The 216800-nt window shown below is 38.6% G+C and overlaps 6 protein-coding genes and 2 long non-coding RNA genes across 15 annotated transcripts; 5 read left to right on the top strand and 3 right to left on the bottom strand.

The window, feature by feature from the left end:
* Nucleotides 1–10435: 10435 nt before the first annotated feature.
* CENPK (centromere protein K) lies at nt 10436–42048 on the bottom strand. The gene is made up of 10 exons (XM_069879873.1): nt 41990–42048; nt 38755–38850; nt 36855–36911; nt 24342–24414; nt 20051–20097; nt 18630–18712; nt 18416–18496; nt 17999–18143; nt 13741–13794; nt 10436–11214 (listed from the first exon to the last, which is right to left on the bottom strand). Exons 1-10 carry the CDS (start codon nt 41990–41992, stop codon nt 11056–11058), a joined length of 798 nt encoding a protein of 265 aa, XP_069735974.1. The 5' UTR covers nt 41993–42048; the 3' UTR covers nt 10436–11055.
* A 59-nt stretch (nt 42049–42107) lies between these two features.
* On the top strand, nt 42108–58647 carry PPWD1 (peptidylprolyl isomerase domain and WD repeat containing 1). Its single transcript, XM_069880264.1, has 11 exons — nt 42108–42282; nt 45984–46086; nt 46868–46968; nt 48195–48315; nt 50449–50896; nt 51448–51638; nt 52122–52311; nt 53669–53850; nt 56392–56473; nt 57023–57205; nt 58205–58647. The coding sequence occupies exons 1-11, from the start codon at nt 42108–42110 to the stop codon at nt 58346–58348; spliced, it is 1920 nt and encodes a 639-aa protein (XP_069736365.1). The 3' UTR covers nt 58349–58647.
* Nucleotides 58648–59517: 870 nt separating this feature from the next.
* On the bottom strand, nt 59518–86057 carry TRIM23 (tripartite motif containing 23). Its single transcript, XM_069879805.1, has 11 exons — nt 85962–86057; nt 85143–85305; nt 73607–73728; nt 72469–72747; nt 71645–71827; nt 70920–71135; nt 69706–69840; nt 64426–64555; nt 64198–64308; nt 62873–62997; nt 59518–62524 (listed from the first exon to the last, which is right to left on the bottom strand). Exons 1-11 carry the CDS (start codon nt 86034–86036, stop codon nt 62345–62347), a joined length of 1719 nt encoding a protein of 572 aa, XP_069735906.1. The 5' UTR covers nt 86037–86057; the 3' UTR covers nt 59518–62344.
* A 359-nt stretch (nt 86058–86416) lies between these two features.
* LOC138733003 (trafficking protein particle complex subunit 13) lies at nt 86417–112831 on the top strand. Of its 7 annotated transcripts, none has more exons than XM_069879866.1 (13): nt 86417–86516; nt 92602–92670; nt 93590–93689; nt 94274–94358; nt 94944–95071; nt 95211–95283; nt 100510–100554; nt 103995–104012; nt 106211–106344; nt 107664–107862; nt 110895–110995; nt 112074–112224; nt 112318–112426. In XM_069879866.1, exons 1-13 carry the CDS (start codon nt 86471–86473, stop codon nt 112420–112422), a joined length of 1254 nt encoding a protein of 417 aa, XP_069735967.1. In that variant the 5' UTR covers nt 86417–86470; the 3' UTR covers nt 112423–112426. The 7 variants fall into 7 exon arrangements, 6 of the variants coding, with proteins under 6 accessions (XP_069735967.1, XP_069735970.1, XP_069735969.1 ...); XM_069879867.1 differs by having other exon boundaries at nt 86418–86516; nt 112077–112224; XM_069879869.1 differs by lacking the exon at nt 103995–104012 and having other exon boundaries at nt 112077–112224.
* Nucleotides 112832–113636: 805 nt separating this feature from the next.
* Nucleotides 113637–136022, bottom strand: SGTB (small glutamine rich tetratricopeptide repeat co-chaperone beta). Its single transcript, XM_069879872.1, has 10 exons — nt 135839–136022; nt 129798–129901; nt 128964–129033; nt 125207–125306; nt 122754–122858; nt 119766–119904; nt 119616–119678; nt 117888–117925; nt 117571–117654; nt 113637–116964 (listed from the first exon to the last, which is right to left on the bottom strand). The coding sequence occupies exons 1-10, from the start codon at nt 135936–135938 to the stop codon at nt 116853–116855; spliced, it is 915 nt and encodes a 304-aa protein (XP_069735973.1). The 5' UTR covers nt 135939–136022; the 3' UTR covers nt 113637–116852.
* A 1463-nt stretch (nt 136023–137485) lies between these two features.
* On the top strand, nt 137486–176722 carry NLN (neurolysin). 2 transcript variants are annotated; one of them, XM_069879857.1, is made up of 13 exons: nt 137486–137549; nt 150539–150795; nt 153170–153318; nt 158179–158286; nt 159746–159848; nt 160601–160761; nt 162166–162301; nt 165329–165695; nt 166976–167177; nt 170869–171055; nt 171960–172088; nt 172661–172797; nt 176038–176722. In XM_069879857.1, the coding sequence occupies exons 1-13, from the start codon at nt 137524–137526 to the stop codon at nt 176170–176172; spliced, it is 2097 nt and encodes a 698-aa protein (XP_069735958.1). In that variant the 5' UTR covers nt 137486–137523; the 3' UTR covers nt 176173–176722. The 2 variants fall into 2 exon arrangements, with proteins under 2 accessions (XP_069735958.1, XP_069735959.1); XM_069879858.1 differs by lacking the exon at nt 137486–137549 and adding an exon at nt 149929–150007 and having other exon boundaries at nt 176038–176720.
* A 22485-nt stretch (nt 176723–199207) lies between these two features.
* Nucleotides 199208–200122, top strand: LOC138733665 (uncharacterized). Its single transcript, XR_011339438.1, has 3 exons — nt 199208–199293; nt 199707–199906; nt 200013–200122. It is a non-coding gene; the product is annotated as an uncharacterized lncRNA (long non-coding RNA).
* A 1921-nt stretch (nt 200123–202043) lies between these two features.
* Nucleotides 202044–208284, top strand: LOC138733020 (uncharacterized). Its single transcript, XR_011339359.1, has 2 exons — nt 202044–202820; nt 207360–208284. It is a non-coding gene; the product is annotated as an uncharacterized lncRNA (long non-coding RNA).
* Nucleotides 208285–216800: the final 8516 nt, after the last annotated feature.

The following is a 216800-nucleotide window of genomic DNA, read 5'->3' as shown; positions in this document are numbered from 1 at the left end:
AATATTTCATAAAATTGGTGTCTGTGTTACATTAAAATGTTTGAATGCTGCTGCAGTTACACTTTTCTTGATGTAGAACAGCAACTGTTAGACTAACCCAGTCAAGACACAGTTGTTATTCTCAGCTTCAGTGTTCCTGAACTGTGACCCATATGTGAGAGCTTTCCTTCTAAGTAATCGCCTCAAAGTCAGCAGCCCAGAGACTTCCAAATGTTTTTTAAATTCAGCTGTGTTGTTACTGCCTACATCAGTCCTAGCTGTAGGAGGAAAGTTACACTTGAATCTGTGTGTTGCTCTTAGCAGAATTCTGCTGAGACCCTCACATTATTTTTATGCCTTTGCCAGTTCTACAATATTTCATCTTCCCAAGTAATAGACTATGAGCAATGTTGCCAGAATCCTGTCATATGCAAGGGACTTTGATCAGGTTACACCATTTTTGTCAAGCTTGCACCCAGTCAGGCAAAGAATGTATTGACTGTGCAGCCTTAAGCTTCATATGCAGAGAGCATAAGAACTAAGCTCCTGTTTGCAGTCAGGGGTTGCTCTGCAAAGTTAGAGCCATCTGAGAATTACCTGATAAAGTCTGGTTGAAATTTTATTTTGCAAAACAGGTAGGAGGACTGTTCTGAACAGACTGACTAACTTTAAATTCAGTGCAGCTGAACAGTTTCACCTTTCTATGATGAAACACAGATCAGCTCCATTTCTATTAAACTGCTTCATTCCTATTGACCTCAGCCTTTGAATTCTTCTCTTAAATACAACGGATTTGTTACCTAGTTTTCCAATGTTGCCGTTTAGTGTTGAAGGACTATAACCAAGACATTCCTGGACCTAATCAAAATACAACATTCAATGCAATGACTTGCACAAAACAAAAACTTCTGATAATCGAATAGACACAAGCCCAAAGAGGCATGGTACTGAAATAAAAGCATGCTGCAAGTTCACATAAAAACCTAGATGCAACTGCATCAGTTTATGCATACACAGCAGCATTGTAAGCTTGCACTTGTTCTTTGGCAACATTTATAGATATAAATTAACAAGTTAACCCTTAAAGTTTTACAGGCAGTGCAACTAGACATAAACTTAACAGTTCTGTTAAATAAAGAAGTGCCAAAGAAGTATTAGAAGAGCTATCAATTTTAAGCACTGATTTGTTTCCATGGATAATTTGTTATTCTGGCAAAGACATCTCCAGATCGCGACACCAAGAAACCTGGCTTGCCTCGTCACCAATCAAAATTCCCCAGTGTCCTGTTAAACAAAATAAAAGCACTTTATAATCTTAAGGTAACTTGAGTAACCAATTGTCAGGGAAGTGATTTATTATAAATAGTAGAAGACTTTCTCAAGTAAACTGCAACATTAATCTAGTTTAATTTGTATTTCAAGTCTTTCTGCCTGAAACAGTCCCCAGCAACTCATTTAAATGCAACCTAAATTACAATTAGAATAGGAATACCACCAAAATTACATTTGTCTTGGCTAACTATAATGCAAACGCTCATTTGGAAGCACCTGCAAGAAGCAATTGTTGCCAAATAGGGGAGGCAAGATTATGTTTCATTTGACACAATAAATTTTCTAAAGTACAGAATTTAAAACGTTTGCAGAACAAAGACCTTCTTGTAACCATGGCTGATTATAATTACGAGTAGTTCAGCACTGCTGAGGTACCTTGGAATGCTCGTTGTTTAACCTGGAAGCAATCTGAACTAAAACATAGTGTTAGTCTTGCCTGAGAATATGCATGAAATAAAGAGTCTCACTGGCTTAATCACTAGAATTTCAGCTTTGGGAGTAAGTAAAAGCATTGTGATCAAAAAGTTGTTATGGTAAAACAATTTGAAGCAAAATAAATAAATAAGCAAGAGAAATAAAATCCAACCCAGTAGATCAAACCCCATGAATCAGTCCAAAAGACTGGAAAACATAACTTTCTCTCACAAAGTGTATGGGTTGACTATCTTGTCAATATGACTCATGATGGATGAATTGCAGACTTAAAGGAAACAGGCACAAGGTGGCAATACCTTCCCAGACTATTTTATATGCAGTTTATTTGACTTCTCATTTTATATTTATATTTTTTAAAAACAAAAGCTTCAAGTACAACAGAAGATACAGAAAATGTAGTATAGTACCAAAATACTAAATAATATCCAAGTTTTTGAGAGACATTTGTTTTTCCAAGGTTTTATGCCTGTAACTAGCCATAGCAGTCTTCATTCACACCACCTGTTCTCTCTCTCAAAAGCACAAAAAAGAGGTTGTATATTTCTGCCAAAACTTTATATCCAGAATCTCCTATGCCAGCCTTTCAAAACCACAACTCTTTTATCTGCAGCAAAATCCAGACAAATACAACAGTTAATTTTATGCCACCAGCAAAAGTTGAAAACCTATCTGCCCAACAATTTAGTTAATTCACTAGGAAATTACATCAGTAAGTTTGGACTACTTGCAATCCTTTGCAGTTGAGTTAGTGAGGGCAGATGTGGTCTGCTTTTCCCTGTAATCTTGCAATACTACTCAGGAGTTGCTCATGTTGCTAGTTCAGCTTTCACACAATATAAAATTTGCTGTACCTATGTATTCTGAAAATTAGGAGTCAGAGGCTCTACACTGTGTGCACAGCGTAAGAATTGCTGCTGCAGAATGAATGATTTTTTCCTTTCCACTTGTGCCAATTTGAATCCCATCAAATCTGAATGGCAGTAGTACTCTGACAGGCTGAGATTTCCTACTAGATCAGTCACAACTGAAAGCACGGTTCCTCTGGATTTGGCCACTGGTTAAGTGGATGATTCATGAACTATGTCCTAGCTGGTGACAGGGATGTGACCATATTAAAGACAGCAGCTTGATACCAGGAGAATATGATATGGGTTAGATGGAGAATCCTCCTGCTTATCTGATGCTTAGCAGAATCAGAGCTGTAAGTTTTATGCAGCATCAATACACCAACGATACCAGCATAATCACATAAACCCAGCCAAACCCAGTAGTAGTTCATTCAGTAATCATCAGCCAGTTGTCTTCATATGAACTGAGAGACAAGGTCTCAAGAGTCTAAGTGCAGTTCTGTGTGCTGGTAAATCTGGCTTAGGTGTGAATCTCAGGCACATTTCTTATAGCTCAGGTGGATAGCAATGTGATATAAACATCTGCTGATTCAAAAACATAACTCTGAAATGACAGAAATTAGTTTGCTTTTCAGAAGCCATGGCATCATAGGGAGTGTTCTGTTTCCTCTGATCTAGGATAGATCTACAAGAAGGGTCGCAGGGAGGATCCGGGGAACTACAGGCCTGTCAGTCTGACCTCAGTGCCAGGGAAAGTCATGGAGCAGGTGATCTTGAGTGCTATCATGAAGCACATGCAAGAGAACCGGATGATCAGGCCCGTCAACACGGGTTCACAAAAGGCAGGTCTTGCCAAACTAACCTGATCGCCTTCTGTGACAAAGTGACTCGACTGCTGGATGAGGGAAAGGCTGTGGATGTATCTTCCTGGACTTCAGCAAAGCCTTTGACACAGTTTCTCACAGCATTCTGCTTGGGAAACTGTCAGCCTCTGGCCTGGACAGGCGAACACTCTCCTGGGTGGAAAACTGGTTGGATGGCTGGGCCCAGAGAGTGGTGGGAAATGGTGTGAAATCCAGCTGGAGGCCAGTGACAAGTGGGGCTCCCCAGGGCTCAGTGCTGGGTCCAGCCCTGTTCAGCGTCTTTATCAATGACCTGGATGAAGGCATCGAGTGCACCCTTAGCAAGTTTGCAGATGACACTAAGGTGGGTGGAATTGTCGATCTGCTGGAGGGTAGGGAGGCTCTGCAAAGGGATCTGAACAGGCTGGACCGCTGGGCTGAGTCCAATGGCATGAGGTTTAACAAGGCCAAATGCCGGGTCCTGCACTTGGGGCACAACAACCCTGTGCAGAGCTACAGACTAGGAGAAGTCTGTCTAGAAAGCTGCCTGGAGGAGAGGGACCTGGGGGTGTTGGTTGACAGCGACTGAACATGAGCCAGCAGTGTGCCCAGGTGGCCAAGAAGGCCAATGGCATCTTGGCTTGGATCAGAAACGGTGTGACCAGCAGGTCCAGGGAGGTTATTCTCCCTCTGTACTCGGCACTGGTGAGACCACTCCTCAAATCCTGTGTTCAGTTCTGGGCCCCTCACCACAAGAAGGATGTTGAGGCTCTGAAGCGAGTCCAGAGAAGAGCAACAAAGCTGGTGAGGGGGCTGGAGGACAAGTTTTAAAAGGAGTGGCTGATGGAGCTGTGGTTGTTAAGCCTGGAGAAGAGGAGGCTGAGGGGAGACCTCATTGCTCTCTACAACTACCTGAAAGGAGGTTGTGGAGAGGAGGGTGCTGGCCTCTTCTCCCAAGTGACAGGGGACAGGACAAGAGGGAATGCCCTCAAGCTCCGCCAGGGGAGGTTCAGTCTGGACATCAGGAAAAAAATTTTCACGGAAAGAGTCATTGGGCACTGGAACAGGCTACCCAGGGAGGTGGTTGAGTCACCGTCCCTGGAGGTGTTTAGAGGGCGGGTGGATGAGGTGCTGAGGGACATGGTTTAGTGTTTGATAGGAATGATTGGACTCAATGATCCTGTGAGTCTTTTCCAACCTAGTGATTCTGTAATTCTCTGATATTATGAATTTTCCTTCTCTTCAGAAAAAGAAAATAGGAATTTCAACTTACACTTCTTATTCTGTCCTACAACTGCAAGGTAAATCAAAGCAACCACTTCTTTTTGTAAGAGTTACTGAAGATTGATGTGCAAAAATTGCCATCCAAGCTTGAAATGAGATATTTGCCATTGCTGAGTGTCTGCTATTCAACTATAAGCTGTAGCCTCTGATCATGTCCAGTGGAACCTAGGTTTCCAAAAGTCAGTTCCAGTGATTCATGCTCATGTCATGAAACTACAGACTAGGCAATCAATTCTTTTAAGAACAGACAGATAAGATACTGTCGGCAGCTGGAATCCCAGACACCTTTAAATAGGTGTCTGAATTGTGACTACTGCAGCCATGGGTCAAGCATCCTAAAAAGTCTTTCATTACACAGACCATCCATATGAACACTAAAGAGCTGATGATAAAGACATAAATAACCCGGGTACATACTCTTGGATAACTGTAGCCTTAATTTTAAGTCCTAAATTATTTTCAAGAGCCAGTTTTAGAAGATCTGTAGGTTGTCAGCAACCTGACAGACTGAATTCTCTAAAAAGATGGGAAGGAACAGATCTCCTGAGCCATAATTATCTCCAGCAAGAGATTCCTCTAAATACAATAAAAACTATGTGAGTAAATATCACATGTAGGTGATGGGAACCGTGTTGTGTTTTTCCAACATGTGTGCCAGAGCTTCAGTTCAGGACTTCAAAAGAGCAAAATTTCAGCATTTACGGCAATCTACAGGTGGTCTGCTTGCCAACACTCATGCTTTGGACCTCTCTATAGGATGCTTTCTGGATTTCCATTTTGTGATTACTGCTGCCGTCTCTGTCCATCTTAACACACCATATTGCAATCATGGACTCCAAGGTGCAGCTCGTTACAAATATACTGGTATAAATGGTCACAATGTTTTTTATATTTTTTCCCCTTGGGATTCCACATGTCTTATTTTGAAGTAAGGGTAACTATTAAAGCTTCTTAAATTTTGGCTGAAGGGCAGTAACAGGTAAGAATAGCCAAGTACCACATCTGAGTGTCCACGTGCCGGGTGAAAGAGAGTACAAGCAATTGCTTAGCATTTGCCAGGGATGTGCACTTTCTTAATCAGAAGATGTACCTGCCGTATTTGCTAATTAATAATCTGAAACAATAATGACAGACTAATTTCAATCGTTACCAACAGCTGAAGGCAAGGGATAGGAGTGGATGGGAATGTCTGTGTCGATGTCTCAGTGGTCTCTAATGTATTCAGAGCAGCGAGGGTCTAATATACTAAGAAAAAAAATGGTTATGAAAGAAATGGTCCTTTCTTTTTTCTTTGAAGTTAGGATTTGAACTTATACTGATCCAGACTGTGATCTTGCATTTAGCAATAAGAGGGAAAGTTTCAGTGCTATCCTGACTTTTCCTTTGCACTAACCTACAAGGTGTGTATATATACATAGCTCTAAGAAAAATAAAGCTATTCAAGAGTTTATGAACTTGCATACTTGGGGTACAAAGGTATACACAATGGAAATTGGTGCTGAACCACATGCAAAATAGAAATCTTTTCCATGAAATGGTGACAGTTTTAATACTCGGTGTTATATTTTAACCCACTGTACAGGTCACCCCCTTTCTACTGAGGTTTCTCATCACCAAGACAATTTATCCTAAGTAGTAGGAAATAAGAACAGAAGCCTGGGGGACACTGGTGAGGAAAGAATGGGATACATGGCCTTCGTTACCAGCAGTATGTCAGAAACACAGGGGTATGAAAATGCACCCTGAAGCAGATCTACTGTGCAGACCTCTATACAGCAAGTTGCTCAGGGTAATTCATCTGTGTGAAAATGTGTCGTAACAGAATAAGGTTTATTGATATTATCCAGGACTGGCCAGTGTCATATCTGGAAAACAACTGGAAACTCTACTTCATGTCATAGGTAGTTCAACTGTGAAACTGCTTGCCACAAGCACATGTTGGATATTAAAAAAAGTACATGGATTAAAAAAGTGATTACACAAATGTATAAGAATCACAGTTAAGGATTTAAAGTTGGTAATTATGAAAAGACTTGGCCCTTTCCTTGGCCCATGCAGCTGAAATCGTACAGATAGGCTCATTTTGACAACTCAACAACACACTGGATAATAAATGCCAGAGCTTTGCCATGGGTAGAAAGCTTATCTCTCCTCTGATCCTTTGCAGCTTTTTCTCAGTGAAGTGTTTTATAACCATGTATTAATTTATAGGCTAGTGATGTACTTGAAACACTTAACTAAAGAAAGTGAACGCAGGGTGCTCATTGTTGGCCCTTCCTTGACTGGGCCCAAGCAAAGTGACAGAGGCTCCCAGCAAACTGAACCTGTCAGTATTTCTCCCCTAAGAGAATGTATAACTATCTGTGTTCTCATTACCCACTAAAAGGTCACAATCAAAGGAAGGATGACTGTGGGTTCAATCAAATTTTCATCTTACTCGGGACTGGTAGCTTTGAATGATCACTGAACTTCCCAGATCTTTTTAATGTTAGCTTTGTAAAGTTACAAACTTACATTAAACTAAACAAACCCTTATTTATTAGAATGCACATGGGTAGAGTCCCAGTATTAACATTTATGGTAGTAAATTCCAATTAAACAACTGTCAATTAGACGTGCAGGGAGAAAAAAAATGAACGGAGAAGTTACCCTACTCTCTCTTTAGAGGTACTCCCCAGCCTTCCTGATTGTTGATAGTACTCGTGCAAGATCCCGTTCCAGGCTTTTCTCAGAAGGAAGATCTGTTCTTCATTACTGCCTTAGACTTTTTCCATTTACTTGCCAGGATTTTTCTAGGAGCAACAGCTTCCAACTACCTCTGTTTCAGTCTGAACCAGTTTCCTTTAAAAACTGATAATGCATTTTAGGTCATGAAAGAAAATGGATTACATTTTTCTACAGCTTTTATTTTGCTGTATTAAGTGACTTAATCGAGCCTAAAGAAAAAGCTCCTATATTCAAGTTTTGGGTTTTGAGCATGTCCCAAGGCTTTGTGGAATGCAATAAGATACTCTGGAGCTGCAGGAGAGTGTTGAAGATTATCTATGTATATTGTTGCAGGGTCTAATAATTAGCAGGACAGGGATTTCCAAAACAACTGACTGCCAATTTTCTTCAATAATCGCTCATGAATGTAAATTCTATAAACCTGCATTTTTTTAAAATTTGTACTTCACCTTTACAACACAGTTTTTGGCAGTGAGTTCCATAATTTAATATAAAGCTCAATATGAATTGCTTTCTTTTACATCTATTGTGATAATTTACTTGGATATGATTTAGTGCTATGAAAAGTAATGAATATTCATCTTCTCTAGAGCCCTCATTTATAGCCTATCCTATCTCCTTCTCAGCAGTTTGGTTTTTTTAGGGGGGCAAGTGGGGCAGGTGGCATTTTTTTTTAAACTAGAGAAGGTACTTAGTGTTTAACAATTTTAATACAACTTACCAATGTCACCACAGAAGCAGGCATCCAGGGTCAATGAAGTAATTGAGCTCTGTAATATTAGCAATAAGATGAAAGGATAGCAGAATACAATGTATTTAAAAACAAATGAAGAAAAAAAATGTAATGAGGCAATGCAAGAAAGCAAAGCCAAGAAACTTCACTATTTGAATAATTAATTAAAAAATACTGTAAAGTAACTGTGTATAGATTAATCAGACATTAAAGCTACACTTCAAATAATGGAGAACAGTTGCGCAAGCAGTTTGAAACAAACAGAAGGCAATCTGCATGCACAACAGCATACGCTGGGATCTGTACATATGCCTAATCACCAGTTGTGTGGGTAAGATGGACAGCATGTGCTCAAAGCCACACAAGATGTAATGATTTTTTTTTGTTCAGGATTTAATACGGCTAAAAAAGGCAACTAGGCTAGAACTTATATTGGCTTGGTCTGCCCTTCCTCCCCCAAGTATCTTCATGTTATCTTGTAAAGTCATCATGGGAAATACTCTGTTGAGTCCTGTTCAGGATTTTCGTAGTAATTTTTAGTAGCTGTAAGACCTAATTACAAAAAATTAGTCCATTTTCAGTCATTCCATTTAGTTTCTTTATCTTGGAAGCTGAGGACAACTTCCTAGTACAGGTGATGGAAAGCTCCACCAGAAGAGAGGACCTGTTGCTCACTAATGCAGAAGAACTTATTGGGCAGGTCAAGACTGGTGGTCACTGGGCTGCAGTGATTATGCCCTGGTGGAATTCTCAGTCTTTAGGTGTACAGGATGGGCAAAAAGTAGATTCAGGACACTAAATCCCAGAAAAGTGCTAGTGTGTAGAATCCCTCACAGGCAAAGGAGCAAATAAGAGCTAGGCACAAGAGCTCCGAGTCTCCATGTGCAATAAGTCAGGGTCAGGCATGGAACACAGGAGGCCAGCGCGGCTAAGTCGAAACCTCTTAGCTAAACTGAAATACAAACTCCAAATGCATTGGCAATGGACACAGAGATATATGTCTTGGGGAGATTGTAGGGTTATGGCCTGAGAGTGTAGGGAGGGCATCAGGAAAGTTACAGCACAGCTAGAGCTGAACTTGGCTAGAGATGTGAAAAATAACAAGAAGGGTTTCTTCAGGTGCAAAGATGAAAGAAACTGTACCCTCTCCATGATGAGCAAAACAGGCCTGGTTACAATATACATGGAGATGACTGAGATACTTATTTGCCTCGGTCTTCACCAGCAAGTGCTCTAGCCATGCCACCCAATTCACTGACTCCAGAGGCAGGGGCTGGGACAATGGTGCACTGCCCACCAAAGAACAGGGTTAGGATTGTCCAAGGAACCTGAATGTGAACGTGCCCATGCACCCTGATGCGGTGTTTGGTTTGTGGAGCAAGGGTTTGGTACTGGGGGAGCTACGAGAGCAGTTTCTGCAAAAAGCTGCTAGAACGTTCCTCCATATCTGACAGAGCTAACACCAGCCAGCGCCAAGACAGACCCACTGCTGGCCATGGCTGAGCCAGTCAATGACTGTGGTAGTGCCTCTGTGACAGCATATTTAAGGAGGGGGGAAAAGAACCTGCTGTGGAACAGCAGCCAGGAGAGAGGAATCATAATACATGAGAGAAATAACTCTACAAACACCAGGGTCAGTGCAGAAGGGGGAGGTGCTCCAGGCACTGGAGTAGATTCCCCCGCAGCCCATGGTGACGCCCCCATGACAGAGCAGGCCTGTGTGCCCAGAATAGGCTGTGTCCCTGTGGGAAGTCCACACTGGAGCAGGCTCCTGGCAGGACCTGCAGATCCATGGAGAGAGGAGCCCACATGGCAGCAGGTCTGCTGGCAGGACTTGTGACCACACTAGAACAGTCTGTTCCTGAGGGACTGCACACCATGGAAAGGACCTGTGCTGGAGAAGTTCATGTAGGACTATGGAGGTGATTCTGCCTCTCTCTACTCCACTCTGGTGAGACCTCCAGCTTTGGGGCCCCCAGCATAAGACAGACATGCCACATGATGATCAGGGGCTGAGACACTGGCACAGGTGGCTCAGAGAAGTTGTGGATGCCCCTCCCTGGACACATTCAAAACCTGAATTCAAAGACTGAGCCCCCTGATGAAGTGGGAGGTATCCCTGCCCATGGCAGAGGCATTGGAACCAGTCTTTAAGGTCCCTTTCAACCCAAACCATTCTATGATTGTGTGCAATCCTGTATTTTTCTATGAACGGAAAAATTATAAAGTTCCTACCTCAGTAAACTGAAATCTGGTTAATAAAAGGCATATTTTATTTCCCAAGGTTATATTCACTACAGATAACAAGAGCAGAATTTTGTGTACCCACGTACTACAATAATGGGGGCTAGAGAAAAGTAAATTAGGACGACACACGATGCCAGCATTTATTCAGAAGGTAACTGTCAATTTACATGACATAAACCGTAGAAATCAACAGAACAGATCTTGATAAACAAGATCTGAGAAAATGAATACACATACTGCTAGGCAATATAGCATAACACAATATGGGCCATTTAGGAAGCACGCATTGTAGAGCTGCACATTCAACATCTGCAGCCATTTGCAGAGAAAGATGTCACATCTCCTACATGTTTATCTTAAAGCAAATAAACTGGTTTGCAATAGCTCTGAAAAAAAGTCCCCACAATCAGGAAATGATCCTTTACTTTTGATTCCAAATGTTTGCAAGGAGGAGCTGTGTTATCCAACAACAAAAGATGAAAAGCAGCCAATGATAAAAAAGAAAAAAAAAAATCACCCAGGAGGCTGCTAATACTAAAAAAATTGAACTTAAGTATGTCTTATGCCCCAAGTAAATGATTTGTGATTTGTTATGGTGATTTGTTATGTTTAAAACATGTAGGTCATGCTACATGTGAAAGCTTTCCAGGCGCAGTCTGTTTGGATCTTCTGGATGTCTTAGGGCAATTCCATATCGCAGCAGCAGCTCAACGTAAGGCGGCCAAAATGAGTCATTGATTTCTATATAAGGTTCATGTGGGGTTTCCACTAATTTACTTATAAGAAGCTGGAAGACAAAAAGGATAAGGAAATGAACGAAACCGCTAGATCTTTATCTCTTTTACAATAATTTGCACAGATTTGGTTAATGAAACACGTAGGCACTGTAAGAAACACAAAGCTAGGCGAGAAATACAAGACCTCTTCAAGGTAGAAATGAAGAACTTCCAATTAGCTTAATTACATCTTTTTTTTTAATGTAAAACTTAGAACCAGAATTTTATCCATACTAAATACTTTTATCCATACTAAATTTTTTTACCATCTGTAAAAAATTCTCAGTGGATTTTAGATAGGGGAACTGTAAATGACTAAAAGACCTGAACAGGAAGGTGGCAAATCCTTATAATTAATCTTTTAATTGGTATCTGTTAATTTAAGATAAAAAGCATTAAATTATATGGAAAGCTGGATTTTTAGGAATCACTTGCCTCAAAAAACATAATGACTTACTGTCAACAAATAGTATTTCTCTCTTACTCTTTCAGATTTTAGCAGAGATTGTCCATCTTAAAATTTCATCTCACTAATAAGCTAAAAAAGAAATCTGTCTCAGATTGGAAACAATATTTTCCTGAATGTTGGTTTCTTCTTTATGGTTAGAAATAAGTTTGCACCTGGGAAAGGTTAAACATTATAGTCCTGCTTTAGCTTACACATTGCATCTTCTTGTTCACCTCATAAATAGATTATCCAAATAGTCTTTCTGCCTCTTTGCTGCTCAAACAAAACTAAAAAACCTTACTACCAGACTTTACTCTTCTTTTCACCCATTGCTATTTAAAAAAAACCAAACACTTCTCATAACATTCTGAAGAGGTGTTCCAGTTTACCTTTTGTAAGGCCCAATTCTGAGTGATTACTCCAAATGTATTATTTTTGATGGACTATTCCTTAGTTTTTTTCTGGCATCTGTTATTCCAAAATTGTCCTTATGGGTGTGACTTTACATACATTTTTATTGTAAACCATCTTTCAAATCTTAAACTAGTTCACTAAATTCTCAATCAGAAAGGAATAATTGAACTGTTTAAAGGAACTACTACCTTTGTAAAAATTACAGCTCATTACTGAAATAAAAAGTAGTACAATAAAAATTCTAATGTTTACATCGGTAAAGTAGTAAGCAAGCAGTAAACTCTTAAGCTAATTTAATGAAAATAATATAAATGCATACACTTAGCTTGTCCAAAGTGGATTTATTAAAAATGTACACTTTCACTATTTAAACACACAGAGATTGAGGAAGCATGGTTAGGAACACATTTGTACAACAGCAAATTCTAAATCTGTAATTATAATCCAAATATGACATTGCATTTGTCTTTTTAAGACACTATTACCTCTATTTAAGGAAACCCTTCTGAAATTTAAGAGGCACTTGAAGCTAGAACCAAGTTACTCCACCAAAAAACCCATAAAACAAAAGACAGGGACAATGACAATTTATAATGAGACAATTACAATTAGCCTGAATTTTTAGAAGTAGCGTGTTCTTCCAGATGGAAATCAGATGTAACTTGCATATATTCATATTTTGAGATTAATAATACCATAAAAATATGAAGGGCAATTCTGAAGCATTAAAAGTGCTTTAAAATTTTAATTTCAAAGGAAATGTGGCTACCTCAAATTCCAATTTGTTTTCAAGCTCTGCCTAATCTGGCATTAATAGACATGCCAAAGTACTTGAAGCTTAAAAAATTATTTTGATGATATAAGCCTGAAGTCTGGGCTCTAAACTAAAGTACAAGAATGTCATAGTGACCAGATCATAGCATCTTAATACCAGAAAGTTGTTATTCATCAAGTTTTCCCCCAGGAAAAAAAACATTTTCCCCAGGGAGGTCTTACACATAGATGCTTACAGCTGTCTGAAGAGTGAGGATGGGGGAAGTTTCACTTCAAGCACTACATTTAAGACAAGGAACAATGCCAGTGACATGATTTGTAATATTGTTTCAAAATTATGCTTTGAACTTCAAATTCATAACTTCCACTGCAATGAACTAAAAATACACGCTCAACAATGCTGGCATAAAATTGGTTAGAAATGCAAGAATCTGATTAATTGATTTCCTTATATAAGAAGATGATCCAGTCAATATATAAGACCACATATTAACTGGTCCTTCTACAACTGTTAGGGTATTATATTTCAGGATCACATTTATTGAAACAGTACAAATCATTGCATGAAATGGAACTTGTTTTTTCAAGCAAGCACGTCTCTCCTAATATGAGCCACTAAGGCTCATAAAACTTCTTTAAAATATTCATTATAAAATTAAGAAACAAGGGATAATCATTCTCCAGCTTAAACTGAAGTTATTGCCACATTTCTTGTAAAAAATAGGATTTTAAGTTGACAGGAAATAAAATAGATACCTGACATAACATTGTTAAACGTTCTATTTTTCAATTAACTGTGTTAACTTTATGTCATGTACTGTTATTTATCTTATCAATCCATTATGATCAGATCTGAGTGTTAGAAAATCATCTAAATCTCTACATAACAAAACTAACTTACCTCTAAAATTTTCTTCATTGTTATGAGTTTTACATCTGGCTGTTCTGAAGACTTCTGCAAAGATAACCACCCATCAACCAAATTAACAAAACCCAAAACTCAGGAAAAATGTTAACTGACAAACAAAAATAATCACACAATTATTTCATTGCATCGTATACTAACAGACGAAGTGTTTCAGATTTAGTAATGATGGCAAAACAAGGTAGTATTTGAATCATGCATCTACCAGTTCTACATCATACACTTTAGGTGTAACATTTTTTGAAATAATTATTAAAGTAAGATTAATCTTAAGTGATCATTGTATACCTACCTGGGTTTGCACTTAAATAAAACCAAGTACATCACTTTTACAATGTAAAACAGTGCAAAACATTCTACGAATATGATGTTAAGAAAAAATGTTTGTAAACTTTAGAAAAACATTTACATTGTAAATTTGACACAGCTCAAGTCTTCCATTCATAGCACCATAATATTTTTTCATTATTTCCCAATGAAACATCAGTTTAGTCTTACTCCGACATAACTAAAAAAAATAACCAAGCTTGAGAAATAGAATCATTAAAATTTTGGAAAAAAAAAAAAAGGTCCTTGACAAGCAACATTAGGAAATTACTTGTTTTCATTTGTTGTAGGCCAACTGCTTGTTGCTGTTGCACAGTGAAACAGATTCAATTTTATGCTTTTCCCTCATGCACTTCACATCCAACAAAAAAAAGGAGATGATATAGCACTGGTGGTTGCTTACTCAGCACTGCTGTTAAGCATGTCAACTTAAGTCCTAAGATGCTAACAGATGTGCAGCACCTTGTACAAACACCAGTTCTGGAACAGAAGAATAAAAGCAATAAAGAATTTGTGAAAGGCAAGGTTTGGCTCCTGTTTTTCCAGTCACAGTTCTTAATATTCTCACCTTCAGAAAGCCACAAGGGGGACATACTGTCTGCTTAAGGGAAACCCCCAGAAACCCTGGCGCTACAGCTCAAAAATGCATATCATGGTGCCTTTATCTTGACACCATCTCGAGGAAATGGAATCTACATCAAGGAGCTGCAAAAGGTTCCTTAGGGCAATCATGAAGATACTTTGTAGTTTTGGCTGTTGTATTTCTCTAGCCAAGAATGTTACTTTGTAACTTACATAAGGGTTCAATATTTATGTTTCTACATTGAAATTAGGCTATGACTTCAGTAACTACTAAAACTGATACACAAAGAATAAACTCTCCAGGATATCAGTGTAGAGAAGTTTGCACTCTCAGAAAACTAGCAAACTTGCTTTGGTAGGCTTATAACGAGCATTGCACATGTTACCATTTTAAGTTATATTACTTACATACTTTAAGTGTCACTAGTACAATAACTACATCTAATGACTTAATGCTTATAAAGTCACTTTTAAGCAGGATGCTCAGCACTTTTTTTAACCCCAACGGCATCTTCTCCCTTCCATGCCACTGATATAAAAGATATCCTTCAACATATGCCTTTTCTTATTTTTTACCTAGGAAAAAATGCGTCTTTTTTTATCTGAGATTTAAAATGCATGGTCATTCTTACCCCCATCACATACTAAAGGCGTTGGGCCACAGCAACAGAAGCAAACTTAGGCTGCTGTGATTCAGTCTTCCCTCTCCCTCCCAAACCCAGATGCAGAAGCCTGGTGAGAGGCAGGTGGAACCAGAGAGCGGGCTTGGAGCAGTTCACCCTTCACTGGAGCACAGCCCTACAGACACCAGCCCCACGCATTTGCCCTCAGACAGAACTACTGAGAACGCAAGAAATTTCTATGAAATGAAGCAAAACTACTGATGTACAGAGTTAAGTGCTTCCAGAGTGTTGAACCAAACTGGTAATAGATGTGAATAAAGAGCTCCTACAAATCAATGCAGCAGCCAGTTTCACCGCTAATGCCAACAATTTGTATTTCTGACAACAATAAAGAAAACAATCGACATGAAAATGGCTGTCTCCCTTGCTTTCACAGTTCATCAGTTAAACACAGAATACAGGGCATCTGCAGTTCAGCCACTGAGGTCCAATATGTATAGAAGTAACTATGCATTCAGAAGGAATGTAAAGAAAGAAAAAGACTTCAAAAAACAAACTGTGTTTAAGAGTTCAGAAAATGCATAAATAAAATTAAAACTAAGACAAGACCTTGCTTGGAAATTCACCAAAATACATTTTACATTCAAGTAAAATAAAAAAAAGGTTAGAAGGTGAGCTTCTGTGAGCGGGAGTGGGGGGCAGGGGGCAGACACCTTGGGCAATTAATTTATTCTTCAGACTTTAAGAAGGAAAATTGCATGGCAGAAAGATGAAGGCAGGATAGCTAATAAGAACATCTGACGTACAACAGAGGCTGAGAAAATTCAAGGAGTTGATTTTGCTCTGGGGTGGGAAACTTTACATGAAATCTTCCTCAGAATTCTGAAACACACAAATGAATTCACTGTTTCTTATATTTAAAACACAGCTGGATATGACCATGAGCAACTCAATCCAACCTTGACATTGGCACTACCTTGATGATGATGTTGGAAAGGAAGACCTCCAGACGTCAATTCCAGCCTATATTTTTCTATGACATCATATAAACGGGAGCCAATAAATTGGTATATCTCATCATAGCAAATATATTTCTAAGGAAATAATAATGATATATGTAGGAAAAATGGGCAATTGCTTAAAATAAATCTGGGAAAGTTATTAGTGTTTGGAGAGCCCTGTCCTAGACCAACTGTAAGATGAAGAATGACCAGCATTAGAGAAATTATATATTAGACTGAAATAATGAAATATATGATTGAAAGATGACTGTTAATTAAATCCCTGAAGATTTAATTTCTTAATGTTGGATCAAAATATATCATATCTAGTAGCAGCAAGAAACTGAAAGGCATTGATATACAGAAAAACCAAGATATAATGGAATAAGATGTTTGAGGGTGGTTGAGTAAGACTTTGAAAATGGATATCCTGCCTTAAAGGCTTTGTTTGGTATTTTTATGTGCAAAAATATGTACTTCTGTGCAAAAGCAGAATTTTTTTTTTTATTAAAAGCCCAGGGTTCTATCGCTTGGAAATAACAGGAAGAAAAAGGCAAGAGTGTAATTAGTTGCTTTTGTGAAGACAGTGAGCTACTAGTTTTGTTTATAATATTGATTTTTTTACTAGGTGCCAAAAAAGACAAATCCCAGTAGAATCAAATATAGAAAATGGGTACTACTAGGATAAGCCATGGAATTGAAAAAAATTATCTCACAGGAGAACAAGAAAGCTTTGCCAGTTCAATTAACAAAGCAAAGAATGACAGGGTATAAGATTGCTGTGTATAAACATATCAGAAGGAATAAACATAAGAAAAAGAGCTATTCTAAGGACAATATTGGTATTAAGAATATATGGATCTGTGTTAGACATGAATAAATTTAGACTGGAAGTTAGGAGACAGTTTCTAACCAGAGCTTTGAGGTACTAAAACAAACCCCAGTAGAAACAGTAGTAACAAAAATAACTAGTTTTAAAACGGAGCTCAATGATAATATTAAAGAAGTTATATTATGTGGTTGTCTGAAATAACAGAGAACTGGATTAAAGAAATCCTTTCTATTTCTGTATTCTTAAGTAAGCCTGAAATCAAAGCCAACCCCCACCTTTTTTGTAACTATTCTTTCAAACAGTAATGGTAAAAGACTTATTTTTATTGCAGACTTTGAATTTATTATGCAAAATACTCCCTGATTGCCTATTTTCCCTGAAGTTTTAAGGTAATTTTGGCCCAGTTTGCTTGAACAGAAACTGATGGTTAACATTCCAAACTGCACTGTAATTATAAACACTTGTCCTTATTATTGTTCCAAAAACATTGTTAGACAATTAGAATTTGCTTTGCCAACAAAAATATGAATCGACTTGCCTAGTCCAGCAAAAAAGAAGATGGAACAATTTCAAGTGAACCCCTCAACATTTTCAGATTTGGCACAGCATGCACTTCAGTAAGAAATACAATACATTGCTATGCATCTCATTGGGTAAGGAAAATACGCATTGAAAGAGAAAATATCCAGCTGGGAGCAGCCTTAAATAATAAAAACCAACCTGAAAAATATCAATTAAACCTAAAGGATCAGCTGTAAGAACTACACTTATTTCAAAATATAACAGCAGATTCTATGCTAGTGACTTTACAATGATATTGCATAGAAATGGAACATTCCAAATTTAATGGTCAGTAAGAAAAATCTTACCTTCTCTCTCTTAGAACTTCCACCTTTCTCTGGGAGAGGAAATTGTTCTTGCAGGAATTTACTCAGAGCAGTCCAGATTTCTTCCTTATACCTCTTTAGTTGTAATATTTTTTTTTGCTGATCATGAACTACGGCATCCCTCAAACTAATAGCAAAAACAGAGTAATAGAATATGAAATTCAATAAAGTGATAAAAAAGTTCTTAAACAAAAATTTCCACTATTTTCTATTGTTATAGTTTCAACACAAGATATAAACATATAGTAACAACATTTTCCATGTTTCAGATACAGATTAGTGAGTTACTATTTAAGCTATTTAACAAAACAGGGAATAGGTTTTAAGAGTTTGTTTGCTCATTTTCTCCTGTTGATATTTGAATTCTTCAACATAAAATACTCAAGACTGTAAAAATACCTCTTTCTGGAGGCTTGGATTTTTGCCTCTTCTTCCATTCTATTAAGTGTATTCTCCTGCTTCACATGCCACTCCCGTTCTCTGAAACATGAAAAATAGGAAAAGGCACAACAGATAAATAGATTTCCTGGACAGTTAAAAAAGTTAAAAAAGAAGAAGAAAAAAAGTGGTAGAAAATGCTTACAGTATTTGTAAGTCAAAATTATTGTATTACCTTTCCAAATCTTCTTCCAGTTGTTTATTCTTTAACTGAACCATTGCCAGTGCTATTTCAAGATTATTCTTTACTTTCTGCAGCTATAAAAAAGTAAAAATAAACCTACAGTTTTCAGATAGCCCAGTTTGCAGTATTTATTCCATGTAAGGTTACATCTATAAATCTGGTAGCGGGACAAAATTACCTGTAATTTCTTAAGAAATATGGCTACAGAACAATGCACTATTTTAAAATCCAGTTGGAGCTATATAAAATGTTATTTTCACCACTAGTATCTTACTGAAGGTCTGCAAGACGACATAGTTGATTTTACCTGAAGCATATTATGAAGCACCCACACAAACTGCTCATCTGATGACAGACTGAGGAGACAATATCTACAGCACCAGGGCTGCATTGCCTAAAACATTGCAGCTGCTTGCAAGAATGAACCCACACTAATTGCACCAACATAAAAAGTACAGCACTTAGAAAACAGTGATGCTGCAAAGAAAAACTAATTCATTAGTTTTCAGTGAATACGTTTCAATCAAATATATTCATTAATTAAATGGTCCTCAGTGTTACGGACATATGTGGGAGACAAAAGAGGGAGAAATAAAACTACCGCAGCCAGAAGCTATTAATATACGTAGTCCTCCAGCAAACTAGGTCTATATCCCTTACCTCCTAAGATTTGGATGTATTTTGTCTCCTCCCATACAAACTACGCAAACTTTTATATTTAGCTCAAAGAAGTAAAAACTGTGAAAATATTTTACAGAAACAAATATGCTCTATATATGCAACACCTGAAAAAAAACCCAGAATCCTCAACAAAATAGGCCACATAATGGGATATAAGATCAAACATGCCATACTGACAGTCAAATGAAAAGTGTGCAACCAAACAAGTTGTTAATATTGACTCTTAAGCACAACTGAGTTCCCTGTTGTGAGTGATACTAAAGGGAAGAAAGATGCTAAGAAGAAGAAAGCCACGAAGTATTTTTTTCTTAAGCCATAGCCACAGGAATATTATCACAACATGTTGCACATCCATTTCCAATCACTGTAGCGTAATACTATCCCTTCGACATTCTTTACATGCTCTTCTTTCCAAGGCTAGAAGAACTCAACAAATTATTTGCAAATTACTGTCATGTAACTCTAGATTTAAGAATAGTGACTCTACTATGCAACATGTTACATTATTTTATATTAAGGATGAAGTGCAATATGTACGAACTTCTTTAAAAGATCACTCATAATAACTAGGGAACTGTAGTTATAATACAGCAGAATAAAAACATTAGAACAACATCTGAAGAAACACACATAGTATCGTAGCAGCAGTCCACAACAGGAGAAATCATGGGAAAATGCAGCAACTGTATCCAAGTCCTTTTTCCCTCCTCTCTTAAAAAACAAAGACTTACCTCTTCTTTTCCCAATGCTTTCAGTACATCTGATCTGACAGAAAGCACTGAAAAATAAAATTAATTGTTTGCATTGCATGATACAGACCTGTTTATATTGAAAAGCAGCTTGTCTACAGAGAAACTTGAGTAGCCTCTAAAAAAACTAGCTTGGCTGTCATCAGCAGTTTAACCACGTTTGGTTGTGTCTAGCTGGGCACACCTACTGTCACTTCCCAGGAAGTTAAATTAGACTGGTAAAATGTGGTGTCCGTGTTTCTGCATTACTTTATACCTCAGCTAGCTTAGGTACATAATATTGAAATGTGAAGTACAGTCATACTTTAAGATAAGTAAGCCTGATTTTTTCAGTGGAAGGGATCTAGTCACCATCACCAATGTTGGCTAATTCTTCCAATCTTACAATTCTCCTTGTTAAACAGCCTCCCAAATCCTTGATCAGGGTTGTAAAACCTATCAGATTTAAAGAACTTTAAAAGCATGCCCTTAGTGTTCACAAAACCAGCTACATGTACGGAGATGAAAGGCCCAGCAAGGCAAATATCCCAACTCCAATCCTGAGAAACAGCAGTCAGTACTTAAAAGTAAGTACAGTACTATTCAAGGATGTGGTAATGCTTCCACAGAATGCTTCTGCAAATGTGATTTATGGCTCACGGATTTTATGAATAAAAAGTGAATTGCTGTATTTGATAGCCTTCAATGGACTCCAACCAATTCTCAGTTCCATGTCAACTTGCAGCACCCAGAAAAATGTATAACTTTTCCAGAAGTTAAGCATTTGAGTCTATTAACAGGAGAAATGAAAGTTACTCTAACAGATTTAGACCTTACTATGAAAGGGATATTTTTTGTCCAAGCTTGGGCTCCAAGTCTCCAATCTTAAAAATAATTACTTCAATAAAGCTTTTCCTTTAACAAAAAGGAAAACCCTTAACTCTCTCATAAAAGCACTAAATATCTCCTAAATACAGTACAACTGATTTCAGAAATTTTATAAAAGTACATTTCTGATAAAGTAATTTTATAGTTTTATCTCCATAAATTTTGAGAATCCTTAGATTAGTAGTTCTAATGGCAGTGCTTGTTCCAAGATGAAAATCAGCAAAACTACTGAGTTCAAAATAAAAATCCCTTTTACTTTGAGAGTTACTGCCTCTAAATCTTGACATAAAATTTAAGTAGAGTGCTCCTGAATTAAGCTTATGTTTAAGAGCTGTAAGATGAAGTGGTCTGTGCTATTACTAGAGCAAGATTTCTTTAATGACATGAATATCCTACATACATGTTATAAAATTCATTGGTGTGATTTTATTCATATTCACTGGCATGTTTGAAGAAACGCATACAACTCTTCCCCTGCCATGTCCTCCATCATGATTATTATGAACTCTCACTAGCTGGAATTATCAATTTCTACTATTGGTTTCTAACACTTCATTTTTACATACCCAACCCTGAGTATGTGCTTCCCATTCAATATTCACATTGTGTGAGCACCAGAATAGAATTCCACATCTCTCTAGGAAAGGAATCACTAACCCTAATTTAGTGAAAGAACAGTGCAGATCTTAGACATTGAGGCAAAACATTCATGGCAGCTGCTACTGTAAAGAACATAGTTTATTTACTGTCAGGTAAAGCTTTTAGTTGTGAATCATGACACTTGCAAAATCAAATGTAAAACAGAATTGCATAGTGACACATAGTACAATTGCTACGAAAAATACTACCAGATGCTAGGAATGTAAAAGCAGCTACTATGCACATGTTTATATAGAAACTCCTATTGAAATAACAGGAATTTGGCAGAATGCTGATATTTTGCAAAGAAAAATAGAAATTATGCAGAGACCAGAATTGATTTATAAGGTTTAAAGTATGGTTGCTTCTTTATTTTGCAAAGGTAAAAGTTAAATTATGTTTTTATGAGCCAAATGCTTGTTTAAAAGCTTTAATTCAGCTGATTTAGCAGCTACATAAATAGTAACAGAAGTTTAAAAAGAACAAGAGATTAAATTCAGACAATGTTTTCAGTTAAGTAAATTTTTACTTCAAAACAAACAGCAGGTAGAAAGGAGCCAAACTGGATAGAGAAGATGTAGGCAGAGTAGAGTAATTTTCATACAAGCACTATAACTCTACTCAAATACTTTTCTTCCTCAAAAAGGTAGCCAAAAAGGCAAAGCTTTGGCTGCAAAATATTATTTGCATTATAATATGCATAGATCATTTCTCTAGTAGAAAATTAAGACTTCTAATAATAAATCTTATCACCTGAGAACAAGTAAGAATGGTTGAGCAAAGCAAGTCAGCAAGCCAATAAAAATAGGAAAAAACCCCAAGAATATTTTTAAGCGCATAGTTTAAAATAATTACATATTTTAGTAAGGAAACCTAACATCTCCAAGGTAGTTTAACCAGATAAAAAGTTTAAGTGCTTTCAATCAATTTGCTTTAAGCCAGCAGCTTATTCATGAGCGGCAGCCAAGAACCAGTATTTCCCAAATTCACTCAATACCACACTTTTGGTCTGCATGCCTCTAAGAAGCATTTCAGTCTGGCCATTCATAGAGACAAGCTTACAAAGCATGTGAACTATGAAATGAGCAACAATATTTATAAGAAAGGTTATTTTTCCCAGCTGCTGTTATTTGGCCCCACAGGAAATACGTGAACTTTCAAAGAAGCTGCAGAAGTGACTTTAATGTTCATTTGAAAATGAATTCCAATTTGGACTATTGACAAAATACTGGAAATCACCATTTGCTGTCTAAAACACATTCCTATCATTTTGTAAACACTAAAAAACCCCAAGCCTCTTCTGGCATAAAAAATACTCAAATGAGTTAATGTATCCACTTAAAGATTAATTAATGAGTTTCACCAGGTTGAAAGGTGCTAACAGGTCCTTGACAAGAGACATAACAGTGAGTGCTACTGGAACGCTAATGATAATGTAGCGAGAACTGTTTACGAGTCTCCAAATTACGAGACCCGCAAAACTAAGATTACTTAACTCACACTTGGATTCTGAATGGTTTTCAGTATCTGGACACACCAGCTGCTGGAAAAGACCTTTAACATCAAGTCCAACCATAAATCAAACATGGCCAAGTTCACCACTAAACCATGTCCCCTAGCACCACATATACATGTCCTTGAAATAGCTCCAGGAGTGGTGACTCAATCGCTTCCCTGGGCAGCCTGCTACAATGCTTGACAACCCTTTTGGTGAAGGCATTTTTCCTACCATTCAATCTAAACCACCCTGGCACAGCTTGAGGCCATTTCCTCTTGTTCTACTACTTGTTACCCGGGAGAAGAGACCAATGCCTGCCTCACTACAGCCACCTTTTGGATAGTTGTGAAGAGTGGTAATGTCTTCCCCCATGGCCTCCTTTTCTCCAGACTAAACAATCTCAGTTCCCTTAACCACTCCTCATAGGATTTGTGATCCAAGACTTGCTCCCCATTTTGAAAAATGGAGGAATTTATAACTTCTGACTGATAACGCCTAACAAATACAAGAGCTACCACCAGTCCTAGTGGTTTGAACTTCTCAGGATCAATAAGTGAGCTGGATACCTGTTGTTAAAATAAACTGAAGTATCTTTTATCACCTTTTCTTGACCTGAACTCTGACCCCTGTTAAACCCAAGCTAGGTATGTGCATAATGGGCTTACCACTAAAGGTTTCCTTCAAAGTTTCAGCTCGTATGTCATAATACATCATACTGTTGTGAAGTGTTACAACAACAACAAAAAAAAAATCCCAAACAGATGTATTGGTAAATTATTGCTAATTTATTAGCAATATGTGCAAAGATAGCTTCTTAAAAGACAAAATGAAGACAAAACTATTTTCCAAAGCAGTTCTGTCCTAAAAAAGGAAATATAAATGAAAGATGGAGAAGAAACAATCACAGAGAAGAGAAACCTGAAGAAGAGTAACAGCATAATGAACTTTTGTTACTTTGTTAGGAGACTTGCTAGCAGTTATTTTTCCATTTAGCTAACTGATTCATGGTGATATGAATCAAGCATTTATTTGTCCAGAATCATAAGATTAAGTTATAATAAAATTCACTTTGAATTCTAAGTTCACTCAGAACAGACATGCAAAAAAATTAAAAACATGTGTTACTGTGGGAAGTATTTAATTTAATTTTTAAGTAGTTATAATATGAAAATACAACCAGCAGTCATTTGATACATACACAGTTTAGGGTGCCTAGATGAAAAACTTTGTAGAACTTTGAATAGACCTTACATGGAAGCAATTACTTACCTTCAGGACTTCTTCTTTGCCATTCAACATATTCATCCACTAGAGCTTTCATTCGCTTCGTTAACAAGGAAACCTGTATAACAAGGAAAGAAGCATTTCTTGAATTGTGTTGAGTTATACTGGAGTAAAATGAGATAGAACCAGATAGAAATTCAATTAAGTTTATACAGCAGAAACCAAAAAAATCACCTATTATGATAGACCCTTTATTTGTTTAAAAGATTCTAAAAGCCATTGCAGGGATCAAGAAACAATTTTCTTCTTTATTCAAAAAGGGGAAATGACAAGTAGTCAGAGTTGGTATTTTTCCCCTGATTTTCTCTGCAATGTCAGACAACGACCACAACTGAAGAGAAGCCACTAGAAACAATGACAATACTTCACATCACCACTCCTCACTGGATGGCTGATACACATTTAAGGTTAAATGCACTGTGCTTGATATCTGTGATGATTAAACAAAAGACTGGCTTCCAAAGAAACAGAAGTCAAATAAATCTTCTATCAAGATCACATCTGTTAACTCAAAAAAAAATGCTTTAGAACTAGTGTTCCAGCTCACTGTGTTTATTAAAAAAACCCCAAAATAAACAACCATAGATGCACTTATTTTAATACTTAACTATGTTCTGGAGGAATAATACTTTCATACTACTCCTCCACTTTGTAAAACTGAGAACTACATCCCATCCACCCAAGTACTGAGAGAGCTGTGTGATGTCATTACGAGGCCACTTTCCGTGATCTCTGAGAAGTCGTGAAGATCTGGGAACATTTCCAAAGACTGGAAGAAGGCTAATGTCATCCCCATCCACAAGAAAGACTCCAAGGAAGACATGGCCAATTATAGACCCATCAGCCCCACTTCAGTCCCTGCGGAGGTTAAGGAGTGACTACTCAGGAAACTGTTACAAGTCCACTGAAGCACATGACTGGGAAAAGCAAACATGGATTCATTAAGGGCAGATTGTGCTTGACAAACCTGATCACTTTCTGCTTTATGTAGAAGTAGGTCTACATAATACATACTTCTACTTCCCATTAGTTGAAGCACGGCAAGCAGCAGACACTGTCTACCTGGACTTTTCCAAGTCCTGCAGTTCCTCACAGCCTCCCCCTACACGCTATCAGAGACTTATGCACTGTGGCCTAGACAAGTGGTCTGTGTAGTGAGTGAGGAATTGACTGACAGGCTGTACCCAGAGTGCAGTGGTACATAGCTGTTTCTCAAACTGGCAACGAGTCACAGATGTGTTTCCCCAGGGTTCAGTACTGGGCCTTGACATATTACTCCCCCTTAAGGCTGCTGAAGAGGGCTACCGCTTTGCTGAGTCGCAGGGCGGAGGGGTGTGAGATGAAGGTCTGGTGGCCACTCCACATCAGCAGCCACATCAAAGCCCATGTGTGCAGTAAGGTTTATGCTCTTGATGAGTGGGGGAGAATGAGCTAGCCATTAGGTCTTCATCACTCAACTGCCTATCAGGATGACCAAACTAGCCTTTGGTCACCCCCTCCAATGCAAGTATGCACATAGAGCAGAGTTACACCATAGCCAAAGAACAAAGAATTGGAGGTGATCCTGGAAGCAGAAGTATTAATAAGATTTATGACTAGAAACCAATATATGTTGTACTTGGATGACTTATGGATGTGGAAACCGTGTGTTTTGTGTGCTGGAAATTGCTTGAAGTACAACCCTGGAGTTTTTTTGATCCTTATAGTCTGGTGGAGGTTGCACAGGCAGGAGGGCTGAAGCAACACTTCCCCCACCAATCAGATAAGGAGCTGGGCTGACTGATACCAGATGTTACCACTCCAGTATGGACTGTAAGAGGATAAGAGCAGCAGGTCATAACAAGCTTCCTCTCAGCTGGTCCGAGACCCCTACCAACGTCAAAATAACATCATGAATCCAAACCCTACACCAGCGGAACACCTGCAAAAACGTCACCTGGAGCAGCCTCATGGAAATATCTATAGGGGCTTTAACACTGAACTCCAGACAGGTCATATAGTCCCTCACAAACTCGTGTAGGGCATTAATATCGGTCTAGGCTTAAGCTTGTACTCTTGACTTAGAATTGTAACATTATAGGTAATAAACTAACTGTTTAAGTGCAGTTCTGGGACTCTGTCTCCATCAGAGGGTGACAGAAAATATTGTGTAGTCAGCAAGATTACGTAATTATTAGCACAGCGCTTTATGTTTTCTCTTCTTGGTTAAGGCATGCTTTACTGCAGGGACAGTTGCTCAGTGTTTACTGGATAGACTTTGTCACAACTGATCATTCTGAATCTATCCAAGGGAGGTGGATTCTACCACACAACCTTGGGACTGTATGGACAGATTGTGGGTTTGGGTTTTACCAGGTAAGCAATACAGTCCCTTACCCAAATCTATTTTCTGGTCTGTTTAATATAGCAGTCTTCATGTTCATTATGTCTTATTAAAGAAAAGAGAAGAATATCTAGATTTGACTGTGCTGTTTTATTGTGACTGTTTCTGCTTAACTGGGCATTGCTCTAGGTACAATTTCAGCCCCGACCAGCATCCTAGGCTAATTCCTGAGGACTGCTGGAATGCAAGGGGGATTGCACCTAACCAAACAGGTCTGGAAAACCCAATCACACCTAGCTAAATCAACTTCTGGCATTTTATCCCATAAAGGGAATTTTTCCCAGTAAACCTGGGAGGTCAATTTTTCAATGTCATTAGACATACTCCTGGAAAAGTTTAAATGCAAACCCATTGCACAAGGGAGAGTGGGCAATGGGCCACTGCAAAAATGAAGACAAAATTGTCTCACTCACTGAGCAACTTCACCAAGAAGAAAAGTCTTGGTAAGAATTGCGCCCCTGACTCTGTCGGGTGTTTCCAGGAAAATAGCTAATAACCCAAGTCTGTTTTGGGGTTTTTTTCGGCTGCTATTATATACAAAACAAATATACATACATGCTAAGTGTTAACCAGCTGTAAGTGTTCAAGCATGAACACAGCAGTGAATTTATGACAGCAATATCAAATTTCTTTTAATCTGTCACTTGAATTAAACTACTTACTGCCTCTAGCAGTGTGAAATTGTCTCTCTGACCCACTTTGCTCTAAGGAGCTGCTGTCTGTCCTGTTTGAGGACCACACATATTAACTCTGTGAGTACCAGACTCTCACAGATTCTGACTTGTGGCAAAACCTTAGTTACCTGCCAGAACCTCACCTGTTCTATGTGACAGAAGAATGCAGTTGCCATGAATAAACTGCTGCATGAATATGTATTCACTCTCCTGCAGGAAAAGAATGGGCTCCAAGGTACTTTGGAATGAGTGGTGAGGTGGACAGCTATTAACATGCCCTCCCCCGAGCTCTCTTCCACACAGTTTACTATACCCAGTTAGGCTGCCTTTGATAAGACTCGTAAAAGAGAGCCCATCTTTCTAAAGACAATCCCAAAGCTTATGAGTGCAAGTCTAGTGACTCTTACAAGTCCAGGACTGTTCACAGACCGATGGACTATCACAGCTCCTCCTCCATTGTCTGTATCTCTGACACAAAGAATACAGAAGGTAAAACAGAAAAAAAGAAAAAAATCCACACTTTCTTACATGTGAAAAGAAACCAACACAACTAATGACTGCCCTTTACACAGCAAAAACCAAAGGCAGCATGGCCTTTAAGTCAGAGACCAAGATGTTGAAAGCATCGTTAGACTCTGAAAAGGAGAGGAACTTAAATTGCTTAAGAACTTAAGTTAGGCAACCTCAAGCCCAGATCTTTTATTAAGCCAAATGCCTTCCTCAGTTTCAGACAGATAAGTTCAGATGCCAAAATATAGAATGAAGGCATCTGGCATGATAATGGCGATGATGATCTCTCTCTTCCATGGCATTGTGCCCTTAGCCCAGTTGCGAGATCTAACTAATTAGCAAAGAAGAAACAACATGCAAAACATCCGATCCTAAGGGCTTTCCTGGCGAGAAAGCAGAGGGTCATTCTAACATCCCTTATCAGATCCATGACACAGGTGCCCAGGGGTGAAAGTAGTGAATGGAAAGTAGAATTTCTATATACATTGGTACAATGTTGTTACCTTTAAATTGTGCACATGGGTCTTGGAGAGAAACAAAACTCTGACCAAATCATTGTTAATTAGCACTGAAAATACAGGCCTGAAAATATGGGTTTGTGTTTAACTTCTACTGAGTTGCAGAAGGAACTAATTCGGGACAGAAGATAAGGAAAAAAAAAAAAAAAGAGGCAGCTACTGAATTAACCTTTGCATGGACAGCATGAGAAGAACACAGCAGGGCTGGGAGCTTAAATTGTAAACTGTGTAACCGCATGCAAGTTCTTCAGTTCTAGGACCTTCCTCCTTCGGAGGCACTCAGTCCAGGCTGTCATAAATAGACTCTGTGTTACAACCCAGATGGGTTCCCAAGATGTATGCGGATCCTCCCAGCTCAAATGTCCAGTTGCTGGCAGACAGGTGAATTCACCTGTGACCTCTGGACTGGAAAGACACAGAGAGGAAGAGTTTAAACTCTGACACAGAGACCAAAAAGGGGCCGGTTTGAGTCTGGCACTCCAAGATGCAGGGTACATGTCCCTTTGCTCCACTACAGCTGTTCAGCTTTATCAATGTGTGCAGACTCATCAGCCCACAGTGCAGGTAACATAAGAAATAGACCCACCATTAAGAAGGGGACTCCATTAGCTGTCATATTGGGGAAAAAAAATGTGGTACAGCAGGCCTTTTAAAGAAAAACAAAAGCAGACAATTAAATTATGTCAAGAAGTTTAACAAGTTCTGACAAACAGTGGCCACCTCCAAGAACTTTCACTAATAGAAATGCACCTTTTAGCTACATTATCTAAAAATAAAAATATAAACCTTTAGCTGCAGCAGTTTGGAGTGACTTGATTAAGGTGCCACATGCCATTTCTTTCACTTCTATGTGCTTATCACTCTGTTATCCCCCTGCAATGCAGACAGAGGCAGCTGTGTGGGTGTTATCTTCTTAACTGCCTTTTTTTTTTTCTCATCTTCTTTCTCATTGTCTCAGCTGTTTTGACTCCATTTACTGACCCCTCACTGTAGCAAATCGCAAAGACCAATCCTGTATCTCCACAGGCGATTCAATATCCCAATGCTATGTGCAACTTCAAATAAACCAACAGGATAAAACCCAAACTGGGGAGGGAATACCTAGAATTTTTTATGAGTTGTTTAAAGCAGAGGAGTGGAAAAATATCATACAAAAGGGTGCAAGATCTGGCCACTGAATAATCCACACTGGGATTTTTAATAATGTAAATGGTAAAACAGAATCACGGAACCACTAGATTGGAAAAGACCCAGTGGATCATCGAGTCCAACCAATCCTATCAAACACTAAGCCGTGCCTCTCAGCACCTCATCCATCCATCTTTTAAGTAACTCCAGGGAAGGTGACTCAACCACCGCCCTGGGCAGCCTGTTTCAGTGCCCTATGACCCTTTCTGTGAAAATTTTTTTCCTAATGTCCAGCCTAAATCTCCGCTGGCGGAGCTGGAGGCCATTCCCTTTTGTCCTGGCCGCTGTCACTTGGAAGAAGAGGCCAGCACCCTCCTCTCTACAACCTCCTTTCAGGTAGTTAGAAAGGGCAATGAGGTCTCCCCTCAGCCTTCTCTTCTCCAGGCTAAACAACCCCAGCTCTCTCAGCCGTTCCTCATAAGGCCTGTTCTCCAGCCCCTTCACCAGCTTTGTTGCTCTTCTCTGGACTCGCTTCAGAGCCTCAACATCCTTCTTGTGGTGAGGGGCCCAGAACTGAACACAGGATTCGAGGTGCAGTCTCACCAGTGCCGAGTAGAGAGGGAGAATAACCTCCCTGGACCTGCTGGTCATGCCGTTTCTGATCCAAGCCAAGATGCCATTGGTCTTCTTGGCCACCTGGGCACACTGCTGGCTCATGTTCAGTTGCTGTCAACCAACACCCCTAGGTCTTTCTCCTCCAGGCAGCTTTCTAGACAGACTTCTCCTAGTCTGTAGCACTGCACAGGGTTGTTGTGCCCCAAGTGCAGGACCCGGCATTTGGCCTTGTTAAACCTCATGCCATTGGTCTCAGCCCAGTGGTCCGGCCTGTTCAGATCCCTTTGCAGAGCCTCCCTACCCTCCAGCAGATCCATGCTTCCACTCAGCTTAGTATCGTCTGCAAACTTGCTAAAGGTGCACTCAATGCCTTCTTCCAGCTCCTTTTCTGGAACATGGGGATGGCTTTCTCCTGAGCTGCTAGGATTTCCTTTTTGAAGAGCTCCCAACCTTCGTGGGCTCCCTTGCCCTTAAGGAGTGTCTCCCATGGGACTTTGCCAACCAGCCTTCTGAACAGTCCAAAGTCTGCCCTCCGGATGTTTAATGTTACTGTTCTGCTAATCCCCCTCTTCAACTCACCTAGAACTGAGAAACTTATCACCTCATGATCACTTTGTCCCAGGCGTCCTCTGACTGTCACACCCTCAACAAGGCCTTGTCTGTTCACAAACAGCAGGTCCAGGAGGGCACCTTCCCTTGTCGATTCACTCACTAGTTGTGTGAGGAAGTTGTCTTGCACACACTCCAGGAACCTCCTAGACTGCTTCCTTTCTGATGTATTGTACTTCCAGCAGATATCCAGAAGACTGAAGTCTCCCATGAGGACAAGAGGTAGCGATCTTGAGACTATCCCCAGTTGTTTATAGAAGAGCTCATCAGCTTCTTCTTCTTGGCTGGGTGGTCGATAACAAACTCCCATCACAATATCTGCCTTCTTGTGGGCTCCTCTGATTTTAACCCACAGGCACTCAGTCCCATCCTCACCATAAACAAGCTTGAGGGTATCAAAGCTTTCACTAACACACAGGGCTACTGCACCTCCTCTCCTACCCTTCCTGTCCCGCCTGAAGAGCTTATACCCTACCATAGCTGTACTCCAGGTATATGAGTCATTCCACCACGTTTCCGTGATGGCAACTACGTCATAGTCTCCTTGCCCTACAATAACTTCCAACTCCTCCTGCCTATTGCCCATGCTGCGTGCACTGGTGTAAATGCACCTCAGCTGGGCTGGTGAACCCTCAGCCCTCATAAAGGGAATAGTGTTCATTCCCAATTGACTGGTCCTTGAAATATCTAACCCCTCAGTGCCAGTTTCATCCTTTCCATCACCAGCTGTACTCGCCCCCACTTGCTCTGTGGTGACATACTGGTGGTCCTTGCCATTACACCATCTCTCAGGCACTGGAGTTCCACTTCCAGGCTCACTCCTGACTAGCCTGGCCTCATCCCCCTTCCCCTTCACATCTAGTTTAACACTCTGTTTATGAGCCCTGCTAGATTTTTAGTGAGGATTTTAGTACCCCTAGGAGACAAGCTTGCCCCATCCCTGTTAAGGAAGCCTGGAGGTGTGTGGGCCAGTCCATAATCAAACAACACAAAGTTTTGCTCCTCACACCAGGTTTGGAGCCAGGTATTAATCAACTGATTCTTCTTGATCTCTTGCTCTTCATTCCTTAGTGCTGGAATGGAGCTAAACCCTAATTGTGCCCTAGAGCCCTCCATCATTTTCCCTAGAACCCTGAAGTCCCTTTTAACTGCTCTCAGCTTCCTTTGCTGTTTGTCATTGTTGCCAATTTGAAATACTAGCAGAGGGTAATAATCTGTGGCTTTCACCAAGGAAGGAAGTTTTCTAGTGATGTCCTTCACTGAGGCCCCGGGCAGGCAGCAGACCTCCCTGTAAAGTGGGTTCAGTCAGCAGATAGGTCCCTCTGTTCCCTTTAGAAGGGAATCCCCCAAGACAGTCACTCTCCTTTTTCTTGGAGTATGTTTTGATGGCAGTCTCAGGATGGTGCAGGATAGGGACCCTCCTAACATCAACATAACATCATGGATCCAAACCCTACACCAGCGGAGCATCTGCTAAAACGTCACGTGCAGCAGCCTCATGGAAATATCTATAGAGGCTTTATCACTGAACTCCAGACAGGTCGTATAGTCCCTCACAAACTCTTATAGGATATTAATATTGGTCTAGACTCAAGCTTGTACTCTTGACTTAGAATTGTAACATTATAGGTAATAAGCTAACTGTTTAAGTGCAGTTCTGGGTCCAACTCTGTCTCCATCAGGGTGTGACAGGCTTGGCAGTTTTTACTTAATAAGTGAACTGAATGTTGGGATCAAGAGCACCCTGATGAAGTTTGAAGATGTCACCAAGTTGAGGGGAAGCGCTACTTTTGAGGAACATCTGGACAGGCTGGAAGAGTGGGCTAGCAGAAATCATCTGAAGTTCAATGGAGATAAGTATAAGATCATGCACCTGGGAATATATAACCCTAGATTGCAGCTCAGTCTAGGTTCCACCTGACCTGACTGGAGAGCAGCTCTGTGAAGAAAGACCTGGGGGGTCTTGGTGGACAACAGACTCAACATGAGTGAACAGTATGTAAGCAGCAAAGGTGGCCAACAGGATGCTGGGGTGCATCAAGAAGGCTATCATCATCTGCAGAGGTAAGGAAGTCATTCTCCCAATCTACTCAGTGCTTGTCAGACTGCACCTGCAGTGCTCCGTTCATTTTTGGTCCCCGCTATACAAAGAAAAGACATGAACAGGCTGGAAAGAGTCCAGAGGAGGGCCACCAAGATTATCAGAGGAGTAGGAGACCTACCATGTGAAATAAGGCTGAGAGAACTGGGTCTGTTCAGACCTGAAAGGAGAAGGCTTAGGGGAGACCTTATGACCACGTATCAGTAAATAAAGGGTGTCTAACAAGAGGATGGAGACTCCCTTTTTATGAGGAGTCACATGGAAGAGACAAGGGGTAATGAGGATAAATTTCTCTTGGGGAGATTCCAAATGGATTCCAGAAGAAAATTTTCCACCACGAGAACAGTTAAACACTGGAATAATCTCCCAGGGGAGTGGTAGATTCCTCTGTGCTGGACATTTTTAAGGCTCAGCTTGACAGGGTCCTGGGCCATCTCTTTTAAACTATAGATCAACTAAAATGGTTGGATCAGATGATCTTTAGGGTCCCTTCCAACCTGGCATTCTATGACTCTATAACTACACCTATAAATTTACTTTACACATATTGTAAATTACATAAAGGTATCAGATTACAAGTAATCTGATAAGAAATTAAGCATATGTTTAAGTATAGAAGGTATTGATGATATGAGCACTGCAGATCACATTTGACTTTTCAACAACTAAAAAGAGAAAAATACGCTAAGAAATAGCTGCCAAGTTCTTACAATACCAAGAACTGAGAATTTATACTTAGATTTTCACTACTCAAAATAATTTTGTAAAGTGTATCTTCAAAAGACAACCTTCTAAAATAAAGGCAAAAAAACCAAATCCAAGACAGAAAAAATAATCACCATATAAACACTTATTTTCAAGATTAAGAGAAATTATCTCTTTTGGAATGAAGCACTACTCTTGACAGTGCCACTGGCTCATTCCCTGTTCCTTTAAACCTGACAGAAAAGGATGTTTGAAACATTCTGACTATTCCAGTAAATAGACAAAATCCTTCACATAAATTAACACTACCATTCAGCAACCTTAAATTGAGGACGATATTTTCTAACAAATACATAGAACCAACATGTACATCAGATGTCTCTCTCTCATGCTCTATATACATTAAAGAATGAACAGTAGCGACAAGGTCAACAGCAAGGAGGAAAACCATAGCTCCTTTGCCAGCTACAATGAAAATAGAACAGAATAGTTTGCTTGGAAGGGGCCTACAAGAAAATCGAGTCCAACTACCTAACCACTTCAGGGCTGACCAAAAGTTAAAACATGTTATTAGAATCATAGAATAGTTTGGGTTGGAAGGGACCTTAAAGATGATCTCGTTCCAACCCCCTGCCATGGGCAGGGACACATCCCACAAGACCAGGCTGCTCAAGGCTCCATCCAAGCTGGCCTTGAACTCCTCCAGGGAAGGGGCAGCCACAGCTTCCCTGGGCAACCTGTGCCAGTGCCTCACCACTCTCATAGTGAAGAAATTCTTCCTAACGTCTGAATCTGCCTCTCTGCAGCTTATACTCATTGCCCCCATTAATAAAGGGCATTGTCCAAATTCCTCTTAAACTCTGACAGACTTGAGCCATTGACCACCTCTATAGAAAGCCTGCTCCAGGGTCTGACAATCGTCTTGGTAAAGAAATGCTTCCCAGTGTAGTATAAACCCACCCTGGCACAGTTTTGAACCATTCCCATGTATCGTCTCACTGGATATGAGGGAGAAGAGACTGGCACCTCCCTCCTCACACCCGCTCCTCAGGAAGCTGTAGAGAGCAATGAGGAGGCCTCTCAACCTCCTCTCCAAACTAGACAAACCCAGAATCCTCAGCAGCTCCTTGTAGGACACATTTGCAGCTCTTTTACCAGCTTTGTTGCCCTCCTCTGGATGCATTCAAGGGTCTTCACATCCTTCTTAAACTGCAGGGCCTTTATCTGCACACAGAATTCAGGTTGAGGATGCACTAGTGCTGAATACAGCAGGACAATACCCTCTTGTCTAGCTGGCTGTGCCGTACTTAATGTGCCCCAGGATGGCATTTGTCCTCGTGGTTGTCAGAGCACTGCTGACTGGCGTTGAGCCTGCTGCCAACCCGCACCCCTAGATCCCTTTCTGCAGGGCTGCTCTCCAGCCACTCCTCTCCCAGTTTATAATTGTGCCCAGTGTTACTCCATCCTAGGTGCAGAAACTGGCATTTGGACTTCATCCCACTAATCACAGCCCAATGTTCCAACCCATCTATCCCTCTGTGAGGCCTCTCGTCCCTCAAGAATGTCAGCAGCACCACCCATTTCAGTACTATCAGCAAACTTGCCAATGGTGTATTCAGCTCCTGCATCCAGATTGTTGATAAATACATTGAACAGGACTGCCCTAGAATTGTTCGCTGAGGAGCACTGCTGGAGACCAGTCGCAGCCAGATGTAGCCCCATTCCCTATAGCTGTTTGAGCCCTGCCATCCAGCTGGTTCTCCACTTGGTACACCATCAACCTGTTCATTCCACAGCTGCACAACCTGGTCCAGAAGGATGCTGAGAGGCACAGTATCAAAAGTGTTACTGAAATCCAGAACAAATGACATCCGCAACCTTTCCCTTCATCCACGAGGCAGGTGACTTTGTCGCAGAAGGATATCAAGTTAGTAAAACAGGACTTTCTCTTTGTGAACCCAACATGCCTTATTGTTCTTTAAATGCCTTTTAGTAGCACTCAATGTGATCTTCTCCATAACTGTCCCAGACACTGAGGTTAGACTAACAGGTCTGTAGTTTCCTGAGTCAATACAAGTGCCTGTCAGGGCTGCAGTAAGATCCCATGAAAGTTGCTGATGGAGGATATTATGTGACCTTTTCCCCTCATCCCTATTTTCTAGCATGAAGTGCAATCAAACTTAGTTTAACCTTCATTTAATCATTGTCTTGCTATGACAGTTCTAAAGAAAAGTGTATTTCAGAAGTTTAAGTATTAATTACAATGGTATGACATGCTTCAGTAAAGCTGCAAAGAAATGTAAAATCTTCAGACCACACCCAAATAAATTTATAAAAAATTTATTTGTACTTATAGGATCTTATCCAGTCTTAATTGGAAAAGACTATTTTATACATTTGAATATGCATCTTCATTTTTTTATTCTGATTAAATAATAGTTTAGAACTGAGTCATTAGTAGCAAGAGATTAATGTTAGCAACTACATAGTAAACATCTGAATGTATTTAACACATACATCTCTGAAGAAAAGTGTTATTTTTTTTCAATTAAGTCAAGTATATTAAATTAACCATCAGAATATTCTTATTGAAGTCACTTAAGATGGAGATTTATAAGACCCACATATTTCATCCAACCAGCCCAATGTTTAACTACTTATTTTTCCCAAATTTAGGGTCCTATTCTATTTAAAATCCTATTTTAAAGATTCCTGTTTAGAAATTACGAACAACTAAACAGTGAAGCAGCATTGCCTTCTTGCACATTCCTCAAAATCTGAGGGATACAGAAACTCATGTTCATGCAGTCAGCATTATTCTGTTAATTTCTAATTCAAGCACATCAGTTTCCTAATGATAACTACAAGCGGTAAGCAACTGCAGATTGCAAAAACAAAGTTCCAGGGTAAATATAAATGGACCTATACAGAGTTTCACAGGTTACATATCCACTAATTAGAAAATAGTCCAAGTGGGTAGTAAAGTTACACAGCCCTCCATTTTGCTCCGGATGTTAGCCACCCATCAGTTGAGTGACAGGACCGCATGTAACCTTTTCGCTACACATAAATTAAACTTTTCAGTATTTGCTAAACATATACTTTAGAATACGGCTTCAAAGTATTAAGAATAAAAGTGTCAGCTTTAGAGAGTCAGTGAAGATAAATGACTTTCCTTATTTTTGGAAACACTCCCTATCTTTACAGAAAATGAAATATTTTCATGGAGAATAAAAAAATAAAATACTGTCTTACCTTGGTTTCCGATTTTGGCATTGCTTCTTTTCCTAGGAGCACTGGTTTGCGCTGGGACTTGGCAGAAAACAAACAAAAAAACCAATGTTGACTTACTCTTCCCTTTTGTAAGGAGCACAATACTCAAATTTTAACAGAAAACAGTTTAATATAGAAGAGAGTTTTGACTTGGCTTCTACCACATTCCTCAGAATGTGACAGAAAATTAAGAACAGCAAATTAAGAAATATTTTGAAATCATACCACAGAAAAGAAGTAGAACTTCAATTAATTGAAAAGTGGCAGCTAACAAAAGATTCGTGATTTGAGAAAAAAGCCAAATTATGAGGGAAAAGTTGATATGGGGAAAGACATTGAACAGATGAAGAACATGAGAAACTGGGAAAAGGGCACCACGGACAATGCTGAATAAGGAAGCAATTGCACTATAATACACATTTTTAGTTTTAATTTATTTAGGGCCATATACTGTATACTTCTGAACTGATCTGATTTTCAGAAGAGAATTACATCAGCTCCCATGACTGCAGTGGGATGCCCCGTGACAGGGCAGGACGTCCCCTCCTAAGCAGTACTTTAAACCTTGCTGTTAACGTCTTGGAGCCAAACCACAATACAGGATTTCTCCAATAAAAACTGCTAACACTGACACACAGTCAGTCAGTTAGACCTTTACTTCATAAACCATAAAACCTAGGAGCTAATTCAATGACTATAGTTGTTTATTTTCTTTTTGCTAAAAAGTACATGCATCCAGGACACAACCAAAGTAACACAAATCCTACTCTTTTTAATCAGCTTCCAAAAATAATGCACCTTGTCACTTCCTGTATTGCTTTGAGGATGCTGGGAATGAGATATCAAAGATTTTTAATTAAATTCAAACTAATAAACATTCTAACTTCTGTCCTAATCTGAAAATTTCAAAGGAAGTTCACAACCTCTGAAGTGGTGCCAAACAAAACTTTCCTTGATGACTTATTACAGTACTTTAGAAACTTTGACATAGGATTCCCTATCACTTGCTCAATATTAAGGTAAAGTTTACAAGTAACAACAAATAAAATCACACTAACCTTAAAATGCAATTCTGTAAAATTACTGCACTGTGGGTTGCATATACTTTGTTCTGCTTTGAGTTTTGAAGTACTTTTCCTTCGGTTTTGCATACTTTTAATGCTTTGGATGTACAGCTCAAGAAATTAGCACATAAATACCACAAAAAACTGCGTGTAGCAATTTAAGGCTCTCAAAAAACAATTAAGAACATGAATTTTCATCAGACTCAGCAGAATCTTACAGGATGCACAGCATTCTCAAGAACTGTTGAAAATTTCTTTCCTGCATTTCTGTAAATAAAAATAACTCTCTCTAAGATGTTACCATTAGCATACTGGACCAGATATCAAGAGAGAGAAATTTTCTTCTTGAGGATGTTATTGTCAGTTTGCATTAGCATTCAGTAACGTCATTGTCTTTCCAAGCCTTTCTCCTCCCAGTCACTCCCTCCTTTAAGATCCAAAGCACTTGTAAACAGCAGTTGAATCCCATCTCACAAAAGGCTAAAGAGATGGATCTCAGTTCTTAGTGTTCTGGTACTAAGAGAACAATAATAATTGTTTCATTTTCCCTGGTTGAAACATATATTCCCACTCTACTTAACTATATCATAATGGCAGCACACTCTAAAAAAAACTGGACACTACAAAGCAACCTTCAGCCTTGCCAGCACTTTCACTTTTGGCCTTTCTGAAGATCTTCCACGGCCCTGTTTTATGTTGTTGTGCAGTAGTTTCTTTGCAGGGGGTGAGGTAAGCATGCAGTGGAGGATGGGGAGATGAACAAAAAAGCAGAGGGAAGTCTATTAACAGATCTAGTCTATTGCTTGCAATTTGTATACCTCTTCCACATGGTTCCAGTCATCCAAGTTTTCTTCCTGGGACTCATTTCCTCTTGGAAGAAGAGCAGGCGTGGTGACTTCTGGGAAACATGCAGCCTATTAACAAGGAAATAGAACAGTAGTCATATACGTCCACAATAATTATTAAAAGGTTACCAAACTGTACCTGCTGCTTCAGGTCAAATATGTACCAGAGGAATCCTTCTGAATCCAAAGTTTTCAGTTAACTCCCCTATATTTCTAGGTAGTACACTCTCATTCAGAGGAATCAGCTAACCACAAAACTTGAAGATACTAATCATAGAATCATAGAATAACCAAGTTGGAAGAGACCCACCGGATCATCGAGTCCAACCATTCCTATCAAACACTAAACCATGCCCCCCAGCACCTCATCCACATGTCCTTTAAATATCTCCAGGGATGGTGAATCAACCACCTCCCTGGGTAGCCTGTTCCAGTGCCCAGTGACCCTTTCTGTGAAGAATTTTTTCCTAATGTCCAGCCTAATCTCCCCTGGTGGAGCTTGAGGCCATTCCCTCTTGTCCTGTCCCATGTCACTTGGAAGAAGAGGCCAGCACCCTCCTCTCTACAACCTCCTTTCAGGTAGTTTTCAGAGAGCAATGAGGTCTCCCCTCAGCCTTCTCTTCTCCAGCCTAAACAACCCCAGCTCTCTCAGCCGCTCCTCGTAAGGCCTGTTCTCCAGCCCCTTCACCAGCTTTGTTGCTCTTCTCTGGCCTCACTCCAGAGCCTCAACATCCTTCTTGTGGTGAGGGGCCCAGAACTGAACACAGGATTCGAGGAGCGGTCTCACCAGTGCCGAGTAGAGAGGGAGAATAACCTCCCTGGACCTGCTGGTCATGCCGTTTCTGATCCAAGCCAAGATGCCATTGGTCTTCTTGGCCACCTGGGCCACTCCTGGCTCATATTCAGTCGCTGTCAACCAACACCCCCAGGTCTTTCTCCTCCAGGCAGCTTTCTAGACAGACTTCTCCTAGTCTGTAGCACTGCATGGGGTTGTTGTGCCCCAAGTGCAGGACCCAGCACTTGGTATTGTAATAACAGGTTTTAAAATTGAATCAAAGTCCTGAATTTTCAAAACTGCTATGATTCTTTGCATTGGCATATTTTATATTCTGACTACTTCAAAGCAACAGTAAGAGAACCTCTCACCTACAAATCCATGCTTGTCTACCTTAGATATGTGAAGTTCTTAAGCACAGTCACTTTTGCTCTGCCTTTCAAGGAATGCTGTAATCTATTTCTCCTTATCACAGCTTGATTTCAGAATCTTTTTGAATAACAAATTAAGTATCCTGGAGCTTGCTAGAAAAACAAACACAAACTTGAAACCTTTGCAGGCAACCAAGGTAAGAGGGCATCAGGGCAGCAAGAAAAAAACCAAACAACCCAACTTAAATTAAAAAGAACAGATATAAACACATAAAATCAGAAGAAAAATCAGAACTTTAATATTGGTTAAACCTATAAAGAGATAGATGAACATCAGCAGTAATTAAGGGGGAAAATAAAAAAAAAAAAGGCCAAAATGGCACTCAAAGAGAATGTTTTTTTTAAGGTAGAACAACCAACAGAAATTTCTTAGAGGTACAAGATGCAGAAAGCCTTTAAAAATACTCAAAGGATCACTGAGCCCACCAAATATTTAGAGATTAAAGAGTTGTTTAAAAAGATGGAGTTCTAAAGAATAAAAATCTCTGCCTTCTGAACAATGCACAAATTTCTAACTTAATCTTTTATTCACTTTCAGAACAAAACACCAGTGTCAAAAAAATGATATTGAAAACTTGAATAATTTAAAAAGAGTGAAATATTCAATTATAGCTTCTGAAGTTCAAATATGCCACAGCAGTGGGGCTAAGAAAAAAAAATCAGAACATCTATGTGAACACTGGAAGCGTTCTAGGCAACTGAAAGGTAGCAATACTCCTAGTAAGCCTTCCTGGCAAATTTGTTGTGTCAATAATTAAAACCAGAACAGTAGAAAATCTGGATTCCCTTGATCTGATAAGGTCTAATGAGCACAGTTTTTGCAGAGAAAAAGCTTTATGTTCTTAAGAGTCCCGGAATGTCTCCATAACATAATTTATTAAGATTTACAGAAATGTCTACAGCAAAGTCGCCCACGGAAGGCTAATAAAGGAACTAAACAGTCTTGAGATGAAACAAAAACTTTCAAGGAGGCAAACAAAAAAGCCTGAACAGATAATTTTCATTAGGGCAAAAAGGTTCAGCAGCAGAGTTAAGAGGCCCTAATGAGAAAAGAAAAAAGGAGGTGGAAGAGAAAGGAAGAGATAATCTTGGGAAACTTGAAAGAGGCCTTGAGGTGAATTAAAAGTCCATTCTCCTGTGTCCTCCTACAATAATACAATCCATCAACATGAAATAAATCTCTGAGTACATACCAAAAAAGTATCCAGAACATTTAAATGATGATTTTTATCATTGTTCACGTCCCAAATTTCCATGATTGATTTCACACAAAGTTCCAAAATGTACACATCACGAGGAGATACTACAGACCTCTGTACCACAAGCCAAACTGACTTTGGTCCCTAATACCATGCTGTTAATAACTTATTTAGTATATACACCAAAGCGCCACATTCAGATATTTTTCCTTGTAACTTGCAGCTTTCCTTATTTTTCTGTGTACATCATACACAAAACCCAAAGGCGTTTTTTGCCATGTCATTCATACTAATGTATCCCAATTCTAACTCGTGGCCCAGGGAAGCTGTGGCTGCCCCATCCCTGGAGGTGTTCAAGGCCAGGTTGGATGGGGCCTTGGGCAGCCTGGGCTGGTGGGAGGTGTCCCTGCCCAGGGCAGGGGGGTTGGAACCGGATGATCTTTAAGGTCCCTTCCAACCTAAACTGTTCTATGATTCTATTTAGTCCTCACCTCACCTTAGAGCTACATAACTAGGTAAAACACACAGCAGGGGCGAGCGCACACCGCGGGCCCTGTCAGCCCGGGGAGCTCTAGGGGGACGCTTCACGCGAACAAATACAAAACAACCAACTGCTGGAAGACATTCCGAGCTGAAAAAGGATAGAAAGGGCAGCGGCGGGAAGGCTGGGGAGTGGGGGGGGGGGGGGGGGCGGTGGGTGTGAAACGGAGAAACAAGACCGGGAGGAGGGCTGAGGAAGGGCGAACAGGGTCAGGAGAGGAAAGGCCGGCAGGGAGCAGGCCCCGCTCCGGCCCGTCCGTTACCATGGCGGCTCCGCTTCCCGCTCGCACCGACCCGTCGCCGCGCGCTCCGCGACAGCAGGCGGCGCTGCCTATGACGTCACCCTGAGGCGCCCGGCGCAGCGCAGTAACGCACCGCGGCATGGCGGCGCCCGAGCCCGAGCGCAAGAGAAAGCTGATCGGGGGCGGAGAGGAGGGGGAGGAGGAGGAGGAGGAGGGGAAGGAGAAGAAGGCGGCGGCGGACGAGGAAGAGGAGAATGAGGAGCGCTGGGTCGGGCCGCTGCCCGGGGAGGCCGCACAGGCCAAGAAGAGGAGAGGTAATGGCGGGGGGGCGGGGCGCGCCCCCCGCTTCCCGTCCCCACCTTCCCCTCGATTTGATTTTAGCTAAAGTTTCATCGAAGTAATTGTATTTTTTGTAAGTTGGATAAAATGTCCCTCTGACAGAATGTTTTCTTTCATAGGTTGGAAAAGACCTCTTGGGTCATCGAGTTTAACCATTCCTCTCAAACACTAAACCGTGTCCCTGAGCACCTCGTGTCTTTTAAACACCCAGGGAAGGTGACTCAACCACCTCCCTGGGCAGCCTCTGCCAGTGTCCAGTGACCTTTCTGTGAAAACTTTTTTCCTGTTGTCCAGCCTGAACCTCCCCTGGTGGAGTGTGAGGCCATTCCCTCTTGTCCTGTCCCCTGTCACTTGGGAGAAGAGGCCAGCACCCTCCTCTCCACAGCCTCCTTTCAGGTAGTTGTAGAGAGCAATGAGGTCTCCCCTCAGCCTTCTCTTCTCCAGGCTAAACAACCCCAGCTCCCTCAGCTGCATCTTGTAAGACTTGCAACTTTTGAGCAGTGGGTTTTTTTTCAGGCATTGTTCATTCTTTAGAGACGATAATGTCTTGTGTGCAGTACGATCTGTGCTGAGCATATGTGTCTTCTTCTGCAATCACCTTTGTTTGCAGCCTCTCCCTATTGCAAAGCCAAAGTCAAGCAGAGCTGTCTCCAAAGCTCCAAATTAGCAAGAGTTTTGACTGCCGTGAATTTCATAAGAACATCAAATTAGTAATTGGAAAATGATAGATTATGCATAAGATTTCTGTGAAAGTTTATCGATATGCATGTGAGCGGGAAATGCATCATATATCCAGCTCTTGTCTGGCTGTACAGGATTGACGGAGATCACTCCCTCGTGTTGCCCTGGCCTGATAAAAGACTCTTGCTTTTTAGAACTCCAAAACAAGTCTGAGAGAGATTATTTGCCTGCATTTTCAGTGTTATTAGGTGAAGCAAGCAGGCTGAGGAGGGGCCCCGTGGGGGATGCCACATTTCTGCTCCTTTGGGAAGCAACCCTGGGCCAGGAGGTGCTGCTTGGGATTGTGGAGCTGTGGGCTGCAGCACAGGTGCTCACTGCCCTGGGAGCCCTTCAGCTACACTGTGGCACAGGATGCTGGAGTGTCCAGAGCTTGCAGCTGGCTACCTGTCTGTGTGATGCAAACAGGAGCTGAGCGGTGTTCAGTGACATGTGCCACTGCACGACTGAGCAGCAAACTGGGGCTGTTTTGCCTGGAAAAGGGGAAGCTGAGGAATGAGCTTGCTCTCCACAGCTGCCTGAAAGGAGGTGGTGGTGAGGTAGGTGTTGGTCTCTTCTCCCAAGTAGCAAATGATAGGATGAAAGGAAACACCCTCAAGTTGCACTAGGGGAGATTTAGATTGGATATTGGGAAAAAGTTATTCACAGAAAGAGTGATGAAGCATTGGAAGAGGATGCCCAGGGAAGTCGTAGAGTCACCGTCCCTGAAGGTGTTCAGAAATGTGTAGCTGTGGCACTTTAGGACATGGTTTAGTAGGCGCGCTGGTGTTGGGCTGGTGGTTGGACTTGATGCTCTTAATCGAGATCTTTTCTGACCTTTATGATTCTATGTTAGCTGTTTGGATGTTGAAATTGGAAATTGGGTTATTTTAGGTGAACCAGTTAAACAGTGAAATAAGCAGGTGCCAGCACTTAGAATTTAAGCAATGATACCTGCATGAGACCTGGAATCCCTTAAAAACAACACAGGTAAATTTGGTTTTGGAAGAAAACATTTTTTCCTCAGTCTTCACTGGCAAGAGCTCAAGCCACACAGCCCAAGTCGCAGAAGGCAAAGGCAGGGACTGGGAGATTGAAGAACTGCCCACTGTAGGAGAGGATCAGATGCGAGATCACCTAAGGAGTCTGAAGGTGCAGAAGGACCTGATGTGATGTATCTGCAGGTCCTGAAGATATTGGCAGTTGAAGTTGCTAAGCTACTGTCCGTCACATTTGAGAAATCATGTCAGTCCAGTGAAGTTCCCATTGACTAGAAAAGGGGAAACGTAACTCCCATTTTTAAAAAAGGAAGACCCAGGGAACTACAACGTGGTCAGAGCCTGGAAAGATCATGGAGCAGATCTTCCTGGAAACTCTGCTGAGGCACATGGTTGAGGAGGTGATTGGTGACAACCAACATGGCTTCACATGGGTAGATGGTGCCTGATGAATTTGATGGCTTTCTATTATGGGGCTATGGAATTGACGGATAAGGAACAGTAGCTGATGTCATCTACCTGGACTTGTGCAAACTGTACAAAACTGTCCTGCGTGACATTCTGATCTTTAAATTGGGGAAATATGTGTTTGAAGAATGGACCACTGGATGGATAAGAAATTGGCTGGATGGTCACACTTGAAAGAGTTGTAAATGTCCAAGTGGAGACTGGTAATGAGTGGTATTCGTTAGGGGTTAGTATTGGGACTGGTGTTGTTTTACGTCTTTGTAACAGACGTGGATGGTGGGATTGAGGGCACCCTCAGGAATTTGCCAATGACACGAAGCTGTGTGTCATGGTTGATACACTGGAGGGAAGGAACACCATCCAGAGGGACCTTGACAGACTTGAGAAGTGAGCCTGTGTGAACCTCATGAAGTTCAAGAAGGCCAACTGTAACGTCCTGCACATGGCCTGGGGCAATCCCAAGCACAGCTCTCTTGAGAAGGACTTTGTGGTACTGGTAGATGAAAAGCTCAACATGAGCCAGTAATGTGCGCTTGCAGCTCAGAAAGCCAACCATATCCTGGGTTGCATTGAAAGAAGCGTAGGCAGCAGGTCGAGGGAGGTGATTCTGCCCCTCTACTCCACTCTGGTGAGACCTCGCTTGGAGCAATGTGTTCAGTTCTGGAGTCCTCAGCACAGGAAGGACATGGACCTGTTAGAGAGAGTCCAGAGGAAGGCCACAAAGATGATCAGAGGGCTGGAGCACCTCTCATATGAGGACAGGCTGAGAGAGTTGGGGTTGTCTGGCCTGAAGAAGAGAAGGCTTCTGAGAGACCTTATAGCAGCCTTCTTATTCTTCAAGGAGGCCCACAGGAGAGCTGGGGAGGGTACCTTTATGAGGGAGTGCAGTGATAGGACAAGGGGTAATGGTTTTAAGTGGAAAAAGGGTAGATTTAGGTCAGATTTTAGGAAGAAATTTTTTACTGTGCGGGTGGTGACGCACTGGAACAGGTTTCCCAGAGAAGCTGTGGATGCCGCATTCCTGAAGGCTTTCAAGGCTGGATTGGATGAGGCTTTGAGCAATGTGATCTAGTGGAACTTGTCCTCAGTTGGAACTGGATGGTCTTTAAGGACCCCTCCTACCCAAACCGTTCTCTGATTCTATGAAAATGAGGTGCAGATGGTCTTCTGTTTTCTGGCAGTAACTTAAAAGTTGTTATAATAATTTTTTTTGTGTGCATTTAGACTGTCAGAGTTGCTTTAAAAGGGGGCGTGGTTATATAAAAGGTACGGGTTAAATCTGAGTTTGAGTGGCATTAGTGTACCAAGAATCTCTAAGTCTTAGTACAAAGCCACAGTGGTGGGAACCTCTTTTATTATGTTTGCACAAAATCCTCACGTAGTCTTGTCAAAAATGGGAGTAAGCTTTGCAAGCATAAGGAAGGGAGAACAGAAGATAGATGAACCTTTATGGAAAAAATAATACTTCTGATTTTTCTCTTTATTCTGTTTAGTTCTTGAATTTGAACACGTTTATCTTGAAAATCTACCATGTGCTTCGATGTATGAACGCAGTTACATGCACAGAGATGTCATTACACATGTGGCATGTACTAAGTAAGTATCTTTTTTTCCACTGTATCTCAACAGAGGTGTATTTTTATATATGCTAGGCAGTTGTCAGTGTAGAAGTTTAATAACGGAAAGTTACTGTGCCCAAAAGTGATACTTCAGGAGGGGTTTTTTGAAAACTAAGTGTGAAGGAAAAGGCTTACTGAGAAGCAAGGAAAAAATTGTTTAAATAGGCTAAAAGTGAATCTTCAAATCTTTATTGCAATGTGCAGTGTATGCAGGAATAACGGAAACTGACTGTATCTGAATAAAATGTGATTCAGCAGAGCTGCACAGATTGAAGAGAACTTTCTTTTCTTTATATACAAATATATACTAAAAATCTAAAAATATATACTGTATATTTATATATATAATGTATATTTAGATATATTTACTGTGTATTTATATGTACAGTTGGACTCTATGATCTCAAAGGTCTTTTCCAACTAAGCGATTCTGTGATTCCATGATGTATACACACACATGCATCAGTAAATAGTAAGTACGGTGAAACCAGACCCCAAATAGGACTAGTCAAGAGGGACTTTTTAATAGATTTCTTCTGTTGACTTTTCATAGTCTAGTCTAGGGGAAATTAAAATACTAGTTTGCTTTTGTGGGAGTTATAGTACCCATTCAGACAGACTGCCACAGTAATTTGTTTTAAGTTCATTCTCTATACAGCGTTAACAATAGTGAAAATTACTGCCTAGTGTGGAAGTGCATAATGTGTGTATTTCTCTGTTTTTTCTTGATTTTTAATTTTTCTTTTGTAAATCTGTAGGACAGATTTTATCATAACGGCCAGTCACGATGGACATGTGAAATTCTGGAAAAAAATAGAGGAAGGGATTGAGTTTGTTAAACACTTCCGGAGTCACCTAGGTAAGAAGTTGCTTTTTCGTCTCTGAAGGACCTCACTCTTTCCTCTCCCTTGTTCTTATTCACTTGAATAGGCAGAGCAAATAAAGAGGAGAGGTGTTCTGGAATACATTTACTGTAGTCAGGGGTTAAATTATATGTACCTGTCTTGCTTCATTTGCCTGTCCTGTTTTGTTTTGCTCCCAAGCTGCAGGATGGATAGCGTCAGGGTAAAACAGATCCTCTTTATCCTTCACATTGCCTTATTCCCAGCCAATGGGGAGAGTGTTTAAGACACGAAGATCTGTCTGTTGAAAAATAAGAGAACAAGGTTCATAACATGTATATGAAGTCTAGAGATGTCTAAAGAGGTGTTACTTTAAGTAAAGTCACCTTTGTCCCTTACCTTTTTCTTTTTTTCCCTATGATATGGAAAATAATTATTTGCATCTGGAATTATTGCAGCTGTAGAGTAAATTTTGCATCACTGCCATGATTGTCAGCTGAATTGCAATTGAGAATTAATTAATGTTCCGTACTGTACTAAGCATTAAATATACTGGACAGAAAAGAAGGTTCTCACCGCTATTAGAAGTTATAATTTGCCTGATGGAAAAAAGTTTGATGTGCAGACTATTACAAGTAATATGTACAAATATGACAAATATGTAATCATAGATAGTAAAAGTACTGGTTCTTTTTAGAGTTAGAAAAAAATGTTATGATGGGTTCTTTATATTAACTATTAGTGATTATTTACAGAAACAAAATGAGAACAAAGCCTGCCAAGCAAAAATATTGTGAAAAATTTATGGGAGGCTCAATTGCAGAGTCATTTTGAGTACTATGTGTGTTAATAGCAGGGCTGTTGTAGTCTATAGAGTCCTGCTGCTTTTTCTTGTTTGAGAAATGGAAGCTGACAAGTGTGTAATTTTTTGCCATATCATAATGGTGTTTTCAGTTCTTTTAAAATAATATTTTAAATGAAAATTACTGCTATATCTTTGATTGATGTGTATTGTAAGTAGTTTGCTGTCAAGTACCTGATTCCAAACAGTGATAGGATGCAAAGTGTATTTCTGTGGGTTTTTTTTTTTATTTTTTGTTTAAGTCAGTTAGGTTTTTTAAGTAAAAAATTGGAGAAACAGCTGAGATACAGGTTTAAACCTCTGTAGATTTTCTCCTGTGGAGTATTAAAATGAAGGGTGTCCCTTTCCTGTGTCTTAATAGTATATTAACCTTTTTAATAGGTGTTATTGAGAGTATTGCTGTTAGTTCGGAGGGGGCGTTATTCTGTTCTGTTGGAGATGACAAAGCAATGAAGGTGTTTGATGTAGTCAACTTCGATATGATCAACATGCTGAAACTTGGGTAAGTTACTGAGTTCTTGAAAATGTTTGTTTTATAAATGCAGGATATTTTGCTAAGAGGTAAGTTAATTTGGGTTTATCAATTTTTTTTTTCCCCTGGTCCACTGAAGCTGAGTAATTTGCGTTATCCAAAATGTATCCAGTGGCTGGTGACTGCCTGACTGAATAGAAAAAATTGACTCTATATGCACAGTATGTGAGTGGAGTAGGTCTGTGCCTTTGCTGTGTGTCAAATGTTAAGCACAAAGACGTGGTATTTCTCCAAATACTTAGCTAGGCATAATTTTTTTACTGTTGTACGGCACTGAATTTAAAAACTTTAGCCAAATAATAGTTCTAGTAGAGAAGGAATTCGGCCTGTTTATACTGTCTTATTTGTTGTCATAGGGATAAAAATTTCCTCCTTCTGTTAGGAAGGACAAACACCACACTGTTAGAAGGGTGGGTGTGGAGGATTGGAGGATTTTTGAGTGCTGTACCGAGGGTGGTAGATTTAATTACCCCTTGTCTATCTGCTGTAGAAAAATTCCAGTTAGCCTTAGTCTTTTCTTCTTGCTAGTCTTTTCTACTCAGCAGCCCTGTATTGCGACTTCAAAATTGGTAAAATTATAGGATGAAAAAAAGAAGAATTTAATACTAGGAAAAACTTAATTTGATGTTGCAAGAGATGGTGCTTTTTTCATGTTTAAGATTTCAGGGGAAATCGAGGTAAAAATTAAATCCATTTTGTTTCAGGCATACCCTCAGAATCCTACCTTTAATGTTTTTCTTTAGTATGCTTTCTGATTTATCTTTAAATAGATCTTTTTCAGTTTCACTATTCAAGACCCTCCTCTCTCTGTATACTTTTTTACAGAGATACTGGGGTTTAACTGAAATGAACTCTTTAATGAAGAGGAAAACAGTATAGAGCTGTAATGTAAACTTTGTCTTGAATAACCTTTTAAAACTTAGTTTGTTGCTTTACCTTCTGCATTACTGTTTATTGAGCAGATAGTTTCTGTTGATGTGCCTGAGAATATTTTTCATGGCTCTTTGCTCAGGCTTGCCATGATTAATACAGAATCATAAGTTCTGCGTGGTATTTCAGCTCATATTATCTTGTAGTGCTTTGTCTCAATTTATTCAGATCCTTTCACTTCTGACTGATGCATACAGCGTGTCTGTCTGCAGATTCCTGTGCTTTATGCTTACATCAGTGATCTAGAGAAGGGTGGCTGTTTCTGCAGAAAAATTGGATAACGGTGCATAGATCTAAGGGACATATTTATTCATGTCTGTCTATTTGATTGTCTTCTTTCTAGTAAATCTGAGACAGACTTTTGATTCTGTTTTTCTTTATAAGAATCCTTACCAGACAGGCATTGAAAACTGAAATTGTTAGTGTCTGTCATTTGCCAGTCCTTCAGTATCTGTTGATTTGATTTATGAAAAGATACTAAATATATGACTTTTGTACAGAGGCTATAATTTATTTGTGGTGTCTCATTTAGTTTCTGAGTTCTGGTTCTCAAAATCTTTGGTTACAGACTTTCTGAAAAACAGACATAGCTTTTATTATTGACCGTATCTCTGGCTCGCTTTATTTGCTGAGTGTGTTTTTGGTAGTAGCAAATGGGTTCCTTCTTAAATGCATTTGGAATGCTTATTGAATATAGAGTGGTTTTTTGTTTGGCAAGACCTAGCTGAACTTTTCTGTAAGTGTATGGCAAAGATGCCATTGTCTTCATTTCCACTGAAGCATTAATCACTTAAAAGATGGAAGATAAATGCTACAAAGTCATGAAAGTTGAGTAGTAATCATTAATGCTACTGGTGCTATTTAGTTGTGTTTCAGTTTCTTATTCTTCTTTTATCCCAACTTCTACCTTTGCTTTCTATTACAGCCTTTTTGTAAAACAATATGGGAGCAATAGAGATTGGCCAGGCCATCCACTGAGTTGTGTTGGTTGGAGATGTTTGATTATAACACTCCCGAGTTTTAGCAAGACAGATACTAGCAAGACTAGTAAATGAAGTTCAAGATTTGCTTCTGATGCTTGAAATCAAGTTTATAGCATAACTCGTTTCTTGTCTGAGTAACATCAGTCCTTATCTATGTATTTATTTTTTCTCCTTTCACTCTTTGTTGCAGCTACTACCCTGGCCAGTGTGAATGGGTATACTGCCCTGGAGATGCCATATCTTCTGTTGCAACATCCGAGAAGAGCACAGGAAAAATATTCATTTATGATGGACGAGGAAATAACCAGCCACTTCATGTCTTTGATAAACTCCATACATCCTCTCTTACTCAGATACGGCTGAACCCTGTCTACAAAGTAGTAGTGTCTTCTGACAAATCGGGAATGATCGAGTACTGGACTGGTACTCCTCACGAATATAAATTTCCCAAGAATGTGAACTGGGAGTATAAGACAGATACTGATCTATATGAGTTTGCTAAATGCAAGGCTTACCCATCCAGTATAAGTTTTTCACCTGATGGCAAGAAAATGGCCACTCTTGGGTCTGACAGAAAAGTTAGAATTTTCCGTTTTCTGACGGGGAAGCTCATGAGAGTCTTTGATGAATCTCTGAGTGTGAGTATTTTTTGAGGCTTTTTCTTTACTTATTTGAATTTATTTACCAGCACATTCAGTTAAGTTATCTGTTTCTATAGCTGAGCTTCATAACTGTATTTTTCTTACTGAAAAGGTTTTCTGTATTCTTCCTTGCCTCCTGTGTTGCTTTGCCCTAGAATTAATTCTTACTGGTTTATGTTAGTTATGCAGTGAAATTGGAGTGTTGATTTTCATCTGTTTTCATACTGCTAGATTTATTTTTACTGGAAGGCAGTTATGAAAATGTGTGTTTCAGATAACATCAAAATAATTAGTTAAATGTCATCTTCTAAGAACTTGACTAGACAGCTGCATGTTTCTGTTTCTTTGCTTAAGCTTAGTATTACAACATGAGTATTGAGTCATTAAAATAAGGAGAGTACTACTTGTGTTTATTTTATTTCTTCACTTCAGTTTGATCGGAGTACTCACAGTTGAATTCTGTATTTTCTTAGCATATGGATCAGTGTTTTGCTGGATCGAAAGTTTAAATTATGTTCATGTAATAATGTTTTCTTTTTTTTCCATAGATGTTTACTGAACTTCAGCAGATGAGACAGCAGCTACCAGACATGGAGTTTGGCCGACGTATGGCAGTTGAGCGTGAGCTGGAGAAAGTGGATGCAGTAAGATTAATTAATATAATTTTTGATGAAACTGGACACTTCGTTCTCTATGGAACAATGTTGGGCATTAAGGTCATAAATGTAGAGACTAATAGGTAAGTTCCAGTGACAGATGTTGAGATAAATATGTTTGTTTCAAAGTCTGTATTCAGTCAAATTTATAGTATATTTAAAACTTGATATGACTGTGGAAGTCTCTAATCTTTTGTCATTCTTGTCATTTGGGAGCCTTATGTTAGAAACTCCTGTGCTTAGTAAAGCAGTTTAAAGCTTAGCAAAACAAAGAGAAAATACGGCAAGTTTATTTGAATTAAAAATGTATAATAATTTGATCTCTGACTAATTGAATGTGATAACATAAGGTAAATGGGTATCATGCAGCTGGGATTTTCTTGCATAAGGAGGTTCACTGGTAAATTATGTAGAAAGTCTGAATAGAAAATCATTATAAAAACAATTAGTTAAAAATTACTTTGAGAGGGTTTTGCAATTTTGCTTTGGGTGTTGCAGTCAGAAAGAAGGCATTCTCTGACTGAGAAGCTAATAGTCGTTATACTTTTTTACATCTTGTACTGCAGGTGTATTCGTATCTTGGGAAAACAAGAAAACATCAGAGTGATGCAACTAGCGTTGTTCCAAGGAGTAGCAAAGAAACATCGTGCTGCAATCACTATAGAGATGAAGGCATCTGAAAATCCTGTTCTCCAGAATATCCAGGCTGATCCAACAGTAATCTGCACAGCTTTTAAAAAAAACAGATTTTACATGGTGTGTGTGGTTTCTATTTAAATAGCTCCATTTTTGTATTGATGTCTATTATGCTTTTTTTTTTTATTTTTCTCCCTGCACCTTTCCAGAATTTTTGTCTTAAGTATCTGGAAACCACTTTTCCAGAGGAATCCCTTTATATTGCAAGTATATTCTAGAATTTTTGCCTTGAGCTGGCTGCAAATTGACTAGAAACAGGTTTTTTTTGTTCATTATTGCTTAAGCAGTTCTATGAACTTGGGTGGTTTGAGCTGTCTGAGTTATAATTCTCTGAGAAGGTTATATAGCTTTGTTCTGGTGGGAAAAAAGAACACAACTTACTTAGGAACATTTAAAAAACCTAACCAGATCATGTACTGATAAACAGTAATTAACTATGTATAAAATATGTAATGAAAAATAATTATATCCAGAAAAGCTTCACGATTCAGTAGCACAAAGTACGTTACGAGCAACTAACAAAGATGCAAGTAATCTTCCTATTTGCAATTTAGGTGTTAGGTGGGATGCAATGAAAAACCCAAACAGACGAGCAATTCCAAAAAGGTTACTTGCACGTCTGGAATGTGTTCACCACAGAAGTGAGAGATTGGTCTGTCTGTTGTTACTTGTGCTTGAATTTCTGTTGGAGCAAGATAGGGTAATTTCTCAACCTTTGTATGGTTAGTGCATAGTACATTATGGTATATACTACTATGAACAATTTGAGAAGTGAGGAGGAAATATTAGATAAAATCTGGAAATGTTACTCCGTGTTATAGAAAGCATTACCATATGCATGCAGAAAGATTAGCAATTGTCATGTGATATGTAAGTGTAGTGCTCACTTAAGCAAATGCTCATGTACTCATTCTGTGTTTTCCTATAAGTACTATAAAAATGAAATTTTTGAGACTTCTGTTTTGAGTTTTATTTGCTGGTTTGCTATAGCTTTGTAGTAATGCAGTATTGGAATGAGAAGATTTAGTTTAACTATAGTGAAATGGAAAGTTCTGAGATTAAACCTGTCAGTTTTGTCTAACAGAAATTTATGTTCTCCACTCTTTTTTTTTTTTTTTTAAAGAAAAGATGCTGAACTACTGTGAGTTCTCTGAAAAGGGGAGGAAGTTTAAAAATAACAGATTATAAAAAGTTATTTGGATTTGCACGTACTGGAATTTGTGACTGTGGAAATGCTTGTAATGCACAACACTGAAATGCAAGGATAGGTTATGAATTCTCTTTCTACATTTCAAACCTAGTCAGGTGTTGAACCGGTTGAATAATCTCACTGATGTCTGGGGTGCAGAGTATTGTGTAAGATAAGAGGAAAAAAGAGAAAACTTAACTGTTATCCTTGTGTTCTTTTGTTCTTCAGTTTACTAAACGTGAACCAGAAGACACAAAGAGTGCAGATTCTGACAGAGATGTATTTAATGAGAAACCTTCTAAAGAAGAGGTAATGGCAGCCACTCAGGCAGAAGGTCCCAAAAGAGTTTCAGACAGCGCCATCATCCACACAAGCATGGGAGATATCCACATCAAGCTTTTTCCTGTTGAGTATGTATTTCATAGTCTTTCTGTTATTTTGTTTTTTCTTCCTTCTGTGCTTTTTTGGTGGCAATATCCATGACTTACATTTCAAGCTAGGAGTAATTCCTTTCTTGCCCTTGTTCTACTGTCCTTGTTTCCTGACAGTTTCTTAATACATCAATCTAGGAATGTGACACTTGACAGAGTAGGACAAAAATAGGTCTAAATAACATTTGGGGCAGAATGGCTCTTTTTATGATATTTGCTTTAATCTAATTATTTTTCTGGAGGTTGCGGGTGTTACTCCTTTCTAAACTTTTGTTCTTTGTCTAAACCGCAGATGTGGGTTGGTCATGATCCTTTCTGTGTAAGCTACATATTATGTAAGGCAGTGATCTTTGATTCAATCTTGAAATAGAACGTTGATGTTGGCAGCAGTTGTAGACTCGGTAGTAGGTCTGTGTAAGCCAGAGGAATAGTACGGTTTGCAGCTTCCACATGTGGCCATTGTCCTGCTTTTTATGTTGCTCTTTCAAGAGCATCGTAAAGTTTGTACCAGCATGTAATATTAGTGCTATGTTTATCCAAAACCACACATGTAATTGAAAAAGAGTTTTATGCATGACACTTGCTGAAGTGATTGTGGTAGCATCTCTTCTTTGTCATATTAACATGCGCAAAGATTTTGTAATGAAGCAGGAAATTTATATATTGTGTTGCAATACATTAAAGGATAGTCCGTGCTTCTCCAAAACCAAGTTTTGTCATAAGCACAGTTAAGGCAACACCACCTCAGTTCTGCCCTGTAGAGCTGCTAATCAATTACTGGCCTCTTCACCAGTGTGTCCTCGCATTAGTCCCTGGTTTCTGCAATTAATAGTTGTAGCATATAGGTTGCCGTGGTGGTACAGCCCTTATCAGCGAGTAGCAGGCAAAGCTACATGATTTCTGGCTTTCTAGTTCTCATGCCAGTGTGTCACTCTATTTGCTTGCATAGTACTGCTAGGTGCTTCACTGCAATGTTTTCTATGCAATTTTAAATCAAATATAGTATTACCAAGCTTTGCTATTGTTGGGCCATCCATCCTTGTTGTAGTATTTCCTCCCAGCTGAGCTTTTAATTTAAAACCTCTTTAAGATGAATGTGATTGAAAAATTAAAGAAGAGCATATAGGATGTGGTTTGTGTGCCCTCCAAATCTTTGGACATGTGTTTGTGGAAGAGTTGCGAGTGACTGTGTACTGCACAGCAGGAGATGGGACTATGATCTTGTCTGCTGCCCTAGTTATGTCTCTGGCACTCTGTTTCGTATGCTGGTTTAGAATATCCTAAGCTCCAACTAATGTTCCTTGTCACAGCTGAAGTAATTCTACAGCTATGGACTCAACTTGGCTATTTTCTCATTTGCTGGGAAAAAGTGTGTGATGGTGTAAACCTGTCCATGTAGATCTACTCTGGCTACTAATTCATTTTATAGAGCTAGTGGAAGAGCTACCACAAAGATTTTTTACTGTAGCAGCAAATTTTGAGGAAGTAAAACAACAAGTCACAAAGGTGAAGAGGTGGTTTGGTTTTTTCCTTTCTATTCCATCAACAGCATTATTCCTCCTTTCCACCCTGCTTACAAACAATGTTTATGAGTCATTTCGGAAGAGGATAACTGACTTTCCTGACTGCAATTTCTGTAATATTACAACATTGTATTCTTAGATTTTGCTTCTTGTATCTAACAGTGGGCAACTTACATTACCACTTAAAAGAACTGTAGAGGTAAAAGAGCAAACAAATTTCTGCTTATGGGGCATGAACTTGATAACTGATGTAAAATAAACAATATGCACCTAGAGAACTGGAGAAGGAACATCTAATCAGTGGTGCCTTGAACTAGGCTTTGAGGAGATAGATTTGGTACAATTGGAAAGGTAAAAGTGAGAAAACTTGTGAGTTGAGATAAAGACAGTTTAGTAGGTAAAGCAAAAGTTGCAAGCAAAGCAAAACAAGGAATTCATTCACTACTTCCTGTCAACAGGCAGGTGTTCATCTATCTCCAGGGAAGCTGAGCTCCGTCACACACGATGGTTAAAACACCATAAATCTGAAAATCTGAACCTGCCCCCCTTCCTTATTCTTGCCCAGCTTTATTAGCTGAGCATTGTCGTGTGGTATGAGATGTTATCCCTGTGGTCAGTTAGGATCACCTGTCCCACCTGTGTCTCCTCCCAGCTTCCCATGAACCCCTATACTGCACCCCAGGTGGTGGAGTGGTGCGGGGAGCAAGAAGAGGCCTTGGTGCTATGCAAGCACCGTGCAGCAATAGCTGAACTACAGGTGTGTTATCAACATTGCTGCTGCCTTCCTGGGTAATTGGGCAACTTCATACTCCTCTCAAGTTTTCTTTGAAGAGGTGGGGATTTGATTTTTTTTCCTTATTTGATAAAAGCCAATTCTACAGTATGCTGAAACACTGCTCAGTAAAACAGGATCACAGTCTCAGCTGAAATCTTTATGGCCTTGCCACATACAGGCTACAATAAATACTTAATTGTATTTCCTGTTACATGATTTTAGATGCCCCAAAACAGTGGAAAACTTCTGTGTGCACAGCAGAAATGGTTATTACAACGGACACATATTTCATCGCATCATCAAGGTAACTTGTAAAAAGTTAAATTTTTGTGGGTTTAGACAATGTACCTTTCTGGTCAGGACTTCCTGTTAAGCCTTTCATTTACATTTTGCACAAAGTATTTCTGAAATGGCTTCATAGTTCTCTCTAAATTCTGAATAACTCTGAGGTTCTAAACAGCTTTATCACTTTACTGAAGTTGTTTAATAGTTGTTCTGCAGCTGACAGGTGGAAGAAATCTGATAACTGAGAGAAAGATGAATTCAGCAATCCTGCCTGAATTCTTTTCATGTCAGAAGGCATTTCTTGCTAGGCCTCTCATTTCTGTTGCACCAGAATCGCGCTGATACAGGCTAGTGTCCTTCACTAGCAGGAATAGTGAGTAACGTTGTATTTTCACAAGCACTCACTTATTACTTAAAGAAACCCTGAATGCTTTGTCCCTTACCACAGCATTTTAACATGTTTTGTTGAGAGGTTTGAACTAAGTTTGAAGAAAAATGTCACCTGGCATAGAACTTTTTTGCTTATTTATTCTCTGCAGTGATTTAATAACATTTAATTTTTATGCAGGGTTTCATGATTCAGACTGGTGACCCAACTGGTACAGGGATGGGAGGTGAAAGTATCTGGGGAGGAGAATTTGAAGATGAGTTTCATTCAACGTTACGACATGACAGACCATACACACTCAGCATGGCGAATGCAGGACCAAATACCAATGGGTCCCAGTTTTTCATAACAGTAGTGCCAACTGTAAGTAATATTAAAAGCTCAATTTAAGACCCGAGATTTTAACCAGAAAAAATATATTTTCTTTTCTGATGGGAAAATGAACACAGCTATCCAGGCACAGTGCTATCCAACAGGTTATTTTGTAAATAAATGGTGTACACAATGACGTGAAACAATCCTTTAAGAAATGGAAAAATATTTTGGTCAGTTGTGATCAGGAGGTGTTTAAGCTTTAATTGGGTATCAAATTCCTAGTACATCAGACACGTTTGCAAGTGTGTGTTACTGGAGCATTTTGTATTAATATACTGGTTTAAACGTGATGGAAATTGAGCTATTGCTTAAATTGCTTGAAGTTTTCTGATACGGTGCCCTTAATATTGCCTAATTCTAGCCATTTAAAGAAGCCAGTATTCAGAGTTGAAGATTTCCTTTGATTTGTGTACAGTTTCAGAGCCAAAGAAAGAAATTTTGGTATGTGAATCTAACAGATATAAACCAAATCCTTAAAAGTAACATTCTGATAGCACTTATTTCAAAATCATGGTGGGTTTTTTTTTTTTAATAAGACCCATTAACCCTAATTTTGAAGCTTATTAAGTTGTAGCAGTGCCCATTCAGATTGCAAATTTGGCATACTGTATGCATGTAGTATTTTGGACGGGCACTTAAAATTCAGTTGTGAGAATACCATTAAAGAGAGGCTGAAACAGCGTTTCTGTGAACTGAGAACACACTTTAAAATAAACTGAAGTGTTACAGCATTGCTAGAATCTGACCTATATCGTACTTTAGGAAAACAACAGAAAATGTGAGTGTAAATGCATATAAATACTAGCCCTACCTTGGTACTTACTTATATGCCAGTATTTGCATGGTGTTAAGTTTCATAGTCTGAACATATAAAGTGGATCCATGTTCGCTTATTCTAGGTCAGTCTGTTTCTGGTTTGGTGCCTAGACTACATGCTGCTTTCTATTTTAATAAGCTTTTTCTTTCTCCTCTTGTGCCCTCAAACAGCCATGGCTAGACAACAAGCATAGCGTGTTTGGACGGGTGACTAAAGGAATGGAAGTCGTTCAAAGAATCTCAAACGTAAAAGTCAATCCCAAAACTGACAAACCCTATGAGGATATCAGCATCATTAATATCACAGTGAAGTAACCAAAGACTTGAAGGTTCCAGCTTAAGCAGAAAAAAACCTTAGCACTGTGGGACCGAAAAAGGGACCTATAAAAAACATTTTTGATAATTCTTTTTGATAATTCCTACATCTGTAAGAAGTGCCAGGACATAGCAATCACCAGTTCTACAATTTTTAATGTACCTAAAGTGCCCTAAGTCTGTATTTCTAGTACCTTTGTTTTTTTAAAGTAAAAATATCTGCATGTTTCTTACCAAGTCTGCTGTTTTTCTTGCATCTCTTCTATGGAACACTTTAGATAAAACCCCATACTGTGTCTCATGATGCTTTTTATAATAGCAACCGTGTATAGTTTGTAAGTTTTTCATAATTAGTTATATCTTTCATATCTCATTAATCCTTTTCACAGTACTGAAATCTTTGATGTAGGAAAAAATCAGAAATCCTAAACTGAGCAAACTCTTCAATCATACATACATGCATCAAAAGTTAGATTAAGCTCCCCTGCTGTTTGTATACCTTGTCATACCAATCTACCTCTGGCCTTTAAATGGTTGTGTATGTGTCTCCTGTGTCCAAAAGCATTAATGATCTCTTGGAATGCCATTGCATAAAGTCCTATGCAACTTGTTTGGCATTGCCAATAATGTTTTTTTCTTTCAATGTTTGCTTTCTCATTATTTTAGCTTAGGGAGTCTGTTTCTGGCTTCATTTTTACCAAAGTCTTGCAACCATTACTACTTCTACTGAAAATACTTAGTTGAAAATAAATGATAGTAATCATCTCAACTAAGCTTACGTCAGGTATTTCTTCTGCAGTGCTCCATGAAAGCTCAGGCAGCTTCTCAAGCTGTTGTGAACCTGTGGCTAGATACTATCCTGTTAACTGTCCAACATCCTAAGCCTACTCTGAATACCATAACATCAGCTTTCACTGTTCATGTTCACATAACACAACTGCACTCACATCAGCAACAGGGGTTTACAGTTCTGGTAGTTTAACGAAACAAGTTGTAACGCATGCTAATCAAATTCGGTCCCATAAAAGCTGCTACTGCTAGGAAGCTACCTTTAGTGGGATAAAGGGATATTTTCAGGGGTCAATCACAAACATTTTATAGTAATTTAACCATAGCACAACTCTGTTCTGAGATAACAAAAACCAAAAAAGCAAGTTAATTAAAATTCATTCTCAAAGTTTTAGATATTTTTATTGAAAAGAACTCATTTTCTAGACAACTCAAATTGCAGCAGCTCATGAATTGCTTCCACTAAAAGAGCCCTTTCATTTAAGAAGTATTTACATAACAGCCACACCAACTAAAACAGTTCAGAATAAGAACTATCTCAGAGTAAAACCCTCATGTACCACAGTCCACAATAAATCGGAAGGCAGTATACAATAAGACCATATCAAGTGTTAAAACATTTTTCAGTTAGCCTAGGCATACTATTCTTGAGCTGAGATTCTTTAAAGAAAGCCACAACACAGTCACTGGATGTTGTATTTACTCAATGTCATAATTAACTCAAAATTCTATGAAAAGTTATTCAGTATTTTCAAATAATCCCCATAGTAACGCTTGAGTGAGTTCTAGTTGAGGAAATATTCCATTTACATATCACATAAGTCAGTACACTCAAAACTAAAGTTCAGTACTACTGGTACAATAAGCTTAAATTTGTAACTGAAGCAGTTTATATGTAGTATTAATTTATAACACAAATAAACCTCTTAGTGTACCTGTTTACACTGAAGAGTTCACAGAAGAATGCAACACTTTCACAGTTACTTCAAGTCATCTTAAATAAATTCCACTTAAAAACACTTTTACGGTAGCATTCCATGTGTCACAAGCAATCTTTTATAGTCAAAAATAGGCATGAGTGAGAGTTTCTCCTCTGCACTCAAACACAATGTTAAAAAAAAATCCAAACTGGTCACCTTGAACATTTTCAAGTAGAAGAACTACACCAAGAGGCACATAAAACTGAAGCATAAGCCAGCTAAAGTAAAATTACAGAATCAGGATTTTTCTAAAGAATGTGCGTCTTGTCCATTAAAAATATTCCAGGAAAATGCATCTACCACACTTAGCAGAACTTGTTCATACTTTAAAAAGAGCTGTGACGGGGTGGTCAGCCCTAACTAGGTCTGGAACTGCTCTGCAGCAGAGGCTAAAGCAGATGCTCAAGTCAGAGCAGCCAATTGTCTGTTGTGCAAGAAGTTACAGGCTGGGAAGGATGAACAACTTTTAGTTTGGTAGGTGTAAGAAAACACCCTTTACCTTGCTGCAGACTATTTCTGAATTGATCAGACTGTGTGAAGAAAGTAAATACCCCTTCTCAGTACCTATGTACATATGTAGGCATTGAAGCCCATTTCACAAACTTTTAACTACTTTAAAGCTTAGTGTTCTCTCAGCTGCTATCCAAGTCATTAGACTTGCTGAAACTGAAGCTGCATTAACACTATTTTCATGAAATTTAAGTAACAAGAGAAAGCTACAAATAAGTGTTGTTATGAGGAAGAAACTTTACCTGGTTCCTCTTGAAGAAAAGTGCAAATGTACTAATTATTTGTTTATACATTCTTGGTTTTACCTAAGGTATGTAGTGGGAAAACATCATAAAATCAACAGTATTACAGCAAAAGCCATAGCCACAGATAATGGGATGCATATTCTTTGCTAGGTGTAGTTCAGAGCTCTCACAGGTAAACACAGTTTTCCGTGCGGCAAAAATATCTCCTCATCTGTGAAACAACACTGCTCACTTACACTGTCCAGTTCTCCTGATTCACCTCTACCCTAGTAAGAAAACTGATGATGAGCAATTTTGATCTATTGGCTGTGCTCTTCACAGCTCCTCTAGCAACATGAAGAGATCCCCAGCAAGGTTTCTTCAATTGGCAATGGCTGTGCTGTTAGAGAGGAGGCCAGAAGGTTCTGGTGCACATACCAGACAGCTAAAATTGTTAGCCGAGTTTCATGTGTAGCAGAAAAGGAGACATCACTAAGTCACTGCAACCTTCTATATATATAAACAGCACTACACCCATATTTCAGGGGTTTATGAATGAGTAATCTTTGAAAATAGAGGCGTTGGTGACAGTTCCATGCCAAAAATACAGTAAGAATTGGAAATCTAATTATGGAAGGTTTATGTCATGTTTTATCATCTGCTCTTCTAACTAAGAGTTGTAATCAGTGTACGCTGCTTTCACATCATATTTAGCATTTTAAGGCCACTACCTTGATCTGAAAGCATGACTTCTACGTGATTACATAGCTGGATTGACATTACACCACACTACCTTCTTTAAGTTGGTTTTTTTTTTAACTTCATTTCACTTCTTGAGGAGTAAAATTAATCTCTAAAGGCAGATTATGTCCTCAAGCATGCACAAAACACTTTCACATCATTATCACTATAGTCTGCCCACAAATAATTTAGCATGTGCACAATTAACAAAAAACCCACCAAACAACTAACCTCTTCTGCCAGAATAGAAAATGAGGAGCTAAACAATGCCACAGCCCCACAACACTGTTTCCCATTCTCAGTTTTCTTTGCTCAGTTATGCAGACGTCTGGTAATAAGCAGGAAAGAAAATAAACAATGAGGGAAAAATTTTCTTTTTGTGGTGTACTTCCATGTAATTTTCAATGCCACCTTTAGAAGAAAGCACCATTTAACTACTGTAACCTTATTAGATGAACTCCAATGTATACTTTATCAGGGAAGAACTTTAAATTGCAACAACCTAATTTCACCAAAAAGAATTTCAAGGCACCCTTTTAACGACTGCATTCCATTACTTGTATCAAATTTCAAAGCAACTAAAACTGCACAAGTTTACTGAAACAGTTCCACAATCTAGGATAAAGGCTTATATTTTTCTGTGACCATCAAGTTACACAAGTCCCCTCCTCAGAGAGCACACATGGCTACAACATCCTAAATTGTGCAAACAAAACAATAAACTACAACCTTAAATTACAGTTGCTGTAAAATTAAGCCACATCCAGGACACCTGCAGCCACTAACTGCCTTGAAAGCCAGTCCAGTCCTTCATAAAGTCCTGTGCCACTTCGGGCATCACAACCCTGAATATACCAGCTACGGCCACAGCAGAGTTTGTGGAGACTGAGCAGTTCTGTGATTTCTTCCACTGAAAGTGCACCTGCTACATCCTGCAACAGAATCAGATACAAAGACTCAGTTATTCTTTTGTCTAATGTTCCAAGCATTTTATTTTCAACTGATGGCTTAGACTGAAGCTATTGATCATATAAAAGCCTTTCAAACACAAAAGCCAAATACAACAGTTAGGTATTTACTTCTCATTACCATATAACAAAATAATGGTTGCTCCATCTACTAAGCACTGTAGCATCACGTATTATAGCAGCACTAAAGAAAACTTACTAATTTTATCCTTCCCACATTACCATTCCCTACCCACAGCAGAGGGTTCAGAAAGTTGGAAATTGACACAAACTGAGGAAAAGAGAAAAAGATCGAAAAAAAATCACAAGTACCTGTTTATTAGCAAAGATCAAGAGCAAGGCATCCCGCAATTCCTTCTCTGTTAATAATTTTGCAAGTTCACTGTGTGCTTCACTAACCCTGTCTCTGTGACTGCTATCAACAACGAATACCACCGCTAAGAAAGAAAGAGAGAAATGTTTTATACACACTCAAATATTAACTCTGTAAAATTAGCTTTCAAATTACACAACTCTTTCTTTTCTAACAGTCTTCTGTGTGAAGATTCTCAGCAGTGTGCCACTTCTATTTCAAATCCAGGAGGACTGAGAAATACCTTGCATAACTCTATACTTTTGACAAAAAGCACAGCTGCCATCAGCTACAGACTACACAATCCAGAGAAGATCGGCATGGACCCAATACAGCAGCAGTACATTTTACCATCCACTAGAGAGTAACCAAGATGCTAGAAAGACTGGAGAGTTGGGGAGGTGGAGTTTGCGGACACTCACAATTTTGCAATGAAAAAAAACCCAGCACCGAAACTAAGCAAAACTTATTGCAGGTATGTGCCAGGTTAACTGCTTAGACTTTCTCCCCAACATACAACTCTTCAAGGAGACATGCTTCCATGCTACTGGTGTTTACATGGTAAGCTTTAAGAGGACAACAGAAATCTCAAAATACAATTTTTAAAAATATGTAAAGATGAACAATTTAAAATGTTTGAGATGAAGGCTGAAATAATGCACAAAGTAGAGCACATAAATTGATGTTTGTAATGTCTAATTATTTCAGATAATTCTGAATTAATTAATGAAGAGGAACCTCTTTCTAAATTGGAAATAAACTATGGAGGATTTACAGAAGGACAGCATGAATTTCTAAGTTAGTGCCATCTAGATTAATGTTTTCAGCATCGGTTATCTAGTCTATGACAAGATATTGCACTGCAATACCACACAAAAAGCTACAGAACTTTGTAGAATGTGTTAAGTTGCCAACTAAATGCTTCTAAAGACTAATTTAAATTTGAGTGCTATTTAAATTTCATACCTGGCAAGAACTACTTGTCACTATGCAAACTCTGGGACGCTGCACCTCTTCTGTTGTCAGCTAGAACCAGTTTAACAGAGATTCTAATTCTGTTTGGCTCCATGAACTGTCTGATGGATTTATGGAGAATGCACCTTTATCAGGCAGCAGACACTATGGCCAATCGGATTAAAATTTCTTAGCTCACGAATCTAGAAGCTGTACTTTGCATTAGATGAACAATTTTCTACAGTTATACATTATATCTATTAATAATCTTTTTGGCTCTGAAATACAAGCTAGAAGACAACATACAGTTTAAAAGTGGTATTAGTCTCACCTTGTGTATTTAGATAATAATGTTTCCATAAGGGCCTCAATTTGTGCTTCCCTCCTACATCCCAAATGGTAAACTTCAGATTCTTGTATTCCACTGTTTCAACATTAAAACCTAGAATAAAAATATTACAGTTTTATAGTCTTGTTCTGTACGAATATAAAATAACCACGTTCTACAGATCAGTCAAACATTCAGAAAAGTCTTTATATTTAAATTGTTGCTACTAACCAATCGTTGGAATTGGCTGCATGAATTCATCTTGTTTTAACTTAAACAAAATAGTTGTTTTGCCAGCTCCATCTAATCCTAGAGTGACAACTCGAATTTCCATTTTTGGTCCAATATGTACCCTGTTGTCCTGGAAGAAACAGCATAGACAAAACAAAAGCAAGTTTAGGAAATTCAAATGGGAAAATCCTTATGTTTAAGATACTTACCTTGCCACTATTTGTAAAGTGATTAAATGGATGAACTCCAAAAATAGAAGGCACAACCACCAACCATCTCCAGCAATAATATAAACCTAAATATCCAATAATCTGTATAGCTGACCTGTAACTTCTACCTAAGTTATCACATGCCTCTTAGAAAGACAGCCATGCTAGCATTGCTGTATTTGATAAAATTTAAAATTCTTTCTTCAGTACTGACTAAAACTGGAGGAGTTGTTCGTAGTGATCAGGCAGAATTCTCTAACCAGAGAACTCTCTGTTGGCTTTGTAGCTTTTCCACTATGTTTTGTTACACTACTAATGCCCCCACCTACAGAATTAATTCCTTGCTGGAGGCTCCATAGCCACATCTCTTCAACTCAAGCCACTTCCAATCCTTTACCACATTGTAACATCAACATGATTAGCATTAAGCCATCATCAGAAATAGTGACGAAAAAACAACAAAAATACAAGTCTTACTTAGAAGCAAAGAAAGAGAATCAACTTCCTATTTGTAGTGTAGGCCAAGCTACCATGAGTATTGAATGCAGTGACGCTAGCAATGCAATTAAGCGATATTACTTGCACAAAGAAGCAAACCATAAACGTAAAATAAACAAGACAGGCTAATATTACTACGTATCCCTGAAACACATTTTGAAGTCTTTAGAAATGGTGTCCTAGAATGGTGGTGAAGTCATATCTTGGTGAAACACTACAGTTTCAGTCACCAGAACTATGTGGCAATACATTTGTTTTCTTGTAAAATCCAGAGAGCTCTATGCTTGGCAAGCAATACACACAGCTTTTTATTTCTTTTTGCACTAGAAATGCTATTTACTGAATGCAAAAATGCTACAACCTCTCCTGGTATGATACCAACATGCACCCGTGTGACCAGGTCTATAAACATCTACGTTATGTGACTACATACACACACAGAGAATCCATTATACAGCTAGATATATGTTGTGACATGCAACTCCATCTTCCTGTGTCACAAATGGCAGCATTTTGGCAGAATAACACGCCAGATTAAATTAATGATCTTATCATAAGAGTCAGATCAAAGGTTCACCTAATCTAGCATCTCATCTGAAACTAGGTACACATACATGTGAAAGTAAGAAATAGGGAAAGCACAGTGATAGTTCCCCCTAAATGCCCTCCCTGTATCTAACAACTTGCAGCTCATGGACTTACTGAGGCAACAGTGTGGTTTCTGCAACTAATAGATCTTGATGTATAATTTATCTATGAATCTGTCTGTTTGTTTCTTGAAAACACAGACACTTAGGGCCCAGAAAATCCTTGGCACGGAACTCCACAGGCTAACTATCTGCTGTGAAAAAACAACACTGTTTGTTGTGAAACAATACTGTGCTTTGGAGCTGTGAAATTAACTTTTACAAGACAGTTTTGATAATACATAAGGCAGATGCTTCAAAACCAAAACATTAACCGAATATTTGAGATTTGGAAAACAAACAATGAGACTTATTTCCTTTATAACAAATTTCCTATTAGTTCTAGATTTTTTTGATTTAGGGCTGAAGCTGCCAAATTCAGCGACAGCATTGCAACACAGTGTGTTATCAGAAAGGCTTATCTCCTCCTGCAGAAGTAAATCCTGTGGGCAGATTCTTGACAAGCATGTCAGCAGGAAAGGTATAGGCAAAGAGGAAGAACACAAACAAGTATTCAAAAGCCACTGAAGAGTCTAATGCCATGCCTCTAGCACCCTTTCGCACTCAAGCCTCAGTTCTTGTCTTAAGTTTTTGGGATTGAATCTCCATAGCTTTTCTCTGTGCTTGAAAGGAAAGAGAAAGAAAAGCAGCAGTTCTAGATGAAGCTGCTAATTGTATGGGTTTCTTGCTGGAGGCAGCACCTTCACAATGGTCAGAGCTTGCTGACAGTGGGCCAGCCTGGCCACACTCTCAGGGCTCCACCAGAAGCATCAGTCACCTCTATAGCTCCCACGGCTGGAGGGCAGAGGCAGTGCTGGCCTGTGCCACATAAAACATTAAAGAAGTGGAGGAGATGAACAAGTCTGTCAAATTTAGCCATGCTGATGCATTTTGCTTTCTGTAAGGTTTAGAGTGAGAACAGGTTGTGCTGAGTATGTATGTCCTCTGACAGAAAGAACCAAAATGCAATCTGTGATGAACATCGAATCTCTTCTTTTTCTGTGGGCAGTTCTGTCACTTGAGAGAGAACTTTGCAAGACAAGTTCCTACTCAGGAAGCAACAAATGCAGGTCAAATGCAGCAACCTGTAATGCAGGTCAGAAATAATGGCCTATTGATGATCATAGCTAGAAACTGACAGATCAAAAAGATCTCTCTGCCATCAACTGTATCAGCACCTTTAAACAAAAATGTTATTTACAGAAATCTGCCCAGTAAAACTCCTTCATGTCTGTGTTTCTGGCAGGTTTATAGCATACTTAAAAACAGGCAGTCTTTGACTTCTATTCAAGTTAAACTTGGTGTTTCCTTGAATCTCAGTACAGAAGGTGCAGAACTAAGACTCACACAACTGTGACCCCTTGGCTTCTGTCCTTGTCTTTTGTCTTTGTTAACAAATTTGTTGACGTGGCAAAAGCTGTACATAAGTTTACTTCAAGATAGCATTAAGTGCTTTCCCTTTGATAGATTACTGTCTTCTTGAGTACTGCCCATGTTGGAAAGGATTAGCAGCTTCCCATACTTGCTTCAACATTGACGGATAAGTGTTCTTTACTATCTCAGGTACTGTTTTCTTAAATCATTCCCTTTCCCCTATATGTACCCAAAAGTATTTAGGATGACCACCTGCTATTCCTGTAAGTGATACTCTTCCAGCTACTTCTCATTTGACCAGGACAAAACAGCAATTCCTTTCTTCAAGTAAGGATCACAATCCTGGATGAGGAGACATTTCCTTGCCAACAATCTACGTACATGAACACATCTCGACCTTACCCAGTCCAAGTCCTCATAAGTATATAGGTAAACAAGGACCTGTTGGTAACAATATAGTAACAATATTTGAGAAAAGAAATATTATATACTGACATATTTCTTGAAAGATTTTCAGTCTCTTCCCCTGGAATTCTCCAAATCCCTCCTTCAGAGCCTTGTATTTGGCATTTCCTTTTGAGGATTTAGGAGGAGGAAACAGCTCTATCCGTTTTTCACGTCATTAGTGAAACAAAAGATGTGGATAAAATCTAGTCACTTCCATTAGCAAAACAGACTTCTCCCTCCCCTTTTAAACCTCCATAACCTTCACTGGATATGGAACGCTCCTCTGACCTGGGAGATTTTGAAATGCTTTTTAAATTTTATAATAGATTCAGCCTTTAGCATACGGGAGTTCCCGAGAAAGACCTTTCCAGTGATATAATAACATTTTACAGTTTTTGATCTCAAGATTTTTTTTTTTTCTGAAGTTTGCTGCCAGGCAGACTTTTCAGGTACAACAAGCCTCACTAGAAGTCACAATAGCAGCCACCAGCATGACAGAATTCTAAAAAACACTGTGTAGAAAGAGAGCTTTAAACTTTGTCAGAAGTGAGGAAACATAACAAGTAAGAGACTGAAGTAATTATTTTCACCTTACTTTTTCATTACTGCTAATGTTTTTGTGAAAAATGACATTTTCTTTGGCACCTTTTAAATTCAGAATCTAAGCTTCAGAAGATTTCATAAAAATACCAATTTGTCACAGAAGAAAAACAATAGAAGCCCCATTTCTTCCTAAAGAAAGTTGAGGTACAGAGAGACAGTGGAAGACTTCTGGGTCCCTCAAGCCAAGGCCTTTTTCAGATCTCCTATTATACTTGGCTGCAACCATTCTTTTTCCAAATGCTCAGAAATTTGCAATTAAAGTTTTCTGAGCCAGACTGACAGCTCCTAAAGGCAAAACCAGGCACCTCAAATGCCTCTCTGACTCAGCCTTGTGAGATGGCAGCATCAATCAACTCTCAACATACAGAATGCAATTCATCACCTGTGACATGTGAATACTGCCTTGCCCATGGAACACTGAGGGTCTGCAGAAGAGGTCTCCCTGACCGAACTAACTCTGGTCTCTGTTGAATAGGGAAGGAAGGGGCAGAAGTGAAAATGTTGCATTTACTGATCTGACAAAGCAGTTATTATACAGAAATTCAAATACACTGAATTTACAAAACAATTTCCTGGAAGAAATAGAATTTCTGACGTCAACAAGGACTGGGAGAGAATCCCCATGGAGGTATCCATTTTCTCATAGTAAAGGCTTCAACAGCAACAGTTAAACCCTCAGTTTTATCTCAGTAACAATAGATCCTATTCCTCCTTCATTCATTCAGAGTAAAAACCAGAAATCAAAGTATTCCTTGTTCTTTAGCATTTCAAACTTATTTACTTTCCTACAAAGTACCACCATTATAAAACTCCAAGTAAGTTTATCCCTATCAAAGAACAGGTGGTATCGAAACGACACTAAAGCAATAAAAAAACCTACTTCAAAAATGGACTGTGTCTAAAATACCAGTGAATGCAAAGCAACTGTGAGACAAATTATCATTTAATGAATTGAAAGAAATATTTTATTTTTAATATTATAAAATAAAAGTTATAGTAGCGTTACTGCATTTAAGTAGGTGTGTAATTTTCTGAAAATAAAATAAAACATTTTGCAGAAGTTATGCTGTTCTCAAGAAAAAGCCAAAAATGCATGGAAAAACAAAGGGTAGATTTCTGGTCTGAGTTGAACAAATCAGGAGTGTTTCCAAATTAAGGTGTTTCTATGATTAGTATGTACTATCTTACATATTTAGAAGAAAGCAACTAATATTTAGACAAAGCTCCCCACGCAGTCTATCTCAAACAAATGTTTCTCACAGCAATTATAACAGTACAGTGGTTTTGTTGTTCAAGCACCGGACAGCACTCATACAATAAGAAAATGTGGCTCTGATACTGAAGTGCCTAAATTTTGTGCAACAAGTAGATAATCAAAATGAACATGTTATTCCTGCTTTCTTCTACATTACATTTGAGACTTCATAAAGTGGATAGCTGTACTTTCATGAGACTAAGAATACCTTTGTAAAAGTGACAGGTATGCTAGCATCCAGCTGTACATGATCTGCAAGTTCTGTAAATTGCTGCTGCTGTTTCTGTAATGTCTCCAGAAATCTTGTAATTTCCTGTTTGGCCAACACTACTCTGCAGTCATCCTAAACAGACAAAGAAAACAAAAGTATTTCTTTTCTCTAGTAACTTGCTTAAAATAACCAAACTTAATCTAAATACAATGGCTGAAAATAAAGTATTTTAAATAGAAATACTCCATTTAAATGAACTCACATTTAAAAATCAGATTTATTTAAAATTCCAATACAAATGTGAAAGCCTTGTCATTCTTCCTTAGCACTAATAGATATCAAACATGCAGTTTTAAAATAACTTTCTTTGACCTCTCTTAGTCCTGTAGGAATAAGAATACAAATTATAAGAGATCATGATGTAATATACAAGGAATATTTGTATCATTCATATAATATTCCAAAAGCTGGAATAGAGCAGCTGCTTTGCAGCCTACAGCAACACAACAGAAAAAGACTAATATCCAGCCATTAATGATAGGAACAATTGCATAGTTGAAAGCACAACTGACTAAGCAACTAGACACTAGTTCTAAACAACCTTCTTTTTACCCCTATTTATTTTTATCCCTATGTATGTTTTTACAAAATAGTACAAATAACACATTTATTAATTATTTTTTCACATTTTGTTCACTGTTCACGGCAGGTGCAATTTACTTCTCGACGTCACTAAATCTGGTGAATAATGGACAAACCAGATACTCCCATATTGCTACTTTCTTCACACATTCACTATGCTGAAGTACTGGTATTACAAATTGTTTAGTCCTAAAACATTTTTTCCTACCAGCCTCAATGACAACTATCTTCAAAAACTTATCCTGGTAACTGCAACTGTCCTTCACATAAATCTTGCAGGGTTTTTTTTGCTTCAGTTCCATCCCTCCTTCCCACTAACCTCACAAATAACCAGAAAATATTCCAGACAAGAGCATCTTGCCACAGGATTTCCAGCAACTGGAGGACTTCTGATGATTTGTGCTGATTATCATTGGCTAACAACCCCTTGTAATGACTATTTCAATCTCATGTGACATTATTATTGTTTTAAGATTGTAAAGGAAATAAAAACGCACAGTACCATCTAACCTTTTCTTTTGCTGCCTAAATTTATCTTGCCGTATGTTATGGCTCACTTGCCAACCTACCTGTTGTAAAGTCTTTTCACAATGAAGGCAAGCTGTTGAAACCTGTGACAAGAGGATGGTCATGTCTTCTTGCTGTTGCCTAAGCCAGATCAACTTCTCTCTCACATGAGCATCGACAACACTAAGAGCCATTTCCTCCTGACGACAAAGGGTTTCATGAAGATCAGAAAAATAGGCTCGGACACATGAGCGAGCGTTCTCTGCAGTCCCTGGTACCTACAGTGTTGCAGTCAGGAGATCCAGAGGATTAAGGACACCAGTTGATGCCAGAAGTACATTTTTCATTTCAGTTCAGTTTCTAACTTAAATTCACACCTGCTTGGCTACGTCACAGTTCAAGTCCTAGTTATACAAAAAGGCTTATCAGCGCTAAGACAAAGAACCTCCAAGAAGTTAGTCCAATAATTAAGAAGTTTATTTGTATGTATATGCATCTTACTAAAAAAGAAAAAAGCCTCAATACTACCACAGCACCTGAGAACAGATGGAATTTATCACAGGACTTCAATACCGTACTAGCAATTATACAGCTTTCCCCTTTGCCTTCTTATTTTCACATACCCTAAGAATATTGTAACGGACTACAAGTTACCCCTGTCTGTTGTCTTAATCCTCAGTATCAACTTGATAGATAAATTATAAAACCTATGTATAATTTTCAAAGAAATATCTCAGTTTTTACAAAAAAACAAATATTTGTGCAAGTGAGGGGAAAACAAGCATACGTGTTCAGTATGGGCCATTCCAACTCCATCTTCAACTATTTGTTCTCCTCCTTCTATATGCTGAACAATTCCAACTAATTTTCTGGAGTAATCCGAGATTTCTTCTGTGAAAGTTCTTATACAGTGGGCCATGTCCAAAATGGACGCACGAATTTGGTTTGCTTCTGGTTCCAAGACAGAATGCTATTAATTAAAAGCAACATATCACAGATCAGTCATAAGTATCTTCCTTAATCATCTCTTCTGGCTTACTACACATTCTCTGTGTGTGTGTATGTCTGTGTGTGTGTGCACACGTGTGTGTGTGCACATGCGTGCGTAGGGAAAGCAAGTAAGAATTTAAAATCATCTTGCAATTTAAAATGCAATCAGGAATTACAGACAATGCTGACTAAAACAGGCACCTAGCAATTACACAAGTAAGCATACAAACCTACCCCATTTACGAAAGTCAATTACAAAATAAAGAAAGGTGGTTGGACTGTACCAGGTTGGGCGAACCTTGTATCTGCATAATGAAAATAACTTTCAGAACTACTGACTCAATGCTGTGAGAAGTTCAGAAAAGAATTGGATAAAGGGACTGTTGATCATAATATATAAGTAACTTATCGTGCTCTATGAACTAATGGGTTTTTTTAATTGTCATTTTACCATGGCAATTATCTGAAATGAAGGGAAAATGAAAGAACAGTGTGAAGTTATTTCTGTAAAGACATATCAAGAATTGACCCTCCTTTCTTGATAACTCTTTGTACTTTAGTTGGAGAAATAATTATGCGAGCTACCCATACCATTAATTAGAAATGGATTATTAGCAGTACCTTGTGACCTTGATGCTTCCCGTATTCTTTGCAGACACAACACATAAGAGGACTCGCCTGGCAGCCCTCTTCTAAACAAACAAACTCAATAGCATGCACTTGGTGTTGGGAGCACATGGTCTTCTCATGAGGCTTATCAGCAAGAGGTACACGCCTATGTTTTGCTAGCGTCTTTGTAGAATGAGTAAGCTGGGAACAGTCTGCGCACAGGTGAGTGGCACAAACAGTGCAATATACAGACGCAACATGCGCTTCATCTTCGTCACAACGAATGATACTCTAAAAAAAAAAAAAAAAAGCCAAAACTGAAGTTGTCGACATTTAATCCCAATCACTGAAGAAAATCAGAAGACTTGCCTCCAACATAACCCTGAAAACAGACTTTCTTGAAAAGTAACACACTAATAAATACTTGGACTACTTTAAAAGCTTCATTTTAAGTCCTCAATAAATTTTTAAAAAATAAAAGTCAGTTTCCTTTATTCTAGACGTGTACAGTGATTTTATGAATCCAAGCATCAGTGTAAGTTGTAAAGATTTGGAGCCTATAAAAATTCAGGCTCCAATCATTTTATCCAAAGCAGTCATTACAGAATGAAGAACTACAAAGTTACACACAGACAAAATATTAATGGAAAAATAAGCACTTAGGAAGATTTTCTATTCCTAGAATGGCACTGCATGATATTTTTTGCATACCAGCTGTTAATACTGAAATGATTAAAGCAGCTAGTTTTGATAATGATTAACCATCACATGATGCAGTGATAGCAAATGACTATACGAGGCAACTTCAAAGACTTAATGACTTTAGGAAGAGCTCCGGAGTTATACAAAACTGTCCTTAAATCACTGCAACTTAAAGAGATCCAAATAAGTAACCTTTCCTAAAAATCTTAAAAGCCTATAAATAGAGCGCATGCTTGGCAATACTTTTAATTTTTCGCTTTAGTCAGTACAGATTGGCATTTAATTATGAAGCAATTAATTGAAGCCTTAATACTAGATACTGAAAGAACACAATAGCGTCATTACTGAAATTAAATTTGGCAGAAAACTGACTTTCAATCTTTTTCTATCAAGAGATTACTTTAAGCAAATTTAACAAACTTTTGTTTTTTTTAAAAAAACTCAGTACCTCTCCAGATAGACCAATGGCTTCTTCTGCTATCCCACACTGCCCAGCAGGTCCATTCTGTAACCGTTCCAAGAGTTCCAACAAAGCAAAATTCTTTTTCAATCCCCAGACACCAGAATCTCCTATTTTTGAGGAAAAGTTAAATGAAGGGGAAGAGAGGAAGAAAAACCTCAAGCAAATACCACCATGAGAAGTTCTGCAAACCACAGCTGAGATTTTGACAAATATTAAGAGCGCATTAACTACAGTGATATTAACTAGAGTGAGATACAATTACCATATATTCTATATAAGTTCACAGTATCTTTCCATCCTCTTCCTTCCTTCATGCAGATTTCCCATCTTAAAACATTCCAAGATTATTAAAAATTTACAAAACCTCAGCAGAAACACTTGCAAAATAATCCACAATAGCTAACAACTAAAGACTACAAGGAACACACTAACTCCCATGTCTATCATAAAAACTAAAATACTGCATAACTACGTACAGTCAACTTCTACTGTACAAGGAGAGAAGCTGTAAAGAATTCACTGACAAACCTCATATTCCCTGAATCGCAAGATCTATAGCAGATATGAGTCCAGTAAAAGCCTGATTACCAGTTAAAAAAGTATTCAGAAATAAAGACCCACATACAACACTATCTGACAGAGCAAAAAAGAAGACCTCTCATACTCCCTAGAGCAAAGCAGAAGTGCACTTCTACTCCTGTATCATCCTTATTTTGTAGAGGTTACATGAAGCAATGTGATAAGAAGCAAAACCACAGTGGGACAACCATCTCCCTTGGCAGGCAGCTGTACTGTGCTTGGTGCACCCTGAGACATCGTTGGCCCTTTTGGCCGCCAGGGCACACTGCTGACTCACATTCAACTTGCCAACTGAAATCTCTAGATCTCTTTCTGCAGGGCTGCCATCCAGCCTCTTGTCCCCAATGTTTATCCAGTATAAGTTCATGACTAAATGTCTCTGCTTTGTCTACTTACTTATTTGTCAGGTGACCAACCACATGAAGCAACAAACCAATGTTATCTCTGATCCTCCTGTTGCATCTCTGTACCAGAGATGGAAAAGCAAACAAATATCCATTGAGAACTACAAGGGCATTGCCAGGGTATGCAAAAATGCAGGCAGAAATGCAAAAGCTCAGCTCAAATTGAAACAGACCAGAGATCATAGAATGGTTTGGGTAGGAAGGGACTTTAAAGATCACCTAGTTCCAATCCCCCTGCCATGAACAGGGACACCTGCCACTATTCCAGGTTGCTCAAGGCCCCATCCAACCTGGCCTTGAACACTTCTAGGGATGGGGCACCCACAGCATCCCTGGGGAACCTGTTCCAGTGCCTCACCACCCTCACCATGAAGAATTTCTTCCTAACGTATGATCTAAATCTTTCCCCTTTCAATTTAAAGCCATTCCCCCTCGTCCTATCACTACATGCTCTTTTAAGAAGTCCCACACCAGATTTCTTGTAGATCCCCTTCAGGTAGTGGAAGGCCACTATAAGGTCTACTCAGAGCCTTCTCCAGGATGAACAAGCCTAAGTCTCTCAGCACATCCTCATACAGGAGGTGCTCCTGCCCCATGATCATCTGCATAGCCCTCCTCTGGACCCGTTCCACCAGTTCCATATCTTTCTCATGTTGAGGATTCCAGAATTAGACACAATACTCTAGGTGAGGCCTCCCAAGAGCAAAGTAAAGGGGCAGAATCATTTCCCTCGACCTGCTGGCCACGCTTCTTTTGATGCAGCCCAGGATATAGATTTGCTTCTGGGCATCGAGCTTGCATTGCCAGCTCATGTCAAGCTTCTCATTCAACCAGCACCCCCAAGTTCTTCTCTGCAGGGCTGCTCTCAGTCACATCATCCCCCATCCTGTATTGAATACCAAAATGAGTGAACAATTTCAGAAGGGAGAGCCAGCTGGTATGAAGACCTAGATAGGCTGGAAGAGTGGGCAAACAAGAATTTCATGAAGTTCAAAGACAAATGTAAGATCTTACACCTGGGAAAGCACAGCCCAGGAGGACCACAGAGGCTGGGATCTACTTGGCAGCTCTGTGGAAAAGTACTGGCACATGGGGGTCCCAGTAGACAACAAGCTCGACAGGAGCAAACAGTGTGCTACTACAGCAAAGAAAGCCAACAAGATGCTAGGCTGCATCAACTAGGCCATCATCAGCAAAGAAGACATTATCCTACTCTACTGGGCATTTACCAGGCCATACCTCGAATACTGTGTTCAGCTTTGGTCTCCACTATACAAAAAAGACAAGGACAGGCTGGAGAAGGTCCAGAGAAGGGCCATGAAGATGATCAAAGGACTGGGAAGCCTGCCATAACAGGAAAGGCTGAGAGAACTGTGGGTTTTCAGCCGTAAGAGAAGAAGGCTTAGGGGAGACCTTATCATTGGATGTTTACCATTTTCCAGGACTGAATATACAGAATCTGAGGTTCTCCTCAGTATACAACATCTAGAAAGCTGTGGTTGATTAACTGCAATAGACTACCATTGCTGAATCACATCCATACACTTTCAGAAATCAGGAACAACCAATTACAGAAGGACAACCTGGGAATACAGAGGTGTATTTAATGGAGCTTAGTGTTTAATTCTCTACAAACTTCGAGAATTACTGTTGCTTCTGTGGGTAGGTTTTTGGGTTTTTTTTTTATTTTCTTCACTCAAATCAGGGGCAGATCAACCTTTGAAGTTGTTTACTGCCCAAATCCTTATTAGTGTATAGTTCAAAATCAGTTTAACCCCGAATTGATGCTAGCAGGGCTGTTCATATACAGCATCAATACATGTCAGTCCAGTTGAAGTGTGCAATTACTTGCTAACAATTCCTGATTTGGAAGGGACAAGTAAAGAAATGCATCCACTGCTCCTCCAGCCTTAATGCTATGACAAGCTTTTCTGCACTTGTTACAGGGATTCGATTATCATTTGTTCACCAAAATTGGTAGAATACAGATATATAAAGCAATCTTCATTGTGAACACTTCGTTTTCCTCACAAACACCACAGAGTTAACCTGTGAACGTCTATGACCTTGTAACATTATTTTTGCTGGCTTTTGAAACATGTCTGAGAACAAAGACAACCTCAAGAAATTACTTAATTATATTGAATATTTTTACTAAACACTAACAGAGCACTTCTTTGATGCACTGAAAAGAAGGCAAGATGTGGACACTAGTTCCATCACATGACGTTGCCCTTATCTCTTTGTCTGATGTCTATATAAGTGTGCAGAAGCTACTAACTTCAGGACAAGAAATAGGACGGGAGTTGCCAGCGCTGAGTAGGATGATAACAGGCACAACATTACCAGTTGTAGTAACAGAGTAGTGATAGATGCCATTTATGCAGCTAAGAAGATGCCTGCAATTGCCACTTTGTATGTTAACAGAATCTGAAAATTGACTCACCTACTTTATGATGGAACTTCTGAAGTGTGTTTGTAAAATAAGAAAAGATTGCTGCAGTTACTATTTAGAGTATGGGACACCACTATCTAGACAGAACTGCATATGCGTGCTACTTTTGTAATTCAAGTATTTACTTCGTACTTCATGCAAACACACCAATTGAAGAATACTATAGCTCTTTATCAAATTCAAGTAACTGCTTTATTCAATTTATGCTTTGCCTCAAGCATGATCTTAAAAACACAGTTTTGGAAAACAAGGGCAGATACAGAAAAAAGTTGGGCTGCCTCTCATAACATAGATACAAAGACAAGCAGAACAGCAACTGCAGCCTGAGGTGGGATCCGATGATGCCTAAAAACTCTTGACATTTTCAGTCCACATATTTAGTGTCTGACAGAAATCTGCATCTGGCATGAACTCACAGAAACTGTATCCCCTGAGTTTTCCCAAAGAGAAATCCCAGGCTACTTGAGTTTCTGCTTCTCCTGAGTATTGTTTCCTAACTCCTAAATTATGTCACCCTGTGGTGGTCTGGTAGGCATAGCTCCTCTGCACTCTTCTGGAAGTCAAATGTCATCCCACTGATGCTATACAGACATTAAGTCTTCCCTCTTCAGTACTGAAATGTATCAAACACTCCATAGATACTGATGTATCATTAAAATGAAAGCACTGATCTAAACGAACAGACAGTGACTACTATAAGCAGCGTGCAGTTCTGAGAGCCCACAAAATGAAGTGCGCATCCCAAATACTCATGTTGCACTGCTCCTCAGCTTAGTACACAGAAAAATTAGCGTTTGCATGGTTCTAAGAATATGGCTCTTCAGCTCCCACAGGAGCCTGGATTTGCAGCACAGAGTACACTGCTATAAATGCCCTTTGGAGAACTACATGAATGCTGTAGAAGTATAGTCATTGCATAAAAGGCAATGCTTTTAAGAGCTATGTGTTATAATATTGTTTGTAAGGAAACGTACACAAAAGACAAAAAGCTCAAAAAACAAACAGACCTGCAAATTCTCCTATCTTCAGCTTGTTAAGAATTATCCTCTACACTGATTTTGTTTGGGATTGAGTTATTATAATTTTCTTCATATTAGCTGGTGTGGGGCTACACTTTGGACTAAGACCAAAACAGTGATGAAATACACCAATGTATGCTAGCTAGTGCTAAGGAGTATGTATGCAGCATTGAGACCTTTTCCTGTTTCTCACACAGCTCCATCAGCAAGTAGGCTGTGGGTACATGAGAAACTGGGAGGGGACACAGCTGGGACAGCTGACCCCAACTGATAAAAGGGATATTCCATACCATATAACACCATGCTCAGCAATAAAAGCTGGGGTGAGGAAGGAGAAAGGCATTCAGAATCATGGCATTTGTCTTCCCAAGTAATCACTTCAGGTGACGGAGCCCTGCTTTCCAGGAAATGGTTAAGCACCTGACTGCCACTGGGAAGTAGTGAATTAATTCCTTATTTTGCTTTGCTTGTGTGCAGGGTTTTCATTTTATCTATTAAAATGTCTTTATCTCAACCCGCTTATGCCCTTCTGATTCACTCCCCAGTTCAATTGCACTGGAGTGATCAACCGGTTATGTGGAGCTGAGCTGCCCACTAAGGTTAAATCACAACTTACTCCTTTACTTCAGGGGCTAGGAAACATGAGAAGTGAGACAGGCTTTCAATGTTAAGATTTCAAAACTTGTTTAAAATACATGCAAATGCTTTTACTACCTGTCAATATTTTTTCCTGCAGTACTGTTTCAGAAAGCAAAGCTCTATTTACACAGCCAGGTGGCACAATTATATGGAAGACTGGAATGCTCATATGCCCACTGCTTTCCCATGAAGGAAGACAGAACAAGCAGCTTTATGAGGTGCATGCCACACCTGGCCAAAGTGAGTGCAAAAATGTTATGGTACCTCTGTATGTGAACAGGAATCAACATATCTACATGTATACCTTACTGTTTTGTGTAGCTTCCAGTTTTGCTACGCGAAATCTCCTTTCCTTAGGCATTTCCCCCCCACAGTTTAAACCACTGATCATAATATTCTCAGTAGCCAAACTCAATATAGAAGTTATGTGCCTCAGATAAAAGGCAGAGTTCACAGAGCAGATAAATGGATTAATACTGTGCTCCTGTCGCTACAAAACGGAGCACACGTAAGCTGTTCCCTCCTCCAACACCCTCCACTGGTGCAAAACAACACTGATCATCCTTAAAGAAATGCTTACCAGTGAAAGACCATCCATTTCAGCAAATCTGCTGTTTCTGTAAATGGGTTTATCAAGGTACTAGTTGGTAACCTTGGAAGTTAGATAAAAAGCAAGGGCATGTCAGTGCTCTCTAGTTATCAGTTCCGTGGTAGATGGTACAGATAGCTTTACAAACACCCAGTCTAAACTCAGTGCACATAAAAGAAATTGTGAACATAAAAATAAGTATTTTAACTTTTGTCTGCCCTAGATATTGTAGGAGTTTACAGAAGTTATGTTCTGTTTCTTCACAACAACAGTCAGTGCCAGCACAGACATCTGTCTTGATATATTCTGACTTCAGAATATATCAAGATATAACAGTCAGATATATTCTGACTATTTTTCAGGTTTAGCGCTCCTAGCAGGATCACAGTGGTTTTCACAACACAGAGCAAGGAAGTCACCTATTAATTGAAGAAATACAGAATGCAACATACAGTTTTAGAATCTAAATTATGACAAATCAGTTTGTAAACCCAGTCAGGATTTGCTGGCACTGTATCTAGACACAAACTCCCAGAAAGCAAAGCACAGAAAACTGGTTAGCTGGTTCTCTTCTACACTGTTTAGAACAGCACTGTCCTGTAGTAAACTGACTGTACAACCTTCAGTTGTTAAAGTACATTAACAATGCACCAATATAATGACTGTTGATACTAATGCGGTCCTTGTATCTCCAGATCAGCCACTAATCCAGACAGCCATTAATAGCAGAGTATATATGGATGCACACACATTGAAAGAATAAACCTACTTATGAAGTAGATTATAGCAAACTAGCCTTTAAGCAAACATTGTCTTAGCCTTTAAGCAAACATCAGATAAGGCTAAGAGAGGAAGAAGCTGTTCAATCATTATAGTTTCTTACAAAGGTATTTTCTTTCACAGGTTTTAAGATGTCCATTAAAAACAAAACAAAACAAAAAAACAAACCAAACAAAAACCCCCCAAAACCAAAATGAAAAAAAGAAAGCCCAGACTAAGAACAACTCTCCTCAGTTTACGTTCTCATATCTGATTTTAATCATGTTAGTTCTGTTCTATGTCTAGCACGAAAAGAAAGCCAAGCCAGAAAACTCAAAACAGAACTAGTTTACTGAAATGTAACCAACAGAAAATATTAGAAAAGATACATATTCTGTGTTTATTTTCTACCACATAACTGGAAGCTGTCAGAAGAAACAAAGTGACACTGCTTTTACTCTTTCTCTAACTTTTTATTATATAGCCTGAGATTTGCTAATACATGTTATACGCTGTTAGGTCATTGCTGACCTTGAACACAGAGAGAAAACCAGGCAAAACTTACATATCAACTGTTTGTCTACTAAAGCAGAATTCATAATTAGTAAGGACAATATAAAACATGCATTATCACAAGGCAAGTCATGTCTTGTTTCACTGGTATCTACCATAAAGTGTACATATTTGAGAAAAAGCCATGTTGCTTCTTTTTACACTAAACGTACCATAAAATTGCAGCAAACTCAAGATATATATTTTAATTGTATCGGATCGAATATTTAATTTATATTTAAAAACAGTTGAGTTGTGTAAATATATTCAGTCTCTTGGACTTAAACTCAAATCCTGCTTCAGATGCTAGAAATGCTAATGCTAGAAAGCCTAGTGATCTCATCCTTGTGCCTACAAGAGATGTTTGTGCCTACTACAAAACCACTATGCAATCTGACTGCCTCTTCTCAAAAGAATAAGGCATGAATAGCAGTTTGTGTGTCAGCCAGGAATGAGATAGTAACAGAGCAAAGATATTAAAAACAACTCCAGGCAACAACACAAATGTCATTTTCAAAACCATGAAGCTTGTCTGCAAAATTATCATAAATAAAGCAAGGAATGAAGGAACGACTTTTGTCTAAATGTCTGAGCAAAGCGAAAAGAATGTTATGTTATGGCTATATTTTCTTGCACAATGTTTTGAAGTTTTAGCTTGGCACTCAAGCACTAGCAAAAGAATATATAAACGTAAACAACACCAAGGGGGTGGATTCTGCAAAGGGATCTGAACAGGCTGGACCGCTGGGCTGAGTCCAATGGCATGAGGTTTAACAAGGCCAAGTGCTGGGTCCTGCACTTGGGGCACAACAACCCTGTGCAGAGCTACAGACTAGGAGAAGTCTGGCTAGAAAGCTGCCTGGAGGAGAGGGACCTGGGGGTGCTGGTTGACAGCCGACTGAACATGAGCCAGCAGTGTGCCCAGGTGGCCAAGAAGGCCAATGGCATCTTGGCTTGGATCAGAAACGGTGTGACCAGCAGGTCCAGGGAGGTTATTCTCCCTCTGTACTCGGCACTGGTGAGACCGCTCCTCAAATACTGTGTTCAGTTCTGGGCCCCTCACCACAAGAAGGATGTTGAGGCTCTGGAGCGAGTCCAGAGAAGAGCAACAAAGCTGGTGAAGGGGCTGGAGAACAAGTCTTACGAGGAGCAGCTGAGAGAGCTGGGGTTGTTTAGCCTGGAGGAGGCTGAGGGGAGACCTCATTGCTCTCTACAACTACCTGAAAGGAGGTTGTAGAGAGGAGGGTGCTGGCCTCTTCTCCCAAGTGACAGGGGACAGGACAAGAGGGAATGGCCTCAAGCTCCCCCAGGGGAGGTTTACGCTGGACATTAGGAAAAAATTTTTCACAGAAAGGGTCATTGGGCACTGGAACAGGCTACCCAGGGAGGTGGTTGGTTCACCTTCCCTGGAGGTGTTTAAGGCACGGGTGGATGAGGTGCTAAGGAGAATGGTTTAGTGTTTGATAGGAATGGTTGGACTCGATAATCCGGTGGGTCTCTTCCAACGTGGTTATTCTATGATTCCATGCCAACACCTCCATACATCAGTTCAACAAGTCCTAATGACAGACAACAGTTTCAGCCCTGTAACTTGACGATGGCTGGGAGAGTTCACCCAAGCCATTAACTTTTAAAGTAAAAAGTCAGAGCTTCCAGAGCCTCCAAAGCTGCTACATAAGCACATCCTTCCCAACAGTCCCCTAGTACGAGTATTTTTAAAAAAAAACAACAAACAAAACAAAACCAAAAAATCAAACAGCCCTACAAACTCACTAACCCAACACAGGAAGACAAGAAAAATCAGCCTGCAAGAAATTACTCACCTCCCAAATCAAGACATTTAAGGAAAAGGCTTTAAAAGGAGTCTCTTCTACAAAGACCATTTATAGATTTTTTCCCCTAAACGTATTGCCTGTCTCAACATACTCTCCAGAATACATGGCTTTAAAAATGTCATAATTCTAAAACCTTTTCTATCACATCTTTTTTAGCTAAAGAATGTAATCCAGTTGAAGATACCTCACATACCTTCAACATGTACATACTAAGGAAAAAATCCCCACTACAAGATTAATCACAGGCAACATGATTAAAGAAATCTCAACCCCCACATATGCCCTTGTCCTCCAAAAAATCTGTTTAGTCTACTTGGCAAAATAATATAGTTTGGGCAGGCCTAAGTGGTATAGTTAATTATTAAATATTCCCTCTTTTAGCAAAATTTTTAGGAACTATCAGAACATTTTACTAAGCATGTGAATGACATGCCGTCAATTTTCATTTGCAGATTCCATATTTCTAGAAATCCTGTTTGACAAAATACTTCTAACCCTGCCTTCCCATACAGTTATGTACACATTGAGAAGGGACAGGCCTGTAAATGTGAACCAAGTTTCTACTTCAGAAGGGAGAAAATACAGCTGTATGAATATATACACAGATCCTCAAGTATTTCTTTCAAGAAGTTCCCAAGAAAATTTGGACAAATATAGAATTAAGCGATTTAGTAATAGGACCAAAGCAAAACAAGCAAGTCTATCTGCTAAACTTTATAGATTAAACGACTAACTAAAAGCATCTGTAAAATCCACAGTTACTGATTAAGGAACTTTGTTCAATGCAGGTAGTTTTACATCCTGATTACACAGCTTGTCTTTCAACAGAGCTTTTTCTTGGCAGTGATCTTATTGTCTACTGAACAGCTTCCTGAGACTACTTCACTAAACTGCAGAATGGCAGTTGCAGAAATGGGTGAAAAGGGAGCCTGCTTTCACATTTGCTCTCCAATGGAGGGGAGGGAAGGCTGGTAAGTTCCCTGGGCCCAGACTGGCATGCCTCCTTCCCAGCTTCACTCCTGAGCTCCCAGAAGGAAATGGAACTACAAGCACAGCAGATTTCACCAACAGCAGTAATTAGGTGATGAGAGCAAGACAACAAAGCACAGATGCCTCAAAGAGGAGCCATGACTAGTTGCACTCCACAAAAAGCCCCATTTTTACATGTTCGAAGCAGTATATTTAAGACAGTTCTTATGGATCTGGCAAGCTCAAAAGTAACTATGACCCTCTTCTGTTCCAAATGCACAGACACAACATTTCTATTCACAGAAGTATTTTTATATTCAAACTGTTTTGGTAAAATTTTCTACCTATCTGTTTTTGGAACACCTGCTGATCACAGTATACCATCATGTTTTCTAGTACTAGCCAGCAGGATGCAAAACTTTAAATACTCTTATAAAGCTTCATTTTTGTTGAACCCGAAACCCACAATAAAGTACATTAGGATAATTCCAGATGCCTGGAATAAAATGCATAATAAACCCTAAGAAGTGACAAGTTCCCTATCATAACAAAAATGCTAATTTTACTTCACAAAACAGAAGCAATGGTCTTGGACAGAATGTTTCACAACAGCAGGATTAAGTCTTGTGCTTTAACATTCTCCCCCTTCAAGGAATCTCGTGCCACTATACAGTAATAGATAAAACAAACTGTGACTCTTAACCACATCTTCAAGACAGGCAACCATTCATGATACTAATGCTCACCATCCCCTCCCTCCAGAAAACAAAACCCTCTTTCACATCAGACTGATATTTCTCTTCCTGACTCCAGTTTCAATGACGGCATCCCATAGATTGCCTTAATATTCCTCTTAAGTTTGGGATAAGCTCTCGGATTCTCTTACTGCAAAATAATTTCTTACTCAAGTAAACTTGATATATAAACATTTCTTTCATGGATTACTAGATGTAATGTCTTCTTCTCTAAGGATTCGCCCCCTTACAACAGCTTTTTTCCCCTGTTACTCAAAACTGCTGAAGCCAGCTCCATTAACAAGGGCTTGGTACAAATTATTCTGATAATGTCTCTGTAACCCTATGCTGAAAAGGCAACTTCTGTTCTGAAGGAATTGCACATATGTGTCATCTTTTGCCTAATATAAACTCTCATTGCTGGACTAAAGCTGTATGTTAGCCTTTCAAATAATGTCTGTAGACAGTCCTACAGCAGGGGAATCCTTGTTGATAGCCTGCCACCATCAGTTATTTCATACATAGAATTACTTCACATTTTGAAAAACAGGTCTGCTATCATTGGTACTCCCCTCTGTATCACTTTGTCATGAATCTAGACAAAACTGTTAAGGAAACTACGTATATAACCGCAGGGACTATTTAGTCTTTAGGACAACAGGAAACTCATACCCAGTCAGGAACCCTTAGACACTAATTTGAAGTAAAGCAGTCCCTTCATACACACAGGTGTACATAGAGACTTTAAGGTATAACGTTTACAAGCCCAGGTTCAAGAATATAAGATCTGGACTTTCCTTTTTTTATAAATATTTATTTTACTAGTGTTTAACAGTGCTATGAGCTTCTCTGAATGTAAAAGAACACTGCATTTCATTATTTGGAAATATTATCATGAAGTGAAGCAACAAGAATCCATACATAACACTATTTTCTGTATATCCTTGGCTGACGGGTTTTAAGAACTTCAGACTTAGGTTTTCTTACCTAGTTCAGTAACCTGGCGATCAAAAGGACAACGAACTGCTCTGCCATGAAGGGGAAGACGGGTAAGACAGTCATGGCAGACAGTGTGGCCACACAAAAGCAGCCGGGGAACTTTGTCACCTTGCAAAGAAAACACATCTTCACAGACTCCACACTCAAGAACCTATAATTTAAAAAAGAGACCATCTTTTTTGTGTTAGATGATAATAAAGCAAAACTTCATACACTAAGCCACACGACACAGTTTATTTTACAGAAGCCGCCACCATCAGAGCAGATAAGCTGAATCATTAATTCTCCTTTGCACACGCGAACAACAATCATAAGAATGACATTTAAAAACGTAATGGACAAATGCGAACAGAATATTTTAAATCTTCAGCGTCCAACCCGATCACCACTAGTTCTCGCCCACTCCATTTAACCTTCTGCCACAGGAAAAGCCCAGCGGTCAAGCAGCAGAACTAAGCAAGCCCTGTCGGAGAAGGACCCGGAGGATCCTTCAAGGACATGGTTTAGTGGCAGATAAGAATGGTTGGACTCGATGATCCAAGAGGTCTTTTCCAACCTGGTGATTCCATGATTCCGTGAAGCGGGCAGTGAGCCCTGCTCGCAGCCGGAGCACGCGGGAAGCTCGGCCGCACCGCGCCACCGCTTACGACGCGACACACGCAACAACCGGCAAGGGCCGGGGCGGCTCAGAGCGCGGACAGGAAGCAACATCAACCTTCGTTTAGAAAAGAACAACACCAGCACCCCACCCGACAAACTGTGAGGCGGCAGCAACAGCCTCCCCGCTCGCCTCCCGCCCCGCCTCACCTTCACGGCGGCGCCGGCCGGGCCGCGGCCCCCACCGGCCCCGGCCCCGGCCTTGCCTGCACCCGTGGCCGCCATGCTGGGGGCGGGGCCGCCGGCCGGAAGGAGATGAGAGCGCCCCGCCCCGCCTCACCCAGAGCCGGTTCCGGTCGCGCCGCGCGGGCGTCTCTTGGTTTGTGAAGGACTACACGTTCCAGCATGCATAGGGGAGGAGGCGGTGCCTTCCCTTGCGCCCACCGGACGCAATGCACTTTGGGGGTTGTAGTTCCGCCCGCCCAACCCCCCCCGCCTCGCCGTCGCGGTGCACGCTGGGATAGCCGTGCTCCCTGGGGGCCGTATCGCTGCCCGGCCCCGCCGCGGTGCAGGCTGGGGGCGGTAGTTCCGGCCGCCCCGCCGCGGGGCACGCTGGGATAGCCGCTTCCGGGTCGGCGGCGCTCGGCGCGCAGGCTCGCCCTCCGGTCCGCCCCAGCTGCCTCCCGTCCCGCCGCCCCGCAGGGCTGAGGGCAGGCGCCATGGACGTCAACCAGCCTAAGCAGGAGCACCTGCTGGCTCTGAAAGGTACCGGCCCGGTGGGAGCGGCGGGGGCGGGAATGGAGGCCCCGCGGGAGCCCTCCAGGGAACGGGCCGTGCGCACGGCTCCGCGGCCGCCGGGGCTGCTCCGGGCGCTGGCCTTGGGCACAAGGCTTTTGGCAGTGGCAAGAAAGCCGTCTTGGAAATTTCTAATTCCCTGCTGCCGTGCTGTTGTTCGGTTGTTTTTTCCCATTTGCCCCTTTATTCTCAGTCTTAATGATCGACCGCTGGGTTTGCATCCCGGATTCAGGAATCGTGAATAGTGAAAATAAAAATGCGGGTGTCTCTCGTACACCTTGCAGTTTCTCTGTGAAAAACTTGTTTCTGCTGGCAGTGGGTACCAGTATGTTGGCAGCTGAAACACTGAAAGGCCGAATATACTTTCACCTAATTTCAGTCAACAATATCTGCTTTGTTTTTCTTATAACCATAGTTGTTTATAAAACAAACACTGCTAGTTAAGTAGGAGTAATAAGCAGTTGATTAAAGCCTCAATTCTACAAGCACTCTACATCAGTGAGGCTTCTCAGACGGGTAGAGTAGTACATGTGCATAAATGGTTTCAGAGCTCATGTTCTGCCCATTTATTAGTTCTACACCACTTCTGTAGAGTCTGTAATGGTGTCTGCTGGCCACAGTAAAAACTGTTAACTATAATACAAAGATTAACTAGTCTGTTCTCACACATACACACACACAATAAAGGCAAAAAGCTGAGAACGTTAAACAGTATCAGCTGACGTTACAAAAATATTTTGATAGTATTTACTTCAAACCAAAAACTTTAATGTTTTATCATTTTGCTTTTGTAAGAAACCAGTGGAATCATTGGGCGTTTATTGAATTTGGTGCAGTGTCCTGACTGTAGGTTTTGCAACAGAAAGGTATTGGGGTTTCTTTGAATTGTGGCTATTTTAAACAGAATCTTGACAGCGTAATGATTAGCAATTCTAGATTTATTTGATTTTATTACCATTGTGTATTGCTGATCTCTGCCACAGAGTCTGAAATAGGGTCTGAAGTGATTGTAGACCTTTTAAAAGGGAAAAACGGGAGAGCAAGAGAGTGCGTGTTATGTTTTAGAGTAGTGTTTGTACAATCTTAGTATGAAAGAAGGCAAATATGTATAAAAGTATAAAGTCTCTAGGGACTTAAAGAGTCCTTCAGTTATTCTAAAAGAATAATCAGGAGTTACCAGGTCCTTAAGGAATAAAAGATGTCTGCATGTATTGCTCGGAAGCTCTGAGACTAAAACTAAATGTACAGTTCTGATACGAAATGGAAAAAAGCAGACGAATTTGCCTATAGGACTTCCATTTTAATCTGTGACTTTAAAACCCACTGTATTGCTCAGTACTGTTTCGGGAGCGGGTTTGTAACACATTTTCTAGTTGCTTTATGTGCCTTGGCTTAAACAGTTGAAGTGTAGGAGGAAAATGCTTTTAAAGAAAATAGAATTGTTTGGTAACTTTGAAGAAATGGTCAGTAGTAATTGTATGTGTTCTAATATGCATCTCAGCAGTAGAGCAAGAATGGTGGATGGCAAGTAAGATGGTGAGAGAAGAAGACTACTCTTGGGGAGGGGCAGTGTTGAGTACACTGCATGCATACAAGAAATGTTCAGTGTACTGAAGTTACATTGGTGGTGATGAAATACAGTCACTAATGTTCAGCTTGAATAAAGTAGAATCTTGTGATAAATATCTAGCTTATTTTTACTACGTGTTGGGTTTTTTTGTAAAATACCCTAGCAGTGTTTTTCTTTACGTGGTAGAATCTTATTTTTTATAATACTTCTGCTTTAGGTCCTGTTTTCCACTGATCTTTGCAGCATGGGGCAAGGAAATTCTTGTAAACAAGATGTCTCAGTCTAGATTTGAGAATCCTAATCAAGAGACTGTTCTTTTTCTTAAGAATAACTGGATTGCTCCTGTACAAGCATGGAAGTGGTCTTGCATTATCGACCATATCAGAGAGATCTAGTAGAACTGCAGAAATTTGCAGAAGCAGCTGTGAAGGAGTTTCCCATTCGTCAGTTACCAAGATTTGCACCTTGGTTTCCAAATGATTTATACAAACTTCCCCTCAAACCAAAAAAGCGGCCACCTGTTATTTCTTGTGAGGAAGCAGAAGAATTGAAACAACTTTCTACACCTTCAGAATATGTTACAGGATCTTCTGATTATGACTGCACAAAAAATCTCCTTGAGTTTCAGTATAACATGAAACATGGGCAGACTTTAATAGAAGCACAAATGGTTCACAAACCAGTTAACTTGGAGAATGAAGGAGAACCACTGCCTAATGGAAAACAAAAATTGAAAAGGTCTTGGAGTGTCTCTCTCCCTAGCCCTAAGATTAAAGAAAAGATTCTTCCTTTATCTCAAGAACTGCAAAATAATTTGGAAAGACTAAAGCTACATGCGTTTTATAGAGCGAAGTGGACAATTGAACAGTCTGTTTGTAATAATCAGAATTTGGAGGACATCTGGATAAAATTGAATAGACTCATCAAGCATAATGAATTACCATCTTGCAATGCTACTATCCAAAGATCTGTGGGACAGATATGGATTTTCTGTGATATATTATACTGTGAATACGTTAGAAATATTCTTAGGGAAAAGCTAAGCCTTACTGATAAAATGAATTTGCTTGTACATAAATTTGGAATTATATTTAGCTTATAATTGTAAGATAGTGTCATAATAAAATTGCTGTCTGAAGGACTAGAGATTTTAAGCAGAATATACAAACTTTAGAACAACTGATGAAATAACAAGCAGAAAGCTACTTAGTATTTCCTTCCTTTCATTTTTTAACTATAATGGTATTAATATATCTATTTAACTTTGTTTTACCAGGAGACTTGGAAATGGTTCTGTAAAGATTAGTAAGTTTGGCTTAGTAATGCATTTTGTAGCTTTTCCTATCTCAGTGTTTTAAAGGAAAAAGGTAAAAGAAAAATACCTGTTATGGCAAGCTGTGTCAGATAATAAAATCTATGCTTTCAGTCAAGCAAAGTACATCACTGTGCTTCTTTGTTTGAAATCAGGAGGAGGAAAAATACTTTTGAGTTGGTATAAGGATCTGTAATTATTTTTGACACTGTGACTTTCAAGATCTGATTATTTCCTGGTCTGATTTTATTTTTTTCAAGATCTCATTTTTCTGAATGAAGGCAAAGCCCTTGTGAAATTCATGAAATACAAACTTAATTCTGACTGTGTATATATGCTGTTTTAGTTATGTTATCCATATTTTCCCAGAATTACTAATAAAAGTTTCAGTGGAAGTTATCCACTGAAAAATAATGAACACCTTAGCATTTACTGGTTTATAGCTTTGGCAATAAGTTCACCCCTCCCCAGTGTTTCTAGTCTTTTGTCTGTAATTATATTGAGGAACAAGAAAGCACTGACTTCCAGCTCTGGATCAGGAAACTAAGAAATAGGACTTCTGTCTGTGTGAACCTCTGTTTATTGTCTGTACGGAGGGTAGAGATCTGATGATTTCAAAGTGATTTACGGTAGTTAAAGGCTGAGTTTAGCATGACTTTTAGTCACCTGAAAGAATAAAATGTTCTAAGGTCATGCTGTCCCTGCTCAGGTCAGTGTTTGGCAGTCAGTTAGAGCAGTTAAACTGAGATCAATATGACTGCAGGGTTACATATTTCTGACCCTTACTGTGTCTAGGTAGTTTCACTATAGCTGGAGGTCAAGGTCTGTCCCATCTGAAAAAGGCAGAAAATAAGTGAATGGTATTTGTAGATTATTAGATTATCATTAACACTGATGTAGTAAAGCTGCACATAAGCCTAATGGAGATCCCGCTGTGTAGAAACTAAAAAAAAATCCCATTGGTCTTTTACTTACATTTCATTTGATGACATCCTTATGTTGTAATACTTATATTTTATTATACATATATTTTTGTAGTTTAAAATTAAGTACACTGCTCAAGTAGAATCATTAACATGTATTTGTAAAGTTTGACTGAATGTTAAGCAGAACTTACATTGAAGTTTGGGGTGTTCATGACATTTACTATCACCACTTATCAAAATTGATGTAAAATGCTTTCTTGAGTAACTGAGGGTCATTATTAGTTCTAAAGCACATATAGCAGAGTTGTTTCACTGATTTTTTTTCTGAGCACAAGAGGATGATTTGAGTTAAGGTTGTATTTTGTGTCTAGGATCTTAGGAGAAAATGGATGGGAGGTTGTCCTGTAAAGGTACAATATTTTCTAATATTAATTTAGCAGTCCCAATAAATGTGATAATCTACATATCTTAATTTATTTGTGGTTTTACTTAATTCTGTGATCTATGTATTTATTGTCTTAAATGTGACTTGATCTGTAACTGTTCCTTTAGAAACAGTCAGCTAGTATTAGTTTACATGTGCTTGCTGTAGAACGGAGTAAAATTAGGTAAATGCCAATAACACAGTGCCACTATAATTATTTAAGATACCGAAAACAGAGCTAAACCAACTTTTTTCTGAAGAGAAGGAGAAATTGCTGTCACCGTTCAGTGGTAGCCATCAGCTTTCTGCTGCTTTGTGTCAGCTCATACACTGCTAGCTCTGAGCACCTCAGCTGGATAACTGTCACAAAATAAAAAGTGAACACCGCATTTGTGTTCTCTACAGAATTCCCAGTAGCACCACTGTGCAAGCTGAAATCCAGACTTTCATTTTGAACTATTCCAGATATGCTTAGTTCATATGCATATATAAGTCGGTATTTCTTTTTTTCTTTCCCATTTTTGATATTTACTCTTTCTCTATTTACTTTCTTTGTGTACTTTGGGGCATTTTGTTTACCTCATGATTCTAAGCCTTCAGATGTTATGTTTTTTAACTTCTCACTGTGTAACAAAGAGAATGTATGTGAAAACTGAGATTTATTTGTGTCTATGCTAACTTGCCTAGGCCTGCTGTATGGTAGTGTAAGTTGTTGTGGACTAATACAGCCCGCTGAACCTAAATGTGTATCAAAATAATTTAATGTTTTACAGAACTGGAAATAGTCAATGCTGACCAGACATATAAGATGTGCAAAAGTACAGTAAAGGCAAAAGCACAATACATGTGTCAAGGGTATTGATTGATGTGTTACAGGCAGGGGAAATAATTGTATTTTATTTTTTAGTTTTCAGAAATTATATGATTTTATGATTTTTAAGTTTCAAAGTAAAATAAATCAGTGACTTTTACATACTCAGGTCAACACGCAGTTACAGATACTCATGTGAATGTTTTAATGAGAAGCTATATGCGAGATTAAGGCCATTGATTTATAGGAATAGGGAGGAAATCTTTTAGGAAAAAAGTCATATATCCGTAATATTATTAGTTAAAATAGACCTTGAGATTAGCACTTTCTTGAGATAGACGGTTTTTAATAGCAAGACTTCAATGATTTTAATTTGTCATTATCTATAAAATAGAGGTTTGTGTATTTGTGTTTCTGATTTTTTTCAGTGATGTTTTTGCTGATTTGAGTTTAAAGTTAGTAACTAAAAGAAAAAAACAGTTATGTAAATAATTCAGGCTTTTAGACTTGTAAGTCTGTTTTGTGTATGTTTTGGAGGTTAGAGTGTAAGTGCCCTTCCTTAAAGTCTGGAGTGTGACTAAAAGGGTCTGTGCTAGTCATCATGTCGCACCCTAGAGCAATCAGGATCACAGAACAGACGCTTAGCCTAGAAGATCCTGGAAAAAAATTAAACTAGTACACTTCACCTGGAGTCCACGAGGCACTTAGCAGTGTAACAGGTACAAGGCCTTTGGTACGTAAGATTGAAAGCAGTAGATGTTAGAACACCAGAGGAATAAAGCAAACAAGAACAATGGCATCGCCAGTGTTCTTGGATTTCAGAGTAGTGGGGAATGTTTTTTATTGAAAAAGGCCAAGGGATCCAAAAAAGTGTTACCCGTTTTCAGGCTAAGATTTGGTGGCTGTGGTTTTTTTTGGTGCAAGGAGAGCAAGACCAAATTATACTCAAAACCAATATAAATTAAAATATAATTGTTTCATTAACCAATGGTTTATTTTCTGATTTTTGCAGTGATGAGGCTAACCAAACCTACTTTATTCACTAATATTCCAGTGACGTGTGAAGAAAGAGATTTGCCAGGTATGTCTTTTCTACTGACTGATTATTAAGAGATAGCATGAGGTTCAAGCAATGTAAACATCTGTGACTTAGATGTCAGAGGAGTCCTACAATATCCCATGGACAGTAATCTGACACAGCAATATAACTTGAGTTTGGTAATGACTATAGGAAAATACCAAGACACACTCTACAACTCTTAACCTAAAGCTTTGAAAGATTGGTGATGATAGTGCAGACGCATAGCCTTAAAGTCTGAGAAACTAACACACAAGATGGAAGACAGTTGTGAGGGAGAAATGTATATTGTAGAAAGTTTGGAATTACTGTAATCATTCAGAGCAAATGCCCTGATAATTAGTACCAGCACATGAATGATCTATAGAAAATTGTTTTGCAAGAATTGCTGCTTTTGAATTGTGTGATGCTTGGTTTATGGTCATAAAATAGTGTTTGATGGGAACGGCTGGACTCGATGATCCGGTGGGTCTCTTCCAACCTGGTTATTCTGTGATTTTGTGATTCTGTGAAAATGGAAATCCCTGGGCTGTACCCCAGTAACACTTGCAGTCTAGAAGTCAGTATAAGAAAGAGGCAATGGAAAGATCCAAGAAAAGAGAATTGTGGGGAAATACAAAGCAAGCATGGGAAGAAAGCATAATTGGTTAATTCTGTTAAGTAATAAGCTTTACATGGGCAGAATTTCTCTTGAAGTTTACTGTTAATTTGAGTAATGCATTTGTGATTGTGCCCTTTGGTATGTGTGCTGTATGACTTGTCAAACACAAGTGCCTGCAAGTAAGTTATAGTTAAATATATAAGTACTTCATTCCTAACCAAGTTGATTATAATATGTTTAAAATAAATAACATCTAAATAAATATAGATGATCTTTAGACGTAGAAAATATATAGAAGCTGGTAATTTGATATCTCTACAGGTAATCTATTTAACCAGCTCATGAAAGATGATCCTTCTACTGTAAAGGGAGCAGAAACGTTGACGCTAGGAGAAATGCTGACTTTGCCTCAAAATTTTGGGTAAGCATGGGTTAATATATCTGCAACGTGTAAGGCTTAGGATTCATTTAACAATAACATGTTTATTTGTTTTCTTTTTGAACATCATTGTTAAGCAATTAGATGTTTGATCTTTTAAAAATAATCTGTGGCATGGTTTATAGCTTGATATAATATATTAATGTGTGCTGCCTGATGTTCCATATCTGTAGCCTGATTCTGAAAGTAATAAGGATTGAAAGTTAAAAGCAGTTTGCAGCTGTAGGTGAATTTCTAATGTAACGCACAACTATAATCCATTTCCAGAGTTTACTACAGTGATTTTTTTGGGAACTGTACGCCATCTCCTACATCTTGTCAGATTTTTATATAGAAAAGAAATTTGATTTGTTTGTTCTCTTTTGAAGTTGCTTCTTGTAGAAGAGTGACATTGAGAAATATGGCTGTGAAATTGCCAATGGCCTTTAAGGATTTCATGTGGCAAAGACGTGTGCATGTGTATTCATATATATTTTTAGTTAGAACTTAAAGGTTTTTTTTGTGAAATGTTCTATATTTTTTAGATAACTTTTACTAAACCTTTTTTTTTTTTTTTTTAAACACAGAAATATATTTCTAGGAGAGACGTTTTCCAGTTACATTAGTGTACATAATGATAGTAATCAAGTTGTCAAGGACATACTTGTGAAGGTACGTTAAGATAAATCTACTTACTGGATACGTAAAAAAAAGAAATAAAATATGTCAAGTATGTTTTCTGACAATATCATGTATGTTTAATGCTAATATATAGAGTTTAGGAAATACCTGTCACATAAAGCTTCTCTGGAGAATTGGCATAGCATAACTTCCACAGCTAAAAAAATTGAGTTACGTAGTTGCACTTTCAATGAGGTCATCAAAGCAAGTCTCTGTAAAGCATGCATTGAATTGTGTTTTGCTTGTTTTGAATTAGTTCTTTCTAGTGCTTCATTTTTGGTGATCAAATAATATTTTGAGAATAGAAATTCCAGAATTCATTGTGGAACTCAATGTAAAAGTTAAATAGAGATTTTGTAAGCTGCATATTAAAGGATTGGACCATTTATGTATATTTTAGAACTTGTCTGTAGCTTTTACAATTATCTCATCATGTTAACGTATCTTAGTTATATGTATAAAAGCACATAAGGTACAAAAGTTCAGTGAAACCTTGTACTTTATAACAAGTTATTTTTCTACAAATTGCTTTAAGCAGCTGCAATTCTAACAAATTCTTTGGTTTTCTGTCCCTAGGCTGATCTTCAGACAAGTTCTCAGCGCTTAAACCTTTCAGCTTCTAGTGCTGCAGTGGCAGAACTTAAACCTGACTGTTGCATTGATGATGTGATCCATCATGAAGTAAAGGAGATAGGAACTCACATGTAAGGTTTTAATTTTTTCTGTAGTTGAATGAGTTTAAATCAGGCAGCAGCACATGCATGATATTCTGTTACTGCTTTGATACAGGCACAAAATTTAAAGTAAATAAAAATTGTTGTTTCTTTAAATTGTTTCTTTCAGCTTAGTTTGTGCAGTAAGTTACACTACTCAGACAGGAGAGAAGATGTACTTCAGAAAGTTCTTCAAATTTCAGGTATTGCACACAGTATTCTACTCTAATTTTAATAAGTGCATGAATCTGGAAAACCCGTTTTAAAACACTTGATACATCAAAAGCAGTTTCCATACTGACAATTTGTTTGACTTTTAAACGTGAACCAATAAAAAACATTGCTTCAAACTTCACATAGGCAGGTGGTTTCTATTTATCATACAGTTAGGAAAAATCTACTCTTAAAAAACCCCTTTTTATAGCAGCCAAGCTTTATAGTTATTTTTAAAAAGAGCAAGTACTGTTCATTTAGACTTTAATGCATCTAACCTTTGAGTTTAGATTGTAAAATTCAGATTTTTCTTCTAGTGTGTACAACCTTTTCTAAATTGTAACTTAGCGGATTGTTTTTTTGCAGGAAATTAAACAGGAAGTCTAATGTGTGGTATCTGACTAGTATCCGTAACTCTAATTGATAGAGTTGAATCTTTTTGTTCCACTGCACAAATTTCAAGACTTGAGATTAGAGTAATCAAGGAAAGCAGAAAATTGCTTCTATGCTGACTGTTTCTGGTAGGGAAGAGTCTATTTTAGGTGTTTATTTCATTAAAAAATCCGTTAAGTAGTCTGAGATGTGGATAATTGCTTTGCTGAACTGATTTTTAGATACTCTAATAGAAAGAGCATTATGTAATTAGAGCCTGCGTCTTTTACAAGTTGCAAATGATTTCATTTTGCTCTTTCCTAAGTATTCTATCTTGGTACTTTGGAAAAAAAGGAATTTCAGTCTTTAGAAGGCTAAATTGCCATGTGCTACAGACAAGAAACACCCGAGTGCTGTTAGTACTTATGGACTTTGTAATGGCAGATACTGATTAGTCAAAGGTGTTTCTGCACAGTCCTTATCAATTATTGTTACACGCTTTTCTGAACCCAGAAACCCTGCAGTGTTTCTTTATCTTTATTGAAGCTGATTTCTGTCTTTGTGTTTTGTGTTACTCTCCTTGTGAAACTGTTTTCCTTCCAGTTTCTCCATTCTTTGTCCCTCAGAGTTAAGCACTCTGCTCTTATCCTCTCCAGGCTTTCTCAGGTTGCTAACATATGCATCTGCAAGCTTCCAGTTCTCATCATCTTTTCCTTCCCTACCCTTGTTCTTTCCAGGGCCTTGTTAACAATGTCAGTTTGTCTCCTTTAGATTTGGTATGGAAACTTGTATGTACATTTCTCAGGCATCTACATGCATATGGTAAATACTGATTTTTTTACTGAGTACAACAGGCATATTTTATGTCAAATAGCTAAGGCCAGCTATCTGTCAGATTTCAAAGGAGGAAGCATAAGAGCTTCTCAAAAACTATATATATATACTCTAACACCATTCTATAAATACTTTCTGATTCATTATGAGAAAAACACTTCACTGAGCAATTTTGGTTGTTATTTTTTAAAATTTGACATGGAGAAACCAGTAGAAAATACAAGAACAAACAAAAGAAATTGTACAGAAAACCGAACAATGTCTTTACAATGGAAATTGATGGCTGCTAGTAATCAAGGTGCCACCAGCTATTTTATAACAAAAAAAAAATTCTCTTTGACAGATTCTAAACTTTTTCATTTATGCTTTCTAGGATCTTTTAAGTTGAACTGCTGTTACAGAATCACAGAATCACTAGGTTAGAAAAGACCCATTGGATCATTGAGTCCAACCATTCCTATCGACCACTAAACCATGCCCCTCAGCACTTCATCCACCCGTCCTTTAAATATCTCCAGGGATGGTGAATCAACCACCTCCCTGGGTAGCCTGTTCCAGTGCCCAATGACCTGTTCTGTGAAAAAATTTTTCCTGGTGTCAAGCCTGAACCTCCCCTGGCGGAGCTTGAGGCCGTTGCCCCTTGTCCTGTCCCCTGTCACTTGGGAGAAGAGGCCAGCACCCTCCTCTCCACAACCTCCTTTCAGTTAGTTGTAGAGAGCAATGAGGTCTCCCCTCAGCCTCCTCTTCTCCAGGTTAAACAACCCCAGCTCTGTCAGCTGCTCCTCGTAAGACCTGTTCTCCAGCTTCTTCACCAGCTTTGTTGCCCTTCTCTGGACTCATTCCAGAGGCCCAACATCCTTCTTGTGATAAGGGGCCCAGAACTGAACACAGGATTCGAGGAGCAGTGTCACCAGTGCCGAGTACAGAGGGAGAATAACCTCCCTGGACCTGCTGGTCACACCGTTTCTGATCCAAGCCAAGATGCCATTGGCCTTCTTGGCCCCCTGGGCACACTGCTGGCTCATGTTCAGTCGGCTGTCAACCAACACCCCCAGGTCCCTCTCCTCCAGGCAGCTTTCCAGCCAGACATCTAGTCTGTAGCACTGCACAGGGTTGTTGTGCCCCAAGTGCAGGACCCGGCACTTGGCCTTGTTAAACCTCATGCCAGTTGACTCTGCTTAGCGATCCAGCCTGTTCAGATCCATTTGCAGAGCCTCCCTGCCCTCCAGCAGATTGATACTTCCACCCAGCTTAGTGTCGTCTGCAAACTTGCTAAGGGTGCACTCAATGCCTTCATCCAGGTCATTGATAAAGACATTGAACAGGGCTGGACCCAGCACTGAGCCCTGGGGAACCCCACTTGTCACTGGCCTCCAGCTGGATTTCACACCATTTCCCACCACTCTCTGGGCCCGGCCATGCAACCAGTTTTCCACCCAGGAGGGTGTGCGCCTCTCCAGGCCAGAGGCTGACAGTCTCCCAAGCAGAATGCTGTGAGAAACTGTGTCAAAGGCTTTACTGAAGTCCAAGAAGATACATCCACAGCCTTTCTCTTGTCCAGTAGGCGAGTCACTTTGTCATGGCTTCACCAAGATGGCAGATCTTCATGGCAGATCCTTTCTGGCCAGCCTTATGGCTTTCTGTGATCGGGTAACCACACTGGTGGACACGGGAAAAGCAATGGGCGTGATCCATCTGGACTTCTGTATGAACACAGTCCCCCACAACATCCTTCTCCCTAAATTGGAGAGAGATTAATTTGATGGGTGGACTGTTCGGTGGATAAAGAATTGGTTGGATTGTCTCATTCAGAGAGTAGCGGTCAATGGCTCAGTGTCCAGATGTAGATTCATGACAAGTGGTGTCCCTCAGGGGTCCGTACTGGGACCAGTGCTGTTTAATATCTTCATCAATTATATAGATAGTGATATCGAATGCACCCTCAGCAAGTTTGAAGATGACACCAAGCTGAGTGGTGTAGTTGCCACACTGGAAGGATAGGATATTATCCAGAGGGACCTGGACAAGCTGGAGAAGTGGGCCTCTGAAAACTTCAAGAGGTTCAACAAGGCTAAGTGCAAGGTCTTGCACCTGGATCGGGGCAATCTCCAATTTCAGTACATGATGGCAGATGATGTGATTGAGAGCTGCCCCGCAGAGAAGGACTTCAGTGTGATGGTTGAAGAGAAGCGTGACATGAGCCAGCAATGTGCGCTCACAGCCCAGAAGGCCAACAATGTCCTGGGCTGCACCAAAAGAAGCGTGGCCAGCAGGTTGAGGGAAGTGATTCTACCCCTCTATTCCCCTCTTGTGAGAGCCCACCTGGAGTATTGTGTCCGCCTGGAGTATTCTGGAATCATCCACATAAGAAGGATATGGAGCTGTTGGAATGGGTCCAGAGGAGGGCTATAAGGATGATCAGTGGAATGGAGCACCTTCCAGGACAGGCTGAGAGAGTTGGGGTTGTTCAGCCAGGGGAAGAGAAGGCTCCAAGGAGACCTTATAGTGATCTTCTAATACCTGAAGGGGACCTATACGAGAGCTGGGGAGGGACTTTTTACGAAGGCAGGTAGTAATAGGGCGAGGGGGATGGCTTTAAATTGGAGCGGGGAAGATTTAGACTAGACATAAGGAAGAAATTCTTCACAGTGAGGGTGTTGAGGCACTGGCACAGGTTGCCCAGGGAAGTTGTAGATGCCCCATCCCTGGAGGTGTTCAGGGACAAGTTGGATAGGGCCTTGGACAGCCTGATCTAGTGGGATGTGGCAAGGGAGTTGGAATTAGATGATCTTTAAGGTTCCTTCCAACCTAAACCATTCTGTGATTCTATGAAATTAATAAGAAGCTCACTGAAACAACATATTAAGTTGAAAAAACACTCAGTCAACAAATACCTAAATTAAAATCTTGACTTTGTTTTCCTGACTAGAGAGAGAGTTATGATTACTTGAGAGATTTGAATGTTATGCCTGTTATAATGCAAAAATCTCTGCAAAGACTACTTTTTAAGCTTGAATAATTCAGGACTAAAACATTTTAGAGGTCTCAGAGTATGTTAGTATACTTATATGTAATCAAAAGAAAAGGTTCTCTGTGTAAAGGGAAATAAATGTCTTCAGCAAGATAATTTAAATTTGTTTCCTTATAAGTATAATAGGAGAATATTTCAGTCACATCATTGTATATCCATTTCATATATGAATGTGTTAATTTGTAGTGTCTTTACCCACAAAATTCAAGAACTTAAAATATAGCACTTTATTATCACCTTTTATATCATCAAATTGTTTTCTCTTGCTGATTTAATCTCTTTCAATTAAAATGATTTATTGGCTTTTTTGGTTCTCACAACAGTTGCGTTTTTATGAAGGAAGTGAAGCCTAGTAATGGATTGCTTACGCTAATCACATGAATAGTTCTCTGTTGCATTTTAGAGGAGCCCTCATCAACTTCTGTTTGCTGCAGACCACTGAAGGACTTGCAAATATTACATAGTTCTTGCTTACTTTTGAAATCGAGGACAGAGCACTTCAGGGTACGAAATGGCTCTAATGTTATTTTCAAGACATAGATCTACTTAGTGCTCTGGATTTGTCTGGTTTCATAAGAGGCAGGTGCTTAGGTGGAGAAGTATCTGTTTTCAGTCTGAGAAAACTGCTTTGTAGTGGAGCAGTTGAGTGTGCAAATAAGCAGCAGTGAGTTTTGGAGGTGTTTAAGGCACGGGTGGACGAGGTGCTGAGGGATATGGTTTAGTGTTTGGTAGGAACGGTTGGACTCGGTGATCCGGTGGGTCTCTTCCAACCTGGTTATTCTGTGATTCTGTGAGTTAATACTATGAATTGTGAGGTTTTAGTTGAGTTGATTGTATCATATATTCCATTGTGCACCTGTTCTGTGTAAGATGGAAAAGAAAAATAGTACTGTATTAAAGATCCTAGCACTTACAAGCAGTTTATGCTGCTAAAGTTGTCTAAGAAACCAGTCATCATTCTTTTTCCCATTTCATTCAGGTTCTTAAACCACTAGATGTGAAAACCAAATTCTACAATGCTGAGGTAAGTGAGAGCTGTCTGTATGTGGGTTTGTTTGGGTGTGCTGGATTTATTACTTCACATTAGGTAGTTAAATTAAATTCAAAGACCTTCTTAAATACATGTTTCTGGGAAAGATGATGAGTTCTCAAGGGAGTAAAATTAGGTGATGTGTTTATAACGTTTAATTTAAAAATAGATATATGTTTGCTTAAGAGGGGTCAGAGATAGTAACTAAGGCAGACGTGTCAGTACCTTAGTGCAATTGACAGACAATTTTGCATATTTGCCACTTTCCCATAAACTCAAATACTTCCAGTTATTGCTTGTATATTTAGGTTGATACTTACTGTAAGAGAGATTGTTCACAAAGAAGATAACAGTTTACAGACCGGGGATATTTAAATTTAAATTATTAAGCAGAGGGGTCATATTCACCAATATAAATATGACACTCCTGTTCAATAGTTTAATTTTTAGGTTTGTGGCAGTTGTAAACAGTGCTTCAAAACTAAATGACCTTTTATATGCCTTGTGTGTTTATTTGGACACCATTAGGCACCTGTTTCTGGCTACTTACAGGCAGAATTTTAACTAAAGGTGGAAGGATGCAGATAGTGGGAGCTCTTAAAAATTACATAAAACATTCTTTTTATTTGTAGACATTCCCTGTGGATATGTGTTATATAGGTTATATTGTAGAGTTTAAACTTCCACAATATCTCATTACGTAGGAAGTTAGGACATTTGTTTCCATAATTATCACTTTCATGCTAGTGAGCAAGTAGCTTAATTTTGTGAGCATTGTTTTCTGTATTGTTTGTATGATACTTGCAAAGATAGTTTGAGAACGTTGATTATGAGTATCAAACTCTTTCCATAACCCCTTAAATGGGGTCAGCCATTACACTGCTAGTCATTTGCTTGTATACCTTCATTAATCTTCTTAAATAGTTTGTTTGAAATAACTTTAAAAAACAGAGTGAAGCTGTAGGTGTTTTATGTTACACTGAGTAGTAGGTGGGAGGAAAAAAGACCGAAGTGGAGGAAAATAAAATATGTGTAATTTTGGCAGTTTTAAAAATAACTTGAGTTAAGCTAAGTAGAAAATATTTTGCTCACCTGTTTGTTCTTGACGAAGCAGATATGTGCTATGGATTTGCATGTAAAAAACCAGAGAATACAAATCTATTGTTCTAATTATTTATCTCCATCATATTCACACCTGGATTTCATCATGCAAGATTATGACTATAGAGGTGTGAAAGATATATTTCTTTCTATTCCTGACAGTATCAATAGAGAAAACAAAGGGAGAAATAATAGAAAAGAATTTTTGCTCTACAAATGAAGATTCCAGATGCAAAGCTCTGTCTTGTTCATACTCATGCAGGAAACTTTCCATAATGATTTTCTCTCTGCTGTGAAGAAATAACATGTAAATTGTGAGCTGTTTAATATACAGTGTGTAATTTACTGAGAGGGAGGATAAATCAGGGCATAGGTGGTAAGTAATTCAAATATCATAGTACAGAGGAAAAGATAAACATTTTCCTAAAAATACCTTGTTATTTGTATCCTGGCCACAGGCTTCAATCCTCAGGGTGACCAGGTGAGACACCTAAATAATGTCAGAATGTAAGCACATACCGTTAGTCGAGTGCTTTATAGAACCAGTGTTACCCCTAAATGGGAATGTCTGGAGATGTGTCCTGCTGAGATTTAAAAACAGAAGTAATCCTAAGAAACGAGGTAAATTCCTCTGGGAACAAAATAAACCTGTTTTGTGTATGGATTTGATTTTTGTTTCAGAAAATATGTGGTAGGGAGAAAAGGGACAGATATCTTAAACGGAGTGTTGCTGTCTCTCTCTACTTGACATGTAAATTTTGGGTTTTGCTGAAACAATTCGTAAATGGAAATAAAAAGCTTTTTAAGGTAAATTCTGGGCAAATTTTTGACACAAGTCAGAAGTATTCTTACAACATTGTTTTACTCACTGGTCTTAAAAAGGGACCTAGTGAAATATCTCACTTTCTTAATTAGCCACCAGCTCCTTATGATAAAGATCTCTGAGGAGCTTTGATCTGAGCTGGTACTTGTGGGGTTTTTGTGGTTTTTTTTTTTCCACTGTAGAGTTTTTAAAAGGCTGATTTGATGCCTTTTGTTCTTCCTGATCAAGAATTTATGCCATTCCTATTACCGTAAATATCCATGTGATTGAGTGAAAGAATGTTTTTAAGATTTTGGATCATATTAACTGAGCAATTTTCTTTTACCTAGCAAGCTGATAAAGTACCATTCAGATTTCATTTCTGACAGGATATAAAGGGCTGCTATGTGTTATGACTACAGATGTCAAATAAAAATAAAAATTCCTAGAAATAAATCTTTAGTTAGATGTTGTGTGCATGTAATACTGCATTGCTGTCAGAGCACAGAGATCTTCATCCTGAATGCTAAGAAAGACTGTTACCCATGGCAGCAGGGGAGGAAAAAACCATTGATACATGGGAGTTACAGGCTGACTAACAAGTTAAACTATTACTGTTAATGTTACAGATGTGATTTACCTAGTCATAAAGACTGTCACTAAAATAATTTTCTACTAGCAATTATAATCCATAATTTTGTTTTTTCTGAGAGAGGGACTGATGCTGAACCTTAATTTTCTTGCTTGTTGCTCATATTGCAGTAGCATCCAAATCAAGTTGATCGCTGAAATTCATGCACAGAACGCATGCCTTGCCACCCTAACCTGCTGCAATCCTGAGACTGAATTACCTGCCCCAGTCTATAGAAAGTCTCTCACTGACTTCGGTGTGCCTTGTAAAAAGGTTCTGTTCCTGCAAACATGCATAGGGAGAAAAATATGCAGACACTTAAGAAAACAAAGTTTACAATTAAAGTTGGGTTTTTGGAATGAGTGATATTCAAAAAAGAGTTTTTCCTGATTATGCAATGCCAATATTTGTTATAAGCTGCAGTTTTGTAGCTTTGCTGGAACACATTACCACATTACTTTTTATTTTGAGACATTGTATCTGTGGATACTTCAGATTATCTATAAAATGACAAAGACTGTTTGTCCGTTTCATATACAACCCATTGCATGGATTTAAATTCAGGACAAACTTTAAACTTGCTCAAAAACTAACTCTCTTTTAGGGGTCAGTTTATTGTACCATATCTTATCTGTGACTTGTATGCCTTGGGCTCTACTTTGGATTGGTTCTGAAGCAAAGCTAGTAAACCATGTAACCATGCTAGCTATAACTTATTAGAAATGTAGTTATCATCTTCGTTTGCATCCATTTTTATTTACGTTTCTGTCTTACTAATGCTATCTTGTGTAGATGGTGCAAAAAAAATGCAGAAATGCATTTTGTTTGAAAGTTAGCCTCCTTTTTCTTTAACATTTAACCCTAATTTCTCTAATTGTTCTTTTTTTATTTTCCCATTAGAGTGACCTCAGTTCTGTGGTAATTTTTATTTATTTTTTTATAAATACTTATGCTTTTTTAATTGCCTATTTGTCTCTGTGCTTGTTATTGACATTCTTTTAAAGACATAATGAAAAAGCAATGTTTGTCCTGCATATCATGAACTGATGTGTTCTCATCTTTGTATGTGCAGCTAATCATCAAAATGGATGGCTCTTTCTTTAATACCCATTGTTGAAACTGAAAACTGGTTATTGCAAACTCTTGCATGTGGGGGTCTTCCTATAAAATACTTCACCAAAATGTGACTAGACTCATTATTTGAAAACAGGAGCTAATGCCTTCCAAAATTGTCCTGCTTTTGGCCCATAGAAATGTAGGTGTTTCTACAGCACATTATGTAAGCTGTGACAGAATTTTTCACGCCTGGTTGGTGGAGACAGTGGGTTTGAGGAGAGAGCAGCAGATGGATGTTCTTCCTTCCGCTAGCTGGAACTGCGCTTTCCAACTTCTAACTGCATGTAACAGTTGATGACTTAGTATGATACTTCTGCAGTCTGGTTTCACTTTAAGGCGTGCCTTGTATTTAAATAAACTACAGACTTCTGCAGTACTTGAGGATTTTTTTTTTAATGACATGATATTCATCCAATATAGGAATAACATGAAACTAACTTGCTTTTTCATTATGCTGCTTGTTTTTTCTTTTCCTTTGGAATTAGCTTTTTCTAAATTTCTGCTTATGGTTGCTGCATTGGAAACAACTAAGATTTGGGTAAATGGACACTTTGAGCAATGGATTTATGGGATATAAACAGTTTAAGTGACAGTCAGGTGGTAATAGTAATGATTACTGAGAGCCATGTTTTAGTTGGAGGTAATTCCAGCTCCTTTTGCAAGTGTGAGGTCTGTCCGTAACCCAAAGAGCTTGAACAGTTTTCATTACTATATATAATCATCTGGTCTGTGTTTAACATGTTTCTAAGGCACAACAAGTAGTTCCAATACTGTTTCTCCTTCTAACACAATGCCTTTTGAGACAAAAACCAATTTGAGTATTTTTGTCCCACTTCTGTTTTGTAATTTACAAGCAGGGCTCCATTTGTATAATGAAGTTATTTATTTACATGGAGTAAAAAGGAACTGGAAGCTTCCTTCCACCTTCCCCATAAAAATATGTCTTTTTTAAAAAATTATCATTACAAAATACCTAAGCTGCTTCATACTGAATTTATAGAGTAGAATATTACAGTTGGAAGGGACCTACAATGATCATCTAATCCAACTGCCTGAATCAATAACTCTCTTGTAAATGCACATTTGGTAGCCATGCTCCCTCCTTTTTTAATTATTAATTTGCACTTCTTTTGTTTTGGTTTTCATTTCTCAGAGGCTCATATCTCTAGTGGACTGAGCCCTCTGTAATTATTGTATTCCAAGATTCTAGGGCTGCAAAGTGATTTCACTGGTCTGCAGCTCCATAGAAGCAGGAAGGCAAAACCACCTCTAGTTCCATGTTTTTTCAGCTTCTGAAGTTAAACATTCTTTAGCTTTCATTCCAGTACTAGAATTAGTCCTTATGTACCATCTTCAGGCATTAGCTTCATTTAAAAGATATGTCCTGTAGGATGTCTCGAAGGTATAGCACCAGTTAATCTGTTGGATGCATATAATATTAGTGACCATTGGCACAATGCAGCTGAGAGAGAGGAGGCTGGTTTTTACTTTAGCCACTATTATTCTAGTGCTTCAGAATAACAGTAAAATCTCAGAGCATGTACCTGAACTATTTTACTTCAGTTAAAGAGAAACACACATGTACTTTTAATTTTTTCTTTTTCTACAGCTTGATGCACTAGTAATCTGGCATGGCATGTTGTTGTGCACTGCAATTCCTTACCAGTTATTGTATTTTTTCTTTTCAAATAATTTGGATTAAAATTTGAGTTGCTATTGAGTTGGTAAAAGTCTCGGGAAGCGGTGATCTGATGCATTACATATAAGTGATACCTAAAACACAGCAAAATTATCCCACATCCATTGTTTGGCAAGATACCTGTTGACTAACACTTCTGCTCCTGTTGTCACTGGGATTAAGGTTTTTTCTTGCATTAATTACTTTAATTTGATTTGCAGGCATGAACTAAACACGTGACTGTTTTTTAACAATAGGACTACCTTCTCTTTTTAGTGACACTGATGACATTTTCATGAACTTGCACTTTGGCTTTTTTCAGACAGATGAGGTGTTTCTGGAAGCTCAGATTCAGAATATCACTACCTCTCCAATGTTTATGGAGAAGGTTTCTTTAGAGCCATCTATGATGTACAATGTTGCAGAATTGAACACAGTTGGCTTGACGGGGGAAAGGTATGTTCAGGTTTGGCATATTTGTATTACACTTTCATGAGATGTAAGCATTGCAGTGAGTGAGTTGTCTGTAACAGCAGGAATTGTACTTACTTGTTTGATCAAAGGATCAAGTTTCTGGAAAACGTGTCACAATTTTCTGTTAATAAAATCTATTCTTAAAACTTCTTAATTCTATGTAGTGGAGAAATCCCCAGCTTAATCCTCACATAAGGATGACATGGTAACATGAAAACATCCTACTTCTTTATTATTTCTTTTGTGAAATTTCACCCATATCTGGTTCTGACTTCATCTGTGTATACTTATTTAGCCTTATAGGACCCATCTAACTTGTTCTTGCTTCCTTCAAGTAAGACTGGTAACTGTTTTCCATTGTTATAATCGAGATCTAGCAAGACAGCAGTTAAGGTGAATCAGTGGAATGTGCCTATAGGATCTTAGAATTTAAGAATTTGTCATGCTGAAATAAATTAAATGCTATTTAGTGTCAATTAGTAAAATACCAGAGGAATTGTTTACTGGGCTCAATAAGCTGGTGGGTACAAAAACTTGTAATGTCTGGGCATGAGTTAACTTTGCCTTTTTTTGCTTTGTAGTTGCTTGGGTTTTTCATAGAATCATAGAATAGTTTGGGTTGGAAGGGACCTTAAAGATCATCTAGTTCCAACCCCCCTGCCATGGGCAGGGACACCTCCCACCAGCCCAGGCTGCCCAAGGCCCCATCCAACCTGGCCTTGAACACCCCCAGGGATGGGGCAGCCACAGCTTCCCTGGGCAACCTGTGCCAGGGTCTCACCACTCTCTTTTTGGTGGAGGTGATGTTTGGGTGCTGCTGCAGTGGGGTCTGAAGTGAAAATTCTGTCTTCTCCTTGCCTGTCAAAGGGTTCATATGCAGTGTAGTGCCACATTGTTCTTGCAGAGTGCTGCCGCAGTAATGGTTCTTGCCCTGAATGGAAATCTTAGGCTCATGACACTGAGATTTGTTAGGAGGGAACCGAGCAGCAGAAGTGAAATTACCAGCATTGTTGTTTAAGTGCGAAGATGCCAGATAATAAATTATAATGTAGCAAAGTAGATTTCCATGTCAGTTCTATCTGGCTCAGATGAATCAGTGTTTTTTTCACCCTTAGTCCTTGATGCTACATAAATTTAGATTGTATTCTGTTGTGTAAAAACTAAAATATTCTACGTGTTCTGCTATGAATAAAATACATGCACACAAAAAGTAAGGCTAGTGAGGGATGGGAAAAAATGGTTGGGTACTTAAGTTGTATAAATAACTGTTAAAATTAAGCTCCACTGTTTTTGTCTCTTAGTGAGTCTACTTTTGGCTCAAGGACTTATTTACAGCCTTTGGATACACGTCAGTACTTATACTGCCTAAAACCAAAGCAAGAATTTGCAGAGAAAGCTGGAGTAATAAAAGGAGTGACGGTGATTGGTAAACTAGACATTGTATGGAAAACTAACCTGGGTGAACGAGGAAGGCTGCAAACTAGCCAGCTTCAAAGAATGGTAAGTTTAACTTAAGTGTCAGTTTAACTTAATGTCTATCTTTAAGGCAACTCAATGAACAATTTAATAATGACTTGAAGGAAAAGTTCAAGCTGCTTACTTTCAGGACCTTATTCTTAATTCATGTTTCCATATGTATTTGAGAAATGTATTTAACACATGGTGAGTGAAGTGTGGAAAAAACACTGTTCTGAGGGACTGTGGTTGAACAAAAGCATTGTTGTTCCTTTTGGTCATGTGAATGGCAACATTTTTTGTTTTCTTGAAGATCTGGGTTTTGGTATGTAGCAAACCTTTTTTTTTTCACAGCACTGAGCATATGGCTTAATGGATTGTGCTCTTGAATTGCCAGAATCAAGTAACCTATGGGGCAAAATACATTAATTTTATTTTAACTCCTTGGATTCTATCTGGCACAAACTGAAAAGCACTGACAAAATAACTTCTTTGAGTGTGCTAACTGTTGACACTGAAGTCTGCTCCTTGTTTCATACAGACATTTTAGCTTCTTTTAGTAATAACAATTTTTATGTATAGGATGATATTATTTATCTTTTATGTCCACGGTTTTGATTCTGTTCTGTTCTGGTCGATTTATAAATTGTTCAGGAATTTTAAGTTGTAATTACCAGCTTGTGTAAATCAGCTGCAGAGCCTGTCTACTCTAATGCCTAAACCTTTTGAACTGAGGATGGTGTACTGTGGGAAAGAAGAAAAAAACTTTGACAGTTGAATCGCAGTCTGAGTTTACAAAGCTTGTAATTGTGTTTCTGCCTGTGTTTCTCCCCCTACCTCTCCCCGCCTCAACGCCTAGAAAATCGAGCAATTCTGTAGGGAAATTTGGATCCTGGAAATTCACAACTAAGTCATTAAAACTTCTCTTTGTTTTTAATGGAGGCATTAAGTTTATCTGTATAAGCCCATCAAATTAGAAATTGCCCTATTTTCTAAACTTAGTTACTCCTGTTAATTCATACTTTTTGCTTGTTTTTTAACAAACTATTTCATTCTCAACTGACTATTTCTGTCGTTCTTCTTTAAAGATGGATTTTTTTCCTTCCCTACATCAATATTTGTTCACTCTGCATCTCTTCTTGTAGAACCTTTGAGAACTGCACTTAAAACACAGCGGTGATTAACACAACTCCACACTGCAGGATTAATTTTAGGAACTATCACTTTTTGTCCTAGTGAGTCACAGAGAAACATCAGCTATTTTTAGCAACATCTCTTTGGGAAAGCAGCAGTTTTGGGTTTCACCGCCCACCCCCGACCTTTGAGTTGCAGTGCAATTCCCTCTTGTCTTCTCACCTTTGAAGTGCTATTAGATTATTTAATCTCTAGGCTCCTTTCACCTTCCATCGTTTTCCTTCCAATTCCAATACTAGCCCCTTAACCACTGTTTCCCTGACGGACCTGGCCCAGAATTTTATTTGTTCTTGTGCCTCTCTGCCATTTTGGTTTACAGGAGGAATGTACTTATAAAACAAGTATCCCGGACCACTCTCACATTAGTAATTTGGGGGGGGGGGGTAGGGGGTGGAGTGGTATTGGAATTCATAACTATATTGTTTCTGGGTGACATTAAACCAGACAGGTGCATATCCACAGGATACCACAGGTGCTCCCAGGCATTCAGTTCAGGACTAGATTAGAACAGGTCCAAAGTTAAAGATTATTCTTGAGTAGCACCAGCAAGGAGTTGTCTGGTTGCTTCCATACTCTGAGCAATTATCTGTTATGAATGAAAACTATATTTCTGCTTTTGGTGTTACTGTAACGCCTTTAGGTTTTGCAGATATCTCATTGTTAAGGCCAACAGGTATGTGCTGGTTTAGACCTTCTCATTTTCTCTGATCCTGTCCTGATTTGGTTGTTAAGCTTATTCTATAAAATTCTGCTTTTATGTTGTTTGTCTGCTTATTTTTTTAATAGAGCTCCCTTAAGAGTCTAATGTTATGGCAAACCACTTGTTGTTTATGGAACTAGGTATTTTTCCAGAAGATTCCTTCCTGTCACATAGTAACAGCTGAAAGGGCGTGCCTTTTTCCTGTGTTGGATAAAATTACTTCCCCTTTTTGAAAGCTTCCAGACTTACTTACATTGTTTGACTTGTCTGAAATACCCACTGGTTTGACATCCCTTTGCTCACTCCAATGTCTAGTTGAATATGCTTTCTAACATATCATCTTCAGTCTGTAATGAACTGTATATGACTAAAACTTGTTCCTAACCTGTCAGCCACCGGCTTTCTGGACATCTTCAGGAATATCTATTAATCAAGGTGTAAAGGTAACTTCTACTATAGCATCCTTCTATCAGCAAAATTGGAGCATGTATCGCAACTAAGGCTTGTCAGGCAGGACAAATTTCTCCCTTTTTTTTTTTCCTTACTATCTATCTTTGGTGAGGATTAAAAATCTAAAGCTTTTCTATTTGTAGGTTACCTGGAATCAGCCATGTGCGGTAGTAACTAGGGTATCTATCACAGGTTTGTTAGAAGACTGTATGAAATGTGTTTGGCTTTTGACAGAGTTCGATAGTTGACATGCATTCATACCACGTACCGATATGACTGGTGGCAGAAGCCCAGAGGATTGAAATGGCAAGGAGAGCAAACAGTCTTGTATTTCTCAGGATGTGGAATAGTATTGAGCTTGTGCAGGAAAACTATGCTTACTTTGTCCATAGTATATCTGTTATCTGCCTCACAGTGGTCTTAAAACAAAGCTAGTCTTCTTAGGAACTATATATGCAATTTTAAGGATATGAACTATCTGAAAAACAAAAAAAAAAGATTATCTTTCCCTAATGAATTGTTAAACCTATTAAGGGGGTCATTGGTAGTGGATAGAGCACATCTGTTATTTGGGTACAAATCAAAGGCATGAAGAGTCAATCTTCTTTCTTTAAACTTCTCTTATTCTAATATTGTTGCTATAAATGAAAACTTGAGTAGTGAAAACTTGAGTAGTATAAACTTCAAGGTTACTGTCCAGCATCTGAGAATATGCATTGTTGTACCTTCTCAGGCTCCTGGTTACGGCGACGTAAGGCTTTCCTTAGAGACAATACCAGACACTGTAAATTTGGAAGAACCTTTTGACATTACATGTAAAATAACAAATTGCAGGTAATAACATCATTTGATTCTTTTGCTTTTTCCAGAGTGTGTCTGTCTTTTGTTTCATTTTTCAATTCTTTCTCCTGAAACAACTCAAACCTGTGAGTTTTAGCAACGCAAAACTACTGGTTTATTCTCCCAAGTGACAGGGGACAGGACAAGAGGGAACGACCTCAAGCTTCGCCAGAGGAGGTTCAGGCTTGACATCAGAAAACAGTTTTTCACGGAAAGGGTCATTGGGCACTGGCAGAGGCTGCCCAGGGGGGTGGTTGAGTCACCTTCCCTGGAGGTGTTTAAGGGACAGGTAGATGAGGCACTGAGGGGCATGGTTTAGTGTTTGATAGGAATGGTTGGACTCGATGATCTGTTGGGTCTTTTCCAACCTGGTGATTCTATGATTCTATGAAACACATCTTTTGGATTATAATGATTGTAAAGAACCCCAAAGAAACAAAAAATACCCCTTCTGTTGTTATCTGTTATACTATTGGAACTAGGAGATTGCCAAAAATCTGTACTGGAATTCCTTGGATCAAGCTGCCATATCATTTAAGATGGCACCCATACTTAAATCACACATCATCTTAGCTCGTCTAATAACAAAATTAGTGCATATATAGGATTTTTTTAAACTACAAGTAACTTTACCAGAATAAATGATGCTATTTGTATCCAGTCTGATTCTACCACTAGTTCTGTACTGCTGCTAGAATGCCCGATAAACACTGTCACTGTAGTCTTTTGTATGTCTTTATCCACGTTTTGACTTCCATTTGTGTTTACGCTAGAATTTACGGTAGCCCTTTACAAACAAGCGTTGCAAGAGTGACATTTAAATAAAGTATAATACAAACTGTGAGCAGTTTTGTGCTATTCAGTATTGCTAAACCTATGGCAGGATGCTCATTTTAGACAAAGCTATATGAACAAAATTACTGCACATTACAGTAAATCTTGCTTTTTGCCTTACGTTTATAAATGCTTGACTAATGATAACCTGGATCAGTGTTAAGCTTTTGCATGTCAGCAGTCCTTGAATGCTTAGAAGGAGCCTACAGGTTTATTCTCATTTTTCAATTCCTTCTAGCAGTGAAAGGACTATGGATCTGGTTTTAGAAATGTGCAATACGAATTCCATCCACTGGTGTGGAGTTTCAGGAAGGCAACTTGGAAAGCTGCACCCAAGTTCGTCTCTCCATCTTGCACTTACATTGTTGTCATCAGTGCAGGGATTGCAAGTAAGTCTATCGCATAGGTCTTTATCATAAAATAGCTGGTTTATAAGCTTAGTAATTCTTTCTATTAACAACTCAAATATTTTCCATTTCTAGAGTGTCTCTGGCTTAAGACTTACAGATACGTTTTTGAAGAGAACATACGAGTACGACGATATTGCACAAGTCTGTGTAGTTTCTTCGGAAGTCAAACAAAGCTGAAATTTGTAATCTGTAAAATCTGTATTTCTGCTGGGGCTTTTTTTGGACCAACTTGTTTATGTTTGTGCAGCCAAATAATATTAAAGTGTGTACAAACAAATGCAAATCCTTAGATATTTATAAATGTGTAACTATGCTTATTTAATTACTCTAAGCATTTTATGTATGTTTTAAAATCTTTAAAAACACGCGTATGCATTTTTGTCTCCTGAAAACAAAACCTTTGAAAAATGTGTAGATCTAGCAACTTATGTTGCATTAACACCTTGGGGCAGGGGGGTGAGATTAGTATGAAATCATACTTATTTTTTGTTATTTTGATTAGTTTTAAAATATTTAGTTGTATAATTGTAATTTTTACAGAACTGCTTCACTTGGAAGGAACTAGTCTTTTCCAGGCAAGTTTCTGGAATTCAGCCCCCTCAAAGAAATGTTTTGGGTTACCTGGCATGGCAGCATATTTACACGGTACATGCATAGCTGTAAAAGTAGAGTCCGATAAAAGGCATGAGATGAGAGACTGCAGCTGGCACTGCTCAGGTGTAGAGTACAGGCCAAAGCATGTGCTGTTTGTGGCGCAGTCTTTGAAAACGAGTCAAATATAGCAGATCTGTCCCCATCAGCTGCAGTCTTCTGCAGAGTCGTGTGTCCCTGCAATACAGGGCATGCTGTGACAGGTACGTTATTTCCCAGTTAGTAGGAAACCAGAAACTGAAATAGCGGAACTGGGGCATTTGTTGTTGTTAGAACTGAGGCAATACAAATTGTTCTTGTCCTGCCAGAGGCATTTTAGTAGATTTTTATGAAAATGAGAAACAAAACTCTGCCTGGCAGCCTTTGATCAAGTTCGCCAAAGCGCATGTGGGAAGGAATTCAGGACTTGCTTAAGTACAGAAATGTACTTTCCCCTATCTTTGTTTTGAGAATACAGAAGATGGTGACTGGCTTTCCTAGTTCAATACTAGTTACAGTAGTGTTAAAGAATCCACTTAGTGGCTTGTCATACTTCTCAGCTACCACTTAGAAACCTTAGTTAGTTTTGACAGTATTTTAGTTACAACTTTCCTGTGTATAAAATCTTTAGGTTTAGAACTCAATTTTAAAATTTAGGACCAGCTTACTAAGTTGAGGGATTGATTCCATACATGGAAAAAAAGAAATAAAAAGTACATCCCACACATCTTATAAAATGCAGAGCAACCACCATAAAGAGGTATTTTAAAGAATGCAGTTTACTTGTTACTTTAGATACATCAACAAACTACACACAAAAAATGTAAATAACTTTATTTATAATCTGTTTTCAAGTTAAGCTGACACAAGTTGAAGGAGATGTAACCATATGGTAATTAAGAGGTAGGAGAGATACAGAAATGTGGACAAGTTGCATTTTGCCAGTAGGACTTTCTGTAGCCCTGAAACACAATATGAATCCAAAGCTGTAGACTTGGTTCTTTCTCGGTATGGATGAATGATTTTACTTGTTACAAAACCAAAAGTGCAACTAAAACAATTCCTAACCTGAATGTTTCATCAGGAGTTATTATGGTCAGGCATAGTTAGAAGAGTATATTTCCATGCAAACAGGATCCAGGATTTTACAATGTAAGTGCAAAACATTTTATTCGCTAACAATTAGCAATTATATGCTGACGGAACAGTGTGGAATGCAGTTAGCTCTGTTGAATGATAAACTGCAATTGCTCTTGAATTAAAGCAGCATTTATGAGGACTATGGTTTACTATTTGATCTAGCAGGATGAAAAATTTTAGTGCAAAATAAAGTGCAGTTATTACACAGGAAAAGATTCCTTCCTCACCCTGTGATTAAGACATATTGCGTGACTCTCTGAAACAATCTATTCTCTTCAAGGCAAAATACATTATAGCATAAATGTGATCCCTCTGTTCCTGGCTTCAATGGAAAAGCATGTAATGACAGCTCCTGTTATTGGTTTCACTGTTTTTCCCTTGGGCTATAAAGCCCTTTTTGTTAATATACAAGAAACAATGAATGTTTACAAGTTAAGTATTGTGGCAGTTGTAGCACATTTCTAAAGGGCTAGCAAATGCCATCAAAGATTCAATAAATACTTTGGTTACAGATTATATATACTGGAATAAAAAGCTTAACATGACAATATTGTGGTATGTGAAATGAAAGTTACTGCTCTGTAAAGATCATTCCAAGCGTAGTTTTCAGATAACTAACCACCAATGCTTCATTCCATTTAAGCATGAGGACAGTTTTCCCATAAATCCAGTAAGCTACAGGGCTTGTACTTGATGATAGAACTTCTACAGCCAGTCTTAAATGTTGTCATATTTTGTAGCTCTTAAAATACTCACAAGAGGTTCTTGACACTAGTGTTTAAGTAGAAAGGTAACTGACTGCATAAATATTGCTGTCACACAGTAAGGATAAATTGAATGTGTCTGATAGTGCAGTGCTGTCCAACCCATTATGGAATTACTGGTTCCCCTTGTCACAGTTAGTAAAACTCACCTTGAGCAGGGAATGCCAAGAGGAACTGTGACGTTTAACAGAAGGTATGCTAGAAGCAATGTTTCTCTCCTGACACAATACACTACTCCAAGCAATGTTTGTACAGCAGTTGTATCCCCCTATCTCGTTTGTAAACAATATCCTTTGTTACGAAACTTAACTGAAGTAGCAGTGGATTAGATTTGGGATCTGAATGGAAAATGTATTTAATGTAAAGCCTAAATATTTCTACAACCTCAGAAAAGCAGCTATAGCAACTTACATAGAGAATTTCAAAAAGTATCTTAATGCTGTGGGTAGGCGAGCTCTGTTGAATAAACAGTGGAATGTCCTTGAAGTTGTTTAAGTTGCTCTATTAAGCTTTACCACATTATTCAACAGATGGTACTACAGATTTCGTACTGTTGTGTTTTCTCCAGTTCTTTGCATTTTTGCTTGGATCCAGCTGCATTTTTCTTCCTGTTTTAGTAGGGGAAGACTCATACAATATATGCACTAGTAGCATTTGTTAATCAAGCGCATGACTTATCCCCAAATTTTGTACTTGTTTCTACTTAAAGTGCTTTTTATGACTACAAGATGAATTAGATACAGTGTATGAGATCCAGGAGTTCCTGTGTATTTCTCTATTTGGGAGTCTACCGTTACTCCTCCACCTACCTCCTCTGGTCCAACTGGCCAGCAGAGGTCACTTTCTCTTAGGTATCAAAGCAGGCTCCTCAAATTGGTTTTGATATATAAAGAGGAAATTGAGTGTTGAGAATCTCCCTGGAGTATAAACAAGTGTTCTTTGTACCAGAAAGCAGAGTGAACAGTAGGCAGAATAAAAAATAGTGACATAATAAAAATACAGAAAAGCAGTGGTGTCTGAAAGAGATTAACCAAGCAAGAAAATACTACAGGATAATAACTTCAACTTAGCCATATAAACCATCACTTAAAATGAGATATGTGTAATGAAACTTTAAAAAAAAAAAAAAGTTAATTAGGCCAGTAACGTACCACACAAGAACAGAAAGAGAATTGTTCTTTCTAAGGCAGTTATTTTTTGATAGATTTTAGTTATTTGTACAATCACAGGATCAATTTTAGCTTATTATAGTTAAGAATTTTAAGCTTATGTTAAATACTGCATACATATGGGATGTAATACAGTTTACCATGCCTAGAAAATAGTGCCAGAATGCTGACCTCCAGGGCTACCATTATTATTTGAGGGTGTACATGGCAGTAGAAAAACCTAGAACTTAATACTCTTTTCCTCTCCCAAGCCAGGTTCCATTTTGGTTTCTTTGCATTTCTTTTCTTTCTCTACAATTTGTGGTACTCCTTCATATGCAACCATCTCCCTCTCTCCTGTCCAATGAACTGGAAATTTATTTCATGTTACTAATGGCAGCCCCTCCACAGGCTTAAAGAATCAGAGTTTTCAAGCGTTAGTTCCAAGTACATTTCATATTCCGACACTGACTTAATGCTAATTATAAAAGGGCACATCAAATGGGTCTGTTGTTTCAATATTTGACAGACTACCACTGTAATGATTTTCACCGTAATAATAATGTGCCTTTTACACTAGGATTTTACCATTAGGGTGTTATGCAAGATCAGCCCACTACAAAACTCCCCCCCTCAACAGCCCTGGAGATCAATCTAATGCATGTATTGAAACCAACCTGTACTTAGGGATTTTAATAAACCACCTATTTAGTGTAATAATTTTCCAAGAAGTTACAATACATAAACGATATGTTCCAAGTTATGTGCAAAAGATCTGTTTAACAGATTTATTCTTGTTTGCAAACACACACGAAGAATTTTCTGTCTTCTATTCAAGCAGAAGAGTTACAATGGTGCTTTTGCTACTAACTATGGTATGCATTTTGGGGTTATATATTATTCCAATTCAAATGCCTCCTTTAAGTCAGGAATGCTCTTCAGTACTGCCACTGAAAGATCTGCTCCGGACATGATTTCTTAGTTGTTCTATGAGCTCTGGATTCTGCTGCTGTATCTGTTGTGCAAACTGCTGCCCCCTGCATTGAACAGTGTTAAGTAAAATTGGTAAGTGAAAAAACCTGGCCAGCAGCATTTGGAAGAACACACACATGTTCTTGAGTAGACTCTTCCAGATGGATTATCACTATTACACTATAAAAGACTTGGTCCTGTTTTTTCTAAAAGCTGGCACTCATTATACTGAGTCCCCTGAATCCTTCCTGTTCTAAAGGGAGAGATGCCAGAGCAGAACATGTCACAACCTGTGCTAAGAAAATATGTAGCTTTTCCAACTCATGTCTCAGATATCAGGTAGTAATTCATCAACACAATTTGAAAGCATCTGTTTTAGCACATAAAAGTTTGAAGCAGCATTTTTAGTAAGTGACATTTGGAAAGCAAACTGTATGAGAACCAGAAAGTGAAACTGAGCATGTTCAGTCATTCCAGCTGATGGAAATGTACCAAGCAAACAAACAAGGTAATGGAAAATAAGTCTTCAAGTTCTCTCTTTTAATAATAATCAGGCAGACAATGGGGACAGGCCACAGTATAATTAGCTTGACACTATTTCCTTTAAATAGATGTTGCACAATGATGCTTCTACAGATATAAGTTACAACTATGAAATTTGTAACACTTACGCATGGATCAAGCTGGACAAATCTGACAGGCCACCAACACCTGCAGCAGGTCCACCAATGGCATTTGACATCATCCCCGACATCCTGGAACAGTTAACACAGTGTTGGCATTGGAGCAAGTATTTACAGTAAGCAATAAACTATAAATATATTTTGAATTGCTGTGAGGAAATAAACTGCTAGAGGAAAAAAAATCTATTGACAGTAAGCAAATATAAAATTACATTATTAGGAATACAGCACTTATCCACCTCTTCTCTTGTTATTTCAAACTCCTAAAGACATCGGTTTCAATGGTACTCCATTTTAATACTTACAATTGTTGAACTTGAGGATTCTGCATTAAGCTTGCAGCCTAGAACAGACAATATATAGCTGAAATTATAATGCATTTATTACTTACAAATCACTGAGGAAAATGTGGGGGAAAAAAAGAAAAAACAAAAACCCACATGGTATATTCTGTTTTATTACAAAACTAAGCTAATTTATGTGCACAGAGATGTATGGTCTCTAACAAGAAGAAACATTATAGTAATGTATTTCAAGGATATGGAACTGAGACAATTTGTTACACATTAGATAAAATAATACTGGTAGATAAAATAATACTGGTTATAGACTCAGACATGAAAATATGACAAGAAGACATTAAGAATTGACACCCAGTACCAGAAAATTACCAAAAAAAACCCTTAAGACTTCCAAGAACAATGGTTTTCTACAGTGCTTTAAGGAGAAACACCTGTACCAAATCAGTTTCATAGCTACTGTTCTTACAGGGTATAAACTGTTAAGATTATGGCCACAAAAGACTGCAGGGTAAACGAATGCATGGACTTACTTTGTACCATGGTTTCGTGGCGAAATGTATCTTCTACAGTAATTGTGCATCATCTGACTTTGTAGTAAGCAAATAAGGTAATTTAATTTTCTCATTCATAAGATACTTCAAAAATTGTATTAGGTTTACCATAGTGTAAGGGTGTATATGGACAAATACTACAGAATAAACCAGGTGATGTTTTAGAGCTAGTAGAATAATTCCTACAGAAATCAGTCCCTGTATGAATACAAGGCCAATAGGTTTATTCACTATCTTATTAAAAGTATTACAAAAAACATATATCTACAATATTCATTTTACTATTGATCAATGTATTTCCATATATATATGTAAAAATAAAAAAAAAACAACCCATTTTCTATTGTCTACAGTTGAATGTAAAATGCTAAATTCACATCAATTCTATGGGTAACATAGAATCTTCCATCTCTAACAAGTCTGATCTATGTTAGGGGCCCAAAATGCAGGCTAGAAATAATTTTCTCAAGGTCAGACAGAGAGTCATTTTTTTTTTCCTTAAAAACAAAGCAAAAAACCTACAGCACAGGAAATAGTCATTCATTATTGGCTAAATGCCCTCTGTGCTATCTACTTGACCAGGCATCTTCTGGAAATGATGCAAAAAACCCTTTCCTTATAGTTAGCTCCATATTGAAGAGTATATCTTTGACTCTAAACAGATGCAGACTGTCTGAGTAAATCATGCAGCCAGTGAAGTGGTACACAGATTTCCAGTGCTATTTAATCACTGATGCCACTGGAGAACTCATTCACTTCTTCCTTACCTACCATCTCTACTATCTGGACCTTAACATCAGACAAGATGTATTGATCTGTCTTGCATACAGTTTATTTCCAAGTGGAAGCAAGCACTGTTTGAAATGCTGTATTCTAATGAACCTATCAGAGAGGCAGTAAAATTTTATCTGAGTTCTCAAAGGAAATAAGTATTTTTTGCATTTTTTTCTCCAAATTCCACTCTTCAAAGTCAATTAATACCATTTAGCTAAGAAAGCCATGCATGGAGAAAAACTACTTGAGGGACAAAACCACAATTTGCCATTGTACTGGAAATGAAGGAATGCACTATATGTTACTTATATTCACTGTCTGCACATCTCATGGAGTTCTTCATGCTTAAGGATGTCAGGGATAACTTGAAAGAGTAAGTATACTGTAAAACTTGAAATACACTCACCATACTAATGAAGGCAGGATTGTTTATCAAGCTGGCCATGTCAAAACTCAGTCCAGTTCCAGTCTAAAACCAAATTGCAACCAAAGGTAAGTTTACCGACCAAAACCCAGTTAAAACTATTGTAAATAAACAGATACAGAGCTAACTTACAGGACTGGACATGTCTCTTAGTTTCTGTTCAGCTATTTTCAAATTTGACTTATAAGAGTCATTCTCTGGATCAAGATCCAGTGCTTTTTGGTAACTGGTAACTGCTTCTTCGTATTTATTCACTGAGGTCAGAGCCAACCTAATGTGAAATAAAGAAATCCTAGGTAGAACATAAATGAGCATCAAAAGGTAATGATACACTTCCTATTCTAAGTAAAACAGTATCTCACAGCTAATTTATAGCTTGGACATTAGGTTAAAGCAAGTTTTGTTATTGTGATACTACTGCTTAGCATGAGCTCTTCTTTCTGCAGAAGAGAAGATCCCTCAGGAACCCATCTTGCATTTTGTGTGCCATATATACACAAGTTTCATTGAAAGCTCCTTGGCATCATCAAGTGATTTAGTCTGTATTTGAGAGCACAAGCTGGCTCCAGCTTCTGTCACTCTTTTGCATAAGCTCAGGAGTTCATCTAAGTGTTTCCTCCTGTCCTGTTGATCCAAGAGATTATTCAGAAGAGTACATGCTAAGAAGATGGATAATACTGTGAATTCTGTAGCTTCCAGAAAACAAATACTATAACCACAAGTTCCAGCATGATAGATTTTTGTCTTGGGATCAGTGCAAGGTTGTCCTTTTGGATCTTCAACAGCTTGACAAATGGGTTATACAGGACAGTAGTAATATCTGTAAGATACTTTAAGAAAACCTTGTATCAGGTAAGCCTGCTTAATGTTTTGACAAAGATTCTTTAGCAGCTCAGGAGAGCACAAGACAGACCTACTACTTTTGAAGCAGTGTTTTCAAATTCGATTAGCTACTACATTTAAAATATCATCTTTCTTTGAGCTATTCCAGAACTCAATCTGGTTGCAGCTTCAATTCTATCTTCTACTGTATTTTCAATTTATACTGACCACAAAACTATACTGATCTTATCCACATTTTGTGAAAGATCTGCGTAACCCACTTTAGCTACTTAGTATGCCAGTCCCCCTTTGGTATGCTACACAGGCTGGGTTGGTAAGCCTGTGCTAACATCCACGAACAGACCTTAGTCTTATCTCAGCAAGGGAGTCCAGTGTGTTAGACATTATTAGTCACAGTCATCACTCTCAGTGATAATAAGCTCAATAATAGTATGAAACTCAAACAGTTTCCAGTAATGATCCTGGAGGAACCCACACAATATTAATGTTTTCTCTCTTACCACAGCGACTACCATAAAAAACATTCTCCCTTTTGGCCCTTAACTTGTGAAAATAGTTTCTGACCAGACAAGAAATGCAATCCAGTGCTTCTGTGATGCAATTGTGTTTTTTTACAGAGAAAGTATGTACAATTCTGCTTTTTGGAACACAGTACAAGTAGGAACAGCAAGCAACAGTTTCTTGGCTCATAATTCCTATCCAGACAAGTGCTCTTTCAGGGTCATGAACTGTCTACATGGCTCCCATCTCTGCGTATTCCTGTGGCACTTCTGCATCTTTCTGTGACATAGTAAGAATTTCTGTCAAATCCTGAGAAAAACTGATATGCCTGCATAATGCAGTTAGCAAACACAGCTTTCTCATAAGGATTTTTTGTTAAGAAGGTGGTTTCTGCACTTGTATTTTCCAGTTATTAGCAAACAAGCACTGTTTCCTTACTCAGCCTAGGCCAAAATTATTATATCCATCTGCTCAGTTAAGCAATGGCTTGTAGCTCAAAATAGATCCTCTATCAAAATAACCAGGCAATCAGAAAACAGACAGCTTGATTGCCTGAGAATGTATCACAAGGCACACTGGTCTTACACCCAAAACTATAAAATAACCTCTGATTTACAGGTTACATTTGTATTAGTAAAATAGGGGACAGGACAAGAGGGAATGGCCTCAAGCTCCGCCAGGGAAGGTTTAGGCTAGACGTTAGGAAAAAATTCTTTACAGAAAGGGTCATTGGGCACTGGAACAGGCTGCCCAGGGAGGTGGTTGAGTCACCTTCCCTGGAGGTGTTTAAGGCACGGGTGGACGAGGTGCTGAGGGATATGGTTTAGTGTTTGGTAGGAACGGTTGGACTCGGTGATCCGGTGGGTCTCTTCCAACCTGGTTATTCTGTGATTCTGTGATTCTGTGAAATGGCATTGGGGAAAGTTTTCAAGTGACAGAATCCAATCAAATTCGATCTTAAATAAATGCTGCTGGTATGGTTTTGTTCCAGGTCAACAACCATTATCTTAGACAATTTTGGCACATGGTAAATCCATACTGCAAACTAGATTTTAATAACATCGACACAGGCCATGTTGTGCCAGCTGACCCAATGAACAATCTGAAGCATTTTTTAATTTACTCGTATATGTATAACCTCAAAAACCTCATGCAGTCTTCAGCCCCCATACTAAATATGTTCAATTATTGAAAATGCAAAGCTACTCCTCTTGGAAGAACGGTCCTTCATTCAAGTAGATAACGCATTCAGAAAGCACTTAATCAGACCCAGTACCTATAGACGTTATACTGTTAAACCCTCAGTCATGACTGAGAAAAACTACCAAAGGAACATAGCTTGGTCTTGGTAAAATGTGCTTCCGAAGAGCTATTCAACAGAAAAATTAAGCCTCTATTCTGGCTACTGTGAAGCCCCAGTACTTTTAGGATTCTGTTCTCCAACAGCATCGTTAACAGATTCACTGTTCCAACTGTGGAATTTTGATTATTCCTTAGGTAAGTAGGAGGTAGAAATAACACATCATGACTTTCTAAACTGAACTTGCAAATTTGTAATTGAAAGAAAAACACTGCAAATCTGATAGAAAAATGCTGAGATCAACCACATGTATAAAACTTAAAAGCTGACAGCCTGATAGAATCATCTTCAGAAAATTGCTACGCTTTCAGGACAAGAATGTCAGCCAAGTAAAACAACCTAGCTCCACTTATTTCAGAAGCTATGGTGATTTACACTTGGGTTTTCAGTGTTTACTCAGGTTTGTACTAGCTTACCCCATTCTTCCATATGCTTTGCTGTACTTTGGATCTATTGCTATGGCTCTCTCACAGTCCTTTATTGCTTCACTGTAGTTGTTGAGCTTACTTTGAGCAGCAGCTCTAAAGGGAAGACAGGAGGGAAGGGAAAGAGCTTTGTCAAAAAAATAATCTTAGATATTCACATGTCCATGACTGATTTTAAGACTAGTTTAATTTTACTGACTTTTCATTCACTATTTAGGCAATGCCTCAGTTTTCCTCAACTACATAGGACGAGCAAATGTTCTCAAGTATGTGCTAAAGTGTAACGCTAGGCTAGGGCTTTGGAGAACATGCACTCACCTTTGAGGACACAAAGCATAAACAACTCTAATGAACTGGTTTAGATCCAGCGTATGTTTATACACAAAATACATAATAAAGCCTATTACAAGAAGTGAAACTCTCAAGTAATAGTTTACACAGAATCATCAAGCAGAAATATTTTATACAATTGGCATTTTACAGCAAGAAGTAGTTTTACTGCCATTCAAAGGAATGCTGTGATTTTTATCTTGCTCAGTTTTTTAACAGGAACCTCATGCTTGCAGGTAAATCAAGACAACATTTCTCATAAGTCTCTCAATTACTAAATTGCAATCGCATCTCTATACAAGACGAATACTGAATGTTGTGGACACTTGTATGATAGGACTGAAGACTAGCCCAAATTAAAAAGGACATTGGAACAGACTAATAATCAAAACTTCCCCACTTTGAAAGGTCACAAAACACACTAATTTTTTCTTTCTTGATAAAAGAACTATAGTAGAAATGACAGTATTTCCATTGCATAAAGCATTCTTCATTTTTATAGGAATGCTAGACACTACAATCACCACTATATTCCATCCTTTCTCCTGTGATAACCTTCAAGTTGCAAGTTTTTTTCTGACTTTGGTGAAAATATCTTCTGAATGGGACTACTTATGCATTGTAAATATCTAGGCTGCTTAACAATTGTCCGACTTTACAGATGCCAGTGAAGATGTATGGATAAAAGCTGGGGACAATGCTTAGTCTCTCATGTTTGAACAGAAAAAAATGTTTCCCCTCTTTACAAAAAATCATATGGCCAGTTAAAACTTCGAGGGCATCTAATCTCTCTCTTTTTCTCACTGCTGTGAGTAAAATGCAATACTGTTGAAGGCAGTATGTCTCCATTTCTACCAAACTAGCTTATATTTATTCTTATAGCTTATAATTATTATTATTATATTTGTTATATATTATTGTTATATAAGTCTTATATTTATTCAGATACTGAATCATCCACAAAACTCTAAGCAACCGTTTCTCTTCATTTAAATAACTTCAAACAATACTGTGCTTATTGGCATAAAGATTAATTTTGGTCCCCACAAATTCAATATGTGATGATATATAACATGATGCATTCTACTCTTGCCAATTACAGATTTGGTGCTTAAACCCATTCAATTGAGGAAACTTTCAGTGACCTTGGAAGGTTTCCGAAACTGGTCTTACATGTACATTTTATACCTCAAAAAATAAATGATTTTATATTTAAACTGTCATCCTAAAGATGGAAAATATTAGTAAACTGTGCATTTCCTCTCTCTTTATGTTTGCCACAAGACACTGAATCTTTCTTTTGTATTTATCAAACTAAACTCTGAACTAACAGAAGCACAGTTCCAAAAATAGGAAAATCCACTGGGTACAGTACCACAAGGCCAGATTGACAGCACTTAAGTTAATACATCCTTCTAGTAACAGAGGCACTGAATAGTGTAGAGCAGAGTAGCTCTAAAGGCAGGATAGTTCCAGTAGGGCTCAGACTATACTGCCTTTGCTCTTAAACTGGACTTCAGGGCAGTACGCTAAAGGAGCATAGTTCTGCTCTGCTGCATTAACATGCCTTTATGGACTTAATCTGCTCCCATGTAACTGTCTTCACTATGGTGAAAAATAGGTTATACAATGAAACTACAGCAACAGCCTTGTAATTTCTCAACAGGTCATTCATAGAAATGCTGAACATTTATACAATGCTTGAAATCTCCAAAATGGTATTCCCACATTGGTGATAATTTTTCCAGGGGAAGTAAATACTAGGGGAGATGGAGATGGCAGCTTAATCACTAAAATACCAGAAAAAAAAGGCTCTTGCTACTCTCAACAGACTAAGAATTACAGCCTACATTACGATTTAATAGGGACATCCTCATTCACAAAAAAATAATCTCAAGTATTACAAATAATTTTAAAGCCCATATTACATATTTAACTGATAGAGATATGCTGACTGAGCTCACTTTTGGTTTAGTTTCTACACATTTAACATGTTAAATTTCTGAATAGTGGAGTCTTCTGGCCTCACATTGTCTTGATCTACCTCACAGTTTATCTTTAAAATAATGTTAATGAAATTCAGGAATGAAAAGTCTGTATTATTTTCTTTTTACCTGTTGCAGTAATAGACTGCGTTGTTTGGATCCAGTTTTATAGCCCTAGTATAGCAATCCACTGCAGCACCATAGTTTTCTTCTTTCATATGATTATTACCTGAAATAAATTGTAAAAAGCTCTTAAGTACTTAAAAGATACAGTGCTGTGTTTGAAAGAAATAGAGAAGCCACATTATAACATCTATCTAAGGTAGTCATGACTGCACTTTTTTGAGATACAACCTTTTAAATTGAATTACCATGAAATAATGCAGAGAAAAGTATCTACTATGACTGTAAAGTTTATTCCGCACGTTGTAGTCTACCATACAAACCTTCCCTAATTCAGTGTGCTATTTCACACTTTTCAGCTAGTTTCTGCTGTTAAGCAAAGATCACTTTGTTAAGAAGTGTAATTGTAATTGCAGTTCCACTCTAATATACATTCATCAGTCTTAACTTCCTTTGCAAGCTTCATAATCCAATAGGCTATACATTAATTCCTTTTTGGTCTAATTTTCTCACATGTCCCAACAACTTGGTTTTAACTATTCATATAACATGAAAAATCGAAAAAGCAGAACTACACACAGAACTCCCGCTTTTGTAATGACACATAATTCATTCTTTAAGATAATGAAAACTATGTATAGCACAATCTAAAATGATTCAGAGGTAAAATTTCTCACTGATAAAGCTCTGAACTTCTCTATAATGAAGCTTCATGTTTCATATTTTTAATATCAGTGAAAAATCAGAAAAATATAACTTTTCTATAGGAAAAAAAATCTGAGTAAGGTCTTTCAAAACAAAAGATCTTACACATCCTTTCCTCCTCAACACAGGGCAGTTCTGGCAGTTTCTTCCTTTCCTCATGGCATAATGGAGAAAAAGTCCTTGTTCAAAGTGCCCAAGCTTAAGATTGTCCCTGGTTCTGTGACTACATAGCTTTAGCCTGTTAGATCCTTCAGAAAATTTGGTTTCCCAGCAATGTCAAGAATTTGTCAGGTATAGACTTCCACTGAATTCCTTGTATTTTGGCAACATATTTCTACCGTTTCCCAAAATAAGTACGGGAATAGACAGGTCAACAGGTTACTACAGATGTACATAACTGCACAAGCAAAGGCTGGATTAGTTCAGTCAGTGCACCATTTTGTCTCTGACAGCAACCAAAAGACTGTGGGGCAATCAGTCCTAGGTGCCTGTACTGAGAACAATTACACTTACATTTATTTGTGAATGCAGAGAGTTTAATAAACAGATATAAGTAACTAAGTATCACCAAAGTAGTACAAAATCACCTCTTCTCAACAGCAATATACCAGACCATAATTATAGTTAGCAATCCTTGCCAGTGAGAAGAAAAATGGAAACTATAATTGCATGTATACCTTCAAAATATACGTAGAATGTAAACTTATCTGTCTCATTTCTACAGGCCCACCATCTACATTCCTTTGATCTAAAATAAAGGACTGTGCACTAAATCTTGTTGCCAGATACAAGACTTGCAAGTTAGCTGCACTCAATGAGATCACAGCAGTTAACATTCCTCTAAAACAAAACTGTCATCAATGACATTCAAAGTTGGAATTCCTGCTACTGTCCTGAAATAAACATGATCTGGGGTACAAGGCTAGATTGGAGCTAGTATCAGTGGGTACTTTCCTTGTGCTTTCTCTCTTCCCCACTCAAAAGTGGCTAAAGGAGACAAGAAAATTAGCCAGACCTACTATTTCTGCTGAGATTAAGCAATTCAGGACAAAAGGAAAAGCAACTGTAATATTTTATTTTAATGCCGGACAAAATTTCTTAACATAAAACTCCCCAAAAATGGTTACACTTTTGAATGCGTGTCCTGTAATGAAAACAGAGGAATAGAGATAATGAAAATACTACCTTTTGTTATAATTTATGCTGTGGTAATACCCAGATCTTTTTATGATCGAGCCATTGTTACATTACACAAACCTGCACATAATCTGTCTTCTTATACAGCTTACAATAAACCGAAGTGTCAAGTCACATACAAGGGTAGGCAAATACATTCAAGTATTTATTAGTCTGGAGGGTACGTTACTTTCTGGTTTTATAACGACAAAGAAGGACAACTCAGCTATCCAATTTTCTGCCATTCATTAGCCACTTCATATGGGTACTAGGGCTGGTTTGAGAGCAGAGAAGGAGCAGGCTGGGGGCCACAAGGGTGAGGGAAGTAATTTGAGGGAAGTTATTCCACTGGTAAGAACATACAGATAGAAACAAAGAAATTACAGTTAAAGAACTACAATATTGTAGAAGGTGTGGGTCAAATGGATTTCCCTATGTTATCTAATTTATCTCCCTAACTCAAGGCTTAAAAAGCGCAACAGTGGTGATACATGCTTGTTTGACAATGAGGATTAATTCCAGACTGCTTGTTAATGCCCCCAAAGGCTGAAACTTTAAATGGCTCTTTGTCAAAGTTTAGGCCCTTCACATTTTCCAGTGGAGACACAGAATTGCTTTAGTAACACCACACGAAGACTAATACATAGCACACATTTCCTCCGCCTATTTCACAAACCTCTGTGGGCTGACAAATGGCAAGACAGAATTCACAGACTGAAAACATACACTGCTATAACATCCACACCTGGAAAGTGCTGAACATCCCCACAGTCCAACAAGCATGCTGAAAGCTAGGTATTCTTCACTTCCCATGAGCTATCAGTAACAGACAGCAAATTGAAAATCCAGTGTGCAACAGCAGGTATGTCCCAACTTAAAACCCAATTTTAACTTGTGACCTAACCTTGTTCAAGCTCTTATCCTCAGAATTAAAGAGTTAATGACCAACTTCAACAGTTAAGAAAACTTATTTCAGAGACAGTAATGGACTGCATTTGTCACTACAGATAGCCGTTTTTAAAAGAAGACAGATATGGAACTCATCCTCAAAACAGCAGAACTTTTTTCACATCATTATCTTGAAATTTTTGAAAGGATTACATCTGCCATGCAATTATAAACTTGCTTATTTTTTCTATAAAATTAAAATATCTGAAAATCCAACAGGTCGTGAAAAATGTGATTTATACAGCATCAATCCACCTCATAACAATTTTTATCAGTCATTAGTGCTACATGTCTTCACCTCCCCCTTCTCTTTGGGTGAAATGAAACTGGTTCCTTCTTGGGAAGCATTAATGAAGAATTCTACAACACAGCTGCTTTTCCTCACATAACAGCAATACCATCTATCAAAGGGTAAATAAATAACTGGCTTTTTGCAATTATTATAGAGCACACAAATTATTTCACACATGTGAAATACTAACTCTAGTAAGTTCACAAGATTTTTTTCCATTGGCTTCAGCCGAGTCAGCCTTTTACCACTGTTTTAATATTCAGCTAACACATAATCCTTGACATCACACAACCTTTTCAAAATAAAGTGTAGCAATTCTGTAGACAAACAGAAATCTATATACACCATGCAGTAACTGTTCATTGCTTAAAGCTTCTGCTACTCAGCAATGCTGTCCAGGACTTCACATGTTATCCTTAGTTTTTAAGCAACCTCCTGAGCAAGGGAGAAAATAGCCTATATTTTCTTAAACCCCAGATGGAGGAAATCACTTAGTCCTCTTACAACCTAACAATCATCAGAGAACATCAGCTTAAGGATTTTTGTGGAATGTGTGGTGCCTAGCTGCTATAGTATCACTATTCATAACCTAAAAATCTTTAAAAAAAGCGTAAGATGTTTACTCCTCTGTTTATTACAAACCTTCATCCTTCAGTTGGTCAGCCTTTTCAACATCCTCTGGCAAGGAATCCGAGAGAGGCAGCATGTCATTCTGTATGTAAACAAACCAAGATTTTTTTCATTTAAGTGTAAGCCCTGACTTTATTAAAACTTTCTTGTATCCTGGGCAGCATTGTATCAACAAGCAACCAGGTTTCCTGTAGTGTACACGAAGTGTGCAAGAACTAAACAGCCTTAGAAGAGAAATATAGCTTACTTCCACTACTAAAAAAACCTTATGGTTCACCACACATTTTAAGGTAGACAAAGAGAAGAGAACTGATTTGTCTCTACAGTCTTGGTTTTGTTACTTCTGACTCTCCTACTTGCCATCCTGGTGGTTCTTGTGCGTCCTATAAGATCTCAGGTAACATGTATTATTAGCACACATTTTTGAAGTTCCCATTTTAAGGTTAGTGTTCACAGAAGTGTTTTTAAAACTGAATAACTACATTATTTCCAGAACAGAGTGAGAACCATCAGTAAACTACGAATGACCTAAAGCATTTCGCAGACATCTACCTGTGGGAAATGCACAACACTTAACTGAAGGGCAAAATTCTTCAGGTGAGAATGAGACATCCACCGTTTAGTAATTTTTTATATGGAATCGTCCTTGTCTAGCTGAAATTAAGTCCTCCCACTGCCCCAAAAGAATCTCATTCTGCTAGCTTTTATGGAAATTTAACTTTTTTTCACATTTTCCTTAAGTTTCCACATCTTCTTGGTATATACAGCGTTTTAAGGTTTTGTAAACAATATGAAATCTTAGCACATCTTGGCAAAGTAACTCTAGAATCTAAATTAAATTCTTACCTTGTGAAAAGAATTTGTGAACATTTCTATTAAATGCTGCGGAGGTGCAAGATGAGTATCTTCCAAGTTAATCTTAAACACAGTCTCCAGACACTGAATTGCAACTTAAAAGAAAATAAAGTTACCTGTTTCTCATTAGAAATGTAACTTCATTAACCTACTTATAAAGCTGTATTCACTTCCTTATTCAGCTAGTAAAAACAGCTCTTTAGAACATATCATAAAATAAACAGGCAACCTCATCAATACACAACTGACATGCTAAAGAACAATATAAGCCACACAGAATCCACACATAGTTTGGCCATTATTCATATACAAATTTAAAACTGTCATTTCAATACTCTCCATTATTTAATGTCTTTTTTTAAATAAAAAAACAAACATAAGAACATGAGGATTTAACAAAAGCACCACAATTCATGACACAACTCTGCGTGTCACACACTCCACTTCAAAATACCACAGCTGCCATATATTTGTGTGGCATAGTAACTGGAAGAAAATGGCTCATCTTAACTATGAAGAACAAAGGCAAAATACTTCTCACCTATATTTTTTGAACAAAATATATTAATTTGAAGACACTGTTTATTAATAAACCATTCTATTAATCACAAGCTTTTATCCTATAAAAATATATAACTGCAGTATCCTTTCACATGTTGTGTGATTAAATGGCCCTCCCAAATCCACAATAACAAAAATACATTCAAAATAAGCAATTCTAAAAATAAAGTACAGCTAAATACCCAAATGGAGTTCTTAAAATGCTCACATCCTAGGCAAAAAATGATCACATTAGGGAACAGATCAATGGCAATTGCTATATACAATTCCGTATGTGTGTATATATATACGTATTCTGTTAATTACAGTATCTCAAATTATAACATTATTTTCCCTGTCATCTTGAGAATCTTAATAGAATGTTTTTATTAAGGTATATCACCTAAATGTTTTAAACTGGAAACCGACGAGGAACAAAGAGGAGTGTTCATAAAGTCTAGTTTTCACAGAAAAATAACTTTTTTAACTTGAACTATAGAATAGCTAGTACCAGGAGCAGCTCAATTAAAATTAAATATCAGAAAAAATTGAATCTTAGAATTTAAACTGAGTTTCTGTCCAATGTCAATATAATAAATATAACTTGAATTCTTATTTGCATTATAATGAACCTGAACACTGACTCAAAATTAGAGAAGTAAAACTACCAGGAGTTAACTACAATAAGCCTAGTTTGGGAAGCCTATTTTCTACATCACACATGACAGGGATTTTTTCAAAACAATCTGGTAATGTACAATACAAATAATTCAGAAAAAGGCAAGCGTGATACAAAATCAGTGTTGATAATATGCAACTATTGAAGACATTGCTAAACATGCATACAACTTTCTCCTGCAACCTATAAATGCTAAAAATGAATCAATTTGCCAGGTTCTGAATTACCCCAGTAGGAGTGCTTAAGGATTTGGGTTAAATTCTGTTGTCCCCTGCTATGTAGAAAAACTTAATTCTTGTAAAGTAATCACTGATTATGTTGAATTCTGAATGATGTATTGATACTATTAGTACCTTACATATGCTTTATTACCACGCCTATCATAAAATCAGTGGAATTATAACTTATTTTTTCTTATATGACTTAATAGGAAGCCTCTTGCCTTAGTATACTTAACAATTTTCCCCTCTAACTTGTTTTCACCTAAAGGCATCCACTTTTCTGAATTACTCTTCTGAATTCAATTTATACAAAACAACTAATTTGTAATTTTGTGTAAATTTAAAATACAACCTCTTCCCTTATCTTGTTAAAGGCATTATGTCTGTGACATCAACTCTGTATCATACACAAAGATTCTGCAAGACGCAGCAGTGCAAATTGTGCTTAAACAAAATAATCTTGAGAATAGTAGCATTGCCAGTAAGCATTTTGATTAAACAATCAGTTGCTAAAGCAAACTTCCAGGTCCAGCCCAGTTCAATGTCTTTATCAATGACCTGGATGAAGGCATTGAGGGCGCCCTTAGCAAGTTTGCGGACTACACTAAGCTGGTGGAATTGTCGATCTGCGGGAGGGTAGGGAGGCTCTGCAAAGGGATCTGAATAGGCCGGACAGCTGGGCAGAGTCCAATGGCGTGAGGTTTAACAAGGCCAAGTGCCGGGTCCTGCACTTGGGGCACAACAACCCTATGCAGTGCTACAGACTAGGAGAAGTCTGGCTAGAAAGCTGCCTGGAGGTGAGGGACCTGGGGGTGTTGCTTGACAACCGACTGAATATGAGCCAGCAGTGTGCCCAGGTGGCCAAGAAGGCCAATGGCATCTTGGCTTGGATCAGAAACGGCGCGACCAGCAGGTCCGGGGAGGTTATTCCCCCTCTGTACTCAGCACTGGTGAGACCGCTCCTCGAATCCTGTGTTCAGTTCTGGGCCCCTCACCACAAGAAGGATGTTGAGGCTCTGGAGTGAGGCCAGAGAAGAGCAACGAAGCTGGTGAAAGGGCTGGAGAACAGGCCTTACGAGGAACGGCTGAGAGAGCTGGGGTTGTTTAGCCTGGAGAAGAGGAGGCTGAGGGGAGACCTCATGGCTCTCTACAACTAACTGAAAGGAGGTTGTGGAGAGGAGGGAGCTGGCCTCTTCTCCCAAGTGACAGGGGACAGGACAAGATGGAATGGCCTCAAGCTCCACCAGGGGAGATTTAGGCTGGACATTAGGAAAAAATTTTTCACAGAAAGGGTCACTGGGCACTGGAACAGGCTACCCAGGGAGGTGGTTGATTCACCTTCCCTGGAGGTGTTTAAGGCACAGGTGGATGAGGTGCTAAGGGGCATGGTTTAGTGTTTGATAGGAATGGTTGGACTCGATGATCCGGTGGGTCTCTCCCAACCTGGTTACTCTACGATTCTATGATTTCTCATTTACCTGAAAAAATGGAATTTGTAATCCTTCTAATCTATCTGTCACAGGTACAACAAAATTAAGAACTCTTACCGAATGAATCCTTAGGTTAAACACTGATTAAAAACTGAAACCTCTGTAAAACTAAATACAGCCAAAGCAGAAACTTTTCCAAATCAGAAGATGTATTAAGCTGTGGTGAGTTCACTAACTACCCTGTTTTAATGTGATGTAAAAACCTGACCCAGTAAAGTCAAAGGAGTGAAAACATGGTTTTGTCTGAAAAGCATCAAGAGACTGGACTGCCAGCATCTCACTATGCCATTATCAAAGTGAGGGACTGTCAACTGCCACAAGCTCCAAGATTTTCCCATGTCTGATTTCAAAGGCCAAAGTTAACTATTCTCCCTATTACCTCCCTCATCACACACACCTTCAGAGGCCTAGGCAGTTGCTGAAGCTTGCACTGACCACCTTGTAAACGCATACAGAGATCTACTTCTCTGTTGAATAGCTGGGGCTCACACAAACATCTGCTTGGCAGCAGGAGCACTTGGGCTATGCTGGAGTCCAGCTCAGTGCCCCTGGTACCACATAGCTCCAGGATTTTTTTGCTGTCCAAGCACAAGCTGCAAACAATATCCAGGTATCACCACAGACGTGCAGGCTATTGATCACTGAATAACGAATTTTAACTGGCCAGCTGAGGCCCCTTTAACAGTCTGTGTCATCGCATTTCATCTTACATACAACCTTTCCTAACTCAAATATTACATGCATCCCTTGCCTTAAGGGCTGCATTCCACTGTATTAGAAACACTGCCTTAGAGAAATTCATCACCATACATTTATCTTAGATGTAAATAAAAAAAAAAAAATCAAAGCCATGTGCACATTGCAGAGTTTCTGCTTTAATCCCACAGAAATAGATGCAACAGAGAAGAAAAAAAGTACAAATTTTAAAGATGAGAAAGGAAATAACTGCATTCAAACATACCATCTAAAATGTAACTTGGAAGAAGCAAAGTTTCTAGTTCATATAATAGCGTTAAGCATTAACCATCAGATCTGTATCATTGCTCTAGATCCTAGGCTGCAGGGAGTATATCTCTCCAGTCTATCTTCCCATTACTCTGTTTTCTCAAACTAAGGCATTTTTATTCATCATGCAAATAAAAATATGGCCAGAGGAAGTTTCCAATGACATTGAGATTGCTACATAATGCAAACATGCAGAAAGCAGGTTATCAATGTATATGGAATTTGAATATATGGTAGACTTATGTTTTGATAAAGTCACTATTTGATTTCTAATGTTCTAGCTCTTTTTGTTGTTTTGTGGGGAATGGAAACTGTTCAAATTACTTATTGGCACAGACACTTAACCTTACCATGTTTTACCTTTTCATAGACATCAAGCAGGTACATAAGGTACCAATGAAAAACGTCAGTCAAATATTTGTCAACCCTGATGTCTCTAACTAATATTAAGCACTTCAGTGGGTGGGACTTGGGCTATTGCTACTCCACATGCACTGAAGATATTCTGCACAACTAAAATGAGCCAATTATTCAGAATGCCCGCCTCCTATCCCCTAACACATAGCATATGGTAGCATGCTTTTGGCAGGGTACAGCTCTAAAATTAGGATTTCATATCTGTATTAAAATTGTAAATTTTACATCAGCATTTAACCACAACCGAGGTTTTGTAATATTTTTTGTTCCAAACCCAAAACCTTAAAATAGTTGATTCCTTCACACAGACATTGGCTAAGGCTGCCCTATGAGACATCATCGGGTAAATTCTGCCATAACCCAGTGTTTATCGGCTCTATTATAAAAACAAAAGGAATGCTCTTTATCTCTCCCAACATTATTTCCAAAAGCACTGCTTCCTTTCAGTGGCTGAACACCATCATAACCTGACAGAGGTTAAATTCATACATGACTCCCACTTTTTAAATGTAAAAAATGCTCCAGATTCTGACAGGAAACCAAATCTTTTGACTTTTTTTCTTTTGGGAGCATCCTTTGAATATCGTGATTCAAATGTTTCTTTCTTCCTTACAGCAGTGAACACCTACACTGTAAAACCAATAGACACTGGAAGGAAGCACACTCCAGCTTTATCTTTTTAAGTTCATGCCTCTGAGAAGCAGGACTTGCTTTGAACCTCAGGTAAGTCTGCTCTCCACACCTCAGACTAAAGGTAACTCGGTTATCAACTGCCTGGATGTGGTTTATTGCACTAGACTTCCCACTCTTACCTCCAAACTCCTCATCTGTTTGAGTCATGCAACCAAAGACTGCTTGAAACCATGAAAAGGTACATTAAATAGATGGTATGTAAAGTTCATTTCAGAACTAAGATTTCTTGTTCTTCTCTTGCTTATTTCCACATTGTGATTCCACCTGACGTGAAATCTCAAGGAATTAGGTAAAAGGAATAAGAGAAGAATGAAGGAGAAAGACAGACACTATAAAGTTACAAAGACTCAATCAATGTCTGTCAACAGAGGAATACACACAGAAGCGCATCCTTCTATAGCCACATCTACAGATAGATGGACTTGGCTGTATAACAGAAACTATACTATACTGAAAATATTCACTGCTATGTGCTCTTTGGAATCACCATTCAAATGAAAAAGAGAGCCTTTCCTCATAAAGTAGACTGAATTCTTCTAAGTACAAAAGAGGAGTTCTTCCCATATACCAAGCCAAATATGATAATTGTTTAACTTTCTTCATGGCCAGTACAGCTGCTATCAGTTAGAATTGTGAAAGAAACCAAACACAGAGCTAAAGAGAAAAAGAATCAGCAGGTAAAAAGTTGTGGGATGCATACACAAATTCTTACCATAGTCTGTAATACAGCACTGCTTAACTTGACGTGATTCAAAGTACCTGCTGCACAAAATTAAGGTACTACACATTTTGTAAATTTAGACCATTTTCAAAATGAGAGATGTTTTAAAATTTATCATGTCAGAAATAACTAAGATCACGATCTTATTCACAGATAATATTTGGTGGCAGTTTCAGTTATGTCACTCTAGTTACTTTCTATGATAACATACATGAAGCAATTTAACACATGGGTAGGTATTATACATAAATATATTAGCAACTCACCTTCCAAGCTTTCTTGTTCATCTGGAGTGAAAGTATCCATCTGACTCTGCTCTCTCAAGAAATGGATGACTGCATAAACCAAGCGTTTGACTGATGACATTTTGAAATCGATGAGTTTCTCCTATGTCTTAAAAAGAAAAACATCTCTTATTTCTGAAAGATTAAGTACTTCAACCTCTCATTGATCTCAGTAGGAAGTACACACAATACACTAAAACTTACCCTTTACCAGAATGCCCAGTAAAGTGATGCCTTGAAACAAGCCTCCAATCATCTGGTCTAACTGTGAGCAAAAGGGCATAGATTTCCACAGATTCATTCCTGTGGGGCAGTTCATCAAGGCTAAAATAATGTATCAATTAATTTTCATTTTCTGTATAGTTTGGATATCATTTCTCCTTGGGATCAGAAGCATGTGCTTCATTCAAAATCAATTAAACAGCCACATCAATAAATACAGTGACTTGAAGAAGCACACTCTAACAGAAGGCAGTCTGCTCTCCAACATTGTTCTGCTGAACCGCTTGTACTGACTTTGGACAAAAAAATGGAACACCATGACCTCAAGTGCACATTTGCCATCAGTGACACTACTGCCTCAGTCTAATTCGCATTCTGCATCAGCTGGGAGTTACATAACTCCAGGGAAAAATCTGAGCCCCAACTTTCTGATTTATTTTTCCCTAGACCATTTAGATCTAACAAGGCACACGAGAAACACTTATTCACTGGCAAAATATTGAATAGGACAAAGTCTTCAAAGCAAAGAGTATTATTTTTATTTTACAATTCAGTGCTAAATCAGATGCCCTTCTAAAGAAGGCATTCCATCTTACAAAAGCAGTAGGTATATATATTAGTTTTAGCCACAGAACTGTAAGAGTCCCCGAAGAACGTTTATATTTTTAGGTTATCAACCATTTCTGGCGACTCCCTTCAGGTTACCTCCTGACCTAAGACAGCTAAATCTCGGAAGACAATTAAGCATATCAATAAATTCTTGCAACTCTAACACGGTGTTGATCCTTTCAGGTTATTCATCCACGCCTGGAGATCATCTGCGTATTATTTATTGATACAAGACAGATTTAAATGACAAGATAATTAAACACACAAACCGGTTGCAGCGAAACTTATCGGTAATTCTCACAGGCGCAACCTCACCCAGTCACAGGGCGGGGAACGGGATTATCTTGGAGGTTCCTTCTGACCCAAACCATTCTATGACTGCATGAAAAAGGCCGTTTAAAGGAACGGTGAGACCCGGGCTGAACACCGGAGGCCGATTTTCTCCTCGGACAAACGCGGGGGGTGGGAGGGAGGGAGGCGGTGGCCTGACAAGCGGGCTCGGGCACCGTCCGAGCGGTGACCCCTTGTCCCGGCGGACCCCCCCCCCCCTCCCTGCCCCATGACAGGGACGTCGCCCGGTGTCGCCGCCACCACGGGGACACCGCTCTTACCGTGCGAGAAGCAGCAGCGCCTCCGCCCCCTCGTCGGCAACGGCGCCGCCTCACGCGGGCGCGAGGGCGTGAAGCGGGGGGGGGAAGGGGTGGGGAGGGAGGAGCGCGCCCGCGCGCGCGCGGTAAAGGCGGTCGGTGTCGGGGCGCGCGCAGCGCGGGGAGCGGCGGCACCGCCCACCCCCCCACACACACAACCCACCCCCCCTCCGCCTCCTCCGGACCCTCATGCTCGCCCGGTGCGCCGCTCCCAGGTAGGGATGGGGAAGGGGTTGAACGCCGAGGTGCCCCCCCGACCCTCCGGGGGCGCTCGGTGAGGCGGGGACCGTGCCTTCTCGGGTAGGTGAGGGGCGCGGCGGGGGCGAATGCGCGGTGAGAGTTCGCGAAATGAGGGCTTAGTTGCTTTCCCCGTGGCGTTTTTTTTTCCCTGCGACTTATGTGGCAACCCTAGGAAACCTTTGGGAATGGGTAAGAAATAGGATCTCTTCTCATATTTCCCTCGTACAACCCCCTGGCGGGAGTGGGGTTGGAACCCGGGGGTCTTTAAGGTCCCTTCCAAATCCCTTACAAAGTGGGGGAGTAGTATGAAAGTGTTATTTCTCCAGAACGTAGTAAAATATTAAAATAAGTGTATCTATGGTTGTTTATTTTGGGGGTTTTTAATAAAGACAGTAAGCTGGAACAGTAGTTCTGAAGCATTTTTTCCTTGAGTCAACAGATGTGATCTTGATAGAAGATTTATTTGACTTCTGTTTCTTTGGAAGCCAGTCTTTTGTTTAATCATCACAGATATCAAGCACGGTGCATTTAACCTTAAATGTGTACCAGCCATCCAGTGAGGAGTGGTGATGTGAAGTATTGTCATTCATAGAATCACTAGATTGGAAAGGACCCACTGGATCATCGAGTCCAACCATTCCTATCAAACCCTAAACCATGCCCCTCAGCACCTCATCCACCCGTGCCTTAAACACCTCCAGGGAAGGTGAATCAACCACCTCCCTGGGCAGCCTGTGCTAGTGCCCAGAATGGACCCAAAAAATCAACGTGGAGCAAGGATTGCAGGCAGTTCTGGGTGCACGAAGCAAGCGAGCGTCACCAGAGAAGTGGAGAAGGCAGAAGAATAGAAGCGAAGGACCAGATATAATAGGAAACATGGGAATAGTATCATTGCACTTGCATTGTGGCGATGAGAATGAGGCTGAATGTGAGTGTAGAAAGAAGATGGATACCTCTTGTGGGCTCTCGAGAAATGACAAGTGTGTGCTAACTGCATAAACCATACTGGTTTTGTCCTATATCACAGCCTTTGTTCAGCTCGAGTTAGGATTGAGGGATACCAGCAGCTAGAGAATAAGTTCCAGGATCTTTTATCCTCATGAAAAGGAGAAGAGGAGGGCAGGGAGGGAAGGTTTTGGTTCAGAAAAAAAAATTAAAAGCTCTGTCTTCATTAGCAAGTTACGGTTGAAAACTAAAGATATCTCTCCTTCTTAAATAACAATAAAATATTAGGCATTCATTTTATTTTTCATCACTTTTTGTAAGTACAGCAGGGAGTGATAGCTGCACTTCAATTGTAAAAGTTGTTTTTCCCGGTTGTCATTTCAGTGTGCTCAAATATTCTAATAGTTTCACAAAAGAGAGTGATCTTGAGTGATAGTGACCTCTAACTTTCAGAACTTAAGCACTGGTCACGGAGGTGTTGAATAGCAAAGGTTCTCAGCTTGTATTTTTTTCTAAGGGCATCTTAACATAAGATAAAAATAACTGTTCTTAGGATGTTTCAAGTATTATGTCTTACGTTAAGTAAAACTACATCAAGGATTGGATTCTTTTGGTTAATATAGGCAACTTTTGAAAGGGAGGCTATTTCCAATTAAATACATCTCCTTCTGGACTCTTAAAGTTTCAAGGATTGAATATAGTTAGCCTGCCTTTTGCCCTGCATTTAAGATGCAGATTAATTAAGTGCAGTAGTCTTTATTTTTTGAGGATGTTCTTAGAAAAGGAGGGGGAGAAGGGGAGTAATAAAAGTAGATTCATTGACTTAAATAATTTCAAGATCTTAAAATAATTTTATAGGATTCTTGAATTCTGGAATGTTTCTTTGAAGAATCTTCAAAATCAGGTTTTGAATCCTCTTGATGAGGAAGTAAGCTAGCATGAAACTGAGATTGGGGAAAAGAGGCAGGAGGAGGAACGGCATGGGAAGCCAAAGAAACAGGAAGGACTTTTATAGTCACTTTTTAATATCATGGTTATCACCATAGCATGTGCATGTTTTCATTAAACTATCAGGTTCCACACCTCAGCAGTAACAAGGGCCAGACAGGACACTTGGAACGTTTTTTACTTCCCCTGTGCTCCGTGGACTGCACACCTCCTTTGTGTCCTGCAGCAGCAAGTTTTTTCCTGTGGTCAAAAGCAACAGCTGCCACCTTTCTAATCACAGTAGGCTCCAGAACAACAATTTGTCTATTAGAGTTTGCAGAACAAAATTGTTCCCTGGACTGACAGACAAAGGTTTTGTGCCTGGAAGCATTTTCTGGACTGAATATAATCCATGAAACACTGGCTGGACCATGCTAAGCAATGCAATTAATGTCTTTTGAGGACATACCTATTATATCATTCTCTCTAAAACAGGAAGAAGCACCTGGCTTTGAATGATTTCTTTTAAATGGTTTGGGTTAGTTCAGAAGTCTGTGCTTTCTTTGACAGAAGCCGGGATCAGGTACCTCAAAAAGCAGGTAAATTAGGATGAACAATGAGTACTAACTTTTCAGAACAGTCTAGGAATTGAGGCCTTCCCAGCACAAAACCAAATGACTCATGGTCTGGTACAAAAATTTGTCAAATAATAGCTTTTATGTATTGTAACTGCCTCCTAAAATTGTGTCTGATGTCTTCTGGAGTTATGCTAGAGGCAATAGGGGAAAAATGCCTCCCTGTTCATTCTCTCTGTCCTCTTCATGATAAAGTACTTCCTCTATTTTTTTTTTCCCCAATCTGAAGAATCCAAATCCAGATAGTTGTTCCTTCAATGGATTCCATTCCTCACTGCAGCTGGTTATTACTTGTTCATCATGATTTCATAGAACAGGTGAATGTTTTGCCAGGTGGAGGAACAGAAGATGGCAGAGTTTATAACTGTTGGAAGGTTCAGAACTGCACATAGTGTGTGTGTGCTTTATATTATTACAGAGTAGTATAATGCATCATTGTGTTTTGTTCTCTGTTCCACGTCTACTAAATACTATCACTTTTTCTCAGCTGCTTCTTGGCTGATGTTTTCATTAAAATGTTGTGTCTCCAGAATGATTAGATCATTTCACAGCTCATCACTGTGTATGCAAAGTTAGAATTGTGTGTCATTTCATGTTTATTCAGACTGAAATTAATTTTGTTAGTGGTTTTAAGCTTTTCTCATGGTTGTGGCATTCTTTCACATTATGTGGCATTATCATCAGTATGTTGTCATCAGTAAATTTTGTCACTTCATTAATCCCAACTTTTTGTACGTGAGGTAAAGAATACAGAACCCAGCGTTGAATCCTGCAGGGCTCCACTAGTCATCTGGTTCCATTCAGAAAAATGAGTAGCCATTTCTGTTTCTTTCCCAGCTTTAGCCATTTATCCATTAGAGGATCTCCCTTCTTATCTCACAGCAACATGGTTTCTTTAGGACCTTTTGATCAGCAGTTTTGGAAATCAAATGGATTATCTTAACTGATCTCTGTCTATTGTGACTTCTTCGGGGAATTCCAATAGATTTGTGAGTCCGGTTGGAGGCTGGTGACAAGTGATGTTCTTGAAGGCTGAGTGTTGGGTCCAGTTCTATTAAATATCTCTGTCAATGTGGATGAGGGGATTGAGTGAGCCCTTACTAAGTTTATGGATGACACGGAGCTGGGTGGAAGTGTTGAGCTGCTTGACGGTAGGGAGGCTTTACAGGGGGATCTGTACAGGCTGGACCGGTCAGCTGAAACCAACAGTATGAGGTTTAATGAGGCCAAGCGCTGAATTCTGCATGTGGGATGCAATGACCCTGCACAGCGCTACAGGCTTGGGGAAGAGTGGCTGGAAAGCTGCCTGGCAGAGAAGGACCTAGGGGTGTTAGTTAACAGCTGACTGAACATGAGCCAGCAGTGTGCCCAGGTGGCCAAAAGGCCAATAACATCTTGGCTTGCATCTAAAGCAGTGTGGTCAGCAGGACTAGGGAAGTGATTGTTCCCCTGTACTCAGTACTGGTGAGGCTGTAATTCAGATACCATGTTCAGTTTTGTGACCCTTACTACAAGAAAGACGTTATGGTGCTGGAGCATGTCCAGAGAAGGACAATGAAGCTGGTGAAGGGGCCGGAGAACATGTCTCACGAGGAGCGGCTGAGGGAACTGGGGTTGTTTAGCCTAGAGAAAAGAAGGCTGAGGAGAGAGCATATCACTGTCTACAAGTATCTAAAAGGAGGGTGTGCGAGGTGGGTGCTGGTCTCTTCTCCCAGGTGGTAGGTGACAGGACAAGAGGGAATGGCCTCAAGTTGTGTTCAGATTAGACATCATGAGAAATTTCTTCACCGAAAGGATTATTTGGCACTGGCAGAGGCTGCCCAGGGAGGTGGTTGAGTCACCATCCCTGGAGGTATTTGAAAGACTGGTAGATGAAGCGCTTAGGGATATGGTTTAGTAGTGGACAGGTATGGTTGGACTCAATCTCAAAGGTCTTTGCTTCTCTTTCACAGTACAGGTTATGTTAGGAAAGGTAAGGTGAGGATGAGGGGAATTACACTTGTCTCTGAGCAAAATACAAATGGATGTGTGGGGGTTCAACATACTGTCTCTATGAGAGTTCAGTCTTCAACAGAGATGCATTTTGTTTCTTTTTTAAGTTCTTGAATGCATGAAGTTCTTTGCCATACTTCTGTTGGAATAGTCTTTCATGTAGCCTAGAACCGGACTGGGAAGCGCTCAGTATTAAGTCACTACTCACTCAGAAGCTGGAGCAGAAAGTAGGCTTCATTTGCTTGTCTGATTTGGGGTGTTGAGCAGGCACCATGTAGCACAGAGTGCTGTTTGAGATTTTGTAAACATTGAAACGATCACGGCATTTGAGAATGCACTATCTTTGCAAGAATAGTGGTGACTTAAAATGGTGTAAAATAAGTGAGATTAGGTTCATTCATTTGCCAGGAAGGCATAGAGGTTTCCAGTTAACTGGGGATGACATTTACCATTGCTTTGACTGTATGAGACTTAAGATCAATGGGAAATCAAAGGCTATTTCTATGGTACAGGCAGAACTGATTAACTATGGGTGTAAAGCAAATTCTTTTGTGTTTACAAACCCTCCTGAATAGTTTTCTCTGTCCTGCAGTATTGCTTTTTTTTTTTTCAGTTGGAGTCAGCAAGCTGGTTTTCATGCATTAGCTGATGACATTCAAGTACTGAACTATCCTGGCAGTAGTAGTAGTGGCATTTGCACAAAATACCCTACACTTTACCTGCTGTCCGTATTGCTAATATGAGAGATGCTCATGCAGCAGCACTGGCAAGAGCCATAGGGCCTTAAAAGCAATGTTTTTTTCCACTGTGTTTCCATGTTTCACCTCGTGGTAAAAACAAGCAGTAAAATAACCCTAATGAACATCTGCTGCATCCAGTTACACACTTACTGTCTGCATGTGAGCATTGAAAGGCTCTCAGATTCCTTCCTAAGATCCTCCAAGTGAGTTGTGCTCTGATAGAGGTTTGCTGTGACACAGAATGGGTACAGTTCACAGTATGGGTTTGAAGCTTAATTTAGCAGTCCTGGTAGTTTTGGAGTTTGGGTTTGCTTGATTGATGGTTTGTTTGTTTTTGCAAACCGTAATTTTAGAGATCAGGTACTCTGCAGAAACAGCACCCTGGCACTTGTGTTTTCTGCTCCAGACTGTTGTGTGGAAATCAACTTCTATGAAAGTCAGTTCAGGCCAGTTTCCAAATTCCTTTTGTTTAAAGGTGTATAGAGGGCTGAGGGGAAAGGGAGAGGGTATGAGTAAAATTGTCACATTTTGTGCATAAGTATGTATTCCTACTTAAGATCTATGTGTTTTGTTAGCTGTCACAGAGTGCGTGTTTCAATTACTTTGTTGGTGGTGTTAATTCTGCCAGAGAAAACTGTGAACATTTGTTGCCAGATAGTAAGGTCATAAAAGCAGCACTAAAGGTAATGTGTATGTCAATAAAGATTTTAGAGTGTTTGTGTAACTTGTGGGGTTTTTGACTTGCTCACATTGATCTGAAGGGCTTAAAGTGTACCTGTTATAGAAGTATAGTCAATGTAGGGTGTACTGGGAATGAAGTTGCAGAGTCCTTTTTTTCTGCAATATGTAGAGACAAAATTGATAGTTTAGTGTTAAAAGTCACTAGATTTTCTTATATTCCTTCAAATGCAGCCTAAAAAAGTAATCAGTTTCGAATGCAGTTATGGAGCTTTAAATTAGGAGTTACTAAGCATACTATCCTCCCCTCCTCTAGTGAGATCTGTCTGTGCCAGGCACAGTCATGACAAGGAGCCAAGTACTTTTCTAAGGAAAATGTCCTAGGAACTCAAAGCATGTATTCACTGTCAGGAGCTGAACAGATCAAAGGACTGAGAAGCAAAGTATAAGAAGGACTTTAAATATGTTTGTCTGGTAGGAAAAAGTTATTACTTATATTGTGGGGCCATAGTCTCATTCCTTTGGCTCTACTGAAATCATGTTGCCCTGCAATTAGCTTTGAGCTATTTAACTGTACTTTTCTTGTTATGTCTTGGACTACACCCCACTTACCCCCACCTTCTGGTTTTGCCTTGGCTTACTCAGTTCTCTGCATATTTTGTTTGATTTTTGTCTTTTCTTTGCTACAAAAGATGCAATTATTTGTCTGAAATGGTGAGTCAAAAGTGAAACAATATGGAGATATATTTAAAGTTCAGGCAAGAATTGTGAATCTCTTTTACACAGATTTTACCCTATTGAATTTCTGTCTTAAGATCCATCCTGAAAACACAGACCAACTGCAATGCTATATATCTTACATTATATCAGATGATGCTGAATTCTCATTGTAGTTTGTTTCTGAAATGCTTTTTAACTTCTCCATTTAAAGGGAAGTATTCTGTTCCATAGGAGGCTTGACTGTTAAAAAGCTTTGCTTAAACCGTGCCTGTCTGCTATCATTTATGAGTTTGGTAGCACTTGGGTCTTATTTTCAAGGAAATGCTAACATATGACATAGTATTTAAGTATTAAATAATGTGTCCTGAGGCAATCTGTCAATTTTTATATTGCCTTAATAAGACGTGTCTATTTTTTTGTTTGTTTTTTAACAAGGCCACTAGGTGGAGTCAAAACACTGGGACCCTGCGGGTGTCGGTGGTGGGTACCTGAGGAAGCGACTAACGCACACTGCTGGCTTCCAGCATGTAGTACCCGTTCTCCTGCAACCTGTAAGACTAGGGAGTGTTGTTTAACCAAGACCTGCTGTTTCAAAGGATAAAGACCAAAATGTTATTACTGTTGTTCTTAATCTTAAATTGGCAGTTGATTACTGATTGAAGAAGTTCATTGTGCTTGTTGTGATTTACAAATCTGCTCTTTAGATCCTTAAGAGTGTCCCCGTAAGTATACAGAAGGTGCAAGAAAAGCTCACTTGTATTTGCTTGCCATTAGAGTATTCAAAAACTAGATGACTGAATTGTCTGAATTTGAGAACCTTCTCTCTGTCTTTCTCTTCTTTACCACTGAAGCTGTTTTCCCGGACCTTTTGTCAGCAAAGAATATGGTTTTCCATCCTACATGAAGCTGACTTTTGTGTAGCTACATGGCACTGTTGGGTCTATTAGCAAGTTCAATAAACTAGTCTGTGTATATATTTCCCAGGAATATATTTTTTAATGCACTTTATTCTATAAAATGGTACTTGTCATTGTAACTACTACTGTTTAGATGAAGATTAATTGAGAACTGGAAGTACCAATAAAGAGTCTTTGGGTAGAGTCATATCTATCCATATTTCACCAGAGTTAAATGAGACAGTAGGCTTAACTCTTGACCATATTATAAAGCTATTATCAGTAGTAGGAGAATATTGTGGACAAGCTTGCAGGCTTTTGTGTTTGTATTTTCTAAAGCTGATACTAACCAGTGCTGCTTCTGCTTCATAAATTGTGGCTTTCTTGGTTTATTTCAATAGCATTAATGAAACATGTCAACAAAGGGTTGCTTGGCACTTTCCAGTCACAGAAAATGTTTCTAAACAAAATCAGACTTACATAAACAACTAATATGTTTAAAATACTGCACAAGTTAAAAATGTAAATTCTATTGCTTTTTTTCTTAGGAGCAGTTATGTTTGCCACTGTATTGCTGTAATGAAGTAATTTAAAGGTCCTTCTCCTTTCTAAAATGAAATCAAATTTGTGTGTTCCAGAAGCAGCAAGTAATCAAATTGTATATTTGTTGGTAAAACAAATTACCTGTCATTGTAGAAAAATTAGCAATGATTGCAGTCTGTAGCTTAGAAGCTTTGCTTTCTTCTTAAAAATTCTTTCAGAGGTAGCTACTAAGCTTTTAAATTGTTATTCAACTTACACTGCTTATGGTAGGAATTATCATTCTTACTGCCTTTGCGATTGGCAGATCAATAATATAATTTCTGAAAACAGCTGCTTCTATCACACTTGTCATTGTAGCTGAACATCCAAACCAGACTTCCTATGCCTTTCCTTGTGAACTTCTGACCAATGAAGCACTGCACAGATGTATAATATATTTCAGGCTGCCCTGTCTGTCATTCCACGGATGTTACTAGGTGCTGTAAGACTGATCCACGGAAGAGAACAGTACAGGTTGCTAACAGGGGCCAGTTAGATGTTCATAGTAAAAATGCAATGTAAATAAAGGTGCTTTAGTTTTGAAGAACCTCACAGGAACATGAGAATTGAAAGGGACAACTAGGGTGATCAAATCTAGTCCTGTGCTGCCTTAGGTAACCAAGAAATATAATCCATTTTGTAAGGCGGTCAAGCTCCATGATAAAAATAAAGGGTTTTCTACTTCCTGGTGCTTGTTGGGTAGCTGTTTCAGAATCTTGACTGTCCTAATAGTTACAAACATCTGTTAAAATTCTAGCTTACAAATATTCCTGACAAATTTCTTTTGATTTGTTCTTATGTCAGTATTGCCTCTTGGCATCAATAGCTCTTTTCACTTTGGGGGACTTAAAATTGTATGCTCAATGACAGACATGATCTTCAGCCTTTTTTGCTGAACTAAATCAATGCATTTCATGTGTGGTTCTAGCAGTAGTGTAGGCTTAAGTGGCCATTGATGCTTTTGATCTTTTGTCTAGGGCAGCCCAATTCTTTTGAAGTCACACATCAAATAGATGATAGCACTGATAAGCTGAAAAACCTGTTCCTCTGCATTTTTTGGTCCACTTCATTTTTAACCTATATGCACCCCTGACTCTTTGGAGTGCTACCCTGCGAACAGTTATGCTGGTGTCATTGATGGGTTGATGTACTGGGACAGAAATGAGCAGCACAGGGAGGAAAAAACAGGAACGTTTTAAGGCAATACTGCTGCTGGATGTGAATCTTATCCTTAACCCAGGCTTGTTTACATTTGTCTACCATTCTGTACTACACTGCAGAAAATTTGTGTAATATCTGAAACAGTTAGAGCTGGTCAGTTCAGGCATTGGCAAAAGCCTACGAATGGCCACATGGGGTAATCACAGTACATGCATAACATTATTTACAGACCCACATTTGTTTATCCTTGTGTCTTATTTAAACTGAATAGACTTCTGATTGCTTAGTCCAGGCAATGGTTGGCTATTCTATGATGTTGCTACCATTTTCCAAAAGCAAGCCTAAAATAAGAATTGCATCTTATTTTATCAGTTGCTATTTGAAGAAAGCTGTTTTACTCTTGAATCTGGTTCCTCCCGGATTTGAATATAATTTATTTTCCAGTTTATCTCAGGGAAGTTGATTTCCCTCAGTGTTATGACTTACTGTAACATTTTCTCTCTAATAACATGACAAGTGTAGTTGCAGAGCATTTTTGAAACAGTCATGCTAGTATAGCTATACTCTTCTGTCTTATTTCTTTATAGTCTATTCAATCTTTAGTTTTGGCATGGCTTATTTGTTCATTGTTTGAACAAATAAGATTAAGTAATAGATTATTAATTTTATTGCTGTATGCTAAATGGAGTTTTGGGAATTAATTTATTTGTAGGTTTTTTGCAGTCAAAGAATACGAAATACTGAAGCATGAAAGAAATGGCCAAGATTTCACCTGTGCATAGATTTTTACTTGTGTATTGTTTTTTGTTAGTCTGATGTCAGTAACATTGACCAGTTACAATTTGATTGACTTGTAGCAAGATAAAAACACATGTCTATAAATGATTATTTGAGGAGTTGCATGTGGGGATTTTTATGTGAAATGTTATGGTTTTGAAGGCTTACCTTCGTTTGATCAATTAGAAAGGCTTAGATGTCTTTCTGAATTTGTGTTGCCTTTGTTGGTTTAGGTAAGAGATCGCTTACTTTTATCAGCATTTCAAAACTAGGCACTTCCGTGTTTTGCTGTCCTTTAACAGATGGGCAACAACTGCGGGCATTCACGGTAATCACTTATGCAATGCCACTAGCTAACATGCTAAGATAATCAGGTGCCATCTCCTTTTGGTATTTGAAAGTAGTGCTCTGCAGTACCAGGGACCTTGCATTCAAATTCATTAAATCAGTCCAACTTCAATTATTAATTAAAATTGTTGGACAGGCTGAAATTAAAATAATCTGTTGGTTCTAAGACTATTTTAATGTTTGTTTCTGGTACTACATAGCTGGTCAGTAACAGGGCTATTTTCTACATGTCTAGGTGGAGATAACAAATGACAAAAAGCTGTAGGTTCCCTTTGTAAAAGAATATCTGCTTCATATCCTGCAATTTAACATAGTAATCATCTTTTCTGTTGTTCAGGCTCATGTTTTCCTTTGATTCTGTTTTACTTTTATTTTGCCTTTAATTTGGCATGTTTCGTATTCTTTCTGGTTTTCTTGAAGGGTGGAGTGGGGATCAGAGCCTTGAACTTAACTTTTGACCAGGATCCCCTTCAGCTCCCATGAGGTTGTACCAGAGCTGCGCTAGCTATGTGTGAAAAATTAGACACAGGGCAGTTCAGTGTATATTGTACCCTGAAACTGGTGAAGTTCAGGTGTTCCCTTTGTCACATGGAATGAATAACAGAATTAATCTCTTAAGTTTTAAGTTTCTGCCATGGTTGTGCTGTCGGTTTCATAGACATGTATTTGATTACGTTTGTGAAACTCCTTTAGTGAGGCTATCTCTTAGTTTGAGATCCAGGTAATGCATATTGTAGTGTAAATAAGTTGAATGAAAATGAGTTGTTACCAGAGAGACAGAACAGACATAGAAGGAGTAGTCTTCATTCAGGCTTCATTTTCAGGCTTATAGCATTCATATGTTGGACTTCAATGTTTCTATATGCCAAAAGAAGGGAAAAGTAAACATCTTGTCTACATGGGTATAGAAGAAGTTGAATAAACTGTGGTAACGCAACAGGGGAAAAAATCTCAACATTAGTGGGTGAATAGAAATTTTGTTTTTCATTTTTGTCTTGCATAAAAATAATTTTGCCCAGGCTGCTTATAGACAGTTCCTCTTACAGACAAGTGAGACTTTTTATTTAATTAAATTTTTATTTAATAAAAAGGCTTGCCTTCATACAGAAGTCCTCCATGTAGCTCTTTTCAAATTGTTGGCATCTTGCTCTTCTGCTTTGTTTTTTTCCTTCAGGCTAAAATTGCCTGTCCTGTTATGCATGATCCCTGCATTGTATGCCAAAACGTATCTGAGCACTTACACACATAGCAGACTGGTTTTGCAATAAAATTAATACAAGTACAGTAGCTAGCATTAAGGTGTTTGCTACAAAATAGTGTTATGTAAACATCCTTTTTAGCAGCAAGCTCTCTGTGTGTGTTCTTATATGTCTTTAGTTGTGGTTGAAAGTGTAATTATTAGCATAACAACATGTGTTTTATTTTTTTTAAAATTATGCATCTGGAAGAGGGAGGCAGATAGTAAGTTTCTGCCAGCCAGAGATCCTCCTCTGATGCTCCTGTGGTTGTCTTATGATGCTAAACATTGCAGCAAGTTTTGCTTCTTGAATGCAAGCTGTCTTTTAATTACTATCAAATTATCTCCCTCAGCACCCGCTTCATATATAACTGAGCTATTAATGTAGTTTTTAGGTGGACATCCTGTTGACCGTGTGGGTTTCTACTAGGCCCGCTTCTGTCAGTTGCCAAAATCTGTAATTCTTTTCCTTTATATACCAGGTTGAATGTTGATTTGTTGGAGTGGGAGAGGAGAAGGCTCTATTTCTGAAGCCAATATCTTGTTAACTTGTATTTGGATTCATTGCTCCAAGTAACTTTTTTTAATGTTTTCTAGAAGATTAGCAAAAAGGCAGCACACTAATATTGGTTATGTATGTAAACATTTATGCTAGCTAAAGGTGAAATATGATTGATTTATATAATCAAGATTAATTAATAGTATTTGAATTGCAGTAAATTTATGTATTATTTTTGGCAACGGACTAAAACTGTCTATTTAAAATCCACAATAATTGAAGAAATAAATTATCAAGTGAGTAACAACTAGCTTTCCTCCCATGGTTGCTTAGGTGGCATACATCCCATATAAATATAAAATTATTTGCTATATGAATATGACCAAATTACCTTTTTTGTGTCTTTTGTGCATCTTTGCGGTTCCCGGTCTTCATTATCTACAAATCACTATATGGTTTTTATTCCTTATTTCAGAAGTGCAGGCCTGTCTGTTTCTGTAGAGTTTCAGGAGCTGTAATTCTCTTTTTGTTAGACTGAATAGTAACTTAATCTGTCTGGCCAATACCGAAGTTCATATCTTTGTCCAGGCTTAGTCATCCTTTAGATCAAAAATGTCGAAGGCAAACCTCTGATGTTTTTAAAATTAGACTTACATGATAAGGGCAACATCTGTGTATGGTCCTATTAGACAAGCTATGGCTTTAAAAAGGATGTTGTTCTTACTTCTAAAAATACACTGTAATTATTAATTTCTGCTTTAATGTTTACAGTATACTACCTCTTGAACCGGAATCTTACTATGAAAAGATCATTTATGTACTTTCAGGTCCATTGGGCCACGGCTTTTACTGAGAATGACATTAGGAGCAGAAATTACTAGCCAGCTCAAGGCTTCTTCGTACATAGCACCAGGCCGAAACCTTTTGAGATGGGACCTGTCTCCGGAGCAAATTAGAACAAGAACAGAAGAACTAATCAGGAGGACAAAGCACGTATATGACAGCATTGGGATGCTTGATATTGGAGAAGTAACACATGAAAATACTGTTCGAGCCTTGGCAGATTTAGAAGTGGAATATGCAGGTTAGTGTATGTTTTCTGTGGTTCTTTCCATAGAATATTCCATCTGCACATAAAGAAATGAGAAAAGGTAGTTGTTGCTTACAATTCTGGTGCATGCTGCTCTTGTGTAGAGGCCTCTCAATGGTCCTCAGATGCTTATAGTCTTTCAGGACCTCTCAGCCAAATAACATGATCAGCTACACACAGTTCTGCTGTTTTGTTGGAGAAACAAAACTAAGGATTAGCAAAATTGTGCTGCTGATCTCTTTGACGCATCCAGAGAACTGCTTTGGTCACCTGTTTTGTTTTGACATGTGAGGCTCCACAGAGTTACATTTTCTTTTCCAACTGTGTACAATTGGTAGGCAGCAAAGTGCAACGGCTCTGTTTTGTCTGAAGTAAGCATGGTACACTCAAACCTGACAAGCAGTGCTTCCTTAAAGCACTGCAAAACCTGAGGCAAGCAAGACAAATTGAACAATAGAAAGACTGATATGATGTGATGGTTGAGAATGGGGGAATTTTTGAATGTTTTTCTGGACTGCTTTACTTGCTTACTTTTATATTATATCCTGCAAGGCATTGAAGGATCCGGAGAGAGGTGTTGGTCATGCAGTCACATCTAGATTATTCTGAATAAATTAACAAGACATGCCAATACATGACTGTAATGATCAAGCACAGGTCAGTCAGTTAATTTGTTAGTAATTGTCTGTCAGAGGAGATGGAGAAAATAAACATGTCTTGGTTGTCTTTGTTTTAAAAAATCTATCACATGGTAGCTGCGTGACTCTCAAAATATTCAGTGTAATAAAATGTCAAATTCTCTTAAATCCTCTAGAAAATCTACAATGGAAAGGGAAGTGCTGAAAATGGCCACTCTAGCTTGGAGGAAAAAAAGAAAAAAAAAAAGCAGCCTGCAGTTAAAATGATTGTACTGTAATATCAGACTGGTTTTTACATTACTTAGAATTACAGTTTAGGCACATCCAGTGCATTGATGTGAATCAATGCTGGCAGAAAGGTTGGCTAATCTTATTCCAAGCAGCTTCCTGTCAGATTCAGTTTTAATTGTACCAATGTATTTGGTATAATTATTGTAAGGTTTTTTTCATCAAGACATAAAAGTCTTTGCTCCAAATTAAGTTAAAAGAAAAACTGAGAACGTAGTGGCCATCAGCTTCTCAGCATAGCCACCAAAACTTGCATCTTCCAAGATGTACTTTTTTCCTCTACATCCTGTTGCAGTAGTGCATCACATTTAAGCTTTTAATGGTAATATTGTACGTGAAATTAACATGACTTACTTGTGACAGTCCATGGCATGTAAAAAGGAAGTATTACTACAGTAAGACTTCCATTAAAACCTTGGAATTTTAAGTCCTTGGTGTCCTTTTCACATCTATGTGAAACACTCCAGTAACTGGAACTTATCTGAAAGGCACAGTTGACTGCAGATGTCACATCTCGCTTGGAAGATGCCAAAACTCACTTTATCATTTTGAAACATCTTGGCATGAGGACAGAAGGAAGGAACATGAAAGTTTCCTGTGGACTTCAAGAAGAATAAAATGCCTGTGTTTGCATTCTAAGGGCTGAGGGTAGCTCTGAGTTTTATTAAACAGCTTCAGATTACATAAAATTACAAAGTTTTAAATCATCCTAAAATTGTTGTTAATTTAAAGCGTGCTTTGGGAGAGGTGGAGAAGACTGAATTTATAACTGATTTTTAATTAAGTTAATTCAGCTGGTCAGAACAATTCATTCTGTTCAATGTCATTGTAAGATGCTATGTTCCTTTAATAAGCAAACGTATTTAATCTTAATATGGTATTTGAAAAAAGTAGTATTGCTCATCTCTGATCTCTAGAAGTTCAGAATACATAGACAGCATCTTCTGTGTTTGCTTTGTTGTTTCTCCTTAAACACAGAAGAGAAAATGGGGATTTTATACTGTTCTCTCAACAATGTAGAAATAACTTCAACACAGATGGGCCTGTTTGAAAGATTTAGAGCTTTTCACTTTAAATGCTAACATGGAAGCATCTGTGCCAGCTATGAAACAATGTCAATCTTCATTCACAAATGATTCATCTTTCATCAGTTATGTATGATATTTACACACCTTTCAGTTGACGTTGTAGAAGAAGGTGAGATAATTAGGCTTGGGTAATTTCTGTAAAACTGCTGTGTAGTGCACAGTTTTGTCCTTTCACCTATTCATTTTTACATTATCTGTAACTGCTTTATTTGCTTCAAGCCTGATCTGAAGTGTGAGATTACTTTGTGTGCTTGTTTCTTATGTCTTCAATAAATATCAGAAGGGGGGAAAATCCTTATCCTTAAAGCATTTCTAGCCTTCTGTGTAAGTGTTCATTGCCTTTTCTTTAAACAGTGGAAAGAAGCATGTTGGATTTTCCCCAGCATGTCTCACCTGACAAAGAGGTACGCTTAGCAAGTACAGAAGCTGACAAAAAGCTTTCAAATTTTGATGTGGAGATGAGCATGAGAGAAGATGTGTTTCAGAAGATTGTTTATTTGCAGGTAAATCACAATTATATCTGCATAACTTGTGGAGATGTAGATAAAATTCCAAAGTGAAAATCTTTTCTATAAAAGACTTAGTATCCACAGCATTTCTGTTGATCCCCATCAGTGTGTGTGTTTCCTCTGCGTCCATTCAGTCAAATCTTTCTGATGGGACGTAGCTATACAGGAAGACTGTGGTTCCACAAAATCCAGTGTAACTTTATGTTCCTGTTCTTGGCTTCTCTTGTCTAGATGTGTGTATCCTTCTCTCTCCATTGCAACAGCTTTGACTTTTGTCTAATCTTCCAATGAGCCAGTACAAAGAAGCTTAACTAGCAGAAGGAAATCCATCAGGAAAAATAGAATTCATAGTTTTCTGATGGCCAAGGTCCTTGAATTGATTTGCCCAGAGCATCACCAAGGGAGGAGGAAGAAAAGATGCAATATAGTAATATATTCAGGTTGGCTTATACTGCTTCTGAATTTGCATCCAAAATTGTGCTTTATTGAAGTTGTTGAGAATTTTAAATTTTAAAGTTGAGTTCTAAGTTATAAAAGTGAATGAGAACATGTAACTGGGAGTAGCCTCCAAAAATACTGATCTGATCTCCTAATTATAGACAGCTAGAGTGTATGCTCCTCCTTGTATGTAGCCTGAGCCTCAAAAATAAACTAAGTCAAAAAACACATTTACTGTTGAACTAGGTTTTATCCCTTTTATGGTTCTATTTAGCTTTCCTTCTAATCAAGCAACTACAGGTTTCTTGTATTCTTCATTCGTACTCTTTCATTTTGTGGCTGAGACAGGAAGAACATTTATTTTTGTTCAAATGCATCCAGTGACATTTACTAATAATTTTCCAAAAGTGTAATTTAAAGATAATGCACGGAAGCTGTCTAATGTGAAAACTGAAACATATGTATACGCATTTGTCTGTTGTCAGATGGGAATCTTCACTTTCAACCCCACTGATTTTTTACTTTCTTGTGATGCTGATAATATATTTCTTGGAGTCCCGTTTCTTGGAGTCATCATTTGTGCTTTTTGCAGCATTGACTGGCAACCAGATTAATATTTGGAGCACCTTATAACATGCCTTCCAATACCATTGTCTTATATTGCTGTGTTTTCTAGGCATGTTTTGAAGTGTTCTCCTGTAGCTAGGTATTGTTTATGTGTTTGTGGAAGTAATTAATAGTCTGTTTTGAGGCTCTTCTGTCCAGTGTTGGTAGATAGTGTCTTGTGTTGATTTTTTTTTTTTTCCCCTCTGTGCCTTATGCTGATTCCCCCCTTCCATTGCGTTGCTATTAATTAGATTATTTATTATATATTTAATAATTGCTGCGATTTTCCTCACCCTCTAGTATAATATACACAGATACATTCAGGTCTAATCTGCCACATCTGTGTATATCTACTACTATCTACTATGTATCTACTACTATATATTTTTATATCTACTACTACATCTATCTACTTTTAATTTACAGTAATTTCTGATAGTAGTGAAAACTGCTGTTATTCGCTAGTTTTACTTTCTTATAATCTCTTTTAAAAAATGTTTTCATTTGGTGTTTTCCTACTCATTTTCCTTTGCATCAATACTTGGCTTTTGTAACAGTTACAACTGCTTCTTAAATCTCCATTAATTTTGTAGAGATTTTTCTCAGCTGATCTGCAGCTTACGTGTTTTAGTAGTAGTTTTTGAGAGATGCAGTCTCTGAGCAAATGTCAGCTTCATAACTGAAAGTAGTAGCAGTTTTTGCTGTAGAACAGATGTGAAATTGCTGGTAGTGCCAGACTGATCAAGTCTTATTATTTCCAAATCACAAGTACTTGTTAATATTTTGCTACATTTCTAATGTCTTCTCCTCTTAGAAACTCTCAGTTGAAAAATCAGGCAGAGGCACAGAAAAAAGGCCTTCCACAGACCAAAATGTTATGCTGAAATAACCTCATCAGTTTAGATAAGCCAGTAAAACATTGTGGTTAAATGAAGTTTTTCATGGTTTAACTGAGAATTTAGTAGGTCAGCTATATAAGTTCAGTTTAATAATCCTGCACAAAGGCCAGATTAAAATGTGGTGAGGAGGCTGAAGGCCCTCACACTCCAATATTATTTATAATACAGTTAGTCCACTAAAAGATGAGTAAATCTGCTTCGTCTCAGTGACATCCTGAATGGTTTTGCTCCCATTAAAAAGGACTAAACTTTTCTAAGTTTCTTATTCCTAAATTCTGCTTTATTTAAGAACTGCTAATGGTTAAAGATGTATGAGGCTTTTTTTTATTTAATTAAAGTTAAAAGCAACTGAAAATAATCTGCTGTCTGTTTTTGCCCCACACGGCAGAGGGGAAAATTCCTGAATAAATTTATGTTGTAGAACATGTTCCAGGTCCTATTCTTTAGAAAACTTTTATTTTGAGGTCTTGGTCTTTGAGGAAACTTGGACTAAAGGTTAATTTGGTACTGAAACTACCATTTTAAATTTTATTACTTTCAACATCTGCACATGTTGGCTAGCAGAGGCATGCTTAAGAATGTTGCAAATCTTCTCCACCCACACACCCCCAGGAAACTCAGCCTGATGTAAACAGCTGCTGCAGCTTTTGTTCATGACATTCTAAGTAGATTTTGTTTCTTATGCTGCCTGAAGATTTCTTCATGGAATAAGGTAGCATGGTTGCCCAAAACAAGTATGAAATAGTACATAAAAAAGTATGTAAAATCATCAATGATGACTATTCTAAAACTTCTGGAAAGTTCCAGAATTTCATGTGGGTAATATATTTGAAATTAGCAGTTCTGTTGTGGAGTTTGCTCTTCAAGGAAATATGGGACGACATAGACCGCTGTGGCCAGACATAAGTTCAGAGATGAACAGAGAACACCCTTGGTTCCTGTATCTGTGAGGATTTATATGCTTGCTTATCCTTAAAGACCTGACAGGTCTTTATGAATGTTTATCGTCTTTACATTAAGCATGTCTGTGACAGAGATAAATTTCATGAAGACTAATATTAAGACTAGGAGCTATTTAACATTGCTTTCTTTGAAGTATATGGAGAAATGTGTAGTATTTAAGAGAAGGATAAAGAACACTAACGGTGCAGAATTTTGGGAAGTATTCTTTGCCAGAAGCAGAGCGGGAAGCCCACGTGTTGCATGAAGTAGAGTAATAGCGTTTATTTTTTCTCCTTTGTGTTAGGAAATACTCTGTGTGGCTTGCCTTCTGCATTTGTCACCAGTGAGGACGGAGATGTGAGGTTTGACTTGGAGATGGCAGAGGACATGGTTTTCTTCACTTCTTTTCCTCCACAAAGGAGAGATCCACCATTTACATCCTTTTATTTAAAAACAAACAAATGAATAAGCAATGGCTGAGCACTGCAAAAAAATCAGTCATACAGTCTCATGGCTCAATCATCATTGACTTTTGCTGTGTGGTGACCTATAGTAGTTAGATCATCCTTTCTATGGCTGCTTTTAAAAATGACCTGTAAACGGATAATAGGAAAAAGAAAAAATATTCGTCGTTCGCCTTATGTCAGTGTTGGTAAACTAAAATAAATCTGCCTGTTGCTTTAGAAAAGTTAGTTTATAACAAAGTGAAGTAACTGTTGTCCAATTTTCAGTGGACTCTAGAAATTCTTGTGTGTAGACTATGTGTAAGATTTTTAGGCACAATTGTACTAATGCTGAGCAGTCCTGCTGTACTGGGACTTGTGGCTCTTTGCAGACTGGAAATAAAGCTAAACTGTTCTAAACTCTTTCATGATTCTAAAAACCAATCTCCACTAAATTTTTAATCCTATTTACTGAGCACTCCTGGGAGTAGACATTGCTTATGTGTTGTGTGGATTATTTTTAAATTACAGTTGGGAAAACAATGTTTCACTTTTTTTTCTTATTTGTTTTAGCCTGGAATGGGTTCTTGTCTTGTTTTTTTTAAGGAAGAGAGGTAATTTGCATTGACAGATCATTAGTTGACAGCTGAATGCTGTTGTGTAACTCAAACTTTGCATGTTTCAACGTCCTTATTTTTCAGAAGCGCTAGTCAGGAATTAATTGTATGTAGGTAAGCTGACAAAAGAGCTGTTAAGACAAGTCGGAGCTCATTCTAACAGCTTCATATTTGAAGGTGAACTTATATAGAATATATCTTTTTTAAGAGGAACTATTGAGTTGACACCTTTTTAAAATGTTTGTAATGTGTATGGCATTAATTTCAATTTAGGAGAAAATGGCAAGTCACCAACTTAAACAGTTATGCTGTCATCAGTTTGAAGGAAGACCCTAACAAGACTAATCGGTGTTCTGTTATGAGTATCTTGTGCCTTAATATTAATTACCTTAGGAAATGAGTTGTCAAGAATCTTCATAAAGACATAACCATACATATAAATAATGTTTTATTTGTTGTCACTGATTGATTTGTTCTGAAGGAGAAGAGATGCTCAAATTTTATGCCATTTGATAACCTTCAGTGACACATCAAACCTTTTGGGTTTTTTTAACCCCTGTAAGTGTAAGGTAGAATTCATTTTCTAATTTTCTTCAGGAGGTAAGAAAGCTTTCTTTACAGAAAAAGCTCAAGTGCACTGTACTATAAACTAAAAGGGCTTACCATTATAGTGGCATGTAAATGTGCTGAGGTACTTGGTAGAAGAACATAAAACCATGCTACTTCAGCTTCAGAATACAGTATAAAGTATAAAGTAACTGTTTCTGAGAAGTCCTTCACATGAAATCTGAAATGTTTCTTTTTTACAACAGTGGTATTCTAAAGAACAGCTCTGTTCAGACCCTTCTAATGCTTGCTACGTTTCTTACGCTGTGTTGTAAATGTAATTATTCTATATTGTTGTTTCAGCAAACCTGCAGCCTAGAAGATGTAAAGCCTGAAACAAAGAGATATCTAGAGAAATCAGTTCAAGTGGGAAAAAGAAATGGACTCCATCTTCCTAAAGAAGTGCAGAATGTAAATATTTGGCTACTGGTTTATAAAGTAAAGGTGGCAAACTGTCAAAGGGATGAAATTATGATTGTAAAGCTGTAGTAAGCATATATTTAAACTTTGTTCTTTTGGACTTGCTTTATTACTGCTCAGATCTTGACTGTTCTTAATTCCAGATCTATCCTTTAGATTTCTATCACCCTAAATTTTTTTAAATTAATGTGTTGGACAGTCATGGCACTTGGTGGATAGAGGTGGTATGCATCACCTCTGAGCCTTCCACAGTAAAAGAAGCCAATCTGCAAGAATATCAGTTTCATATAGAGAATGCCTAAATTAGATAGATCCTAGCCAAGAGAGCTCTCTAAAATGTTATTTGTGAATCAAAGCTTCAGAAGTATGTGTAATTGTTACAAGACCACAGCTATTTTAATTATTATCCAGTGTTATAAAATGCATGGAAGACTTCAGCATTTTGACTGAAAAAAGCTTGAGGCGGTGTAAAGGGAGTACAAGCCATGCTGAGAATTCTGGCCCCCTTAAGGGAGGTTTTAATGAAGCATATAAAAAGCGCTTGTCACTTTTGAAAATCATGAAGTAAACTTCTTATTGTTATACAACATCCTTTGGAATTTAATCTCTATTTATGACTCTTGAATTGACTTCCCCCTTTGTAGAAAATAATCATTCTTCATCCATGTCCTTCAGTTAGTGGAAACAGTTTCATGTGTATTTGCTTTGCTTTAAGGCAACTCATGCCTCTAAAGGAATTTTGAAATACTTTACAAGGTGACAATAGTTGAATTACATTTAAGTAAAAGATTGAGTAATGATAGTCTGCCAAGTTTTGTATTTGGTGTATGTTCTTCTACTGGTCACTACTGTGTTGTGGACTTGACAGTGAGGGGTAGGGACGTGCTATGAGATGTACTAGAAAATGTTTCAGATGGGTGAATACCAGGAATTTTAAAAAGGTTTTGGAATGGTTTGGTCTTGTGTGAGCATTCTTCTTTCTGTCATACCTTTACAATTCCAAAGGCATGGTTTTCAATTGGTTATGTTCATTTTTACTCCCTTAATTCTCGCTGATTTTAGTAGCTGTGTTTACACTTAAAATTGTAAGTTAGGCTTTTCAAATAAAATAAAGTAATTGAATGTTAGCCTGTAAGGCTGTTCAGAGAAGGTGTTTGTGTTTGGTCCTCCATGATCTGAAGACACATTTGAAATGTTGAAGCCATAATCCTAACCCCAAGTTCATTTGCAGCAATATTGCTCAGGACCAAAAGAAAGATAAAAGATAAGGCTGAGGGATGGTGAAGTGTGACGCTACCTACAGTGTGTTACTTAATCAGTGCTGGTATTCACTGTTGGTTATGAGATAAATAGCCTAGCTGGAAAAAGTGAATACTATTCATGTGGAAGATTGTAATTGCCAAGTCTGTTATTTGCTTTTTCCACTAAGTTCAATTCATTCCCGATACAGGAAATAAAGGCAATGAAGAAAAAAGTGAGTGAGCTATGTATAGACTTTAACAAAAACCTGAATGAGGAAAGCACATTTCTTGCATTTTCTAAAGAAGAACTCGGTGAGTAGTGTGCTCACTTTTTCCATTTCTTCAACCTTCCAGTTCTACTGGAGAAATCTTTTTTGACCCAGTGAATGATGGTTAGGTCAAGTGAAATTCTGGCAGTTTTTCTGTCTTCTCTGTTTCTTTGTTAATCCTTCCTCAGAGTCAGTTTAGAATTATCCTTTGTGGGTGCTCATGATTTCTTCAAAGGCTTGTGCTCTTCGAAGGGTTTGCCTTGCATCAAGCCTGTGTACCTATACTGTGTTTCTTTTCTCATAACTTTTTTTCTTCTCTGCTTCTTTTCTCCATTCTTCATCTTCAGGCAATCCCTGATGTGTTATTTTTATTGCAGTTATTTGAAAAAGCTCACCTGTCCAACAATATATTTTAGCTACTTTGATCATTTAAACTGATCTAGAAATCTTCATGTGGCAGAATTTGGGGGTTCATGATCTGAAGGGCGTGGCATAAAATGTGCTGTAATAACACCAGGGATATTTTGTCGTATACAGGTTTTATCTAGTAGCCTTACATGTACTTCTCTTTTGCCAACGTATGTTCCAAATTTTTTTTAGGTTTTTTTACTTGGTTGTGATATGAAAAAAAAAAAATTAGCTAATAGATTAAAAAGAAGGGTTATATTTCCGTGGAGATATCTGATGTCAAATTAGATTGCAGCAAAACATAACCATCTCACAAAAAAAAAAAAAAAAAAAAAGATGGGATTAGGTAATTCTGGTAAACATTGTTTATTAAATTGTGATCTATAGAAGGCCTTCCTGATGACTTTATTAAGAGTTTAGAGAAGACTGAGGAAGACAAATATAAGATTACTTTAAAGTATCCCCAGTATTTTCCTGTCATGAAGAATTGCTGCATTTCAGAAACCAGGAGAAAAATGGAATCTGCCTTTAACTCGAGATGCAAAGAGGTATGTTGCATATTGACTGTTCTACAGTATATTGACAGAGTTGGAAAATGTAGATATTCAAATGTTAGATTTGAGCTGTATGTATTGTAAAGTACTATGAAATCAACATTTACCAATGTGATCTCTAACAGCTTCTTACTCCGGTTTACTCTGATGTCTAAAGGCCTTAGAAGTTGATTATCTGACTCTGTGTGTGTGTGTGTGTATTAAAGTTTCAATGGTGCTGTTAATAGAATTTACTCTTTGGCCAAACTTCCCAATTGTTCGGCAGCTGCTGCTGGCACTTTGCTCCCAGATGAGGATGTCTGATTGTAGCTTCTGTAGTACTTTGGGATTCTTCAGAATAAGAGGGGTTACTTAAGCACACAGTTTAATTATGAAATACAGGTGATTAAATGTGAAATTAGTGCACTGCATATTGATGAGAATTTTAATTGGATGATAAAAAATACCATAATTTTTACAAAATATTAATTTAGTTATGTGAAAAATAGTGGGAATCGTGCCTTATAAAAAGAAGAAATAATTTCACAAATTATTTGTTAGATACTGGTGAGAGCAGGCGCTTAGACAGATGCAATAATGAAAAGGGTAGAAAGGATAGAAGTGTTATTCAGGCAATTGTACCAACCGTTCATTAGAGGACAATGGCACAGTTGAGATTTTGTATTTGAAGTGCTGGAAAGTGTGATGAGTACAAGATAAGATAAAATGGTGCCAAGAACCGAACACTTTGCAAGACGGCACATTTAAAAGGATTTGCTGTTAAAACTGGGGACGATATTCAAAGCTACTGCTTGATTTTTTTTTTTTCTTAAGAAATTTCACTTTTTTCCAAAACTGAAGATTAACAGAGTTACACTTTCAGCTTCTCAAGGATCTGCCACCACATTTAGGTCAAGGTCTGAGGCTTCTGTGTTTCAAATCTCTTTCTCTGACTGCTGTAGTCAGAGTGACAAAAGGGAAAGTTCCAAACAGGCTTAGAATGTTGGCAGGATAGTTTTGCAGTCTGTCTTCACCACTAACAAGCAATTAAGCCTGCTGTCAGTCAATTCCCTGTTATCTTTCACATTTAAATGACTGATGATGGAAAAAAACTCTTTGCAACAGTTGAAGACTTGTTATTATCCTACAAGGAAATGGTATATCTTTTGATTAATTAACACAGATAAATTATCATAGGGAGAGTAATGGCTTAGATTGACTAGAAAATGAGCTAGCTGCAATCAAATCATGTGACAAAACCCAAGAATCTAGCTAAATGTAAATTTTTCTGTGTATGTTAAATTGTTTCATTTAAAATGTTTGCTGTTTCATGTGACTACAGATTTTGTTTGAGTAATTGTCTTGATAACATGCACTTTCTGGTTTCACTTTGCAAATTTGGTTCCTTTATTTTTTTAGGAGAACTCAAAAATTCTTCGGGAATTGCTTCCACTGAGGGCAAAAGTAGCAGAGCTTCTTGGTTATAATACACATGCCAACTTTGTCCTGGAGGTAAACACTGCAAAGAGCACAGATAATGTTACAGCCTTCTTAGGTTCGTTCTTATTTATAAACCATATTTTTATATTGGGGTAGCAAAATGACTTCTCAGCCAAGATAAATTTACATACATAATTGGACCAGTGTCCATCGTGTTAAGGTAGGAAAGGAACTGCATTGTCTCTGTCCTGTCATATTTTTTTTTTCTGGACCATAGCTGTACAAATGCAACTGCTCCAAAACAGGGAAGCACAAGACAAAAAACTGAAAATAACTACTTTGTGACAGCAGATATAGGCAAGCAGTTGTGCATTTCTCTGCCCCAAAATGCAGTCATCCTAATTTAGAACCACAATAACATATGCAGCCTAAGCAATATTATTAGTTCAAGAGGCTGTGTCACAGTTGAAGCTTTTTCATTTTTTGTGTGTCTATAGCCTTAGTGTCTTTTTATGACACAACTGCAATGCAAGATTACAATATGTGTGATGATGCATTTCCATGAGCTGAATTAGAAAATTAAATCTATAATGACAGATTAAATTTGGATTTCAAGCCCTTTAATGGAATTTTATTGGAAAAGAGAGATATCTTAAAAATTCTAAACTGAGCAGTTTAAGAATTTATAGACATCCTGTTGACCTCTGTGGGCCTGCTCTTCTACGCAGAGTTATGGAATTATGTAGTTCCACAGAATAGTATGAGTGGCTTTATTAACGTGTCCTAACACAGCTTAGGATTGTATATTTAGGTATTGTATAGATAAACTTAAAAATAACTAAGTACACTAACAAAGCCTTTTTGGTGGTAGTGGATTTTTGTGTTTATACATCAGTAAGGTTCAAGCGTGCCTCTTCCTTCACCTGTAATTCTGTTGTATTTCTCCTATTATAATGTGAGCTCTGCTAGATATTAGACGATGCCAATTATCTATATATTTGTCAATAAACCTACACTTAATTTTGGTTTATGATTAAATGTTAGAATTAACTGATTTTTTTTAAGCGTATATAAAGTAGTTCAGACTCCTTTCTATCCGTTGTATTTTAGTGATTCTAAAGGGACTTACATAATACTGTGGTTTCCGTTTGTTTTGCAGGTGACGCGTCACAATTTAGCACTAATTGTTGTGACTTTAACTTTTTACAGTATGAGATCATATACTTTTCTGCTTCTAAATATCATGTTTCATGGTAATTCTTATAGAGGGAGAATATTTATAAAATTGTTGGCTTCATTTTAGTTGTTTTGATATAACCTCAGCTAGAAGCACAACTGTGTGGAACAGGCTGGACAGCTGGGCAGAGTCCAATGGCGTGAGGTTTAACAAGGCCAAATGCCGGGTCCTGCACTTGGGGCACAACAACCCTGTGCAGTGCTACAGACTAGGAGAAGTCTGGCTAGAAAGCTGCCTGGAGGAGAGGGACCTGGGGGTGTTGGTTGACAGCCGACTGAATATGAGCCAGCAGTGTGCCCAGGTGGCCAAGAAGGCCAATGGCATCTTGGCTTGGATCAGAAACGGTGCGACCAGCAGGTCCGGGGAGGTTATTCTCCCTCTGTACTCGGCACTGGTGAGACCACTCCTCAAATCCTGTGTTCAGTTCTGGGCCCCTCACCACAAGAAGGATGTTGAGGCTCTGGAGCGAGTGCAGAGAATCATAGAATCATAGAATAACCAGGTTGGAAGAGACCCACCGGATCATCGAGTCCAACCATGAAGAGCAACAAAGCTGGCGAAGGGGCTGAAGAGCAGGTCTTACGAGGAACGGCTGAGAGAGCTGGGGTTGTTTAGCCTGGAGAAGAGGAGGCTGAGGGGAGACCTCATTGCTCTCTACAACTACCTGAAAGGAGGTTGTGGAGAGGAGGGTGCTGGCCTCTTCTCCCAAGTGACAGGGCCAGGACAAGAGGGAATGGCCTCAAGCTCCGCCAGAGGAGATTTAGGCTGGACATTAGGAAAAAATTCTTCACAGAAAGGGTCATTGGGCATTGGAACAGGCTGCCCAGGGAGGTGGTTGATTCACCTTCCCTGGAGGTGTTTAAGGCACCGGTGGACGAAGTGCTAGGGGACATGGTTTAGTGTTTGATAGGAATGGTTGGACTCGATGATCCGGTGGGTCTCTTCCAACCTGGTTATTCTATGATTCTATGATTCTATGGTTTGCTCTGCTTTGTTCATATATATTCATGTTTTAAATCAGTATTCATAAGCCCATCTGATGTCTAGGAAGAAAACCATTCTGTCCTGTGACATATTCTGTGACATTGAGCATAATACAAGCTACAAAAAGTATTTCAGTCATGTTAAGTGCATACAGAGGTTACAGCCTACACAGAATCAGGAGTGACAATTTCTAGATTTTACAGTTTAGGTACCGATAATGAACATGAACCTGAATTCCTAAGGAAGAAAACAGTCTCTAGTATTCCAGAAATACCTACAAGAGAATGAGTAAAATTTATACATTATGGGAGTTTCAATAAGCTTCAGTGTTTTCTATTCAATATGCTGGATTTGTAGTGCTTGCCCAAGAAAAGCCATATTCAAAAAAAATTGGGATGATATAGGTGACTACCAAAGCCACTGGATACTTTAGAAGCTAGTCACTGTATGGGCAAGAACTCTCTAGTTTCTTCTTTTGTAGGACTTTAGCTAGAAGTAGGTAGTAGTCTGTTTTGAAAAGTCTTGGAAGGAAAAGTAGTGTTTGAATTTTTTGTTGCACTTCCAGTAACTAATAGTAGTTGTAGTCTGTAACTGTTTCTGCAGAAATGTATCAAGAGATTACATAAGGTAAAATCAAAGGCTTCAAGCATAAGTGCCTAGTGTTGCTTTCCTTTCTGGTCTTTGGAAAAGTCTATATTTATGAAAACCCTTCACACGTACTGCTAGGCCTATGTGTATTATTTATAGTATGCCTGCAGTTAAATCTTAAGAAAGCAGACAGTTTGCTTGCTGTTAGTCAACAAGTGGAAAACTGTAGCATCTGCTCTTGGCATATGTGCTCTAAGTTATGAGTGTATTTTATACGAGTGCATGTTGCAGTAAGGAACACAGAAGCTGATTCCAACACTGTCTTTGTTTCAGATGATTTGAGCAAGAAGCTAAAGCCATTGCTTGAGGAAGAAAGGGAATTCATTCTAGATTTGAAGAAGAAGGAGTGTAAAGAAAGAAACTACAATTATGATGGAAGAATCAATGCATGGGATCTTCATTATTATATGAAAAAAACAGAAGAACTGAAGTATTCCATAGATCAAGAAAAGCTGAAGGAATACTTCCCAATTGAGGCAGTTACGGAAGGCTTACTGAATATTTACCAGAAGCTGCTCGGACTTGTATTTGAGCGAGTAGAAGGTGCTCATGTCTGGCATGACAGTGTTACTCTTTATACAGTAAAGGATAGTTCAACAGGAGAAATATTAGGGCAGTTCTATTTGGACCTTTACCCCAGGTAATTATGACTTAGCGTTTTACTTCTGTGTTAAATGGAATTAATCTTAGTGGGTAACAGCTGCAGTTGAAATTAAATGTGTTTGGAAGTATTTGTCTCACTGACAAGACCATTACTTTGTTCACTCATTCTGGATTGCTTTCAGATTGTTTACACTTCTTGGTTTTTTACAGTGTTTCTTGCTTGTATTTGGTTTGTGAAGTATTATTGCTTTGTTCATTTTCTTGTAGTATTATTGTCTAGTCAGTTGTCCATAATTGTTTGCCTCTATGTACTTTTCTCCTCCTTGATGGCAATACTGTGTTCTACTTTTCATTTATGTTGAAATATTACTCCAATCTGTTCAGATCAATTATGTTCCTCTGTGCCAAGTGTCCTTACTTTCTCCCCGTCCCTTTCTACACAATATATGTGTATTTTATACCATGTTGTCCAGGCTGTTGAAAAAAGCATGAAGTAGATCAAGACCAAGAACAGATTGCCATTGAACACACCTTGAAATCTATTTCCAGGTTGATCTCTTGCTCTGCAGCTCTCTCTGTAGCTATTTACTATCTGTGTTCTGTCAGATGAGGACTAGACTGATCTAACAGTATTTATTCTTAGCTAGTCCTTTTTGACCATTTCTTACTGCTTTTTTTTAATATTCTTCAGCGATTTATAGATTGGCTGAATACATTTTTTAATATATATTGATTTAGAGCTTCTTATTATTCTTTTTAAGATAGTCATGTGTTATTTCCTTAACCTGTTTGCCCATTCCACCCTTTCTGCGTATCATGTGAATTGCTGAAGCTATTTGAAGCTCTTCTGACTTTACCCACTTCTTTTAAATCAAACTTAGGGTAAAAAAATTCAAAATGTTTCTTTTAAACCTTGGATCACACTGAAAGTGCAGTAAACTGTATTCTTTTGTCTTCTATAGCAAAAGAAAAAACACTGCTTGAAAGGACAGAATCTAGTCCTTCCTGTTACAGTAGCAGATTAAAATAGAATTAATGCCTGAGTTATATATACTTGCAGTACTTGAGTAAAAATCAGTTTCTTGTAAATGCTGCTGTGAATATTAAACTGGAGTGATACAAGTACTGCAGGTCTTTTCCCCTTGTATTCTTAACAGGGTTTTAAACTTACTGAGTATTAGAAGTCATGAAAAGCTCTAATTTCTTTGTGTAAAGCTTTAAGGATACACTGACTGTCCCTGTTCTTGAATAGGCTTTGCCATCCTTGTGTGTACGCTTGTGGTTTGAAGGTAGTGTCCGATATATTTTCTTGTACAGAGAGGGAAAGTATGGGCATGCGGCATGCTTTGGTCTCCAGCCTGGCTGTCTTCTCTCTGATGGCAGCAGAATGATGTCTGTAGCTGCTCTGGTAACCAACTTCACAAAACCAGCATCAGATCGACCAGCATTGCTGAGACATGATGAAGTAAAGACTTACTTCCATGAATTTGGTCATGTAATGCATCAAATATGTGCTCAGGTTAGTGAAGTTTCAGTTACAGTGTAAAACTTAATTCTTTCTCCACTGTCTCAAAGCAAGGTCTATGTCCATTTTGGTGGCTTTTAATTCTAGTAAGGTACACATGCAGTTTTTCATTATTTTTCAAAGTGGCAGGCTGGATTTTAATTTTGTTTCTAATTTTTATTTAAAACTACAGGAACGAATACACCGTCTTATGAAAAACATTTTCACAGGAACATATGTTTTTTCATTGTACCATGCAGATGCCTGTGATGAGTGTGTAGGGTGATGAAGGTGCTCAGGGGTGGCTTCTGTTACAGCTGTCAGAGGGCTTTGTATTACTTCTAGTAGCATGCTGGATACCAGAAGCAAAAAAAGGTTGCTGTACCTAGGAATGCAAATGGTGCATGAAATCAGACCACCTTCAGCATTTTGGCATTTAGTACTCTTTTGAGAGCTGTCACTCTCAACATCAAAAGCATAAAACAAGCTGTGCCTGAGTTATTGTATTTTTTTCTGCTCTCCTGTCTGACAGGTCAGGGTCCTCACAGTGACCAGAAAGAATTCAAGCTAGACTGCAGATTTTGTGTTAAGATGTCAATGAAGTTATAAAATTGCTGGTTTCATCTGTACTCACATGTAAAATTGACTCTTCCAGATGACAAATTTATTACTGGCCTAATGGAAAACTTTGTGTTTCAGTGTGAAAGGAAAACATGTTTTTTTAGCTAGGCTGTAGCTATATTGACTTTAATGGATGTGATACTGTATTAGAAAATAATAGCAACAGGTGTTAGAGATTAGTCTTCTAATACAAACTGTGGTGATGCTGTTCAGTTATTACCTGTGCAGCCCTTTCCATGGCTGGTTTAAAACCCAGTCCAGCTGAATCAACAGAAAAGCCAAGAAATACCAATTATAGGTTATAGATTTAAGACGTGATAAAAGAATAGTGTGTTTAGAGAAGATTACTTAATTTTAAGTCTGGGCAGAGATTAAGTATAGGTTAATGGAACAACTTGGGGGTTTTCTTTGAAGTGAAAAGGTGGGCAGAAATGAAAACTTGTTCCAAGAAAAGATAAGTGACTTTTATGACCAGAGTGTGAGTGTGACCTGCTGAAGCATCACTTCTGAAGGAGAACTGATTTGAGACAATAAGGAACAGCTTAGACAGATGACCAAGATGGACTCACAGCAAGAACTTCTTGAAAGATCAATTATATGATGTCATGCAAAAGCATATATATAGTTGCTGATTTTCATGGGTCTTTGCCACTCACTGAGGTGATGGCCTAACTGACTTGTGAATAAAGCAAACCTAGAGCTACCCACCATCTGGACAGATCCTTTAACAAAGAGGCAAATCTCAATATTAATTCACCAAAGAATATCCATGATTATCTAGAAATCTAGACTTTATGCAGCACTGCTTTCATCTTCCTTATAAACAAGTACCAAATAATAAAATCAGAGAAATGTGACGCACGTTAGGTTTTAATTCTTGATGTTGATCCGAGAGACTAGGAGTGCAGAATAAAGAAACAAAGTAACAGAAACGTGTATACCAAAAGCAGAAATAAACAAATTATGTGCAAGCAAACTTCAGAAACAATTGCAAGACTTGCTTAGATGTTTTTGCATCGTGCTGAAGGTAGAAATGTAATCATTATATGATAGTATCCACCCTAAGACAGGTGTTCCTGAGCTCAGAATGGAGAAACAAAACCTGTTCTTTCTTTTAAACCGTCTCGAATGTGTTTCTAAATGAGACACACTCAGCATGAATATAAAACTGACTGCAACAGTTTGATAACCCGTGAAGATGTGCCTGTGTGTTGCAGAGCCCCTTCTGAGCATCTGAAGCCAACAATTCCACTGCTTATGTACTTCACTTGTTGTGGAATTGCGCACAGGTCAGGGAGGCCTGCTCTCCAGTTGTCTCTCCCACCGCTGAGGTGGTTTCTATGTGCATAGCTACCATGCTTATTAATGTTGTATTTTATGTAAATTGCTATTTGCATACCTGCAAATGACTTCCAGGTCCCACATGAGAATATCCTGTCCTCTGGGACTTGCTTGTGCAAAGCACTGCCTTATTTCATGTGTTGATTTGTTTAAGCATGTCAAAACTTGACATTTAATGGGTGTGGGGAGATCAAACTGGGTGGGAATCTGTGAGTTGCTGGTAAAAGTCAGCTTTTAGAGACTGTTACTCCTTGTAGTGTACTGGAGGTCTGCTGGAAAGTGAGGTATCAGGCCACTTAGAGAAGGAGATACCATGCCTTTAGGGAAGGAGACCTACTCATGTACTTGAACTAAATGTCTTTAATATTTGTTGTTAGTGTGGTGCTCTTGTATATGAGTAAATGAAGATCCCTGGAGGCCAGCAAACTTGCCCTCCTCTTGCCTTTTGCTCTAGCCACTTCTGTCACCTTTTCTTCCCAGCTGATGCTTCCTAGCTCTTCTTCATAGATGCTATTCAGCAAGAGCAGTAAGAAGGGACAGCCTGTTGCAACTAGAGATTTGAGTAACCCTCAAGTGTAAATGAAGGCAAATGTTTTCCCCCTCCTATGCTGTTTTTCTGAAAGGAAGATACATGCACGTTACACAGTTTTCAGTTCAATGTTATTTCCTATATTATATATGTATTTTTTGGTAACGCTTCAAAAAAGTAAGTTCAAAAGCCCATCAGAAGATGTAGGATTTCCTGATGGGGGATAGAATCTAAGAATATCTACAGCTTTTAAAGAGGGTGTTTGGGAAACAGAGAATTCTCTTTGTTTTAGCACTTGAAATGTTTTGTTAGAATGTTGATGAGAAGGGAAGAACAATAAAATTGGGTTGGCAAGAGGAGGTAGGGTTATTACCAGACAAGTGTGAACTGAGGCCAAATAGTTTCTGTTGGCGTTTGGACAACTGTCTTTCAAAAGTGACTGTTTGTTTTTCAGCAATACTTTGGGTTTGGAATATATTTTAATGGAGATTCCTAACAATACAAAACTTTTCTTCAAAATTAGTATCTGGTGGGTACTTTTTAAACATGAAACTAAAAAATAAAAAGCTCTAATGTGGTTGGCTTTCAGAAGGAAGATCTTCTGTTAGTAATGGATTGTCAGACCTTGAGATCTTTCATGGATCAAGTTGCTAGGATTCATTTATTTGAGGCCATGTATTACTGGCTAAAAGAAATGTGCTCTATGTTAACTGTGTGCCTTATGAATTAAGGCAATTAGGGCAAAGCTTGATTGGATAAGTTGGTCAAGTAAAATATTTGAATCAGTGCAGTATACTGTAATAAAATAAATAATTTTTAGAGTGTATAATTGGAGTTTATTATTTTGCTTTAGGTTAATATAACAAAATTGTGTAACAATTTGCAAATTATATCACTGTCATAAGACAGTATAGAAACATTCATATTACTGTCATAACCTAAAAGGTAAAAATCAACAATATTAAGAAAACTGAAGTACTGTTTCACACCAGTAGAGAATGCAGCAAGTAACTACTGAGTAATCTGTTTTGTTTGCTTGGTAATAGTCTATATCTGAATTTTTGCCCTCTTTTCTTTAAAATTATTTTTATTATTATTGATCTGTTAAAATTCCTTTGGCTGTGATTAACAGAGAAATTTTGGGATCTGAAAGTTTATATTGTGCTAGAAATCCTGGCTTCTATTTTCATTTAATACAATGGCTTTCTCTTTTAGACTGATTTTGCTAGGTTTAGTGGAACTAATGTGGAAACAGACTTTGTAGAGGTACCTTCACAAATGTTTGAGAACTGGGTGTGGGAAAAAGAACCACTGCAGCAAATGTCAAGACATTATAAAGACGAGAGCTGTGTTGCAGATGCTCTCCTTCAGAAACTTGCTGCCTCTAGACTGGCTAATACAGGTATCTCTCTCCTCTCTGTCCTGCCACTATATATAGATATTAAAGAAAATTATTTTAAAAATTGGTGGGAAGCATTAAAGACAAATATAACAAGCCCTTTCGTTTACGTTTCTTCCATGTGTACATTTGTCGCTATCTTTCTGGGTTTATTTGTGTGGGTTACCACCATTAGTGAATGCTGTGATGACAGATACCACTCTTTTGCAGCAACAGTAGCAGCTCTGATTTTCCAGGCTACCCGCAGGACTAAAATACCTTTGCATTCTTTTCAATGGGTCTTTTTTACCTACTAACTTTGCTCATTTTAAATTTGGGGGTGTGGGCGAAGGTCCTGGGTTTTCTGTTGTTTGTTTTCTTGTAGCCCAGGGCAGGCACTGTGTATTAGTGCAGTATCAGATTTCTGCATGTATAATTTGCCCGTTATGTTGACAGACATGAAAGTTGCTCGGAGATTTATTGAATGTACATAGTGTATCCTATACAGAAGAGGTGTAGTCCTGCATTGCTCAAATGGAATCATAGAATAGTTTGGGTTAGAACAGACCTTAAGGATCATCTAGTTCCAACCCCCCTGCCAGGGGCAAGGATACCTCCCACTAGATCAGGCTGCCCAAAGCCCCATCAAGCCTGGCTTTGAACACTTCCTCTTAACCTCTTAACTTATCAATCCAGAACCTGAAGTCCATGTTTTCTGCCTTCCCAGTAGATATATTGCCTTCCTAAACTAAGGTGCCAACTGTCATCTTCCACACCTTGCACCACGCTGCGTATTTAAGATGGAAATTACGTAATTCCAATTATTTTCCATAGTTAGAATTCTTATAATTCGGGATGTATATTGAGAACATTGTATGAAAGATGCTTAAGCTACTTTGCTGATAATTAAATGTTCTTGCCCAATTAGGCTTTTTAACCCTCCGTCAGATTGTTTTGAGTAAAGTTGACCAAGCACTGCATACAAAGCCATCTGTTGACCCAGCAGAGGAATATGCCAAATACTGTATGGAGATTCTAGGGATTCCTGCCACCCCAGGTATGTCAGTATGAAACTTTTCCCATTGCCCTGAGTGGGTGTGGATTGGGGCCACAACAGTTTTTATTTACCTGCCGGCCTTGTTGGGAGGAGGGACTAAACTGTGACAATAGCATGTCTAAATTGTTTGACTAAACATGCCTTTATTTCCAAATAATCCTTGGCATACAAAAAACCCAAGTTTTTAATAAAGAATCTACTTTATGAAGCTGAAATAATTACTTTGAAACTTGGAGTGATCTTAATGATCTCTTCTGAAGGAAGATGAAGGTGAATACAAAATTTAACCTTTTGTAGGTTATATTTTAGAATGATGTGGTGCAAGTATGACCTTAGGTGTTCTGTTGCATCTGTGTTGGATGTGCACCTAGTCTAAACGGGAACTTGAGTTTCCTTGGTAGTCAACAGGCTGAGCAATTCTTCTAGAGTTGTAGTCAGACCCTTTATGTTAGAAATTTTGAAGTAGATTATATAAATTCCTCATTAATTTATACTTAAAGTTGAATTACTTTATACATCTAATTAATAACTGCACTTGATTTAAATAAATTAACGTTAATCTGCTTTTCAAGGAACAAACATGCCAGCTACTTTTGGACATCTAGCAGGTGGTTATGATGGTCAATACTATGGTTACCTGTGGAGTGAAGTGTTTTCCATGGATATTTTTCATAGCTGCTTTAAACAAGAAGGAATAATGAATCCAAAGGTAGGTGATGAATGCTTTTTAGTTAAAACTTTTGTTGCACTTTGTCTCTGAAATAACGTTTATTACAATCATGATTCATAGATATAACATCGCAAATACTTCTTCTATACCTGGCAAGTTCAGATCAACAAAAAAAATGTCGAACTTACTTTAGAAAACAATATTAAAATTTCCAAGAGCACTTAAAATTTAATACAATTCTTACATAGTCATATATTTAATATTATGTTCTGAGACTTTTAAGACATTGTGTCACATTGACTAATACCTTCCTCTTTGATCACTAAAAAATATACATTCCTCCATTGGAAGAGCACATGCATATTTTTCTGCTGTAAAAGCTGTGTGATAATGGTGCTCTGTTTCCATTAATAGTACCTCAAGTGTCTGGTACTTTTATGTAGTTATTATTTAGAAAATTAAATTTATTTTAATCTTTCCTTTCACAGCACATCATAACTTGCAATTTTTTTCCTCTTTAGTTTTGCTCCCAAGTGGCTTTTGAAGTTCAGATCATTGCTAGGTTTTAGATTTACTGTGCTTTTTTTCCCCTTTTGTAATTCTTCAGCCTCTTGTGCCTCCAGCAGACAAAAAGAATAGTTATGTGGTTAGTAGTCCTGCCAATTCTGGCAACTTTATTTATTTTTCAGTTACTAGATGTGTGAGTTGAGGTGCTGCAGTTCTATCATGGGAACCTTTTGGTTTTTCTGATCCTCTTGCCTGCCTTCTGGATTCAGCAGCCAGTTCTTCCCTTCAGCAAATGTATACAAGAGAGAAGTAAAGGAGCAAGTAGAAAGTGCTTAACCTTACTGTTCCTCTCCTGGATTGTGCCTTCATTCCTCTTTTTCCTTATCACAGACACTGGAACTTCTAAAGAAAGAAAACAAGATTAGACTTTGACCTGGACAATGAGAGGAGGTGGGGTCGGGGTTAGAAAAGTGAGGCAGTGGTTAACCAGTGAAACCCAGAAAGTGGTTTGTGAAGAAAAGCAGCAAACTGAATAGTTTCGAGAGGAGATGTGATGAAAGGTTTGGAGGTCAAGGTTGGTTTTGAAATACTAGGGATTGAAGACAGGCCCATGCAAAAGAATATGGGAATGTTGTCACTTGTAAATAAGAATAGGAGAGAAGAAATGGCAAGTTAAATGAGAGAATAAAATAATTTTTTATTAAAATGTTTTTCAAATTACTCTTAAAAATAGCATTTGGGGAGGGATCAGACTTGCTGGGGCTTTTTAACTGCTTGGAACTAGGGCAGATGGACAAGATTGCTGATGCCAGACCTGTAAACTTTGTATCAGTTCCCTGATCTGACAGATGCACACCCCTCCAGTCTCATCAGAGGCCTTTTCCCTCTGTTAGCTTTAGTCCCTGCTCTTAAAACCCCTTTCTGAGGGATTGTATAGTCAAACCACAAGCTATAGTTTGCCAGAATTGCTCTGTGACCTTTGATTCTCCTGAGGAATGAAAGTGCCTTTTATTCTGATTATTGGATGGGGATTTTTATTTTCTTTGTCTGTATAAAGAAGGCTTTAGGAATAATTTAATTATACTAGAAGGGAATATTTGCTGTGGTCCAGGTAAAAGGCAACTAATGCATCTTTGAATATGAAGCCTGCTATCCAGGCTAAGAAGTGAGGAAAAATATTGTGTGTCACTCACTTTCTAGCATGTGTGTGCACACACACTTGACTTGAATGCTGATATAACTTCAGGGGTAACTGGAGATTATCCTTCCCTCTTCAGAGCTGTCTTCTCAAACTGGTTATTTTTCAACTCTTCCTTATGTAAGTGTAATAAACAAACACTAGTTTTTTGTAGTTAGGTATATTTTATTATATGTAGATTTAGACTAGTCTTTGGAACAACAGAAAAAGAAAATAGTTAATGGTATTATGACTAGGGTTTTAGAAATCTGACTTACCTCTTCCTGTTAGAGTGAAACCTCTCTTCCTGTTTTCAGCAACAGTTATAGAAAGTAGTTTCAGAGACTGTACTTATAAAAATTCTTCACCAAACACTTAACTCTCACTTCATTGGTTGTCACACTCCTCAATTCTTGCACGTTACCTGAGAGAACCTCTAGTCCCCCTAAAAGTAAACAATGTGCTAGTTCTGGAGAGACAACAACAAAGAGCTGTCTACTCAGATAACACATTTAAACTACAGGGAACAATATCTTCATTTGCTACTGATCTCCAGGAAACTAACAGCAATAGTGAAGAATCAACAATGCTTCAGTGAATATCTTTTTTTTCTGACTGTTAATTCAGGCAATGCAATCAGTAATGCAGTGAGTCATGGAAGTCCATCAGTTAAAAAGACCTGTGCTTGGTTTTGCAGTACAGCTATCCGGAAGCAGTGTACTCTTGTAATCTCATAGCTCTGATGTGTGTGGGAAGTATATATGTATATATACAGTGACTGAATGGAAGAATGTTTTTTTCTTCAGTGCCAGAAGCTTCTGAGTCTTCTGCATGCCAACTGATATTTTCTCGTTGATAATCACATCTCAGAAGCCCAAAATTCTCCAGATGCATTCTTTAAAAGATGACGACTTCTTGAGAAAGTCTGCATTGCTTGCTGTTTTCTCAGGAGCTTGGTTCATTCTTTTCAAAGCAATCCATTCCATCTGAAGTAATAATGTTTCTTCCTGCAAATAAAACCTGAGTTAAGCCTCCTTTACTTGAAGATATTTTAATAGGGGAGTTGGTTGTGTTAGTATATATATTTTATATCTATTTTATATATGTATTTATATTAGTGTTTATATAATATATGTGTATGTGCCATGTCATTCCTCAATGCTATGTCTGTCTAACTCTTCTCTAAACGGAGATTAAAGAAAGATAAATCAGTCAATTAAGAGAGAATGGATGTTAGGTTTCCTTTTCCTGCCAGTGTTATTCCATAGGGATAGTCCATCACTGAAGACTGTTTGAAGCTTGTGGATGCATTAATGCTTTATAGAACATCTTTGATGCAATTTGTGATTGTAACTTGCAAAACAGCGTAAAACCACAAGAAAAAGCATTTCTTCAAGAGTAGATTAAATTTTTGCTCTCTTCAGTTCTTCCAGCAGATCTAAGTCATACTTCTGGTATAGCCTGATTTACTATTAAGCAAATCTGGAAGGAGAGAAGGTGTTTAATCATAAGTAGATTTTTAAATGTGCAACAAATGCAGAAAAGAGGCATTTCACAAAACAGAGATCCTAATATTCTGCTTTACCTTCTGTCAGGCTGGGATGAAATACAGAAACCTCATTTTGAAACCTGGAGGATCTTTGGATGGGATGGATATGCTACAAAATTTCTTGGAGCGTAAACCAAGCCAGAGATCTTTCCTGTTAAGTAAGGGATTGTGTGTTCAGTAAAATTATGATTCCTTTGTAATGGCATGAAGTATGGAATGAGCTGGAAATGTCACGTATCTCACATCTTAACTATGTATCACTCTAGGGAAACTGGGTCACTTTTTGATTTTTTTTTTAATTGTATAAATAAAAATGTGACTTTTTAAAGTTGCATAGGACTGCAAAATTAAGCACATCAGGGAAAAAAATTAGAAGTGCAGAAGCTGAAGAATTTGGATGCTAACTTTTTTGAATTATTATCAAATAATACTAATCAGTATGGGGATCTGATACCATGTTTCTCTATGAATAGATGCATTTAAACTGTGTCTTGTGAATGCAATTTAAAACTGGAAGGGGATAAAGGACACTACCAGCAATAAAAGAAACAGATGCATTCTTATTCCTTATTCTTCTGTTGTTTTGATGGCTCATAAATGTCATTGATGGAGAGAAAGAGTGTTTGATTTCATCATGGTTTGGGTTCAGTTTAGCTTCCTGATGAATTTCAAGACTGAGAACCTGCCCCAGACAGCCTAATAGCCAAGCTATTTGTGTGATACTTTAAGATTTCATTGTGGTGCATGTTAAATTCTTGTATAATTTGCAAGCTTATACTGTATCTCTAAAAAGGGAAAAAAAACCAGCTACTGATTCAGTTACCACTTTCTTTTCTTCATTGAGGAAAACCAGCCAAAATATATGACCTTGGCAATTCTTTCACCGTTTTCTTTTCTGTTGATGATGACAAATCAGGTCTTTCTTTTCCAAATTAGACCAACACTAGCACTGAAAAGTTATGCTTGAGCAATTACAATGGTTTCAGCTGGTTTGTGAACTTGAGATGCATTTAAAGAAGGAAGAGAAAAAACATCCCTGGTGGGAATGGTAAAAAGTCAATCCAAGATTCTCCTATTCCTTTACAATGTTTCATGCACAAGTGCTACAAAGAAGTGCTTCATAGGTCTAATGATTTCAGCTATGATAGTGTGAAGTTAATTAAGGAATTATTTTGCAGATTTTTCTGCAAGATCAGGAAAGTGAGTCTTACCAGCCAACTCCACACCACCCAAATAACACTGCTAAGCCAGGTGCACTTTTGTTGTCTTTAGATACCTTACTTTGGTTTTGGTATTGCAACACATATGTGAACAAACTTTAATTTTGGTTCCTAGCTATTATGTTTTAGATAGATGAACCATAGCTGCAAATGCCATTGGTGTTTGTTTGTTTAACTGTGAAGTAAGAAAATGTGCTCAGTCAACTTAAAAGACTTCCTCTTTTTTCTAGCAAAAGAAAACTGAAAGGATTCACTTTGGGTCAAATCCATGTTTTAGGGGGAAAGACAACACAATTGTAAATGTTCAGTTAAAACCTTATTTCTGTGTCTTTTTCATTTAAAGCACTTAAACTGGAGGGAGGGTTTGAAATCGAAAATTTTACAGGACTTATTTTTGAATCATGCTTAGTTACAGATGTGAGGAAACGTAAATATTTGTAGCCAAAACGTATTAACTATGTAGTCTTACTGGAGCACACAATTAAGTCAATTCTAACTCTTATAAATACAGTCTTAGATCCCAGTTATGCTTGTACATGAAAATGCAATACGTGAAAATTGCATGTATGGGAATACCTTGAACAGTATTCAGAACAGCTGTAAAGGAAAGCTGAGGGAACTGATGAATGCAAGATTATCCTAAAAACTATAAATTTTGCCTAGATTAATTTCCCTTACATTCTGAATGGATGTTGAAGTATTTTGTTTTATTTTTGAGCGTGTTGAAATTCTTGTGATCCTGCCTCATCAAAAATGTTTTTCCTTTCGCACCGTAATATTAGTGCCAGTGAACTAAAATGTTGTAAAAAAATATACTGATACTCTCTGCAAATCTATGTCTATTCTAAACAATGGAACCTTTATTAAGAAACAAAATGCAGTTTTTGTTTTACAGCTAGTAGGCAGATTTCCACATGAGGGAGACCTTTCTCTGCATAAACCAGCAGTCTCAGATCAAGGTAGATAATTGCAAATGTAGTAATTATAAACAAAACTACATGATGATAAGAAGTTATGTTATAATTTAAAAGTTAGGTTTAGGACAGTACTGGTGCTAAATATGATAATTTGACATATTTCTTTTCTTTAGAGTGTGTGTGATGTAAAGTCTATAGTAATTAAGATACTGAAGTGTGGGAGAATCTCTGGTATTAGATGTATGTGAAAATGCCTATATGATCAGCTTTATATCCATTTGCGTAGGGAGGAAAAAACCTAAACCACATTGTGACCATAAATGAAAGTGTTATATTCTGTACTTCTCCCAGATAATAGGTGGGTTTTTGTCATTTGTTGTTGTACAAGTCAGTTCCCTCAGTCTGCATCAGACAATAATTAAGGCAGGTCATTTTAGCTAAAACTGCACTCAACAGAGAAGACTAATGGGTGTATTCTGAAGTGCTTCTGAAACATTTAAATGTGGTAACATATCAAACTTGTCTGCAAATTTTTGTATTGGCTTCATGAAGCCCTTTGAGTCAAATTGGGGTTGGACTAGATGATGCTTAAAAGTACCTTCCAACCCAAACTATCCTACGAGTCTATAAAATTCATAATCACATCTTTTATTGTATACACCTGATCTTCTATCCTATGATTCAATGAAATTCATATTCACATCTTTTATTGTAAACACCTGATCTTGGAATAGAAAAGATAGCCTGGGGAAAGAGTTATTTTCTAGTTTTGCAGGTCTCCATAATAGGCATGAAACTTGGTCTGCATAGGAAACAACTTACTCTAACACTATTCCAAAGTTGTGACATACAAGTCCCCCAAGAAAACAGGAAACACTTCTTCTGCTTTGGAAACATGAATTAATTAATTTGACACTGCACAGAAACAACCACGTACATTCAAATTTGCCAAAAATGGTATCTGGAAAACCCCAGCTTATTCTAGGCACGTTATTCCACTGAATTAAATTTTATAACAGCAAAAGCCTGTGTTTATTCCAACCTAACTGTAAGTATTGGCTCTAATAAATAAAGTAGTAACTTGTAACCTTGGTAACAAACAGCTGCCTTTTCACATTAGTAATATATCTTTTTATGATTTCGTTGTATTTAGGATCGGTTTTTTTTCTTCTGTCAAAAATTCAAATTGTACTTCACAAAACAAGCTTCAAATGAAAGGGAAAGGGTGAAGAGGGAGGGAGACCCAGGAAAGGGTGATGGTAACAACACGTAGGCAATGGCTTTCTCAATCTGCTGCTTCACTGCAGAAGATAGAATAGGTTGGCCACGCGGCGGGGTTACAAGATGGCTGGCTGATCTTCTTAGCAGCCCTCGCACCTAGTTGTCTGACATCGATCCAGCATTTAGGCTGTCTCTGTATCACTTGCAAGTCATGTGGTCAAACCTAAACGGTAAAAGGAGTCTGAAGGACAAGTTTAAACTTTGCTTTCTGGGCTGTGGCGGCTATCAGTTGTCACCAACACATAGGCAGTTTCTGTTTCTAGAGACAGGTGGAATATTGGTTGGCACTTAAGCCTTTAATACTGCTACAGTTGATTTTCCTATACAAATAGATCTCTGTTCTATGTTATTAATAAAACATCGCAGGAAAAAAAGCCAAACTTCCTCATTTTAATCAGTAGTCAAGGTCAGTCAACTGCTGACCTTTGACAACTTTATGAAGCTCTCTTTTAACAGATAATCAAGCAGCAAGTAATTCTGCTGGCTTGTAGTCATTTGGTATGGGAGAAGTAAAATTAGGGCAACAAGAAGTGAATCACAAGGTCAAGATCTCAGCTTCCTTTCTGAAAAATGAACCAATTTCCAAATTACTTCAGAGCTAGTGGGAGGGAATTAAATGGAGGCTTGAAGGGGTTTTCCAAAAGTATAGAACTGGTTGCATAGCATGTGGTTACTGATGGGCATTAGAGAGGCAAGACATTAGGAGGTTATCTGGTAGCACAAGTCAAAGGGAAACAGAAAGCAATAGGTGGAAGGATGAAGTTGGAGAAGGATGTTTTGACAATACTTGTAGAAGGGTTGGAGTGAATATCAGAGGCAGCTAGCAGGAAGAAGACAGTAGCTTAATGCACGGTAAATTATGAAAGGCCACTGAATGCTTTTTGGGTTTTTTATGAATTAGAAATGACCTATGCTTGTCTACGAATACATTTCTTATCTCTTTATTTGCATGTGAAAGAACATGAGATTATGCACCAGCATGTTACTTGAGTACTTGTGCCTCTTTATAATATCAAGAGGTTAATTTTTGTTTCACCACTATTTGCTTCATGAGTATATTTTAAATAATAGTTTCCTGTGATGGAAGTATAAAAGTCTAGTTTTGGGGTGAAGTTCAGTTTGGGGGGGTTATGCTGCAAATCCTATGCAGCTAATCTTCATTAGCCACTGTAAAAAGTGAAGAAGATGCAGAAGATACAGTACCATACAACAATCAATCTATTTTATACGTAATTAGGATAGATGAAGATGAATGAATTAAATTAATTGGAAGTTAGTGGTTGCCTAGAAACCAATAATCATGACCTAATTTTGTTCAGTATTGATTAACAGAGGATAGACTCAACTATCAATAGGTAGTATTCTTGCTTGCACTGTACTTCTGATGAACTGAAAAGGCTAAAGATATCGGTCTAAGATAAACGAGGAGTAAAATCATTGGAAGAAAAATTGTGAATGAGAATGGTGTCTTTAAAATTCAATTGACTAAAATCCCACAATTTGACAACTTAAAAATTTTTGAGAACAAATCTCACTTAGTACCAATCTATTCACCAGTTGAAACAGTGATTTAAAATAAACAACACAGACGTCAAGCATCAGGAGTAGGAAATAGTGGTAAAATGAATTTTTAAGTGTTAAAAATGATAAGGCTAGGACTGTCACAACGAAAATCCCAGTCCATAGGTGAAAAGATTATAGCCAGTAACTTGTGTAACTTCATGTATTAAGTTATAATAAATCCCATTTCTGTTACAGCCCCTGTAGTAGATGAAAATGCTAATATTGCAAGTGACAATAGACCACAATTTTTGATTACTGTTTCTCTTCTGCATTTTTGAAGAAGCAACATAATGTAATCATATCATGTGAGGACAGTGGAATAATTTCCAGTCTGTTATTAAGTGAGGAGGATATTAATTAACACTTTCTAGGAATAAACATTTTTACATGAGTAGTATTGAATAGCTAGCACTCTACAAACTTACAGGAATTGGGAGGGGGAGGATATGTGGATTCTTTTCCCAGCACTGTTAATCTAGGGATACAAGGCATATGCTGTTGTACTAGAACAGTACTAATTTATATCAGTGTTCAAAAAGAGCAGATATGTGACTGTTGGTTGCATGCCTTGATATCATTCTTCAGTGAAACAGTAGGAAAGAATAAATATGGTTCTGTTGCTGAAGAATTAAACATTGTGTGTAATTCAGTGTAAGTGATATAACGAAAAAACAAGTTTTGTCAGACAAGCCTGATGTAATCATTTATAGCCATTACAAGCTTGACGAAGGTGATCATAGAGAGCTTTATCTAAGGGATATGTGACTTTGTGGTGTGTATTCTTACTTGAAATAGCACTATGTGGTATCGACAGAGAATACGTAAAATGGATTTGAACAGCTGACTGTTCTCAGAGAGTGCTTGTTGGTGTAGAATTACCATTAAACCACGTACCGTGCTTCAGGGATCACTAGAGGACAGTAATATGAAATCACTGGGGATAGAATTTGTAAGCAGGAGACCAGGGAAAGCAGTCATACACGATTCTTGAATTGTTTGAAAGCTTTGGGCGTTCAGCCTAAAAATTTCTGTAGTATGCCTATATAAATTTAAAATGTAGATTAAAACTACAGCGTGGTGGACTGTATTCTAGCAAGTAATGACCTGTGAAAGAGGCTGGTTATGGTAGTCAGTTCAATCTGAATTATTAGGAGACTATAGCAAAACTGGTTAAGCAATCTCACGATGAATGAGTGCAAGAATATTGCATAAAAGCAGGTCGCTGATGCTATTTTTGTATACCATAGCAGCGGAATGGCCACAGCAATTGTGTGCAGTTTTGGTGTACTGATTTTTAACTGGGGCTAGTAGGACTTGTTATTTCAAATAAACACAAGTGGTTCTGTATGTAAAAGCTGTGGAACTCCTTGCCAAGGATATGGTACAAGCAATAGGTTTACATGGGTTCAGAGTAAGACTCAACATGTTCCAGACTTAGAGGAGAAGGCAGTGGAGGGTGTTTAAATATGAAAAAATAGTTTTATCTTCAAGAAGTCTCGGCAAAGTAGAGGGTGGAGATCAGAATATCGAAGGAAATGTATGTGGGAGCCCTATTTATACTTCTTTAAGCATCTGCTTGTAGCTAGATATAGGATACTGCATTAGATCAACCTGCTGTTTGATATGGTGTAGAAACTGGAGAAAGAGCAAAGAGAGCTGCTGCAGAGCTTACTTGAGAGCCGGAGAACTTTCAAGGTAACGTGTTTAAATCTTTATCTTTTCAGCTCAACAAAAACAAGAAAAAGATTCTGTGATGACTTAATTAAAGCCTCTGTGCATTGTCATTATATATTAAAGGCTCTTTATTAGGAGAATGTCACCAAAAAGCTGAGGACAGCCATTTCAAAGAGCGTTTTTAACAGTGAAGGAGACTGTTGGGCTGTACTACTCAGAAAATTGGTGTTGTCAGTTGTTAATGTCATCAAATCAAGACAAGTGAAAGTTCTTCTAGGAGATATGCTTTTGCCAAAGGCAATGTATTCAAGTAATTCAGAGCAACTGGGTGAAATGGAATGGCTGGTGATATGCATATCAGGTTGATTTCATGGGCCTTTTTCTCGTTAAAATTCTACAGTTACATAATCTTAGTGAAAAAGTTTGTTGCTTTTTTATGCAGGACAGAGGTGTAGAACTACCCTGTGTAATTTACTGTCTAGGACCTCCTGCCTTTTCAACCACTAATGGAAAGCAAAAGCAAGTGGAGAAAGTACTCTTAAATTAAGTGGACATCTTAACCTGAAATAGTTTTCTTTAACTGCATAATTGTGAGATTTGCAAGCTTTTATAAGAAAACTGAGCAGACAAATATTATTCCACATGACAGAGGATAAACTTACGCTTTGATTTCTTGTTGAAGAAGGTAGTATTTTTCTCTGAGAAAGTAAAAACTGAAAAGTATTCCTAATTTTTTGCTACAAATAGGGTTTTTGACTAGCTAAAGTTAGTTGCTTTCTCTTCCTTGAGTTGCCTCCTTTGGATTTCCAGTTTTCAGTTCGACTTTTAGAGATTATTACTTCTTTTTGCAGAGCTAAAACTTTCCTATAGGGCTCTCTATCAAGCCAAAACCTTATCCTGTAATCCTCGCCTCTCCCACACCTTTCCGTTAAAGTGTTGTTCTCTTCAGGAACTTACTCAACCCAGTAGCTGAAATGTACGTTCTAAGGTTGGGAGAATCAACTGGAACTGAGAAATTTTTATTTCTCTATTCTTTTATTAAACTATTTGCTAAGAACTGGTCATACCTCAATGTCCAAGATAAATTGCAACAAGATCTGGCAAAAGATAAAAAAATCTAGTGAGTTTTATGCAACCATATAATGTATAAAATGTTAAGAATCTTGTCAGTAATAGAAAGCTTTTACGAGGACTAGTTGAGTCGATATTCTAAACATGAAAGAGTTTTTACCCAAAACATTAGTGAGAAATGTCTCAAAGCATGTGTATATGGCACATTGTGCTTTGAGAGGATTCACTGAGAGGAGTGTATTTGGTCACCTTGATAGTTTTTTTTAAAGTGCATTTTTGTATTTCAAGCTTAGGTAAGTAAGAGAATTCTGTTGAAAATTCAGAATCATAGAGATTACAGGGTTTAAATCAGCTATCTGTGAAATATAAATGATTGTAGTGCAATTAAGCATTTTCCGCCTAGAATGAAATTTTGGTTTTATACAAATAAGCTTGCATCTCTACAGGAATGGAAAATCATCAGGCGTTGTCTGTATACGTATACACATTACAAATGTGCTTATGCCTTTTCTGTCACTGCAGGGACACGCTTGTTCTCTTACCTGCTGAGCATGGCAATCTCTGGGTAAACCCAGCCATAGCCCCCCCCCCCCACTATTTCTAATGGAACTTAATCAGCAAAGGAAAGATTGAGCAAGTGTGAATCTGCATACACACAAAAAATACACCTGAAGATCTTGTGATGTACTGCCAAATCACCATCTTTTTTCCTTCAGGTTGTTTTCTGTATGTGTGTTTATTCTGCTGGAGACGTTCAGCAATACCCCTTAACCTGAAGGAGGAAATTCCTTCCTAGGATGGCTCTCAAAAACTGAACCAAGTTTTGTTGATGACAAGGTACTTGGTAAAAGCATGGATTAAGTCTAAGGTAGTTGGCTTTCATCTTTCTCATTCCCTAGGGATGACATTGGCTTTGCTTGAGTTCTGATGGAAATTGCTTAAATCACAAATTGTTTTCAATTTAGCATCTCTGTTGCACCATCTGCTATCTAGTGTGGCAAGCTCTCAGTAGAGCCTGTCTGCCATGAAGACAAAAAGGGAAGGGGTCTTCCTAACTGATCTGTTCAGCCTGAATAGAAAGATAATCCAGTCCTGGGACTGGAATGCAGTGGGTCAGGTTTTTTTAAGGGGAATGATACCCTTCCTTAGGTAAAACATAAATTTAGTGTACAAAGGTAAGCTTCCTGTGTGGAGAATTGACATGATACTCAAATGGTTGTTCCCCCAGAGGTGTGTGAAAACAAAATTCAGAACCCTTTGTCAGATAGGCTGACTAAAACCCACCTTCAGTCTTGAGAAAAAACTAATGGTAATCACTGTGGAAATGCAGAGAACTGGGTAAGGAATACCAAGACGTGATCTAGGATCACAAAAAAAGAGGACTTCATCGCAAAGGAAAATCCACTCAGTTTAGTCACATAACATGTGTGTCTCAGGGACTTTCTCCTGGACAGAAGCAGGTATAGTATAACCCATCCATAAGTTTCAAGGCAAAAAAAAGCCACTCTGAAGTGGAAGTTCCTACCTGGGTTCTGCAAAAGCACATTTAAAGCTTGGGGCAGGGTCTGAGCGTTATAAATTCTGCAATGATTACACTTGCACAGACTGGAATGGTGAGACATTTGCTATATCACATATTATCTTCATAAGAACCTTGAAATTAGACGACTGTCAGGTCCAGAAGATGGATTGGTTCTGCAGCAGAAGGGTGCAATTTCTTGCTGGTGTTCAAAGGTGATAGGGTCCCCTGATCTTGAACAAGTGACAAAGTAGCTCTATGTTGTCAATTTTTTTTTACTTTGGACAGTCAATACCCAAAGCAGAGACTGAGACTGAGTATCTTAAAATGAAAAGAGGAAAAGAGACAATTCAAGCCTCTCTAAGTGCTTTCTGAGCTGGAGAAGCCTTGGAGAGCAGAAATCCTACATGTCTGATACACATATTTGATTAATATGGGCTCGGTTCACTAACTTCATATGTTGGGGAGGTGTGCAGATGTGACTTCTTATGCCACTGTAGAATGGTCTGCCAAATAAATCCCTAATATGTCTACTAGAGTAGCATTTCTTTAGTTATAAACAAAGTTCCTAAAATATTAAAAATTGGTACTGAAACCTTTTTATTATTACTGCTGGCCAACATTATAGCAAAAATGATGCCTGTCTAGATTGCTTCCTCATGATGACAAAGATATTTCAGTTGCTGATGTAATTTTCCCATTGCTTAATTATGTACCACATTAATTAAAATGGGAAGTTTCATTGAAGTTGTAAATATATTGCTGACCTCACTAAAAAGAAGACAACTTTGGTTTTGTGGAGAAGCATTATGATAAGAAGGTAGAATTTGACATAAAAATAAAGGTTCATAAATTTAGGCAGCAGCAATATTGGAATTTTCAGAAGCAAAATTTTAGATATAAGAGAAAATCTCTCAATCATTTCTAGAGTTGAGTGCCTCACACAGGATTTTATCCCAGAGCTTAGCATCTAACTGGTACAATGATACCTAGTTTTGAGACATGAAACATTTTATTTTGGGTTTTTCTGATTTAGGCTAGTTATCCTCTAAGGAGAAATTTTGGCTAAGGAAGATTGTTGAGTTATATAGCACAAATAGCAATATTTTGCAAATAAAGTTATGTGCCATACAAATAAAAATCAACTAGACATCTAAGGAAATAACAGACACCTAATTTTCTTTTATAGACTTAATGGAAAAGAATTGCCTTACTTTAAAATAAAATACAACAGAGTACCATTTCGTTCTTGATGTTTAATACGATTTGGCTGTTGCATGGATTTATCAATAATTTATCAATAGTGAGTTCAGGCTAGTTCATTCTGAAACAGTTCCATCAGCGTTAGAAAACTTCCTGTATGTGACTTGCAAATTGATACCTCACTGTAAACAATAGCACACCTTTGAATAATATATGATTCTCTTGATGTGTCTTTAATACATCTAAAAGAGACTCAGAATGTAAAGTAACATTTCTGTTACTTCTAATGAGATTTGTCATTAGAGAACCTGAATCTTCTTAAATACAGGTTGAGCATGAAGGTTACAAGTTCTCCTCCTGTCTCTTCTTAAGTACTAGCTAATGTCTTGTCTTCTGGAAGCAGTCAGGCCTCTGTGAAACCGCTTTACCTGTGTTGCAGCTATTTCCACCTTGAAGTATTTTACATTTTTAAGTACTTCTGTACATTTATTCTGCTGGCAGAAAAGGAGGGAGTGAATCTAAATAACTACTTGACTTTTCCCCGAGCACAAAATACAACTCCTATATGTGTAACCTATATTATTAGCAGCAATTTATGGCTACGATTTTACATCTTAAAATACAGAGCTTAAGGTTAGTTATTTTAGTGAAGGTGATTTTCAGAGGATGAGGAAGTGTTGAACTGAATGAGAGCCACTGTAAAGGGAGCTTAAAAATCATATGATAGAAACTTGCCTGACACCAATTATTTTTTATCCTCTTCTTAATGACCATTGTTTGTCTAATGCATTTTACAGAATGGATAGCTAGGATAAGAATATCCCTTTCTACATTTAAAAAAAGAGAGACTAGAGAAGGTGAGTATTTTGGCAACCATTAGTGAGTCAATCATTCAGATTTGAAAATGTAAGCAAGGATGCTTGTCTCCTCATGCATGTATTTACTGGGGATGATGACATCTCCATTTCCTTTAGGGAGCCTGTATTTTAGTGCTGTAAATTATTTAATTTGGATAGGGAAAAAATATTCAACCAGAGAAGTAGGAGGTAGTTGATCTGGCTGCAGGAGATATGAATACGAATAGGGAGAGATCAATAATGTGATCATAAAATTTCCCTTCACTAGAAGAGCTGTATAGCTATAACTTCTCACCAGAAAACACAAATATGAATGCATCATACGTTATGTACACAAAAATATAAGATTAAGGGTCAGTATTTAGTATCTTATAAAAAGAAGCAGGTGAAGTACTGGAGTAATTTTCATATAGCGGAAGTGGCAGAATTTTGTATTCTTTTATGCTGACCACCACACCTTCAGTGACCAATATGCCCAAAAGGAATTGCTGTGAAAAATACTACTTTGCATGTTCTCTGCTTGATTCAACACCCATGCCAACTATATGTTCCAAGTCCACCCTAATTTGACAGCACTTGAGCAAATGCTCAGCTGATTAAAGAGCCTTAAATTCATTGCCTTTCATTCATTGCTTTTGGTGCTGGGTTTTCTTATAACAAAGAAGCTGATGAGCTTGAGCAAAGAGAGTTGGGGCCCTGTATGCTGGACATTACAGTCACTCGGTCTCTTAGTTCCACAGATCTTAGGTGTTGGTGCTGTTGTTGCTGGTAAGGAGCTGATCATTAAGTTTGGAAAAAAAAAAACCTGTCCCTGACTTGGAAAGAAATAGTATCCATTTCAAATATGTTTCACAAGGACATAGTGATTAAGTTACACTAGGAAGCACAGGACAGTAAGTACATTTTGGTTTTTGATTATATATGCACAGTCCACTGAGAACATAGAAGGAAATAATGAGATACTATCTAGATTTTCTTTTCTACAACAGTAATTTATGTACAACAGGTTACTGTAGCTCGCAGTCCCCAGTTTGTGTTTTAGATTTAAGATCTAGGAAAAAATGTTCATTCTGTCTCTTTGCAGATTAGCATCAGGGAGCTCCCTCCTATCTTCTGCCAGGAAATTGGTTACTGAGGGCACATGGAAAGACAAGCTGCACTTTTTGCTGGTTTATCTTGCTGCAGCCTGAGCTGGTTAGCAGCTGTTATTATAGTCTGCCCAGCTTCAGCCCTGTGGTTGTGGCCTGGAGGGAGCTTTTGCGTGGGATAAAACAGCTTGTCTGCATTTGAGCCTGCTCTGGGCTGTGAACAGTTCAAACATTTCAAGGGTTTTCATAGATTTTTAGGTATATAACCACAGCAAGCTTTTACTGAACTGCATATTCTTAGAGGTATATGATCTGGGTAAATGTAGGTACATCTTCATGAGAACAGCAAAAAGGGGCATTTCAAAACAAAATTTTTCTCTGGCAAATTTCAAATCTTACTCTAAAGTAGGGGTACCAGATGCTTTTAATGATTAAAATAATATATAAAATACCTTGCTTTGATTTCAGAAGCAGCCAAAATAATCCAACTGAAATTTTCCTCACCGAGAGCAACCTAGGGAATATATTCAGCATGGAGAATTTAGTCTCAAACAGTTAGTTTGGCAAATTTAAAAGCCATTGAAAATAGGTCATCGTAATAGGAAGTGTTGGGCAACCTAAATTGCAGGTTAGTCTACTGTCACGTGTAGAAAGTAACTTTTAAGTGTAAGATGATAAGTTATAAAAGTAGCTGCAGAAAGAATTTGTTGATATGGTTTGTCAGAGTTGGTACTGGTAAAAATGTTTTAAGTATTTTTAATGCTGATGTATATTTTTAGTTGGAGCTCTGGATTTCAGTAACATGATTTATTCCCTCCTCGCCCCCCCCAGCATTTATTTAATCAGATTTTTTTTTAATTTAGGTTTTGGTCAGCAGGAGGACTTACAGAAAAATTCCATAAGACTTTTCACTGAAATATTAGTGGAGAAAATTATTTATTTGTTAATTAAGACACTTAGAGAAGTATTTCTTTCCGTAAGAAGCAGAGGTTTTATAGAATGATCAGGTTTAGAGATAAGTTTTACTCTAAGATGCATAAGATGTGTTTTAGGGGGCTGCTGAATGGAAATGAATCTTCAGCAAGGTTTCACCAATACAGGTCTGCTAAAAGATGAGAACAGCTATCAACAAGGATGCTGCTGCTGCAAGTCAAATGCAATAGATATCCACATGGCTTCTCCTCTGTGTCTAACAGTTGGAGATATGTATAAAAGGATGTCAGACTGACAGATGCATAGGTAGGTGTCACACACTAGGAAAGGAGCGAAGGGCAGGAAAGCTGCTTGCCATATAACAGCAATGTGTACTTCATTGGAAGATGTGTTGAAACTGAAAGCGGGATGATGAGTGAGGAGTAATTACAGGAGCAATTGGGAAGGTGACTGTAATCTTCAACTTCAGAGTTAATCCTTCCTTGATAGTGAAATGGGATATCATGATGTTTTAACTTTTAAAAGTGGAAACATGAAAGGATATCACCAGGAGTATGATCTAGAGTAAATGAGATACTGGCAAGATTATAAAGAGGCTATAAATTAGAGTTTGAGGTTAAAAGTACTCATTGCTGTGGGAGGATGGAGGAAGGGAATACAACTTTATTGAAACACATGTTTCCAGACATATAAGATCTCTAATCTTATTTATCTTGGTGTAATGTAATATATGTGATGACCATCTCCAATTGTTCCAGTGGTGCTGAACAACTCTGAGTTGTCCAGTGAGATTAAAGGAAGGTAGAAATAGTTCTGTTCCTGCTGCCAAAAATCTCACTGAGCTTTTGATAGAATTTTGTGATGCTGAACAAGACTGCTGCACCACATGGTCTGTTGCAGGAAGGCAGGTTCCATCACCATTTCATAGAAGGGTTTCCCAAGCTGGTCACAACAAATTAAAAAAAAATTAATTCTGAAATCTGTGGTCTCTCTTCTTGTTTGGACTCCCTTAGAAGGTTTGCACCTCTTTTGTCTGATAGATGCACATTTTGAGCTTCTTTTTCAGTTCTTATTTCAGTGGCTAGATAATTACACTGCTAATTAAACCAAAATAAGGTCTTCAAATGCTTCTCCCAGTGCATGTAATCTTGAATTCTCAGGTATGCTTTTATCATAGCTCCATGATTTAGTTGTCTAGTTTTACGGTATAAGGAGATGTATAATTTAACAATACCTTTTTAAAAATCAGGTTATAGTCAACCTGTGATTTGGAACTGTGTTTTAGTACCACCAATGTAATTGCTATCTAGATGATTTGCATTCATTCCAGGCAGACAGCCTAAGATTATGAAATTTCTGTATTGCCATTGCATTAGTTATTTCAAAAGTATCACTGAAACGATGATGCCACCATGCTTCAGAAGTATGGAGATATTAATAAGCAGCAATTGCGAAAGATTGCTATTAGCTGCTCACAATGTAAATATTTCTTCATGATGCTGACATGTGAGTGCCTGTAAAAGACGAGTGCTCCATTCTGCCTTTCAGCATGTACAGGTATATATTTGCCAGATATATCTAAAATCCAGCTCACTTTCCTAGTGTAAGCAACAGTAACAGCCTTTCAGTCTGTCACGCCACATACATATATTTGTGCTATGGATTGAAAAAGGACTTTTGCAGTTTTTTTCCTGTTGGTTTGAGTAAACTGAACAATGCTTTCTTGAGAGCAGGCAGAACAGCAGATAGCAGAGGAATGATCCTGCTCCCCTTCTAGTCAATGAGAATTTTACCACAGAAATAGAGACTGGATAAGGTCTTCCGTGCAGAAGGAGTTCATTCCTGGTAAGTAGGTTCTTATCCTATAGTTAAGAAAGCAGCTCATAAAGATGTGCATAGCAGCAGAATTTTTCAGTGCGGACTTTAATAATATGCAAGCCAGACATGCGAATCTGTACATTTTTTGCAAATCTGCATGAGAACATTTTAGGTTGTGAGCTCAGGCTTCTTATACCTCAGACATCTCTATTGCGAACCTACTCTACACAAAGGCTAATTGTCCTGGACATAGTACAATGCAAATACTGCTCCTCTCTCCAGTGTCCTGAACAGCGTGTTGAATGGTGGTTGGGCAGTTCTGCAGCACTGCCCCATGGAATCATAAGAATCATCATAGAATTGCTTGGTTGGAAAATACCTTTGAGAACATTGAGTCCAACCGTCCCTGTCCACTACTAAACCATATCCTTAAACACTTCATCTACTCCTCTTTTAAATACCTCCAGGGATGGTGATTCAGCCACCTCCCTGGGCAGCCTGTTCCAGTTCCCAATAACCCTTTTGGAGAATAAATTTTTTCTCATGTCTAAACTGAGCCTCCCCTGGTGCAACCTGAGAGATGGTCTTGACACAGAGATTCCACAGGGAAGAGAAGAAAGAAGATGGTCATGTAATTGAAGCCTAGATCATAAGGCACAGTCACCAGTGGGTATAATTATGGTTGAATGTAATTATACACCCCCAACCTTACATACCTTAATTATAGCACCTCCTGACTCTGAGTGCTTTCCTTGGAGCTCTCTCTGGTGTAGCTCTGATGAAACACACCATGGTTGTATCAGCTGTGACCCGCTTATTGCTAAAGTCGGTTACTTGGTTAGTGCAAGCATCAGTGTTTTTTCTGTATGTTTCATTTTACCTAGTTAGTTAAGAAAATTGGCAGTGGACTTGGAAGAGAGTAAACCTGTTTCTGAGGGCTTTGTCTGTCTTCTTTTTCTGGGGAGTGAGAGCTATTTGTGAGCGATCAGAGTAGCAGCTAGGGAGCTGAGGAATCTTGGAAGCTTCTCAGAGTGTCTGGAGCAGACAGTGCTGTTTTGGAAATTGTCCAGACTCTGTGTTGGAGGAAAACACCGTGTCTAGCAGCAACAGTACCTCCTGCCAGAGTCATGTGGCATGACACGTCGCTCCAGCACTTTCCACCTGGATGATCTTCACCACTCTTACCACTACCTACTTTTATTTGGGGGACCCCCCCCCTTCTCAGAAACAAGCCATGATGAAATGTGTCTCGCATGCACGAATGTCTCAAGGGCTCTTACTGGAAAGAAGATATTCAGCCAGTTAGATCTATGTTGTCATGGTGAAAGCAGAGAGGTGTTCCACCCACAGTGGTGTTTTGCCCTTAATGGAAGAACTTAGCCTAACCCTTGCACTCAGATGAAGAATAACACCTAACAGCAGTAGGCAGGGAGGTAGACTATGACAAATACGTCTGGATGATATATTATTTTGTCTCAAGACTATTAACAACAAGTTCAAATTTCAGTGTCTTTTAACAAAAATTCCTGCACTGAATAAGTAAGAGAAAATTACTTGTCATCTTAGATGGTCCTGAAAATTTAGATGCAGGAGGAACAGCTGTACAAAACATAGCTTAAAGCAAAAACCCCCCAGTATTTAGCTAACAAAGATCATCTAGTCCTGCCAGATCTTACTGACGTTTAATGGGGGTGAGAGGTACAAAGAAGCTTTATTTCCTCTGCTGTGCAGTGACATGGCTGTGTGACAGTGTTTAAGTAATAGGACACTCCACAGGGAACAGGCTGGGGGAGATGTATGCAGTAGCAAGTAGGACTTGCACAAAAGACATCCCTAGGGATGTAGCTTCATTTCAGATGGCTCTACTTGCAGCTTGGCTCTGCTGCCCAGCCTAGACCTGCCCATACACAATCCACAGTCTCTGAAAGAATACTATGAGATGAACAGAACTAATTAATTATCATTTATTTAATTACACTGTGTTTAGAAATTGTTATAGTTCACTAGCAAACCAAGAAATGTACTACAAAATTTTACCTATTATCTTGCCCTAACTTTCTTCAGACCATTCATCAGTTTCTTCTGAAAGCAGATCTCTTTCTGTTGAATAACCATAGACAAAACCTTTCAGGCTGCACCCAGCCAAATGTTAAACTCAGAATCCTTAGTTTGGAAAAGACCTTTGAGATCATCAAGTCCAACCATACTTGCCCACTACTAAATCATATCCCTAAGCACTTCATCTACCTGTCTTTTAAAAACCTCCAGGGATAGTGACTCAAATCACCTCCCTGGGCAGCCTGTGCCAGTGCTTGATAAACCTTTTTGTGGGAAAGTTTTTCCTTATGTCCAATCTGAACCTCCCCTGGTGCAGCTTGAAGCTGTTCCCTCTCGTCCTGTCACTTGGGAGAAGAGAACAACACCAACCTCTCTACAAACACCTTTCTGGTAGTTGTAGAAGTGAAAAGGTTCCCCTCAGCCTCCTCTTCTCTAGGCTAAACAACCCCAGTTCCCTCAGCCACTTCTCATAACACTTGCTCTCCAGACCCTTCACCGGCTTCGTTGCCCTTCTCTGGACACACTCCAGCACCTCAATGTTTTTCTTGTAGTGAGTGTAGTAAAGGACTCAAAACTGAACACAGGATTTGAAGTACGGCCTCCCCAGGGGTGTGCTGATGTGTGATAGCCACTCTGCTGGAGCCAGATGCTGTAAGACGTGCAAGCATGTGTTGAGGGCAGTAGCATGATTTGCAAATCTATAAAATCCCTTCCCAGACAAGGATATTCCTAAGGCAGGATATTGTATATTTCTGATTTCAGCCCGCAGTAGATTTCATACAGGTACATTATAAATATCAGGGAAAATTAATGGTATTACACAATATAAATGTGAATTTAAACACCTAAAAGTGGATCTCAATGTGAAAGTGGGAGTTCCTTGCTCTAGGAATATGGTAACACTGGGAGATGGCCATTAACCATCCGTACAGCTCTGCTTTGCCCCATCTTCATTGTCCGCCTTAGTTTTCCTGTAAATGCAAGTCACGCTAATAAGCTAAACGATCCAGCAATGCAGTACCCCAGAGCTGGGCTAGGATGGATTATCACTATTGTTATGATTTAATTTTACTGGAAAGCATGGATGTTCTTTCCCAATGTGACAAATACTAATGGGAATGCAGATCCAGCTCTGCAAACTGCTTATATTCTTAACACACAAGTTTCAAGCAAGCATTTCTACAATTAGGACACCCTGAGTACAGGGTCAGAATCACTTCCCTAGACCTGCTGGTCACACCGTTTCTGATCCAAGCCAAGATGCCATTGGCCTTCTTGGCCACCTGGGCACACTGCTGGCTCATGTTCAGTCGCTGTCAACCAACACCCCCAGGTCCCTCTCCTCCAGGCAGCTTTCTAGCCAGACTTCTCCTAGTCTGTAGCACTGCACTGGGTTGTTGTGCTTCAAGTGCAGGACCCAGCATTTGGCCTTGTTAAACCTCATGCCATTGGACTCAGCCCAGCGGTCCAGCCTGTTCAGATCCCTTTGGAGCCTCCCTACCCTCCACCAGATCAACACTTCCACCCAGCTTAGTGTCGTCCACGAACTTATTAAGGGTACATTCAAAGGTGACAAAAGGTCACACCGTTCCTCAGACACTGAAGTGCCATTCCCAGGCATTTTTCTATCAAGCCTGTTTTTGTGTTCCCGCCCCCCTTCACATCTAGTTTAAAGCTCTAGTGATGAGCCCCAATAGCTTCTGGTAAGTATCTTTCTGCCCCTTGGGGACAAATGTACCCCATCCTTGGGCAGCACACCTGGTGCTATACAGGCCAGCCCATAGTCAAAGAACCCAAAGTTTTGCTCCTCACACCAGCTTCAAAGCCAGGCATTTATTTCTTGGCTCTTCCTACCCTCATCATTTGCTGTAGCAGAAATGACAGAGGAGCACACTGCCTGTTTCCTCGATCCCCTCAGCATATGTTCCATCGCCATGAAGTCCCTTTTCATTGCCCTTGGATTTCTTGCATGGATTTCATTTCTGCCTACTTAGAAAATCAACAGAGGACAATAATCCATGGGCCTGCCCAGAGCTGGAGGTTTTCTTTCCACATCTCTAACCGAGGCCCCAGGCAGGCAGCAGACATCCCTATGGCATGAGTCCAGCCTGCCTATTAGGCCTCCTCTTCCCATCAGAAGGGAGTCCCCTATGACATTGACTGTTGTCTTTGATTCTTAACAGAGGCTGTTCTGACAGATGGCTCAGGGTGTCTTAACCTAGGGAACATTTCTAGGATGTGATGCCTGTCACCTTCGTTGAGGTTTGATTCCACTTGCAGAGCTTCATGTGTGTTGTGCAAGAGAACCTGAGAGGCTGAGATTGACACAGGGGAGATGTGCCTGCTGTGCTGGGCAGGAACCTGTTCCCCTCCATCTCCTGAATTTCTCTCCTCAGTTGAATGGAGAGAAGATGGTGAGTCCTCTGTCATACAAGGCATGCCTGCCTGTTGGATCTGAGACAGGGAGCATAGGGTGTTGTTCCAGTGGTCAATCTCCCTCTCACACTCCCCGATGATCCTCAACCTGCTCCCCTGTTAGAAGCTGTAATAATTATGTAAGCAGCCACTTCACTGGTCACTGAACGCAAGTTCTGTATCCAACCTGAATACAAGCTGGGTGTTGCGTTTTCAGCAAAGTGAAAAATCATGTATCAGAACCTAAACTCCCCTTCTGACTCCTCTGTAGGTAAAAGAGATGTTGCTGGGAAATGTGAGAGACCATTGGTAGCTTTTGAAATGTTGTAGAAACTGGTACTTATCACAGTGCACTAACGGATGCACTTGCTGCCTGGGTGAGAGATTCCCGGTGCACACGATGGCTAAGCGGCGCTTCTCTGAGGAGCATCGCATTGTCTGATGGATTTCATTCAGACAGTTGCAGTGTAATAAGCGTAACAGTGTTACTTAGATTTCCCAGGATAGCTGCTGTACAGCATGTCTAAGGTTTCTTCATCTCTATTATCTCGAGATTTGTTACTATAATGACTTCTTTCCCCTCCCCCTCCTCTGCAAACTTTATTGAACCATCACTGGCAGCTCTTCTTCATGTTAGTGTGCCCTTTCTCTTGACTCTGAATTAATTAAGGGTGAAACTGGAACAGTGACTCATAGCAAAGGAGGAGAGTTTCTTATTAGTAATAAGCAAAGGAGGCCACGGGAATTTACTGTTCCCCGGCTCCAACAATGCCTTCCTTTCTTGTGTCATTCCCACATTGATCACGTTAACTGATGCCTCTTTAAACGCTAATTGCTGTATCGATTGGATGGTCTCACTATCTGGGGGGTTGGGGGGAGCCAATCTCCAAAAAGGTGAGAGTGCTAATTATATTAGTAATTACTTTAAAGCTTTTATCCTCATTTTGCCAGTGTCCATTTCCATGGTAACAGGAGCAGGTACAGCAGCATTCAGCCGCACAGCTCAGAGCTCTTGGCTACATCAGTGGTGGCTGAAATTGGAAGGATAGTACACAGACTGTGTGTACAGACTTCCCAAGACTCCAGAGATTTATTTGCCACAGATATAACTTATAATATCAAAAAGCTACAAAAAAAAAAAATTACATGCCCTCTTTGTTAGATGTATGGGCTGTTTAACAGCTTTGATTTTTACCCTTAGGTGAGCTGGCAGGTCTCCTAAAGGCTGGGCTGCAGCCAGAGCCCTCAGGGGAATTTCTGTCTGACTCAGCAACTTTTTTTTTTTCCTGCAGCCTCCTGGGCTGAGAACAACAGCTTTGCCACTTCCTGACTTCTGGGCCTTGTCTGCTAGGCACATTTTGAAAAACAAATTCCCACCAGCGCTCCAAACGTGTCTGAAATTGTAAACAGACAGTGCTTGGAGTCGTTTATGACATTGACCTACAGTCAGCGTTAAAATTACTTCAGCTGCATCAGCTGCAGCGACTTCCTAGGTATTCAGGCTTTTAGCACGTTTACCCTGGTGTTTCCCCACGTGTTGTAAATGTGAATCCTTCACATTTTCGTTATGAAGCAGCCAGGATTCCAGACTCTCGTGGCTGGTTATTCACGTGCAACACCAAGCGTGACATTTCTGTGCTCTGGAGCAAAAGCTCTGAGGTACATATGGCACATAAGATCATAGGGTATCCTGTTTTCCGCCTGGATGAGTTTCAGAGTTCAAAACAACCTTCAACAAGAGCACTTTGATATGGAGAGTAAAATGTTCAGCTTTACGGACGGGTGCCTCCATAGGGCATTTCAAAAAAATGATGTAACAATGCAATAAGGGTCATAAGGATTTTGTAGTATCAAAAATTCCTTTCCTGTGCTTCTGGAAATATTATCATCTAGAAGTATTTTTTTCTGTGATGAGCACTGATACATTTTAAAATAAACTATTTGTTATCTATTACGTTTCTTTTTATTTAATCTAAATAAAGTTTATTCAGTTCTACAATACATATTAAATTTCACTCGAGCAAGTCTGCTATTTACAGTGAGAGTATATCTATCCTATGTATTTAAAAGAAATAAATGAGTCCATAAGTCCATAAATGAATCCATAAGTCAGATAAATAATGCATAATGCTTTAGAATTTAAGGAGGAACAGGATGAACATAAATTTTTAGGATTGGGGCACTTTACTTAGGCCAGAATGTAGGACCTTAAATATTTGCATTTGCTTTATTTATTTCCTTTTACTATTGGCATTGCCTTTATGACATAAAATCAGTTTTCTAATTTTACCAATCTAAAACAAGTGGCAGCTAATGTTTGGGCATGTTTTATCTTCTCTAATTTCAAGCAAAGAAAGATTGATTTAAGTTCATAGGGCTTTTTCGTGCTGCAAGATACCTCTCAACTTTATAATCTCTGCTGTCATCTGCCCAACAAAACCCTTAATGTACTTGATAAAACGCAATCGTGTGTCTGCCTGTTCTAGAAAACAAAATAAAAAGGAGGCTTGAAGGTTAGCAAACCTGGGGGCAGGGACAGGATAAAGATAATAACATTGGTAGAGCAGTGCTGTTATTTTACCGGCAAGTGACATGGTTACTAACCATAGCCAGTCCCAGTATTGAGAAGGGGCAAGACATACCCTCTTCTCAGGATATTTATGTGGGGAAGTCCACCTGCTTTCTTCAGATCCTTTCACTTAAACATGAAACAAACCATGTTCTTGAGTATCAGAATTTGATAAGGTGTTTACATGGAGAATGGTATAAAGCTAAGGTATCTCATGCCATCCTCTTGTCCTCGTTCAGCTTATTATTATTTTACTAATGTCCTTACACCCAGGGCTGAAGGGCCATGGTGTTACTCCCGTGTTTCCTGTGTAGTTGTACATAAGATAGAGAGTGATTTGTCGTGTGGGACGTGTCTGTCTGACAAGTGTTTCAGCCCCGTAGGAGTTAGGCTAAACCACGGGAGGTGTCTCACTCGCTTGTCTCTGTCATAATGCTTTAAAGAAATCTTCTGGGAAGAGAAACATGGGAAAACTGAATCTTTATGCACCCCAACAGCTGCAAAGACAAAAAGCCGCCTCTGCATCTGAGCAGACCAGCTGCAGAGCCTGATGTCCCACCTCTGAAAACTTGGTCTTCTCCATAGCTAGAAAACAACAGGCCAAATGACAGCGTATAATGCTATTTTATGTACTGGCAGAGAGACGGTTGTCCACATTCCCCTTACAAAGAAATTTAGCAGAACTTTTAGTACCTAGGATAAACCAGGGGTAGCATACTTACATATGTCTATGTAAAGAAATATCAGAGAGAAGGACGTTTATCCTAATTGGGTTATACACGAACAGCAGTGGTCTGAAACTGAAAACCTATTCTGAATATGCAATAACATACTCTGCTTTTCCTCACCTGCATTGTGTGGAGTGGGCAAACCACTGCGGTCTGGAGATGGGGAATCTAACACAAGCCTGCAGTCTGCTGGGTCACAGAAATTGATGGCTGCTCTGGTTCACCTGACACTTAAAATTTATATGCAAAATATTTAATATTTTGACTGACTTAATTCCAGGTCTCTGCATTTGAAAGCAGAACTTTTAGGAAGCAGAAGTAGAGGAGATTGAAGGAAAAAAAGTGGTAAAGTAAAGGGGAGAGGAGAGGAGAGAGAATCATGTGAAAAGTATGTATGGATGTCCTTTAGCGAAGAGGAAAAGCCTGTGGGGTGGGAGAACTGTTTCCATATACTGGCTCTGATGTTTAAGTTCACTTTGCAGAAACAAAGCAGTAAATGCTATTCCAACAGATCACAGATGAGAGAGATCCTGCTGCAGCTCATATCCCACTGAAATGTGTGTCCCATGTCTGGATTTGCCTTAATTTCTGCCTTCAGTAATAAGGCCCTGGAGCTGTACTGTGCTGACGACAAAACCATTCACCTGGGCTGCTTCTGCCCTTCAGTTTGTCCCCACATTGTTTTATTTATTCCCTTCGTGCTTCCTTGGCTGTATGGCTTTTTGCACCTTTTAGAGGAAGCTGTGCAACCACCTGCTCTTATTGGCAGGCTAAATTGGCAAAGTATTTTGTTTCTCGTAGGCCCAAGGCTGGCTCGCAGGGAAGGAAACAGCAAAACACGACCATATTGTGCCCTTCACCACCCCTGAGCAATGAAGCACAGCGTCACAAGCTTTTGTAAGGCAGGTGGCATGCTAAAGTCCACACAGGGGCCGTGCTGGCCTCGGGAGTTTTGAATGGCTAAAGAAAACACGTACAATCATTTTTTTGCCATTCTGCTGGTAAGTTATTATCATTATGTTTAGATGTCATGAGCCTGCAATTGTCGAAACTTATCTGGTTTATCAACCTTTTAGTTTGATTTATCTCTTCTTGCTTCCCTGCTAGGTGTAAGCAGCTTGTGGTTTGCCTCAGGCTTTCAGCAGCGAGGAGGAGGGCAGCTCTGCGGGCAGCCAGCAGTTCTGGGGCACTTGCGCATCTGATCGCAGGAGCTGAAGGTGTGGCTATTCCTGTCCCGTTGTGGACAGTCGCATGGTGCCGGTCACACCGCAGTGACCAGCAGTCAGCTCTGCTAGCAGGAGGGGTGTTTGGGCTCCACTGCTGCTGGAGCCCGAGCCCTGTGCCAGGTTACCAAACTGCTTCTCGGCCACATTTCCTGTGACGGCTCAGCAGAGACTGGCACGTGACCAAGAAGAGTTCAACGACTTCGATAGGTTCCTCTCACACTACAGCACCACTTATTTGTGTTATAATGCTGTACTGAGTGCTGCACATACTAAATAAGGGAGGCTCTCTCTGCAGGGCTGCACACCATCCAAAGCTGGAGGGATTACAGCACTCCTGCTACATATGGTCCGTGGCAGACCGGGATACAGATTTCAGAGCTTCTAAATCCCATATCAGTGATTTAACGAGATTATCCTTTCCCTGTGAAAATAAGATTGAGAGAGATTTTGATAACAGCGGGCCACACAGAACTATGTTAAATTACCTGGATCAGTAAAACATTAATATTTTATATTGCATGTGTACTTACTAGGAAAAAAACCCACAGCTCTCATGGTCAAGTGTGAAAGTACCATCTTGGTCACCGTGCACTTAGGCTGGCCTCCAAATTTCTAATATAGACTCTTTTTGATGTTTATGACCTGTCTGCATGAAGGATTCATTTATGCACAAGCAGTACTAGATGAAGGTGGGCCAAAACAATCTATTGTCCCAGAGAAATAAAAAGTCACAGACAAACCTCACATTTAAAATAGTACTTTGGCAAAGAAACCCAGAATCCAACAGAGACTTTAGCTCGTCTCTCACAAAAATCCAGCCACAAATTTTCCCCAGCTTCTCACGCAGCAGAGGTGGTTCTCCCCTATTCCTTCCCCTTCACCTCTTTTCTAGACAGATCCATTTCTTTCTTCCTTACAGTATTGCCACTTGTATCCTCTGTATTTTTTAGAGTCTGCTCAGAGCAGAGCAATAGCACGGCTCCTTGGAGTCCAGGTTCTTGCTGGTGTAACAAGGTAAATCACAGTGCATGCATCTCCTTGAGAGGTGTGAGGATGCTCCTAGGATCTGGCCTCCATCCGGCTCCTTCACACACACTTCACTCAAACCACGACCGTACTTCAGTGTGGTGACAGAGCTCTCGGTGTGAACAAGTGCCCGGGCTGCTCCCTCTTTGCCCCAGAATGTGGAGGGTGGCTGTGTGTTAGCACCAAACATCACTATACCCTCCTGGCGCACATGTTGAGGGAACATACCCTATCATGTGAATACTTGGGTGCTCTTTGTGGTATCAAAAGCAACTATTCCCGTACGGCTGGACTTGCACTCAGCCTGTGGTGGAGACTAGGAAGTTTTGGTCACATCATTCAGTACACGGCATGGAAGGAGCTTTGTTCATGTGTCCCCCCAGTGTCTCCTCAACAGGCCCTGTCAGAGGCTTCACCTCAGCCCTAGACACTGATTTCTGAGCACAGCAGGAGCTGCCTAGCCTGCACTGTATGGCCTCAAGGAAGGAGGGAAGAAAACTTGTCCTAGTTGTAGAAATGCTTGCTTGAAATTTGTGTGTTAAGAATATAAGCAGTGGAAAAACATGTTTGCAGAGCTGGATCTGCGTACCCATCAGTATTCGGCACATTGGGAAAGAACATCCATGCTTTCCAGTAAAATTAAATCATAACGATAATGACAATCCATCCTAGCCCAGCTCTGGGGTACTGCATTGCTGGATTGTTTAGCTTATTAGCGTGACTTGCATTTACAGGAAAACTAAGGCGGACAATGAAGATGGGGCAAAGCAGAGCTGTACGGATGGTTAATGGCCATCTCCCAGTGTTACCATATTCCTAAAGTAAGGAACTCCCACTTTCACATTGAGATCCATTTTTTTCACACCTCTGTCACTACCTTTTGGCTCACAACAGGAATAAATATTACTTATGTGCTATGCTGCAGCCCAAGACTTAATCAGAGCCAAAGTGCTGACCTCACAGTCTGGATTGGGAGTGGGGAGAAAATGCCTGTTGCTTCCCTGTGACGCTGGAGAATCTGGCTGTGTGGTCGCACTGCGGCACTCCTGCTCCTGGCAGCTGGAACCCCACTGCCTGCTGTGTCCCAGGAACGCAGTTAACCTAGGGTGTAAATCACAATGACAGTTCTCTTGGTCCCGGTCTGGAGGTTAGAGGCTCTTCTTCCCGTTACCACACCCTGTGCATGGAGCCTGCCTGTGCTGGAGGATTGGAAATGTTTCTATTTGTTTTCACAGGATGTTTTAGCATGCAGGTTCTGCTACTGTAGCCAAGTCTTTGTGCCAAATATTGTGATATAGAATATAGACCTTTAAAGTCTTACTTCATTATGCTATTATAGAATTATTTGCATGGAGAGACTTTGATTCTGCATGACTGAATAATCAGTTGGCATTAAATTTCTTTTCTTCTTTGCCAAAGCATTGTTATACATGGCATTAACACCAAATCTTAAATTACCCTACATATTTGTCTGACAATTGTGTTTTGGTCTAAACATGCCTTAATATCAGTCCTTTTCAGCATAGAAACACTGGGAAGAAAAGTTTTAGTTATTTTAAAGATAAAAGAAATTTTAAATGAAAGGTTTTTAGAGCTGAACACATGCCAGGACCAAAGTTTAGTAGGAATTTCACAAACTGTTACCCTTAGCTATCAAATTAAAGTAATTAAAAATATGTTCCTGAAATTATCTAGCACATGGGTATACATTCAAGATTCATAATAAATTTGTACAAGAACATTTAGTGACTGATGTTAGCAAGAAACACTGTGTTAGTATTACAAATAGAGTGCTGAAAATATACATTTACCAGTTTGACTTTGGAAAATTCACATCCTCCTGAGTGTTTTAGCAAAACAAACATCAACATGCCTAAGAGTTCTATTAACTCAAACAAATCTTATAGGTGCTTCCATTCCTGTATTAATTATATATTCAGACTACTCTGCTTGTCTGACTGGCTCTTTGCTTAGTCAATGCTGACTTTTAGTGCATTCCCTTCTATGAGGTCTTTTTCCCCTCAAAAGCAACAAAATACACTACTGACGTGTCACATGGCACTACTGATGTGTCATAGCTTGACTGTGGTTGAATAATCCTGGGTGTTTATCACTGTCTTGTGTTTAATTTCTAAGGACTCTGCAAAAGTCTGTCATTTTTTCTTTGCAGCATCACTGTTGGAGGTATAGGTGGAAACGATACCATCCCACTTAGCAGTTAATCAAGCAGAAAAATTGTTTAGAAACTACAATTATCAGTGAACAAAGAGAGGAGTAATAAAAATAATGGTGACCCATCTGCTTTAGTGCTACAGTCCTTGCTGAACTGATGCTTAAGAGAAGTAGTAAACAGTTGATAAGGATTTTTTAAGCCACTGAATATTAGAATTTATTTGTAAGTGAGCTTTCAATATTTTAATGGAAATGAGTAATTGAGAAAAAGATTCTAGATTCTCTTTTAAATTTAATGCTACAGAATAATAATGCTATTCCTTAAAGCATTTTCCATAAGTGAAACACGGAATGATTACTGTAAAGGCTTCAGATTTGGAACAGAACTGTATCTGTTTATTGTAATCATAAAACCTGCTTTCCTGTGTCCTAAACAGTTCTTTTTAAATGACCTATGAAATCAGATTACTTGTAATTGCAAAAAAACCCTTGTTCTGCTTTATTTCTTCTGATGATTGAAAAAGGGATTCCTGAAAAAGGGATTCCTGCGCTTACTATATTACCCAAGTTGCACTAGCATGCATGCTGTACACCTGTGCTTTAGCCAATATTAAAGATTAATCTTTGAATTTCTTCAGATAAAGCATTTTTCAAATGTTGTATGCATCCAGAAAATTATTTTACTGGGGCAAATAGTACTGCATCTTGGGTAAAAAACGCAACAAATAGAAAGGAATTCATTAATTACCTCCACTTCTTTTGGCATATCATTTAGCACCCCTAACTTCTGACTAATTAGGCTGTATTTTGCAGTTAAAATGCATCACACAAAAGAACTCTAAACAAACATAATTATACTTTCACTGTATTGCGCTTAGCTTTATTACACTAAGAAAGCGCATTCTACTAGCCTAAAGAAAGTCACTCCTTTACAAGTTAAACACCCATTTTCAGTAAGAAATCTAAATAAGCCTATCTCTTACCAACTAGTAATGGGGTTTAGAGATTCTTATTATTTATTGCATAAATTATTATTACTATAATTCTTAATTTAATTTTGAGATCTAAGTCAACAGAAAATTCCCAGCCCTAAGAGATGCTGCTCAGAATCTCAGGACCATGTTTTAAATCAGAAAATCCAGCACACCTTTTGTGAAAGAAAATCTTAAATGCTGGAAAACATAAGGTAAAATTATTTAAATCTCACATTTAAAATAAAAAGCTAAATTAATGACTGTGTAAGGCATACTGGTTTTCTGTATGAAGACTAATGTAATGTGCATTGAATTTATTTTGAAACTCAAAAACCATTTTAAACTAAATTTTGGAAATTCCAAATCTTCTGATGACTTTGTGTCAGTCATAGAGTAGCTCAGCCTATCACCTTTCCCATATGAAGCTATTTGTGTTGGAGGAGCAGTTGTTTCTTAATGAGATCTAGCTGAGGTTTTTAGAACTTCTTTTGAGAACTTTTTTAAGGAAGGAAATGCAGACTTACAAGAAAAGTTCATCTTTGACCTTTGTTGTAGTGTGTTTAGCAGAACTGGTAGCTTTTAAACTTCCGCCTTTGCCTCTTTTTCCCGGTGCTTTCCATCTGCTGCAGGGCAGTAGCTGTTTTCTATGCTCATTTGACACATGTAGAGCTTTCTTTTTCACTTTCTGTAAAATAACAGTCTGTACTGTAGATAAACAGAAGATTGACCTCACACAACAATATCATTAGAAACACTATCTTTTTCTTAAGCTAGTTTTGTGTATTATAAATATACAGATAGGAGGTGTGTCTTGTGTTTCTTTACAGTAGGACATCCCACCTGGAAAACAGTGATTGTGTGTTGTAGGAAAAAAAGAAAGGGACAGGCTATATTTAAGCATGATTAGATCTAGCTCATTTATTCACTGCTGTGTATACTTTGTCCTTTTGTAGCTGAAATCTGAAATCTAGGCAAAAATATCTGAGTGTGGGAAAGGGAAACTGGAAAGGATTTCTGTGTGTTATTCACAAAACAGCACAATGAATTAATTTTAACTTAGGTTCGTGTTATGTAAGTTACCATTGATGGAAATGTGTGAGACAAGTGTAGACTATTCCAGGTTGGTTTTTTTAACTGCAGTGTGACTTATGCACACTTTTTATGATTTTATCAACAAGGTTTAACAAGTACTTGTGGTATGTCACTGCGGAGTATGCATAAAAGATAGATTTTACAATGGTGCCAGCTACATAGTGCTAGTAGCGTTCTTCAAAAAGATAATGTTCTTTTAAAAAGGCATAAAAGTCAGCTTCAATATTGATGAAAATGTTCCTTAAAAAAAAAACAGGGAAAAAAAAACCCAAAAGGAGTATTTCCACACGTTTTTGTTTACAAACAACCAGTGCATAAATGCCTTCATATATTTAAAAAGTAATTTCTTTAAGTAATTAGACAGGAAATCGCACACAAACTAAACCTCATTTTTTTATTATTCAGTAGTCAAGTAAGGAGAAACGCAAAAAGCATAAAAATGGCAAGTGTAAGTATTCACATATACTTACAAAATGTTCAGTACTTCAGTTACTTAAAGTGCTGCAAGTCATATAAATAAATAGTTGTGTGCAGTGTAATTCATTTGGATGGCTCAGCTTTGTCCTTTCAGCAAAACTAAATTATATTTAGCACCTGACTAATTCATTTCAGACGTTAGGGAACCATTAAAATATACCCCAGCTTAATTCTTTAAACTGAGCACTGGATTAACAGAGCATAATGTGAGTATATTTTATTCATGACAAGCAAAATTATCATTAGTTTGGGTGGGGTTTGTTTGCTGCTCTCTGGCACTGGCACAGTTAACTTCTCTTGCACCTGTGATGAGAATTATCAAGTGGGATAAGTCAGCAGAGTCCTAGGAATTCCATTGTAACGTCCCTTTTTGTAAGCAAGAAATCCAGCCCCCTTCAGACGAAGTATTCAGGAATATTACTTCCTCTAAAACAAATGGAATTAAATAGCAAAGTGCATTTATTGGATCTAGGTTCTAGCCTTTTGTTCAAAGGTCTGTAATGCATAGCCAGTCTTTTATGTTCAAGTGGCTGTAAACAACCACAAGGCTCTGGCAGAGCAGAAAATGGGGAAGTACTGAAATCCCATTTAAATCTTTTGATAGAATATCCAGTCTTCATGTTACATCTGCATTTACTTAATTAATTAGTGTTAGAGATTTGCATGGGTCTGGGTTTTTTTGGAGTGATGTGCTGGACTGAGAGTGTGTATTTAATTTCCTCTCCACCTCTTCTGTCCTCTCCTTACCCTTCTCTCTTCTCTACCCCATACATTACTCATCTCCCTCTCCTTTGTAGTCTTCTTTAGCCACAGACTTAATAAAGTCTCCCTTCTACTTCTTTGTTTGCTTTTACCTTGTTTTCCATCACAGCATCACTTCTGCTCTTCAGTAAACTCATAAGAGCAAGAAGTAAATTAACTTGCAGGGAGAGAGAGACTAGTAAATGAAAGGGAGGTTTGACTGTTGCCACTGTGGTAAGAAAGTGGACATGGCAGCTTTCTGCCCGGCATGGTGTTCACCCCAGTTGCATTTCCCTGTTTACACTGCTGAAGGGTTTTGCAGAGTGCCTGTATTTTCCCAGTCATATGTGACTATGCTAATTCTGAAAATTAATTCACCTCCTTTCATTTCCTTTTTTCAACTACTTCTGTTTTCCTGAGGCTTTGAGAAGACCACAGGATATCCTTCTGATCTACTTGGTAATATTTATCTTCACTTATCTCCTTCATCTCTTCACAGTTGTACATCACTTTGAGACTACATACCAACTGCTTACATCCATTTACTCTGTAGTCACCAACAGGTATTACTTCCTAAGTACTATTACTCATGTTTCTCAGAGTCAGCAGCTCTTCCCTACAGTGTAGCCTTCTTAATCAAATCTTTACTTGTATTTCTTTCCCAAAGAATCACTCACACAGTTTTCATAGTGCTGACCCTTTCTTTACAAGTGAACTAGCATCTGCTTTTTCTTCTTCGTTTCCAGAAGCCTCAATCCACAGGCAGTGTTACTGGTTTTTGCCAGTGCTTTTATGTAGTTCACACATAAAAAAAGTGAAGCAACTGTTGGGGCACCTGCATGTGATTTGGATGTGGCAGAAGTGTCCTCTTGTCCCACTCATTCTGCCATGGTCTGCCTGGACTTAACTTTCCTCTTCCTAAGGCAACACTCTTCTTCACCTGGGACCGAAACACCTCCTTATCACTCTGTTTTCCACCCTTCAAAGACCAGTCCTTATGCGAAGGTCAGATGAGCTATTTTGTTCAGCTCCAGGAACAAAGGAATGTCTTTCATATTCAGCAGTGGCTGAACACTCCCCTTTTTATTGCAGTCATATGAATAGGAGACAGGATGCAGCACTGCACTCCTGGTGATTTCCCTCTTCATGCAAACAGCGTAAGAAGAACTAATACATGGGACATTTCCCATACATGGTGGAACAGAAACAGTTTTAATCTCCTCTGAAAGATAGTCACACATGACTGGGAAAGCATCACTTTCAATGTTGGAATGAGAGACAAGACTGCTGTAAAATCATAGTTTTGTCATCTTAAATTCAGGGTTTTTTTCCCTAAGAAAATCTTCAAGTTTCCAGTGAAGCTTGGTTGTTCAAAATTTTGGTAGCTAACAGTGGCTTGTGCCTCTTTTCTAACTGGTGAGGGGTGATGGCAGAAAGCTTCGACTTGTTTGCTGTGACACTGAGATTTCAGGACTTCTTCCTTCTAAGCTCAAGCAATTGAGGGGGAGGTGAGGAAAGAGAAAATACGTGTGGCAGAGGAGGAGAAACAATGTTTACCACTGAACATCTGACAGCAAGTGAACTGTTATATTTGCTGAGACATCATTATTTTTAAATAGCTTTTGAGACTTCTGGGTTCATCACTGCCTGGAATGTACAAATGAAAGCAACTGAAGTGAGCAGTTAGAGAAATAGAGATCTGCAAAGTACAGCAGGTTGTTAGGAGCAGAGAAATTGAACATGCTCATAGCAACGCTGCAGGTCATACTCCCTGACCCAAGAATTGCCAAGTCTGCTGTCTTTTGCAGCTTTTCACATTAAGGGCATATTAACCAGGCAAAGCAAGGAGATTTACTGGCTGATGTTCCTTCCTTAGGGTTGTCAGCCCAAGTAGTACATAAGATGAGCAAATTGAATACCCATCCTGTAACCCTTGCTTGGATGAAGCCACCACTCAGGCTTTTGGTTAGACACTCAGTCAAAGTGGTCCTGGCTTTGTGTGGTCCGATGTGAGTCTTCTCCACAACAGTGTGTGCCAGCCTCAGAGCCCTCGCTCTGTGTGCCAGCAGCAATACCATCTACAGCAAACTGACCTTGGAAAGTTTTTCCATGACAAGATACAGTCAGGCTTTTCCTAACATACACAGATGAAAGGAGAATTGCTGATTATCTACTTTTTGTTGTCCTGCAGTGGATTACGGTATTTTACTTGGCACGGCAATAGAGCAGCAGGACAAATGTCATCCTGATTTCAACAAGATCTAAGTTCCTTCTACATGGCGCTGTATGAGGGCAGCATTTGTCACGAGGGTGCAACTGGTCCAAAAGTGCTCTCTGAAGCTCTGTGTCTGATTTCTGTGGGGCAAGGAGATGAAAAGAGCTTGCAGTGCTGCGCCTTAAGTCTGCATTGTTGTAATAAGGAAGCAGAATTCAGGGACAAATAGGGACTCTCTTACCTTCCTACGGCCTCCTGCATATTCTTAGCTTGGGGAGGGAGGGAAGGCAGTAAAACATTGTGTGTCTCATTTGATAAGCTTCAAATGGGTATATAGGCTTTAAGTTATCTCAAATCTAGCAAGTACTAAACTTGTATCACATGAAATTAAGTGTTTGACCATACTTAATGCCTTCTTTGCCTCAGTCTTTAATTGTAAAGGAAGTTGTTCCATCTGTGTACAAACCCAGGAGCTAGAGGAGAAGAATGAGGCTCCCATGATCCAAGAGGAGGTGGTCAGAGCCTTGCTAGCCTGACTAGACACCCACAAGTCTATGGGGCCGGATGGGATCCACCCAAGGGTACTGAAGGAGCTGGCGGATGTGCTGGCCAAACCCCTTTCCATCATCTTCCAACAGTCCTGGAAGGCTGGGGAAGTCCCACTGGACTGGAGGTGGCTGATGTTGTGCCCATCTACAAGAAGGGTCACAGGGAGGACCCAGGGAACTACAGGCCTGTCAGTCTGACCTCAGTGCCAGGGAAAGTTGTGGAGCAGGTGATCTTGAGTGCTATCATGAAGCACATGCAAGAGAACCGGGTGATCGGGCCCAGTCAACATGGGTTCACAAAAGGCAGGTCTTGCCAAACTAACCTGATCGCCTTCTATGACAAAGTGACTCAGCTGATGGATGAGGGAAAGGCTGTGGATGTATCTTCCTGGACTTCAGTAAAGCCTTTGACACAGTTTCTCACAGCATTCTGCTTGGGAAACTGTCAGCCTCTGGCCTGGAGAGGCGCACACTCTCCTGGGTGGAAAACTGGTTGGATGGCCGGGCCCAGAGAGTGGTGGGAAATGGTGTGAAATCCAGCTGGAGGCCAGCGACAAGTGGGGTTCCTCAGGGCTCAGTGCTGGGTCCAGCCCTGTTCAATGTCTTTATCAATGACCTGGATGAAGGCATCGAGTGCACCCTTAGCAAGTTTGCAGACGACTCTAAGCTCGGTGGAAGTGTGGATCTGCTGGAGGGTCGGGAGGCTCTGCAAAGGGATCTGAACAGGCTGGACCGCTGGGCAGAGTCCAATTGCATGAGGTTTAACAAGGCCAAATGCCGGGTCCTGCACTTGGGGCACAACAACCCTGTGCAGTGCTACAGACTAGGAGAAGTCTGGCTAGAAAGCTGCCTGGAGGAGAGGGACCTGGGGGTGTTGGTTGACAGCGACTGAACATGAGCCAGCAGTGTGCCCAGGTGGCCAAGAAGGCCAATGGCATCTTGGCTTGGATCAGAAACGGTGTGACCAGCAGGTCCAGGGAGGTTATTCTCCCTCTGTACTCGGCACTGGTGAGACCGCTCCTCGAATCCTGTGTTCAGTTCTGGGCCCCTCACCACAAGAAGGATGTTGAGGCTCTGGAGTGAGTCCAGAGAAGAGCAACCAAGCTGGTGAAAGGGCTGGAGAACAGGCCTTATGAGGAATGGCTGAGAGAGCTGGGGTTGTTTAGCCTGGAGAAGAGGAGGCTGAGGGGAGACCTCATTGCTCTCTACAACTACCTGAAAGGAGGTTGTGGAGAGGAGGGTGCTGGCCTCTTCTCCCAAGTGACAGGGGACAGGACAAGAGGGAATGGCCTCAAGCTCCACCAGGAGAGATTTAGGCTGGACATTAGGAAAAAATTCTTCACAGAAAGGGTCATTGGGCACTGGAACAGGCTGTCCAGGGAGGTGGTTGAGTCACCTTCCCTGGAGGTGTTTAAGGCACGGGTGGACGAGGTGCTAAGGGGCATGGTTTAGTGTTTGATAGGAATGGTTGGACTCGATGTTCCGGAGAGTCTCTTCCAAACTGGTTATTCTATGATTCTATGATTCTATGACATGCAGATGTAGTGTGCTTTTCTGACTCAGTGTAAATAAGCCCTTGGTCACAGATATAGAGACAGATGTACAACTCTATTTCTATTAGCAATCTCTGTGCAGGCAACAACCTTACTTACAGGAAAAATACCTCTGCATTTGAAAATGCTGATCCTTACATTTTAAATCTCTGTGGTAGCAGCATGTCTATTAAATTATCTAACTTTATGGGACATCACTCATTTCTTGCAGACTTATGTTTAATTCACACAGCTTTCATGTCTGTACATTTTTATTGACATTTTTGGCCCTAAAATTAATGAATAATTAAATTTACATTATAGGTGGTTTACACTACAAGGGTGAACACTTATCACTTAAATATTTCTGCATATGTATGCCACATACATGATTTATATACATATATGTCTCATCAAATTTCATGTTTAAGCTTTAGCAGATTGACAGGTACATCTATATCTATATCTCCATATCTCTAGAACTCTATTTATTAACTGTTATATTGAAACATAAATACATGGCTTAGATGCAGACAAAATAGCCCATATATGAAAAATAGATATGTCATGGAAAAGAATACAACCACACTCCGGCAATTTCTTGTTTCTTCAGAGTTAGCATAAGAAAATGTCTATGCAGATCTAAAATGCTGAACAGCCCAACAAGGACACTGTCATTTAACACGTGAATGTCTTAAAAAGCAGTTTATGAATATTCACATCTTTGAGGATTTCTCTCTTAAAGGCCTCTTGGTATTAAAGTGGCTTAATTCAATAGAGTTTCTGTTGAAAGTAAAGACATAATTGAAAAAGAATGCAATAGTTGCTCTCATAAATCAGTGGTTTTCAGGTGGAGGTGGCTGCTACTCATAAAGAATTGTGCAGATCAGTAGAGTGGGGCTGCTGAAGATTGAAAATATTTTAAAATGTGTCCCTCATACCAGTAGGCCAGCCTGTTCATTAATGACTCATGAGGAGGTGTTTGAGAGAGCTGTACCACCAAACCTACTCTGTATCAAAAAGATGCACATCTTTATTGCCTTATTTTCTCCACTGATTACAATGTTAACTCAATATTCACTGCCCTTCTTGTACTATAATATGAACATCACCTTTCTAGACAGCATGGCTGACAAAAAACGGCAATACAAATTATCTGGTATACATAGACTAGAACAAAATTCTCTAGAATTGCTCTGCAAGAAACAGGCTCTGTATTTGAATTAACCACCCAAATACCATCTATGAATCTAATAATTCAAAAAGGAAATCCTCGGGGACAGTATCTTTTTGTCTGTTACATCCTACTATACTTGGTGCTGGTATACATACACAAAATTGTTAAATAATTACAGTATCTATTAAAGCACATCCCTGAAAAGTTTTTCCTGGACCTCTTTTCCACTTGTCTTTTCAAACAAGACTTCCCAACACAATCCAAAGCAAATTTCCCCTGTGCTAACAAACACCCATCAAAACCAAACCTTGCCCGCGCAGCAATTGCAAAATTGATGAATACTGATGCCTTTAACATAATTTATGTCAGTGCCCAAGCTATTAATGTCTATGTTTCTTGTTCATCCACTTTTAAAACTGTGATTTACTATACTAAGCGTACCACATACTTTCATGAGACCTACATGCACAAAACTAATCAACGACTATTCACTACAACAAACTCACACAGATAACCGATCAAGGACAAAACACAGCAAAGGATAGGAGATTTTTTTGTTTCATAAAGAAAACATTCCATCTATTGCATGTTCCGGGTCCCCAGAGGGGACCTACAAGTCATGTTTAAAAAACAATCCTGGGAACTAAATTCTTAACAGGGGATAAAAAGAATGTGGACCCAGTAGCAACATTGTTTTCTTTAAAGCTTACAGTTTTCTTGCTGATTCATGCCTGTGCGTTCATGTTAACAGCTTTTTCCTTCCCAGTTGTTTAACTGATTAAAATATTTCTATTATACTAAGAACAATCATGTCCTACCTGTATGTAGTTTGGATTTTGCTGCTTGTCAGATCTGATTAATTCATGTCAGTCAAGTCCAAAATTTTTTTCTCCAGTTCTAACAGTTGGTCTAAATAAAGATATCACCTCTTAACAAAAATATTGTCTCACTTCTGTCACAAAGAATAATAGCCAGGGCATCATAACTGCACTCTTAAAATGCTCAGAAGTGAGATAAATTTTTAATGTAAACACTTCTCTCCTACTTTTACAGCAAATGGAATGGGTATGGGAGGAAAAGGGAAATAATACAATAAATTTTGACCTCAGCTGAAGACACACCACTATATGAAGGTTGGAAAGCAGTGCCCTTAGGGCCTCATAACAGCAACTGTATTACATTGAACATTTCAGTATGAATTGATAGGTTTCTGTGCCTGCATTTGGATATAAGTGGATTTGTCTCACCAGCAGTAAACAACAAGGCTATTTTTTTCTTGATGAAATCTTTTCTGTGTGAATTCAAAGGAAGGCTTTCTTGCCAAAGTTGTGTGTCTGTTTAATCTGAATATACGCTGCCTAATCACAACACTTTGAAATATGTTCATGAAAATGTGTTGATGCTGTCACGATGCTCAGTTGTAAACTCTATGTTGCTAGTAGCACAGTTAATCAGAATCTATGCATTTCCATAAACTTAGTTAAACAAAGAAAAATATTTAAAAGATTTTATTTATAGAAATCATAATGAGAGTAATTACAGCTCTAGATTAAAGTGCCCTTCTCAAAGTGGTTGTTAAAGCCACTTTCTCTTTTAAGAGATTTTGCTCATTTGCAGGCATAGAAATTAATTGGTACACAACTTTTTACCTTTGTGGCCTGCAAAGCCAGTATTTCCTTGCTGATGTAGCATGTTACTCCTATCTGCCATATAAGGCTTGTATTAAAATATCCTTTTGATGGATGAAACCGGGAGAAGAAATTTGCAAATTAAAACATTAAAAAATATTACTTTGGTTTTATAATTTCCAGTGACCATGCCTTAGAACTTTGGACAAATACAACTGAAAAAAAATGCCTGGTTTAGATTTTGTAAGGCTACTCTGAAACCATTCTTCCCAATGGAAAACTAAAAATGCCCATAATAATTTTTGGTTGTGCTACTCATACAAGGTAAATCCTTCATATTTTGTTTGTTTGAAGGAAAAGAGATAGACTACTCTAAAAAGAGAGAATATTTCTTAGCAATTAAAACTATGTTATTTGTATTTGTTGGGTGGGGAGAAGAAAGGGAAAAAATAAGAAAGAAAAATGAAGACTTCATAAAGAAGGCAGATAGAGATGTCAAACTAATTCTTGTTTAACTACACTTAAAACTGGATTTTTTTATATGATGAAAAAAAAAATCTGCCACTGTTTAACAGATTATGAAAAAAATCAGTTATTTTTCCCAAACTAAAGTCATCTTTTATCATGAACCCTATTTTGGAGATGGAGGACAACTGAAAATATTGGGTTTTGAACTCTCCTAAGAGCGTTCCATGATAGCTTTTCTACAAATAAAAGCCTCTTTATTTAAAGTACAATCTATTAGTGTAACAGGCCTAGAGACAGCACAGTTCATCTCACTGGACTGTCTGAATCTCCTTGCTTCAGAAAGGCTTGAGCTGTTGTTCCAAATATGATAGTCCATAAGAAATTCAACCCTAAATATCATTGAGCCCACACGGATGCTAGGAATTAACATACTATTAGTCTTCTTTATTTTTCTATGTAACTGAAATAATTCAGAGAAAACAGATGACAAGAAAGAAGTAAGGAATTTATTAAGCATGCACATATACAGAAGTTGCTAAAAACTAGGACATTTGTATTGTCAGCGATAGCCCCTTTTAAGAGAAATAAGTGTTCAGAATAGAGATAAGGAAGACATAAAATGTAAGCCAAAAGCAATTAATCGTGCACTTAGAGAAATCTGGATTTATTTAATAATTAGCATGCTGGGTATCATTATCATAAATGTGCCTATATAGAATAGTTCTGGAATGATATTTTTAATAACATTTACAGTGTCTATTTACCTATCACCTATTCACCAACTTGCTGCTCCAGAACACATTCTCATGGGTTTTCATCAGCTTAAAAACCCCAACATGATTTGTAGTGCATTAACAGCCACGGACTCAGCTTTCATTTCAAGCTAAGACTAAGTTTATTGTTATAAGCTCATATTTATACCTTAGTGAAAATATCAACAACAGTCCTGCAAGTCCTTGATAAAAATTTCCACAGCATGTTCTTCTCCTTCCAAGCTCCTCATGACCACTGCTACTGTTTTCATGCCTTATTGTTTTTGCCACTGATGTTCATTCTTCTCGGGCCAGAGGCTCGCTGGTTATCAAAGCTCTCTGCACTCTTGCTCCAGAGGCCCAGCAACACTCGTGGTCATTTTTTGCTCAGCATCTCTTCTGACATAATTAATCTTAAACAAACTTGCCACAGAAATTCTTCTTTCCTGCAAGTGGAGAGAGGAAGGAGCAATAACTTTCCTACAGGATGCAGCAGTGATTACTCACCTTGGCAGAGTGACATTACTAGTAAGAAGCTTCTACAGAGCTACTATAGAGCTAGGATAACTGATTTCCTAAAGAAAAGCTATTCGTACAGTATCCTTATAGGATTGCTTTTTGGGCACAAATGTTCTCACCAGCATGCATTGTTACCCTTATTGGATCCAAGAGCTTTACCAAAGGCAGTGCAAACCCATTGTTGGTGCATTGCAAAAATTCCAAGCAAACAGCTTATTTTAGGCAATTTCATAGTTGGCTCTTTCTGCCAACTTTACATTAAACTCTTTCCCTGCTATGTGGCCAGAAGCAGCTCTGCAGGAGCTTGCGAGCAATGTACTGACGGTTACAATTCACAGATGTTCGTGTCCTCGCAAGGCATGGCTGCATATTCATTCCTTTCCATTTGTTTTGACCAGAGCAAGATTTATGTGGGTTCATCAGCTGTCAAAACAGACTCTTAGGCTAAGAAGCTGCAGGATAGCTTAAAGTCAGTGTTAAGGAGACTGTCCAGGAGCAAAGCAGTCCAAATCAGGGAAGAGTAAAGGTGCCTCAACATCACCTTTTTGTCTTTCCTCCTCCATCTGAAATGCCGTGCCAAGTGTTCCTCAGTCAGAATTCAGGAGCTCACCCATGGTAACCAAGGAAGAGAAATACAAACAAAAAGTCACAATAAAATGTTTAAAAATAACTCTAAAACATTCCTAACCATTTCTGGAACACAGCATATACAAAATGGGTTGTGGTGTTACAAAGGTTTTCTACATACTGGTACTTGCATAACAGTCCAAAACACAGTCATGTTTATGTTCATCACTCTGTTTTAATTTTACTATTTAAAAAATAATGCAACCAAATACAGAGAAAACTTCTTTGTGTGACATAACGAAATATTTAACCAGTGCAAATTTGGGATTGTATCAAAGTTAGACAGAACAGAGTGTGTTTCTTAGCTTCTCTTTAAATTTAGTACAAAGGCATTATGCATTTAAGAAGTCATAACAATATATTTCCAAGACTTAATTACCACTGAATTATGCCAGTTTTGTGTTGATTTCACCAGCATAAATGTGGCATAATTCAGTTGTGAATCAGATCAATTCAGAAAATATTACAGTAAGACATTTTGAAAGGAAGATGTATAATTTTACATTACTAAGTATCTAAAATAAACTTTAATATATACTTGTTAAACAAAAAATTACTTACTGTGTCTTTATATCTTTCAGGCAGTTATTTTTTCTAGTAATTATTATTTAATATATTAATATATTGCAATGATGTCCGCAAGTCCCAAGTCAAATCAAGTTAAAATCCACCACTCAAGTCACTACCTGAGCATTTAATAAGCAGAAGTGCTCACCCTGGA

This window comes from Phaenicophaeus curvirostris, chromosome Z (genome assembly GCF_032191515.1).
Source record: "Phaenicophaeus curvirostris isolate KB17595 chromosome Z, BPBGC_Pcur_1.0, whole genome shotgun sequence".
NCBI classification, from domain to species: Eukaryota; Metazoa; Chordata; class Aves; order Cuculiformes; family Cuculidae; genus Phaenicophaeus; species Phaenicophaeus curvirostris.
The sequence above is the reverse complement of the archived record's forward strand: the minus strand, read 5'-3'. Positions and strand labels throughout refer to the sequence as shown.

Bases quoted from the DNA above. Each gene is read 5' to 3' on its own strand.
- CENPK (XM_069879873.1), bottom strand. The intron at 24,415-36,854 runs GTAAGACAGTAT...CTTGTTATACAG, and splicing joins TGCCAAAATCGGAAACCAAG to GTTTCCTTGTTAACGAAGCG. The intron at 13,795-17,998 runs GTAAGATTTTTC...TTATCTTTGCAG, and splicing joins GAAGTTCTAAGAGAGAGAAG to AAGTCTTCAGAACAGCCAGA.
- PPWD1 (XM_069880264.1), top strand. From the start codon at position 42,108: ATGGCGGCGCCCGAGCCCGAGCGCAAGAGAAAGCTGATCGGGGGCGGA. The intron at 46,969-48,194 runs GTAAGAAGTTGC...CCTTTTTAATAG, and splicing joins ACACTTCCGGAGTCACCTAG to GTGTTATTGAGAGTATTGCT. The intron at 51,639-52,121 runs GTAAGTTCCAGT...CTTGTACTGCAG, and splicing joins ATAAATGTAGAGACTAATAG to GTGTATTCGTATCTTGGGAA.
- TRIM23 (XM_069879805.1), bottom strand. From the start codon at position 86,036: ATGGCGGCCACGGGTGCAGGCAAGGCCGGGGCCGGGGCCGGTGGGGGC. The intron at 64,309-64,425 runs GTTAGTAGCAAC...TTTTTATTCTAG, and splicing joins GCAGCCAATTCCAACGATTG to GTTTTAATGTTGAAACAGTG. The intron at 62,998-64,197 runs GTGAGACTAATA...TTTCTTTCTTAG, and splicing joins TTATTATCTAAATACACAAG to CGGTGGTATTCGTTGTTGAT.
- LOC138733003 (XM_069879866.1), top strand. From the start codon at position 86,471: ATGGACGTCAACCAGCCTAAGCAGGAGCACCTGCTGGCTCTGAAAG. The intron at 86,517-92,601 runs GTACCGGCCCGG...TGATTTTTGCAG, and splicing joins GCACCTGCTGGCTCTGAAAG to TGATGAGGCTAACCAAACCT. The intron at 95,072-95,210 runs GTAAGGTTTTAA...TGTTTCTTTCAG, and splicing joins AAGGAGATAGGAACTCACAT to CTTAGTTTGTGCAGTAAGTT.
- SGTB (XM_069879872.1), bottom strand. From the start codon at position 135,938: ATGTCATCAGTCAAACGCTTGGTTTATGCAGTCATCCATTTCTTGAGA. The intron at 125,307-128,963 runs GTTTGTAATAAA...AATTTATTTCAG, and splicing joins TGACCAACTGAAGGATGAAG to GTAATAATCATATGAAAGAA. The intron at 119,679-119,765 runs GTAAGTTAGCTC...ATTTGGTTTTAG, and splicing joins TAAGAGACATGTCCAGTCCT to ACTGGAACTGGACTGAGTTT.
- NLN (XM_069879857.1), top strand. From the start codon at position 137,524: ATGCTCGCCCGGTGCGCCGCTCCCAG. The intron at 153,319-158,178 runs GTAAATCACAAT...TTGTTGTTTCAG, and splicing joins AGAAGATTGTTTATTTGCAG to CAAACCTGCAGCCTAGAAGA. The intron at 159,849-160,600 runs GTGAGTAGTGTG...TGTGATCTATAG, and splicing joins ATTTTCTAAAGAAGAACTCG to AAGGCCTTCCTGATGACTTT.